At 36.4% G+C, this 288358-nt stretch overlaps 5 protein-coding genes and 1 pseudogene across 12 annotated transcripts in view; 3 read left to right on the top strand and 3 right to left on the bottom strand.

Moving 5' to 3' along the window:
- MIA2 (MIA SH3 domain ER export factor 2) overlaps nt 1–102641 on the bottom strand; it is a 103502-nt gene extending 861 nt beyond the window's left edge. Inside the window, exons 1-29 of one of the 7 annotated variants that reach the window (XM_061180796.1) lie at nt 102343–102634; nt 100491–100624; nt 98236–98322; nt 93704–94937; nt 87730–87948; nt 87524–87624; nt 63141–63272; nt 59120–59141; nt 58943–59031; nt 49754–49825; nt 48151–48177; nt 47482–47592; nt 46746–46817; nt 46093–46197; nt 42162–42284; nt 40179–40299; nt 38931–38977; nt 37988–38078; nt 35245–35383; nt 30938–31039; nt 29915–29975; nt 29333–29368; nt 25951–26018; nt 24630–24712; nt 22853–22981; nt 19758–19916; nt 6492–6614; nt 1695–1753; nt 800–1034 (exon numbers count right to left, since the gene is read on the bottom strand). In XM_061180796.1, the coding sequence (XP_061036779.1) occupies nt 800–1034; nt 1695–1753; nt 6492–6614; nt 19758–19916; nt 22853–22981; nt 24630–24712; nt 25951–26018; nt 29333–29368; nt 29915–29975; nt 30938–31039; nt 35245–35383; nt 37988–38078; nt 38931–38977; nt 40179–40299; nt 42162–42284; nt 46093–46197; nt 46746–46817; nt 47482–47592; nt 48151–48177; nt 49754–49825; nt 58943–59031; nt 59120–59141; nt 63141–63272; nt 87524–87624; nt 87730–87948; nt 93704–94937; nt 98236–98322; nt 100491–100624; nt 102343–102457 (4096 nt within the window). In that variant the 5' untranslated portion in view covers nt 102458–102634. Of the gene's footprint in view, nt 1–799; nt 1035–1694; nt 1754–6491; nt 6615–19757; nt 19917–22852; nt 22982–24629; nt 24713–25950; nt 26019–29332; nt 29369–29914; nt 29976–30937; nt 31040–35244; nt 35384–37987; nt 38079–38930; nt 38978–40178; nt 40300–42161; nt 42285–46092; nt 46198–46745; nt 46818–47481; nt 47593–48150; nt 48178–49753; nt 49826–58942; nt 59032–59119; nt 59142–63140; nt 63273–63955; nt 64016–81064; nt 81467–81872; nt 81950–83507; nt 83594–87523; nt 87625–87729; nt 87949–93703; nt 94938–98235; nt 98323–100490; nt 100625–102342 lie in introns of those variants that run through there. The other 6 variants (XM_061180797.1, XM_061180803.1, XM_061180802.1 and 3 more) reach the window with 6 other exon arrangements.
- A 17645-nt stretch (nt 102642–120286) lies between these two features.
- Nucleotides 120287–120775, top strand: LOC133085435 (transcription factor BTF3-like; annotated as a pseudogene).
- A 20463-nt stretch (nt 120776–141238) lies between these two features.
- Nucleotides 141239–148201, bottom strand: PNN (pinin, desmosome associated protein). The gene is made up of 9 exons (XM_061180795.1): nt 148041–148201; nt 147306–147377; nt 146846–146914; nt 146412–146484; nt 146202–146296; nt 145962–146037; nt 144664–144819; nt 144448–144586; nt 141239–143716 (listed from the first exon to the last, which is right to left on the bottom strand). Exons 1-9 carry the CDS (start codon nt 148151–148153, stop codon nt 142311–142313), a joined length of 2199 nt encoding a protein of 732 aa, XP_061036778.1. The 5' UTR covers nt 148154–148201; the 3' UTR covers nt 141239–142310.
- Nucleotides 148202–151329: 3128 nt separating this feature from the next.
- TRAPPC6B (trafficking protein particle complex subunit 6B) lies at nt 151330–162402 on the top strand. The gene is made up of 6 exons (XM_061180794.1): nt 151330–151701; nt 156707–156774; nt 157515–157632; nt 158587–158670; nt 160396–160489; nt 161218–162402. The coding sequence occupies exons 1-6, from the start codon at nt 151621–151623 to the stop codon at nt 161247–161249; spliced, it is 477 nt and encodes a 158-aa protein (XP_061036777.1). The 5' UTR covers nt 151330–151620; the 3' UTR covers nt 161250–162402.
- Nucleotides 162403–168104: 5702 nt separating this feature from the next.
- Nucleotides 168105–188644, bottom strand: GEMIN2 (gem nuclear organelle associated protein 2). 2 transcript variants are annotated; one of them, XM_061182479.1, is made up of 10 exons: nt 188484–188628; nt 187985–188069; nt 186496–186585; nt 186167–186226; nt 183644–183757; nt 181579–181623; nt 180360–180428; nt 177186–177296; nt 175390–175448; nt 168105–169264 (listed from the first exon to the last, which is right to left on the bottom strand). In XM_061182479.1, exons 1-10 carry the CDS (start codon nt 188609–188611, stop codon nt 169225–169227), a joined length of 801 nt encoding a protein of 266 aa, XP_061038462.1. In that variant the 5' UTR covers nt 188612–188628; the 3' UTR covers nt 168105–169224. The 2 variants fall into 2 exon arrangements, with proteins under 2 accessions (XP_061038462.1, XP_061038461.1); XM_061182478.1 differs by having other exon boundaries at nt 168106–169264; nt 188475–188644.
- Nucleotides 188645–199132: 10488 nt separating this feature from the next.
- On the top strand, nt 199133–260491 carry SEC23A (SEC23 homolog A, COPII coat complex component). The gene is made up of 20 exons (XM_061182477.1): nt 199133–199299; nt 204468–204709; nt 206452–206509; nt 206720–206806; nt 207723–207959; nt 211630–211709; nt 212486–212630; nt 218393–218551; nt 219654–219769; nt 223465–223588; nt 228166–228246; nt 229266–229355; nt 231028–231134; nt 234938–235091; nt 241386–241463; nt 243710–243871; nt 246618–246704; nt 248634–248789; nt 250857–250922; nt 259504–260491. The coding sequence occupies exons 2-20, from the start codon at nt 204489–204491 to the stop codon at nt 259591–259593; spliced, it is 2298 nt and encodes a 765-aa protein (XP_061038460.1). The 5' UTR covers nt 199133–199299; nt 204468–204488; the 3' UTR covers nt 259594–260491.
- Nucleotides 260492–288358: the final 27867 nt, after the last annotated feature.

Genomic DNA, 288358 nt, shown 5'->3' with positions numbered 1-288358 from the left:
TCATGTAATATAATTTTCACCAGACTTAAAACTCAGATCAGTAATTACCACCAAGTCTAATTTGATATTATCCTAAAATATTTCCAGTTATATCAAAAACTGTCTTTAAATTTCCCAATTAAAATTCATTTTAATTCACCTTAAACTTTAAAAATAGAGGCGGAATGAGGGAAGGAATGACTATATTAGGCAAATGATAGGCTTTTTCCTAGTGTTTGGTAACCCTGTATTTATTCTGCTGAAACCTATAGTTCTAAACGGCAATGCATAGACATAAAAGCAATAATTATTCCGTTTTTCGTATGTGAGGCTACGAGGAATTTCAATAAATTCAACAATTAGTCCAAACATGATAAACACATTTTAGGTTTTAAACAAATAAGACTGCATGGGAGCTACTTATGAAAAAAAGATTTTAAAAAATACTTTAGCCAGTCATTTTAATGCAAAAATATAAATTGAAATTACTTTTACTAATTGACAGAGTACCCAATTTCTATCAAATAAGATACAAACAATTTTAGTCTTAACATAAGACTGCTGCAAAGAGCCAATGATTTTCTTGATACTGAATCATAGAAATAATTCCACATTATTAAGATGAATCAAGTTGAAGCCTCATTACTGATGAGGCCTCATTACTGATGGCTGGCTATCTTCCCAATCTGGAAAACTAATGGCACACTCACAGAAGCTGAGAAAAATTTTCCTCCACTGTATTACTACATGAATATAAAGTAAAATTAATATTTCTGATCTACTCTATAAGACATATATTAAGCTTAAAAAGAAAGCATACCTGCAAATGGAGGAGGTGCTGGGCCAGGGAAATCCCTTGGTGGAAAATAATCGCGGGAAACTCCGTACATGCTTCCTGGAGGAGGTGGAGGAAAAGGAGGACCCCTTCTAATGAAAGGACCCCTTGTACCCATTGGAAACAATGGGCCTCTGATTGGAGGGTGAGGTGGAGGAACCAAGCCAGGGCCAGGTGCTTCATTTTCAATGGGATGAGATGAATCAGGCACGTTTAAATTCTACAGCAAATTGACAAATGGCAGTCATTAAACAACAGCAAAATCTGCAATAGTTTTCCTGAAAAGCTTAGGCTTAGAAGAAAGCATCTAGGCACCTAGGCAGAAAGCAGTCTATGATATCCTAAAAGGCTCCAGAGAAAGATTCGGTTTTCTACATCAGATGAATTTTAGCTATCATGAATATTTTATTAACTCAACAGAAAACAGCTTTAACCAACAAAGTAATAATCTGGCTAAAGATAAAACATAAGAATAGTCGAAGAGTACCAAAATATACATTTCTTTTATCAAGCATATACTGAGAAAAAGAAAAGATGCTTATGTTAATATTTCCAAGGTGACCAAAAACCAAGACTGTAAGCACGGTAAACAAAAAACATACTTTAAAACATTCAAATAAAAAATCCAAGGGGGAAAATTCAAGTTCTTGTTTAACTATATAAACTAAATCAAACCTCAAGTCTGTACCTTGTACTTTATCACCATAGGGTACAATCCAGAAAGGAAATAGCTATAGTGTTAAGTACGAAGTATATTTGTGGAAAAGGAAAAAGCAGCTTTTAATCAAAAACTAGATGGCTAGCTAAATTTCTATTCTAGTAAACCAAGAGATTAGAAAGATCCTGAATACATGGATAAAATTCCACTTTCAATACTTACACCAAGATCGTCTTTGCTATCATTTCTACTGGATTCCATTTCTGAAGACGCTGGCCCATCTAGACATAAAAGTTAAACCGTGAAAAATACATGATTTATCGCTCCATTCTTAGATCAAGAGATCACAAAGGACACTGACAACCAGCTTGACACCAGCATCCTGTATTAGGGCCACAAGAACAGCTTGAGGTCCCTGGAAATTTTGGCAGACTCACGAGTTCTGCAAAGGTGTGTGACTGTGGTTTCCCTATCTTGTGCCTAGGCAATCCTGAAAGCAGCATCATTAAGGAAGCTTCCAGGAGGTAGCATCCCTCTCCCTCCCTCCTTCCTTCATATTTCTCCTGCCTTCCTTCTTTCCTTTCTTCCTTCATTTTTCTCCTGCCTTACTTCTTTCCTTTCCTTTCTTCCTCCCTTCTTCCCTCTCATCTTTCCTTCCTTACTCCTCCATCATGTAACACAGACTAACAATTGGATTAGCCACTGTTTCTAAATAAATGTTTCTGGACTTTATCATCAAGAACTGCTCAGGCTCTAAGAACATAAATTCAAACAAGCCTCTCTCCGACCACGACTACCTATCCTCTCCCAGCCTTCTCATTTAGCTACTCCCGCTACACCTGTCCTTGGATTTCACTGAAGCCTCCAGTCCTCTGATCTAACTCTCAGTTTCCTCCTTTCTGCATTTCCTTCCCTAATTAACAGACTTCAAACTCCATCACTAACAGCCCGTCCCTAGTGTCCTTATCCTATTGGCCATTTTTCACATGTGCTTGACAACATTCAGCCCTGGATTAATTCAACTCTCTGCTTCCACTCTGCCTATACCTGAGCCACTTAGCACTTCTGGGGGTAAACTACACCACAGAGCCGTGTAGACTGTCTCCACTCCAGGCTGAGAGACCTCCAGCCACATTTCCAGCTGCCTATTGCCTAGCCTTCCTTCTGCATCTTCTAAGCCAGTTTTCCCTTCAATCCAAAACCTCCATTCTCCTCAAACCTACTACACCAGTCACTTAGAAACTCCCTTAACTTTTTGTAGCCAAACATATAAATGTATCAGCCACTATATTCCTATGATCTTACTTCCTATTATCATGGGAAAGGATTCTTCTAGACAATCTAAGACCCTGATTCTGTACTCAGAGTCCCCCTCCTCCAGCTTCCACAGGGATCTTCCTCTCTCTGTTGCCTCCCTCCACCCTTTCTGCTAGACCCATCCTATCAACAGGTCTCTCCCAACTACTCTTTTAAAATAAGACAGAAAAAGAGAATCACCCCCTTACAGCTAGCTCTCCCCTTCACAGTGAAAAACTGTTCTATATACATTATTCAGAATTCCTCCCATTTTGTCCTCACTGTAGTGCAATCTATGTGCAACATCCACTGCTCCAATGAAGTTACTTCCCCCAAGATAGAAAAGTCTCTTTTTTTGCTAAATTAAAATAGAACTTTTAGTCCTCATTTAATTTTATTTCTCACTATTGTTGACTACTCCCTCCCTCTTTAAATCCTCTCAGCCTTCAACTACTGGGATGGTACCTTCTCTATCTCTCCTTTCTAGCTGCTCCTCCTCAGTCTCCTCGGTGGGCTCCACTACTCCTCAGTGGCGGTCTCCTCAGAGTTCCACCCTCAGCCCTACTCTCTTCTCATTCTTGCCTTGAGAAATCTCATCCACTCCTACAGCTTTAATTTGATGTATATCACTACAGACTTCCAGACGTTTAATTCAGATCTAGATATTTCCCCCAGGACTTCAGAGCTTGAAATGCCTACTTGAATAGTCATGCAGGTGTATCACAGGTGCAGCTAAGTCTGTAAGTTCAAAATGTAACTTATAATCTTTCCTGTCAAATGTTCTGCTGCTCCTTGTTCCTTGTCTCAGAACAATGAATGGTCCGAGTGCCATAGCCAAGAACCTGAGCATCAGCCAAGACTCCTCCTCCTCCCTCACTGCCACATGCCTTCAATCTTAAGTCCTCCCAGTTCTATTTTTTCTGTGTCTGTTCACATCTATCTGCTCTGCTAAGTCACCACCATCAACCCTGCAGACTTGTCACAGTCCCCTAAAAAGTTACCCTCCTTCCAATCTTTAACCGCGCCCTCCAATCGATTCCCCATAATATAACCAGAGCAATTTCTCTAAAATGCAGATCTGATCTGATTATTTCTGTTTAAAACCCTTTAATGTGTTCCTATTATCCTGCAAATACGGCCAATATTTCTGAACAGGTTTGCAGGTCCTTGAAAACTTTATGCACTGCTTACCTCTTCACTACTTGTTTCAATATTCCCTGAAGTGCACCTTCCACTCCATGTTGCAGCCATAATTTAAGAGGCAATCTTAATTCTAAGTCTTTAAAGATGCTATTCTCTCCTCCCAAAACATTATCAACATCATTTTGGCCCAGCTAATTTCTCCTTTAATTCTCAGCTTATATGTCACTTCCTCCAAAAAGATTTTCTTGACAAACCCACATTCAAAATACCACCACCTAGGGCTTCCCTGGCGGCGCAGTGGTTGAGAATCCGCCTGCCAATGCAGGGGACACAGGTTCGATCCCTGGTCTGGGAAGATCCCACATGCCGCGGAGCAACTAAGCCCGTGCGCCACAACTACTGAGCTTGTGCTCTAGAGCCCGTGAGCCACAACTACTGAGCCCGCATGCCACAACTACTGAAGCCCACACGCCTAGAGCCCGTGCTCTGCAACGAGAAGCCACCGCAATGAGAAGCCCGCGCACTGCAACGAAAAGTAGCCCCCGCTCGCCGCAACTAGAGAAAAGACTGCGCGCAGCAGTGAAGACCCAACACAGCCAAAAAATAAATTAAATAAACAAATTTATAAAAAAAACAACCAAAAAAACACACAAAAATACCACCACCTCTCATCTGGGTTAGTGGCTAGTGGCCCGTATGCTCCCATAACATTTTGCACTCATTACTTTTGTCACTATATAGTGCAACTGCCTACAGACCTTTACTAGACCTCAAGGTATAAGGAATGCTGACCTATTCACCACAGAAATACAGCTGATACCACACAGTGCCTATCATACAGCAAGCATTCTATAGATATTTAGTGCATCAATGGCAGGGTTGATGCACTAAACTGATCCACTACCCTCTCATTTCAGTATAGGGATCAAGACAATGGCTCTGGAGTCAGACAGACATGGGATCAAATCCTGGCTCTAATACCTCCTACCTGAGACCGTGAGCACCTTTTAGAGCTTTGGTTTCTTCATCTGTAAAATCAGGATAATAGCATCTACTTTATAGGTTCATTGTGAAGATTAAACGAGATAATTCATTTCATTCAATAAACATTTACTGAGCACTAGTGCTAAGTTAATGTATCAACCTATCTCTCACCACTCTCCTTCATGTAAATACCATAAACTGATAAACCAATAATAATATATTACATATATAGAAATTTTTCTATTTACAAAATACTTCCACACACATTAACTCATTTAACCCTCATAAGATCTTGTATCAGGGGATTAATAGCTCAGTTTTACAGCCATTCTCCATCAATAACTCATGCTCTTTTGTTTTTGCTTATACTGTTCATTATTACTAGCACAGACCCTTACCTCTTAACTAATTTTTCAAATTCCCTCAAAAGCAGCTCAAATGCCACCTCCTTCGTGGAGTTTTCCTTTATCCTTCAACTAAATGGGAGCTCTCCCTTTCTGTGAACATAACATATTCTCTCATGGGACTTACTATTCTGACCAGTATTAGTTAAGCATATATATTTGTCCTTCTCTCCTATTTAATTATTAGCTTCTTACAGCTAAAAACTATACTTTACTGTAATTATATTATCTACCATGTCATGCAGGGTACCTTCCAAACAGAAAGCACTTTAAAATTATTTGCTAAATTGGATACTGTTCTATCACAAAAAAAAAAATGGACATGTGAAAAATTTTAAATAGCATTAGTTTAGAAACAGATGTTCAATCATACATGTACTTTCATTCCATTAAGCTTAAATTAATGGGGGAAAATAATTTCAAAAGCCAAACAGTTAGAAATAATTAACTTAATTATAATAACAGAAAAACAGGCCACAGGTCTGCTTTTTTGCTTTATTATTCAGAGAAGAATGAGTTTCTAAAATAATACATGTTTCAACTGGATAACCCCCCTCCCCTAAAATATATACCTTTTCCTGAAGAAACCTTTAACTCATAAATTTTAATTTTCTACTTACTTTTAATCTTTTTATTTCCTTAATGTTAAATACTTCTAATAGATACACTGGATATATATATTTCCCAACTTCAATGGGTTGCTGTGAAGTGGTTTAAGAAAAAGAGCCCATGACAAACAGTTGATTGCTCAGTAAAATTTAAATCTACCTAAGCATGAAAGGTTTAAACAAGGTAATTGATTAACCCATCAACAGAGTATGCACTCAAATTATTTTTCTGGTAGACTATAACATATCCATTCACACCAGCCTAATTTCCCTAATTACTAAACAGGATATATGTCAGTGGACTGGAAAAACTAGAAATTAATCACAGAACACAGTAAAATTTACCATCTTGGGTTCATATAGTAAACTCATTACAGTGGTGCCCAAACCAACCACCAACATATGTGCAGACGCCATGGATGTGTACAAAATAACAAGAAACATAAAACCAGGAAGTTCTCAGGAAAGAGACTGTGGCCTTAAGAGCTAAGCAGAGATCACAATTATATTAGTCCTTTATGCAGCTTCCAGTTCTTTAGTATGCCACCATTATTAAAAAACACATACACACAAGTATTTCTTACCCGTTTTATCCAAAGATGGCATATTAAAACTTCTGAGTTCTGCTGGTCCAGAAAGTCTACCAGAATTAGAATAAAATCTGTCTTGCCTTTGTGGAGGAAGAACTGGATCAGGGTACGGTTGGCCTAGAAAACACGTTTTTAAAATATCTTCATTAAGATAAAAATAAATCGAGTTTCCTTAAGTTTAATATAATGGATGTAGATATTTTTCTTGCTTTCTGAAAGACTGACACAGGGACTTCCCTGGTGGTGTAATGGTTAAGAATCCGCCTGCCAATGCCCGGGACACGGGTTTGAGCCCTGGTCCGGGAAGATCCCACATGCCGCGGAGCAACTAAGCCCGTGAGCCACAACTACTGAGCCCACATGCCACAACTACTGAAGCCTGCACGCCTAGAGCCCGTGCTCCGCAACAAGAGAAGCCACAGCAATGAGAAGGCCGCGCACCGCAACAAAGAGTAGCCCCCACTCGCTGCAACTAGAGAAAGCCAGCGCGCAGCAACAAGGACCCAACGCAGCCATAAATAAATAAATAAATAAATAAAATAAAAGACTGACATATATTCTTGGTAGATAACAGTAGACAATTTTAGGAAAATTACACACTTTACTAAAGGCAATAACTTTGCTTTTGTAGTAAACACAAGTATAATGCTACCCTGGAGTTTAATAGTTTCCATTACTATGTGTAAATTAGAATATATGAATAGAATTTGGTTACATATATTAACTTTCAATTTTAATAACAGTGGAAGGAAGCAGATACATCAATATATCAAAAAAGGCTTTGAGAAGCTAGCTACTAGCAAAGAAAAAAAAAGCAGAATATGCTGTAAACATAGCAAGAAATTTAGCAGAACTGACAATGATAAAAGAAATGGTCACCAAAGCAGAAAGAGTATCATTGAGGTCATCAAGTAATCAAATTTTCAGTAACTTCAACATTTTGGAATTTAGCATCCCTCCAAAACTAAAGGGAAAGATCTCTGACTCAAAAGAGGAATGGAAGGTTCACAATACTCAGATTAAGGATATCTGGAGAGACACAAATTTAGGCACAGACTCTGACTGAGGTGCTTCTACAGCCAGCCTCCTTTGTCATTTATGATGACAAAATGGTAATAATTCATGGGTCTTTGTGGAACTCATCATTCTTGAAAAAATATAGGTAGTCTATCTCATCTCCGATAGGTGATGGTAGACTTCGATAGATTAAGTAGGCATTTGCCAATCTCCAAAAATATGGTGAAGGACAAAGGGGATAAACTGTGTGACTCTCCCCCATCCTAACAGATACAGACAAATGGCCTCAAACTACTTTCCATGACTGTCTCAGGCTGTGGTTCATAATGTGAACTCCATACAATGTTGGATATGTCACTTGTCATCTGACTCAGCCACATGGGACCTTATTGACACACCTTTCTCACACAAAGCCAAGGATACCACCTGGCGACAACTAGAGTCAATGAAGAGAATTATATTTAATGAGCTCTCAAGGGTCAAGGGATGTGACTTAGAAGAGGAAGATCCGGATAGTCTTGAAGGCTCATTTCCTCCCCCTTTCAGAGCTGTCTCAATGGTCTGAATGAATTAGCCCAGTGGAAGAAAAGGCCAATACCAACCACTGAGATCTAAACTGAGTTTTCCCTTTCTACTTTAAACATGGGATTAATTAAACGGCAGAGCTGGGCAAGGGGATAAGGATAAGATGGGGAAACCTGAAAACTTCCCAACTCTTTCTCAATCAGCTCTCAAGATACCATATCATTATTTTGCTTCTAAAATACATCTCCACAATATCAATAACCTCAGAAATACAAAATTTTGCTACAAGTATTCTATTTTATCAATCATATGTCCACATTGCCCTCCTCTGGGATAATTAAATCTACCAGCTCCTATTATGTGCCAGGCATTAGTGATACAAAGTTGGTTTTGATACAGTCTGTGCCCTTATGGTGACAGAAACAAATAAAAACAAATAAAATAATGCCTTAAATAAAAGGGCATACAAATAATATGAGAGATGGCCTATCTAATTCTGATTGGAGGAGTCAGAAATGATATCACAGAGGAGGTAAAGCTTGCCCTGAAAGAAAAATAAGGAAGGATGAACAAGTAAACAATGGTATTCTGGTCAAATTCAAATACACATATACATGTATATGTACATGTACATACACACACACACACACACACACAATGTAATAAGATAAAACTATGTAGAAAGCATATGACCAAAGACTAAAATACAAATAAGGACATGAATGCTTCCCTTCTTCTTTGCCTTCTTACCTTTGTTTCCTACCACCCTTCTAAGAAAAGAGATGATTGAAAAGAAATAATGGGAGAAGGAAAAGAATCAGGGAAAAAATGAATAAAAGAGTGGAAAGGAATGTACAGTGCATTGTGAAGCAATTTCGTAAACTAAAAATTAGAATAAAATTCAAGATGTCTAGTTTAAACAAAAGTGTTATTCATCTCTTTTCATTCCAAAACAAATCTTAAATTGCAATAGTTCCTTGGGTAACTATTTAATAATTTGGGGGTCTATCACATAACAAGAACATCAGCACGGTTGAGAAGAGAATTATAAAGATGGATAAAGGGTTTGAATTTTTTTTTAATTCAATACTGTTTGCTAATCAAGTACAATAAGCACCTTCACATAGAATGTGAAGAAATAGTTTAATCTAATGATTAAGGAATTTAAAAGAAATGGAAAGCAAAATTTCCAGGAAGTAGTTGATAAAAGCATTGATATTGGTAGGTTATGGCTCTGGAATAAAGAGACCGATGGTATAGAGAAAATGTCTAAGAAACAGACCTATGCAAATATGGACATTTAAGATAAAAGTGATATTTCAAATTGATAAACCAATAAACAGTATTAAAACAACTGTCTATCCAATGGGGAAAAAAATAACTCTCCAACTAAACATTAAAACAAAAATAAAATCCAGACTAAAGGCTAAAAATCAAAACAAAATTTTAAATTTTTAGAAGAAAACAGAGAATATTTTTTTTATCTAAAGATAAGTCTTAAAGAAAACAAAAATTCCATAAAAATAAATTAACTTACCTATAACAAAATTTGAAAACTTTTGTTTTTTGATGTATGACAATAACATACATAATAATAAACTAAGAAAATATTTGCAAAATATAAAAGATTAGTATCCAAAGGATACTAAGAATTCCTATTAAGCAAGAGGGAAATGGATCAGGCAATTTACAGGAGGAAATACAAATGATCAATAAACATGAAAAGAGGCTCAAGCTTACTAATAATAAAAGAACTACAAAAAATAAAGAAAGAAAAATGAGAAAACTTTTAACTCATGTGGCTGGAAATATTCAAAAAAGTTTTACATCAGGTATTGAAGAAATAGCTACTCTCAAATTCTTCACACATAACTACTCTTGAGGACAAAGGGCAACATCTATTAAAACCAAAACTACGCATATCTTACTTCCCAGCAATTTCATTAACTGGACTCATCTCTAAAGAACACATGTGTAAAAAAAAAAGTGTTAATTGCAGCAATGTTAGTAATGGTGAAACACTGGAAACACCCTAAATGTTCATCAGAGGAGACTGGATAAGACTGGATAAATATATTGTGTTATATTCATATATTTATTTATACAGCAATTAAAATAATAAACTTTATATTAAAATGGAAAGAATTCAAGAATATATGCTGATAAAAACTTGATAAAATAGAAAAATACTTTTAAAAAAATCATATATAGACTGTAAGTTTACACACATTAAACTCATGAGTGGTTGCCTCTGGGAAAGAAGGAACATAATGACCTTCAGAAAGGAAACAGAATAGACTTCAACTGATATACTGTGCTATTTATTTTTATGTTTTATGTACCCATTCTCTCCCTCCCTCTCTCACACACACACACACACACAGCTACACATATATATATATGAAACAAGTATTAATATGTAAATTCTGGGAGGTGATATACAGTATTTTGCTATATTATCTATGTTTTTGTTTCTTAATCTGTAAAATGGGAATAACACTCTTAAGATTCTTAGAATGATTAATATAAAGCACTTAACATAACATCTGGCACAAAGTAAGTACCCCAAAGTAGCTGTAATGATAAATTAAATTTTTTATGATTATAAACTATATTAAAAAATAGTATTGACTAGTCTCTTTCAAATCTAGGACCATAAGCTTCAAGTAGATATTCAACATTGCCCTGTAAGCATACCACATTTCACTGATATTTAATCAGCTTCACTCTCCTAAATGGCTACTGTGTACCTTTTTCTCCCTCCAAATCTCTGACAATCCCCTCCTCTCCTATCCCAAGTTAATTATCTTGCATATCAAGAAACTTGATGCAGGAACTTCCCTGGTGGCACAGTGGTTAAGAATCCGCCTGCCAATGCAGGGGACACGGGTTCAATCCCTGGACCAGGAAGATACCACATGCCGCAGAGCAACTAAGCCCGTACGCCACAACTACTGTGCTCGCGTGTCACAACTACTGAAGCCTATGCGGCTAGAGCCTGTGCTCCGCAACAAGAGAAGCCACCACAATGAGAAGCCCGCGCACCACAACGAACAGTAGCCCCCGCTGGCCGCAACTAGAGAAAGCCCGCACACAACAATGAAGACCCAATGCAGCCAAAAATTAATTAATTAATTAGTTTATTTATTTATTTTAAAAAAAGTACAAGGAGGGGAAGTGACATAATTCACCTTTAATGCATATCTCTCTACATTAAGTAGCACAAGATCTGCTGAGAATTAAGATTCTCATTCTTCTCTATTACTTCTCTATTCCTAGAAAAGGAGGCTGTGAGGCTAGATAGAGGAACAGAAGGACACTGAAGTCAGAGCACTGAAAGATCAAGAGGGGCACTGAGAGGTCAAGAATACCAAAGAGTGAAAAAATGATAAAAACTGAAACTTTGTTTCATTAAAGTGTCTGTGGTTTTCTTACTTTTTTTTTTAACTTAAAATTCTAACACAATATTTACATGAAATTAGACACAATTACTATCTTTCTTGTTAGATTCAGGAATGTATTACTCTGATTAATACCTGCACTACAAATTATTTGTAGATGTAATTCTCAAGAATCAGTTAAAAGACTAAAAGCCAAGAATCCTGCAGATTCATACCCTGACAGTCAAAAAGCTATCGTTTAAATTCTAGCATTACTTTTCTTATTTGAATTATTTGTTACTAGTATTGTTGAAACATAGTTACTAATTACAGTTTATAAAAAGCATAAGAGGGCTTCCCTGGTGGTGCAGTGGTTGAGAATCTGCCTGCCAATGCAGGGGACACGGGTTCGAGCCCTGGTCTGGGAGGATCCCACATGCCGCGGAGCAACTGGGCCCGTGAGCCACAACTACTGAGCCTGCGCGTCTGGAGCCTGTGCTCCGCAACAAGAGAGGCCGCGATAGTGAGAGGCCCGCGCACCGCGATGAAGAGTGGCCCCCACTTGCCGCAACTAGAGAAAGCCCGCGCACAGAAATGAAGACCCAACACAGCCAAAAAAAAAAAAGTAGTCAGGGAAGCATGCAGTCCCACAAGCTGTTGGCTTCTTAAAAAAAAAAAAAAAAAAGCATAAGAATATTTTAATATGCATGCCTCTTAAAATGTATTAGTAACTACTAAATATGGGAGTTAAGAGATCATATTTTAAGACTTTCTAAAAACTTGCTTAAATTATACTCTTCAAGATTGCTTACTATGCACAGCTTTGTAAATAAGAGCAAGTACAAAGAAAAGGCAATTACTTAAGTAGAACTAAACAGAAAAATCATATATTCCTTTCTTCCAAAAGGTAATATTAAAATCTAAGAAATTATGTTACCCAAATATATTTTTTAAAAGATAGTTATATAATAAGTGAAAACACATTATAAAAGTATAATCCCTCTGGGTAGACTGCATTCATGACCTCAATTCTTTACCCTTCCTTGTATCCTTGTTCTTAAGAGGTAGAATATATATCCTGCCCAATGGTTCCAAATTCTGTCACGTGACTTGCTTTGCCAATCAAATGTTAGCTATTGTGATTCAAAGAGAGGCTTTAAAAAGCACTTTCATGTGTTTGCTTTTCTACTCCTGAACTTCAACAGGATGAGAACCTCACAGAATAAAGTTCCACTTCTTACAGAATGAAACACTGAGCAAGGCAAGTCACACTGATTAAATTTTTGTTGCAGTTCAATATTTATTAAGAATTTATAATGGGCTTGTTATTTCCAGAACATTTTCCTGTTAAAATTCTAATTCTGATTACTTATGATATGTGAATATTAACAACTTATTTATATTATTCATCAAGAACTTTTTTTCTGCTATAATTGTAAAGATTTCTATCTAAATTCGTAAGATGAATAAAAATAATCGGAAAACTGACCCTTAATCTGAATGCTGGTTTATAGGTGTGCTCAAATTGTGAAATAATCATCAGGTTATATGCTTAAAAACACCTGCACTTTACTATATGTGTATTGTATCCAGATAAGAAGGGGTTTTTTTAACTTTTGATTTTAAAATAAAGATTCCCAGAGAGCTGCAAAAATAATACAGAAAGTTCCTGCATACCCTTTACCCAGTTTCCCCAAATGTATACATCTTTCACAACTATAGTGCAATATAATAACCAGGAAACTAACATTGGTCCTATGAGTAACGTGTATAGTTCTTGCCATTTTATCCCATGTGTAGATTTGTGAAACCACCACCACACTCAAGATACAGAACTATTCCATTACCAAAAAGATCTCTCCATGCTACCCTTTAGTCACATCTACTCTCCTCCCCCTTCCATCCGTAACTCATGGCATCCACTAATCTGTTTTCTAGTTCTATGATTTTGTCATTTCAAGGATGTTATATACATGAAATCATATGATATGTGACCTTCTGAGATTTTTTTTTTAGTCAACATAATGCCCTTGAGATCTATTCAAATTATTGCATGTATCAATAGTTCATTTCTAGTTTGATTCCACCATGGTCAGAGAACACACTGTATGATTTCAATTCTTTTAAATTTGTTAAGGTTTGTTTCATGGCACAGGATATGATCAATCTTGGGAAATGTTCCCTTGGGGCTTGAAAAGCATGTCTATTCTGATGATGATTTATGTGACTCATAGTATTTTTGAGGATTTTTTTGGTGGTTGCTCTAGGTATTAACATAACTTATCACTGCTTACTGGTGTCAACATTTACCAATTTGATTAAATTGTAGCTTGACCTAGAACAGGAAGTCTCCCAATAAGAAGTTTTTAAGAACTGAAAAAGGTGTGTTCATCAATTAGGTTTAGAAAAGAATGCTGTAAATAGTCTTTGGTTTTACTAACATTGTATATTACAATACGTTATTTGGTCTACCAACTAGATTGAACATTATCTAACAAATCTCAACATTAACCATTAATACCTAACTAAATTTTCTATTACTCAGATAAACAGATTACACAGATCACTCAGTTCATCTCTCTCACTGTATATAAGGACTGAGGTCCAAAGAGATAAAACAAGTTTCAAAACACATAAAAAGATTAAAAAGAGTGAAGATTAGAAACCAAATTTCTTAATTTCCAGTCCAAATACTTTTTCACCTGAACCATTCTTGCTCTACAACATGCACTCTAAGTTATAAACACATAAAAGAATGTTAAATGAACATATACATTACACTACAGAATTTTGGAAGAAAAGATGATTAAAACCTATATTGGTGGGCTTCCCTGGTGGCGCAGTGGTTGAGAATCTGCCTGCCAATGCAGGGGACACGGGTTTGAGCCCTGGTCTGGGAAAATCCCACATGCCGCGGAGCAACTAGGCCCGTGAGCCACAACTACTGAGCCTGCGCATCTTGAGCCTGTGCTCCGCAACAAGAGAGGCCGCGATAGTGAGAGGCCCGTGCACCGCGATGAAGAGTGGCCCCCGCTTCCCGCAACTAGAGAAAGCCCTCACACAGAAACGAAGACCCAACACAGCCAAAAATAAAATAAATAAAATAAATAAATAAAAAGTGATAATAAAAATAAAGGAATTCCTTTAAAAAAAAAAACCTATATTGGTCTATTAAAAGATTGATTTGCAGCTAAAAATAGTGAAAATAAAATGTTGATTACTTGAAGAAACTAGATCTATACTGTTAACAAAACCTTTAAGTAATAAAAATATCTGAAATATAATATACAGGAAAAAGACAAGTTAGAGTATATCTTTTTTGACTACATAAGGGAAGAACATTCCCCCCACCCCAAAGTATTTAACAGTGCAAAAACAAATGATTCCTTGGAATTATAGAATCATTTAAAATTATTTCTGCTTACTCATCTTAAGTAAAGAAAACATTTTTTAATTTCGGCCAGGTACTAACATGTTAAGGGAACATATGAATTTTACAAAGTACGCTTAATAGGACTAAATTACAGAAAATCTGAAACTACGGAATCCACATCCTTCAGAAATTTAGTTATTCTCGTTGTCATTATTTTTTAACACAAGTGTTTTAAACTAAAATATTTTAAAATTTAAGAAAAATCTTAAAGACACAATTATTACTGGAAAGCAGGACTCTTCATGAGTCCTGATAATTCAACATAATATAAAATGTAGGTAGGGGGAGATTACTTTAGATTATTGCCATCTCTTGTTTTATGCAAGTCCACATTTTAGAGCTGAGAAAACAGTGACAGGTAAAATGAAAAACTCAAGATTATACAAAAAATTAACATCAGTGTTACGATAAAAACCTAGGTCTCCTCCTTCCTTATTCAGTGTTTTAATTTACCAATTAGCTAAGTGTAATACAAAATAAAAGAATCAACCCAGAAACCTGTTCAGTGACTGTTTAGATGAAATAGGGATGTACTTAGGGCAAACACAGAATATTTTTATAATTTTACTCTAGGTGAAAACAGGGCTAATAGCTAAATACATTTATCAGCATTGCTCCAATTCAAGTAGAATCTTAGGAGCCATTTAACCCCACTCATTCGTAAAGTACAGGACAGTCTCTAAAATTCCTTTGCTCTTTCTGCAGAGTTATCCTATTTCATTAAGATTAGCACTGGCACAGGTGCCCCTGTGTTAAACCAAATGGATCAGTTAGATTATTTGGAAACGCTCTCTGTCGAATGGATATATATCTCTTCTATGAAGACGTTAATTCAGAAGCTCACGATTTTGAATTTTCAGTTAGACTTTGAAAATAATGGATACCAGGTTCCATTTCTAGCATGGCAGAGTAAGCTCATAACAGACTGACCCTCCTGCATATAATAAGTCCAGACAATTTACAAAAAATAACTACCTGAAGTGTAGTTACTATAGAAAACAGTATCAAAGTTCCTCAAAAAATTAAAAATAGAACTACCACATGATCCAGGAATTCCACTTCTGGGTATTTATCCCCCAAAAAACCAAAAACACTAACTTGAAAAGATATCTGCATCCCCATATTCACTGCAGCATTATTTACAATAGCCAAGACATGGAAACAACCTAAGAATTCATCGATGGATGAATGGATAAAGAAAATGTATATACACATACAAACAATGGAATACTATTCAGCCATAAAAAAGAAGGAAATCCTGCCATATGTGAAAACATGAATGGACCTCAAGGGCATTACGCTACATGAAATACAAATCCTGCATGATCACACTTATATGTGGAATCTGAAAAAACAAAAACCAAACTCATAGAAAAAGAGATTAGATTTGTGGTTACTGGAGTTGGGGGGAGAGAGAAGGGGAACTGGATGAAGGGGATCAAAAGGTACAAACCACCCGTTATAAAATAAATAAGTACTAGGGATATAATGTACAACATGATGACTGTAGTTAACACTGCTGTATGATACATAGGAAAGTTGTTAAGACAATAAATACTAAGAGTTCCCATCACAAGGGAAAAAAACTTTTTTTTCCTTTTTTTTGGCTGCATCACGGGGCTTGTGGTATCTTAGTTCCCCAACCAGGGATCAAACCCAGGCCCCAGGAGTGAAACCACTGAGTCCTAACCACTGGACCGCCGGGGAATTCCCAAACTTTTTTTCTTTTATTTTGTATCTATATGAGATGATGGATGTTACTAAACTTATTATGGTAGGTAATCATTTCACGATGTGTGTAAGGCAACTCATTGTGCGGTACACCTTAAACTTACACAGTGCTGTGTGTCAATTATATATCTCAATAAAACTGGAAAAAATCGAAAAATTTTAAGATAATGAAATAAATACCTGAAGACTCTGGAGCATGAACAAAAGTAGGCAGATTTGGGAAAGGAGTGGGAACTTGAAAGAAGGGACCCATATGGGGTGAGTTTTCCTTTATAGTTTAGCCTGAAATCAGACCACAGTCAAACTATAGCACAGAGCAGTCAAAACTCATAGAACTTTCTGGCTTGAAAAACCAAAGGACGGGGCTTCCCTGGTGGCGCAGTGGTTGAGAGTCTGCCTGCCAATGCAGGGGACACGGGTTCGAGCCCTGGTCTGGGAAGATCCCACATGTCGCGGAGCAACTAGGCCCGTGCACCACAACTACTGAGCCTGCGCGTCTGGAGCCTGTGCTCCGCAACAAGAGAGGCCTCAACAGTGAGAGGCCCGCGCACCGCGATGAAGAGTGGGCCCCACTCGCCGCAACTAGAGAAAGCCCTCGCACAGAAACGAAGACCCAACACAGCCAAAAATAAAAGTAATTAATTAATTAATTAAATAAATTTTAAAAAAAACAAAACTCTACAGCGTGAGTTTTAAAAAAAAAAAAAAAAAAAACCAAAGGACAGAGCTCATGAGAGCCAGAGAAGTGGAACCTAAAATTGTGAGTTTTCTGCCCAAGTCTATTGCTGACCCCTGAACCACACACATGTGAGGCAAACTTAAGCAGTTTTCAGCAAAGGCTAAAAACTGAACTGATATTTGAGCTGCTACCCACCACAGGAGAGAATAAGTCTACAGTTTCACCAACTTAATTGTCTTGTAATACAAAACAAACAACATTTTTCAGAGAAATACAGTAGAATCCAGAACCTCCACAATGTCTATAATATAATCCAAAATTAATATACAAAGAAACAGAAAAATGTGACCCATTCTTAAGGGAAAATACAATCAATAGAGGCCATCCTCAAGATGACCTTGATGTTAGAACGACCATACAAGGACTTTAAAGCAGATATTGGGGTTTAAAAAATACTTATAATCATTTTTAAAAAGTAAGAAATTTCAGCAAAGAAATCAAAACTTTAAAAGATAAAAAGGAAATTCTAGAACTGAAAAACACAATATCTAAAATAAAATTGTACTGGATGGGCTTAATAGCAGAATGGAAGTGACAGAGGGAAGAGTCACTAAACGTGAAGACAGATCAAAAGAAATTATTCAACCAAAAAAAGAAAGGAAAAAAAATTGGAAACAAAATGAAAAGAGACTCAGAGACCTGTGGGACAATATCGAAATGTCTGAAAAATTACAGGTTTCAGGCAGTTTTTAAAGGACATGTAAAATATGTTCCAATTTTATGAATAACAGTCACTACTATTTGAGTTCTAGTCTCAGCTCCTCACCTGGCTGTTTTAACCTAAGATTGTCAGCTAATCTCTTCAGGGACTCAATGCCTTTCTCCATTTAGTAAGGGCACTGAATAGATTAGTGGTTCTTAAATTTAGCTAATCTTCAGAACCTCCTAGGGAGTTTTTTAGAAATAGAGAGCTTACCTCCAGAGTTCATGTTCAGAAGGTGTAATATAAATCAACATTGTAAATTATACTTCAATAAAATTTACCAAAAAAAAAGGCGTAATGAGGTGAAACCCAGGTATTTGCTTTTTTTTTTTGAAGTTCCCTAGATTATTTCTGATGATAAGTCAAGTTTGAGAATCACTACACTGGATAATACTTGGGGAGGTAGGCAGAGCATGTGACGGGGACTCTTGGTGCTGACAGCTTGTAAATTCTCAAAAGGAATGTCCTCTACAAAGATATACAGAAATATGATATCCACCAAAACCTTGAAATCAAGTCCCTTAAGAAAGGGGCTGCAGTTTATTAATCTTTATTTTTATCACAGCTAAACTTTAGAATGAAAGTTACTCAAGAAAAAGTCCTTGAAAAAAGGATGTTCTATGCCACCTGCTAACAGATTCTTAAGTTTTTAAGTCACAGCATATATATTTCTAAATATAAAAACAATAAGAAAAAATATTCAGCTTTCTGAGAATTATTTGGGTATTCATTCATTCAACAAATATTTACTGGGCAAGTACTACAGGTCCAGCATTGTTCTAGGTGCTGGAGATACAGCAGTGAACTAAAGTGACACAAATCTCTGTCTTTATGAAGTTGATATTCGAGTGATATCAAACCGAAGAAAGTGATATCAAACCAAAGGAGGTACCACTTCATAGAACATACACACTATCAAAGCAAAGCCTAATTCTTGGAATTAAAGGTTTTTTTATCACAATATTCTTACCTCCAACTCCTCAGGAAGCAATCTGAACTAGTATATTTTTTAAATTGTAACTAATTTATACAAAGCAGGCATAGCTCATTTTACATAACAGTGTCTGTCCCTGAAACACTATGCATAAATAAAAGTTTAGCAAGCTGAATAATTTTAAATACATTCCTTGAGAAAGTAGGGGAGATTTTAGTTCTATCAGGAGAACAGCAGTTATTGCCTTACTTCAGGATGTTCTACTGTGAGTCTTCTGGTAAATATATTTATTTTGGCAATTAATCTAAGATATACTGTTCAAGGTAAAAAGACAATTACAAGAAGGTGAATAGTATAAGTGCACAGAAGTGATGAAGGAATGGGTATACCTAGGTTTATGAATGCATACTAAAAAGGAACTCCCTAAAAGATATAAAACTAAATTCTGGGAAGGGCATGCTTAAGATGATGAGGGGGATTTTTTTCACTTTCCTAATTATACATTTCTCCATTGTTTGGATTTTCTAACATAAATATAAACATGTATCACTTCTATGAGCAACAAAAACAATAAAGACATTCCATGGGGTGGCAGGGGGGCAGAGAGGACAGCCTTCTGTAATGTGAACAATTATCCCTAATTATTCTGTTTGGAAATGTGTGTATTGTTGTTTTCTAATATACACCATGGCTTTTCTTAAGACAGGGCACACATGTTCTCCTCTTTTCTTCCATTCCTGTATGTTGCACATACTGGTTGCCTTTCAAATAAACATACTAACTATACTCTTTCCATACCTGATGGAGGAATCATCATCCTACGATCTTGTTCCCAGGGAGGTGAAAGGGACCCAGTGTCAGAAGGTGCTCTATGAGGATCAATTAACCTATCAGAGCTTGATTCTCCTCTTTCATTGGTAATCTGATGGTCCAGAGGATTCCCTGGGCCTCTTGAGCCTAATTAAAGAAGAAAAATACAACTATGTTTTATCTAAAAAAGTATTATAAGATCCATCATCAAATAAAATCCAGAGCTTTTTAAAAAGGAAAAACAATCAGATTCCAACAAAGTTTCCCTAAGACACATTAGACTGTAACTCTATCTACCAAAGCCATTTCTAAGACAAAAAGGAAAAAATAATTTTGTCATGTACATAAACAAACACTTGCCTATAAAATTCATTTTTAAATGTTATCACCATCATTATTTACACATAAAATCAGTGGTTAAATTGAAAATTATAACCACTAAGTCTGAAAAGTAAGAGTAGAAAGTAAATTGCAAAGTAAGAGACTTCTATACCAGATGTAATAATTATAAAATCAGGTTTTTGTTGCTTAAACTAATATGCCAATAGTCAAAAAGAGCATGATGCCTTTAAAACAGTCATCTTTGAGGCTAATATACCTATTTCAATATTTCTGAAACAACTCAAAGCATTTTTTAGAATAACTCTTTTAGAAATGTACTCAGATTAACTTAAGAGCCACTCAAAAAATTGGATCTTAATGTTGTAACATGACTCTCTACTTCTGCCCCAAAATGATTTTAACCAGTCTGATTACAAACTTTATGTCTGCCAAATAAATTTGGCTTTAAATGGCTTCTAGCAATTTCTAAATATCAAATTCACCTTCAAAGACAGCTCACAAATCTGAAGGCGAGTCTAAAACAAGAGCTTCAAAAGCAACAGCACTGTCGAAATAAACACTTTGAACAAGGTAACACTCATTTGGATAAGAAAAACTGACATGCTAACATTTATAAAGAAGGGAAATCATTTTAAAATTCCTTTTCTATGACCACAGAAAGAATGGTACCTCAATTAATAACCCATATTCAATTAAAATGAAAAAGACAAATATAAAAAAATTTTTAACATTAAATAACAAAATAAATTAATACTTCATTTGTCATTGAGGGGGGAATGAGTTCAAAAAACAGCTTTTTAAAAAAAATTGTTTTAATAGAAATCTTTCTAAAATGCTTCCCACATTTCAGTACCTCCTTTAAAAGAAGAGACTAAAACTAATATGACCTTTTCATGGTAACTTGTACAAGTAAGTATAACCATTGTTTTTTTAATATGTAGTAATCTTTAAAATTGTCCTATCTACTCTCTTTTGTAGAGTCAGGAGGCCAACTGACTTTTATATCAGAAGGTCAACTTTTCTTTATTCCTTCTAGCATGTTCATCCTTCTAATCAGTTCATTAGAAGAAAAAGGCTGGGAAAGCAGAAAATTAAATCAATGAGAAATGTGTGAGAGTCCATTAGGCTGAGTTTGTCTAGAGTGAAGGACAGATCTTTAAAGGAGACATTCAAAGGCTTTCTCCTGATTGTTTACTTCCAGAGAACAAAGTACAGGCCAAGTGACTACCAGGTGAAAAACTGCAAACATGAAAACGCTAAAGGTTAAGATTTTTCATTCAGTCCAAAAGTTATATACAACTTACTCTAAAAAGAAATTATTTTCCTATACTCAACTTTATTCAAACATATATCTCATCCAAACTTTCAAAAAAAAAATGATAACAAGAGGAAGGAAAAGAAATGTCATTCTTCTTTGGTGGGTCACAGAAACTTTTAATTCAAAACAACTCTTTTTAAGACCTGCTGATAACTTACCTAAAACTTCTGTAGCTTTTCTAATGAATAGTAAAACACACTTGCAAATGCTAACCACACTGTATCTTGAAAGTAATTTAAAAAGAAAGGAAAGTAATTTAAATAGGAGAGGAGAAATCAAAGGTAATTTTTACTGTTATTCCAAATATTCAATTGACTACAAGCAATCCTTGACTTATGTCATTCAACTTCCAGTGATTCACATTTGCAGTTTTGCCAATTATATACCCTTATCTCTAGGGCACTGTTTTTCAGGCTGCTGGCTACAACCCATTGTGGTACATGAAATTAACTTAATCTTAACTAGCATGCTTTTTTAATGAAATGGAATAGAAATGAATAGAAGATATCAGAAAGCATCAAAAATAGTAAGGGCAGTGCTATTCCATGTGACTGGTTTCAATTACATTTATGTTGGTGTGTAATATGACATGATATAAACACAGATTTGGGGCTAAAAACCTAAGACTCTTGATTTTGGAATACATAGGTTTGAATTTTGTTACAAGTCAAGGGAAAATTTTAAAGTAACTTGACAAAGTAAACAAAATATAGTTGAGAGATCAAAAGAGTAAAACTCCAGATATACAGGTAACATCAGGGTAAGTGCTGATGAGGTAAATGCAGAAGGATCAATAGCTAATGCTTGGGCTTGAAGTGGCTCTGGAAATTCTCAAAAACACATAAGAGGGTAACAAAGCAGACAATTTGGGGTCAGTTTCTCAAAGTATTAACAAATGATTTAGGTCTCTTTTAGGTTCCCATCAAAACTCTGCCTTCAAGAGAGCACTTCTGAATTCCTTGTTTTTAGAAAAAAAAAAAAAAAGGCTCTTTCACTTGTTGATTTTCTACCATGAAAAAGATCATGATAATAAGGTAAAAAAGATTTTTAAAATTCTATATTCCAATAATGTTTCATTAAAATACAATTTTATGCTAGGTTATATTGTGATTATATTTTATGTATTCTTTATAAAGTGATATATAGTATAATACTGTTTTTAAGAAGTTAAAATATGATTTTAAAAGATATATATCAAGTCCTTGAACAAAATGTAATCCATTATAACAGTGTTTCTAAGGGAAAAATATATTCAAATTAGATGTCATAAAGCCCCTTTCCAAACAAAAGTAACCCAGAATAAGTGCAAGGAATGCCTGTATTTTGCAAAGGTTTATTTTAAAGATCATTTTAAAGATAAGTTGAGATGAAAATATAAAGTAAGGAAGAAATCTAGAGTAATAAAGATGTTTAAACAATATACCTCTTCCTCCTCCCCCTGGAAGCAAAGGTGAGAGTCTGAGTGGACCCTCCAACAAAGTTGGAGGGGAGAGAAAAGCTCTCATTTCAGGTGAAGGTCGACCCAATGGTGAGGGACCATATGGGGAACGCTCTGGAATAATTAAAACAGCATATTTAAATTCATAGTTTCAATTACCTACACTACAGATTAGAATCCCATTTCAACAATTACCTTCGGGTCATTCTATTGCCAATTTAAGTTTAATCCCTGTCTTAAATACTAACCATGCCTTGGGTTTGGCTGATATGGGATAGAATTAAATATTGAACCCTCTGTTTTTAAAGTCTATCTACCAAATGGACACTTCAGGCAATCAAAACATCATCTTCTTGGTAACTAATACACTTGAATAACCATACAATATTAAGCAAAGGACATCATATTTTAGAGTAATAAGAGGACTTGAGGGGCATGAAGTTTGTTTGGTTTTGTTTTGTTTTTAATGGCAGTATGTTTCCAGATATTTAAGCTGGTGAAGGTTGTAACATGGAAGGGCTCTGTTTAAATCAGGGCCAGATAGGCTGTGTTGGGCCATGAATTACTTGAGAAAAGCTCACATTTTGAAAAGTAGGAATAAAAACCCACAAAATACTCTGAAACATCAGAAATTACTTTTGATTCATCACTAGTGAAAATTCAGTTTACGTAAAATAATTCATTAAATAAATCACTTTATCTATAAACCATATAACCAAGAGCCTTATCATTTTACAAACTTCACCATTCCCAAATAATGGTTATACTTCCAAAGATCAAAAATCAACATCAAAAAACAAACAAACTTAAATGCCACCAAAATAACACTTTTCAAAACATGTTAAATTTTATTATGTAGCTTATATAATATTCAAATATAGTTACAACAAAAGATCAAAGCATTATTTACCCTGAGACTTTTTTGCATTAGATTCAGATAAAAATTCCTTCTGTATAATTCCCCCCACTCCAGATTTTGTTCCTATTTGAAATCCATAACAATATTCTATTTTTTAATATAGAAATACTTTCATTTTAATGAAACTGGAGTCTCAAAAGTGATTTTTATAACTTTTCAACAGTTATTAAAAGGGGAATCTACCTATATAAAAATAAGTTTGTTTTCACTGCCCTAGAAGCTTAATTCCAATTCAACCAAAATTATTTGGAAAAATTTAAACTATTTGGAATAGTATGAGATCATAAAGACGCTAACTCATTAATGAATGGACAGAAATATTAAATACATCTTCCAAAGAACTGTTTCTTTTAGGGATAATTAAAGCAATCAAAACTCAGATTATTAAGGTTTTCCCAACTTTTTAATGAATACTTTAAAATAATTTAAAACCGGCTGTTTTAATTCTTATTTTTATAATTCAAGCAAATTCCAAAGAAAAGTTAATATATAAACAGTCACAATGCTATTCCATTTAAGCAATCCTTATTCATTCTCCAAAAAAATAATTAATGAGTACCTTACTATGTACCAAGCACTTTGCTTCTCAAGGAGCTCAAGGTACTAAACATACATTATCTTACCAAATGCCACTGAGCAAAGGAGGCAGCCATTATTTACATTATTGCTAGAGAACCAAACTCAGAAAATTGGGAGACCGTGAGAGAACTCAGATTAGAACCCTAGCTCCAAAATCTAAAATATTTATTAGCAGTGTTAATTCACACTAATATAAACTATATATGCAATATATATATAAATATATGTATTTTAAATGAGGGGTTAAAAAAAAAAAACAACTACCTCTGCCAAATGCTGTATTTGGAACATCAAGTGCGTAAGGATCTTTTTCTAAAAGTTCAAATTTAAACTCTGTTTCAGTTAATCTGCAAATAAAGAACAAACATCTCTAAGTTACTCATCCAAGAGAAGCACCCACATTTCAAGAAATTGCCACTATTAAGTACAAGCTACTCTTCACTATCTCAATATCTACATAAGAGAAACAGATCCTTTAAAATTATTCTGACCAAAATACCTTTCCATATCCCCCACTATTTATTTTGGGATAACAGGTTCCTTTTTGCCTAGTAATAGTGATGTTTTGTTGAGGCTTGGAATTGTTCTGTTTTTTTCTTTAAAAACAGAGTACAAAGAGTACTATATCACAGAATCCAAATTTTAGAAAGATCTTGAAGGGTACTCCAAGGTCAACCAGTTCAAGTCTATTATTTTACAACTAAGGAAAGTGAAGCTAGCAGTTTAAATGATTTATGTAAAATGAAAGTACCAGGATTAAAACACAGGGCTCCTAGCTCTGAGTTCCATATGCTTTCCATTATAATGTTATCCATATGATTCCAATCATAACATAAAATTGGAATCTGATTAACTCATCCTACTATTTTACTCCTAAATTTTTTATCTGAAAAATATGACATTTTAAAAGAATCTTATTTCTAGTTCTTGACCATCAGATCTGAAATAAAACATTTAATCATTCAGTTTTCATTTGTGAGTAGAAAAGACAAGCAAGAAGACTAAAACTAATACTGGATAATGTTAATAGTACATTCTGTCAAGAAATTATAACACTATGGGAAGACTTTTACAATCTTCATAGAAAAGCGTTTACTCTTCCCTTCGACTGTACACTGTACCCTTTTATCTTCCTATTCATTTTGTTATTGTAAAGCAATGCCACCCAATGCAATAAAACCAGGGAAAAAGAGAAATAATAAACATTCTATCCACTTATTCATTAAAAGATGCTAATACTCTGAGAAGTACTATATCAGAGAGATTCATCCTTTCTATCTCCATCTCTGGTAATCTCCCTCTACCTACACTGGTTTAAAAAAAAAAATTTTTTTTTTAAGTTACTTTTTACAAAAGAATCTGTGAAAAGTTTCCTTCTGTTAGAGTAACCTCTCCAAGACAAGTGTTTCAAACAAAAATCTAGTAACTCCTAGTAAAACTAATAGATACTTTACCACTAGATACGTTGGGTTCACTGAAAGCTTTCTTGTTTATCCTTATAAAAGTATTAACTAATTACTAAAATGACAACTAAGAATAAAAGTCATAACTAAAGTTTTTAAAGTATTCCCACTAAGATACTTACTTTTGTCTGTTGTGAGCATTTTCTTTCCTTAAATCATTGAGGTTTCTTTCAGCAGTTCGAGCTGCCAACTTAAGGAAAATAATGTATCTTTAAAAACATTTATGAAAACTTAAAATGAAAGATAAGCATATATAAATATCTCAATAATGGCGTACAAATATCACAGTCACTTAAGTAACTAAGTATCCATTTCAGTAAACTCAATGTAAAAAAATTCTAATTCAGAAAATTATTTAAAAAGGGAATGAGTTTCATATAACCAGAAGACATGAGCCTAAGGCTGGAGTTTAATCATGTACTTGCAAGAAATGCTTTTAGCTAGATGTGAAGTCAAGGATTAGCATTATTTGGTGCTGTAAATATGCAAATAAAATGACAAGAGCAATGTAAGAGGACCCAAGCTTAGGAATTGAGACTCAGGATCCTTATGCATGGCCGCATTGGCTATGGAACAAAGTAACCATCTCTGGAAAGAAATCACTGTAATTCTGTGAACCTATAAAGGTCTAAAACAGTTTCACAGCTGGTAAAGGCCATTTTTTTAAATGGCTGAATATAATCAAATCATGCTGCGTGTTTATTAAGTACACAGCACTGTACAAATACATTCCTTTAGTCTTTTACATTTGCTTAGAGACACTTTCATTTAATAAAAATCAGAGTATATATGTTATAGAAAAAAAAGCTTACACTTATACCAAGAACATGCAATATACCCAAATAGTTGTGGGCAAAATTAAGCTTGTATAGAATACTGCATGTTTCCCAGTTATTCTGTGGACTCTCCAGATTACAAGCAGCAGGGTGTGGAACATCAGGCCTGCCAGATTAATGCAATCCACTAGAGCAAATGTAACGATCACAAAAAGGTAGGTAAATTAACTCAGTCTATAACTTTTTACAAGTAAAAAGAACTATATTATCAAATGTGTTCATTTAAAATGGTGAACTGCATCTGAGAATTGACTTTAACTGGGCAAATATTCACCAAAAATATAGCTTAACCACATTTTAGCACTCAATATCAAAAAGATTCCATGTGTAAATCTTTTTCTGATATATAATTATATAATCAATTTTGTACTAACAAAAAAGAATACTACACCATAACAATTTTAGTTAACAAAATACCAATTCATTTAACTTTTAATAATGCAGAACTAAAATCATTTCTAAATGTTGTCTATAGTGTAACATATTTACTATTAAGCATATGGCACAAAAAAAATGCATAGTTAAGTCAAAAGTAAGCTCTACTCTGATTATAGTATCGTATATATTAAAGATATACCTACAACAGAGAAATATAAAAATAAACTGATGGCAATGATTCATACTTGAAAAGTTTATACCCAAAGGTTAGCAAAAACTGTAATTACAGTGAATAACTGCACTGTATTCCAAAACATTCATATTCAGATATTAAATATTTACAATATGCAAAAAAGATTCTATTAGGAACAGGTGTTATGGAAAACGAAACAGTCCCTATAAGCTTAAATCTGTGGTAAGGACAAATATAAATGACCATAGTACCTGCCACGGGACACAGAAAAGCAAAGTACTATGACAGTTTGAAGGAAGAAAAGATTAAATCTAACAGGATGGAGCAAAGAAATGCTCAATAGAGAAAGTAACATCTGAAATTATGAAATTATTTATAACAGTAAAATAGTGGAAACAAACTAAAAGTTTATAAAATGGGAAAGGTTTATATAAATTATAAAACATTCATAAAAAATATCTATGATACATTAAGAAAGCAGGTTATAAAACGTTAATATATGATTTTGTTTTTTTAAACATATATATGTGCTTTATGTCTAAATGTATCAAGAAAAGTATGGAATAAATTAAGGTAATACTGCTGATTACTTCTTTGTACTTTTCTACATGGTATGAACTTTTGTTCAATAAGTATATATTATTTTTATAAAATCTGAAAAATATCTTTTCAATTTGAGACATGAAGGGCATATTTTCTGCATGTTTTAATTTAAAGTCAATGTCATTATTTACTGAACAAGAGATTCAATGTATTGAAAAGAAAAAGTACAAGACTTAATGAATCTGAAAGGTCAATGTTTCAATTTCCAATCTTCCCTCTCTAATCATGTGACCTTGGGCTGTTTCCTCACCAGTAAGACCTGAATAATAATACCTATTTTACAGAGTTACAGTGTGGACTGAATGACTAATATATGTAACATGCCTTTAAGTGCAGTGCCTAGAACATAAGAGATATTAATAAACATCAGTTCCTCTCCATCTTTAAAAAATAATTTGCATCCGAGTATTTAGAAAGTGGCGAGGAATGGTGAAGAAGACTAAATTCATTTCCAAGCCCAGCTTATTAATTCAAAAACAAACCTTCACTTGACCACTCAATACAGAAGCATACAAAAATCTCAAAATTGGGAAGGACCTTGACATTCAACACATATAATCTCTCACTCTAAATTGAAATCTCCATTCCAAGAAACATCCATGCCTAAAAAAAAAAAATACCTTCCAAGCTTCAGTATAACAACAGTGATAATTTAACAGTTAATGTCTACTGAGTGCTTACTATATGTCAGGTACCTGGCTAACAGAATTATCTTATTTAACCATCACAATAACTCTATGAAATCGGTACTAATGATATCTCTGTCTTTAGGTAAGGAAACTGGTGGTAGGTGATAGAGGCAGAATATCAACCAAGACAGGTTGACTCCAGACCCCAAATTCACCCACTGTGCAAACTGCTTCCCCTTGAAGACTGCAAGGGACAAGTCTTCCAAAGGCCAGCTATTAACAATAGTTCTTCATTTTAGAGGGATCATCCTGATCATTAGTCAAAATCTACATGCTTATCACTTCCTCATACAGTTCCTCCCGAGCACTGACATGTCATTTCTCATGATGGTCTTTTTCTTAATGTGTAACAAGTAATTCAACAATGAGAATCAGATACCTGAATTGTATAACTTTTAGAATTAGGAGGGGCTCTAGATTATTACTTAGTACAGTCCCATTGTTTTACAGATGAGTAAACAGGTCCAGAGAATTTTAAGTAATTTGTCCACAAGTAATTAGTTGACAATACAGTGCCTGAAACAAGTCCATGAACACTACCTCACCTCCCCCAAAGAGTATAAGCTCCTTGCAAAGAAGCAATGTGCTGAAAGCAGAGAAGGAAAGGTCAGATTTTGTGAATAACTTTATCATAACAAAGTATGTTCATAAGGAACATAATTTCACTACTGGTGAAATTAAAAGAAACTGATTTCTTTAAACACCACCTTTTTTCTCAGTTTTAAAAGTGTACTTTTTACACTGCTCATTTAAATTAGGAAAAAGAACAATTTGATGAAAAAGCCTAAGAAAATTTAATACTTACCCAATTATCATGTGCTTTTTTCTCATGAGAAATAATCTGAAAAAGAAAGTCATTAAAATAGTACTGATAACTATTTTTTTCAGTAAAAAACATTCACACCTACCACTATGATTTAGTACGTAACTCATAAACTCAAAAATAACTCAAGCATCTCTAAAAAGTCAGCAAGTAACATTTTAAAGCAAATTTTCATATACATATGATCTACATATGATCTACTCTATTATACTTTTAAACAAAAACTGAATGTAAAGACAACTAAAATTTTTGTCATTTCTATTTTACACAATTATCAATTACAATAGGAGGTGCCAATTAGGAGACAACTAGCCAGACTAAATATAAGCCCCCAATGCTGATATATGTTTATTTATTTATGCAACCCAAATTCCCAAATCAGCAGCAGTTCACGTGGCAACTTTAAACAATATCTCTTGTTCCAGAATCTCTGCCTCCCTAGAAATGTTCCACAGCCATGTGCAAAACCTCAAGAGAGTAACTATACTCCTGCATCAAAACAGATACCAATTCAAACAAATCACAACTGTTTTAAGTCACACACACACACACACACGCACATACCTGTCCTTGATAAGAATGAATGGTTCTCTCCAATTCTTCTTCTAGATCTTTGGCTCGCTTTCTATAAAGAACAAATAATCATTCTACTATTAACATATACTAAGAAATGATAGAACACACTATCCCTACTGAAAATATTAATTAAAACACCTAGAATGCTTTGTTTCATGTAACTCTAGAACTCCACATGTTAATCACCTTTACGAGGTTCTAAAGTATATTTTTTCCTGATATAATTTCAATATTAATTAAGCTTTAGGAGTACTACTACTTGGGTTTACCTAAATCAAGATCATGAAAAGATTTAGATGGTATACTGGCTCATTTTTATTTTTAAGAAGCATAGTATTGGGAGATTTATTCAGACTTCATATAATCTTAATAGAACTCTAGGAAATTAATGATCTGTAAGAAATAAATTGTTATTTATTACCTTTATAAGACTAAAAAGACAATTCCTTCTTTTGGATAAAATTCAAGCTTACTCTTCCCAATGTAAAATGAAGTATCACAACTATTTGGAATACTGCTGAACCTTGCCACTTATTTTCTCTGGGTTTTTATTATATCTATTATTTTACCTTAGCTCAGTGAGGATTGAGCTAAGGTAAAAACTAGACTTACAGTCTTATAAACACTTCTTCATAACTTTAATTAAGGCTTACTCTCCTTTTGGTGGCATACTTCTCAAATTGATTAACATTATATACATTCTTCCCCATGTGAACCAAAGAGGAAAGACCTTAAAATTAATCACATTCATAAAGTTCTTAACATTAACATAAAATAGGATCGCTCATATTCAAATCCAACTAATGTGAGAGATTTAAAATCGCACACACTGAAAGAAAAACTTTTCCTTTTTATATTTTCTATATAATCGCATAATAGCAAGACATCTAACTGAAAAATAATGAAACAAAAATATGTGGGGTTTTTTTGGTTGCTTTATTATTTTTTCTGGTATTGGGCTTTTGGATACCCTTCCCACCTCAAAAGAAAGGGGTAAAATATATTCAATACCTATAGGTCTCCAGCTCTTCAGCTGCATGGCTGATCTTTTCATCTGCTTTGGAAAGTTTCTCCTCTTTCTCTAACCGGTAGTTTTCCTCTGCTGTTAACTTCCTTAAAACAAAAAGTGTTTTATTTCTTTTACTATATGTCATAAAATAATCAATAATCAATTACTGCTTCCCATAAAGCAATCTGCAAATACCAGTAAAAACATCACATGCAAGAAAAAAAAAATGTACCTGAGTGTGGAATTTAATATTATAAACTCAAATTGTAAAGCACCTTGTCTAATACAGTACTAGTAATATAGAAGTTTCAAGAGTTTTCTATAAGAATTTATCACAGAAATAAGATTATCAAAGGTAAATAATAATAAAAAATATTATGACTCTATATTATTTACCAAGCTTTCTAGTATAAAGAAGTGTTACATTTATTAGACAAGAAGTCACCAACTAATGAACTGTTTCAATAATTTTTAAATTGGTTGTTAGTTGTTAAAATAGTGATTGGGCTTCCAGGCCAGGACACAACGCACATGCACACACACACACACACACAAATGAACCCAAAGTAAATAAAATTTAGTAATAGTAGTCCAACTTACTACTTCTACTTAACAATAATAGCTAATTTAATGAGCCCTTGAGTATGTGCCAGAAACTCTTCTTTCACCTCTATATATATTATCTTATTTAATTATCACAATAGCTCTACAAGAAGGGTACTGTTTACAAAAAGAAAAACGAAGCCCAGAGAAACTAAATAACTAGACCAAGGCACACAGTCAGCAGTTAGTGACTCCATTATACTACATTACCCATGTTGTTTCACACGGTATCATTAATAACACTGGTCCCTCAAGATATACTTGTTGAAGGCCACAGGAAAACACATTTGGAGTCCTACCTGTGGATGCCTCACCTTTTTCATGAGCTTTGGGGAAGAACATGACAAACCACTGAAGAAATTCTACATGTCAACAATAAATGTTTTATATTCCACACACTACATTACCTATTGCTTAGGAAGCACTCCCCAAGTCAATCGTTTCACAGGTGTTATAAGAAAATAAAAGTCATCTCCTTAGGAAAAGCATGAAAGTGTAGTGGGCTTGGAGGTGGAAGAGAGGTGTGTTCTTACTGTATAGACTGCATGATTAAAAATGGCCAGAAATTCTTTGACACCCCTCCAGTTGAGAGGTAAAGTCTATGAACCCTCCTCTTGAATTTGGGTGGGCTCATAAACGATGGAAATTGAGAACTGAAAACATTTCCGACTAATGAATGAAATCGCAATGTGAACAACACACATACAGCTAGGATTTCTGCTCAGCTTCCCATCCTTGCTTTGAGTATCTACAGAGAATACCTTTTTTCTTTGAAAGCTTAAACATTACTCAATAAATTTCTATAATCAAACATATATTTTTTTGTTCAAAAGATACACTCAAAAGTATTCCTTTCACCTCAAATAGTCCCTAACTGTTATGTCCAAAGTTTACTCACAGTATCTTTCATCCTAACCTAAAAAGAAGGACTCATTCCTAGGTTTACTGACAGAAACCATGAGGCTACCCTCATGGTAGCTCTTCCATTTAGTCAAGTTTATTTCTCTTTTATGCCTGGAGCACTCCCAAGTGGCCCAGAAGTCCATGATGAATAGAAAGGTTTTAAATTCTGAATTGAATCCGAAGCATGATTGAAGTACACAGCTTGGTAGTCAAAGAGCCTAACAAATCACCTAGCATCCTGATGTCAGTGAAGTTTTAATATTCTCTACCAGTTTCCGAACACATACAATAGAATCTCATTATTCCCGCTAGTTACGGTCTACAAAGTCACCACAAATCCTAAATTAGCAAATACTGCTCCTAGGGGAAATACAGGGGTAGATTCCTATGAGCTCTGATCACAGCATTTTTATCATTAATACATAACCCTGTTGTATGTGTTTCTGGTTAAAGATACCTTATTTAATATATATTGCTGATTCATAACAAGGAACTCATGGCCCACAGCATTGTAACTCATGCCTGAACAAAGCTTATTTGCACATGTATTTTCTCTAGAAGGCGCACCGCTGCCTTCCTGCACTTAGCAACGCTAGACAGCACTTCAGTACTACACTTGGGGGCCATTTTAAACAGTTAAATCACCAAAAAAATAAAAAATTAAGATGTGGCCCTAAATAAAGAACACTTGTTTACAGAATGAGAGCTGAAACAAGAAGGCAGAGTTCTTGTTCGACCTCAACTGGGAACATGCACACTGGGCAATTCAAATTTTCTGCCATTCTGTGCAAGTCTGCAAATGACCACTAAAGCTTTGCAAGTATTGATTTTTTTTTTAAAGATTTTTTTATATACATTTATTTATTTTTGGCTGTGCTGGGTCTTCACTGCTGCGTGTGGGCTTTCTCTAGTTGCGGCGAGCGGGGGCTACTCTTTTGTTGCGGTGCGCAGGCTTCTCATTGCGGTGGCTTCTCTTGTTGCAGAGCATGGGCTCTAGGCGCGCAGGCTTCAGTAGGTGCAGCACATGGGCTCAGCAGTTGTGGCTCGCGGGCTCTAGAGTGCAGGCTCAGTAGTTGTGACGCACGGGCATAGTTGCTCCGCGGCATGTGGGATCTTCCCGGCCCAGGGCTTGAACCCGTGTCCCCTGCACTGGCAGGAGGATTCTTAACCGCTGTGCCACGAGGGAAGTCCCACAAATATTGATTTTGGGTTACAAATGAATTTTCACAAGTAGGTGAATTTACAAATACAGAATCTACGAACAATGAGGATCAACTGTAAAAACTTCCATTAAGTTATAAAGAGGCTTGAAAGTCTGTTACGTTTTATTTCCTTTAATGACAAAAAAACATGTGATATAGTGTTATTTGGAAATCTGGTGTCTCCAGATATTTTATTTCCTTTAATGATGAAAAACATGTGATATAGTGGTATTTGAAAATCTGGTGTCTCCAGATAGGTATCTCAAGGGTCTTCTGTGCATCTATGCATTCAAGCATCAGCATACACACACATACACACACACACACAATCTTTCACTACAATATATAAAAGCACTAAACATATTTATTCATATATTCAACAAATACTTATTGAATAACTACCATGTGCATAGTTTCAGGCACTGGGAATACAGAAGAGAAGAGAATGAAGTAATTATCTCATGGAGTTTACATTTAATGTGGGGAAGATTTAAAAAAAAAAAAGATAATCAATCATCAGAGGACAATGAAGAAAAATAAAGCAAGATACAAGATAAGGGGATAGGAAGAGGCAGGTATTATTTTAGTTACAGTAGCCAGGGAAAGATTCTTTGAGGTAACATTTGAACCTAGACTCAAATGAAATGAAGGATTGAACCTTGCACAGGGGAATAACCACTCCAGGCAGAAGGAACAAGTGCAAAAGGCCCTGAGCTACAGATGTGCTTGGCATGCTAAAGATCATCAAAAAGGCCAGCATGGCTGGAAGATAGTGAGGGAAAAAGAAAATGAATAAGCTAAAATTAAAGAGGTAGCCACAGGCCAGATCTTAGAGGGTCTTGGAGGCCATGATAAAAGCTGTGGATTAAATTCTGAGTGTGATGTGCAGGCACTTGGAATTTCCAAACAAGAGAGTGACAATACCCATAATTTATGTTTTAGAGGGCTATGCTACTGAAAACACATGCAGGAAGTTAAGAGTGGAAAGATGGAGACCACTCATGAGGCTACTGCAATAAACCAGGTGCTAACAGATGATGGCTGGGATCAGAATAGTAGTGTGGGAGGTGGTGGAAAGTGGTCAGATTCAAGACATAGGAAAGCTGACAGAATCTGACAATTGACTGAATGAAAGAGAGAAGGCAAGGATGGCTTAAGCAGCTGCCCTGAACAATTCAGCAAATGACACTGCCTTTTACTGAGACAAGGAACACTTGGGCTGCAGCAATTTACACAGGGGTGAGGAATCAGTTTTATATATATCCGAGATGGAATTAATGGATAGTTCAATTAGTAAGATGTCCACCCAGATTCCCAGACCTAGCTTGCAATATTGGTAAGTTTAATTAGCAATAATTTGCTGACTATTTATTAGGAGTTAAAGAGGATTTTGTGAAGCAGCCTGGAAAGTCTACTATCATTTATATTTTCTTCCTTGAAGAAAAATGTGTCAAAATCAAATAACTTTCTTAAAAATAAATTGGTGAAAAGCAACCCAGTCATAAATTGAGAACTGTGAATAATCACATAAGCTGCATATGCAACATTTTTAAGATACTTTACTTCCCACTCAGTGGAGTTACCAACATAATTTTTATTACCTGTGAAGTGTCATTTCATTTTCTTGATACAGTTCAGTGATTACTTTAAGTTTCTGCTGAAGTTTTTGAGTGTCACTTTCAAACTGTGTATTTTCTGACTGTAAAGATGCTTGTTCAGTCTGGAGATTTTTAATACACTCTACAGAAAAAGTTTTTAAATCACAATTAAAGGAGCAAATATTCTGAGTTGCACAGTAACATTTCACAAAAATAAAAATTACCAAAAATAATTAATAAACTAAATTCTTTGCAACAGAAAATCTATAAGGTATTTTGTTCACCTAAATACCTTTTAACATTTTAAAGAGCTATATAAATTATTATAAATTTTTTAATTATTTAAAGATTTCCTTTAAAAAAATTTCCTGAAACCTTCAATATTCTAATTCTAGCATATAATTTTCAGTCTAGGAGACAAAAGCCACTAAAATTCTCAAAGTTTTGGTGATGAGGGTTTTGAAGGCAAATATTTTAGTTCAATATTTTCCATGAAACTACTTCCACATGATGAATAATGCATGTTTTTTATCTAGTAAAAACTTTATCCATTAATACTTAACTTCAACCCAGCCTCTTTTTAAGCCAAAATTTTGATATGTGTTATAAATCAAGCCAGAAATTTGGATCTTCTGATAACAAATGCTCCAAAGTCTTGCTAGCTTAAACCATATCAAGACTGGATAGAAAAATACCAACTTTAGCTTTGTTTCAACCTAAAAGAATTATCTATGGAACTAAAATTAACAATTCTAATTAATTATGAGTATTTTATAATTAGTGCAACCACTGTTTTTAAAATCTTATTGCTCTTCCAACATAACGTAATTCATCTCCTCTAAGACTGAGGTGATATCTCCCCAAAAATGTGTATGAATCACCACTATACCATATATCTTAAAACAAGGCAAAACACTCTGACTAAAGAGGGCAGTTTCAAAATCATACTAACAAGCATTAAAATTTTATTAATTACATGTAATAGTATATAATTATTCTAAAACATCTATTAATTAAAGATACACACCAAAATGATAGTTTAAGTAAATACGTTAACATTAAATGATTGTGCAGGAAATTGTCCACATCTGTCTTTCCACAGAAATTTTAAAATCTGTATCAGTTAAAAAGTCTGTTGACCTACGCTTTAAGCCACTGCCACTGTTAAGTCTTAACAATTCTTAACAAGCCATTGTTAAGTCATTTAACTGACATTAATGTTGGATATTATCTCTATTAAAATTGGATCATCCCTATTTTTTTTTAAAAAAATTAAACCAACAGTTAAATCTTCATTATATTTTTGTACTTCTACCTTAACTATTTTGTTTCAAATCCTCTGTATCTTAAAAGAGGACTGTAAATGATTACCCAAAAAGGCAAGATAAGAGGAAAAACAGTTTAGAAGAGAACTTTCCTGTTAAGAATAGAAGATCAATTATAGACATTTATCTTTCACGACCCATTAAAAAAAAGAAAGATTTGGGAGAAGCATACAAACACAAAGTCTCCAAATACTACTTTTAGAAAATAATAATTTGCCAAGAAATTTTATTAAGTGATGGGGTAACTGGTAAGCAAATTCCTTGCTATTCTAGCACTTACTACAGTTCCTCACTGAGAGCCTGTTAATGTACTAAAATATGGCTTCCTTGAAAGCAGGCTCCATATCTTTTCCTCCTGTAAATCTCCCATGGCTTTTAGCACTATGCTTTACATATAGCAAAACTTTATTTTTAAGTTAATATTAATGTTTTTCAAAATCCAAAAATAATCCAACTACCAGTATCGTGTGAATAGGGCAATGATAATTTTTTAAATAATCTGTATCTCTGGTGGTTCAACCTTTTCAAAAAGTGTCTTATTATAAATACAGTTCACTTATTTTAGAAATTTTTGAAAATACAGATAAGTACAAAGAAAATAGAAATCTGTCCCATATTCAAAGAGAATCATGGTTGACATTTGAGAATGTCCTTCCATTATTTTTTTATGCTAACAGTTACGGTGAATTTTTTTTTTTTTTTTACAAAATGGAATGTTACTTATATCAACTTTTAAAAATTTCAAACATAACTAACTGCATTTGCTTACTTTAGGGAAAAAACACTATCAGCAAAATAAATTAAAATCTTTTCAATAAAAAAAAACTTCAGTTCTACAGGTCTAACATCATTCCTGTATGTGCTAATATAGTATGCATGTACATTAAAGGAAAAAACTATTCTGTAAAAAGATCTGTAAAATACAGTAGTACCACTACTAAAAATCAATTTTGCAGTTAACAAAGATTTTTTTTAACATCTTTATTGAAGTATAATTGCTTTACAATGTTGTTAGTTTCTGCCGTATAACAAAGTGAATCAGCTATACGTACACATATATCACCATATCCCCTCCCTCTTGCATCTCCCTCCCACCCTCCCTATTCCACCCCTCTATTAACATTTTTAATTTGCTACTTTTTAACAACTAAAACCATACCACACATATGACACGGAAATTCAAAGGTAAGTACAGTTTTACATGTTTTTTAAAATAATGCCATTAATTTTATATAAATATGGAGAAAATGATATGGCTTTACCAACAATAAAACCTCATGACTAACTTTTCACAGATAACCAACAAAAGTAAAAGTAAAAAAAAATGAAATTGTATCTCCCCATAATTGATTCAATTAATGTACCATTCTCTATAAGATGTATTTATTTAGAAAAACTTTATAAGTATGTAGATTACCTACCTGTAAGCTCTTCTTTTGTTTTACCAACTTCCGATAATTGAGTGTAAATTTGGTTTCTTTCTCCTTCTAGGGTTTTTAAAGAAGCTCTTAACTTCAAAGAATGGGAGAAGGAGAAGGAAGAAAAGCAACATTAATAAATTATACCAAAAAAACAAAAAAATTTCAATACACCATCCCAAACCCTTGAAGCTCTTTTACACTCTGATGAAATTATTGCCTAGACTACACAAACCAACAATGTAGCTTCCATCCTGGAAAGTTAGCAAAGTCATCAATAGTTGTAAATCCCCAAACAGGAACAGAGAAGATCAGTGACAGATGCTTGAATAGTGGCTATTTGCTTTCAGCATGTAAGATTTTTTTTTCGTTTTTTGTTTTTTTGGGGTTTTTTTTCCCCCTGCAGTGGAAGCTTTGGAGTCTTAATGACTGGACCGCCAGGGAAGTCCCAGCACATAAGTTTTGATTAAAGCAACCTTCAAACTACATTACCAAGACTTCACATAGATCAATAAAGATCAGGATACCACTATTAGGATGAAAAAGGTTAGGGATAAACCACAAGAAAATGAATCTAATACCTACTTCTCAAAATAAGATATTAGGCAATAGGGGATCAGAAAATACTGAGACCAGAGGATGAAGAATGCACAAAGAGGGAAGTATGGGAGAATATATAGTAAACATTCTTAATATATTCCTTATCCAAAGAAATGAGTGTACACCTTGAAAAATTTTATGATAAATTCTAAAAATTAACAATATTAATTTTATAATAACAACAGTTACTATAAAAAAGAAAAAAGCAATTGAAGAAAATTCTGATCACTTCTAAAAATTCTATCACTTCATGGTAACTATAAAATGGACTTTTAAAACAGTTACTAGGACATATGGATGTTTATTTCTTTCTCTATATTCTTTATATTTTTGTAGTAATGCAAACCTTAGCAGCATGAATCAGTTTCTTCAAAGCTCCTTTTGGCTGATTATCTGTAGTGAAAAACAAAAACATAATAATGAATTGAGAAAACAGTGCAATGCCACAACAGACATTCAAATGATTTTATTACGTTACTCAACTAGAGCCTTATAATCCCTCTTCTTGCTACAATAAAGAATTTAATATAAGGCAAAACAGCCTCGAACCTGCTCCCAGGAAGCTAAACTAAAAAAGCACTGTAAGTACCATAGTATCATCTAACAAGGTTCTTCACCACTAACTCCAAGAACAGAGTTATAACAGGGATTTGGTATTCACCTAAATCCAGCCCACAGTCTCAATTATTCTTAGAATCCTTCAGCATACAAAATATGAGTGGAATTATACTCCAAATTAAAATAACATTAAAAAAGCATGAGTTTTCTCATTAGAAAAAGAATTATTTCTTACAAGATAAAGCAGAAGTGAAAAAGTATAAACAGAACTATACGTATTTGCTTTGAAATGTACTTTTCTTCCAACACATTAATGCTATCATCAAAGAAAATCTTTTAAAAAATCACACCTTCTCCTTAATATTTGTTAATTATACGGGGGATGGAGGGAGAGAAAAGAGAAAGGGCACAAAAGTCAGAAGAACTATCATTGGGGGAAACTGGATGAAGATACATGAGACTTCTCTGTACTGCTTTTACAACTTTCTGTGAGTCTATAATTATGTCAAAACAAGATGTTCTTTTTTTAAGTCAAAGGAATTGGTTTGAAAATACACTAAGTGGCTATAGTGAACCTAACTTTTGCTGAGTTTCCAGACTGCAACCAGCAATGGCAATAAGAATTTGGGATGACCAAGATTCAAGTACTGTAAACATCTGAACCATCTAAAAAAAAGGTATCCTGAGGCATTCATTTATATAACACTCATTTTTCAAACTACTCACCCATCCATTTGATCAGCTTACAGTACAGGGAAAAACAGGCATGGAAATGATTATGATGCAATGTGAAGAGTGCTGTAATGTACAACATATAAAAAGAACAGAGAGGAAGAAGACTGAAGATCTATCTGAGGGGCTGAAAAAAGATTTACTGAAAAGGTGCTATCCCAGCCGAAACAACCATAAGGGACAGTGAGAGAGAGACAGAATATTACACAAGTATATAAAGAACATGGTGCACATGGGGAACTAAAAGGAAATACAAGAGCCAGTCATCGTTTTCGGTAAAAGAGGATAAGTCATGACTTAATACCTAAGTGCGCACCATTCCCTGAATCACTCTTCATTTCCAATTCCAAGTTATCATCATCTGTTATGTCTTCTCCAAGCACAGCAGCCCAGTCTTTCATCTTTTGTAAGCGCTCAGTCAGAGACTTGACATTTAGCAAAGGGGGAAAAAAAGAGAGAGGGTAATACCTTATGCTAACAGCTTTACAACTTCTGAATGCATAGTTGTAGTCTAAAAATCAATCCACATAGATGACGGTACAGGAGCTCTTATTCTCCACCTGGCATAAAATATGTAAACACTCTCAAAAACTAACATTTATTTACTATTAAACTCTGCAAGTTAAAAATCAAAACTGGTTATTCCTAAATCAAATACAATACTTGATAATGGCCCATTTTTGCTAAAAGTATCACATGACTATAAAGCAACAAAACATTTCTTACGTGACGTTTCTCACTTGCCATAGTAAGAGTGGTCATTAATATGAGAGTCCATTTTGTGTGAAGTCAAACAAATCCTCAAGTGAGGTACATGATATATGAAAAAAAATCACAGATTTCGCAGATTCAATTTATTCAAGTAAACAACTAGCTGAGGAGCTCAACTGACATAAAGAAAAGGAAATTATAAAAGAGAATCTGAATTGGAACATTAGAGGTTTTCCAACAGTACTTTTTTGAATTTTCTTAAATAAAGGAAGATTTTCTTACACCATAGAGAATAAAATAGACTGTCCCATGTATTTCTGTGGACGGACCCACCTAAAAAAACCCATTCTGCTCTACAATTTCCACCCTTCAATCTCCTCCCTCTTGAGTTCCAGGCACAAATATCATGGCCTACAACTTTGAGTAGAGCTTGAGATTAGCATCTCATTCTTGTTCTGTTAGGAAGAGTCCCAAGTTCTTTAGCAGAGTAAGTTTAGGGGAAAAAAAATAAAACAATATGCCAAATTATGAATACAAATCCTAAAGATGGAATCTTAAAAACATCCTTAGTAGCAACATAAATAGCATAAATGTATAGCTTTCAAGATGAAAACATCCACTTCACTGTGCAGATTACAGAATGTTAATTATACAGCTTATTACTTAGTATTTACACTTGAGTATCTGTTTGCAGCTTGAAAGTATAAGATTTAAAAGGGTAGGCAGGTGGACATATATAAACTACCAAATGTAAAATAGATAGCTAGTGGGAAGCAGCCGCATAGCACAGGGAGATCAGCTGGGTGCTCTGTGACCACCTAGAGGGGTGGGATAGGGAGGATGGGAGGAAGATGCAAGAGGAAGGAGATATGGGGATATATGTATATGTATAGCTGATTCACTTATAAAGCAGAAACTAACACACCATTGTAAAGCAACTGTACTCCAATAAAGATGTTAATAAATAAATAAATAAATAAATAAATAAATAAATAAAATAAAAGGGTAGGCAGGAAAAAGTGGTAGGAGGGAGAGACGGGGCGTAGGAAAAAAAAAAATCAACAAATCCGAATAGTAATAACTATTTTATTCCTATTGGAGTCAAATTTCAATTAGATTTACTTAAAGTATTCCTCTCTGTAAAAGTACATATATCTGTTAATCTAGTATTAAAGACATTCAGCCAATACACATAACTTCATTTGTCCAGTTGATAAAATTCTTTCCAACCTCTTATCAACAAAAAAAGATGGCAATCTTAAGATAAAAGGTAAAATCCAATATCCTTTGTCTTTCTTCATTAAATACCTAGGCTAAAATACAGAGGAGAGAAGAAAAAAGGACACAGGGAATATAGATGTATATATACTACAAATCTACAAGTCTTCAAGGAACATTAGGCAGCAAGGATAACAACACGGGTACACATTGGAATGTATGCCCAAAAGTACGCTTCCTCAAATTTGGCCAAATAAATTATCAAAATAAAACCTGCTAAAAACAAAAATTTTCTAATTTCAGAAATTAGTATAAAATTCTAGCTTAACTCAGTCACTAAACCAGCAGGGTCATTTACCTTAATCTGATTTTCTTTATCACATAGAACTTGTTCCACATGTACTTTGGAGTCTTCGAATGTTATTTTCTGTTTATTAAGTTCATTCACTTGTTCTCTCCATTCTTCAGCTTCTTGTAAAAGCTAAAATTCAAACCCCAAATAAAAAGAAAAGCAACTCATATTATCTCATCATACTTATGTGTAGGTACACTTATTTATATATCTAAGGTGTATCATTAATAGAACCTCACAAAAAGGAAAAGTACCTCGTATTATCTTATCATACGTAGGTGTAGATGCACTTATTTATATACCTAGGTGTACCACTAATAAACATACAACACAATGTGTTACTGAGAAGGGAGAGAGAAAGGGAGGGGGGAAGGAGAGAGGAAGGAAAGGAGGAATGGAATGAGGAAAGAAGGGAAGGAGGGAAAGAGGGAAGGAAGGAAGGGCTCCTGTTTTCAAAGAACTTTCCAAACAGGGGTAAAGCAAAATAACAGACACTTAAACATTCTTCAATTGATTTACATAATAAACTTATATCAAATAAAAAAGCTTTCTGAGACAAACATATTTGTTAGATTTGGCCATTCCTTACCATTCCTTATATCCCATATAACATGCCATACCTTACTTGTATTAAAATTTATTTTTTTAATCATGTGCCATTTTGTGGTTAACTAACCTTCAGAAATACCATTAATCTAGAACAGATCAAATTCTGCATAAATAATCTTTTACTGTATTTACTTTTACAGGAGAGGAAAGACTTTCTCAACATGAATAAAAGATAAAGATTGTTATAAAAGATAAACTTAACTACATAGTGCTTAAAAGCTTTGCAAATCAAAAAATAAAAAAAATAAAATTTAAAAACAAACAAGTAACAAGAACGAAATTCTTATATATACCAAAGGGTTAATAACCTTAACATGCAAAGAGCTCTTAGAAGTCATTAAGAAAAACAGGTCCCCCCCCAAAAAAATACAATCAGCAAGCAATTTACAAAAGAATCGGCCCATATATATATATATATATATATATATATATATATATATGAAAAAAAAAAGGCCAATTTTATTTAGTCTTTAAAACTCTATTCTATCAAATAGTAATTACTGGGTTTCTCTGAAAAACTAAGGCTTCATCAGCATATTCCCTAGCACAAGAAAAACCAATCCTTCTCCATGCATGTATAATAGAATAAGACAACACTGACAGATTAAAAATAACTAAGAATTGAAGAATGAAACTTGGATTTGGTGATTGGCTGGTCTCTAGTGATTTACTAAAGAGACTGCATACACAGCATGCAGTCTTATAAGGTTAAAGAAGGAATGTGTTAGAACATGGAATCAGTGAATACAGAATTGTTTATTTCAAGAACTCTGGTGATTAAAAAGGAATTAGATGAAAGCAGCTATAAAGAGTAAGACAATCTAGGTGAAATTTTTTTTTCAAGGTACAAAAGGTCACTTTTAATTATATTGATAACATAGCAAAATTAACACAGGGTGTACCACCACTTTCTCCTGAAATCTACTAAGATGACAGTAAAGAGGTTTAAGGGAAAAAAGCATAAACCCACAAGGAAAAAGAGAAAACGTGATGAGGAAAAAGATAATTCTAGAAGTGGAAAGTGGAAAGAGATGGAAGCACACTAAAAGACCAGACAGAATTGAAATCTAAGGCAGAAGATGGGAGACTCTAAAAGCAGGTTGACTTGATACAACCCAGAATGCCTCGTGATTTGGAGGCACAAGTACTATGGTACATGTGGAATGAAAAGAGGAGGACTGCCCAAAAGTCTGCATGAAAAGCAGTTAGAAAATCCCCTATGTTCTCCCTGCACACATATACACACACTCTAATTCTCAATCCATCCCTCTCCCCCCCACACACCACTGTCTTTCACATGCATGCACACATGCACGTGCACAGGCACACTCACACACATACACACACATCTGGCAAGAACCTGGAAGGTTATTCTCTGGAGAGCTAGAATCTGAAACTCTGGGACACCTGACCCAGGTAAAGGTGTGAGTAACAAGCTGAAAACATAAAAGCATTAAGCGAAAGTTGACTTACTGAAATGAATAGTGAGATATCAACCCTCCTTACCTCACTAAGCTGCTTACCTCACTGTTGGCAAACAGGCTTATACCTCCCAAATGGGAACTATGGAGGAGTCATCCCTGTGGAAAATGGTCTTTGAATACCAACAATCGGGGATCCTCCAATGAAATACCCTAGCCAGATTACCCTATGGAGGGGTCCATGAAAAACACACACAGGGCTTCCAATTAGATTTGGAGAGCTTCACTATTAAATAAGCAGACACCCTAGAACTATCAAATACCTGAAAAAAGAAACTCTTAGATAAAAGACATAGACTAAAACAGAAAATAAAGGAGCTCAAAGGAAACAAGGCAACTCAGGGAAAAACACGTCAAAAAAGAGAAAAAAACCCACATAATATCTTCAGCAAAGTAAGACGCTGCATCCATGAAACCAGAAAAAGGCATAAGCAAAACAAAGAACTCTTACAAGTGAAAAATATCAGAGAATAAGTGAATGAAAGTTCCACAGACACAAAGAAACCAAAAAAGACATTTTCAATAACTTCATATATCATACAAAATACACCCCAAAAAGTATGAAATAATTTAAGTAAATTTCCCAGAACTGAATCAAGAGCAAGTTTCCAGACTGAGAGTATCCAACAAATGTATAGAAAAAGACCCACACTAAGGCACAGCATCATGAAATTTTGGAGAACTGGAAACAATGAAAGATATTAAAATTTTCCACCGGGGAAAAGAGTAGGTCACAAAAAAGGTTCAGTAATCCAAATAGCATTTGACTTCTCAAAAGTAATACCGGAAAATGAAGACAACAGAGCAATTATGTCAAAATATCAAGAAAAAAAATTTCAACCCAGAAGATACCCAACCAAAATGTTAACAGTATGAAAGAAGAAGACATTCTAAGTCATGAAAGTTTTTTAAAAGTTACCTCCTATACCTTTTCTCAGGAAGCTCATCAAGGGAATTTACCACATAAAAGCACAGGTAGGACACAGGAAATAAAAGATCCAACACAGAAGAAAGACAAGGGAAAGGATGGGGGTGAAGTGAAATCTCAGAACAGCAGAAGTATAACAGACCTAGAGAACAAGTTCCTACTGGACCAGGAGGATGGAAGACCCCAGGAAGGACTGCTTCAAGGAAAAAATGAAATTAAGAGATTAACCAAAGCATTTGAACACATAAATATTTACATAATCTCTAAAAGAGATATGTATGATTGAACTACAGATGAATTACAGATAGGTATAAAAGAAACAAGACAATTATTAACTCTAGGGCAAATAAAATGTTGAGTGAAACGGAATATGTAATCAGAGCACACCATGTGTCTCAGCTGTAATATTTAGAAAATCATAAATAATGTAATCATTAAAAAATTTTCCCACTGAAAAATTGTAACTGTATCGGGAGAGCAGTTGGAGAGGAAATATATTTGGGTGGCAGTGTTTACATATGTGGGGAGAAAGAGGGTAAAAGTTAAATCCTCATTAGATCTGCCACAACAACGGCTTCTGTCTTCAGAGCCCAGACACACAGCTGCAATAACTCTCATGGTATTCTCTGCCCTCCTTCAGTCTGGCTTTGAATATTTGTGCTAAATGCTATTTGTTATTATTATTATTAAAATGCTGAGTGCCCGGGCTTACTTTCACTCCTGGGGGAAGAGGGTTCCAGGAATCAGACCTCTGTATCCTATATAAAAGAGACACCATAGGATACACAGGAGATTGTCCTGCTCTTGTGGTCTCCAGAAAGAGCCTACTTTTGCCCCTAGCATGGGTCAGTCATGACTATGCCCAGAACGTTTATAATTACATACTCACAAGCTGGAGTCCCCCCTTTACAGTACAAACCTGTTTCTGGCTTTCCTGAAGTTGAGAATTTTCACTCAATGCCTCTTTTATAGCTACCTTAAGTCTTTCTTCATTCATCTGAAATATTTTGAAGGTTGTTTTGGCCTAAGTAAAATATAACATATTGAGATTACAAGAATTAGTTTAATACAATAGCTCTTTTTTACACACACTCCCTGAAACACGGAATTAAAGTCAAAAACGTGCCAATATTAATAGGAGAGGCAGCATGCTGTAGCAGAAAAAAAGGCTGGCCTAGACTCAAGGTCTAGTCACTCAAGGTCTAGTTGCTCTGCCACTAACTTGCCACATGACCTTGGACAAATGATTTAACCTCTTGTACCTTCTATGTACTATGCGGCAAATTCTGTTAACTTTCTCCTGTCTGTCTCTCTTACCAGAATTTAAAATCCTCAAGAGCCTTTCTATTTTGTCTACTAATATTAAGTGCCAATCACCTTCAACAGTGACCAGTATATAGCAATGGCTCAATAAATACTGTCCAATGAAAAAAATGAACTTTCCTCAGATACCCTGTATTTTTAAAATACATCTGAATTCTATTATTATACCTTATTCTTTAATTATAAAAGTAATAGTAAAATGTAAGTGACTTTCAAAAGCAACAGAGCTATTAAAGTAATTCAACTTACTTCAGATACTTGTGATTTGAGGGACTTTGATTCATCTTCTAGGGACTGTATCCTTTTTGAAATATCCACCATCTAAAAAGGCAGTATAAATCAATAAACAAGTATATACTAAACTCCTCCAGTTTCCAAGATGCCATATATATTAAGTATATTATTAACCTAACACTTTTGCTCCAAAAGTGAGGGTTCAAATTAAGAAACATTCTCAGCCATATGCTTAAAGGGATTTCATACAAAAGTTACATAACAACAGTATTTCAACTCATCTTTAATATTTCGTAACACTCAAGTTATATAGGCTCAAAAGAAGTCCACTAGCATCATATCTTACTAAATAATCTCACACACATCAAGATCATCCTTAAGACAGATTTTAAAATAGAAAGACAAATAAAGGAAAGTTAAAGTTCTTAATACACATTTTGAGTAATTTTTAAAAATCCACTATGTATGTGATTGTTCAACTTAAATTATTTGTGTGAGCTACTTCCATAGTGCAAATAGAAAATTTCTATAAGAATATGAAAGAAATGTAACATAATAATGGTAACCTCTAACAAATGAAAAGAGCTAGTGGATCTGGAAATTTTTATTCTCCGCTTTACAGCCTTCTGTATTCTTTGGATTTCTTTTTTTTTTTTTTTACAGTGCATGTAATACTTTAACCAATATATCATTTTTTTTAAACTCAATAACTTTCTTTTTCCTACAGTCTCCTCAAACACAAAAGTCTTACCAATTCGTCTTGTTCTGAATGTTTAGATTGCTCTTCTTTTAACTCTTTTTCTAGAATGAGTATTTCATCCTCAAGTTCAGATGTGGACCTAGTCAGCTTTTCACAGACTGCCTAAAAGAGGAAGCCAACTTTATAAGACTGACATGGGAATTTTTGGTCAAGATAAATCAGGTGAGTGTAATCAAATACATACACTATAAGTTAAATAAGTCTAGTTTATATATTTGTTCATTTTTATAACACTGAAATAACAGCAATACTAGCAGGTATCAGCAAATTTTTTCTATAAAGAGACAGAAAGTAAATATTTTAGGCTTGAAGGCCACACAGTTTCTGTCCCAGCTATTCAAGTGATATGCATATGTAGTGAGAAAGCAAAGACTATATGTAAATGAATGAGCATGGCTGTGTTTCAATAAAATTTTATTTACAATAACAGATGGAGAGCTCAGGGTGTAGTTTGCCAACTTCTGCTCTAAAGCATTGTAAAAGAAACAATAAGAAAATAACCAAATTTAATATAAATACATAAAATAAAAAATAAATTCAAAAAACAATCAAGATAATATTCTACACTGAATTAAGACATATTTTCTGTGACTTTTTTAATTTAAAATGATTAGTTGTTGGATTATTCCAATTGGATTTTAAATACTGTAATAAACATACCTCTGATATTTGTGATCCTTCAACAAACTTGTTAAAAAAAACCAAAAGAATCAAAGAATTTAATGCAGGCGAAAATAAAAGTAGCACAAGTACATACTATATCATACTGGTTAAAAAACTCATTTACATAAATATATATATGCATATATATATATATTTCCCCAAATTTGACTATCTGATTATATGAATTCTCTGAGGAGAATCAAAATTACTCTATTGTTTTGATTTTATCTATAGATTCAAACATCAATTTTTGTAATTGTATCACATTATAGTTTATATTCAACTATGTTTACCAATCTTGAATATAAACACTATATGTTTTAAAAAATTACTAAAATTAGAGGAAAACTTCCAAAATATTCATTATAAAGTAAAAATTTAGCTAATTTTACGGCCAGATTACATAAATTCAATGCCTGAGAATAAATTGGTGTGTTTTATTTTATCCACAACATCACAAAGCTTGAGTAAATATTTTTGCTCTCCAGTTTTTGCTCTTTTGTCAGCATGCTAAATTCCTTATAAAATTCTCTTTTAATCAATCTAATAAATTACTACCATAACAGCAGTTAAAACAGAGGGTCAACAAATAAAATACAACAATTTCAACAAGTTCTTAAGAACATTAATAGGTAACAGATGAAAAAAGAAAAGGTTAAGAAATTAATGTCATTTGGAATTCAATTTATAATTTCCTTTGGACTCTACTAGGAAATTCTGATTCATGATACATACGCTTTCTGATGATTACAGACATCAGTGATTGAGAACCGCCAAGCTGAACTGACTGAACTCGTACAACAAAGGTACAAAGTCCATTGTTTTCTACTTTGATATTAGTATGCTTTTTACAACATTTCCATCTCTAAAGAAATTGCTATTACTTACCCTAATCTGTCGTAGCTTAGCTAAATGACAAATTATCACAGTTTCCTTCCTTACTATTACCTAAATCATACCTCACTCAGGAGAGCTGACTCTATATCTCTTCCAAACTCCACATTCAGTGGCATCATGTTGGTACCTTGAAATTGGTCAAGGTGGGAGTATTTACACAACAGAACCCAGCAAATGCTACAAATAAAGGCTCCTGCTTTTTAAAGAGCCAGTTGTTAAACATTTACCAGCACACCACTGTGTATAATATAAATCTTTGGTCTAATTCTAGTCAGCTCCTAATACATCGGTATGAGGTAAAGGCAAGTACTGCCTCAACTTACATAATTTTTCATTGCCAACTATTCCTAAATTTATGAAAATAAATCCTATTTTTCCTTCCTAGAGCAAACTGAGTCAAAAAAGAAATGGTTACCTTAATACACTTCCCAGGAATGAAGAATTAAGAGCTTCTATATAGCTCTAGATTACATTGAACTGAATATGCTTCACTCAAAACAAGTTATCAACAAGAGCTCAAGTTTTTAAAATACCTTATGCTACTTACTAATATTCTATTTAACTTCTTAAGTTTTAACATCTTGAGATGCTCTTTCACATTTCCTTTGAAATGTGAGTTCTGAGACGATACATGACTTTCGAAATTTATGTATTTACTAAGAACCTTTCCCCTAACTTTTATAATTATAATATTTGTTTTTACCTCCAAACTTTGTGCTTCTGTTGACTCCTTCTCAAAGCTGGCATCCTTTAAAGATGACTCTAAGCCTTCATACTGAAAGAAAGCAACACTCTAAGTAAAAGGGCCATAAATTTTATTCCAAACTACACCTGCCCTATGACCCACCAATTCCATGAGAAGCAACAGTAAATCCTCACTGCAGAAAGATAACATTGCCCACAGTTTCAAATTTACCACTATAATTTTTGTTATACTATTACTGATACTCAACATGGAATAATCTGGCACTCAAGAAAACAAGATCTGACTGAGAACCAAGAGAAAAAAATGAGCAGGAGAGCAGACTCTTGGAGGATTCAGGTAATACAGTTCTCCTTCAGACATTAAAATAAGTAAGCTTGATATGTAAGAGGAACCAAAATAATTAAACCAGAAAAAAAGAACTACAAAAAGAGCCACACAAACTTTAGAACTGAAAAAGGAAATAAATGAAATTAAGATGGTTTAAAAGATGATTAGACACAGATGAAGACAATTAGTAAAATGGAAGCTAGATTAGAAGAAAACATCTAGACTGAAGTGTGAACAAAGAGATAAGAAACCCAGAATAGAACATAAGAGATACATGGGATATAGTAAAAAGCTAAAACACAAGTATTTAAAATTACAGGAAGAGAAGAAAAAAAAAGCAAAAACAATATTTGAAAAGATTATGATCAAGAGTGCTACAAAACTAATGAAAGACATTAAGCCACAGATTCTAGAACATCATGAAGCCCAGGGATGATAAATAGAAGAAACCACATCTAGACAACTAGTAACACTGCTGAAAATCAAAGATAAAGAGAAAATCATAAAAGTAGCCAGACAGTTTCTTATAAAGTTATACAATACCTGCCCTATGACCTACCAGTTCTAATACTAGATATTTACGAAAGAGAAATGAAAACATATACCCACACACACACACACACAAAGACAGAATGATCATACCAACTTTATTCATAATAGCCAAAAGCTAGAAATAACCATATTAAGTGGTATATGGATAAAAAAAATTGTGATGTTGATGTAATGCAAATTTACTTGCAAGTTAAAAAAAAAAAACTACTAATATATGCAACAACATAGTGAATCTCAAAAATACAATGCTAACTGAAAAAAGGCAGACACAAAAGAGTATGATTTCATTTATACAAACTCTGAAACAGACAAAAACTAATTTATGGTGATAGAAATAAAAACAGTGGTTGCTGGCAGGGGTAGGGGACTGAGTGAAAATGAGCACAAGGGAAATATAAGGGTGATAGAAATGTTTTATGTATTGAGGGGGGTGGTAGCTTCATGGGTGAATATACCTGTCAAAATTCACAGAACTGCATATTTAAGAATGTCCATTTTATTATATGAAAATTATACCTCAATTTTTAAAATTGAAAGAGAAAAAATACAAAACAAGATCACCAAATTGCAATAAAACTTATAGCTGACTTTGACCCACAAACAACATGCTAAGGAAAAAAATCAGTAAAAGGAGATGTCCAAAGTGCTTAAAGAAAATAACTGCCAACTCAGACTTCTATAAAGAGCATTATACAAAATGGAGAAATAAAGACATTATCAGACAAACAAAAACTAAGAGAATTTATCAACAGTATATTCCAGAAAAGAAAAGACCAGGAAGTTTCTCTATCCTTCAGGAGGAAGGAAAATCATCCCAGATAGAAGGTGGAAAGAAAAGAAAGAATAAAGAACAATGGAAAGAATAAATGTGTGGATAAATCCAAATGAATCTTGACTGTTTCAAAGAATAATAAAATGATTTGGAGGTTTATATAAATATAAAGTCAAACTATAGTGCAACAGGGCTTCCCTGGTGGCGCAGTAGTTAAGAATCTGCTTGCCAATGCAGGGGACATGGGTTCGAGCCCTGATCCGGGAAGATCCCACATGCCACGGAGCCACTAAGCCCGTGCGCCACAATTACTGAGCCTGCGCTCTACAGCCCGCAAGCCACAACTACTGAAGCCCGTGCACCTAAAGCCCATGCTCCACAACAAGAGAAGCCACCACAATGAGAAGCCCACGCACCGCAACAAAGAGTAGCCCCCACTTGCCAAAACCAGAGAAAGCCCGCGTGCAGCAACAAAGACCCAACGCAGCCAAAAATAAAAATAAATAAAGTAAATTAATAATAATAAAAAAATACATATATATATAGTGCAACAGCACTTAGATAAAAGGGGGCAAGTGGAATTAAAGCATTCTAAGATCTTTGCATTATCCAGTAAGTAGCAACAGCACAAATTTATATTAGAATTTAATAAATTAAGGATACATGTTGTAATCTCTAAGGTAACCATTAAAAAAATAAAATCTATAACTAACAAATGCATTGATGTAGAAAATATTGAATTAATAAATGACTATTTCAAATCCAGAAGAAAACAAGAGAAGAGAAAAAGCCACATGGGACAGGTGGGTCAAATAGAAAATAAACAGTTAAGATGGTAGATTTGACCCCTAATAAATTAGAAATTACATTAAATGCAAATGAACTAAATAATTTAATTAATTTAAAAGATTTTTTTTAGACTGATTAAAAAAAGCAAAACCCATCTGTATGCTGTTTCCAAAAGAGACAGCTTAAACAAAAGTATATAATAAGGTTGAAAGTAAAATAATGGGAAAAGGTCTACCACACAAATGTTCACCAAGTGAAAATTGGGATTGTTACACTGTATATCAGACAAAGTCAATTACTACAAATACAAAACAAAAAGACAACCTTCAGAATGGGAGAAAATATCTGCAAACGAAGCAACCAACAAGGGATTAATCTCCAAAATACACAAACAGCTCATGTAGTTCAATTATCAAAAAAAAACAAATAACCCAATCAAAAAATGGGCAGAAGATCTAAATAGACATTTCTCCAAAAAAACATACAGATGGCCAAAAAGCACATGAAAAGATTCTCAACATCACTAATTATCAGAGAAATGCAAATCAAAACTGCAATGAGGTATCACCTCACACCGGTCAGAATGGCCACCATCAAAAAATCTACAAACAATAAATGCTGGAGAGGGTGTGGAGAAAAGGGAACCCTCTACACTGTTGGTGGGAATATAAATTGGTATAGCCACTATGGAGAACAGTCTGGAGGTTCTTTAAAAAACTAAAAATAGAACTACGATATGACCCAGCAATCTTACTCCTAGGCATGTACCCGGAGAAAACCATAATTCGAAAAGATACATGCACCCTAATGTTCACTGCACCACTATTTACAGTACAATAGCCAGGACATGGAAGTAACCTAAATGTCCATCAACAGAGGAATGGATAAAGAAGATGTGGTACATATATACAATGGAATATTACTCAGCCATTAAAAAGAATGAAATAATGCCATTTGCAGCAACATGGATGGACCTAGAGATTGTCATACTGAGTGAAGTAAGTCAGACACAGAAAGACAAATATCATATGATATTGCTTATATGTGGAATCTTAAAAAGGGGGTACAAATGAACTTATTTACAAAACAGAAGTAGAGTCACAGATGTAGAAAGCAAACTTATGGTTACCAGGGGATAAGGAGAAGGAGGGATAAATTGGAGACTGGGGTTGACATATACACACTACTATATATAAAATAGATAACTAGTAAGAACCTGCTGTATAGCCCAGGGAACTCTACTCAATACTCTGTAATGGCCTATATGGGAAAAGAATCTAAAAAAGAGTGGATATATGTATATGTATAACTGATTCACTTTAGTGTACACCTGAAACTAATACTACATTGCAATAAATCAAATATACTCCAATAAAAATTTTTAAAAAAAAGAATTACTACAAATAAAATAGGGGTATTCATAATGATAAAACGGTCAATCTAACTAAGAAAATAAATAATTTTAAATCTATATGCATCTAACACAGCCTCAATATACATAAAAATAACAAAACTAAAAAAGAGAAAAACGAATCTACAATCTTAATGGGAAATTTTAATATATTTCTTTCAAAAACCAATAGACGATATGAATAAAAAATTAACAAGTGACAATTTTTTTATTTATATACCAATAAACTAGTAAATAAAATGGTATGGTGTTGACACAAGGATAATAATATGTATGTATTTATATTGTATATGAAACATTTACCAAAATCAATCTTATGCAAAGCCAGAAATTAAGTATCAACAAATAAAGGAGCGAAATCATACAAAGGATATTCTCTGAATTAAACATAATTAGGTAGAATTAGGCTAAAACTTAATAACAAATAAACTATTGGGAAATCCCCATATGTTAGGAAATTAATAAATAACCTAACAAATAACCAATGTTTCAAAGAAAATATCACAATAAAATTTTTAAAGTATTTTACACTGAATGATCAGGAAACCACGACATATCAAAACTAACAAGATGCTTTAATAAAAGCCAAACTTGCCAAGTAAATTATAACTTTAATGCAGAAATTATAAAAGAAGGCTAAAAACTCAATGATTTTAGTATCCATCCCAAGAAGTGATAAAAAAAGAAAAGCAAGTAAACCGAAGAAAAGTTTAAAATGAAGTAATAAAGATAGTAATGAATTAGAAAGCAAATAAAGTAAAAAGAATCAACTGAGCCAAAAGGTTGTTCTTTGGAAACACTAAAAAAGTTGATAAACCACTGTCAAGGATAAGGTGACAGAGAAAGAAGGACAATCAATCTAATGTCAGAAATAAAAGAGCAGACCTCTCTAAAGGTCCCATAAATGTTTAGAATATAACAAGAGAATAAACACTATACCAGCAATGAGCAAATAAAAGATAATTTTTTTTTTAATTCCATTTGCAATAACATCAAAAAGAATAAAATACTTAGAAATAAATTTAGCAAAAGAAGTGTAAACCTAATACTCTGCAAACTACAAAATATTACAGAAATAAATAAGACCTAAATAAATGGAAAGGCATTCCGCATTCATGGATCAGAAGACTTAATATTGTTAAGATGGCAATAACCCCAAATTGATCTACTGATTCAACATAAGCCCTATCAAAATCCCAGCTAATTTATTTGCAGAAATTGCAAGCTGATCTTAAAAGTCATAGAAAATGCAAAAGGCTCAGAATGATCTTAAAAAGTTGGAGGACTTAAACTTCCCAATTTCAAACCTTACTGCAAAGCTACACGAATCAAGACAGTGTGAAACTGGCATTAAGGATAGACATATAAATCAATGAAATACAACTGAGAGCCCAGAAATGCACCCTCACAATTATGGTCAATTGATTTTCAACAAGGATGCCACAACAATTCAATGGGGAAAGATTAGTCATTTCAACAAACAGTGCTAAGACAACTGGATATCCACATGCCAAAAGTAAAGTTGGACCCCTACCTAATACAATATACAAAAATTAATTCAAAATAGATCAAAGATCTAAACGTAAGAGCTAATTGCATAAAACTTTTAGAAGGAAACACAGATGTAAATCTTTGTGATCTTGTTTTAAGCAATAGTTTCTTAGAAATGACACCAAAAGCATAACCAACAAAAGAAAAAATAGATAAACTGAGCATCACCAAAATTAAAGAGTTCTATGCTTCAAAGATACCACCAAGAAAGTGAGGAGAACATGCCACAGAATAAGAGAAAATATTTGCAAATTACATATCTGATAAGGGGCTCACATCTATAATATATAAAGTTAGAACTCAATAACAAAGACAAATAACCCAATTTAAAAATAGGCAAAGGGGGCTTCCCTGGTGGCGCAGTGGTTAAGAATCCACCTGCCAATGCAGCGGACACGGGTTCGAGCTCTGAGCTGGGAAGATCCCACACGCCGCGGAGCAACTAAGCCCATGTGCCACAAATACTGAGCCTCCACTCTAGAGCCCGCAAGCCACAACTACGGAGGCCGCATGCCACAACTACTGAAGCCCGTGCGCCTAGAGCCTGCACTCTGCAACAAAGAGAAGCCACCGCAATGAGAAGCCTGCACACCGCAACGAAGAGTAGCCCCCGTGCACCGCAACTACAGAAAGCCTGTGTGCAACAACAAAGACCCAACGCAGCCAAACACAAATTAATTAATTAATTAATTTTTAAAAATTAAAAATAAAAATAGGCAAAGGAACTGAGTAGACATTTCTCCAAAGAAAATATATAAATGCCAATAAGCAAATGAAAAGATGTTCAACATCACTAGCTATCAGGGAAACGCAAATTAAAACCTCACTGACACAACACTGTAGACCAACTATACTTCAATAAAATAAAAAAAAAAAAAAAAACACCTCATTGAGACAACACTTCACATCAACTAGGATGGCTATAATCAAAAAGACATAATAACAAGTGTTGGGAGGGAATTCCCGGGGGGTCCAGTGGTTAGGACTCCATGCTTCCACTGCAGGGGGCACGGGTTCGATCCCTGGTTGAGGAACTAAGGTCCCGCATGCTGCATGGCATGGCCAAAAAAAACAAGTGTTGGGAAAGATGTGGAGAAAATGCAACATTCACAAACTGCTGGTGGAAATATAAACTAGCACAGCCACTGTGAAACACAATCTGGCAGTTCTTCAAAAAGTTAAATATAGATCCAGCAATTCTACTCCTAGGTATATACCTCAAAGAATTTAAAACATATATCCACACAAAAACTTGTACAAGAATGTCCACAACAGCATCATTTATAACAGCCAGAAAGTACAATAACCCAAATGTCCACCACTTGAAAAATGGATATATCAATTGTGGTAGGGAATATTATTTGGCAAAAAAAGATATTAAGTATTGATACATAGTACAACATGGGTGAATCTTGAAAACATTATGCTAGGTTTAAAAAGCTAGTCACAAGGAAGCACATGTTGTATCATTCCATTTATGTAAAATGGAATCTAGAGTAGGCAAGTTTATAGAAACAGAAAGTAGATAAGCTGTCTAGGGCTTACGAGTAGGGGAGATTGGGTGAAGGGTGACAGCTAAGAGGTACAGGGTTTCTTTGGGGTGTAAAAAATATGTTTGAAAATATTTTGTGGTGGACATACAACTCTGTGAATATACTAAAAGCCATTCATTTGTACACTTTAAATAAACAGTATAGTATGTGAATCATACCCCAAAAAACCTGTTAAAAAAACTATACTATTTATAATAGTTTCAAAAATCATCAGATACCGGGGAATAAATCTAAGAAAAGATGTACAAGACCTCAACACAAAAATGTATGAACAACACTGAGAGAATTTTAAAAAGACATAAATAGAGGGATATACCACAGCCCACGGATAAACACTCAACACTGTAAAAAGGTAAATTCTCTCCAAATTAATCTATATATTCAATGCAATCCCAAATTCCTAAGAGGCTATGTGTATGTGTGCATGTGTAAACTGATGAAGTGATTTAAAATTTACACGAAAAGACAAAGTGCCAAGATGGCCAAGACAATCTTGAAAAACAAACCTGGAGGTTTATACCGTCAGATATCAAGATGTGCGAGGTAGACTTTAAAAAGCATGATATTCCAATAAAGATGTTAAAAAAAAATTTTTTAATTAAAAAAAAATAAAAAGCATGGTATTGGTGCAAGGATATATTTTTTTAAAAAAACAGACCAACAGAATAGAAAATATTATAGAAACAGACTCAGATATATACAGTCACATGACTTAAGACTACGACACTACAGAACAAAAGGAAAAGATGGTCTTTTAATAAATGGTACTGGTAAATTCAATACCCACATGAAAAATATTGAATACTAACCACCAATCACACCATCACAGATTCAATTCTAGATGGATTAAAGACTGATTAATTTAGGGCTGAACTGTTTCCCCTCAGAATGTATATGTTGAAGCCCCAATACCTCAAAATGTGACTGTATTTGGAGACAAGCCCTTTAAAGGTCATTAAGTTAGGACTTCCCCGGAGGCGCAGTGGTTAAGAATCCGTCTGCCAATTCAGGGGACACGGGTTCAAGCCCTGGTCCGGGAAGATTCCCACATGCCACAGAGCAACTAAGGCCGTGTGCCACAACTACTGAGCCTGCGCTCTAGAGCCCACAAGCCACAACTACTGAGCCCACATGCTGCAACTACTGAAGCCCACGCACCTAGAGCCCGTGCTCCGCAACAAAAGAAGCCACCGCAATGAGAAGCCGGCGCACCGCAACGAAGAGCAGCCCCTGCTTGCCGCAACTAGAGAAAACCCGCGGGTAGCAACAAAGACCCAACACAGCCAAAAATAAATAAAGATTTTTTTAAAAAAAGGTTGTTAAGTTAAAATGAGCCCCTTGGATTAAGATAGGCCCTAATCCATCTTACTGGTGCCGTTACAAGAAGAGGAAATTTGGACACACTGAGAGACATAAGAAACATGCACCTGAACAGAGAAAAGACAATGTGAGGACAGGGCAAGAAGATAACCAGTTATGTCAAAATGATAAGCCTCAGAAGAAACCAAACCTGCCAACACCTTGATCCTGGACCTCTAGCCTCCAAAACTGTGAAAAAAATTAATTTCTATGTAAGTCATCCAGTCTGTGGTATTGTGTTACGGCAGTCCTAGCAAACTAATACAAAGACTAAATGAGTAAAAAAATTAAGTTTCTAAAAGATAACACAGAAGAATATCTTCATACTCTTGAGTACACAAAAAAAAATTTAAGTAGGAAACAAATAACAGTCATCATAAAGAAAAGACTGAAAAATTAGACTATGTTACAATTAAGAACTTATGCTTACCAAGACACCATTTGAAATAAAAAGGCAAACCACAGAGTGGAAGAAGATATTTGCAATACATATATCTGACAAAGGACTTGTATCCAAAATATAGGAAAAAATCCTACATATCAAAAGGAAAAAGAGAGATAAGCATACTTCTTAAAATGTGAGAAAAAAAAAAACTAAGCAACATGACATAAAGGATATCTAAATGGCCAATAATCATGAAAAGGTGATTAACCTCATTAGTCAGGGAAATGAAAACTGAAACCACAATGAGATATCACTATGCACCTACCACAGTGGTTAAAATTTAGACTGGTAATATAAAAGCCACTGAAGTCTCACACTTTGCAAACAAAGCATGAGTGATCTTCAACTTACACAGAAGTAGCTGCATTGAAAAGTATCAAGTCTTCTGATTATAACATGAATGTCAACATTTTCAAAAACATCTTACCTCCTTTTGAACAACACTAAATTTTTCAAGTAGTTTACATTTTTCTTCGATCAGTGTAGAAAGTTCTGCAGCAAGCTTTTTCTCTCTTCCTAAAAACAGAGTTAATACTATCATGTTTTTAAGTTGATTTAATTGTAAACAACAATGATGAGATCTAAAATAGAAAAAAGAGCTTACCCACATAAAGCCGGCTTCTAACCTGAAACAAATTTTTAACAAAAATTACATTAAAACACACACACATTCAAGCACATATAATTTATTTAACTTCTACTGCCAACTTAAAAACAAAATGTTTGTTATTGCCTTAGTATAAATGTAAGTTCGCCAAAAAGTGTTCTATTTCCAATGAGAAAAATACATATGAAAGTCCTCCTACTGAAGAGTCACACTGTGTATTAGCATATTTAAGGCTCTGAAATAAGTCTACCTTAAAGATATCTGTTTCATTTCATTTAGCCCACTGCTCCTCAAACATATTTGACCCTAGAACAAACTACTTAAGGAAGCCCCTATATCATCTCCCCTAGTACTAATATCCAAAATAACACAGTTTGAAAAATGTTACCGTGCGGCCATGGATCTGCTGACTAAAAAGTAAAAAAATTTTTCTTCTTTAACCTCTCTCTCAAACAATGAAGGAAAAATTCCATTTATAAGGGGATCACGTTTAGGACTAAGGTAATCTAAGTAGAGAAAACAGTGGGGACTTAAATGATCTACAGAAGATATATAGGAATAAAATTAAATAAAACAAGATTTAAAAGTCAAGGTACAGGGCTTCCCTGGTGGTGCAGTGGTTAGGAATCTGTCTGCCAATGCAGAGGACACGGGTTCAAGCCCTGGTCTGGGAGGATCCCACATGCCGCGGAGCAACTAAGCCCGTGTGCCATGGCTGCTGAGCCTGCGCTCTGGAGCCCATGAGCCACAACTACTGAGCCCGCGAGCCACAACTGCTGAGGCCTGCGTGCCTAGAGCCTGTGCTCCGCGGCAGGAAAGGCCACCGCAATGAGAAGCCCGCGTACCAAAGCGAAGAGTCGCCCCTGCTCACCGCAACTAGAGAAAGCCCGCGTGCAGCTACGAAGACCCAAGGCAGCCAAAAATAAAATAAAAATAAAATAAATAAATTTTTTAAAGAAGTCAAGGTACAATGTAGTAGGTATAGATGAGGAACAATTAGTGAACTGAAACATCAGATTCAGACACTATCTCAAAAGGTAACGGCAAACCATTAAAAAAAAAAAAGGAAAAAAGAGTTAAGAGAGAAGTGAGAAGTAGAAGAGCCAACATCTTAAAAAAATAATAGTCCCAAAGAGGAAAAAAAAAAAATGTAAAATGCAGAAAGAACTTCCCAGAATTAAAAAAGATAAAAGATTTCATATTTAAATATTCAAGAGAATTTAAAGAAATAAAAAAAAATCAAACCTGAACATATTACATTGAAATAAGGATATGAAATTAAAAGCCTCCACAGAGAACAGATCACTTACAAATGAATAAGAATCACATTGACACCAGACCTTTCAACAAGTAACATTAGATGTAAAAAGACAAGGAAGTAAAAGGATAGAACTTTGGATGCAGAATGCTTATATCAAACAAATTACCATTTCAGCGTGAAGACTTAATTCACACATCCCCAAACATACAAAAGGTTTGCCACACAAAGACCAACACTGAAAACAATCTAGAAAGAAGCATTCAAATATGGGAAGAATTAAATTCAGGAGTCCCTGAAAGAGGTATGTCAATTATGGGTGATCAAATATCTTGGTAATATTTGTTGTTGTCTTGAGGACTGGAGAAGGGGTGGAGGAGAAAGTAAAAAACAAAGAAATGGAAAAGGAAATATTTTTAGAACTAAAATTCTAGATTATACCAATATGAAAGGGGATTGGAAAGTGAAAGAGACCAAGGGATGTGAGAGAGTATGCTAAATAAGGTTTTTGTTTTCTCAGAAGGAAGATTTACTTACAAATGTAGAAAAGAAACATTAAAAGTGGAACAAATTAATAAAGTATGCTAAAAGAAACTGGTCCAAATACATCAGTAATCAATAATCATAATATATGTAGATATACTAAACTCAGTGAAAAAACAGAGATTTTCAGATTATATAAAAGAAATTCATACAGAACTGAATTACTTTGCTGTACACCTGAAACTAATACATTGTAAATCAACTATACTCCAACAAAATAAAAAAAGAAATTCATACAGGACATACATTAAGTAAAAGACCACAGAAAGACTGGAAAATATAAGGATGGAAAAAGACACATGAAATATTACCAAAAAGAAAATTGGTCTGGCTATACTAACATCAGAAAAGAGACTTTAAGACAAAAGCATCGCAAGAGTTATAGAGGGTCACTAGATATTGATAAAAGATTCAATCCACCAAGAAGAGATATAGCAATTCTAAACATGTATCCACCTAACAAAATATCCTCAAAATATGTAAAGCAAGAATTGACAAAACTACAGAAAGTAACTGATAAATCCATCATGACAGTGGAATTCAGCCAACTTCTCTTCACTCTTGAAAGATGAAGAAACAACAACAAAAAAAGAGCAAGAATATGCAATACATGAACACCACAAATTAGTCAATTAGCAAGCTTGACCTAATAATGGATGGATACAGAATGATACACATGTATCTGCTTTCAATAATAATCAGGAGAATAAAGAGCACAGAAAAAGTCTACACGTATGTGGAACTCTCATATGTAGCATGGCAGATGAATGGGAAGAAGGGAGACTATTCAATAAACAAAGCTGGGGAAAAGGTTATATTGCGGGGGAAGGGGAGTGGGGAGTTACACCAACTCCTTACTCCACACTAAACAAAAAATCAACTCAAGATGGATCAAGCAATTCTGTGCTAAAAGAAAACTGTTTTAATTAAGAATTTCTACTCATCAGAAAACACCTTAAGAAAAATGAAAAGATGTTTCATACTGGGACATATGCAATATAGATAATCAACAAGGATATCATCAAGAATATATAAAGAACCCCTACAAATAAAAAAGAAAACAACAAACTACTGAAAAGAAAAATGGGTATAAGACATAAATATTTCCCTGAAGAAAAAATACATATGGCCAATAAATTTACTGAGTTTTCAATCTCACTAGTGATCAAGGAATACAAATCAGAACCATGGTTAAGATACCATTCAAGTGGCAAAAATAAAGAATTTCAACAATAACAAGTGTTGGAGATGACACAGATCAAATGGATCTCTAGGACCTCTTATATACTACTGTTGGGAGTATAAATTGGTACAGACAATTTGGAAAAGAATTTGGTATTACGTTTTAAAAGCAGAACTTCCAATATACTATATAACCCAGTAATCTCACACTTAGTATATTCCCAAGAGAAACTTACAAATATACAACAGGAGACAAGTGTAAGAAACTACCCAGCAGCATTATTTGTAATAGAAAAAAACCTGGAAACAACTCAAAGGCCCAAGACCATAAAATATATAAATTAATTGTAGTATATTCTTAAAACAATCAAAATGGGTCAAAAATATGGATGAATCTTAGCAATATAGGATGGAGTAAAAAAGTTCCAAAACATGACATATGGCATGAGACCAAGCAAAATTACTACACTTCTGAAGGATTTGTGTACATATGACCAAAAAAAAATTTTTTTTAAGGCATGGGAATAATTAACACAGGATCCAGAACAGGATTACCTCTAGTACAGGGAGGCAGGGGGATGAAATGAGGGAGGATCACCTAAATATAGGTGACAGTCAATGTCTTTGATTCCAGGTTGGGTGGTATATTCACAGATGTTTAGTATACTGTTAAAAATAAACACAGACCCCAAATAATAAGCAAGTAAGAAATAAAGGTAGGCTTTGCTGTACACCTCAAACTTACACAACATTGTAAATCAACTATACTCCAATAAAAATTAAAAAAAAAAAAAAGAAATAGAGGTAGGGTTTTAGTATTAGTGTGGAATACTCCTACAGAGAATTATTTTAATTTTTACACTTTAAAAAATTCCTCTAAATCCATATTCAGTTTCCAATAACCACACGTTAACATGAGTAGCCCATATAACAATAACCTGTTTCCTTAAAACAAAAGATATGTTTCTCATATTACTTGTTCAACATGAAGACAGAATGAACATTCTCTTAGTATATAGGGCACTGGTTACTTACCGATTGAAAACTTCTCCACAAAAACAAGAGAATAGCAAAAAATCCAACAATAGTTGCACATATCACTAATTCCCATGGAAAACCATAGAAGTTAGAACCTGGTCTCATATCTTCAGGCAATGCTGCCACAACCTTCAAGACAAAGAAAATCAACCTCTTAAAAATACACTTTTGATAAAAAGTGTTGATTACAAACTGCTATACACTGAATTTTTCTGTGTCCCCCTGCAACCCCAAAATTCTTATGTTGAAACCTAATCCCCAATGTGATGGTATCTGGAAGTAGGGCCTTTTGGAGGTGATTAGGTCATAAGAGTGGAGCCCTCAGAAATGGGATTAGTGACATTAGAAAAGAGGCTCCAAGCTCCCTTGACACTTCTACCATGTGAGGTTATAATGAGAAGACTATAAACCAGAAGTGTGCCCTCACCACACACCAGATCCGTGGCATCTTTATCTTGGTGTTCCCAGCCTCCAGAACTGTGAGAAAAATGTTTGTTGTTTAAGCCACCCAGTCTATGGTATTTTGTTATAGCAGCTCCAACAGATTAAGACACAAACATAAGTACAAGTTTACATGTAAATACTACTAACAACCTTTTCATGAAATGGGTACCAGACTATCACCAAACAGCAGGTATCAGAGGGTATTTTTCTGGCAATTTTCAACCACTATCACCAAGGGATGAAGGAAAGTAGTATGGTGAAATGTAATGATTTTCCAGCCAGAGTTCTACAGAGATGCCTCAGAGCTTCTGAAAATGAGAGTAAGAGGAAAGAAGGCCAAAGAAAGAAGCTGAATCAGGTGCTCTTACCCTGATTCAACCAGTTTAGGCTTTTTCCATAGAGTATACTGGGTTCCATATAAGATTTCCCTATGGGGGAAAAAAAATGGATCTGCTGCTTTATTAAAGTTTGAAAACCGCTGATGAAACCTTGGGTTTAGAATTTGAATCCTTCTACCCTACCTCTGTGGCTCCCTTCTCTTATCTGTAATGGGAATAATGCTGTATGAATATGGAGGGCAGGTACTCAATAAAGGTAGCTGTTTCTATTAGCCCTCCTCCAAAGACCATGATCCTATAACCACAGCCTTTCCACATTATTTCTCTCCCTAACAAGTCTTCAGCACAAAACAGCTTAAGGCTTTTGCAGTTGCTTCTGTATTTCATCTTTCTCTGGGTCAGTTCATTATTCACTGTCATCCAATGAGGTTATTTTTTCTTTGTTGCCAGGCCCCACATATTATTCAATCACATAAAAAGGTGAAAAGCGGGGGGGGGGGGGGGGAATACCCTTTTTTAAGAACAACCTCAAGTCTGATCAGGTTTGATTCTTTGCAGGGTTCAACCCAAAACCTCTATGGCAAATCTTCCCTTTTTAGGCCCCTTCTATCTAGAAAAACACCTTTTAATATCTATTCTCTTCTCCAAAATCTTTTTTGTAACTCTGACCCATATACGCTATCCACAGTTCATTAACCTGTATTAAACCTGATTATACCTTTTCTAAAAAAAAAAAATACCCCTTTACCCTGATCTCTGCCTCTGCCTCTCCCTACATTACCCTTGTTACCAGCTCACAGAATTGTGACATCGCTAGAAACAACCAGTGATTTAAAAAAAAAAAAAAAATCTATTTCTGCCTCTGAGAAAAAGAGGCATTTGACACACTATACTGGGAAGAAAAGATGCTTTCTTTACAGTTTACATATTCTCCAACCATCTTACTTTCAGCTAACTATGTCAAAACATAAAATGCACATCACTTCAAAAATCTAATAATCGGAATGATTTCTTTACAACACTACAACACTTTAAGAGACAATTCTAAAAGCATCTCTCATATTAAACATGTAATTATCTTTAGTATAGTGATATTTCTTAAATCCAGTAACATTTTATCAGTCCTTCTATTCTAAAAGGAGATGGTAAATTCTAGGTTAAAGCCTTGAGCTGGTGGAATCTGGTGGGATCTGGTGGACTGAGGAACAGCAAAGAATCTGAGTCTCAAGAATGGATCTCAAATCCATTGCTCAGGTCTTAATTATGCTGGTTTTCTCATGGAGATTTTTCACCCTTAAATTTTAACTAAAATATAGAACCCTATCTCACAAAAGTATAGAAAGAATAACCAAATTTATCAAACATCAATAAATATAATGCAATACACAATTACACATGATTTGATAAACTGGTCCTAAATTTTAGAAGTAATAGGTAATCCTCCATACAATATGGTAGTGATTAATCACGGAACACTTAAAACCTATTCCTCTCCCAAACGTGAGTATTAAAGGAATTCTACACCAAGTAACTTAAAAGAAGCAATTAATCAAGTTGACAAAGTACAGTAAGGTTAAATTAAAATTATTTTTCATTTTACCTCAAATAAATATTATATTAATAAAAACAACATAATAAGATGTCAATATACAGGCCCTGAAAATACTTGACTGTAATGCAAAGTTTTATGAACCTACACTCTCCAAGACATAAAACTGAAAAAATAATTTCCACTTTACATAAAGAGATTTTTTCTGTAATTAGTGATAAACCACCAAAGAGTTTAAAAGGGGCACTGACTCACTCATTATTCATAATCAAGTTTGCTGAAAACTATTTTTAGTATATCTCTTTCTTAAATCTTTTTACTTTACAAAAAACGTAAACTTGTAATCATTAATAATAATTCTCCCTTTAAAAGGGTATCAAAAGAGCTTTAGAATCAAATGGTCTAAAAAGAGCTAAGGCAGAATAAGAGTTCAACCCAAACAAGATGAAACAGGATCTGTAAAATTAATAATTACCTCACAGGAGCAGTTAATATTCGTTCACTCATTCATCCATCTACCCAGCAACTAATTCCACATTTATTAACAAGTTACATTCCAGACACTTTTAAAAACATACTCTTTTCATTTTATCCATTTCCATTGTTTTAACGGAAACTAAACACTAAAACCACTATGCTAATAACTCACAAATCTGTAACGCCAACTCTGAGTTTTATAATACTAGTTTGTTGGACAAATCTACATGGATGTCCTGGAGGGGTCACTGTACAGAAAGACTGTCTGATACAGTCTATGTTCTACTGAAACGGGAAAGCTTCCGGCAAATAGTTATGGTATCATCCTTAATGTGGTGAGGGAAGTGATCATTCCCAAAGCCAATCATCCAGATAAGGGGAGAGGACCTCTAAAAGGAAACCAGTATCTGATCTTAAGCTGGTAAAACAACTATTTCTACTTCAGTCATTTTCTCTTGGGACCTAGACATTGAGGAAGGTAGGGGTAAGGATGGGTGCTAAAATGGTACCTAGCACATAAAAATATGCCAGGTCCTGGGACTTCCCTGGTGGTCCAGTGGTTAAGAATCTGCCTTCCAATGCAGGGAACGCAGGTTCAATCCCTAGTCGAGGAACTAAGATCCCACATGCCACGGGGCAACTAAGCCCACACACTCTAGAGCCCACGCACCACAACTAGAGAGCCCGTGTGCTGCAACAAAGAGCCCATGTGCTGCAATGAAAGATCCGACGCAGCCAAATAAATAAATAAATATTAAAATATATATATATGCCAGGTCCTAAAATGGGACACAGGTTGGAGAGGAAGGTATATTATTAGACTAAACTGGCTGATTCTTATTCTTCTGGTTTCTTTTTTTTTCTCTCAGTATACAACCATTTAGTAAAGGTTCAGTTAAATGTTTCACTCTTGTTTCAGCAGCCTTATGAGATATTAGGCTTAGCCTAACGTTCTAAATAAAAGCAGGGCAGGGTTATAAACACATTTTTGTTTATAACTCCCTTTTTCTCTATCTGATTTAAAACACAATTGCATAATGCAATAATTAGAAATTTATTTTGTTGGATGTAAAATACACAAAGATGTAAATTGTAACAAAAACAGCATATAGAACGCAAGGATGGAACTATATAGAAGCAAAGTTGTTGACATTAGGTGGATTAACCCAAAGTAAATCATTATAAAGCAAACACATACAGTTAAGGCGGCGGAGGGGGGGGGGACTAAAATGGCACAGTAGAAAACATCTATATAACACAAAAGAAATGGAGAAACTAAGAAACAAAAAAGACCTAAGAAATATAGACAATTAATAGCAAAATGGCAGAAGTATCACTAATTATATTAAACGCAAATGGGCTACACTGTCCAATTAAATGGCAGAGATTGGAAGAATGGACCAAAAAAAAAAAAAAAACAAGTTCCAGCTATATGCCATCTACAAGACACATACTTTAGATTAAAACACATAAGTAGATTGAAAGATGGAAGAAGAGCCGAGATTGTTTCAAGATGGCAGAGTAGAAGGACGTGCTCTCACTCCCTCTGGCGAGAGCACCGGAATCACAACTAACTGCTGAACAATCATCAACAAGAAGACACTGGAACTCATCAAAAAAGATACCCCACATCCAAAGACAAAAGAGAAGCCACAATGCGACAGTAGGAGGGCGCAATCACAATAAAACCAAATCCCATAACTGCTGGGTGGGTGACTCACAAAATGCAGAAAAATTATACCACAGAAGTCCACCTACTGGAGTGGAGGTTCTGAGCCCCACGTCAGTCTTCCCAACCTGGGGGTCCGGCAATAGGAGGAGGAATTCCTAGAGAATCAGACTTTGAAGGTTAGCGGGATGTGACTGCAGGACTTCGACAGGACTGGGGGAAACAGAGACTCCACTCGTGGAGGGTACACACAAAGTAATGTGTGCATCGGGACCCAGGGGATAGAGCAGTGACCCCATAGGAGACTGAACCAGACCTATCTGCTAGTGCTGCAGGGTCTCCTGCAGAGGCGGGGGGTGGCTGTGTCTCACCGTGAGAACAAGGACACTGGCAGCAGAAGTTCTGGGAAGTACTCCTTGGCGTGAGCCCTTCCAGAGTACACCATTAACCCCACCAAAGAGCCCAGGTAGGCTCCAGTGATGGGTCACCTCAGGCCAAGCAACCAACAGGGAGGGAACCCAGCCCCACCCATTAGCAGACGAGCAGATTAAAGTTTTACTGAGCGCTGCCCACCAGAGCAACACCCAGCTCTGCCCACCAGCAGTCCCTCACATCAGGAAACTTGCTCAAGCCTCTTAGATAGCCTAATCCACCAGAGGGCAGACAGCAGAAGCAAGAACAACTACAATCCTGCAGCCTGTGAAACAAAACCACATTCACAGAAAGATAGACAAGATGAAAAGGCAGAGGGCTATGTACCAGATGGTGGAACAAGATAAAACCCCATAAAGTCAACTAAATGAAGTAGAGATAGGTAACCTTCCAGAAAAACAATTCAGAATAACAATAGTGAAGATGATACAGGACCTCGGAAAAAGAACGGAGGCAAAGATCAGAAGATGCAGGAAATGTTTAACAAAGACCTAGAAGAATTAAAGAACAAAAAAACAGAGATGAACAATACAATAACTGAAATGAAAACTACACTAGAAGGAATCAATAGCAGAATAACTGAGGCAGAAGAACGGATAAGTGACCTGGAAGACAGAATGGTGGAATTCACTGCTGCAGAACAGAATAAGGAAAAAAGTATGAAAAGGAATGAAAACAGCCTAAGAGACCTCCGGGACAACATTAAATGCGATAACATTCGCATTCTCCTTCTGGGGTCCCAGAAGGAGAAGAGAGAGAGAAAGGACCAGAGAAAATATGTGAAGAGATTATAGTAGAAAACTTCCCTAACATGGGAAAGGAAATAGCCACCCAAGTCCAGGAAGCACAGAGAGTCCCAGGCAGGATAAACCCAAGGAGAAACACACCGAGACACATAGTAATCAAATTGGCAAAAATTAAAGACAAAGAGAAATTATTGAAAGCAGCAAAGGAAAAATGACAAATAACATACAAGGGAACTCCCATAAGGTTAACAGCTGATTTCTCAGCAGAAACTCTACAAGCCAGAAGGGAGTGGCATGACATATTTAAAGTGACGAAAGGGAAGAACCTACAACCAAGATTACTCTACCCAGCAAGGATCTCATTCAGATTCAAAGGAGAAATCAAAAGATTTACAGACAAGCAAAAGCTAAGAGAATTCAGCACCACCAAACCAGCTCTACAACAAATGCTAAAGAAACTTCTCTAAGTGGGAAACACATGAGAAGGAAAGGACCTACAAAAACCCAAAACAATTAAGAAAATGGTAATAGGAACATACATATTGATAATTACCTTAAACGTGAATGGATTAAATGCTCCAACCAAAAGACACAGGCTTGCTGAATGGATACAAAAACAAGACCCATATATTTGCTGTCTACAAGAGACCCATTTCAGACCTAGGGACACATACAGACTGAAAGTGAGGGGATGGAAAAAGATATTTCATGCAAATGGAAATCAAAAGAAAGCTGGGATAGCAATACTCATATCACACAAAATAGACTTTAAAATAAAGAATGTTACAAGAGACAAAGAAGGACATTACATAATGATCAAGGGATCAAACCAAGAAGAAGATATAACAATTATACATATATATGCATCCAACATAGGAGCACCTCAATACACAAGGCAACTGCTAGCAGCTATAAAAGAGGAAATCGACAGTAACACAATAACAGTGGGGAACTTTAACACCTCACTTACACAAATGGACAGATCATCCAAACAGAAAATTAAGAAGGAAACACAAGCTTTAAATGACACAATAGACCAGGTAGATTTAATTGATATTTATAGGACATTCCATCCAAAAACAGCAGATTACACTTTCTTCTCAAGTGCGCATGGAACATTCTCCAGGATAGATCACATCTTGGGTCACAAAATCAAGCCTCAGTAAATTTAAGAAAACTGAAATCATATCAAGCATCTTTTCCAACCACAACGCTATGAGATTAGAAGTCAATTACAGGGAAAAAAACATAAAAAACACAAACACATGGAGGCTAAACAATACGTTACTAAATAACCAAGGGATCTCTGAAGAAATCAAAGAGGAAATCAAAAAATACCTAGAGACAAATGACAATGAAAACACGATACAAAACCTATGCGATGCAGCAAAAGCAGTTCTAAGAGGGAAGTTTATAGCAATACAATCCTACCTTAAGAAACAAGAAACATCTCAAATAAACAACCTAACCTTACACCTAAAGCAATTAGAGAAAGAAGAACAAAAAAACTCCAAAGTTAGCAGAAGGAAAGAAATCATAAAGATCATAGCAGAAATAAATGAAATACAAACAAAGAAAACAATAGCAAAGATCAATAAAACTAAAAGCTGGTTCTTTGAGAAGATAAACAAAATTGATAAGCCATTAGCCAGACTCATCAAGAAAAAGAGGGAGAGGACTCAAATCAATAAAATTAGAAATGAAATAGGAGAAGTTACAACAGACACCGCAGAAATACAAAGTATCCTAAGAGACTACTACAAGCAACTCTATGCCATTAAAATGGACAACCTGGAAGAAATGGACAAATTCTTAGAAAGGTATAACCTTCCAAGACTGAAGCAGGAAGAAACAGAAAATATGAACAGACCAATCACAAGTAATGAAATTGAAACTGTGATTAAAAATCTTCCAACAAACAAAAGTCCAGGACCAGATGGCTTCACAGGTGAATTCTATCAAACATTTAGAGAAGAGCTAACACCCATCCTTCTCAAACTCTTCCAAAAAATTGCAGAGGAAGGAACACTCCCAAACTCATTCTATGAGGCCACCATCACCCTGATACCAAAACCAGACAAAGATACTACAGAAAAAGAAATTAGAGACCAATATCACTGATGAATATAGATGCAAAAATCCTCAACAAAATACTAGTAAACAGAATCCAACAACACATTAAAAGGATCATACACCATGATCAAGTGGGATTTATCCCAGGGATGCAAGGATTCTTCAATATACGCAAATCAATCAATGTGATACACCATTTTAACAAATTGAAGAATAAAAACCACATGATCATCTCAATAGATGCAGAAAAAGCTTTTGACAAAATTCAACATCCATGTATGATAAAATCTCTCCAGAAAGCGGGCATAGAGGGAACTTACCTCAACATAATAAAGGCCATATATGACAAACCCACAGCCAACATCATTCTCAATGGTGAAAAACTGAAAGCACTTCCTCTAAGATCAGGAACAAGACAAGGATGTCCACTCTCACCACTATTATTCAACACAGTTTTGGAAGTCCTAGCCACGGCAATCAGAGAAGAAAAAGAAATAAAAGGAAAACAAATTGTAAAAGAAGAAGTAAAGCCGTCACTGTTTGCCGATGACATGATACTATACATAGAGAATCCTAAAGATGCCACCAGAAAACTACTAGAACTAATCAATGAATTTGGTAAAGTTGCAGGATACAAATTAATGCACAGAAATCTCTTGCATTCCTATACAGTAATGATGAAAAATCTGAAAGAGAAATTAAGGAAACACTAACATTTACCACTGCAACAAAAAGAATAAAATACCTAGGAATAAACCAACCTAGGGAGACAAAAGACCTGTATGAAGAAAACTATAAGACACTGATGAAAGAAATTAAAGATGATACAAACAGATGGAGAGATATACCATGTTCTTGGATTGGAAGAATCAATATTGTGAAAATGACTATACTACCCAAAGCAATCTACATATTCAATGCAATCGCTATCAAATTACCAATGGCATTTTTTACAGAACTAGAACAAAAAAATCTTAGAATTTGTATGGAGACACAAAAGACCCCGAATAACCAAAGCAGTCTTGAGGGAAAAAAAAACGGAGCTGGAAGAATCAGACTCCCTGACTTCAGACTATACTACAAAGCTACAGTAATCAAGACAATATGGTACTGGCACAAAAACAGAAATATAGAGCAATGGAACAGGATAGGAAGCCCAGAGATAAACCCACACACCTATGGTCAACTAACGTATGACAAAGGAGGCAAGGATATACAATGGAGAAAAGACAGTCTCTTCAATAAGTAGACAGCTACATGTAAAAGAATGAAAATAGAACACTCCCTAACACCACACACGAAAATAAACTCAAAATGAATAAGAGACCTAAATGTAAAACCAGACACTATAAAACTCTTAGAGGAAAACATAGGAAGAAAACTCTTTGACATAAATGACAGCAAGATCTTTTTTGATCCACCTCCTAGAGTAATGGAAATAAAAACAAAGATAAACAAATAGGACCTAATGAAACTTAAAAGCTTTTGCAAAGCAAAGGAAACTACAAACAAGACAAAAAGACAACCCTCAGAATGAGAGAAAATATTTGCAAACGAATCAACGGACAAAGGATTAATCTCCAAAATATATAAACAGCTCATGCAGCTCAACGTTAAAAAAACAAACAACCCAATCCAAAAATGGGCAGAAGACCTAAATAGACATTTCTCCAAAGAAGACATACAGATGGCCAAGAAGCACATGAAAAGCTGTTCAACATCACTAATTATTAGAGAAATGCAAATCAAAACTACAATGAGGTATCACCTCACACCAGTTAGAATGGGCATCATCAGAAAATCTACAAACAACTAATGCTGGAGACAGTGTGGAGAAAAGGGAACCCTCTTGCACTGTTGGTGGGAATGTAAATTGATACAGCCACTTTGGAGAACAGTATGGAGGTTCCTTAAAAAACTAAAAATAGAATTACCATATGACCCAGCAATCCCACTACTGGGCATATACCCAGAGAAAACCATAATTCAAAAAGACACATGCACCCCAATGTTCACTGCAGCAGTATTTATAATAACCAGGTCACGGAAGCAACCTAAATGCCCATCGACAGACGAATGGATAAAGAAGATGTGGTATATATATACAATGGAATAATCTCAGCCATAAAAAGGAATAAAATTGGGTCATTTGTAGACACGTGGATGAATCTAGAGACTGTCATACAGAGTGAAGTAAGTCAGAAAGAGAAAAACAAATATCGTATATTAATGCATATATGTGGAACCTAAAAAAATGGTACAGATGAACCGGTTTGCAGAGCAGAAATTGAGACACAGATGTAGAGAACAAACATATGGACACCAAGGGGGGAAAGGTGGAGGGGGGGGTGTGATGAATTGGGAGATTGGGGTTGATATATATACACTAATATGTATAAAATGGATAACTAATAAGAACCTGCTGTATAAAAAAATAAATAAAATTCAAAACTTCAAAGAAAAAAAAAATGGAAGAAGATATCCCACACAAACAATAACCAAAGAAGAGCTAGAGTGGCCATATTATTATCAGACAAAATAGACTTTAAGAGAAAATTTGTTATTAGTAACAAAGGACATTATATAATGATAAAAGGGTCTATCCATCAAGATGTAACAATTATAAACATATATCCACCTTACAATAGAGCTCCAAAATATATGAAATAAAAACTAGTATAAATGAAAGGAAAAATAGACAGTTCAATAGTAATTAGAGTCCTTAAGACTCTACTTTCGATGATGAATAACAAACAGTCAGAAGATTAGCAAGGAAATAGAAAACTTGAACAACACTATATACCAACATGTATCTACAGAGCACTCCACTCAACAACAGCAGAATACACTTTCTTCTCTAATGCACATGAAACATTCTCCAGGCTAGACCATATGCCAGGCCTTAACCAAGTCTCAATGTTTTAAAAGCTTGAAATCATACAAAGTATGATTTCTGATCATAATGGAATAAAATTAGAAATTAATAACAGAAGTAAATTTGAAAAAATTCATAAATAGGTGAAATACTCCTAAATAACCAATGGGTCAAAAAGGAAATCACAAGAGAAATCAGAAAATACTTTGAGATGAAAGAAAACACAACATTCCAAATTTATGGAATGCAGTTAAAACAGTGCTCAGAGAGAAATTTATTGCTATAAAAGCCTATATTTTTTAAAAATAAGATCTTAAATCAATAGCCCAACCTCACCCTAAACCTTAAGGAACTAGAAAAAGAGCAAAATAAACCCAAAACAAGCAGAAGGAAGAAAATAATAAAGACTACAGCAGAATCAAACAAAAAAGTAACACAGAAAAATACAGAAAAAACAAAACCAAAAGGGGAAGTTGGGATGAAGTTAGAGAGTAGCACTGACATATATACACTACCAAATGTAAAATGGATGGCTAGTGGGAAGCTGCTGCATAGCACAGGGAGATGAGCTCAATGCTGTGTGACAACCTAGAGAGGTGGATAGGGAGGATGGGAGGGAGGCTCAAGAGGGAGGGGATATGGGGATATATGTTTACATACAGCTGATTCACTTCGTTGTACAGCAGAAACTAACACAACACTGTAAAGCAATAATACTCCAATAAAGATAAAAACAAACAAACATTGGTTTTGGGGAGAAACAAAATCAAGCAACAAAATTGACAAATCTGTAGCTAGATTAACTAAGAAAAAGAGAAGACTCAAATTACTAAAACCAGTAATTAAAGTATTACTAGCAATCTTACAGAAACGAAAAAGATCTTGAGAACAATAGTATGTCAACAAATTACATAACCTAGGTGAAACTGACAAATTACTAAAAACACATAAACTACTAAAACTAACTCAAGAAGAAATAGAAAATCTGATTAGACCTAAAACAAATAAATAGACTGAGTTAGTACAGTTGGCCCTTCGTATCTATGGGTTCTGCAGCCACAGATTCAACTAACTGTAGATTAAAAAAAAATTTTTTTTTAATTTCCAGAAAGTTCCAAAAAGCAAAACTTAAATTTGCCACACACTGGCAACTACTTACATGGCATTTACATTTTATTCGGTATTATAAGGAATCTAGAGATGATTTAAAATATACAGGAGGAAGGATGTGCATAGGTTATTTACAAATACTATGCCATTTTATGAAAGGGACTTGAGCATCCTCCAATTTTGGTATTCATGGGGGTCCTGGAACCAATCCCCTGTGGATACCAACAAAGAAAAACCCAGGGCCAGTTGGATTCAGTAGTGAATTATACCAAAAGTTTACTGAAGAATTAACACCAATCATTCTCAAACTCTTCCAAAAAACAAAAGAGGAGGAACTCTTCCTAACTCATTCATTCTATGAGGCCAGTATTACCCTGATATGATAGTCAGACAAATACATCACAAGAAAAGAAAACCACACATCAATATTTGTTATAAATATAGATGCAAAATCCTCAACAAAATACTAGCAAAGCAAATCCAGCAGCATGTAAAAACAATTATATATCATGACAGTGGAATTTATTACAAGAATACAAGGTTGGTTCAACATACAAAACTAAACCAATGTTAAACACAATATTAAAAGAATAAAGAAGGAAAAAACCCATGATCACTCAACAGACAAAGAAAAGAGATTTAACAAAATCCAACACCCTTTCAGGATCAAAGCACTCAACAAACTAGGACTGAAGGGAACTTCCTCAACCTTATAAGGGGCATCTATGAAAAAACAGCTCACATACTTAACAGGGCAAGGCTGAAAGCTTTCACCTTAAGACCAGTAACAAGACAGGGATGTTCACTCTCTCCACATTGATTCAACATTGTACTAGAGATTCTAACCAGGCAATTAGGCAAGAAAAATAAATAAAAGGCACCCAGACTGGGGGAAAAAAAAAAGTAAAACTATCTCCATTTGAAGATGACATAATCTTACATATAAAAAAAAAATCCTAAACCATACATACACACACACACAAACACACACACAAACACACACACAAACTATTAGAGCTAACAAACAAGTTCAGGAAAGCTGTAGGATACAAAATCAAAAGAGAAAAATCAATCATATTTCTATACAACAGCAATGAGCCACCTGAAAATGAAATTAAGAAAACATTTCCATTTACAATAGAAAAAAAAAATACTTATGAATAAATTTAACAAAGTTAAGTGGAAATCTTATACTCTGAAAACTACAAAACACTGTTGAAAGAAAGTAAATAAGATCTAAATAAATGGAAACACATCCCATGTTCATAGATTGGAAGACTTAATATTGTCAAGATGACAATACTCTCCAAATTTATGTACAGAGTCAATGCAATCCCTATCAAAATTCCAAATGCCTCTTTCATAAAAACAGACAAGCAGATCCTAAAATTCATATGGAAATGCAAGGGATAGCATTTCCTTTTATAGAGATATATAGTCATAGATACATACAAACATACATACGTATGGTTGTCTATCTATCTACACACATATTAGCCAAAACAATATTGAAAATGAAGAACAATGTTGGAGTATTCATACTTCCCTATTTCAAAACTTACTACAAAGTTACAATAATAAAGACAGCTTGGTAATAGCCTAAGGAAAGACATATAGACCAATGGAGTAGAAATGAGTATCCAGAAATAAACTCTTAAACTTACCGTCAATTATGATGGAAAGTTATACCATGTTCATGGACTGGAAAAATTAATATTGTTAAAATAGCTATACTGCCCAAGGCAATCTACAGATTCAATGCAATCTCTATCAAATTACCAAAGGCATTTTTCACAGAACTAGAACAAATAATTTTAAAATTTGTATGGAAACACAAAAAAACCCGTATAGCCAAAACAATCTTGAGAAAGATGAACAGAGCCAGAAGAATCACGCTCCCTGACCTCAGACTATACTACAAAGCTATAATAATCAAGCCAGTATGGTACTGGCACAAAAACAGACACATAGATCAATGGAACAGAATAGAGAGCTCAGAAATAAATCCACACACTTATGGTCAATTAATCTATGACAAAGGAGGCAAGAATATACAACTGGGAAAAGACAGTCTCTTCAATACGTGGTGCTGGGAAAACTGGACAGCTACATGTAAAAGAATGAAATTAGAATATTTTCTCACACCATACACAAAAATAAACTCAAAGTGGATTAAAGACCTAAATGTAAGATCAGAAACCATTAAAACTCCTGGAAGGGGGCTTCCCTGGTGGCTCAGTGGTTAAGAATCCGCCTGCCAATGCAGGAGACATGGGTTTGAGCCCTGGTCCAGGAAGATCCCACATGCCGTGGAGCAACTATGCCCGTGCGCCACAACTACTGAGCCTGCTCTAGAGCCCGCGAGCCACAACTACTGAGCCCACGTGCCACAACTACTGAAGCCCACGCGCCTAGAGCCCATGCTCCGCAACAAGAGAAGCCACCGCAATGATAAGCCCGTGCACCACAATGAAGAGTAGCCCTCACTCGCTGCAACTAGAGAAAGCCTACATGCAGCAATGAAGACCCAACACAGTCAAAAATAAATAAATAAAATAAATAAATTAAAAAAAAAAAAAACTCCTGGAAGAAAACATAGGCAGAACACTTTTTGACAAAAATTATAGCAATATTTTTTTGGATCTGTCACCTAAGGCAAAGGAAACAAAAGTAAAAATAAACAAACAAGGCCTAATTAAACTTAAAAGCCTTTGCACAGCAAATGAAACCATCTACAAAATGAAAAGACAACCTACTGAATGGGAGAAAATATTTGCAAATGACCTGACCAATAAAGGGTTAATATCCAAAATATATAAACAGTTCATACAATTCTATGTCAAAAACACACACAACCCAATTTAAAAATGAGTGAAAGACCTGAAAAGACATTTTTCCAAAGAAGACAAACAGATGGCCAACAGGCACATAAAAAGACGCTCAACATCGCTAATCATCAGAGAAATGCAAATCAAAACCACAATGAGATATCACCTCATACCTGTCAGAAAGGTTATCATCAAAAAGACCACAAACCACAAATGCTGGCAAGGATGTGGAGAAAAGGGAACCCTCGGACACTGTTGGTGGGAATGTAAACTGGTGCAGGCACTGTGGAAAACATTATGGAGGTTTCTCAAAAAACTAAAAATAGAGCTACCATATGATACAGCAATTCCACTCCTGGGCATACATCCAAAGAATACAAAGATTAATTTGAAAAGATACACACACCACAATGTTCATTGCAGCATTATTTACAATTGCCAATATATGGAAGCAACCTAAGTGTCCATCAACAGATGAATGGATAAAGAAGATGTGATAGATACAGATATAGATACAATGGAATATTACTCAGTCATAAAAAAGAATAAAATTTTGCCATTTGCAACAACATGGGAACCTGGAGGGTATTATGCTTAGTAAAATGACTGAGACAGAGAAAGACAGATACTGTATGTTATCACTGTGTGTGGGATCTAAAAAAATAAAACAAGTGAATACAACAAAACAGAAACTGACTCACAGATATAATGAACAAACTAGTGGTTACCAGTGGGGAGAGGGGAGGGGGGAGGGGCAGGAAAAAGGGAGGGGGTTAAGATGTACAAACTACTATGCATAAAGTAAATAAGCTACAAGGATATATTGTACAGCACAAGGAATATTGCCAATATTTTATAATAACTTTAAATGGAGGATAATCTATAGAAGTTCTGAATCACTATGTTGTACACCTGAAACTAATATAATATTGTAAATGAACTATATCAATTAAAAAAATTATGGTCAATTGATTTTTAACAGCAGTACCAATACAAAATTAATGAGGAAAGAGGAGTCTTTTCAACAAATGGTATTGGGACAAGTGAATATCTACCCGCTAACACATGAATCTGAACCCATACTTTATACCATATATAAAAATTAATTTTAAATGGATCACAGACCTTAATGTAAGAAAAAACTCTTAGAAGGAAGCACAGATGTAAATCTTTGTGGCCTTATTTTAAACATTGGTTTCGTAGATATAACACCAAAAGCATACGCAACCAAAGGAAAAAAAAGATAAACTACATTTCATCAAAATTAAAAACCTTGGTGCTTCAAAGGTCACCATCAAGAAAGTAAAAAGACAATCCACAGAATAGGAGAAAATATTTGCAAATCATATACCTGATAAGGGTCTAATTTCGTTAATGTATAAAGAACTCTTATGACTTCAACAATAAAAAGACAAATAATCCAATTTTTTAAATGGTAAAAGAACTGAATAGATATTTCTCCAAAGAAGACAACACAAATGGCCAATAAGCACATGTGAGGTTGTTCAACATCATTAGTCATTAGGGGACTGCAAATCAAAACCACAATGAGATATACCACTTTACACTCATCATTAGAGTGACTATTTAGAAAAAAAAAGTATCGGAGAGGATGTGGGAAATTCAACCCTCATAAACTGCCGGTGGGGATGTAAAATGGTACAGCATCTGTGGAAAACAATTTGGCAGTTCTTCCAAAAGTTAAACATACAGTAAATATGATCCAGTAATTCCACTCCTAGGTATATACCCAAGAGAACTGAAATTATTCATTAAAAAAATTTGTACGTGAATGCCCATAGCAGCATTAGTCATAGTAGTCAAAAAGTACAAACAACCCAAATATCCATTAAACTATGAATGAATATTCAAAATATAGTATATCTAGACAATGAAATACTTTTCAGCCCTAAAAAGGAATGAAGTACTGTTACATGGTACAACACGAAAGACTCTTGAAAGTGTGCTAAGTAGATGAAGCCAGACACAAAAGGCCACATATCGTATGATCCATTTACATGAAATGTCCAGAATAGACAAATTCATAGAGACAGAAAGTAGATTAGTGGTGGCCAAGGGATGGAGTGAGGTGAGAATTGGGAATGACTACTAATAAGGACAGGGTTTCTTTTTAGGGTGATAAAAATATTCCAAAGTTGTGGTGATAGCTGCACAACATAATGAACATAAAAAAAAAAAATCACTGAATTCGATACTATAAAAGGGTAAATTTTATGTTATATGATTATACCTCAATAAAAAATTATTTTTTAACTTAAAAAAAAAAATTAAAAAGCAGAGCAGTGTTGTGCTATCCTAGGCCCCAGGCCAGTGTTGTGAGCATAGTGCATTTAGCCAAAAAAGTCATCCAGATGAAGATATTGTTCACAGAGTTGTTTTTCGTGAAAAAAGGGAAATATGTGCAATCTGAAATTCCCTCTCATCCCACAAATCCTTATCTTTCTATATATCCTATCTCTTTGAATAAGTTGCCATAACCAGAAACTGGGAGTCATTCTAGATTCCTTTTCTCTCTCTGATCCTTTGCATACAATCATTAAATTCCTACCCACTATAGTTCATAGCTACTAAATATTTCCCATTCAGTACCCTCTTCTCTACCCCTACTTGACGACTCTTGTCACCTCTCCCTTACACCCTGCTTCTAGTTTTGTTGTCCTTACACCTAACCTACATACTACTAACAGGAAGATCTATTTAAACCAAAAGTCTAACCACTGCAATACTTCAAGGGCTCTTCAGCACCTACGTCACTTGGAACAAACTTACGCCTCCAACAAGCATCATTGCACATCACTCCCTGAGGCCACTTTACACTCTAGTAATACTGTTCCCAGTCTGCTGTACACACCATGTTGTTTTCATTCTTGCTCTACTGAAGCTATTCGCTCAGCCTGGAAAGGCTTTCATAAACACTCAAGAAAATGACTTAGGTGTCTTTTCAAGCAACGCGAAGTTTCAGTACTAAAAGGAACTCATTTCAGAGGATCTGTCCTCAAGTTTCTCACTGTCGAGGAAACCACGTGTTATTGACCTCTGTTCAAAATAAATAACACGACCGAAAGGCTAATTCATTTTAGGAATCGGGGAAACACACCCTTGTAAAGTCCTGCTAAGCTAATGCTCTCTTCACATTCCTGATCTCCAGGTCCCCTTACACCACACAAAAAAACCGCCCAGGCATCCTAGGAACCTGGCTACTGTCTCGGACACAGGCCGTAGCCCGGCGACAGGTGAGAACTGGCTTCAGGACCTCCGACCACCGCCGCTCAGACCCCAAAGCCAAAATCAGCTGCTACCTTCCCCGGGCGGCTCCCGCGACCCCTGAGCCAAGTGACCCGGATCGCGCCTGGACTCACCCGGCGAAGCTTTCCCAGGACCAGCCCCAAGTGCGGCTGAGAGACAGTCCCGGGCCCCTCCATGGCGTCAAGGCTGCCCTGGCAGTCGGCGCCGTATCCAGGGCCTGGCCGAGCCACACACCAGCGGGACCGGACACGCAGCGTTCGGTCCGCAACCCAAACCCGCACCCGGCAACCGGAGCAGACCACTGCGGAGCCGGCTGCGGGGAGGTCCCAGAGATGAACGGCGCCTACGGGTCTCAAGTGTCCACGCTGCCCAGCCGGGGAGCTTCGGCCCCTAGGTTACGCTTTCCGTCCTGAAGATCCGAAGGCCCAAGCCCGCCCGCACGAGCCTGCGACCTGCACTCTCCTCGCCGCCCTACCCCTCGGTTTGGTTTCGGCCAGACCGCCGCACGGAGGCGGGGTCGCGGGGACTCCGTTAATTTCCCCTCCTACTTCGCGCGAGGTTCGTAGACGTGTCCCGGTCGTTCTCTCTTAAAGGGGCCGGGGCTCTACCTGGCGGAGCTACCCAGCCTTGGAAATCGAGAGGCTTGGGGCTGAGAGAACGGGATTCGACCTCGGGGCCTGCTCTGTGGTGTGGGCCGCACCGCCCCGAACGTCAGGACTAGGTCTCAGGAGTCCCCACCTCGGGTGCCGGCGGCGAGGCTTCTCCCGGAGGCCCCTCGGCGTAGCCCGGCGGGGTGAGCGCGACGCGCCCCCTCGGCCCGGGTGCCGGCGCCTGGCCCAGCCCCAGCCCCCATCGCTTTCCTCTCGCAGCCCCGCTAGAGCCTGCTGTCCGCACCCCACGGAAGCCCTGACGGCGTCGTACCCTGGGGGAGCCCGCCGGCCCAGGGAAACCGGCCGCCGTCTTCATTCCTGTCAGAAAATGGCTTGCAGGGCCCGCGCCTCCTGCCAACCGTGTCCGGACTTTGGGCAGGAAGGCGTCTCGGGTCAGCTGTGGTCTGGGCAAAGTTTAACCTCTCCCACGCAAGAGGACATCGATCGGGCCTCCTCCGGCCAGCGGAGGGTTCGAGGGCTTTACTCACTTTTACCTGAGTTACCTGGGCACTTGCTGGGCAAACCTCTTTAAACTCCATGAACTCCTAGGTACCCAAATGCTAAATCAAACCCGTATGGACCTTAGCTGGGCGCGTGCTGTTCTCCTCTGAGGAAGGGAAGCTAAAAGTAGCATCTTGCCCTCTAAATTTAGGACCCTATATTTAGGTCTGTTGAATAAAATACTCAGGGCTGGATCTGTTCTTGGGGATGGGTTTTAGTTAACACAGGTGTAAAGGATCACCCATCTCTGAGTCTTCTAATTGAAGTCCTTAATGAAGCAACTCAAAAAGCCACAGATACTTCTTCCTAAACAAATCACCCGAGAGAACTCAATAATTGAACAGAATCTTAGTTCCTTAGGAAACTTCTCTAATGTTAAGCTCTAGCAGCAACAGAACTATTGTGCCAAAAAGAATCCAGAAATGGCCCAAGTTCACGGCAAGTGATTTTCAGGACCAAAATGCAGGCTAGTTTTTTGGAACTCAAAGTGCTCTCTCTCATTTGCCACATCAGCCTAAGGAGTTTCAGGAACTTTCACAAGTAGCAAAGAGTAGCAGCAATTGCTTAATGATTCTCCAGTTTTAAGGTATTACACAACCTTCATAGTGTTGGACAGTGTGTGCTGAAACTAAACTATGTGAATAGTTTACTACAATCAAAACAGAAGGGGCTTCCCTGGTGGCGCAGTGGTTAAGAATCCGCCTTCTAGTGTAGGGGACACGGGTTCGAGCGCTGGTCCGGGAGGATCCCACATGCCGCATAGAGCAACCAAGCCCGTGCGCCACAACTACTGAGCCTGTGCTCTGGATCCCACGAGCCACAACTACTGAGCCTGTGCTCTAGAGCCCATGCTCCGCGACAAGAGAAGCCACTGCAATGAGAAGCCCGCGCACTGCAACGAAGAGTGGCCCCCGCTCGCTGCAACTAGAGAAAGCCCGCGTGCAGGCAGCTACGAAGACCCAATGCAGCCAAAAATAAATAAACTAATTAATAAATTAATTTTAAAAATCTAAACAGAAGCATAACCAAAATTTAGAATTTCAAAGGATCTTAGAACAACAACATACGCCTCAATTAAAACACTGTATTACTGAATGAAAATTCTTCAGTAAGTCTGAACATTTTCAGGGAACTCCAGAATCGTTAGCTTTCAGGATTTATTTACAACGTAAAACATTTTTTTAAAAATCCCTTTGCCCTCCCTGAGACAGTCTGTGTCCTTTTCTAGTTTTTCAATAATTACCATTCCAAATATTAAAAACATAGAGCAGGGACAAAAGGATAAATGAAATTTAAAAGAAAAATCTACAAGTTTCCCCATGGCAAAAACAGTAAAACTTAAACTCAATGCCAGGTTCAAACCTAATTCCTTTTCTGCACACTTAATAGTCATATAGAAACTTACCTCTTCCTCTAGATCTTTCAATTCCATTTTTTAAAAGGTTCATGTTAATATATTCTAATATGTAAATAAAGTTCTACTAAGCTCCTCATATCCTTGAGAAAGATTTCAGATTCTAATACATCCTGCACTCTTGTGTTTCCACACTGTGATCCTGCTTTGACACTTGTGTGGTAAAGGGGTGCTATAGGTGGAGTTGCGACTACCAACCCATAATCTAATTTCATGGACATAACTCCTGATTAATTCTTCCTTAAATGTCATGCATAGTACTACCCTCTTAAAATCTACAATTGAAAAGAGAAATACTAAATTAGGTAACTGATAAAAATAAAATTGAATGTTTTATTCTATATTATATTCATATAGAGTACATGATTTTTACCATGTGAAAGATATAAAAGTTTGTCCTCCTTAAGTAGATATGGGACTTTGCCATCTTATATAAGCTTACTTTAAAGGAAATGGAGAACAAATTCTGTTAGTGTTTGTGACAGCTGCTAGAAAGCATACAAGAACATTGGAAACATGCTAACCAGTACACCTCATCCACAACCTAGAAACTGATTTCCCTTATGAAGGGCCCTGTTGCTAAACTGTAAACACTAGTTACTCCCATTTAATTAAGCAGTCAGTGTCACAGGCTGTACGATCTAGTCCTTCAAAAGAAAGTCAAACATGCTGAGCCACATCTTCATTCTCTGCACTAGTGATGTAAGAGTTGTTCTCAGAACATACTAAATCAGGAGCTACCTGTTGAACAAGAGCTGGGTAATTTCCACTGTTTATTCCGCATATAAATGTATATTTATATATATATTTTTATTCTAGTTAAGAATATATAAAGGTTAGAACCCAAAGAGCCTCCTCAATTATAAAATAAAGTAGATTAAAAAGTGGTGTTGATTCCTATTACTTAAACAATTCAAAAAAAGTATTTTGTATACAAAATCTAACTGAAATTGTCAGCGAATAGAAACAATTACCCGAAGCATTTAGGCAAGAAGAAAAGGAAACACTTTTGCCTAAATTTAACTGGAAAATTGCCAAAATTTCCATTTACTGCAGCTATTATGGATGCTTAATAGACCCACTAAGACTTAGAACTCCTGACCTGGCAGAAACTCTTCAGAGCATTTAGCCCAAACATTATGAACTTAAAGCTGTATAGAGGCCAAACAGTTGAAATAAGTATAGGGAAATGAAAACCGCATGTCTATTCAATGCAAGCGCTATTCAGCTTGAGCTTCTTGTTGCCACAGAAGAACGGAAGACTATGTATTACAGTCTTCTACTTTTTCAAGAGAACGCAGAAATCCAGATTTTTATATGAACTAATCTCTTAAATGTAGTCAACTGGTTCATAATTTTTAAACAATGCTCAAGCCAGCCAATGACCAGTCTGTCATCTAGTCTCTGCTACTGATATTACAGTTTTAAACCTGAGACTTCCCCAGAGAACAAGTGACTCTCCAAGGTCACAAGATAATTAACAAATTTAAGTTCAATATTTTCATGTCTGAAGAATTTCATCCAAAATGGTTCAAGTAAAATGTATTTGATTATATTTAATGAGTCCACAAAAGTAAGCTTACTTAGCATAGCCTGTATTAAGTAAGCACTTTATATGAAAGGTGAATACGGTGTACTAATAAATTATTTTTTAATTTAGTAACTTCACTGGTATAATTTATGGGAGAGGGGGATGACAAGTGAGGGCTATGTCAGTTGGACATACTAATAAGTAGAATTAATTAAATGGGTAGTTGAAAGTTTTATTATAACTATTTTTATAAATTACATCATTATTATTAGTTTTCCTTTTCTCCTATGCTAGAGCAGATTTCTAAGTAATGTTTTTAATCAACATCTTCAACACCAAATCATACAGAGTAAATTAATCACTTCTCTGAACTTATTTACCAAGTAATGTCAACTCTCTGGACACCAGCAAAGAAATAAAGTAAGGAGGAAGCCTCTGAAAGCAAAACAATATGTGTCATTGAGCCTAGTTTTCACAAATACTCTTACAGTCAGTGGCACCTGGTCACCCTAACTAAAAATCTGGTAAACTATCCTCACTTTTCCATTTTCTTCTCCTTGCTACATTCGATCAATCATTAAATCCAATGAATTCTATCTACAAAAATCTACCTAGTTTGTCCTTCCAATCATTTTAACAACCACTATCAGATATTAGGCCAAAGGTTAAAAAATGTGGCTAGTGGGCCAGACCCAACCTACAGAATGTTTTGTCTGAACTGCATGATATTTTTTCTAATCTAAATATTTGCCAGCATTAAAAATTGGGAGATTTCACACAAAAGAACCCAGATTTCCAACTTCTCTTGAAATATCAGAAGATCTGGCAAAAACCAGGCTGAAGGTAAGTAGCAGCTACATCTTTCGGAGAAAGCATACACTCTCCAGCTGGTTACAGCTCTCACCTTCACCTGTGCTGCACTCATTTCATTTGAGTTTATAAACCCTGTTTTAGACCTTCACCATTTATTTCCTGAACTAAAGTGATAACTTCTTGATTGGCCTCCCTGCCTCTGGTCTTTATCCGGTTCAATTCTTATTTGACAATGTTGACAGATAGACTTTAAAAATGAAACTTTTTCAGTTCACTCCCTACTTAAAATTCCTCAGTAGTGCCCCATCATTTAAAAGATAGAGTTCAGGGCTTTCCTGGTGGCGCAGTGGTTGAGAATCTGCCTGCCAATGCAGGGGACACGGGTTCAAGCCCTGGTCTGGGAAGATCCCACATGCCGCGGAGCAACTAGGCCTGTGAGCCACAATTACTGAGCCTGCGCGTCTGGAGCCTGTGCTCCGCAACAAGAGAGGCCGCGATAGCGAGAGGCCCGCGCACCGCGATGAAGAGTGGCCCCCACTTGCCGCAACTAGAGAAAGCCCTCGCACAGAAACGAAGACTCAACGCAACCAAAAAAAAAAAAAAAAGATAGAGTTCAACTTCCTATCATAACATGCAAAGCTATTTTTTATATAATCCCAGTATGCAACTTCAGTCTCACTCTGTATTCAATCAGACTGAATTGCTTATAGATCTCCAAAAATGCCAAGCTCTCTCCCACTTCTGTACTTTTAAAAATGCTCTCTCCTCAACCTAGAATGTTTATCCTTTCTTGCCTGGCTAACTCCTACTCTTTCTTCAATATCAGGTCAAGTAAGATCTCTTCTGGGACATTTTCCCAGGCTCCTCCTCCCCACCCTCTCTACCTACCACTTCCAATCAGTCTACTGGGCAGCTCCTCCTGTATATCAGTAGCATCCTGTGGCTATTACAGCACCATATTATAATTATTGCATTTTTTTTTTACTGGTGTCCTCCAACTAGAGTGAACTCCTTGAAGGCAACCACTGTTAAATTTCATCTTAAAATGTAAATGAGAAGACAAAAGTGCCTCCTCAATTATTTATTTGGTAGCAGTAGATGAGAAAAGGAACAAACATTTGTAAAAGGCCTCATGTGCCAAGTACTACAGCTAGGTCCTTTTGCAATATTTCATTTACAATAAATGAGATAGAATTTAAAAGGATTTACAATAAATGAAAAAGTGGACAGATTTTAGAATTTTAGTTATGCCTTGGTTAAATTTTGAGGTACTAGTTGCTTTTGCAAGATTCTCACATTACACCATTTTGAGGTCACAGCTGTCATTCAAATACTAATAATTTGCTTAAGATTAATTTTCAGTTCATATTATTTCTGAGTTAACTCTTAGTGTAATTTCCCCTGATTTGAAAAAAAAGGGGAAGGAAAAAACCCAAATGCTCAAGATCAACATAGCTTAAGGAAAGTTTTAGAAAAAATCCTTAACAACATCTATGCAACAAAACATTCATGTAAGGAGAAAGCTTACATGTAAGATCTTATGTAAAGAGAAATATTATGTAACACTTACATAGGGAGGATTCACTCAAACATAATTTTCAGCTGTTCCTATACTTAGTAAAATAGGTAAAATTATTGAAAAACATCTAAAACGTCAACTTACCCTTTCTGTAAGAACTACAATTGGTGAAAACGCAGAATTCAGGAAATCATAAACATCAATTTGAAATAAATATTTCAGAATCTGACACTCAGAAGCATCTTCTGTCAATTTATAAATAAAAATATGTTAACACTTGATACGATGTAATTTTGAATCTAATTTTTTCCTTACTTGCTGCATTGGAGAACAAATAGCTTGTTTCTTACCTTTTTGAGCAACATAATCTTGAGAAGACAAAGAGTAATCAGTTGAAAAGATCTGACTGTTTGACAGGGTATTTTCCACAAATGTGTCTATTTCCACTTGAGCAGGCCTTTCAGTGTCTAGCGATGTTTTTGATTTTTCATCATTATTTTCAGAAGATAGAGTTTTGAAATGTACTTCTTCGTGAATTCTCATAGATAACTCTATTTTAGAGACCATATCTGCAAATAAATAAGGAGAAATGTTTTGGATTTTTTTTTTACATGCTTGCTTTGTTGTGGGCTTCCTATTTTTTTTCTAGGCAGGTCATTCTTTGAATCTTGTGGGCATTGTGATACTTCATTATGGAAAGAATTCATTAAAACATAAATTTGTAGCCTCTATTAGTTGCTATTTCTGATGTAATAAATTACCACACACTTAGTGGCTTAAAGGATACAAATACATTCTCTTAGAGTTCTGGAAATCAGAAATCCTACAACCAAGGTTTTGGCAGGGCTGTGTATTCCTTCTGGAGGCTCTAGAGGAGAACCCATTTCATTGCCTTTTGTACCTTCTGAAGGGCATCTGCATCCTTTGACTCATGACCCTGTATATATGAAGATATATATGTACATCTCAAGAACTTTCATTTAAAAAGGCTTACCAGGCTTCCCTGGTGGCGCAATGGTTAAGAATCCGCCTGCCAATGCAGGGGACATGGGTTTGAGCCCTGGTCCAGGAAGATCACACATGCCGTGGAACAACTAAGACCGTGCACCACAACTACTAAGCCTGCGCTCTAAAGCCCGCAAGCCACAACTACTGAGCCCACAGGCCTAGAGCTCGTGCTCCACAACAAGAGAAGCCCGCACACTGCAACGAAGAGTAGACTCTGCTTGCCGCAGCTAGAGAAAGCCTGCGTGCAGCAACAAAGACCCAATGCAGCCAAAAATAAATAAATTTATTTTTAATAAATTTATAAATAAATTTATTAAAAATAATAATAAAAAATAAAAGGGATCACCCTTCCCCAAAATTAAGAAAAAAATTAATTTGAAACATATATGTCATAATTTTACACATTTGTAATGTTGTATCATATGCATCCCATGTCATCATACGCATACATGTGCATACCATGTCAAATAGCCATCAATTTAAGACAATTCAATTTTCAAACATAGTTTAAACTGATCACCTGATTCAATGAACTAATCAAATAGGATTTTTAAAAAAAGTTCTAACTAGTCCTAGCCTGAGCTATAGTATTCAAGTAAATTGTGGGATTTATTCCTCAGTTACTTTTTAAGACAAGGATAGAAAAGTATCAGTGCAGCCCTGAAAAACAATATTAAAGAATAGTCCTAACTGAATTATTCAATGTCTAACTTTGCTCTTTGAGTTATGAATTTAACACATGGCTTTGATGCTGTCACTTACTTAGCATTGTTTAAAAGATGAAAGTCCCAAGTAAGCAAACACATATCTGTAATTTACTAATGCCACCTGTGGATATTAAACTTAAAAATGAACAATCAACTCAGGAGTCTGAATACAATAGGCCTGTTGTAAATACAGGACTCAAATAGTGATCTACAATGATGTTTAATGGCATTAGGGGAAAAAAGGCTTATTCGACAATTAATTACACCAAATTTATATGTGCCTAAATTGGTTTATTTTAAATATTGTTTTACACTGCATTTGAAATAAATATATGTGAAGAAAATGAAAATTTCCTATAATAATTTCATATTTGATTAAACTTTTGAGGTATTATTTTCACATTACTTAAATCTAAGCTTTAAGATTTACATTAGAGGCCAAAACAATCTTGAAAATGAAGAGCTGGAGGAATCAAGTTCCCTGACTTCAGACTATACTACAAAACTACAGTCATCAAAATAGTATGGTACTGGAACAAAGACACATGGATCAGTGGAACAGGATAGAGAGCCTAGAAATAGACCCATGCACTTATGGTCAATTAATCTAGAACAAAGGAGGTAAGAATATACAATGGAGAAAAGACGGTATCTTCAATAAATGATGCTGAGAAAACTGGACAGCTACATGTAAAAGAATGAAATTAGAACATTCTCTACTACTGTATACAAAAATAAACTCAAAATGGATTAAAGACCTAAATGTAAGACTGGATACTATAAAATTCCTAGAGGAAAACATAGGCAGAACACTCTTTGACATAAATCACAACAGTATTTTGGGGGATCTGTTTCCTAGAGATGGAAATGGAAACAAAACCAAAAATAAACAAATGGGACCTAATTAAACTAAAATGCTTTGCACAGCAAAGGAAACCATAAGCAAAACAAAAAGACAACCTACGGAATGGGAGAAAATATTTGTGGATGATGCAACTGACAAGGGATTGATTTCCAAAATATACAAACAGCCCATACAGCTCAATATCAAAAAAGCAAACAACCCAATCAAAAAAATGAGTGGAAGACCTAAATAGGCATTTCTCCAAAGAAGACATATGGATGGCCAAGAAGCACATGAAAAGATGTTCAATGTTGCTAATTATTAGAGAAATTCAAATCAAAAGTACAATGAGGTATCACCTCACACCAGTCAGAATGGTTATCATCAAAAACTCTACAAACAATAAATGCTGGAGAGAGTGTGGAGAAAAGGGAACCCTCTTATACTGTTGGTAGAAATGTAAACTGATGCAGCCGCTATGGAGAACAGTATGGAGGTTTCTGAAAAAACTAAAAATAGAACTATCATATGATCCAACAATCCCATTCCTGGGCATATATCGGGAGAAAACTATAATTTGAAAAGATACAGGCACCCCAATGTTCATAGCAGCAATATTTACAAATAGCCAAGACATAGAAGCAACCTAAATGTCCATCGACAGATGAACAGATAAAGAAGATGGTATGTATATACAATGGACTATTACTCAGCTATAAAAAAGAATGAAATAATGCCATTTGCAGCAACATTGATGGACCTAGAGATTATCATATTAAATGAAGTAAGTAAGAGAAAGACAAATATCATATGATATCACTTATATGTGGAGTCTCAAAAATGATACAAATGAACTTATTTACAAAACAGAAATAGACTCACAGACATAGAAAACAAATTTATGGTTACCAAAGGGGAAAGCGGGGGAGAGATAAATTAGGAGTTTGGGATTAACAGTTATACACTACTGTATATAAAATGGATGAACAACAAGGTCCTAATGTATAGCACAGGGAACTATATTCAATACCTTATAATAACCTAATATAGAAAAGAATCTGAAAAAGAATATACATATGTTCTTATACATATATATATTCAGTTATATATGTATAACTGAATCACTTTGCTGTACACCTGAAACATTGTAAATCAACAATACTTCAATTTAAAAAAGTACATTAGATACAGATATGACTTTCTTACAATTATTAATAAATTAATAAACAGAATTTTAATTCAAATAAAATAATGAATAGTTTTCATATTTAACTGTACTTGGGAAATTCATTATTTAAATAAGCTCAGTTTGGAGTCCTTTTGTAAAATAGTTATTAATATTGTAATATAAATAATTGTTCCCTAATTTATCTGTTTTGTAAATTCTTATGTCAGGATATTAGCTTTTTGTAAATGCGGTTATCTCAAGCCTCAGCTTTTCACAAATACTTATTCAATATCAGTGATTCATTTTCCTTATGCACTCTTTCTAAATAAGTCAAGTTTTCATTGTTATTCCCTAAAAGAGTTGTTGAAATTATCTGAAAATATTGGCTATTTTAGCTATTTCTCCAATATTGAGAAAATAGAGTCTGTGGTTTTATCTGAATCCCTCTTTCAGTATTCTTTTTTTTTTTTTTTGGAATTTATTTATTTATTTGGCTGTGTCGGGTCTTAGTTGTAGCACTCGGGATCTTTGTTGCGTCATGCGGGATCTTCCGTTGCCCCGAGCGGGCTCTTCGTTGGGGCTCTCAGGCTCTAGAGTGCGCGGGCTTAGTTGTCCTGCAGCATGTGAGATCTTAGTTCCCCAACCAGGGATCAAATCCGAGTCCCCCAGCATTGGAAGACGGATTCTTAAACACTGGACCACCAGAGAAGTCCCTAGTATTCTTTTTTTAAAACAAACTTTGCATGACCCCAGCTTGTTTTTCATTTAATTAATAGTGAAATGTTTTGAAGTATTTATATAGTAAGACATCTTTTTTCTGAAACTTAAAGGAATTTCTTAACATTTTTATAAAAGTCCCTCAAAACTAGTTATAATTGCATAAATGCCCTGTTCTCATTTGACTATCTACCAAGTTATTCATATTTAGAAATTCTCCCAGCATCACTATATGAAATGATAAATAAATTCTACTAAAATGATATTCAGAATGCCCTGAAGTTTCTATAAATAAGCTCTAAAATATTTTTATATATCTATATTTTGAATACTGTATTTCTGGGTTTGATATTGTTTTCTTTTAGTCTCTCTTCTTTCCAATTACTCATCTGCTTTTTCACAAATATCCCCTTAGGATCTAACAAACTTAGAACAAAATAATTTCCTGTAGCCTTTGAAAATCTAGGTCTCTAATGTTTTCAGTCATGAAAATCATCACACCACCTTTCTTATTTAGAAAAGGGTTAGAATCTAAAGTCTATATTCTGGTTGAGGATGTTGATCAAGTAAAGAACTCATATTTTCTAGAATATTAAGAGAAATAACATATAGTTCTTCTGGAAATTCAAGATAATCAACCAGCACCAGTGAAATGTGTTTCCTTCTGAGTTTGCAACATTGTTGATCTCTTCTTGTGAAAGTTTTTCTGTCATTCTAGGATTTGATTGCTTCTGTATTATTGGCCAATATTTGCTGAGTTTCTAATCTGTCCATCATAGAATGGAGATGTGGGAAAGTCATGTTATATAATTCTTTACTTAAAATATTATCCACCTGTTTTTAATCATAGGAGTTGCTAGATACCTGGACATCTAGATCTAGAAGTACCCTCTGATACTCTGCTCTCTTCTGTTGCCCTCTGTTGATCTCCCAGAATTGAGATACTTGAGGAAGAAAGCTGAAAACTTTTTACATTGTTTTTGCTTGAGTTTCCTTATTATCTTGTACAGTTAAAGAAAACCCTTGTTATCATAGCTCTTCTTGGGGGGAGGAGCTATAGATCTAGAATAAAATATCATTCAGGAATCAAGACAATTTTAAATTACCTTAGCTTAGGTTTCTAAGAACACCCTTCAGATATAGCTATATTGGGATAGTGTAAATGAGCTAAAAAGTGAGTGCAAATAAGAAAAAATTCTCACCTAACAGAACAGGAAGTCAATGAACATCATCTAAAATAGGTTACTCAAAGAAGAATATAAATATTTTATTTAGAAAATAGAGATAAACACTAAAGGAAATTTTCTTTAAAAAATAAAGGAAATTATTGTCCCTGGGACAGAGGTAGAAGTAGAAATAGACAGAGGGAACAGAAATTGCTTTTGTTAAAAAAACAAAACAAAACAAAACCTTAGCACTATTTATATTTTTAACCTGTTTACGTATAATAGTTTGATTAAAACTTATTGTAAAATACCTTGAGATCTCCTTGAAACATCCATATATAGCCAATCATTCTTTGTCCCTTGGGATTTTATTTTATGATATTAAGATCTAATAAATCCCAGAGTAAACCAGAAATTGATAAAAGGGTGATTGATAAAGTTGTTGTTGATTATTGAGTATTTTGAGAAATATGGATTCCTGGATGTTTCATGTGATTTGCACTTTTAAAAATAGATTATGTTTAACGTATGGACACCAAGCGGGGAAAGTGGTGGGGGGGAGGGGTGGTGGTGTGATGAATTGGGAGATTGGGATTGACGTATATACACTAATATGTATAAAATAGATAACTAATAAGAACCTGCTGTATAAAAAATATAAAAAATAGATTATATTTTAAAAAGAAATCATATTATAGATATTTTTATACTAACCTGGCTGACTGTATCCGTCTTTCAACATCATGTCTTCCGTATTATCTGTGGGGTAATACTCAACTGAAAATTCTTCTCTTTTATCATTTTCACCTCCATTATTTTCATCCAGTGTCTCTTTGGGAAATGGCAATTCTGTCTCCTTTAGAATGTTCTGGAAGTTCCAGGGGTTGTCAAAAGTATACAAGAACTTTTTAAAATATGGTAAAGTATCAGAATCATCTGTTTTCTCTAAGACCATTTGCTTGCCTATTTGATTTTCAGTTTCCATAATTTTTGTTATTTTTATTTCTTGTTCCTTATCAGTGTCAAATTCACTTGTTGGAGGATGTCCATGTTTATCTCCCCCACCTTCTTCTTCATTTTTTCCATCATCTGATATAATTTTATCTTCATTAGCATATGCAAATCCTAGCATAGCAAAACCAAAATCAAACCAACTTGGCTTGAGAATTGAGCTATCATTAGTGATTGTGTCTTCTTTTTCTATTAATATTTCTGTACACGGAACGGTGGGTTCTTCCTCAGAGGATATGGAACTAGGAACATCTTGTAATGGTGGGTTGCTTTCTTTGGACAATAATTCAAGCCCTGTATCCTCACCCCCAAAACCAAAATAACTTGTAAATCCACCACCAAACCAACCAGTGTCTTGAGGATTGAGGATGTGCTCTGACTCAGACACTAGTTCAGACTGTTTCTTTGGCACTGAATCAAATTCTGATTCAAGTTCTTGCTTATGTTCTGTTTGGGGCTCACCATTGTTTAATCCCTCTGGGTCATTCTCATCTTCCACTGTTATTTTTCTACTTCGAAATGAGCTTTCCTCTAGAGGTTCAGTAACTGATTCAAAAGTCTTTTCTCCAGCTTGGTCCTTTCCAAATCCAAACCATCCTTTCACTTCAGGAATGGCTGAGGATGGTGGGACATGATCCCCTTCTGGAATAGGATACTGTTCCACATTTCCAGCTTCTACTGCTTCCCAGTCCTTTGATTCACTAGTACTTCTGATATCTTCAGGAGCCTCTGATGCTGGAAATTGGTCTTCAAACAAAGTACTTTCGGAAGTTGAATAAAAGCCAAGGTCTATCTGAAAATCACTTTCATATACTCTAGATTTGGGCTCCTTGTCTTCTTCATATGGATATGTATTTTCACCATTATCACTGTTTAACTCACTATCTTCATTTTCAAATGTGTAGCTTATTCCAAGAAGACAGAGAAAGTCAGATTCCTGAAAGAAAAAAAGTTACGATTGACATTAATATATAAAAACTCCTTGTTTCTCTGAAATCATTTTAAATGGATGAGTATGATTTTCCCAAGGCCACACAACTAGCTCAACAGCAGAGCAAAAACTCCTAATCTCAAACACTTGTATCATAACTGACTTTTCAGGGTTAATGATATAAACCTAAATGAAAATCCTCTTGCATTAGGATTTATTTATTATCAAATAATTGAAGAACTTCAGAAGCAGAGGCAATCAAGTATTGAGTATATTCTGCAAATAAACTCTAGTGACCAGGCGTACATGGCCACAAAATCTTGCTCCTGGTAAGAGTACACTGAATGGGCATATGCAGCTGTGCAGCGCTTTCAGGGAGGGGAATTTACAGCACATGGTCACAGCTCAGACAAACCAAAGACTCTAAAGCATGAAGGCCTGGTTAGAAGTTGCACTAAAAAAACTTCTTTTTTTTTTTGGCTGCGTTGGGTTGTAGCTGCGGCACGCGGGCTTCTCTCTACTTGTGGCATGCGGGCTCCAGGGCACATGGGCTCTGTAGTTCGCGGCACGCAGGTTGAGCCGCGCGAGCTCAGTGGTTGTAGTGTGCCGGCTCAGTTGCCCCGTGGCATGTGGGATCTTAATCCCCTGGCCAGGGATCGGACTGGTGTCCCCTGCATTGGAAGGCGGATTCTTTACCCCTGGACCACTGGGGAAGTCCTCACTTAGACTCCTTTTGTTGAGATATTGCATGTAGCCGATGCAAGCAGTGATCCCCTTGCTCATCTCACAAAACAACCAAATCGTCAAGAAGAAAAATGGTGAAGCTATTTTTTTTTTATCTGAAGGTATGAAACAGTGATATACACTGCTCTTTGGATATCCCCATTATGAAATGAGAATAAAGCTCAGAATTTTACAAAAATAAACTTCAGAATTGCAATCTTACAGTATTTTTTGGCATTGCAACATAGTAGGTGATTAACAACAGACGCTGGAGCCAAACGCTCTGGGTTCAAATCCTAATCCTGCCGTTTACTAGCTCTGTGACCTTGGGCGAATAGGATGACCTTTCTATGCCTCAGTCTCCTCATCTGTAAAATGCGAATAATGACAGTACCTACCTTATAGGGGTGTTGTGAGGATTAAATGAATCAAGTAATTAAAATAGCAACTGTCTCTAGTAAATACTAGCCTAATCTAGCCCAAGGTTACACTACCCCAGATGAGCCAGTCATGCAAGGATAAAAAGGCCCAACCCCTTGCCTCTATTCAGGACAATCCTGAAAGGCCATTCCAGCTCCAAAGCTCCTTATGGAATCACCTGAAACCTTTGTTGCAACCGGATCACAGTTCAACTTCTCTGTCTTCCCGATCCTGCTTTTCCTTGTATTCCCTCACAGGTGCTATTCCCAAGAGTACTCCCTAGTAAACCTCTTGGATGCAAAGATCCATCTTGGAGTCTATTTCCCAGGGAACTTGACCTAAGAATTTGGGCCTTCTAGGGACTTCCCTGGTGGTTCACTGGGTAAGACTCCGTGCTCCCAACGCAGGGGGCCCGGGTTCGATCCCTGGTCGGGGAACTAGATCCCACATGCATGCTGCAACTAAGACCTGGTGCAGCCTAAATAAATACATGTTTTTTAAAAAATAAAGAATTTGGGCTTTCTATATGCTTACTATGTGCTCTGCACTGTGCCAGGTGCTGAAATTCTACAGTAAACAATAGAAAAACGTAATTATAAATTGTGATAAGTGCTATGTAGGAAGTAAACAGGAAGCTGTGATTAAGAAGCAGTAATTCCTTTAGAATCATCATGGAAGAGCTCTCTGAGGCACTGATGTTTAAGCTGTGACCTAAAGGATAAGAAGGAACTAACCAGGTGAAGAACTTAGGGGAAGCATTCCGAACAGAGGGAACAGCCCGTTTGGGTTTCTGGGCTAGGAAAGAGCTTGGCATGTTCTAAGAACTATCAATAGGCCAGTGTGGCCAGGAGCATAGTGAGTGCGGGGAGAGTGGCACGTGACAGGGTCAGCAGCGGGGGCAGGAGCAGATCATGTAGAGCCAGGGTAAGGAGTCAGGGCTTGATTCCGGGTTCAATGCAAAGCCATAAAAAGGCTTTAAACCAAGCGAATGACATGATCTGATTTCTTTGTTTTTGTATCTATAAGATCCATTGCTGTCTGGAGAATGAATTGGAAGAGGGCAAAAGTAGGGGCAAGGAGACCAGTTAGAAACCTACTGCAGTGTCCTACTCAAGAGATAATGATGCTTTGAATCAGGGCTACGGGGAGAGTAAAAATGAAGAGAAGACAGATATATTTTGGAGACAGAACTGACGGGACCAGTAGTTATACAGTGAATAGACAGTTAATCCCAGAATTTTTGCTGGAAAAGAGCCAGCTAATAGTTTACTTAACTAGGCAGACTGACTTCACACTGACCTCAGGTAAGGTAAATAGGCTTAACCTGGAATGTGAATTAAATGGGCTAATCAAATTCACATATTGAAGAGTCACCTTCTGATTCCCATTCTCATTATCAAGCCCAGCATTATCAAGTTCATTTAAAACTCCAACAGCAAAAGAGGTTTACAGATATGAGACCTAGAGAGTGTGGTGGGAAATAAACTCTGTCCCAGTAGGACAATAACATTAGTAATAATATCTAACACTTACATAGCACTTACTAAGTGCTGTTCTATGTACTTTACATATGCTCATTTCTTGCTCAATAAATTTGTTGAGGTAGCACTATATTATAATCATCATCTTCATTTTACAGATGAGAAAAAAGGCACACAAGACCACATGGCAACTAAGTGGCTGAGTCAGGCTTTGAACCCAGTCTACCTCCAGAATCCATGCTCTTAACCACTACACTCTACTGCCTGTTAATTTTTCAGTAAGCAAAATCCTTGTCATCAATCTCGTCTTACCTAATTTATTCACATACTCAAACTATTCCTAGAGTGAGTTTTCAGACTATTTTATATATCCACTATATAAGATGTATAACTGATGGGCACTTATACCACAGAAAACTGTTTTAGCCAAAAAATTTTTAATTCAATTAATAACCGATAAAGCAACTATACTCTAATATCAATTAATAAAAATAAATAAATAAAATAAAATAAATAATACATTCATTAAAGAAGAAGAAGAAAAAAACTATTGGTAATTGGAAAAGAGAATTCTTGGGTGTTTACAACAACTATTTCTTTTGTTAGAGAAAATAAAATATAAATTTTCTCTAATAAATAAATAAATAAATTCAATTAATAACCGAAATGAGTTTACTCACTTTTGTTGATATTTCAACTTCCTCAGATATGAACACCTCTTCAATCTGGACTGCATCTCTGGGAAAATACCCAAAGTCCTTTCCTTTCTATCAAAATGAAGAATGAAGATTAGCAAGTAAGAGTGATCAAAGCAATAATAGCCATTGAGCCTAATTTTGTTTCATGCCCTTGGCTTTCATCTATTTCAAATTACAAACATTAACGGCTTTCATTTACCATCTAAAAGAAAGTCAGTGAAATCATATTCCTTTTGCTACTCGACAGAACAGCATAAATCTGAGGGAACAAAGGGTCAAGCTATAAAATGCCACTTTTTCAGATTTCAGAGGGAAAACCACACATTTTCTTTCTTTTTTCTGTTCTTAATGACCTTTCTTGCCCAGGTGGACCACAGATTTACACTAGTAAACCTGGAATATCAAAAAGCAAGAGAATGGTGACTGTAGCCAAGCAAGATGGAGCTGTGACATATGCAGCATTTTCAGGATGTCAAAATTGGGTAAGATGTTTAAACTCTGAAGGGCTGAGGTGGATTCATCAAGATGGTAAGGATCTATGAGTCTTCCAGGGTGCATTTGGTTCCATACAACTTTTCTGAGGGTACCTTGGTAGCAGAGATCCTCTCAATCCGGTTTAAGTGCATACAAGATGTCCCCCAAGAGTGAAGGCTTCACATAACCACTCTCAGCCCATTTCCCATCCCTGTCAAAGTTTAAAGAGCATATTTCTTTTGGCCTTTTGATTCAGCACCGTTATACCTCAACTGTGATTCTTCCAGCTCTCCAGTTGCTGCAATTATTTGGAAACTGAAGGAATGAACTCCACAGTGTGGCTTCTTTTTCTTGGCCATGCCAGTGGGGCTTGCGGGGTCTTAGTTCCCTGACCAGGGATTGAACCCAGGCCCTCTGGCAATGAAAGCCCAGAGTCCTAACCACACAGTGTGGCTTCTTAAACAGTTATCTGCCTGGACTAGACACCTAAGGCACAAAACCAAGTGTGCTTGAAACTTCACCCTGGCTCCACACATTACATGCTGCTTTTGTGTGGAACTATCATTTTCACACATAGTAAACAAGAAAGAATGCTTTCTTTTCCTCTTATGATACTTACTGTGTCATTTTCCTTATAGTTGCATTGGATACCTCCCATGCATTCAAGACAGAGAAATGGCATGTTTAAGGCACCATAAGCAGTAAGAAGTCTTGGGAGCTGCAAAGTCCAGGTAAACAATTCTGGCCAACAACAGTCTGAGGTTCAGTCATGTAGCCCCTCATGCTAAAAAGCAGGATAGACCCAAATAGAATCTGCTCCTTCAAATAAAGATCACAGAGGCTACACAGGGAAGAGATCTTATGCATATGCAATATGGAAATGATGTATGTATCAGGTTGGCCATGCTTGCTCAGCTTGGGAGTAAAATCACTTGTCATGGCATCTTTTCATTCTAAAGCATGATATAATCTAAGATACAAACCTATATTCAACTGAAAATATTAATCATTAATTTTTCTATGTTGTATATTCAGAGAGGTGATTCAGGCGTCTAGGCATTTCAGTGTAATAGGACTTTGGGCCAAATAGTAGTCTCTCTCAGTTATTCTTTTCCTCCATGAAAAATTCATATACCTCACTTCCCTAGGCTACTAATCTTTCTGAGGATCTCTTCAATAGCAACTCAGTCCTTTTTTGCTCAGAAAGACATGTCTTTTTTTTTTTTTTTTCTTTTTTTGGCCAAGTAGGATCTTAGTTCCCCAACCAGGGAATGAAACTGCGCCCTCGGCAATGAAAGCACAGAGTCCTAACCGTTGGACCACCAGGGAATTCCCAAGACATGTCTTTTAATCTAATTAACTAAAACTTCCCAGTCTCTCTTAAACTTGGCCATTGGTAGCACCAAGGGATGGCTGGGGTTACCTAGTCATCCCATAATCTCCATTGGCCCCTCTAAAGTCTCTCCAAATAAATATAAGACCTAAGTTCAAAAACGATGCATGCTGTGTAAAAGTAATTTCAAGGCACTCTTAAGCCTTCATCCCAACCAGACTGGCTTCCCCAAAGCTACTTTTTATAGAAATTCTGGAACCGACACTGAACATGACCATTTTTTTGTTTTTTTGTTTAAATATGTTAAGGGTTTTTAATATATATATAAAGTACTTTTAAATTCTTGAAGTTCCTTTAGAGATGAACACCAGGCACCCTTGTGCAAGCTAGTCATTTATTCTGTATTCAATTTGTAAGATTAGATACTTACACTTCCTGCCCACAAATCTTCCCTTTCTCCTGCGAGTTTAACATAAACGGATATCTCTTCTCCCTTAGTGAAGTTCAGGTATCGACAGTCAGGTCCTCTGTAATCTCTTATGGCTAAGACTCTGCTTATTAAAGCTATGTAAACATGAAGAGAAAAACACACAGTAGAGAAGGGAAGGAAAAGATAATTAGTTTTCTTCTGGCACCTACTATACTCCAGGCATCATGATAAGCTCTTTCATACCTTTTATTACTGCTATTATTAAATCCTCAAAACAGACCTATGAGGTAAATAATCTCATCTCAGACTAAAAAATGAGCCTTTAATTAACTATCAAAGAGTTGGTCACACACCTGATAAATGGTGGAGCCAGATTTGAACTGAAGTTCTTTTCACTGCAACATCCGCCTTCTGTATTCTGAGTTTTCTTTCTGTTTTTTCCTAAGCCTTTCTAAAAACCCATCAGTCTCTCTTCATGGACAACTCATATCCTACTTCCGCTATAAGACAACCTTAATTGGTCCAGCCTACTCTGCCGCTTCTCTGAATTTCAATATTATCTATTATCCTCATGTTGTATTACTATTTACTGTTTCATATTGACCTGTCTTGTCATCATTCACTAGAATGAAAATCCCTGGAGGACAAGAAACTTATCTTACATTTCATTTTATCCCTCTTAGATACACACCCCTCATCCCCCAGACCCAGCACATAATAGGCCCTTAATAACTATGAATGACCATAACCACATATGCTAGATTTAGCCCTTCAGCACATAAAGTAATATACATACCTTATTAACGATTATAATTATACTGGCATATGTAAAACCTTTTCATTAAGTCGTGCAATTAAAGTTAAAAAACTTTTATCAATTACTATAAATTTGAATGTTCTCTTTCTTTCCATGTTATGTGCCTAGCCCTAAGGAAACTAAAATGAGGTTGTAAAGAAGGAAAGAAAAATTGTTATAATAATATTATTATAAAACATCATCTAGTAAACATTCTCTATATATTAAATTATGTATCCAAATGATTAAGGAAAATGTTTACACATAAAAAATTTACTTTTAAATCATTTATGTTCATACTAATAATATTTTGCATTTTTAATTACATGTTGCAAATTCAAAGTAATTCTCACATACTGGAGGGATAGAACAATATAAAGCAATTCTAATATACTGGGATGCTATTCATTTTGTACCATAATGCCAATTGCAGAAAATAAGTTCTTAAGCAATAAAATGAAAATTAATTTCTCTTTGTAGAAAAAGGAAGTTTAATATTCAAAGATATAAACAAAATTGTGTACTCCTAACACTGATTTCAGTATTTTTGCATAATAAGGGAACACAGAAATAATTAATGTTTGATAAAGTTTACACAATAAATCATGACGATTTGAAATAAAAACAGTCTTAGAAAACTCATGAGAATCAGAAACTTCTCATTGTGAAATAGAAACTAAAAAATGTAAGGGCTTCATAAAAATAACTATCAAATGGCTTGATATCTTTTTTAATACAAATCAATTACACTTATCTTAAAAAATAGTAAACGTGCTAATTGGTTTGTTTTTGAGATCTGGATTAATATCCTTAAAATTTCTTATATATTTATATATCAGGCTGATCTTTGCCCCTTTGTATATTTACATTAAAAACTATCACAAAATACTTTGCTTCCAGCATTTCTTTTTTATAGTGTACTATACCTTATAATTATAAATATTTCTCAATGATATTAATGTTCATTTTTATCATACATGTCCACAATAACGTTTTATATCACTTCAGAGCCTCATTTTAAGAGGAAAAGAAGGAAAAAAAAGAAAAGCGACTTACTTTCACATTCCAAGTCACCACATTTTTTTAAGTCTGCCAGCAGTTTTGTGCCCTCCAGACACTTTGTCAGAGAAATAACCAGAAGAAGGATTCTGTGAACTCCAAGATCCGCCATGCTAAAACAAGCAGGAATCCCAAACAAGGTTTAAACCAGTTGTTTAGGCGCCAGATATGCCAGCCAAAACAGGAGATACCCCACACTCTTTACTTAATATAAGAGGAAAAGTTTTGGGGTTTTTAAATCCCTTGATAACTACCTTTTTCTATTGGTGTTTAGGCTTAACTTGAGGGACAAACACTCTCTGTTCTCTATCTGCAGTATCAGCAGTGTCAGGTATCCAGATTATACATAAGGGTTTAATAATTAACAGGCATTTTTAGTTGGAGTCATGTTTTATAAAGCCAGAGCAGTCAAACTCTCTTGCTTAAAGGCACCTTGCATTCCACAGAACAATTCTTAAAGAGGCCTCCATAAAAAGGTAGTTCATCTCCTTCTGTTAAAGTCTTCAGGTAGGTCAGTCAATAAGTTCATAGTATTTGCTGCATGCAAATACCAGCGTCAGTGGAGATATAGTTATATGTAGAAGCAATAATAATTAATGTTAAAAGCATGGTTTGGGATTATCATGATGAAAGTTATTTGAAAAAAATATCCCATGTTCGTATTTTAACAACCTTCAGTGTTACTATGAAGTTGAAACTTATATTTAGTTAAGATAGTTAAAATGTATTAAGTACTTACTATGTTGCAGGTACTGTCAAACAATTACGTGATCTGATTTTACTCTCACATCAACTCTCTGAGGTAGGTAATATTATCATCCCCATTTTTGCATTATGAGGAAACCGAGGTACATAGAGATGGGTTAAATCACTTGCCCAATGTCACATTTTGAGTGGAGAAGAAATTAAAACCTAGGCTCTGTGACTCCTCCTACCTACAACCACTATGCTTTACCACCAAGAATCAAGTCATCTGCCACAGAAAGATGTCTACTCCGTCTGCAACAATACCATTCCAGAAACAGAAGGTACAATATCATTTTATGTATTTAAATTCATATGCATATTTCTGTATATAGAGAGAGAAAGAGAGAGATGTCTGAAAGAATCCTCCCCCATATGGTGGGAATATATTGTGTGAGTTCCAGTTGTGTTCACTTTCTTCTTTGTATTTTTCTCTATTGTTTGACTTTCTTTTTAAAAATCAGTGAGCATATATAATTTTAAAATAACAATAAGGTTTTGAAAATCAAATTATTTGAAAGATAGTGTCACTTAAAAGGGATCAAATCCCTATACTGGGAATTTTTGTGTAAAACACTAGATCGCAGTAGATTTTTGGAAACCAAAGTTGTCCTATTTCAATCTCAGGAAAATATTTTTCTAAGCCCTTCTTTGCTGTACCTTTTCCCAGTGTCTGGGCATGCCAGGGTATACATACTTTGCAGAATGCAGCACTTGAATGACACCACGCTCCCCTCTAGTGCCTGAGCAAGCTAATATGAAAGACTGTTGCTTTCAAAGTCCTAAAAAAAAAAAGACGTGTGTTTTCTATTTGTTTGTTTTCCAGAACCAATAATTAGTAGGAAGCCTGCTCTCTGAGATCAAAGATTTTTACATCCTCAGAAAGAATCTGATAGAGCATGGATTTGAGGATCCTTTGGTTTACAATCAGAGCGCTGCACAGCTGTACACGTGCACACTCAAAAAGGTGTAGGTTGAATACTTTGGCAAATCTATAAACTATGTTGTCAAAGATATTAAAGAACAATTAGCTCTTCAGTTTCAAATTTTGGCACAGAATTATTTACATAATCTATAATATCAAATCAAGAATATTTAATAACTGGGACTTCCCTGGTGGCTCAATGGTTAAGACTCTGAGCTCCCAATGCAGGGGGCCCGGGTTCAATCCCTGGTCAGGGAACTAGATCCCACAGGCATGCCGCAACTAAGGAGCCCGCAAGCAAAAACTAAGGAGCCTGCAAGCCAAAACTAAGGAGCCTGCCTGCTGCAACTAAGACCCGGTGCAACCAAATAAATAAATAAATAAATATTTTTTAAAAAGAATATTTAATAATTAATGTACTTCATCATTTTTGTATTCAATATTAAAGATGTTATGGCTAAATTCTGAACTAGTTAATTTAATTGTGTTCTAAGTTGAGAGAGAAAAACCCAGATAAATTTAAATTTGCCTGTTCATTTGAGTCCAGAAAAACAAGAGAACAATCCTTGCCTAAGATACCAGCTTGGAGAGATTTGCTCCTGCTAGAAATGCTCCCACTTTCTTGCTACTTAATGCACTCAAATGATCTCATTTTATGTTCAGATCATTACTTAAATATATTTTAATAGGATATCTGAAAATGTGGTAGCACAATGTCAACTATCTCTAACAGATCCAGATGAAGAGGTGGTACATGAAAGGGATAAGAACATTTAGTTTAAAGAAACCAAAGCATCAGGAATTCCCTGGTGGTCCAGTTGTTAGAACTCTGCACTTCCATTGCAGGGAGCGTGGGTTTGATCCCTGGTCAGGGAACTAAGATCCTGCAGGCTGCTGCGATGTGGCCAAAAAACCCCCAAAGTATCAATTTTCACCATAAAAACAGTCATATTGAGTTAGCCAGACATTATATAATGGCTGATGCATTTTGCAACTCAAGTGTTGTGTCAATATTAAAATATACTGCTACTGCTGAGGAATGGTAAGAGTCAGGAATACTGATTTGGAAAGCCTATAGCTTTCTTCAGAAACCACATAGGAGGTAAGAGTACCTACTGCACAGAGCTAAAGAATTAATCGTCAAAGCCACACATGTTCAGTATCTTAGAGGTAATATCACAAAGCAACCCTTTCCATGAGTATATACAGACAGAAGCATGAATGCTGCACTTCTACTGCTTGGTGATGTTATTTCTGATACTATATAGTGCTATCTTTTCTCTTAGTACCTCAGATTTCCTAAAGTGGGAACATATTTCTTCAATCAGCTGCCTGTTACTTTGGCAGTTTATAAGATAGAGAAACTTGATTACAGTGGTGCCATCTTATCCACGGTTTCTCTTTCCATGGTTTCTGGTACCTGAGGTCTGAAAACATTAAATTGAAAATTCCGGAAATAAATGAGTCACAAGTTTTAAATTGTGCACCGTTCTGAGTAGTGTTGATGAAATCTCATGCTGTCCTGCTCCCTCCTGCTTGGTCATGAACTATCCCTTTGTCCAGCATGCCCCACCCGTCAGTCACGTAGTAGCCGCCTTGGTTACTAGATCGGCTGTCAAGGTATCACAGTGCATGTGTTCAAGTAGCCCTTGGGTTACTTTTTTTTTTTTTTTTTTTGGAGTGTAGTTGATTTACAATGTTGTGTTAGTTTCAGGTGTACAGCAAAGTGAATCAGTTATACATAAACATATATCCACTCTTTTTTAGATTCTTTTCCCATATAGGCCATTACAGAGTATTGAGTAGAGTTCCCTGTGCTATCCAGCAGGTTCTTACTAGTTATCTATTTTATATATAGTAGTGTGTATATGTCAATCTCAGTCTCCAATTTATCCCTCCTTCTCCTTATCCCCTGGTAACCATAAGTTTGTTTTCTACATCTGTGACTCTACTTCTGTTTTGTAAATAAGTTCATTTGTACCCTTTTTTTTAGATTCCACATTTAAGCAATATCATATGATATTTGTCTTTCTGTGTCTGACTTACTTCACTCAGTATGACAATCTCTAGGTCCATCCATGTTGCTGCAAATGACATTATTTCATTCTTTTTAATGGCTGAGTAATATTCCATTGAATATATGTACCACTTCTTCTTTATCCATTCCTCTGTTGATGGACATTTAGGTTACTTCCATGTCCTGGCTATTGTATTGTAAATAGTGCTGCAATGAACATTGGGGTGCATGTATCTTTTCGAATTATGGTTTTCTCTGGGTACATGCCTAGGAGTAGGATTGCTGGGTCATATGGTAGTTTTATTTTTAGTTTTTTAAGGAACCGCCATACTGTTCTCCATAGTGGCTGTATCAATTTACATTCCCACCAACAGTGCAAGAGGGTTCCCTTTTCTCCACACCCTCTCCAGCATTTATTGTTTATAGATTTTTTGAAGGTGGCCATTCTGACTGGTGTGAGGTGATACCTCACTGTAGTTTTGATTTGCATTTCTCTTATAATTAGTGATGTTGAACATCTTTTCATGTGCTTTTTGGCCCCAAAGTGCAAGAGTGGTGATGCTGGCAATTAGGATATGCCAAAGAGAAGCCGTTAGGTGCTTCCTTTAAGTGAAAGGGGGAAAGTTCTCTACTTAATAAGGGAAGAAAAAACATCATATGCTGAAGTTGTTAATATCTAAGGTAAGAACGAATCTTCTATCTGTGAAATTGTGAAAAAGGAAAAGAAATTTGTGCTAGTTTTGCTATCACACCTCAAACTGCAAAAGTTACACCCACAATGTCTGATAAATGCTTAGTTAAGATGAAAAAGGCATTAAATTTGTACAATAATATTGAGAGAGAGACCACATGACTTTTATTACATTGTATTGTTATAATTGCTCTATTTTATTATTAGTTTTTGTTGTTAATCTCCTACTGTGCCTACTTTATAAATTAAACTTTATCGTAAGTATGTATGTATAGGAAAAAACATAGTATATATAAGGTTCAGTACTATCTGTGGTTTCAGGCATCCACTGGGGGTCTTGGAATGTATCCCCCATGGAGAAGCGGGGAGTACTGTAGAAAGTACTTAGGATAAGTTGAACTAATTAAGCTGGGGTGTTTCTTACTAGGGAGGGGGCACTAGAATGGAGCCTTTGGAAACAGTTCCTGTGGTAGACAGGCACACAGTGAGAGACCGGGATCAAACTGGTGTGGAAGATGTGGGGATGGCACCCCACATCCCATCTTCAAGGTAAGACTTTCTGCCCAGCTTCAGGGAGTGCAGTGAGCTGGCAGCCTCCGGCTGGCACCTACTTCCATGTCTGCCTCAGCTACAGAGAGCCACTTTACCCAAGGTCACCCCTTCCTCGGTGATCTAGTGAATCTAGTTAATAAATGACAAGCGAGTACAAAGGCAGGATCATCTCGGCCTAATGTGGGACACTCTGACAGGCATTCCTCACTCTAGAGCTCCCTGTTGGGTTGACTGAAGTTTTGTAAAGCCTGAATTGGAGTTTGACTTCCCCTTTTTCCCAACCCTGCCTTCTCCCCCTTCCTTTCATAGGTGTTGATCCCTTGAACCCAAAACTCCGTCTCAGTATTTACTTCCAGAGGACCCAACCTCAGACGCTAGTGATCCACAGATGCAGAAAGAGGAGACGGCAGAACTTGCACATTTTGGCGCTAGTCACTCCATGGCTCTTCTTACTTTTGTTGCTTTTCTGTTGCTAAAGGCCATGTTTTAATTCTGCCCACTTTTTCTCATTCTATCAGTCAGAGTTTTACCAGGAAACAGACGGGTATTCCATTTTGAGGGAGGCACTCTTCAATGACTGAGGAGTTTCTAGTGGACTATTAACAAAGGTGTGGGCAGGGTTAAGGAAGACCAGCAGGGGATGTAACACCTCCAGGCATGAAGGAACGGTGCCCACAGCCTGGAGAGAACTCTAGGAAAGGACTGCCCAACAGAAACTTGAAGCCTTCAGGGAATTCCCTGGCGGTCCAGTGGTTAGGACTCTGCGCTCCCACTGCAGGGGGCATGGCCCTGGTCAGGAAACTAAGATCCCACAAGCTGTGCGGGTAGCCAAAAAAAAAAAAAAAAAAAAAATTCCTTAATACTAATCCAGAACATAAAAAAATAAAGTTTCCCAATTCTTAAAAATAAAAGAAAAAGAAACTTGAAGACTTCAGTAAAGGAACTCAGTCAAGAGAATATCACTCTTTTTTCTGATCTCCTGATTGTACCTCCCTGGTATTGTACCATACCCAGTCAGATGCCAGAGAATAAGGGAACCCTTCAAAGCAGTTCTAAAGGTCTGTGCTCTAGGGACACAGAGCAAAGTGGCAAAGAGTGGACTGGGGAAGAGCAGAAAGAGAATACCCCACACGTTGTCTTTACTCCTTTACTCTGTTTTTGAATAATATTATGCAATATCCTCTATATCCAAGATGGTATGTGTGTGATATTTGTTGATCAGGGGACTGAACTGATGAGTCTCATCAGTGGGTAGGAAAGGAATTTAATGTTTGTTGAGTACCAACTTTGTATCAGTGAGCTTTATATTTCACATGCAAATCCCATCTTCCAGGATAGGTATTATTTATTGAATGCCCATGTTGTGTCAGACACTATTCTAGGAGCCAGAGGTACAGGGGTGAACTGGGCAAAGTCCTGCACTCATGGACTTTGTATGCTAGTGAAGGGAGACAGAGAAGAACAAACAAGCAAATAAATGAACAAGAGGACTGCAGTGATAAGTTATGGAAAAGTCGTCATCTGCTTAGATAAAGCTATCAGGAAAGGCATCTCTGGACAGCGACATTTGATTTAAGATTGGGGAGTAGGAAAGCAGGACATTCTGTGCAGAGGGAAGAATTAACGAGAAAGTCATACTTCATGGTCTGAAGTTTGATTACCAAAGATTTAAAGACAAAAACGAAAGAGGCGTATTGAATGCATTCTAGTATGTCAGAAACAAGGCTCTAAGGTGGAAACTGACTTGGCATATGTAAACAAGAAACACAGAGGCAGGTGGAGAGTGGTCAGAGATGAAGTAGAAGACAATCAGTAGTCCAATCAGGTAGGGACTTTTGTCTGTGGAAATGAATGTGAGCTTTATTCTAAGTGTAGTGGGAAGCCATAGGAAATTTTAAGGAAGAGAATGATGTTATTTGTGTTTTTTATCATATAACTTCACTTTTTTGCTTTACTAACTCATTATTCAGGTCTCTTAGGTTAAATCACTTAATGAATACATCACTCAACTTTTTATTGAATGAATAAATGAATGCATTCATGATGAATAAATGAATCGATTTCTTTTCAAGGGCAAGATTCTTCATGCCCCATTACTAAACAAAGTTCTATCTTCAGCTGTGTAGCTCAACGGCTTCTCTTTCTCTCATTTCAGAAAGAAAGTCAAGTAATCCTTTTGATTAAATTTTCTCTTTGGTAAAAAAAATTTTTTGAGAAAAAGAATTGGATCTCCTATTTATCTTTGTCATTGGGTTGATATTAGTAGCAGCAGTAAAAGTCTAAATATCCAGCAAGCAAAACTATGAAAAGCCTTTGGATTCCCAGATAGCGTAGAGGATGCTTGACAAGTTGCAATAGATGAGTAGGTTAATGAGCAACGGTATGAAAATATTTAGTATCCTACTAATTTCCAATCATCAATAGCCTGAATGTCTTTTAAGAACCCATATGGGCCAATTTTATGTACTCTTACACCATCTCCTCCAAAATCATCCTCTTTCACTCCCTGCTGCCATCCTCTCCCCATTAGGTACTCTTTCCTTCTTGCCTATTTTAGTGTCCATGTCCCTAAGAACCTCATGAGCTCAAGTTTCTTTAAGAAAAAAAAATAGGGAATTCCCTAGAGGTCCAGTGGTTAGGATTCCATGCTCTCACTGTTGCGGGCCTGGGTTCAATGCCTGGTCAGGGAACTAAGATCCTGCAAGCTGCACAACACGGCCAAAAAAAATAGAAAAAAAATAAACTAACTCACAAAAAATCAGCAACTTCATGTTTATGCTTCCCCCAAATAATTAAATTTTAAAAGAAATTATAGAATAAAATTTCTACATAAGAATGAATAGACAGATTCTTTATGATTATTTATTATTTACTTTATCCACTTCTTTCAAAGATGTATAGAATAATGGGCCTGATGCTATAATTTTCCTTATTTTTTCTCTCCTCCTTCTTCCAGATTCTCTAGGACATAGAAATAAATGCCCCTTCTGCTAGGACTTGGCAAACTACTTAGCCTCTTGAAGCCTCAAAGTTTTTGTTCATGGAATGAGAGACTTGCACTAATGGCTTTCACAAGTCTTTCCAGCTCACATGACTCCTGCCATCAGAACATCAGATTGGACTTAGTCAAACTTCTGTTAATGAGGAGGCCACACTTGATTTCTAAAACTCAATTATCACAGATTAAAAATAAATAAATAAAGGAGACATACGGATGCATCCCACTATGGTAGATACAAGGGGATGTGAAAATACCATTAAATAGCAACATACAATAAAATATGCATTCATTCTCTCATTTAGCAAATAGCTTTTGAGTGCTTGCTATGCACCAGGCACTGTGCTAGGCACGTGGAACACATGGGGGACAAGGAAGACAGTGCCATGCCCCCAGGGAGATTATAATCCATGGGGAAAGACAAAAAAGACAACTGAATTCAAGAATATGAAGGAGATATTCAGGATAGTTGATCAATTCATTGGGAAGTGAAGGAGAAGGAAAAGGAAAGGATGACTCTCAATTTCCTAGTAGGAAAACTGAGAGAGAACGTGGTAGTGCCCCTCACCAAGACAGGAACACAGCAGAGGAGCAGGTTTGGAAGAGAGGAAGAAGACAATCTGTTTGGTTTAGGACGTGCTGAGTGAATAAAAGTAAAGCAATGCAAATTATTTGCAGAAAAAAATAAAAATTCAATGGTCTTGGAAAATTGTATGTAAGCCTGTTTTCAGAAGGCTTACTTTTTATTCTGAAATAAGTTTAAGATCTTCAGAAAAGCTGCAAATATAGAATTCCTGTATACCCTTCACCTAGCTTCCCCTAATGTCAACATCTAATATAACTGTATTACAATGATCAGAAATATGAAATTAACATTAGCACAAAACATTAAACTATAGACTTTATTGGGATTTCCCTTTTTTTGTCCAGGGATCAAATCTAGTATACTACATGGTATTTATTTGTCATGTCTCCTCAATCTTCTATGACAATCTTTTGTGACAGTCTCTTATTCTTTCCTTGCCTTTCATGACCTGGACACTTTCGAATATCCCTATTTTGAGTTTGTCTGATGCTTTCTCATGTTTAGACCGTGGTTGTAGATTTGGGGGGAAGAATATCACAGAGTAGTGTGCCCTTCTCATCACAGTCTATCAGAGGGTACACATAATATCAATCTGTCTAGTTACTGGTATTGTTAACCCTGATTATTTGGATAAGGTGGTATCTACCAGGTGTCTCCAATGTAAAGCTACTGTTTTTCTCTTCCATACTCTATTCATTTGAAGGGAGTTACTAAGTCTAGCCTACTTTCAAGAGAGGGGAATTTAGCTCTACCTCCTGGAGGGAGGAGTATCAAAGAACTCAACAGTAAGTTCAACAGTAAGAACCTCATTATCTGCAATATATTTACTTATATGTTCGACCCTAGTATATATGCAAAGTAGTTCTAAAATTAGTAATCCATACCCTGTGATAAATGAATTTACCAATCAGACTTAGATGTTTGTGTACAAGTCTTTTTGTCTATGGCCTTACAGTATCTAATCAAAACACTTTTTTCAAAGTTATTTAGGTGAGCTCCTTTCTTCCCCATCCCCGTCAGTATGGTTATGTTATACGTTTGCAATACAGTTAGATTTATTTGCCATAGCCTACATTCCATCTTGGGCTTGCCTGCCATTCAAGATGATATTTTAAAATTTGTGTGCAGTAAAATTAATTATTTGTGGCATACCGTTCTATGGGTTTTGACAAATGCATAGTCATGTATCCACTACCACTGTACCATACAGAACAGTTCAAAATCATTTTAAAGTTAACATTTAAGCCAAAAACTTATTTTATCTGAATTATGTGGAGAATTCTTTTTTTTTATTTTTAAATTTTATTTATTTTTGGCCATGCCAAGTGGCTTGTGGGATCTTAGTTCCCTGGCCAGGGATTGAACCCACACCCTCGGCAGTGAAAGTGTGGAGTCCTAACCACTGGACCACCAGGGAATTCCCTATGTGTAGAATTCTTAACTTTACCAATTCCGTTCATGAGGCTTATTAATCTTTTAGCAAACTAGAAAGATACTGAAATATATAAGACCATTGAAAGCAAAATAAATATCTTTTAATCTTTGCAAAACAAAACTCCAATAAAGGTTACCTTTGAGACTTTCTACAAGTTCAAAGTTAAGAATGCTTAAACAGATGTATCCCTTGTGACTTTTTTTCTTTAGTCAGGGATTAAATCGATCACACAAATCTGACATTGAGTATACAAAAAGAAATGCAGAATCAAAATGAATTATAGGACTCATCAAATTTAATTAAAATACATTTGAAAACAAAGTAACTGAATTTTAAAATATTGTTTCTCACAGAAGTAATTTCCATGACCCATTCTAGCTCAAATACACTGCCAAACAACCTCACCTGCTTTTACATAACTGTCCTTCAACTAGGCTTGTCTCCTAATGAAGTGGTGGCATAAAGTTGCAGGAGGTAAGGAAGAGAGAAACAACAGGAAGGTTAAGAAGTGGGGGAAGGGACTTCCCTGGTGGCACAGGGGTTAAGAACCCGCCAGCCAATGCAGGGGACACGGGTTTGAGCCCTGGTCTGGTAAGATCCCACATGCAGCGGAGCAACTAAGCCCGTGTGCCAGAACTACTGAGCCTGCACTCTAGAGCCTGCGAGCCACAACTACTGAGCCCACGTGCCACAACTACTGAAGCCCTCGTGCCTAGAGCCTGTGCTCCGCAACAAGAGAAGCCACCGCAATGAGAAGCCCGCGCACTGCAATGAAGAGTAGCCCCTGCTTGCCGCAACTGGAGAAAGCCCTCGCGCAACAATGAAGACCCAACGCAGCCAAAAATAAAGTAAATAAATAAAAAAAAAGAAGTGGGGGGAAAGCAGAAGCGTCAGTCTCTGCAGCTTCAGGTGAGGGCTGAATGAGGTGAGGTGGGTGTAGCCTGGCTCTGGGCCATGAATACTGGCCTCACTTGCCCTGTGACCTCATGCAGCAGAAGGACTAGAGATGGAATGGATCCAGCAGGCGGTACCCTAATTCAAGCACACGTGTCTATTCTCCTACTAAGTCTGTATCTACAGGATAACACTCAATGACTCACCACACACAAGCCTACTACTTAGTTTAAAAAACAACAGCAGGGACTTACCTGGTGGTCCAGTGGTTAGGACTCTGAGCTCCCACTGCAGGGGGCACAGGTTCGATCCCTGGTCGGGGATCCTGCAAGCTGTGTGACCAAAAAAAAAAAAAAAAGAACGAACAAGAAGAACAACAACAACAAAAATGTACAGTCTAACCTCAAGAATAAGCAGATGGTACCATTTTAATTTATCAAACTCTATTAACAATGTACAGCTGCTGATGAAGACAACAAGAAACCATTTGAGAAGGTTCTTTCCAAGACTTTGCCCACCAACCAGAATTAATCCACTAAATCCACTACAATTCTACTACTAAATATACCCATCCTTTTAGCCTCAGGAGTCACCATGTTGAGCTCACCTTAGCTTCATAGAAAGCAATCACATAACAAATGCCTCAAACATTTTGTATGACTATCACCTTAGAAGTTTATTTTACATTTCCTAAAGACAAAATATTTTCAAACACTCTTTACCATCTATGATTTATATGTGTCTACATTTTTCATTACAGCAGGATTTCACAGAACAACCTTCTTAAGTACATGTTTCCTCCACCAAATAATATCTTACTCTACATCAAATCAATAGGATCCAGGGCAATTTTTACTGATTTATAAAGCTTTTGTGGGGCAAGGTTGCTAGTTGAGATCCCAGAAATATGTGGCATGATGTCATCCAGGCCAGTGAGTCTGAGAAGCCTGATAACTTGTGATTTTTTCCTGGATCATGTGGGATTATGTTTTGTTTGTTTCTTTATCTGCTACAATGTGATGAAAGAGATACTGGGAATTCATCTTCACATGTCACTCTATTTTGGAAGTTTCTGGAATTATTTGAATGTTGTGATTATTATGGTTCATTTAGAATGACAAATTTTCTTTCTAGTTATAAAATTTTAAAGCTTGTTAATTATGTCCTTGTTCACTTCACAACATTGTACATCTTGATACCTCTGAAGGAAACTCCAAAGGGTCTCCACTATTATATCAACTTTACTGTTCTTAATAATTGTTTCATTCTACATGAGTTACCCCTCTGGACTAACCAGTCTTCCACAACTGAAGGAACATCTGATATCAACTCTCAGTCAACTTCATTAACAATGAGAATAATTGAGTAATAGATATTTGTATTTGGAACATATTATGAGATCCTGGGAAATAATTGCCATCACTTTTCTAGGGACATTTTTCTTGAACTTATATTAAAATGAATTTATATTCCTTTACACATGTGTGAATTGATGGCAAAAAGAACTATCTTGAAAGTAATTTTGGGGGCAAGCAAAATTTGGCTGGGATATTAAGTTTCCTGCAAATAACCACAAAAGTAAAAATTCACTTTACAACCATTAGGTACTATGACTAACCTTGACTCTATTTTAACTTCTAATATTTTCAAGATCTCATACCTATGCCATCTTAAGTATCTCTTTTTTTTTTCTATTTTTTCTTTTATTCTTGCCATCAAAAGTATCTCATTCCCAAAGGCAGCAGTGCAGAAATTTTGCACCTTTGCACATTTCAGCATTAGAAGCCCTTGTGACCCTTGAACTTTTAAGCATGTGCATTTTTAGAAACAACATTATGGGAGACCATGACATTGTCACTAATGCAACTATGAGGTGTATGATTCTGTGTCTCAGCTGGACAAGACAAAGTTCAAAGATATCCCTCTGAACTCTTGGGAGAGCAATGAATCACTCTACAAATGTCTGCTGTTTGATTATCATTCTTCATGGCCTTTATCCCTCCTCTTACCCTCACCCCACTTCCTCCTTCAAAAAAGTACAACTTTGGCTTTGTGATTCACTCACTGGTAGCCTTGATACGAATCTAGAATTCAAGCCCAAATGTCATTTCTCACTACAGTTGGGTGATTAAAATTCAAAAAAGGGTTTTTGTTTGTGTGTTTATAAAGGATTTTTTAAAAGAATAGCAGCTAACCAGTGGCTACACCATTTGGAATACGAGGTACCCAAGGCCGCAGTGATGGGAGAAAAGAGCTGGAGAACTACGTTCGATGCTGTTAAAGACCAGGTCTGGAAGTGGTTTATATTATTCCTATTTACATTTTTTTGGCCAGAACTAAGTACATGGCTCCACCTAACGGCAAGTGGGAGGAGGGGGGTAAAATTTCATCTACCTGTCTGCTCAGGAATAATGATTACACAGCATTGCCTCTGACAGAGAGAGGAAGAGAGCTTCTCACACACCAAAGTTCCTCAACAGGGACATGGACTGCTGGGTGATAAGCTTACAGAGTCTGAATTCTGCCAGGCTCATGAAGCTTTCTTTACCATTCTCAAGGGGCAGTTTTTACTATCCTGGCCCCCTCTCACTTGACTATTTTTCTAATGTGTACTAATTTTTCATTTTATTTTCAATTGAAAATATGGGTCAGAGGTTAAAAACCATTCATTCAAACCTACAGAAACAAGGAAAATACTGAGGGAACAAACTGAAATCATAAAGATTTGTGATGGATAAGGTAGTGTTCCCTTAAGCCCTCCAGCCCAGTGCCTACAATAGTTATGTTTACTTTATACTGTAGTCTACTAAGTGTGCAATAGCATATTATGTCTAAAAACAATGTACATACCTTAACTGAAACTACTTTATTGCTAGAAAATGCTAACCATCATCTGAGCCTCCAGCGAGTCATAATCTTTTTGCTGGTAAAGGGTCTTATCTCAGTGTTGATGGCTGCTGACTGATCAGGGTGATGGTTGCTGAAGGTTGTGGGTGCCTGGGGCAATTTCTTAAAAGTAAGAAAACAGTGAAGTTTGCTGCATCAAATGAATGTTCCTTAAGATGTCTCTGTAGTATGCAGTGCTGTTTGATAGCATTTTACCCACAGTCGAACTTCCTTCAAAATTGGAGTCAATCCTCTCAAACTCTGCTACTGCTTAATCAACTAAGTTTATGTAATATTCTAAATCTTTTGTTGTCATTTCAACAATCTTCACAGCATCTTTGCCAGGAATAGACTCCATCTCAAGAAATCAATTTCTTTGCTCATCCGTAAGAACGAAGACCTCATCCATTCAAGTTTTATCATGAGATTGCAGCAATTCAATCACATCTTCAGGCTCCACTTCTAATTCTAGTTCTCTAGCTGTTTCCACTACGTCTGCAGTGACTTCTTCCACTGAAGTCTTGAACCCCTCACAGTCACCCATGAGGGTTGGAATCAACTTCTTCCAAACTCCTGTTAAGGTTGATATTTTGATGTCTTCCCATGAGTCATGCATGTTCTTAATGGCATCTAGAACGGTGAAGGTTTTCAATTTACCTTGCCCAGATTCATCAGAGGAATCACTATCTATGGCAGCTATGGCCTTACTAAATGTATTTCTTAAACAATAAGACTTGATGGGAAATTCCCTGGCAGTCCAGTGGTTAGGGCTCTGCTCTTTCACTGTCGAGGACCCAGGTTCAATCCCTGGTGGGGGAACTAAGATCCCACAAGCTGCGCTGCGCAGCAAAAAAAAAAAAAAGACTTGAAAGTTGAAGTTACCCCTTTTTTGGTGGGGGGGGCCGTGCCATGTGGCATGTGGGATCTTAGTTCCCCGACCAGGGATTGAACCCCCGCCCCCTGCATTGGAAGCGCGGAGTCTTAACCACTGGACCGCCAAGGAAGTCCCTGAAATTATCCCTTGATTCATGGGCTGCAGAATGGATGTTGTGTTAGCAGGGATGAAAACAACATGAATTTCATTGTCCATCTCCATCAGAGCTCTTGGGTGATCAGGTGCATTTTCAAAGAGCAGTAATATATTGAAAGGACTCTTTTTCTGAGCAGTAGGTCTCAACAATGGGCTTAAAATATTCAGTAAGCCATGTGGTAAACAGATGTGCTGTCATCCAGGCTGTGTAGTTCCATTTATAGAGCACAGGCAGAGTGGATTTAGCATAATTCTTAAGGACCCTAGGATTTTCAGAATGGTAAATGAGCAATAGCGTCAAATTAAAGTCACCAGCTGCATTAGCCCCTAACAAGAAAGTCAGCCTGTCCTTTGAAGCTTTGAGGCCAGGTATTGAATTCTCCTCTCTACCTATGAAAGTCCTTGATAGCATCTTCTTCCAAGAGAAGGCTGTTTCATCTACACTGAAAATCTGTTGTTTAATGTAGCCACCTTCATTAATTATCCTAGCTAGATCTTCTAGTGCTTCTACATCAGCACTTGATGCTTAATCCTGAATTTTGATGTTATGGAGACAGCTTCTTTCCTTAAACCACATGAACCAACTTCTGCTAGCTTCAAACTTTTTTTCTTCTTCACCTCTCTCAGCCTTCCTAGAATTGAAGAGAGTTAGGGCCTTGCTCTGGATTAGGCTTTGGCTTAAGGAAATGTTGTAGCAGTTTTGATCTTCTGTCCAGACCACTAAAACTCTCTCCATTACAGCAATCAGGCTGTTTTGCTTTCTTATCATTCTTGTGTTCCCTGGAGTAGCACTTTTAATTTCCTTCAAGGACTTTTCCTTTGCCTTCACAACTTGGCTAACTGTTTGTTGCCGAGAGACCTAGCTTTTGGCCTGTCTTGGCTTTTGACATGCCTTGCTCACAAAGCTTTTGATTTAAAGTGAGAGATGTGAGACTCTTCCTTTCACTTGAAGACTTAGAGACCATTGTAGGGCTATTAACTGGCCTAATTTCAATATTGTTGTGTCTCTGGGAATAGGAAGGTCTGAGAAGAAGGAGAGAGACAGGGGAATGGCCAGCAGGTGGAGCAATCAGAACACACAAATTTATTGATTAAGTTCGCCATCTTAAATGGGCACGGGTTCGTGGTGCCCCAAAACAATTACAATAGTAACATCAAAGATCACAGATCACCATAACAAATATAATAATAATGAAAAAGTTTGAAATATTGTGAGAATTACCAAAACATGACACAGAGACATGGAGTGAGCAAATGCTGTTGGAAAAATTGTGCCAATAGAATTACTTGATGGAGGGTTGCCACAAACCTTCAATTTATAAAAAGCACAGTATCTGCAAAGCGCAATTAAGCAAAGCACAACAAAATGAGGTATGCCTGTATGTGTTATGCTTTATACATTGCAGTATTCAAGGCTCAAATTGTCCCAAGTTTGGCCAGTGTGAACTCCTTCAAGTTGACCCCTGTATCCACACAATCCTGGTGGTATTGACAGCATTCCTGCTTTCTGGCATAGCAAGAGGTATCGAGTTCATCTGGTACACTTCCTGCCCCAGACCTAGGATCAGCTACTTTTTTCAAGGAACCCTTCTTCCTTTTGTTGAGAAATGGCTTTTTAGAGACTATGATCAGTACTGGGGATGCTCACTTCTACCAGACTGTCATTATTTCTATGCCCTCTCAGTAAATAAAGCTAGGAAATATGTGAATTTCAGAAAGAAAACTAAATCATGCATTCATATGGATATTTCCAATTCAAGTGAAAAATTAAATCATCGATTATTATATTTGTATCTCTTTGCTTTCACACTGAAAATCTTGGTTTTAATGACATTAACATGATTACATATTTGCTTATGCATATACATAACATATACATATATAACGTATATTATGCATAAAATAGTTTCAAAGCAACAATACTAGTATTACTACTAACAATAGAACTAATAGTACTAACAAGAGAACTATCAATTGTGGGAATTCCCTGGTGGTCCAGTGGTTAGGACTCCAAGCTTTCACTTGCACAAGCTGTGTGGTCAAAAAAAAAAAAAAAAGAACTACGAATTGAAACTAAATATTTCATTGTGGTTCTTTTTGCTCTTTAGGATATAACTCACCATGGAGCCACATTAAAAGTTTGAGTTTTAATGTCATTTGAAATAATTTTTTTTTTTTTTGTGGTTTGTACTATCAATTTTACATACTCCTAGGTTCATTTGTATCCATTTGTTTCAGATTTGTAGCAGTTTTTTTTTTCCTTTTTGATCCAAGTTTTTTAATTATATGAAATGTTCACATGGTTCCAAAATCAAAACTATAAAACAAGGTGCAGTCAGAGAAGTTTTTTAAACACTTTTTGTCCCTCCTTTTCACAATAAAGGTGTTTTTTAAGGTTATGAAATTGGACTGAATTGTTAAAGAGAACCTGATACCAGAGGGAGATTCAACAGAGTGCATTGTTAGTAACAGTTACAGGGGGGAAATTACATGTTAATGAAATAAGCCTTATTCAAATCAGTAAACATATTATAGATCCAAAATAAATTTTATACAAAAGTAAATTCTCTTGTCTTCCTGGTGAAGTGCCTTTCCTGATCTTTTCAGCTAGGATCCAATCAACTATGGGGTGGGGGAGGGACTGGGGGGGGGACGGTGTGGACAGAGACACAGAAGTCTCTACTTCAACAAGAGGAAAACAAAAGAGCTTCCTGCAAATTGGAAAAAAAATTCCAAAATTTCCTATATACAAACAACAACTAAGTGGAAATACAGAAAAGGGAAAAATTCTTATTAAAAAGGATACTTGCACACAAACCCTGTGGCTAAACCTAATAAAAATGTGCAGGACCTGTATTAAAAAAAACTATAAAATTTTACTAAAATAGATGACAGAATAAATGGAGAGGCATATTAGTTTCTGTTTAGACAGACTCAATATTCCAAAGTTGTTGATTATTCCTAAATTATAAAGTCAGTGCAATCACAATCAAATTACAACTTTGGGGGGAACTTGAAAAGTGATTCTAAAGTTTTCATTAAAAATAAATATATATTTTGGGAAATTTGGAAAAGCATAATTGGGGGCACCCCATGTGTGTCCCTAATCCCAGCTGGTCTGCCTGAGACCCCCTGAGCGCCAGACCTGGTCCCCCCACAGGGCCCCATTTCCACTCCATCAAGATGAAAGAAACTATCATGAACCAGAAGAAACTCACAAAACTGCAGGCACAAGGGCACATTGGTGGGAAAGGAACTGCTCACAGAAAGAAGTTGGTTCATAGAACAGCTACAACAGATGATTTAAAACAAACAAACAAACAAACAAACTTCTCCATAAAGAACTTAAAGAAACTTAGGGGTAAACAAGATCTCTGGTATTGAAAAGTTAATGTGATGCACATTAACAACCCTAAATTTCAAACATCTCTGGCAGCCAACACTTTCACTGTTATTGGCCATGCTGAAACAAAGCAGCTGACAGAAATGTTACCTGGCATCTTAAACCAGCTTGGTGCAGACAGTCTGACTAGTTTAAAACAACTGGCTGAAGCGCTGCCAAAATAATCTGTGGATGGAAAAGCACTGCTTGCTACTAGAGAGGATGGTGATGATAAAATTCCAGATCTTACGGAGAATTTTGCTGAGGCTTTCAAGAATGAGACAAACTGAATTGAGTCAACTTCTGAAGATGAAACTTGAAGTTACCGGGTGCTGCTATTTTATATTAAGACTACTTTTTAAAACTTTGTCCCTGGGTCTGATAAAATATAGATTTCTAATATTTTAAAGCCCAAGCCCCTTGGACACTGCAGCTCTTTTCAGTTTTTGCTTATACACAATTCATTCTTTGCAGCTAATTAAGCTGTAGAAGCCTGGTAATAACGTTTGAAACAAAAGTTAATAAAATTCTTCACTTCGTTTTTTAAAAATGCATAATTGGGGGAGGATTTAGCATAGATAAAAGATAGATATTAAAACCTACTATAAAATGACTTTAAGTAATACAATACAGCACTCAGTTGAATAGACTAGGGTCCATAAATAGATCCAGGAACACATGGTAATTTGCTATATGAGTGCATTTCAATATAGAGAAGACAAAGGTTATCCAATCAATTATACTGGGACAACTAACAGAAACTTGGGAAAAAAAGAAGTTGATCCCTACTTGTTTTTTTTTAACAACTAAATAAATTTCAGATAAATTAAAAGTTAAATGTAATATATACAGTGGAATATTACTCAGCCATAAAAAAAGAATGAAATAATGCCATTTGCAGCAACATGGATGGACCTAGAGATTATCATACGAACTGAAGTAAGCCAGACAGAGAAAGACAAATATCATATGATATCGCTTACATGCGGAATCTAAAAAAAATGATACAGGGAGTTCCCTGGTTGCCTAGTGGTTAGGATTCCAGGCTTTCACTGCTGTGGCCTGGGTTCAATCCCTGGTTGGGGAACTGAGATCCCGCAAGCCACGTGGCATGGCCAAAAAAACCTAAAAAATAAAAAAATTTTAAAATAAAAATAAAAAAAATACAAATGAACTTATTTACAAAACAGAAATAGACCCACAGACATAGAAAACAAACTTATGGTTACCAAAGGTGGGAGGATAAATTAGGAGTTTGGGATTAAAATATACACACTACTATATATAAAACAGATAACCAACAAGGACTTACTGTATAGCACAGGGAACTATACTCAATATCTTGTAGTAACCTATAATAGAAGAGAATGTTAAAAAAGTATATATTTATATATATTGATAACTGAATCACTTTGCTGTACACCTGAAACTAACACAACATTGTAAATCAACTATATTTCAATAAAAATTTTAAAAAATTAGAAACAGAACTACCATATGAAAAAATATTAAATGTTAAAAAAAATCCCCAAATTATAAATGTACTAGAAAATATGTTTCACTCTTTATTAAAGAAATACAAATCAGTACAAGGTTTTTATTAATGAGATTGCCAAAAAAAAAAATATATAGTTGACAAAACTCAGAATTGATAAGGATATAAGGAGAAAAACAATGTCATATATAGTTGGTAGGAGTATAAATTTGTATAATTTTCCAATATGCTTCAAAGGTCTCATTGACCCATCAATTTTATGTATATGAATTTACTTAAGGCCAGTTTCGACACTGCCTGAGAATAAAGGTGAGGCTCACATAATAGGGGAGAAAATTTGTTTAATCATTAAGATGAATTAATTTGGGGTCACTAAATGACAGGCAAGCTGAGAAAGTGCCCTTTTTAAAAGACATTATAAAGTGATGAATCTTAACATGCTCAAAAAATATATTAAAAAAACTTAGTAAAAACTTAAAACTTCTCTTGGTAGTGGGGGAAGGGAAATTAGGAACACATTTTATTAGCTAGATAATAAGTTCACAGGTGTTTGCTATGATTTTGGCTATTTTTTTAAATGTCTGCAACATCATTACATAGTAAAAGGTATTTTAACTGGATGAGAGACAGGGATTAAGTGTATTCTTCTTTTTGGATAAAATTACACACTGTACTGACTTTCTAATTATTTATTTCTTGTTTGCCATACTTGACTTGATGATATCTGAGAAGACATTTATTTTCAAAGTGAAGAAACTTTTAACAAGATATACAAAAATTCTGTGAACTTGGAGTCAACCAGAAAAAAATGCATAGTTATAGCCAAACCTACTACAAGCAAAACTTCAGTAGTAGCTGGCAATGAGGCTGCTGTGCACTTGTCACACAAGCATATGCAGCTTATGTAACATTCTCTAGGAATACTTCTTATCATGAGTGAGAATGCGTATTCATACATCATTTAAATATTTTAAATTGGATTTTTAACTGATACATTATAGATATATGTGTGTGTTTGCACACATGTGCACATATATATGTACATATATAAACAAAATAAAATAATAGTGATTTGAACACTTGTATTTATAAAAGTTGATTCACTGAGGGGGAAAACATGTGTGATTCCATTACATGAATTAATGAACTAGAAGATTTATCTGAAGAAATTATCCATAATTCAGGATGGAGACACAGAGATGCAAAAGGTAGGTTCAAAGATACTGAGGAAAGACTGAGGTCTAACATACATTTAAGCTGAACACAAGGAGAAAAGGGAGAAAAGGACAGAAGGAATATTTGTAGAGATATTAGTTAGGAATGTAGGCCCCATGAAGGTAGAGATTTTGTCTGTTTTTTTCAATACCATATCCCTAAACCTAGAAGACAGCCTGATATATAGTAAGTGATTAGTAAGTGTATGTTAAATTCTATTGAATTCTATTTCCAGTAGTATGGGAAGGTAAACACCTAGGCCAACCATCCCACTGAAAGCCTTCAAAATGCCTGAGTAAAATATCAAATCTTAAAAGTATTTATGAGATCCCAAGGGACTTTTTGTTAAATGAGAGGCAGAAGATGAGATGAAAGAGTTTTTGCAGGGACAAATACCAAACAACTCAAACGTTACATCTGAGAAAGGAACCAAAGTAAAAGAAATGAGGTCCAGAAAAATACCCCTTAGGAGAAATAAGCATTATATACCTGATAGAGTTGATGGTTTGTTGGACCAGTAGAGTTGATGGACTGTTGGACCAGAAGAGGAAGAAGTCACCAGCACAGCACTTTCCATTTTAACTTAAAGATCAGGTGGCTTATACACACCACAAGAAATGTGAACATACGTTTATCAAAAGACATGAACAAGTATGTTGTTAACAGCACTGTTCATACTGACCTCAAACTGTGTGGAAACCACACAAATGCCCATCAACAATAGAATGGAGGCATACATTATGGGATATTCATTCACGCAATGGAATAATACACAGCAATAAAAAAAAGTACAGTTACAAGCAACAAAATTAACAAACATCACAAACCTAATATTGAACAAGTATAAAATAATCCATTTATATAAAATACAAAACAGGCAATAACCATTATCCTGATTTCTAACAATGTGTCATATTCACGGATTGGAAGACTCAGTATTTTATAGGGACCAAATTGACCTATAGATTCAAAGCAATTCAAGTCAAAATCCCAGCAAGTTTTTTGTGGATATTCGAAGACTGACTCTAAGATTTATATGAAAATGTGGGTGGGCAGGAGAGTCAATTAAAACACGGTGGGATGGGCTTCCCTGGTAGTGCAGTGGTTGAGAATCTGCCTGCCAATGCAGGGGACACGGGTTCGAGCCCTGGTCTGGGACGATCCCACACGCCGCGGAGCAACTGGGCCCGTGAGCCACAACTACTGAGCCTGCGCGTCTGGAGCCTGTGCTCCGCAACAAGAGAGGCCACGATAGTGAGAGGCCCGCGCACCGCGATGAAGAGTGGCCCCCGCTTGCCGCAACTAGAGAAAGCCCTCGCACAGAAACGAAGACCCAACACAGCCAAAAATAAATTAATTAATTAAAAAAAAAAAAACCCACCGTGGGAGAATCTGCTCTACCTGATATGAAGTGTTAATATGAAGCTATGGTATTAAGACAGTGGTACTGGCTCAAGGATAGACTCATAGACCAATGCATGAAGAACCTAGGGGCAGGACGGGAATAAAGACGCAGACCTACTGGAGAATGGACTTGAGGACACGGGGAGGGGGAAGGGTAAGCTGGGACAAAGTGAGAGAGTGGCATGGACATATACACACTACCAAACGTAAAATAGACAGCTAGTGGGAAGCAGCCGCATAGCACAGGGAGATCAGCTCAGTGCTTTGTGACCAGCTAGAAGGGTGAGATAGGGAGGGTGGGAGGGTGGGAGGGTGGGAGGGAGGGAGACGCAAGAGGGAAGAGATATGGGGATATATGTATATGTATAGCTGATTCACTTTGTTATAAAGCAGAAACTAACACACCATTGTACACCAATTATACTCCAATAAAGATGTTAAAAAAAAAAAAAGAATCATAGACCAATGGAACAGAATAGAGAGCCTAGAAAGAGAAACATGCATATATGGATATGTGATATAGGAAAAGGTGGTACTGCAGAGCAGCGTGGAAGGCACGGACTTTTCAATAATTGAAGTTGGGCAGTTTGACATTCACAAGGAAAAAAGAAATGAGACTTAACCCCCAACTCACACCATACACAAGAACCAATTCCAGGAAAATGATACAATTATATGTGAAAAGTAAGATAATAAAGTTTTAGAAAGTTAAAATAGGAGACTATCTTCTTGACCTTGAAATAGGGAGATACATTTTAAATAGGACACAAAGTATTAACCACAAAAATTGATAAACTGAACATTATAATCAAGAAATTCTTAATACCATTTAAAAAGCGAAAATCCCGGCTACAAGGTGGGAGATGTTTGCAATGCATACAGTTGTTCCTTGGTATCCCCAGGGTATTGGTTCCAGGACTCCTTCCAAATACCAAAATCCACAGAAATGCAAGTTCTTTATACAAAATAGTGTAGTATTTGTACATAACCTACACACATCCTCTGGTATACTTTAAATCATCTCTAGATTACTTATAATACCTAATACAATGTAAATAGTTGTAAATACAATGTAAATGCTATGTAAGTAGTTGTCAGCATGTGGCAAATTCAAGTTTTGCTTTTTGGATCTTTCTGGAATTTTTTCCCCCAAATATATTCTATCCGTGTTTGGTTGAATCCATGGATGCAGAACCTGTGAATATGGAGCGCCGACTGTATACTCAACAAAGGATTCACTTCCAGAGTATATACAGAACTTGTAAAATCAAGAAGAGAAAGTCCCCAAAGAGGATATCCAAAAGGTTTTAAAAAAATAGTAAAACAGGGGTTTCCCTGGTGGCGCAGTGGTTGAGAGTCTGCCTGCCAATGCAGGGGACACGGGTTCGAGCCCTGGTCTGGGACGATCCCACACGCCGCGGAGCAGCTAGGCCCGTGAGCCACAACTACTGAGCCTGCGCGTCTGGAGCTTGTGCTCCGCCACAAGAGAGGCCGCGACAGTGAGAGGCCCGCGCACCGCGATGAAGAGTGGCCCCAGCTTTGCCGCAACTAGAGAAAGCCCTCGCATAGAAAACGAAGACCCAACACAGCCAAAAATAAATAAATTAATTAATTAATTTTTTTTAAAAAAGTTTAAAAAATAGGAAAACATACTCATCCACATCAGCCATGTAGAAAATGCAAATTAAAACCACAATGAGATACCACTATGCACCAGCCACAATGGCTAAAATTAGAAGACTGACGATACCAAATGTTTGCAGGTATATGGAGCAATGGGAACTTTTATATACTGCTCGTGATACAATGACTTCAAAGAACTCTTAGGTGTTACCTACTAAAGTGTGTGCCCTGTGTGTGTGTGCACATGTATTTGTGTATAACTTACAACCTAGCAATTTCATTCCTAAGTATATATCTGTGCACATGTTTACCAAAAGACAAGAAAGTACTATAGCAGAATTATTTGTAAAACCCCCAAATTGAAAAGAATATCAATATCCACATACTGGTGATAGTTATCTACAGTGACATACAAGAATATGAATGAGTCACAGGAACATAATGTTGGGCAAAAGAAGTCAAACACAAAAAAATACATACATTATGATTTCATTTATGTGAAGATTAAAAAACAGGAGAAAAAATAATAATGTTTAGGATGCATTCATCATTTTTAAAACGATGAAGGAAATCAAGAAAGCAATTATCAGAAAGTCAAAATAGTGGTGTTAAAAGATAAACTGAGGAACATCAAAATTTTGAAGAGTGTATTTGAGCAAACATTGATTCCAATAAGGGCAACGCCAAACTGAAAATGGTTCGGTGAGCTCCTGTCAGGAGTTAGGGGAAAGGTTTTTTTTATAGAGCAGATAGGAAACAAAGCAAGGAAATTATTTGATTGGCTATAGCTTAAGCAATTGCCTTATTTGGGAAAGCCTAGTTGGCTGTTTGTGATTGGTTGTTCTTAGATTTCAATTTCTTCCCTCAATGCATTTATGGGACTCTGCCTGAAGTTTCAGTTTGCTTTCTTAGGCTGACAAGCATTAGGGCCACTCAGTCTAATGACTTCTTTGATTACATGAACAGTGGTTACTTCTGAGGGTGGGAGAGGGAGAGAGAAATCATTGGAAGGGGATATGAGAGGGGCTTCTTGGGTCCTGGCAATGTTGTAGTTCACCTGGGTGATTGCATAGGTGTTAGCACTGTGATAATTCATTATGTTGAACATGGTCTGCTTTGTATACTTTTCTGTGTGCTCTTCACAATGAAAGAGTAATCTATTTATCCATGTATGAGTCAGGTAGCTAGGAATAAGTCTTACGAAAGATGAATAAGACCTTTTTGGGAAAGGCATTAAAGGAAATTTGAATAAATGGAGATATGCCAATTTCATAGTTTGGAATACTCAATATTGTAAAAGTGTTGATGCTTCTCAAATTAATCTGTAGCAGTGCTGTCCAATAGAAACATAATGTGAACCGCAATTGTAATCAAATTTAATTTTGTTAATTAGCCACATTAACAAAAAGAGACAGGTAAAATTAATTTTAATAATGTATTTTACTTAATCCAATATATCCAAAATATTATTTTAAAATGTAATCAATATGAAAATTATTAATGAAATATTTTATTCTTTTTGTCATATAAAGTCTTTGGAATCTGGTGTGTATCTCACGCTTACAGCACATCTCAGTTCAGACTAGTCACTACCTCAAGTGCTCAACAACCACATGGACAGCGTAGATCTACCTAGACAATGCAATCTGAATCAAAGTCCCAACAGATTATCTTGTGGCATTTAACAAGCTGAGCTTAAAATTACATGGCAGTTCAAAAGCCAAAAATAGCCAAGTACCTACTGTAAAAGAAGATGCAGATGTTTCCCTAACAGATATAATTTATTAAAAAGATTAAGTAATTAAATTGGTGTAGTACTGGTTACAGACATAGACAAATAGACTCAGGGAATTGAATAGAGCCCACAAACAGACCCAACTGAAAAGGTCTTTCAATAAATGGTGCTGGGGTAACTGATAATCCATTTGTTTAAAAAAAGAAAAAAAGGAAAGAAACTGGATTCCTTATACCATACTTAAAATTCAAACTTAAGCATTTAAACACTTAAATGTGAAATGCAAATATATAAAGTTCTGAGAATGAAGTATAGGCAAGTATGTACACAAATTCAGGGCAGGAAAGGATTTCTTAAGATGTAAATGATTTATAGCTTTGACTGTGTTAAAATTAAGAACTTCTGGGAGAAAATATTTGTGATGAACATAGCCAACAAAGGACTAGTGTCTGGAATATATATGGAACTCCTACTACTAAAGACAAACAAACAAACATACAACCCAATAGAAAAAGGGGCAAGAAGTAGGCACTTCACAAAAGTTCAAATTGCCAAGCAAAACATATGAAAATATGCTTGAATGCTTTACAAGATACTAATAAAAAAGTAAAAACCAGAGTAACAGGAACATCCATGCATTGATGGTTGAAATGTAAATGGATACAATCACATTGGAAATCAGTTTGGTGCTATCTAGTAAAGGGGAACATATCTAATAACCTAACAATGTCACTCCTAGGTTACTTACCCTAGAGAAACTCTTGCACCTATGCAGCAAGAGATGTACAAGAATATTTATAAACAATATTTTTTGTAACAGCCACAAACTGGAAAGAACTCAAAGGATCATCACCATAAATAAAAAGAATAAATTATTTTTATGTAATGGAACACTATACAGCAATGGAAAGGATTAACTACAACAGATGATTCTTAGGAACATAATTAAATGGAAGAAGCAAGTCACAAACAAGTACAGTATGGTTTCACTTATATAAAATACAAAGTCAGGCAAAATTGTGATACTCTATTTTTTTTTTTAATTATTTATTTATTTATTTATTTTTGGCTGTGTTGGGTCTTTGCTGCTGTGCACGGGGTTTCTCTAGTTGCAGTGAGCAGGGGCTACTCTTCGTTGTGGTGCGCGGGCTTCTCATTGTCATGGTTTCTCTTGTTGCGGAGCACGGGCTCTAGGCGCACAGGCTTCAGTAGTTGTGGCTTGTGGAGTCTAGAGCTCAGGCTCAGTAGTTGTGGTGCATGGGCTTAGTTGCTCTGCAGCATGTGGGATCTTCCTGGACCAGGGCTCAAACCCACGTCCCCTGCATTGGCAGGCGTCTTCTTAACCACTGCGCCACCAGGGAAGCCCTGATATTTTAAAGATACATTTTTAGGGATGCCACGCATAGGTTTTATAAATTTTATTTATTTTTTAAATAAATTTATTTATTTGATTATTTTATTTAATTTATTTATTTTGGCTGTGTTGGGTCTTCGTTGCTGCGCGCGTGCTTTTTCTCTAGTTGCGGCGAGCGGGGGCTACTCTTCGTTGTGGTGTGCGGGCTTCTCATTGCGGTGGCTTCTCTTGTTGCGGAGCATGGGCTCTAGGCGCGTGGGCTTCAGTAGTTGTGCACAGCTCGTGGGCTCTAGAGCACAGGCTCAGTAATTGTGGCGCACGGGCTTAGTTGCTCCGCAGCATGAGGCATCTTCCCGGACCAGGGCTTGAACCCGTGTCCCCTGCACTGGCAGGCAGATTCTTAACCACTGCAGTACCAGGGAAGCCCACAGGTTTTAAAATTATAAAGAAAAGCAATGATTATCACAAGTCAGAATAATGACACTCCTTGGGTGGAATACCCAATAAAGAAAGAACGGACATACAAAATGTTGCTAAATCATGGTCGATGTTCTGCATCTTAATTCATGTGGTGGTGACATGGATGCTCACCGTATTCACACTTCCGTAGTTATAATTCACAGTGTATTAACATAAAATAAAAATATCATATTAAATTTTAAAAACCTGGATAAAGTGAGTGATAAAGAGTATCTCAGAGTGTTGGTTTGTTTAGTGGACAGTTTTTCAAGGTGTAATAATCTAAATCAACAAATGCAAGGAAAAACTGTGAATGTTTTAGTGCATATGAAAAGATTGCGCCTGTAAAAATGAAGTCTGCATTTGGAATGAAGAGTTGACTTTCTTCTAGGGTCATTTAAAACTGTTAGTTCATTTAATATGTGAAGGAAATCACACTGCTGAGAAACTACAAGAAAATGATAAAAATTACAGCATGTGAATTTATATTAAAGGAATATCATCATCAGTCATCTTTCTTCTTTCAGAAAGTTCTTTCAGAATTTCCCAGATTAGAGTAAAAGAAACCAGCAGGTCAAAAATTCTTTCAATGTTTAACACTTGTCTTCTCACCAGAAGGATACACTTAACAGTTGCATGAAAACCACACACTGTAATATTGCGTTGGCCAGTAATATTACAAAAAGTTCATCTGGGTTTTTCCGTAACATCTTATGGAAAAACCCGAATGAACTTTTTGGCCAAGCCAATATATTTTTAGCTTTTTTTTCTTTTAAAACTCTGTCTCTTCATTTATAACATTTGTTGGTAAGATAGGAAGAAATTACCAGGGAGTAAATTGCTGTTGGGTGAACCTATCACACACATTTTGTCCCAAAATTGATAACTTTTAATTTTAATTGATAAATGTTAAAAAGGAAACTTTTTGCTCTGGGCTCATCCTATGTTCCATTTGGGGGCATTTTTTTTTTCTATTCTACAGATAGGAGGTATTTTGGAGAATAAATTTAAGCAGCACTGGCTATAGAATGTAGGTTGTTAAGATCTTTCACTTGACACACTATATTCCTACTCTAGTACATTCTTTTACCTCTTCTTGATAAATAAAAACTACAGTAACAGAAAAAGGGGGTAACTAGAAGAAAAAGTTTTTTATTGAAGAACATAAAAATTTACATTTTACAGCCTAATCTAAAACCTAACTTAAAAACTTCTAATAGCTTTACATTTAAATGAGAAAATAATTCCACAGTCAAATCAATTTAGAACACAAAATTAATCTGAGTTGCTACAGAATTTCTCAAGGTCTTTAATATGCTGATATACATTATAAATCTCTAAGGAAGGGATACACAGCTGTAATCTCCTAAACTTATTTAACCAGACCTTTTTAGTTTTTAAAACTGAGGCTACTTTGAAAAATCATGTAGTATAAACTCCATAGGCTGTTTGGACATTCTGGACCACCTACACTATAACCTCAAACATTTCCAAACCAAAACCAACCAAATATGTTCTATTAATTGTCCCTGAAACACAGTGCGTTGCTAACATACGTTTTCCTGACTCCCTCAGAGCCAATGAATATTTGATTTGTTAAAAAAAAAAAAAAAAAAAAAAAAAAAATATATATATATATATATATATATATATAAGATATATACAGATCTTCCTTGGCTTACAACAAGGTTACATCCTGATAAACCCATTGTAAGTTGAAAATATCATAAGCCAAAAATGCATTTAATACAGCTAACCTATGAAACATCATAGCTTAGCCTCACCTACCTTACATGTGCTCAGAACACTTACATTAGCCTACAGTTGGACCAACTCCTCTAACACAAAGTTTATTTTATAATAAAGTATTGAATATCTCATATAATTTATTGAATACTGTACTGAAATTGAAAAACAGAATGGTTGTGTGGGTATAGAATGGTTGTAAGTATATCTGCTGTTTACCCTCATGATCTCAAGTCTGACAGGGAGCTGTGGCTCGGGCCACTGCCCAGCATCACCAGAGTATCCTACCACATATTATTAGCCTGGGAAATTATCAAAATTTAAAGTACAGTTTGGAAGTAAAAATTTGAAGTACAGTTTCTACTGAATACTACATACTGCTTTCCCACCACTGTAAAGTCAAAAAATCATTAAATTGAACCTCGTAAGTCAGGGACCACCTGTACACCTTTTTTTTTTTCTTGTATCACCTATCTCCCAGTTAATTTCTTCCAAAAGGAAAAAAAATCTTAGACTTTTCCAAAAATTGCTCAGCATACAATAATATTTCTCATTGTAAGTACTTTTGTTCATTAAATGAACACTGTTATCACCTCAAAGGAAACTGATTCCATGATGTAACCATTAGAGTCTTAGTTTTGCTAAGTATTCTTGTGGGAAGATTGTGAAAAATCTGTAGAAGCTAAACCACAGTGCATTGTGAACGTTTGAATCTTGACTATTCTCTAGGAAGCAGTGAGGTCTATGTGAACGCACTCCATTTCCAGCACCAGGTGTTGAACAGATGCTCAATAAATGTAGAGTGAAAGACTATCATCAGTCCTTAAGAGAGTAAAAGAAATCAGCTTAAAGTTCTTCTCTTAGTAATGGAAGGCAAGGACTACCACGCAATCTCTAATGCCCCAAATGTCTTCCCTTTACTTAATAAATAAGCTTTCAGGGACTTCCCTGGCTTTCCAGTGGTTGGGACTCCACGCTCCCAATGCAGGGGGCACAGGTTCGATCCCTGGTCGGGGAACTAGGATCCTGTATGCCGCATGGCATGGCCATAAATAAATAAAGAGATAAAGAGATAAATAAAGAAACAGGCTTTCAATAAATGTTTCCTAAATTGAATAACTCAAAAGACAAACTGAGATTGTTAACATTGATATGTTGAGAGACTAACTTGTTTGGGTTGATTTAGAAGTAGTAATGGACTTCCCTAGTGGCACAGTGGTTAAGAATCTGTCTGCCAATGCAGGGGACATGGGTTCGATCCCTGGTCCTGGAAGATCCCCCATGCCTCGGAGCAACTAAGCCCATGCGCCACAACTACTGAGCATGCGCTCTAGAGCCCGCGAGCCACAACTACTGAAGCCCATGCACTCTAGGGCCCACATGCCGCAACTACTGAGTCCACGTGCTGCAACTACTAAGCCCATGTGCTGAAACTACTGAAGCCCAACACAGCCAAAAATAATAATAATAATAAAAGTAGTAATAATCTATAAGCATCGTTGAGATGGTCTTAAGTATAACAAAGGTACAGAAAAGTGCACAAGTCATAAGTATACAGTTCAGTGGATTCCCACAAATATAACCATTACCCAGGTGAAGAAAGAACTTTACCAGCAACTTAGAAGTTTCCTTCAAGCCCCCTTTCAATCTTTAACCTCTCCATTCTCCCTGAAGGCAGCACTATCTTGATTTCTAACTCCATAATTTCTAAAACCATAGATTAGTTTTTGAAATTTCTGTCAATGGGATATTGGGTTGGCCAAAAAGTTCATTCGGTTTTTCTGTAAGATGTTATGGAAAAACTTGAACAAACTTTTTTGGCCAACTCAATATGATATGTATTTTTACCTGGCTTCTTTTGCTCAGTATTGTAGTTGTAGGAGGTATCATGTCGATGATGTAGCTGTGGTTCATTTATTTTAATTGCTGAACAGCATTCCATGGTATGAATATGCCACAACTTGTTTATTCCACTGTTGAGGGAATTTGGGTTTTTACAGATTGAGCCATCTATAAATAACACTGCTAGAGACATTACGTACATCTCTTGGTGAAGAGTGCATACTTTTCTATTGGATTTATACCTAGTGATAAAATTGCTTGGATATAGGATATGCAGAAAAATGTACTTCAGCAGATATTGCCAGTTTTCTAAGGTGGTTTTACAAATTTACTTTCTCACCAGCAATATACGAAATTTCTCTTTGCTCCATAACCTTACCAACAATTGGCATTGTCACTCTTTAATTTTAGCTGTTGTGGTGAGCATCTATTTCTGGACTCTATTTCATTGGTCTGTTTGACTATACTTGCACTAGTATCACAGTCTTAGTTACTTTAGTTTATAAAATAAGTCTTCACTTTGTTCTTCTTCAAGGATTTAGTTCTTTACCTTTTCTATTTCCATATACATTTTAGAGACACTTGTCAATTCTTCTACACCCCACCTCTCCATTCCCACACACACTTGTGGAATCTATACTGGAATTGTACTGAATCTATAGAGTAACTGGATGGAAATTGACATTTTTATAATAGTCTTTTAATGATTGGATCTGGTACATTCTTTCACTTAATTCTTCTAAAATTTCTCTCAATAATCTTTTATAGTTTTCTGTGTAGTTTTCTCTTTTATTTTCCTGTCCAATTTTCCTACCATTTATTTTTTCTTCTTGCCTTATTGCACTAGAGTTGTCTATTCGACAAAATATTGAATAAAGGCAGAGAGAATGATTATCCTGTTTTGTTCCTAATCTCAAGGGGAAAGTGCTCAACATTTTACCATTGTGTATCATTTTTATACATTGTTGGATTTGATCTTTCAATAGTTCAAGGTTTTACATTTATGTTTGTGAGTGAATTGCACTGTAATTTTCCCTTTCTTCTAATATCCTTGTGTCATATTGCTATCAGGGTTATATAGGCCTCATTAAATGAGCTAAGAAGTGTTCCCTCTTCTTCTGCTCTCTGGAATGGTTTGTGTAAAATTGATAGAATTCACTGATGAAATAATTGGGGCCTGGAATTGTTTCCTCTGCTCCTTATTTCCTCCTCCCCTAGGGGGGAAAGTTTTGAATTACCTTCAAAGGAGCAAAAATAAGGCCATCATTTGACTTCTCAACAGAAACAATGACTACCGAAGACAATAAAACAATGTCTTCACAGTACAGAAAGAAAATACCCACCAACCTAGACTTCTACACTAAGCGAATAAATCCTTCAAAAATGAAGATGAAATAAAGGAATTTTAGGATAAATAAAAACAGAGAACTCATCACCAGAAGACCCACATTAAAGGAAATACTAAAGAATGTTTAGGCAGAAGGAAAATGATCCCGGATAAAAACTTGAAGGTGCAGGAAGGTATAAAAAGCAATGGAAAATGTAAATGAATACTGAAAGTATGAATCCATAACAATGTGTTGTGAGGCTTAAAACATACATAGACAAACTATATGAAAAAATTAGCATATAAATGGAGTAAAATTTTCTAAGGGTCTTACATCATGCATGGATGCATGCTGTAAGTTCTAGGAAAACCTCTTAAGAAACAGTAAAAGAATGTACCAAGTTAATAGAGGGGGATAATAAAATATTAATAATTATTCATTCAGTTCAAAAGAAGTCAAGAAAAGAAAGAAAAAGAAGCATAAGAATAGGCAAGAAAAATAGAAGGCAATTAGTAAACTAGTAAGATTTAAATCTAAATATGTCAACAATTAAACTTAGACAGACTACTCCAAATAAAAGACAAAGGCTATCATATTGGTTTTAAAAAAATATCTTGCTTATAAAACACATCTTTAATATAAGGATCATGGAAAGCTTGAAAGTAAAAGTGTGGAAAAGAAATTATGCCAACATTACCCCCAAAAAAGCTGGAGTAGCTATACCAATATCAGGTAAAGTAGATTTTAAGACAAAAATATTGTTAGAAATAGAGACGTGAAAATTCTGAAAGGGTCAATTCACAAAGAAGATGAAGCAATTTTAAATTTATATGCACTACAACAGCCTCAAAAATACATAAAATAAAACTGAAAGGAGAAAGACAAATCCATGAACTTAGTGGGAAATTATAACATGCCTCTTGTAACTGATAGTCAATAAAGAAGCAATAAGGATATAAAAGATTTAAGCAATACAACCAATAAAAAGGACCTAATTGACATAAATTGCAAATACCTACAGAATCAATACTTTGTTCAAGGCCATATATAATAGTTACCAAACTAATCATATGCAAGGCCTAACATAATAGCAATTCTCAACAAAATTCTCAACAATTGAAATTATACAGAATATGCTCTTTAATGACAGTGGAATTAAACTACAAATCAGGGGACTTCCTCAGTGGTCCAGTGGTTAAGACTCTGCACTTCCACTGCAGGGGGCATGGGTTTGATCCCTGGTCAGGGAACTAAAGATCCCACAAGCCATGCAGTACGGCCATAAATAAATAAATAAACTACAAATCAATAATAAAAAGGTAACTAGAAAATTCCCATACATTTGGAATTTGTATTTAGTTTTTCAAAAGTTTTCCCATGCTCAAGTGGTTTTATTTATCCCACTTGAGGTTCAAGACTATGGCCTTATTGTGTTTCTTCAGTTGCGCAAGATCCTCAGCCATTATCACTGACCATCTCTGATCTATTGTTAAATTTGGCCACTGAATTCTTAATTTCAAAAAGTGTTTCTCAGTTCTAGAATTTCCATTTGGCTCTTTTTTAAAACTAGTTTTCCATTCTCTGTTTAAATTCTATTCCTTGTATATATTAAACAGTTATTTTTAAAAAGTCCAGGATTGATAACACCATTATCAGGATTCCCTTTGGCTCTGTCATCTTTGTATCTGTTGTCTTTTGACAAGGTCTTATCTCCTTTTATTCTTAGTTATGTTTGATCATATATGAAAAATTGCATATAAACTTGAAACACTGGTGATGTCATCTTCATACAAAATTTAACTTTGCTCCTGCAAATCCCAGATAACAATCCAATAGGTTCATTCAGTCCCTTTGAAGACTGGTCTATTTCTGGTTCATCTTATTCCTAGAGTATAGCACTTTGGGGTTCCAACCCAAAGCCTGGGGTGTGGGAGGCTTAAAAGGGCTCCCCTTTTTAATGGCCGTTGAACTCAAAATTTTGTCTGCCTGGCACCTTGATTCTGTACAAAGATCTGTTTTCAGCATCTTGGCAGCCTCTTCCATAACAGGATCTAGGGGAAAAATAACCCCAAACACCAGGCACCTCTTTGGGTTTCCTCCTTTCTCTGATTTTGGCCCTATAATTCTATAGTACCTTAATGGTTCTCTGAAGGCTTCAGATTTTCCAATCTATACTTCTATACACACACACACACACACATCACAGCTTTTCTAGTTCTCAGTGGGAGGATTGGTCCAATTTAACTACCTTAACTGGAAGTGGTACATATCTCCAACTCTCTTCAATCATCTTACCCCCATCACTCTCCTGAAACTGCTTTTTTAAAAAAAAATTATGTTATTCAAGTATAGTTGATTTAGGGACTTCCCTGGTGGCGCAGTGGTTAAGAATCCGCTTGCCAATGAAGGGGACACGGGTTCAATCCCTGGTCCAGGAAGATCCCACATGCCGCGAAGCAACTAAACCCATGGGCCACAACTAATGAGCCTGTGTGCCACAACTACTGAAGCCTGCGCGCCTAGAGCCCATGCTCCACAACAAGAGAAGCCACTGCAATGAGTAGCCCGCGCACCACAATGAAGAGTAGCCCCTGCTCGCTACAACTAGAGAAAGCCCACGCACAGCAATGAAGACCCAATGCAGCCAAAAATAAATAACAAAAATTTTAAAAAATTGTAAGTACAGTTGATTTACAACATTGTGTTAATTTTTGCTGTTCAGCAAAGTGATTCAGTTATACGTATATATACATTTGCATATTCTTTTCCATTATAGTTTATCACAAGACATTGAATATAGTTCCCTGTGCTATACAGTAGGAACTTGTTTATGAAACCGTTCTTCTGAAGGTCACTAATGACCTATGTTGCTAAATTCAGTGGTTCTTACTCTTCATTTTCATTAACCCATCAGCATCACTTCACATTATACTGCTTCTTCCTTGAAACACTTCCTTCCCTTCCCTTCAAAAACACCACTCTCGGGCTTCCCTGGTGGCGCAGTGGTTGAGAGTCTGCCTGCCAATGCAGGGGACACGGGTTCGAGCCCTGGTCTGGGAAGATCCTGCATGCCACGTAGCAACTGGGCCCGTGAGCCACAATTACTGAGCCTGCACGTCTGGAGCCTGTGCTCCGCAACGAGAGAGGCCGCGATAGTGAGAGGCCCGCGCACCGCGATGAAGAGAGGCCCCCACTTGCCGCAACTAGAGAAAGCCCTCGCACAGAAACGAAGACCCAACACAGCCATAAATAATTAAATAAATAAAGAGCATTCTCCTTAAGAAAAAAAAAAAAACACTCTCTTCTATTTCCTTATTTCTCTGGCTTCTGCTCTTTTGCTGGTTCCTCTTTAGCTCCTCATCCTCTTAAAAGCAGAAGTGCCCAGGGCTGTCATTAACTCTTCTCTATACTTACTCATTCGTGATCTTACCATTGATACACTTAGAACTCTCAAATTTACATTTCCAGTAAAGTGCCTCCTGAAACCAAATGATATGTCTAGCTTCTTTAACTTCACATCTTCACTTGGATGTCTAATAGGAATCTCAAACTAAGCTCCTGACCCACTCACCTTCACTATCCTCAAACCTGTTTGTTCATCCTGGTCTTTCCCATTTCAGCTAATGGCGATTCACTTCTAGCTGCTCAGGTAAAATCTTTAGTCATCCCTGACTTCTCACACAACATAGTCCACCAGAAAATTCCTTGGGGACTATCTTAAAAATATATCCAGAATCTGATAACCACTTCTACTGCTACCACCCCGGCCTAAGTTACTACATTTTGCCTAATTATTGCAATAGCTCCTTAACTATTTGTTCCTGCCCTTGGTCCCATTTAGTCTTTCCTCAGCACAGCCCAGAGTAGTATTGTTAGATTCTATCATTTAACTCCCCTGTTCAAAACCCTCTAATGGGGACTTCTCTGGTGGCACAGTGGATAGGAGTTTGTCTGCCAATGCAGGGGACACGGGTTTGATCCCTGGTCCAGGAGGATCCCGCATGCCGCGGAGCAACTAAGCCTGTGCACAACTACTGAGCCTGCGCTCTAGAGCCCGTGAGCAACAACTACTGAAGCCCATGCAGCTAGAGCCTGTGCTCCACAATAAGAGAAGCCACTGCAATTAGAAGCCCGTGCACCGCAAAGAAGACTAGCCCCCGCTCGCCACAACTAGAGAAAGCCCACACGCAGCAGTGAATATCCAATGCAGCCAAATATAAATAAAATTAAAATAACAAAAAACAAAAAAACCCTCTAATGACTTGCCATAAATAAAAGCTAAAGGACTTAAAATTGCCTGTAAGGCCCTGTACTAGCTGGGCCTATTATCTCTCTTAACTACCGTACTTTTCTCTCTGCTTACTCTGCTCCAGCCACATCTCCTTGGCTCCAGCCAATGGCTCAGTTCATTGTTTCAAAGCATTATCTGGATGTGATGGAAGAGGCAGCGTAAGTTGGAAAGACAATCAGAGATCAAATCACACAAACCACATTAATGGCCCATCACAATTTATTCATGATATTGCCTATAATGCACAAGGCCCTATCCTAGGTATTCGAATTACAGCAATGGGATTAAAAAAAAAATCACTCTCATGGAGCTTGAATTCTAGTGGGAAGTACACAATAAATCAAAGTACAATATAACTACATAATGCTGTGTTATGAAAGCAAATAAAGCAAGGAAAGGGGACAGTGAGGGGAAGTGTTATAAATTTAAATAGGGTACTGAAACGGCAATGGGAAGCAGAGTTGTAGGCATCTGAGTATCATGCCACGTGAGAAAAGAATAGTCTAAGAAATTTTCAGATACTTGAGGTTTATTTTTGCCAAGCTGCAATCTTCCCCACTGACTTCTTAGAGAAAGAAAGTCCAACCATGTAAATAGGCTACAGGTTTTCTGGGCTAAGCGCTTTAATGGCAGTATCTCAAGGGAAACTAGTTAAGACTTTTATTCAATGATTTCAAAAGATTTTTTAAAAATTCATGTTAAGAAATTAAACCCCAAAACATTTTAGTGACTTGTTATTCTGAGGGCATTGGCCCACATTACTATGCCATGTAATCATTTCTTTGTTAATTCATTAGTTTACAAACTCATTCAATTGCTGCTTTAGTGGGTTTTGCTTGGCCCAAATTACTAGAGTATTCATGTGTATAGTTAACAGAGGTCTAGACAGTGCATAGACAAGCCCTAGCCTGGATACAGCTCATTGAAGATCATACTATTTTCTAATTTCTGTGGCCACACCAACCTTGGAATCTCAGAGCAAATGAAGTGTTTCCTAAGCAGCCCCTTAAATGTCTCTAATTAACAGAGCTCCAAACTAATTTCAGCCCTTAGTCACTAGCTGTATCCCTATTCAGCTTCTAAATTTTCCATAAAAATAATTTCTAATAGGACCCCTGTATGTCTTTTTCGCCTAAGAAAGTTTCATTACTTTTAAATTCTAACATTCCTTGTATCTTCGCAAGGAACGAATTACATGATTCTCTGAACATAAATTCCTTAAAGTATCATTTCCGTTGGCTGGTGGGAAGCAGCAGCATAGCACAGGGAGATCGGCTCGGTGCTTTGTGATGACCTAGAGGGGTGGGACAGAGAGGATGGGAGGGAGGCTCAAGAGGGAGGGGATATGGGGACAAGTTTATGCATATGGCTGATTCGCTTTGTTGTGCAACAGAAACTAACACAGTATTGTGAAGCAATTATACTCCAATGAAGATGAAAAAAAAGAAGGATCATTTCCAAGGATAAAGCAAAACTCAATTTTAAAAATGAAACCTTCAATTTATAAAGGCATACCACTAAAGTCAGTAAAATTAAAGTTATTAGAATTTTTTCTATATACTTCATCAGCAGAGCTTAACTAAAATAACTGAAAATTGTTCTGCATATTCCAAAGATCTTTTCCTTTTTTTCTCCTCATGCATTATAAACCCAAAATAATCTTTTGTATAAGCATCATGACAACTGTTCAAATTTTCTGGATAAAAATGAACAAAACTTAATTTGTACAAGATCTTAACACATACAATTATTTTAGATTCATCAAATAAGGACTTTTTTAAAAAAGAACCAGGTTTTACGGTCATCCCTTTTAAGTGTTTAACAACCTTTTCCCCATAATTGCACACAGGAAAATAAAATTTGCTACTGCGTGCTGGAAAGTATTAGAATTCCTGGGTGAAGTGACCCTTGGTATAAACAGCTGGTCCAGGGATGCAGGTAGCTAGCTCTGCAGTCTGAGAAGTTCTACTCCTTTACTATTTAATAATTGCTCCAAGAAAGGATTTTTTAAAAAAAGATTTCTTTTAACATGTTCACTTACATTTATACAATGCTGAAAATGTATGTTGACATTTTTACTCTTACCGTTTACTTGTCAAGGGAAGGCGTAATGAATATTCAAAGTCAAGCCTAAAGCTGTAGTCACAACGTTAAATTATGAACTCAAAAAAGGCCGTTTGCAATTTAAGTACTCTCTTGTACAAAGCATCAAAAAGTTAATACAAGTACTAGTCTTAAGCAGTCACAAGTCTAAGCCACATTTATTTGCACATGTATAGTAATGGGCAACAGATACTCCAAATTCATACAAATTTATAAAACAACAAAGTTAATAATCATTTGGTACCACTTGCGTGTTATCTTGCTTACAGATTCAAGTATAGATGAACTTCCTTCATTTTGTAAACTTTCATACAATACTTACTTAAACAAAAATTCTTGAAAACACATTGGCATGTTTCAGTTACGGCCAACACAAAAGTTAAGACAAGACCACAAACTCAAAATCCAAGCTTAGAATATACTTTTCTACCTCTCTCCCCTAGAAAGTGACTTTTTTTCTTTAACAGATGTATATGCTATATCACACAAGTAACCAAGGAGACAAAAAATGATGCTCCCATAATCGTAAAGAAAACTCCAACCAAATCATACTGTTTTAAGTTATCTACCAAATATATGGTTTAAATATGAGAAACGGGGAAATGCTTAGATTAAAAAAACAAGGGAGATTAGAAAAAAATGGTAAGTGATTTTAAGGAGAACAAACTATGTTCCCAACAAAGCTGCAAAGATCTGACTTTGCCAACTCAAAATAATTGTCTAAGGCAAATAAATGTGAGGAAACCTTCAAAAACATTCTAATCACGTTCAATATCTAGTGATAAAAGCTGAAAATGATATCAAGAGAATACTTATTATACAAGCGTCAACGAGGACATCCCAAAACTAATGAAAGAAATGCACATTTATTTCTACAAAAGCAATGTATGATACAGAAGGGAACAGACTTAAAGATTTACCTATTAAAATATACAGATTCTTACTGAAGAGTATAGGATATTTAAAAAAGATGACAAGGGATGTTAATTTTTTTTTATTATTATTGTTTTTACATATTTTGGAACCTCACATAATTTTGATAAATAACTCTTACAAAATTATGCAAAAGTACAAGAATGTCTGGTAAACAAACAGTCTGTATTTTCCAAAAAAATTTTTACAACATGCAATTCTTAAGGCAGCATTCTCCTTACAAGGAAAGGTAATCCTTTTACTCATCAAGAAATCTTCTGCTGCAAAGAATAGGCTAAGAAAGCCTGGCTTCTTCCATTAACGCCTTTTGTCTTTCCTGTCTGATTTTCGGTCTCTTTCACTTCTTGAAGATCTTTTGCCTGATCGACTACTCTCTGATATAGACCTCTTTCTGTCAGACCGGGAATTCTTATCCTTTGATCCTTTTGTATCTCTACTACTACCTCCTTTTGAAGATTTGTGACTTCTTTCTAGTCCTGAAGCATCCCTTCGTTTCCGATCCACGCTCCTTCTGTGCTTTCTATCTCTGTTATGTCCCCGGCCCCTACTCCGACTTCTACTCTCACTACTACTAGTACTGCTGCTGCTACTGTCTCTACTGCTGCTGCCACTTGTGCTGGAGCTGCTACTGGAACTACTTCGACTACTGCTACTGCCACTGCTGGAACTGCTTCCACTGCTGCTACTGGTTGAACTGCTACTAGAACTACTACTGCTACTGCTTCGACTTCTACTCTTGCTTGTTTTATTTCTAGCTCGACCTCTACTTCTGCTCCTCGTTTTGGTTTTGCTCTTGCTCTCTGAATGTACTGTCAAGACTGGTTCTACTATCACCTCAGTGAGTTTTACAGATTCTACAGGAAACTCCTTCCTCTCAGGTGGTAAATGCCCTTGCTCCTGAATAACCTGAGGTGGTGGCTGTGAAACAGCTAATGGCAAAGTCTCAGGCTGAGAGAGAGGCTGGGGCTGGAGTACTGGTTGGGACTGGGAGTGGGACTGAGAGTGGGAGTGAGAGTGGGAGTGAGAGTGGGAGTGGGAGTGGGAGTGGGGCTGGGGCTGAGGCAGGGACTGAGGTTGAGCCACAGGCTCAGGCTGGGGCTCAGATTCTTTTTCTTTTTCCTCAGGCTCATTTTCCATTTCTAGAGCACTAGCATTCTCTTTTGCAGGAGAAAGAGATTTACATTCTTTATCTGGCTCAACTTCAAATTCCAACTCTGGCTCCAATTCTTTGCTAGTTTCATTTTCTGAAGGTTCTATGCTTTCAACTTGATTGATTTCCATTACCTCCTGCTCAGCAATTACATTTTTGACACTCTCGACCATCTCCAGCACATCCATAACTTCTTCAGGCTGACTATCCTGCTGCTTCTCACTTTCCCTTACCTCAGTTTCTTCCTCCATCTTAACTTCCATTTCCTGCTTTTGTTCCTCCTCCTCCTGTTCTTTCTCTGCATCACTATGAACTATACCTATTTCCTTTTCCTCTTCCTCTCCTGCTTCCTCTATTTCTACATCATTGTGCTGATTACCTGTCTCCTCCAACTCTTCCTCTCGCTGAGCAACCTTACCCTCTTCTTGTTCCGACTTCTGTTCTTCATTACGCACCACCTGATGCTCTTTTTCCTTCATTGATTGTCTTCTAGGCCTAGCCTCCATTTTATTTATTTGTTCTGCAAATTCGATGCGTCTACCTTCAAATAAAGCTAAAGGATAAAAATTTACACGTGTAAAATTTACTTATTTAGAAAATTCAAAATCACAATTTGACACCTGGTCACAAATTGTCAATGAGTTTATCAAATGTCTTTTTTGTAAAGAGATGACAAAAGACTGATTATAGCATGTAAGTAATTACAAATTGATATAAGATGACAAAAGCAAAGATCCACTGGAAACCTATACACTAAGAAATTAGCAAAACCACACATTATCTAACTGATGGAAAAACAGGATAATCTTTTGCTATTTTACTTCATACTAAATGAAAAAAAATAAAGCTTCTCTTAAACAATCTGTTTTATGGTATCATATCATGCATTAATTTTTTGATCCCAAGGAGAGACAAATCATCTAATCACCATCTTAGTAGTGTCTACCCTTCCATGTGTGCTTCCTCTATTTACTACATCAATGTTGACTTTTTCTTGATTCATCAGCATTTGTATCTGGATACTAAGAGTATCAAGCAAAAGAGAAAGCTCACTCAAATGCTTAAGAAATAAACATGCATTAAGCACCACCTAATATCCAAGTTTCCAGTTAATATCTATCATGAAACAAATGCTCCTATACTCCAAACACATTAGCATCTTAGAATATCTTTCTAAAAAATTAACTATTGAATCACAGATGTCACAGGAAACAAACATGTATGTATTTGTGTGTTACCTTACTCATTAAGGAAATTTCAAGGGACCTCTTCATTTACACTTACCATTCATTTTTCTCTGTGACTCTTCTATTAGTTTTTGGGTAGCTGGACACATTCTTCCAGGAATATAGAACAAATGGGGCTTTGTTTTAGTTCTTATATATTTAATTATCTTGGCATTATGCTCATTCCATTCTTCTTGCTAAAGAAAAGGTAAAAAGGTCAGCGCTTTTGTCAACATGAAGGATTACCAATCTTAGAATTTCAAAATATACTCACCAGCTGCGCAAGCTCAACCTTCTGTTCCAAAAGCCGCAGTTCTGTCTGTTTAGCACGCCTCTCTTCAAACAGTTCTCTCCTCTCATTTTCAACCTGCTTTCTTTCTTCTTCTGCCTGCACTTCAAGTTTCTGTTCAATTTCCTGGCGTCTCTTTTGCTAAAGATAAACAATAATCTTTAAAAGCTTATTATACATTCTGATTATGTGAAATATCACAATTTTACTGTTGTCTGCAAACATGTTTCACATCTGCAATTCAGGACACCAGCTAATTCAAACTTGGCATTTGAGGTGGACTGCAATTTCCCCTCCAGGAAATGGGGACTGAAGCCTTTTCATGTAAAAATCTAAAGTTTAAAGCCATTAGCTATAATATCAGTAACTGTTTTATTCCAACATAATTTATGAAAGAACCTTACCTAAAAGTTAACCTGAAAGAGAAGAGTACTGTCTTTACAGGTTATCTTCAGTTATTCTTTCCAAAGCAAAGAATTTGAGACAAGTGATGTCCTAGTGAACGAAGTAACTAACAAACTAGTCAACTCTCTTTTTAAAAATCTACGGAAAAAAAAAAATCTACAGACATTCTTCAAATGTTGATGCTTTAAGCTTTTATATTTTCTAATAAAGTTAACATATGAAAGCTGAAATAAAATAACTGAATTGTTATCTTTCACTATAGTTCTCCCGAGAAGCAATAAGTTTGTGTTCAACTCCAAGGACACAATTTTGTAGCTTTAGTAAAATAAAAACTTCCAGAAAATTGACACAGTTAAATAAACTCTGGAGGGCAGAGAATATAACTTATGCTGTTGCTTCTGGAGTGCCTCTGAGTGTGTAAGTCTTAGAAATTACAATTATTTAATAAATTACGATGATTAGTAAGTTCAACTTCCTGTTGGAAAGAAAGCACTCTAAGGCCTAAAGAAATGAAGAGACGTGTCCAAGACCACAAAATGAGATTGTTATAGAGCTGAAACCAGAATCCAGGTTCTCCTTAATCAGACTAGGCTCTTTGAACCACAAAGCAAAGTTCACTAAGTTACTTTAACAGCACCTCAAAAAGAACCAGTCAACAGTATAACAACTTGAGAAAGTTTTAAAAGTTTTTCCTTGGCTTCATTTTAGGCTAGCAATTAAATCTTTTTCTTCTCTTTTTTTTCTCCTTAGGAAATATCGGTAACGCGCTTTATGAAGCTTGCAGTTAAATCTTGAGAACTTTTCAGTGTTTAAGAAATACGTAATCAACTACTTTGATAGCTTAAATAAAGGAAGCAAAGGAAAAATTGCATAAATACCCTTTCGGTAGCAACAGTGGATTCTTGTTTAAATTTCTGAAGGGTGCCCATCAACAAGCCAAATATTCGTCGGTTCCTAAAGAACAGAAAAAGAAAATCCAATTTCAAAAGGTTCCACTTCATTTAAGCCTGCCATTCCTAAAAGAAGCATAGCATAGACACTTGAACAATTACTTAAATTTTCTTAAAATTGCATTATTTGACAAAAGTTGTTTTCCTCCAGAAGGATACTTAAGATACCTTTGCTTTCCCTTTTCATCCATATTTTGATCCTGGATAAGGTCTCTCCGTGTGCGCTCTTTGGAGGTAGCTACAACTGAAGACTGCAAAGCTGGCTGCAGGAGAAAAGAAATTTCAGTAATTTAACTAGCATACAGTGGCACTCCTTTAAATGTACTAAGGTGAAAATACTATATTCACCCTCTATGAAGTTCTTTTAATCTCAATTACCTTCTTAACATCATCGTCCTCTGGGTCGCTTTCTTGGCGTGATTCTCTCCGAGTCCGACGCTCCCCGCCCAGCCTGACAAAGGAAAATGAATTTAAAAATGAATTTAAAAGGACCAATTCAAACTCTGATCTCCTATACCTCTCAAGCCAGTTAAGTTCTTGTAATACAAGTCAGAAAAGTAACCCAAATTAACTATTTTCTCAATATTATTCTTCTCATGACCTTTACTTTGGTAAAATTTCTGTTATTGTTAGTGAAGAATTTGAGTTTTGAGGGATACTGGCTGTCTCAGTTCAAATACCAAGGAAACAGACTCAGGGTAAGTGATATACTACTCAATTCTAAGACAACTTAATTCAACAGTATTTATTAAATTTTTATATTTGTATGCTACCTCAGAAAATGGAACATACAAGTATGCCTTCAGACATACCTACTGACTGCCCCTTCAAGGTCTCTCTGTTTGGCTGGGGGTCCTCCTCCACTATCTGAGAATCCACGCCTGCAAAAAAAAGGCCAACATAAAGCACTTGGAATTTGAGAAAAATGGTATTTCCATTTAAGGAAGATAATTTAGTTGCAATTTAAAAAAAAACCTTCCAGTTAAAGTAACCTTAAATGGGCATTTACTTCAAGATGCTTTTGTAGCATTTCTTTTAAAACTATGAGAATAAATTAAGTTTGCACATAACTGGTATAGTTACTATATTCTTCAATGTCTAGTTTTGAATGCAAATGAAATTCCAGGATAGCTCTACAGAAAACTACAGCTGATCACAGCTTCAAACAAACCAAACATTTCTAACATTGGCTCGACCACGAAATTTGTTTAAACCGTTTCGTTAATTTAGTGTAGTAAGTACCAATGAATTAAAATCCTAATGAAATCTTACCTCAGCAATAAACTACCACGTCCTCTACCTCCACCAGGACCAGAAAGGGCCAGCAATCTGGCTTGGATGGGCCTACAAGATATTTACAAATCAGTACAAAAATCGTTTCTAATAGCACCAAATACTGTAACGAGTGCGGTTCATCATCAAGAGAAATTAATCAGAAAAGTTCGAAGATGATGGTTTCAAAACCCACGTGTTTGGAACAGGACACGAAGTACTTTGTTAACTTCCTTATTTTTCCAAGACCAGTATCACAGAAATTATATTTACCTCGATGCCACTACACATTAACAAGCTTGAATCAAGTCCGGATTTCGCTAACCCAAAGGAAGTTGCACGTGGGCAAGAGCCGGGGGGCAAGGCGGCAGGACCGCGTCCCGGGAGGGTCTCCGGGCCAGCCCCGAATCGGGTGGCCCCGGCAGAAGGAAGGCTTTGTGCTGCAGTTCCGGGCCTGCAGGGCCGAGGGCGGGAATCGGCAGTCTGGGCCTTCCCACAGGACAGGAAGCCATCCTGGCGCACCCAGGCTCCGCTCTCCTTCCTCACGCACCTGAGCCCCAGGACTTACGGTGGGAGCCTTGGAAATTCCCACCTCACCGAGAACGGGGTTCCACGGCTGCCCCGGGAACAGGCCTCGATGTTCGAGTCCTCTCAGGGCTGGACGCCCTCCCCGCCCCAACTCACCCCGGCTTCGTGGCTGCCTCTCGGAGCCGGCATTTCCCATCCGCCCCTCACCTCACGTCATTCGGATCCCGCCCGGTGAGCTTGCGAATATTCTCATCCACATTCTTTAGGCTCTCTTTGGCCTTTTCTAGCTGCTCCTGCAAAGTTCTCACTGCGACCGCCATCTTCTCCCTGCAGCAGGCTCCGAGACTGCTCTCCAGGCCACGCCTGCTTGTGTCGCGCCGCGAGACGCGAGAAGACTGACAGATGGGCTCAGCCAATGGAGATAGGAGTTGTATTTCGGCCTCAACCACTCAGCAACCGGAAGGGGGAGAAGCTGCCGACCTTTGTGACTCTGGGCCAATGAAAAGTCCGCCAGACGGTCGCTTCCCTCCCCGATTAGCTGCGGGTGGCTAGGCTCCGCTTCTAGCGCAGAGCCGGGGCGGATTTGAGAGTTCCTGGGTTCTCGGAGAGGTGGGTTCGTGGGCCGGCTCTTCTGGCGGGGAGAGTGGAGTTTTCCCGCCCTTTTAACCTGTATATGATGGCCTCTTATCGTTTTACAACCTGTTCCCCTCAGAGTAGGGTGCAGGCGAGTCTTTTTTCCCTTTTTCCCGGGTAAATGATTTGATTAGGACAGGGTGCGGCCGTTCTGGTGGTGCGCATGCCCAGAGAGGCAATGGGAGGGGCGCAGGCTTCTCTTGACTAGGTTAAGCTCAAATGAGCAGAGGGAAGCGAAAAGTGAAGGAAGAGGAAAAGTCATTCATCATAATAGCTAACAAGTGCTTTGTGCTGTACTCCGTGAAACACTTCACGTGCCTTATCCCCTACAAACCAAAAGCTTGAATAAACTGCCAGTTATTACTGATAAGGAAATACCGTAACTGTCCCCAGGTCACGCTGGCCCAGAATCATCATACGATCGATCAGACTATGTGCAAGGCTTTACTACAAGAAAAAAAGCGACTGTGAGACAGACGAGATGGGCATTAGCCTCTACACCGGCCTAGAGCTGGTTGGTTTAAAATAGGGTCTGGGCGAGCAGCGCTACTGTTAGTTGTGTGTGTGTGTCGTCCACCTTCTGGTTCTGCTCTACCCGCACTGCCAACGTGAGAACCGGTTTTGTTCCAGAAATGTATTTGTAAATTGTAGCTCAGAAAGCATTTTCCCACAGAAACAATATTATCAATAATCTTTGTGTTCTCATCCTCCATCTGTAGCCAGGCATCCTTGCACCAAGCATTAGCAGGCCAACGGTATTTAATCCGAGTTACCATTTTAATTCATCCAACAATCCTTAAAAGCTCTTACTGTGTTAAGCTAGACTCTGTGGAAAAAGCCTAGAACAAGATAACTGTGGTTCCTGCTGCCATGGAGTTTGTAGGCTCCTCAGGGAGCAAAGATCATTCATGTACTTATTCATTCAACAAATATTTATGGAACGCCTACTTTTTGCCAGGCACTATCCTAGGCACTTGGATAGTCAGTGTACAGTAAAGATATCTGCCCACAAGGAGCGTGGCCTCAGGGAGAGTGAGGAGACAGACGATAAGCGTAAGTAAATTACATAGCATGATAGAAATGGGTTAAGTGCTATACAAAAAAGAAGAAGTAAGGCTGGATAAGAAGGATGAGTGTTGATCAATAATTATATGATTCTGGGACTTCCCTGGTGGTCCAGCGGTTAAGACTCCGTGCTTCCACTGCAGGGGGCTCCGGTTCGACCCCTGGTTTGGGAACTAAAATCCTGCATGCAGCGTGGTGTGGGGAAAAAAAAAAAAAAATTACATGATTCTGATGGTGAGCATACTTTGTCTCATTGATCCTTATTACAATCCTGTGTAGTAGGCAGTACATGAAACCTGAGAATGTGGTAATGGTACCACGAAGTGTAACAATGTTTCCATGGGAGATGCTTCTAGAGTTAGCCAAAAACGTAGGATCTATTCTTGCTTACATAGACTCTATTACTAAGATCCTGGGAAATTTAACATAGTCTAATTTATGGGGGATAATCAGTAGGATGCCATGTTCAACATTTAGTAATGCTCAATTAATATTAGTTTCCCCTTTAGTCTCCAAAATATCCAAAGAACACCATGTTACTGTGGTTTGAGAAATTGACCTTCGTTAAGTTGCCAGTCTTTTGCTTAATCTTTGACCTTGATGGTGGTGATGAGGGAGAATGCAATTGGGACATAAAGGACCTGATTTCACATATGGGAAATTTTAGTGCTGGAAAAAAAGATTAAGATTGCAAAATACTCTTCAAAATTAGTGTTTGTTTTCAAAGGGTTAAGTGAAACTTACACGCTTGATTTTATGAGGTGATGGAAAAAACGGATCCAAACATTAGAAGGGGATATGAAAGGGTATGAAGAGTTGAGAGGTTATTGTTAACAATTTGAGAAGACTCGACATATTACTTCGGGGGAGGCAATGAATTAATTGGGGGAAAAAATCTGCTTTGTAAATTACTAAGAAAAGATCTAATCATAGGCTAAGCATCACGTTTAAGACAAAGTTTGCCAAATTTAAGACGTGCATATGATCTAACATATGTATTCGCATGTCTGTAGGGGTTTAGTCCCACATCCACCATAGATTCTTATATGAACTCCGTTCCACAGTGACGTCACATTTCTGAAGTCTTTAATTTGTATTTTCTGATTCAAATTACCTTGTTCTTTGCTTACTCCATCCTCCTTGTCCCTTGTACCCCACTCCCAGTAAACCTCCTGGTGGCCAAAACGGCTCTAAATCTTTTTGTACACCCAGGCTTAATCCAAAATGGATTGGGATAATCTCTCAATATACCTAAAGTTTATAGCCTGAAAAATGACGATTTATTCACGTAAAAAAAAAAATTATTTATTTATTTATTTAGGCTGCACCAGGTCTTAGTTTCTGCATGCGGGATCTTTAGTTCCGGCATCCAGACTTTGCTGCGGCATGCATGCGGTGATCTAGTTCCCCGACTAGGGATGGTACCCCGGACCACTCCATTGGGAGCGCGGAGTCTTACCCACTGGACTACTAGGGTAGTCCCAATATTCGCTTTTTTTTTTTTACAACTTTTCATATTAAGCAACATATGGCAGAAGTGGAAGCTTTTGATGAAGCTAATAGAAATTCTTGTCAGTTCTAACATAGCTAATTAACACAGAGATGGCAGCTGGAGGTCCCGTCTTATTTTACCACCTCCCCCGCCCGCCGCCTTCAATGTTGTAGGGGGAAGAAACCTTCCTCCTCTCTGGGCGCCAGCGGTTTACCCAGCGGAAGGAACTCTGTGACCATAGAGCTGGCGGAATGCCGGGGTAGAGGGGACCGGAAGTTGTTTTTTCGCCCCCCCCCCCCCGCCCAAGGGCTGGAAGGGGTCGCCGGAGGCTGGGTTTGGTTCCCGCTGCTGTCAGACCCTCTCGTTCAGCCCAAGGGCATAGGGGCCTTGGGGTGGGCTTGCCCTGGGCCCCGGCTTACTCCAGTATCAGCCTTCTGGAAGCTGAGTGAATTCCTCGGTCTCCTAGCAACGAGGGACGGGCTGCGGACTGAGCGAGCGGCGGCGGCGGCGCAGCCCAAGCTGCCCAGGCGCTAGCCGGAACCCCAAGCCCGGCCCAAACGGGAGCCTAAACCCGGAGCTTGGAAGAATAAGCAGGAAATGGCGGACGAGGCGTTGTTTTTGCTTCTGCATAACGAGATGGTGTCTGGAGTGTACAAGTCCGCGGAGCAGGGGGAGGTGGTGAGTGCTGCCACACGCCCTTGAGGTCCTTTTGCGGTGACACTCCTTGTTTCCACTCAGTTTTCTTTTAACCCCCGTCCCATCGCCACTCATCGCCTCCCGAAGTGTAGGCAGATTGGTCCACCTTCAGGTATCCTAAGCCTTAGAACCTGTCAGCTGTCTTCAGTCTTTCATCCTTGTCTCTTTCGTATCTTTTACTACTTGATACCTTTTTGTCCAGTCCCGTATCTGTGTGTGGCACGCCACAGATTTTTTGTTTTGTCCCTACCATGATTTGCGGCAGAGTTAACTGCTGATTTTGGCACCCCTACTTAATTCGGCTGTCACTTCCAGCACTTCCCAGTAGTCCAAAGAAAGAGGGCTAATGAGATTTGAGGTAGAAGCAAAGGAAACTTTGCAGGTGTTCCTATAATTAAGAAACACTAATTAATTTAAAAAATATTTAGTGTCCATTATATGTCAGAGCTAGTTGCTAGGGATATAGTAATGAGCGAAACAATGGCCCCATCCTCCTGGAGGTTACTTCTAATGTGTGGTAGTCTTCATTCGCTAATTGATTCATTCAGAAAATATATTAAGCGTGTATTGTGGGCCTGACATTGTTAGATGAATAAGATAAAGTCCCTGCCTAACAGTCGTTGGGGAATAAGGGTTCAATGAATAATTAACGCATTGGGTGGTAATTAGATATGGAATCATGGAGTTGTAGGGTTTTATAAATGAAATATTACAAAGTCATGCTCAAGTCAGAAGCTCTAGTTTCTATAATGCTATTGATAAAGAGGGGTGGAAAGTGAGGGCAGGAAAAGCATCCTAGGCAAAGGTAAAAAAAGTCATAGAGGTATGAAAAAGTGCAGTGCATTTAAATATGCTTGAGCATTTCACTGTGACTAGATTGAATAGGTGGAGAGTAAGAAGTTTTGAAAGCTGAAGCTAGAAAGTGGTCTGTATGATTAAAACACATGGACCTTCTCAGTGGAGGATTTTTAAGGAGGAGAATGACATGCTCCATTTGCATTTCAGAAAGATAAACCATTATTTGGGCTGGAGAGGGAAGGTCCTTGTAGTGAGAAGACCCATTATTGCAGGAGTCCAGGCAGGAGATAATGAAGATCTGGATAAAGAGAAGAGGAGAGAAGGTTTGAGAGATAGGAGGTAGAATCTCTAGGACTTGATTAGGTATAGAAATGAGAGTTGAAAAATTATCCCCAGGTTTTTAGCTTGAGCCAGTGGGTTGGATGGAGAGGGAATAAAGAAGAAAGAGGTGATGATAATTAATTATTTTGAATAGGTTGAATTTATGGCACCTGTAGGATATTGAGGAAGAGGTACTGTCAGTTTGTAAACTATAAGAAGGATACTGGCTGTTTTGGGTACTATAACAAGAATGCCATAGACTGGCTTATAAACAACAGAAATTTATTTCTCACAGTTGTGAAGGCTGAGAAGTCCAAGATCAAGGCACCAGCAGATTCAGTGTCTGGTGAAAGCCTCCTCCTGGTTCATTTATGGATGCATTTTGGCTGTGTGCTCACATGGTGGAAGAGGCTAGCTAGCTCTCTGGGGTCTCTTTTATAAGGGCACTAATGCTATCCTTGAGGGCTCCATCCTCATGACAGAATCACCTCCCAAGGGCCCTACCTCCTAATACTATCTGGGAGTTAGGATTTCAACACGCTAATTTGGGGAGATACTAGTAGGAAGACATCAGGAAGAGTATTGGAAATGAAGCAAATTCTATTCCTTTTTTTTTTTTTTCCCGGCTGCGCCTCGCTGCATGTGGGATTTAAATTCCCTGACCAGGGATTGAACCACTGGACCACCAGGGAACTCCCGAAAATTCTATTCTCATTCAGGTCCATCTGTAATAGAGATTTTTTTCCAAGTTACAAACTTTTGACTTTATCATCATCCACAAGCAATAGTTAATGTTTTGCACCTGTGCTAAGTGCTGAGTAGCAGACATTTGCTGTTTGTGCAAAGTTAGCTTTCCTTATACCCTTTTCCCCAAAGAATAATTAGCAACACACCTTTTTTATCACAAAACCTCTGCTCCCCACTCCACCACGTGTGCAATCAATTCTCTTCATTCTACTCTTTCTACTTTCTTTTCCTGTTCCAACTCTTGCCCAGGAAAACCTTTTTTAAAAATCCCTCTCTTTTTTTCCCCAATGGATTAGCTAAAATAAAACAGCTGTTCTAATCATGACTGATAATTTTGAGACATGTGCTAGTCCTATAAGAGAAAGGAAATCCATAAGTTTTGAATCATTTAAACTAAAAACAACTTTCTTTTCCTATTGCAATTTGTATATGGTGGGGAAAGAATTGTAAGTCCATATAAGCAAAAGGGATTTTTCAAAAGTTATATGGTAGTCCACAGGGGCAAGACGGGAATAAAGACACAGACCTACTAGAGAATGGACTTGAGCTTACGGGGAGGGGGAAGGATAAGCTGGGACAAAGTGAGAGAGTGGCATGGACATATGTACACTACCAAATGTAAAACAGATAGCTAGTGGGAAGCAGCCGCATAACACAGGGAGATCAGCTCCGTGCTTTGTGACCATCTAGAGGGGTGGGATAGGGAGGGTGGGAGGGAGGGAGACGCAAGAGGGAAGAGACATGGGGATATGTGTATAACTGATTCACTTTGTTATAAAGCAGAAACTAACACACCATTGTAAAGGAATTATACTCCAATAAAGATGTTAAAAAAACAAAACAAGCAAAAGTTATGTGGTAGTCTTGATGATTAGAATCCATATTGGAGTCTAGGTGTATGAGGGTTTGTTAGTGTCTCTACTTTGAGTGTGCTTCAAATTTTTCATAGTAAAAAAATGTAGAAAAGACATAATCCTATCATCCAGAAATGGTTTTTATATATCTTTTTAGACATAAAGTCATAGGTGTAAGTGAAAAAAAGGGAAAAAAACCAATGTTCTTACCTTCCCAATCAATGATTTTCAAACTGTGCTTGAAGAGGAATTAAATCTAAAAACTGAATAATTGGACATTTACCAATTTATGGAGAATAGTTTTTTTTTTTTAAGGTTAATGGATAAAATATTCTTAAGTTTTTCTTAAAAATTTGGTACTTTACTAGTGAGCACTCACAGATGCCAAAGTGAATGAACAAGTGCAGTATCAGAAGGTTTTTCCTGGGGCTTAATTCAAAAGCTCATGTGATCATAGCTAAGATTTGAGAATGTCTGCATATAAGCATATTTCCTGCTTATCAATATATTCCTGGGTGATTCTATTGATACGAAGAGCAGGTTGTTCCACGAAGAGCATCATGACTTACAGGTACTCATTCTACCTAAGCATGTTTGGGAATGGGTGTGGAAATCAACAGAATGGTGCTGAGTGGTCCCGTAGAGAAACAACATGATTTGGTTTTTACAAAGTCTATACCAGAAATACAGAAGATAAATCAAAGGAAGAAAAAAACTAGAGATGAGACCAGTTGGAAGGCTCTAACTGAAGACCAGGAGAGAAATGAATGCTAAGAGCTACTTAAGCAGTCAGGAGAGAGAAGACGGATTTTGAAAAGCATGTAGATAATAGGCTCCACAGGACTGCAGTGTGTGTGGAGCGTCGGGAGCAAGGAGGTGAAGAAAATGGAAGTTTTCTGGTTGTGGTAACTAGATAGATGGTGGTGCCATTGATGAAGTTAAAGAATTTTGGAGGCAGAGCAGGCTGAGAATGTTAAGATAATATCATTTGAATACGCCTAATTTGAGCGGCCTGTGGGACCTCTGGATGGCTGTGTCCACTAAAGTCTACTAGAAATACAGGTTTAATAGTCAGCCCCATTAGTAGCATACATGGTTCCTTAGAAGAAAGTTCAGCAAATAATGAGGCCTGTGGTGTTAGCGGGAGACAAAGGCTTCAGAATACATAAAAATTCTTGCCCTTTTGGAGCTCTATTCTAGGCGAGGGTGGGGATGGAGGGTCATGAGCAATACAAAATTAGTAAAATGTACATTAGGTTAAATGGTGAAAGAAGTTCCTTGGAGACAAGCAGGGAAGTGAGACAGAGCATCAGAATCACTTTAGGAGTGGTTCTTAAAACACAGCTCGCTGACGCACACCTACAGTTTCTGATTCACTAAATTGGGGGTGGGATTACAGAATTTGCAGTTTCTACAAGTTCCCATGTGATGCTGATGTTGCTAGTCTTGGGACACAATTTGAGAATTACAAGGATAGAGAGTTTCTGAAGTGGAATGATACTGTACTTTTAAAAGGTTGAAATGAGCCTCATTGAGATGGTGACATGTGAGTGAAGACTTAAAGCGAGTGAGTTGGTCATGTGAATATCTGGAGGAAGAGCTGCCTATGCAAGAGTGCTGAGATTGGAGCCTGCCTGGCATGATTAAGAACAGCAAGGAGATCAGTGGAGCTGGATGGAGTGAGTGAAGAAGAGTAGAAGGTTGAGGCCAGAGAGGCACAGGAGTCTGGATTGTATAGGGCTTTGTAGTTCATCCAGAGAATTTTGAGTCTTCGACATAGGGGTGGTATTTAAAGCCTTAAGAGTGGATGAGATTGTCAAAGGAAGAGTGAAGCAATTGCATGATTCCAGGCATAGGAAGGTGGGGTCATCAACTAAGACATACTGAGAAATGGAAAGCTTGGATGACTCTAAGAGACATTCTGAAGCAAGGGACAATAGAACTTAGTGAAAGCACAAAGGGAATGACTGACAGAAAAAAGTTAAAAGCGATACCATGACCTCAGTTTTATAACTGAGGAGAGAAGAAGAGTTGAAAATGGAAAAAGCCAGGGAAGGTGGGAAGAGTAATTGGGAAGGGGCTTTGGCATTTCTGAAAAGTAATAACAGTTCCCTGTTTATCTTATTGCCTTATGAAAATGACTAGTACTAAGAAAATTCAAGTATGACTTGTAATTCACTTTTTCTTACAATGTTTCAGTGAAAAAAGTATAAATGTTTACATTCTAGCATTCTAAATTTATTCAAAACTATTATTTTTTTAAATAGGAAAATGGACGCTGTATAACTAAGCTGGAAAACATGGGGTTTCGAGTGGGACAAGGATTGATAGAAAGGTGAGCAGTATGGATTTGAAAATTTTCTTCCAGGTAGGTTATGAACAAAGATGATCCATTTCAAGACTGAATAAAACTTGAGATAATTTAATTTTAATTCCCAAATTTTATTTATTCTCTGTTCTTTAATTCACAGATTGAAATTTCTTTTTAGGTCTGATGCTATTTTAACTCAGTTATCCAACTTTCATGTTTTAATATTTGAAGAAAATATGTATCGTCTATGTTTTAGACTTTTTTCCTGAAAACTTTGGTATGCTGAAACCACCATCTAAAATCTTATTGCATTTCCTACTTAAGATCTAATATGTTCTTTAACCTAAATGGAATTTTGTTTAAATGCATACCTTAGAGTCTCTATTTATGCATGTAATAATCTTTCAATTTATAGATCAATTTTTTTTAGTATTCCTTTCTCACTATCTGAAATAGTTGAACTCTGATTATATTTTATATAACAATACCATGATTATGCTCAGCTTTTTTTCTTAATGTGCTAATTGTACCTAAAATTGCTGCGTACTGTTAGACTAATACACCTTTAGACTAATTTTAGCCCCCAAATTATATAACAGACTGTGAATCCATTGAGATGGGATCTACTTTGCTTGGTGCTTATCACTTTATGACTGTCAGTAAATGTTCAGTGCTGTTGTGGCATTTGGAAATTAGTTAATAATCTGCCCCTCCTGCTTTCTTTGGAGGAAAAGTACTGTGTTACCTCTAGTTGATCTTTTTAGGTTTACAAAAGATACTGCAAGGTTCAAGGATGAGTTAGATATCATGAAGTTCATCTGTAAAGATTTTTGGACTACAGTATTCAAGAAACAAATCGACAATCTAAGGACAAATCATCAGGTATTTAGATAAATTAAGGCCTCTTTTTTAAGTCCTTTAACTTAATATAAATGTATTTTAGTGATTTACTTATTATGTAAAACTTAATTTCTTGTCAACTTTGGAATGTTTCTCTTATATGTTATTAATACATCATTACTTTTTTTCTCTAATAGGGTATAGTGAATAAAGACCAAGAGACAATTATCAGTAATTATAGCTGTCCCTTTCCCTCAATTAAATTTTAAGTTTTAAAAAGTAGCAGATAACAGAATGATAAAGGTTTTATTATTTCATTATTATTACTTAGTGGTGATAATATGCAGAACCACAAATACATTTGTCTGAAGGCTAATTTATAGAGCATATTTAACTCTTAAATAACTGTTGCCTGTTTAGTTGCTGTCATATTTCTTATTCTTAAAATATTTTGTTAAAATAAAAATAGGTTACATGGAAAATCATACATAAAATAGATTTATTTTATAAAACTCAGGGAAATATTTGGAGTATATTTGGCATTTTAATAAAGTATAAAAATGAAAATAATGTATCTTGTAGCTACCAATAGAATTCATTTTTTCAGATAACAGTATCAACCTTAGCTTAGAAGTACCTGAAATGCTAATAGGAAGAAGTGACTGTAATTTTTGGCGTTCTAGGTATGAGTTAATAACATATAGCTGCTAATTTCACCCGGACATGTATTTCTGATTCTTTCGCACTAGACTGTCTTCTTTAAGGATAGGAACTGTCTTAGGTATCTTTGTATCTTCAGTATCTTAAAGCATTCAATAAATATTAGTGTTATAAAATGCTGAACTCTTCAGCTTGAACATTACAAAACTTCTTCATATAAAGAAAATTTGACCAATAGAAAGGAGAGCTTTAATAACTTTAAAAATTTCTTAAATTGTTTTGAAGGGAAGAGTACAGATTACATTGACTTTGGATGTTTTTCTATTTTTGGAACAGGGCATCTACGTACTTCAGGACAACAAATTTCGCCTGCTTACTCAAATGTCTGCAGGAAAACAGTATTTAGAACATGCATCAAAGGTATTTAATGGAATAGAAGATTGGGGTTTTTTTATTATGAAAAAAGAACCATAGGGAAAAGTACAATGCCAATCACAACAGACTTTTGAATTCAAAATATGTTTTTAAATTGTTCCTTTTGTTTAAACACTTTTCAATGAAATAGGTGTTCATCATATTGAAACAACTTACATTAACCTGGAGCTAAGTAGGCTTATGATGACCAATTAAAGAAACACTATAGTTTAAATGCCATTAAAAATGTAGATTAATGGTAGATTCTCAAATATAGCATGGATACATCAGAAAAGATACTCAAGCTTAAAAAACCTCGTATTAGCTATGCAGAATTATTCACCTCAGAGTTCATATTTACAATCTCCATCAGTAAATTAAAAAAAATTTTTTTAATATAATTAACATTTGTTCCTAAGAATACATGTTTTGTGTTAAGTATATGTGTGTTTCTGGGTTTCATGTATTTTTTTTCAGTCTCAGGTAGGAATCAATAAATAGACCAGATGTATTAAAGAAAAGCTGACAAGTTTTAATGTAAGGGTTCCTTTGAAGTGGTTAAAATATCTTAGGCAAGCGTAGCTCCAGTGGCACAATCAGTTAGTGTGCGGTACTTATAAAATATCTTGGGCAGTATGTATAAGCCGCTGTTTATCTGTAAAATCTGTCCATACCTAAATTATCTAACACAAAGGCAGTTTGGTGTAGTGGAAAGAGTATCGACTTGGGACCAAATAAATCTAGATTTTAAGCTAACTCCACAACTTACAGGTTTGTGACATTGGGTAAGTTACATAACCCCTCTGGACCTTAGTATCCTTATTAATAAAATTGATTATAATAATACCTATATTATAAAGAATCTCTAGGTTCTCTCCCAGCTTACAATTTCATGACTCCATATCTGATTACTTATCAGTACCCATTTATTTATATTAATTATAAAATAATATTCTATATTTTTCATAGATACATAGTAGTGTTGTTGAATATCATGCAAAATGTAGATAATAAAAAATTTCTTGGATTATTTGATTTTTGGTTCTCATTTTTGTCCTGGCTGTCTCTGCTGTGGCATAGTCCCATTTCCCTTCCTTGTTTCCATATGACAGGGTTTCTCAACATTGGCGCTTTGATATTTTAAACTAGGTAAGTCTTTGTTTTGGCAGGCTATAAGTCTTGAACAAGTCAGGATTCTTGGTTGTAGAAAGCAGAAACCAATTTTGATTGAATGGAATAATAATTAGTTAGCTTACAGAACTGATGGGAAGGCTCAGAAAACAGGCAAGAACCATGGGAGCAGGAGTTCCCTCGTGGTCTAGTGGTTAGGATTTGGGGCTTTCACTGCTGTGGCCCAGGTTCAGTCCCTGGTCGGGAACTGTGATCCCTTAAGCTGAGCAACGTGGCGTGGCCAAAATTAAAAAGAACCATGGGAGGTTAAAGCAGCCAGAAAGCCCAAATCACTCCACAAGGAGAGTCTATTTAGAACCCTTCAGGCAGCACTGAAGGTAGACACAAACCACCTCTGCTGCCTCTGGAACTAATTCTAACCTGTTTCCAGCTTGTTTTTGTCACAATCAGAATTTTCAATGATTTGAAAAATTCTTCCACAACCCTTTTTTAAACAGCAATGACTTATTAATATCAAGGTTTAACTAACTATCATATTTATCAATAGCTTTACTATCTTAGTAAATCCTTAATATATTTTACACTTTTTTTTCTTTTTAGTACTTAGCATTTACATGTGGCTTAATCAGAGGTGGCTTATCAAACTTGGGGATAAAAAGTATTGTAACAGCTGAAGTATCTTCAATGCCTGCCTGTAAGTTGAATTCACATTTCTTACAAATGTTTTTAGCAATTATTTTTCAGGTCTGGTGTTTTTTTGTTTGTTTCTTGTTTTTGTTACTTAGAGAACATTTAAAATGCTAAAACCATTTCATTTTACTTTCATCAAATTTTAACATTTAATGTAGTAATATGTAGCATACTTATATTCATAGTCAATGATTTTTTAATTCATAATAGTGATTTAAGAAAATGTGCTAAGGAAATCCAAATTTATAAGACAACTTAAGGAATGATTCTTAACTCTTAAAGGAAAATTTTCTGCAGTATTCTTTTAAGATAGCAAATTTCCTTAATTTTTTTAAACAGTTTTCTAGAAAATATCTATTATATAAAGCTAAATAAAGCCAACTAGTCTTTTATTGCTAAACTCCTTTCCAAAGATCTTTCCACCAGAGCTACCAACCAAGAATAAAATGGGTTTGAGCATCACTGTATTTCCTTTCTATTCACAATAATTAGCAATGAAATACCTAAAATGTAGGAATCACAGAGAAACAAAGGTAGTCATTCACAAACCAGATAATCATCTCATAAAAACGAAACTGACTTTATCAAATATTGTGAAGAGTGTGAAAAGTTGTTTGATGTAGCAAGTTTCTTGATTGAAACTACTTACTAAATGAAGCAGGAAATTGATGTTCAGGCCTGTTTTCCTTGTACCTTAAATCAAAGAATGATTTTTCATGTTTTCTTTTTTAGGTAAATTTCAAGTGATGATACAGAAGCTCTAGAAACTACTGAAATGCAAGGCTTCAATAGTGTAAAGAGATAAATTATTCCTGTATAAAGTATTTCAAGTAGCAATGATTTAATTACATTGTTGGACATTTGTATTGATATAAGCTATTTGCTAATTTATATAATGAAAGATGCACTCTTAAGCAGGAGTAAGGGTGTATTTTATCAATTTAACACAGACCTTAAAGTAGGTAAAGAGACATTCTACTGTAACACACACTTTACTGAAACTATTCAGAATGAAAACCTAATTTCAAATAAGTAAACACCAATGCAGGACCCTTATTTAAACATTCTTATTTGCTTAGAGTGATATGTATTTAACCAGAGATGAAGAAACAAAACTCAGGGTTTGGTAAATTAGCATAAAGAAAGTATGTACCAATCAGAATCTTTTCGGTAAGAATGAACAAATTTTGGTTTTGTTTTATTAATTTGTTTTAGTTATTTAAAAAAAGCAAATAGTACACTAAAATTTAAACTTAATTATTATTTTATTGCTTATAATTTATTTCTATTAAGAATCTTTATGCTTGCATAAGGATTTCATTATATACATTGTGTGTGTGTTGTGTGTGTATGGTATATATATCATATTTAACTGCCTAAATTGCTTAAAAACTTTATTTCACTGTAATAGAATTCAGTTCTTGAGAGCTCCATTAATGTAATGAAGTGAAATATAGATCTAGATAAAGTGAGATATAGATGTGAATTCAGTGACTCCAGGGCCAAAGAATATTAGGTATTTGAGGAAGGAATTTTTATACTTATTCCTGTTACAGTCTTGACTTTCAATTTCTCTCTCCATGTGTGGAAGTGCTGGTGAAGATTCTAACATCTTTATCTTTTTTCCCCTTATTTAGTCTTCCCCAAGGGCATAGGGGTGGATGATTGGATTAGTCACACCAACATTCATGGGACCATATCTTCTCAGTGGGTTGGGGTCAGTGCTCATCTAGTGTATCTCTCACTTCCTCTCCCATCTGATGACCATGAAAGGACAAGCATGGAGATGAAAGCTATCATACTGAGGATAGCAGGGTACACAGATAGAAAGTACCTGAATTGTGCTTCTGAATTAACCAATCCTGGAATTGCTTCACCTCTGGACTTTTTGTTATGTGAGATAATAAATTCCTTATATTGTTCAATCTACATTTTGGTTGTGTATTTTGTTACTTGTAGCCAAAAAGAAGTCTCTCTTAGTAGAGACGAGGGGAAAGTTAGGTTATACAAAAAACAGTATGGGAATATTGAATTTCCTTTTTTTCTGTAGGGGGAGGGGAAGACATTTAAAGGTTTACATTTAAAACAGTAAAACCACAAAGGGCTAAAGAAAATATGAGGTTAGTTTTATGATCCTGTAGTAGAGAAGGCCTTTTCAAGACACGCAGAAAATCATAAAGGAAAATAGTAGAAAAAAATAACATATCTTCAACAAATGGTACTGGGAAAACTGAATATCCACATGCAAAAGAATAGAACTGGACCCTTACACCATACACAAAAATCAACTTACAAGTGCATTTAAGACTTAAGACATGCAGAAAATCATAAAGGAAAATAGTAGAAAAAAATAACATATCTTCAACAAATGGTACTGGGAAAACTGAATATACACATGCAAAAGAATGGAACTGGACCCTTACACCATACACAAAAATCAACGTAAAAGTGCGTTTAAGACTTAAGACCTGAAACTTTAAAACTCCAAGAAGAAAATAGGAGAAAAGCTTTATAATATTGGTCTTAGCAATGATTTCTTGGATTTGACACCAAAAGCACAGGCAACAAAAGCAAAAATAGACAAGTGGGACTATGTCAAACTAAAAAGCTGCATAGCAAAGGAAACAACAGTGTAAAGGTAGCCTATGGAATGGGGAAAATAGTTGCAAACCATGTATCTGGTAAGGGGTAAATACCTAAAGTACACAAGGAACTAAAACTCTAGCAAAAACCCCAAATAGGGCTTCCCTGGTGGTGCAGTGGTTGAGAGTCTGCCTGCCAATGCAGGGGACGCGGGTTCGAGCCCTGGTCTGGGAGGATCCCACATGCCGCGGAGTGGCTGGGCCCGTGAGCCACAATTGCTGAGCCTGCGCGTGTGGAGCCTGTGCTCCACAGTAGGAGAGGCCGCGATGGTGAGAGGCCCGCGCACCGCGATGAAGAGTGACCCCCACTTGCCTCAACTGGAGAGAGCCCTCGCACAGAAACGAAGACCCAACACAGCCATAAATAAATAAATAATTAATTAAAAACAAAACAAAACAAAACCCCAAATAACCCAATTAAAAAATGAACGAAGCACTGAAATAGACATTTCTCCGAAGAATACATACAAATGGCCAACAGGTATACGAAAAGATGCTCGGTATCATAACTAATGAGGGAAATGCAAATCAAAACCACCATTAGTTATCACCCCACACCCATTAGGATAGCCATTAAAAAACAAACAAAAAAACCCCCCAAAACCAGAAAATAAATGTTGGTAAGGATGTGAAGAAATTGGAACCCTTGTGCATTCTCAGTGGGAATGTAAAATGATACAGCCACTAGGGAAAAAGTATAAAGATTCCACAAAAATTTAAAACTAGAACTACTACATGATCCAGCAATCCCACTTGAGAGTATTCAAAAGAATTGAAATCAGGATCTTGAAGGGTTATTTGCCCTCCCATGTCCACTGCAGCATTATTAACAAGAGCCAAGAAGTGTAAACAACCTAAATGTCCATTGTATAAAGATTTGCACTATTTGGTTGTGTTCACTGATGGCACTTGATTTGTACTGGCATGCAAGGAAATACTGTGCAGCCAGTAAAAAGGATGAAATAGATCTACATGTATTTGCTCACATGGAATGATGTTAATTGGTATTAAGAGAAAACAGTTTGTTACAGGATACTGCACACGCAATATATAAAATATACATTATGGGGACTTCCCTGGTGGTCCAGTGGTTAAGACTCCGTGCTCCCAATGCAGGGGGCACGGGTTCGATCCTGGACTGGGGAACTAAGGTCCCACATGCTGCAGTGAGGCCAAAGTATATATATATATATATATATATATATATATATATATATATATATATATAAATATATATATATCTATAAATATATATATAAATATATAAAATATATATATACATTATGAATATAAATACACGATTGTGAGCATATCAAAAAGACTTGAAAGTTACAAGTAAATTGTGCATTAGATTATTTTAAAGTAATCCCATAATAAAGATATTTTTATTTGGGTATCCTTTTGTACAACCTTTTATCTTAATTATAGTCATCAACAGCCCTAAGTGAACAGTAAACTTGTGTTGAAGAGCAGATGTATGTTTCAAAAGTAAAAACTACACTGTTCGAATGACAAACTATGAGGACAGCATTTATAAACTATTTAGTCAGTGGCCTATGCTAACCATAATGACATAGTTCAATCCCTTGTGTCTACCAGCCAAACCTCATTAAGGGAATTTAAGCCTGGAGATGTCATCAGAACCTGCCTTGGTCCATCTGGGCTGCTATAACAGAATACCACAGATTGGTCAGTTTATGAAACACAGAAATGTATTTCTCACAGTTCTGGAGGCTGGGAAGTCCAAGATCAAGGCGCCTGTAGATCTGGTGTCTGGTGAGGGCCTGCTTCTTGGTTCACAGACAGATGTCTTTTGACTGTGTCCTCACTTCGCAGAACGGAACTAGCTAACTCTCTGAGGTCTCTTCTACAAAGGCAGGAGGGCTCTGCCCTTATGACCGAATAATCACTTCCCAAAGGCTCTGCCTCCTAATACTATCACCTTGAGGGTTAGGATATGAACATATGCATTTTGGGGGGACACAAATATTCAGTCCACAGCAGAACCCAACATACAATGACTAAAGGGAAACAAAATCCTACAGCCAAGGTTACATGGTGAATTGTTTCCGAGTCCTACTAGAATATAGCTGTAGGATGGGAGTTCAACTCAGCCCTGGGTAAGCACCAAACTGATTATAGAAACTGGGATTGGCACAAATTTTGGGGTCATCAGAGTTAAGAAAGAAACTGGATAGAACCTAAAGTTTTTCAAAGCGTTCTTAGAAAAATGAGTACTGTGATCAGATACATTTTATTCATCCTCTTTTGTCAACTTTATTTAATGCACATGAATGGCATGTTACAAGTTCTGAAAAATCAATAATCAGCTTAATTTTGTTTAGTATTTGATTAAAGTACCATTTTTTTCAAGAAACACTAAAGTTCACATAAATCAATATTCTAAGGCATATTATTTAGGAAACATTTTTAAAAATCTGGTGGGAATTTGGTAATATGTATAAGAAAATATAATCTTAAAATGGACACAGGTCAACTTGATCTTTCTCAATAATTTCTAACACGTTTTTATATCCTTGTCCCCAGGTGGCAAAACTGATAACCTGAACCACTTTTCATCTAATTTGGCCTCTAACTGGCTTATTCTGCTAAGAGACACAGATGAAATAATCTTATTTTAAAAAGGAGAAATGAATACAACTTTAATAAAAGTATTACTGCAAGTTAATAAATGCATAATGTCCTCCGGCCCAAAAGAAGTAATGAATCTTTTACGTGAAGACAAATACAGGAGCAATCTAATTTATTTGGTCCATGCTCGCACAGACCTGATTAAACTACCATTTGGTAGCTATTATTTTCAAAATAACTACCTCTAAATTCTGTATTTAAAATGTGTAATTTCTCAATGGACTTAAAGCTTTCTACCTGTGATAACAGTTGGAAAGATTTTCCTCTTCAATCTCTCATTAAAATCAGAAGATACATTTAATTGTGAAAGGCTCGATAAACCCTAAAGCTACTGATATATTGGTAGTCTGCATATTTACGATTACATTAGTGGTTTATAATATTTTTTATTTGTTTCTACATTCCTGAAAAATATCCTTATGCCAAGTTGAGTTACTAGAAAAATAAGTTCTCAGTTAAATATTAGAGATCCTACAGCTTGCTGGAAAATAGAGATGTAACTGCATTCAAATAATTTCTTATACCACTTGTCTTCTGTACATGCAAAATTGCCTTCTTTTTTATGTTTCTAGTCCTCAGGAATGTTAATTCTTCTGTGTGAGTAGTGAACATAACCACATGCTCACCCGCTAGCTATGGAAGAGTTATACAAAAGTTAAAACAATAAATTGACACTTTACCTTTATTAAATCAGTCCCTAGCCCCACCCCCTAAAGATCAAATCAGCAAAGAATATGAGGCTATAACAAGGCTACTTGCGGTATTGGTTGGAAATCTAAACTCTTTATGGTAGAAACAGCTGGCTGCCTACCCAATAGCCCCTCTCCCCTGTTCTAACAGAACCATCTTTGGTAGGAGTGCTCACCTAAAAAATTACATTTTCCAGCTTTCTTTATAAGTAGAAAATGTCATAACTCTGGTAAATGAAATATAAGTTGAGGGTTTCTTGTAACACTTTTCTCCCCTGACATGACAACAAGAAGTGGTGGTACCTTTTTATCCTCCCTGGAATGTAGATTCGAAGTAAGAGATAAAGCAACCAGATCATGACTAAAAAGATGAAAGCTATACACTAACATTGATGAAGGAGAAATCTGGATGCAGCCTAGGATATTTAAGATATTGGACAGCTGCTGTCCCAGCCCTGAATTTCTCAAAACAGAATCAGTTTATGAGAAACAAAAATAAATCCCTAATTTTTAAAACCTCACTTAAGTCAAGTTTCAAATGCAATATTAACTGATAGACTCATGACTTGCAACCCAACTCCTGGGAACTTACGGTCAAAGTAAGGAAAGAGTTATGTACGTACAGGTATTCACGGTAGCATTTTCTATATTGAATTAACACTGAAAACATTAGATATCCAACAATGAGAGAATGTTTAAATTATGGTAAAATACAACTTAGACTACTAGGCTACCATTTAAAAATCAGCTTTTTGAAGACATACTAGTAGAAAAGATTCAAATATAAAATTACATCTGTTTCTTTCATAAGTAGCGGAAAAACTATTGGTTGCCTGATCAACAGTTATTCCCAATCCCCTTTTCCTTTTCCATCTCCCATTAGAAAGACTGGAAAAGCTTACAATTTCATTTCCCCACTTTTCTTGGGGCTAGAGGTAATAATTTTATACACTCATGGCCAACAGGTGAACACAAATCCACTGTGGATATCTGGAGAAGGCTTTGCTTTTATGAGAAAAGGAACAGATGTGGAAGGCTCTGCCTCCTTCCCCCCTTTTCCTGTCTTGAATACAGACACATTGCTCTGCACTGCAGTGGCCATCTTACCATGAGGGAAAAGCTAAAAGACTCTCAGAGACCTTGGTATCGTGGAGTCACTGAACCAACGCCAGCTCCTCTAGACTTCCTGTTATGAGAGAAAAATAAATCCCTATTTGAAAAATCATTGCTACTTGGATCTTCTGTTGCTTAAGGTAGGAAACATTCCTACCTGATATAGAAATAGGTAAACTGGGACTTCCCTGGTGGCGCAGTGGTTAGGAATCCACTTGTCAATGCAGGGGACACGGGTTCAATCTCTGATCCGGGAAGATCCCACATACTGCGGAGCAACTAAGCCCATGCGCCACAACTACTGAGCCTGTGCTCTAGAGCCCGTGGTCCACAACTACTGAAGCACGCGCACCCTATAGCCCGCACGCTACAACTACTGAGCCCACATGCCGCAACTACTGAAGCCTGCGTGCTCTAGGGCCCACATGCCGCAACTACTGAGCCTGCGTGCTGCAACTACTGAAGCCATGCACCTAGAGCCCATGCTCCGCAACAAGAGAAGCCATTGCAATGAGAAGCCCAGGCACCGCAGCGAAGAGTAGCCCCCGCTCGCCGCAACTAGAGAAAGCCTGAGTGCAACAATGAAAACCCAACACAGCCAAAAAAAAAAAACAAAAAAAGAAAGAAATAGATAAATTGTAAGTGATATGAATAAAAGATGTGACAAGAAAATTAAAACGGTCGACCTTTTAGGGTACTACTGAAAATTACTTGTAAAGAAAGTTTTGTTTATACAAGAAAACATTTAGGGGCTTCCCTGGTGGTGCAGTGGTTAAGAATCCGCCTGCCTATGCAGGGGACACGGGTTCAAGCCCTGGTCCGGGAAGATCCCACATGCCGCGGAGCAGCTAAGCCCGTGCGCCACAACTACTTAGCCTGCACTCTAGAGTCCACGAGCCACAACTACTGAAGCCTGTGTGCCTAGAGCCCATGCTCCACAACAAAAGAAGCCACTGCAATGAGAAGCCTGTGCACCGCAATGAAGAGTAGCCCCCGCTCGCCGCAACTAGAGAAAGCCCACGCGCGGCAACAAAGACCCAACGCAGCCAAAAATAAACAAATAAATTTATAAAAAAAAAAAAGAAAGAAAGCATTTAAAAATAAAAGTATAGAGCTTAAAGGGAAAATGTTAGACTAATTTTGTTGCTGACTATGAATACACGTGCCATATAATCTAGATTATCTTAATTCTAATACTAAGGACATTTATCCATTATCTTTTGTTTTGTTAAATAGTCAAACAAAATTTCGTAACCAAAACACATTTTCAATAAAATTTTATATGTGTATATGTAAATAAACAATGAAACAGCACCAACAACCTCTGTACAATTTCGTCATACAGTTTCTGTGCAGGATGCTTCACCAGTAAATCATTCAGTTTGTTTTAAAGGCATGTGATTACAGAAAACTATTTAAACTGTTCAGCAAAAACTGGGTAACATCTTTCAAAGATACCTCAGATACTCATACCAACACAATCTATCTTCTGAATATCAACTTGAGTTGCACAGGTTAAGATGAAGACGCTTCACATAGTGCTGAAGATGTGATGCAATCTGTACTTGAACTGGCATTGCACTTCCTCAGACTCAGGCTGTCTTCATTACAAATATCTTCTATCCCTGAGAGATCAGCTATTATCAGGATGGCTCATCAGCTAAGTCACGTTGGTCAAAATACCTGGTGAAAAAAGAATTTACACAGCAAAGGAAATGATAAGCAAAACAAAAAACCTATGGACTGGGAGAAAATATTTGCAAATGATACAACCAACAAGGGTTTAATTTCCAAAACATACGAACAGCTCATACAAGTCAATAACAAAAAAACAAACAACCCAATCAAAAAATGAGCAGAAAACCTATACAGACATTTCTCCAAAGAAGACATACAGATGGCCAAAAGACACATGAAAAGATGCTCAACACTGTTAATTATTAGAGAAATGCAAATCAAAACTACAATGTGGTATCTATCACCTCACACCGATAAGAACAGCCATCATCAAAAAGTCTACAAATAAATGCTGGAGAGGGTGTGGAGAAAAGGGAACCCTCCTTCATTGTTGGTGGGAATGTAAATTGGTGCAGCCACTATGGAAAACAGTATGGAGGTTTCTTAAAAAACTAAAAATAGAGTTACCATATGTCTAGCAATCCTGCTCCTGGGCACATATCCAGAGAAAACTCTAATTTGAAAAGATACACATACCCCAATGTTCATAGAAGCACTATATACAATAACCAAGACATGGAAGCAACCTAAATGTCCATCAACAGATGAATGGATAAAAAAGATGTTGTGTACACACACACACACACAAATGGAATATTAGCCTTAAAAAAGAATGAAATATTGCCATTCGCAGCAGCATGGATGTACCTAGAGATCATCATACTAGGTGAAGTCAGACAGAGAAAGACAAATACCATATGATATCACTTATATGTGGAATCTAAAAAATGATGCAGGGCTTCCCTGGTGGCGCAGTGGTTAAGAATCCACCTGCCAATGCAGAGGACACGGGTTTGAGCCCTAGTCCGGGAAGATCCCACATGCCGCAGAGCAACTAAGCCCATACGCCACAACTACTGAGCCTGTGCTCTAGAGCCTGCGAGCCACAACTACTGAAGCCTGCGCACCTAGAGCCCATGCTCTGCAACAAGAGAAGCCACCGCAATGAGAAGCCTGCGCACCGCAACGAAGAGTAGCCCCTGCTCGCCACAACTAGAGAAAAGCCCGCACACAGCAACGAAGACCCAACGCAGCCAAAAATAATAAATAAATAAATAGATTTATTATAAAAATAAAAAAATGATACAAATGAACTTATTTACAAAACAGAAACAGACTCACAAACATAGAAAACAAACATAGCTATCAAAGGGGAAAGGCAGGGGAGAATAAACTAGGAGTTTGGGATTAGCAGATACCAACTACTACATACAAAATAGATAAACAAGGTCCTACTGTATAGCACTGTGAACTATATTCAATATCCTGTAATAAACTATAGGGGAAAAAAAATCTGAAAAAGAATATATATATGGATAACTGAATCATGCTGTTGTACACTAGAAACTAACACAACATTGTAAATCAACTATACTCCAATTTAAAAAAATTTAATGTATACTTAAAAATATTAATTGCAGCACTACTTGTAATAGCAAAAGACCACAAACAACCCAAATATCCATCAATAAATGGACTGACTGAATGAACTACGATACATCTACACAGTGGAAGACTATGAGGCTTTTATTAAAAAAAAAAAAAAATGAGGAAAATATCTGCACTGCTACCATGTGATTTCCAGGATCTATTAAGTGAAAAAACAAGGTACAGAATGGAATGCTTAGTATGTTATGTTTTGTAAGCATCTGCAGGAATGCAAATATATTTATATATATTTGCTTATATTTTTTAAAAGAACAGTGAATGGAAGGATAAATCAAAAATTAACAATAAAATGGGTAACTACAAAAGGGAGAAAAGACACTACAGAGGATAAAGGTGGGTTCTAAAATGCTCCAAAATGTACCTTGAATTATCATTTTAACTTTGGAACAATGTAAATATTTTATGAAATTATAAAACAAGATTAAATAAAAACAGAAAATCACCAAATGAACCTTCTCCTATACTAGGTTGGTGGCATAACCACACAGAGGAGAATAATTTCAAGTGATCTTAAACATGATGTTCTGATATCCCTAGTGAGATATACCAGTGACAAAGAGAACTGCAAAGAATTTTTTAAATGTACAAAGTCAGAAAAACAAATATCGTATACTGACGCATATATGTGGAATCTGAAAAAACTGGTATAGATGATCTTATTTACAAAGCAGAAATAGAGACACAGACATAGAGAACAAACGTATGGATACCAAGGGGGAAAGGGGGGTGGGATGAATTGGGAGATTGCGATTGATATATATACACTGTTGATACTATGTATAAAACAGATAACTAATGAGAACCTACTGGATAGCACAGGGAACTCTACTCAGTGCTCTGTGGTGACCTAAATGGAAAGGAAATCCAAAAAAAGAGGGGATATATATATATATACACATATAGCTGATTCACTTTGCTGTACAATAGAAACTAACACAACATTGTAAACCAACTATACTCCAAAAAAAAAAAAGAATTCTTAAACTGATTTCAATAGTTTTATTATCAGTAATATTGTTAGTATTGTTATTCTGAAACTATTATGTGAATATTACAGGATAAAGCCAAAAATTATGTTAATATTATTAGAAACCAGAATTTTGAGCACAGAAGAACAGAAATAAAACATTAAAGAAAAATCAAGTAGTCTTAACTTAGAACTGAAAATTAATCTGAACTCATGATTTTATTTTTCTCTTTCTAAAAACTACATAACTTCCTAGCTCTGTTCAGTGAAAAGGTCTAAATGCAATGACCAAACTAATAAAAACTAGCTTCCCTAATGTCCAAATTGTGGACTCTAGACACCATTTTCTACTTTAAAACAGGAACCAGCACTCCCAGGAGAAAAGACTGATTCCAGATCCGGAGCCAAGTGTCCAAGATACATCTGAGTCATCTTGGCTCAGAAAGAGAAAGGAAGAAAGAACGTAGAAAGGAAGAAAGCCGTAAAATAAAAAAGACCACTAAGGGTATATAACAAAAAGCATAGGAATTGATCTGAGGGGCTCCCAATGTCCAAAGATGGAACAATTTGAGCATCAAAAAGAATAATGGGGGCTTCCCTGGTGGCGCAGTGGTTGAGAATCTGCCTGCCAATGCAGGGGACACGGGTTTGAGCCCTGGTCTGGGAAGATCCCACATGCCGCGGAGCAACTAGGCCCGTGAGTCACAATTGCTGAGCCTGCGCGTCTGGAGCCTGTGCTCCGCAACAAGAGAGGCCACGATAGTGAGAGGCCTGCGCACCGCGATGAAGAGTGGCCCACACTTGCCGCAACTAGAGAAAGCCCTCGCACAGAAACTAAGACCCAACACAGCCATAAATAAATAAATAAAATTAAAAAAAAAAAAAAGCAAGCCTCTGGAGGGCTTCCCTAAAAAAAAAAAAAAAAAGAATAATGACTGCAATATCCCTTTACCTGAATGCGATGGTCAACTTTATCACCACTAAAAGTGGGACAACTAGACATTATATGCTTCCTGATGTGACACAATAGCACACATAGAGTCTTGTCAAACAAACATACACATTACATATAATCAAGCCTCTAGACCTACCTACCAGTTTACAGAAAATATGGAGGATAGATGAACCATTAAATACCATCATGAAGTTAGGTCAAAACCAAAATGTGGGAAATTTTACAAGTCAAAGGACCCGGTTTCTTCAACAAAAAAATGGTAAGAAAAACCCAAGAGGTTGATGGGGATACTTAAGAGACATATTAGACAAATGTAATGAGTGCATCGCACTTGGATCCTGATTTGAACAATTCAAATGTAAAAAGACATTCTTGGGATAATTAGGGAACATGAAACATGGACTGGACATCAGACCATACTATGGAGTTATTATTAAATTTATTAGTTATTCAATAAATTTGTGATACAAATACTACAGTCATGTGTTTTAAAAGCCCTTATCAGTTAGATACACTAAAACAGGAGAAATGACATGTCCGAGATTTGTTTAAAATACAATAACAAAACAGTTGAAACTGGGTTATGGATTTATCTTGGGGGTTTATTCTACAATATTTTTATGGTTTAAACAACTCCATAATAAGAAGCTTAAAAAAATAATTACCGTTGGTAAAACAATTAAGGCAGCTAACAGTTACTGGATCCTTTTTGAATGGGATCCCACTCATCTAACGAGGTATTTCTGTGAATTAGCAGTTCTTGCCTTAAAGATACCCAAACAAACAAAACCAACAATAAAAAACCCTCTTGGGTTTTCTGTCATAACAATGACAGATACTTACATTGAAGCTGTTACTGCAAAGAGTCAAGGCCTATGTTACCTTTTTTCCAAGCTTGCTATAACCTTCTATAAGTTTTCCTAAGTGAAGTCTATAGAACTGTCCTAGAACTTTGTCCTAGAACTTTTCTGTCCTGGAACTTTTTTCCATTTTTACCTAACTTTCGGAGGAAAAAAAAAAAATCATGACCCAATACACTTGGACATTTCTTCTCTCATAATTGCATAATATTATAAAATATCAGTCAAATGATATATTTAAGTTTGTGGTTCCATTAGGTACTAGCTTACTGAACCATCAATTATCGATACTTAATCTTCTGAACTGGTGTCCTCATCTGTAAAGGAAAAAAAACCCTGAGTTGTTTTAAGGATTAGAGATACAGTATATTTGCGCCTAGGGCAACACTGTATCCTCTCATTTAATCCTTACTACCAACAGATTAGGTAGGTATTAATTTTGTTTGTGATCAGCATAGTTAAGGGCTTAGTTCTGGAGTTTGGATCTTAGCTCTGCCATTTACTAGTTCTGTGATGGTAAGAAAGTAATTTAACCTCCCTCTGCCATGGTTTCCTCATCTGTAAACTGATAATAGTACCTACCTTCTAAGGATTAAATGAGTTCCTATTTTGAAGCACTAAGAAAAATGCCTGGCACAAATTGCCAAGTAAGTGTTATTTATCATCATTAGCATAATTACTGTAGATCAAGAAATTACATGCTGAATGTGTGTACACTCTAAAAAAGTATCTTGTCTGGGGGAGGGAAAAATGAACACAGGATTACTTACCCTCCTAATATTAAAAATACTATAAAACTTTGAAAAGTTATTGGCATTGGAATAAAAACACTGACCAATGAACAAAAATATCAAGTCCAGAAAAAGACTTAAAATAAATATGTGTGTGTATATATATACACACACACAAGAATTTAGATTATGAAGACATTTTCAAATAAATTCCAGGTGAAATTTTAATGTAAGAAATAAAATCAAATGTATACTAAATAAAAACATGCCCTGACTGAAAATGAACAAAGGACAGTAGCAATTAAAAAAAACTGCAATAAAATAAAACATATTCTACCCTTACTGATAATCATACAAAAGCAAATAAAAATAATTTGTATCTTTTTATTATCAGAATGGAAATATTTATATCAACTGAAAACGCCCAGTGCTGAATAGGAGACGGGCACTCTCATTGACACTTCAGTGGGAACACAGAGTGGTATGATCTTTCTGGAAGGCAAACTGGCAATAAATATATCGGTTTTAGAAGTACATGCAAGCCCTTGGGACTTCCCTGGTGGCACAGCGGTTAAGAATCCGCCTGCCAATGCAGGGCACACGGGTTCGAGCTCTGGTCTTGGAGGATCCCACATGTGGCAGAGCAACTAAGCCCGTGCGCCACAACTACTGAGCCTGCGATCTAGAGCCCGCAAGTGACAACAACTGAGCCCGTGTACCACAACTACTGAAGCCCGTGCGCCTAGAGCCCATGCTCCACAACGAAGAGTAGCCCCCACTTGCTGCAACTAGAGAAAGCCCTCATGCAGCAATGAAGACCCAACACAGACAAAAATAAATAAATAAGTATAAATTAAAAAAAAAAAGAAGAAGAAATACATGCAAGCCCTTTAACTTATTTCTAGGAATTTACCCTTTGGAAAATATAGAGCTATATGTACAAGGATCTTCAATGCAGCATTATTTATAGAAAAAAACTAGAAATAAAGGGAATTGTGATAACACAATATTGTTTCCTTATACCTCAACTTCCTCATTGTAAAATGGAAACAATACTCTCTACCACCATTAATAATGCTATCATAAAGCAAGAGCCAAGGATTACTTACCTGCTGACCAAGCAGATTAACAAATTCAAAGCAGGAACCCTCTCATCATCTTTGCTGTCCTAAAAAAAAAAAAAAAAAAGAAAAAAGAAAACGTTTAAAATGTAGTCTGTTATCCCTTAATATTTTTGAAACAAGTTTCCTTTCAAGATGGAAAACATGAGCATTTTATTAGAGGACAGTAATAATCACAGGGAAATAGAAAATGTCAAAGAAAAAGGAGAAACTGTAGAGTTAATGATTCCTTGGAAAACATCTAAGATCATCTTTTAAAGAAAGGTCCTGAATAGGTCCTGAAAAGAAATAAGAGTTGAGGGCTCTAAGGAGGATAACTTGGGAGAGATCTTCTTTCTGGTTCCAAGTACAGGAGCAAAAAAACCCTGTGTCCTAACTGGGCAATAAGGGAAAAAAATTATATAAAAATATTTTAAAGAAAATATTCCAGATCAGAGTTCTCAATTACGATGGAAGTATTTCCTGAACTATACATTTAAAGTTCACTTTAAATATCTGTTAAAATGACAGACCTAAGACACATGGAAGGTAGTCTTACAGAGTATGAAATTTATTTGTATACATTTCAAGGAACAGTCACAATAACTCACTGAGTAATGTTATAACAGACATGTCATACATTATTCAAACTTGGGACACACTTCAATGATGTCAGCATATTCAATTACTTTATGTGCCAAGAACTTAACAATATGAATAAAACATACTTCCTGCTGATAGCACAGAAGAGGAAATATCCATATCAGCTTTAATTAAAGGAAAAATGTGTTAAGTGTCATAAAAAAGATACAAAGCATACTGGAAAAATAGAGGATTGAAGAGATTCTTTTTAATTGTGAGAATTAGGGAAAGTATCACAGAAAGTGATAGGATATGAGCCAGACTGTGAAAAGTAAATGGTATATAGACGCAGATTAGAAGAGGGTGAAAAGGCACTTCTGGAGAGGGAATAAAGTCTAGAAACATAGCTTAGGGAATATTTAATAAGTAACAAGTACATTTTGCTCAGAGTACAGGCCATATAAGTTAGTTTGTGCCATATCATGGATATTTAATGAAAATATTTTGGAGTAGTCAATGAAGAACAAGTATACATTTTGCGGAGGAGAAAAGAGGAATAAAAAAAAAATCAGAAGTGGACTTAGTCTGGCATCAAATTAATTTATACTGTAATGCTGCAGGTATGAGTTAGAGGAAGGGTCTGATTGGAGAAATTCAAAACAATTATTATGCCAGAGACTGTTAGTTGACCACTCTGGCTTCTTGACTCCCCTTATTATTTAGCAAATGAACCTCATTTTTAGCTGGACACACTGTCACCCAACTAAAGTAAACATTTCCCATAGTTCCTTATGATGTGACTAAATTCTGGCCAATGAGCTATTTTGGCCAGATGTGCTTGTAGAACCTCTGGGAAGGCTCTTTAGAGGGGATGACCTTCTTCCCTTCTTTCCAGCTTCCTATAGTGAAATATAATGGCTGAAGCTCCAGCAGCCATCCTGGATTATGAGGTGAGCTTGAGGATGGAAGCCACATGTGGCAGAACTCAAAGGCCAGGGTCGCTGCCATCTTAGATCTAATCTGCCTACCTTCAGACTCCCTTTGTCTGAGAAAAGCACTTACATTTTATTTAAGCTACTGTTATTTTGGACTCTTCTATTATGTGACTAAATCTAATCCTGACTAATCAAATATTCCATGTTTTCCTGTTTCATTGAAATCGTTCTTTACCACCACATAAATTGGTGAGCGCTTCTGATTTGAAATATTAAGTTTGAACTTACCACTAAAAGCCTCACTTCAGAGCACCTTCTTGCAAGCTGCCGAATCAGTGAATGAGCCTCCGGTAATAAAGGTTTTTCAAGACAAGCCAATAAAGCATAAAGCCATCTTCCCTAAATAGAATTTAAAAAAGTAATAAGTAAGCAAACTGCACCGTAAGTTTAACTTATAATCACTGAATTGTACCTCAGAAAGGTCATATCAAATTATGTTTCCACCAGCAGTATATATGACTGAGTTTATTCTGAGCAACACATCACTTTAGGGGAACCTGAAGAATATTAGAACAAAGCTTAAATAGCAATTTGTGTAACACTAAGCTCCTCAAGCAACCCCAAATCAATAAGACTTTTTCTTAAACAAAAAGATTCACATCTGGGGGTGGGTGGGATAAATTGGAAGATTGGGATTGACATATATATATACTATTGATACTATGTATAAAATAGATAATGAGAACCTACTGTATAGCACAGGGAACTCTACTCAATGCTCTGTGGTGACGTAAATGGGAAAGAAATCCAAAAAACTAACACAATATTGTAAAGCAACTATACTCCAATAAAAATTAATAAAAAAATAAAATAACATTAAAAAAAAAAGATTCACATCCAGGTTTCTTTTATAAAGAGTGAGAGGGACTCTCTTCTACACGAAAAAGGCTAGTATACATTTAAACTTGACTCAAACTTTCTGGGATAAATTTACAATATAAAGCTGGCATTCAGGTATTCAAATGGCCTCTACACTGAGAAGGTGCTTAAATCTCTACTGATTGTCTAAGATGTATCTATACTGAAAGATTCCTTTTCTCAAAGTCAGTGAGCACACTGTGACAATACTAAAAAATAAAAGCAAAACTAAATAGCTGAAAACCTTCTTTAATAACATCACACTTAGTTGGCAAAATAAGGTGGTATTTCTCAAAAAATATTAGACAAGTAATCCCAAGTAAAGAAATAATTAAAAGGTCCCTTTTTCTTTTTGCTAGTTTATGATAAGCAAACTTCCTGTGACACAAGTTTTTTTTTTAAACATTGGTATTCTCAGTACTAGAGTTCTAATGGTATGGTTACTTAGAGGAATTGAACACTGTTGATTTAAAAGACAGATTACTCAAAATAAAACTCAAAGGATTAATCAGGTTAAAATTTAGTAAATCAGCTATCCCTGGTTCAGAAACACTTTAATGGTTCCTCTGGCAAATATAGTCACAATTTTCAATAATACATTTTCATTAAATTAACAGGAAAAGCCAAAATTATCACCCTCTTGAGTGGGTAATCTTTAAAAGCTAAAAAAAAAGTCCCAAAAGTCTTACAATAGAGTTAAAAAAATAAAGATTAAAGGAAGAGAAGGAAAATACGTCAGATAAATAATACTGCTAAAAGGTCGCTATCAGACAGGAAGAACTGATATAGAATTTAAAGCTCAATATCTAGATTCCAATGAAAAAGTAGCCTAAGAATATGAACTAAGTTATCTATTGAAGATGTAGCTAATATATCAACCCATGGAAAAAGTTTTGTTTTACTGATAATGAAAGAAACATAAATTATATTCACTTTGAAGTACTACTATATATTTACTAAATTTGAAAAACCAAAACAAATTTTAAAGTGATAGCTTGAACCATATGGAATTGTTGAAAATCAAATGTTTCTAACCTACAAAAAGGGAAATTTCATATGGTTCAACTTAAAGTAGGGTTGTAGGGAAGAGAAATTTAAGAATCCATTGCTGATGTCATTATACACGGGTTCAATTCTTCTGGAAAGCAAGCAGGATGTAACAAAAGCTTACAAAACCTTGATCCAATAATTCTATTCTAGAAATATCCTGAGAAATAATAAAAAAGAAAATCAGTATGTTTATAATTTAGTCATGATTGTAAAATATAAGGAAGAATCCAAATGGTCAATAATGAGAATCAAAGTAAACCACAGACATTTGGACAACGGCAATTATGTGAATTACATTATCATATAGAAATATATATGTGAAATGTGAGCTAAAAAATCAGAATACATACATTAGTAACAACTATGTAAAAGACATGTCTGACCACTCAATCGAAAACAGTGATTTAAGCATGGATTTTTTTCCCCTTCAAAATTACATGTTATATGGTAGAGATTTAAAAGAATGAAAATATAAAAATAAAAAATGAAAATCTAGTGATAAAGAATATAATCATTACACTTATGGAAGAGACTTATCTAAGCCACCTGGCTGAATGGCAGGCTGGGAAACTTATACACTGTACTGTAATGTTGCTTTATCTGTCTCTCCCATCAGACTATAAGCTTCTGGAGGGCAAAGATTATATCATCTATTTCGACAGGAAGCTTTGGAGCCTCAGATACACTCTTTTGCAAATATCCTCAATTGTGAAAAATATTTGTTTTTTAAATTAAATCTAACTCCAAAGGATGATAAAATTTCTTATTAGGGGATTAAGTGGGTAATTCATTTATATAATGTCTACCAAATTTACCCAATTTTGAAGGTGAAAACTAAGCTGTGAGTATAAAGCAATAAAATAGAGGGGTAATACAGCACAGCTGTTGAGAGTATAGCCTGACTGCCAGGGCATGAGTCTCAGTTCTGCCAGTTATCATCTGTGTGACCTCAAGCAAGTTACTAAATTCCCATGTGCTCCAGTTTCCTCATCTGTAAAATGGAAATAACAGCTCATAGGTTATCGAAGGATTCAAGGAGTTCTTATATATAAAATCCTTAGATCAATGCCTGGCAAATATATTTGCCATTATTAGTGTTTCTGATATTCTTTTGTGAACTGGATTTCAAAGCCATTTTAGAAAATGCATTTCAAAGTCCTTTAGGTCAGTGCTATTTGAAATGGGGTGTGCAGACTGGTAGCCAGTCTGTTTGTTGCTGATCTGTGACAAGATAAGCAGCTTCTCCCAGGATATAAATCAACTATTTAGTTGACTTTTTTTCCCCAATGCAAGACTATCTCAATGAAGGAAGTAGTATGTTGATTTACATTCTAGTGTAATTTCCTTATTTTACTGCAAACAACCATTGCTTGCGTTACACATATAGTTGTATGTATATGTATAATACATATACATAAATAATGTAGAGCCATATCTTATATATAAGTATATAAATTTTGTCTGCATTATGAAAAGAAGAAGATGCAGTACTACCAATTCTGGAGTAAAGTCTCTTTCTCCAAACCAATTACTCAGATACTCCAAGACACTAGTTACTGTTGCCTAAAAAAAGGGGGGAAAGAGATGAAAGAACAGTATTAGTAATACAACACTAACAAGTTCAACTTGAGTTTCATTAAGTTCAGTTAGAAAGCAACTTCTATGTTTAAAATGGCCTCATTCTTTAGGCTTCCAGAGAAACGTGTGACTCTATTTAGTAATTTGATTAGATGGCACACTCAGTGAGAAGAGGCTTTGTAGACAAATATTCTTATATACTTTCAATTATCAATACCTTGGTTTAAATCCTAGGACTTAGTTTGTAACTACTAATTTAGTTGGGAACTACTTTAAAAAAAATTCCACATACTCTTAAAAAAAACCCTTTGCATAAATACCTTCAGCTTATTTTCATTAAATCAGAGTACAAATCTAAAGACAAAGTTAGCTAGAGAAAGATCAGTTTGAAGCTATATAGATAGAATTATCCAACTGTTGAAAATATTCACGGGCTTATTCAAATATAGATGGACACTTACAGAAATCACTCTCATCAAATTTAGTATAACTACTCCAGTACCTTAATGTAAATGATCAAGTAAGTAAAACTGTCAGCCAGTATATGATTTACAATAGAGTATGACTGTTATCTTCCAAGGGTACCCAATGCTATGTGAATGCAAAACAATCAAAGTTTTTATTTGCTCTTTAAATGGATAACAGAGTTCCTAGTTCTGAAGACTGAAGAACCAAAATCCATATTTCTCCCCTTTTGATCCAAGAAATTCAAATTTCATTCTTAATGAAGTGTGTAGGACATCTGGAACTAGAAATAGCAATCTAACCTTAGTATTTATTTCAAACCTCAGAATCTAAGACTTATAACTGAAATGTGTACATATGACTAGTTTAGCACCATGATCAAGAGCATGAGTTCTGAAATTAGATCAACCTGGGATTGAATTCCAGTGTTGCCATTAAAACTTGCTGAAAAACCACCTGCAAGTAACTTAATCTCCAATTTTGTTTCCCCCTCTATTAAAAAATGGATATTAATAATAATTTCCCATATAGGGTTGTAGTGAGGATTAAATAAGAACTGTTAAAGAGTTTAGGACAGGGTCTTGCATACTGTAAATATTCAGTAAATGTATTCAAATACCTTAACAAACATTGCAAACAAAAGAAGGCATAAATTCTTATTAGACTTTACCTGATTCATTCTGCTAACAATACTAAGCAAGGGAGGAAAACCAATCTGAAAGAAAAATGAGACTGAAATTTACTAAATGGTATTATGGGAGCAGGGGGTGCATTTTTTTCAAACTGGTGAATTTCTCAACACACTGTTTTTTAAAAACAAAAAATAGATAAAAGTAAATTCTTTCATTGTCCATTACAATAAAACATTCCATGAACTATTACGTTGGTAATGCCCAAGAAAATAATGTCTTGAAATTTGAATATGTAAATTTAAAAATAATGATTTTAGTAATTAGGATGTTAAAGCATGAAATTGAAAAAAATGATATTATGATATTAATATGTTGTACACACTTTTAAAATCTTTAGCTAAAGCTAACATTTTCAGGAATTAAGGGCACTTGAATGAGTTCTTTCAAACCTAATCTGCTTCAACTAAAAAGTACTTTGGAGTTAAATGTTGGGAGCCTTGATTATGAAAACAGTACTGACTTGTGAGAAACTTAAAGAGGACATGCATTAAACTCTTGTGTCCTTAAATGGTTCTTTCATGTGGTATATATTTCACTTGTATGTATTTTGTAATAACAAACTAAATAAATATATATTAATTATTTGTCAAATTAAAACATTTTGAAATGTAACATACATTAGGGATATTATACAAAAGAACATATGTTGTATAAGAAATAGTGTTAAATTAGCTCCCTTAGAGATCTGAATCTGTCTACACTCCCACCACATGTGTAAGAGGGCCCGTTTTCCCAGCCCTTGTTTACACAGTGTGTCAAACTTTCTTTACCAATATGTTATCTGAAAAATGCCAGCTCAGTGGAGTTACAAGCAACATTTTTATTATAAGTGAGTTTGGGCATCTTCCATTATAAGAACAATTTGTATTTCCTTCTTCTGAGATGTCTCTTTATATCCATTGCCTTTTTTTTTTAACTGGGGTCTTGGTCTTTTTTAGTGATTTTTGGAGGGTTTACATTCGCAGGATAAACTAATTTTAAATGGGAAAAACACAATGTAGCACCACATAGAAAACAATAAATACCTATTCAACAGAACAGAACAACATAGTATAGGGAGTTACCAGTAATGCAGATGTGTGCAGTGGGTTCCATAAGAACATCTGCAAACTTGAGGGCAGGTGAATCCTGAAGGACAAGAAGCAGCTGGCCACATAATTTATGATTAAAATAAAGCCATGTGAAATTTAAATATACCCTCAGCATTTTACCTCCAGAATATGCAATTTACTAAGCATTTTTAAATACCTAATTGTGTCATATGTTTTCCTTTGTTTCCCTGACTACTCATAACTCATTATTTGACCCACGTCTAATCATTAAAAAAAAAGAATCCTGGGACTTCCCTGGTGGCGCAGTGGTTAAGAATCCGCCTGCCAATGCAGGGGACACGGGTTCGAGCCCTGGTCCGGGAAGATCCCACACGCCGTGGAACTAAGCCCGTGCGCCATAACTACTGAGCCACTGCTCTAGAGCCCACGTGCCACAACTACTGAAGCCTGCGCGCCTAGAGCCTGTGCTCCGCAACAAAAGAAGCCACCACAATGAGAAGCCCACGCACAGCAACGAAGAGTAGCCCCTGCTCGCCGCAACTAGAGAAAGCCCCCGCGCAGCAACAAAGACCCAATGCAGACATAAATAAATAAATAAATAAAATTAAAAAAAAAAAAAGAATCCTAACTCACAAAATTATTAAACAGCTAAAACATACATTGTTTTAGAAACTAGGCTGCCAATTTTTAAGTCAAAAAGCCAATAAACTAAGAGAAAATACTGGCAAATATTTTCTGTAGAGAGCCAGAAAGTAAATATTTTAGGCTTTGTAGGGTACACACTGTCTCAGTCACATATTATTTATTTATTTATTTTTTAACAACCCTTTAAAAACATAAAAACCATTATGTTTTTATGTTTAGCTCATGACTATACAAAAAAAATCTGCAGACTGGATTTGCCCTAGGTTGTAGTTTGCTGAGTCTTTATACTAAATCATGAACCAAAATTATGACCTTTTTTTGTTCGTTTAGCCACATTATCACCTACTTGTACATAATCAATTCCAGGACTTTCACTTGCAGTTGGTCCAACAGCCCCTTCAGCATATAACCTCTCACCCAGACAAAATTTTTTCCAGCCTTCTTCATCTTCAGGTTTTGGCTAAAAGAAAAAAAAAAGAACTTACTTACTCCTATGTATTTTTTTTTTATACTGAGCAGTGAAAAAAGAAGTGAGGATTCCTCCATATTCCCACCACCTCAACACAAAGATACAGTGCCTGTTATGGAGTGAACTGTGTACCCCCAAAATCTGTATGTTGAAGCCCTAACCTCCAGAATGGGATTATTGGGAAACTGGGCCTTTATAGCGGTGATTAAGTTAAAATGAGGTGGTTAGGGTGGGTCTGAAGCCAATCTGGCCAGCGTCCCTGTAAGAAGAGGAAGTCTGGACACAGAGACATTAGGGATGGGCGTGCCCACAGAAGACCATGTGAGGGCACAGCAAGGAGACGGCCACCTGCAAGCCAAAGAGAGAGGCCTTGACAGAGACCCACTGACACCTTGATCTTAGACTTCTACCCCACAAAGCCGTGAGAAAATAAATTACTGTCTGTTAAGCCACCCAGTCTGTGGTGTTTTGTTATGGCAGCCCTAGCAAACCAACACAGTACCCAAGTGGTCACACCATAGATGGGACATGTTTAGTTTGGATCATACTTTAACGGACACTGACAAGCAAGAATGCGTTCAAAGGAGGGTGATAAAGATGGAAATTGGTATGGAAAAAAAAATACACTAAGAATGATTACAAGAATCATGAAGGATGTTCATCCCATGGAAGGAGACATGATTACATACCCTACATACTGAAAGGGCTGTCCAATTAAAGAAAGAGTAGATTTATTCTACATTGTCAGATGAAAAAAAGTAGGACCATTCAGTTCAATATGGCTACCTTAACAGAACAATTAAAAATTCTTTTTCCTAAAAAATTTATTTATTTATTTAAGTATAGTTAATTTACAATATTGTGTTAGTTTCAGGTGTACAGCAAAGTGATTCAGTTAACAGAACAATGGGTTTATTTGGGCACATCACCTTGCAAATTATTTTACATATATGTGCAGTTTTTCCCCCATCCCGAGGATAAACAGCTTTCATTAGATTCTCAGAATGAATATGAGACCCCTAAAACGTAAAAACCCATTGTCATGGAACAATTCATCTTGTCCCATTACTCCACTGGTCAGAGACTGTTTCTGCTTCAGGTAGCATTGAAAACCCTAATTATTAAATATAGTGGGTGCTTAATAAATGACTGGATCAATTGATCAATCAATGTTCATATTTACATAGTTGCTATCAGAGCATGCTTTAAAAATTCATTTTATTATTTACATAATGTTTACATCTGCCATGATGAACATATGTTATTGCTATGTAATAAGTCTACCGTTTTGATGGATGATCTTCATTTATTGAATCAATTATGTTCAGTCATTTCTTTCTTGACAGAATTATATTGTCATAATGTTACTGATGAGCTTCTTTTTGAATTAGTAAGTATGTACCCAAAAGTCCTTAGACTGAGCAAGAAAAAATATATCTACCTCTCTCTCTTCTTACTAGGAGGCCTCACAGCACAGTGAAAGGCTTTAGAGTCAGACAAAGTTCAGTCTGAATCTCAGTTATACCTTTTATGAGTTAAATGATCTTGGGCAAGTGATGTTAGTGTCTACCACACTCTTCCTAGAGCAGAGCTTCCAACTGGTATACAGAAGCATATAGAGAGGTTACACTGAATCTCTTAGCTTTCAGCTGGTAGTTTAGGCTATGGGAGCAGCCTCCTCCATTTATCCCAATGTGTCATTGCATAAAAGATGTTAGGAAGCACTGCCTAGAAGAAGCTTCTAAAATCTGAAATCTATGAACCACCTGAAACTGTGAGCAAAATTGTATGCATAGATACATTTTTTTCCCTCTGAAAATAAATACCTTTCATTTGATTCTCAGGAAAACTATAAGACTCCCTAAAAGGTTAAAAGTACTGTCCTGGAACAATGTATCCACCTCTTCCCCCGACACCCTTTTTTATCCAGTAGTCCACATATAGCATATTTACTAAAAAGCTTAAAATTATATCTAGGATGATAAAGTAAGAAATACTACTTTCCAGTAAGCATGACCAGCTTTACTAAAATGTCACTCACTGATACTGGCACCATTACCTCATGAGGAAAATCCAATATGCCTTTATTCAATCTTTTTGTAAACACTGAAAATGTATTTAATTTCCTAAAAAGCAAATGTCTAGAAGAACCTTTAAAAACTTGTCAAGACCAATCCAAAGTCTCTCAAGATGTAGATTAAAACTGTCATAAAAACAACTTGCATTACTGACTCTATCCTTTTCAGGCTACTAAGATAATGGAACTGTTACTGTTAATGATAGATGGGAGAGAATGAAAATAATATGGATTAAACAAGTGAATCTTTAAGAACTGGAAGTAAATACGGACTATATCAAATAGTTATACACTGTACAATCTAAACAGAGAAACTTACATACCATGGTCACATTACTATCCAACTGCTGTGATTTCCAGTGACTTCTATGTCTGTTCACACTCTAAAGGAAGATAAGGTGGACAAATGATCTTCAGAGAATGGATAACTCAAAAGAAAGCAATTGCTGCACAACATTCTAACAATTCTAAAACTTGGAAAATATGTTCAACTGTATTATGTCTAATGATTATAATAATTTGGTAATTGATTCATGAATATTCTTATCTTTATACACTAGAAACCCAAATTTTTCCAACTACAGTCTAAGAATAGAAATAAGTCTGAGGGAGGGAGGGGTTTAATTTGATTAAATGATTAAAGTACACCTACCTGCCGAACAGTTGAAAACTGTGCCACTTGCTGCTGTTGCCACTGAAGAGTGGGGGAATATCCTTCAGGAGCAGGTTGGCATCCTGAAAGCTAGAGATCAGTTCATAAATGTTAGAATCAATGTTAGTGTTATAACTAGAATCTCATACCTCTGCAAAGTAAAAGCAGAATCAAGATGAAAAGTGAATAATAAAGCAAATAAGACGATACAAGAAAGACAATACTTTTTGCAGATGTAAAAAAGGAAGCAACTCACTTTACTATTTACGTCTGAGTTTAAAACATTAGGAAAAGACTCTTACATAGTCACTTTAGTAAGAGCAACCTGGAATGGTTTATAGTTGGAGTTTCTAAGAAATCCACATGACATGAGACTCGAAGATATAATCTAGTCCTACCTTTCTACTGAATATAATAGCAAAACAGTTTGAAACAAAGAGAGATATAAACCAAATAAAGAATTTTGGTATGAGCAGAATGTACTCAAATAATTTCAGATGCTTGACTTTATAAGGGCTACTTCTACTTTCCAAAACAGCACAGAGGTCACAACTGATCACATACTGCCTTGAAGTAAAACTTAATGTGGTCACTTTTTAAAAGCCAGGTATACAAGATATCATCTTCCATCAACTAAAAACTTCTGAAAAGGAATTATATGAAACATTATAGTGTCTGAATTTAAACCTCCTGATTATAAACATCAGATAAAGGAATTACTTAGAACATAAAAGAAAAAGGAATTATCACAATTTAAAAACTGCTGCTCTCCTTCCACCTTTGGTTAAATAGCACCTCCTAAAACAGACCTTCTGTGGCTGCTCTATCTAAAGTAGTTCTCCCAGTTACTTATTGGTCATTATATGTTACTTTTTTCACAACAATGGTCGCAGTATGTAATTAATTTGGTTTTTTTTACTGTCTTCCTCAGGAGAATGTAAACTCTACAAGGGTAGGGACATTTTCTGTCTCATCCTCTGTTGTATTCCCAGTGCCTGGCACAATATAGTTGTTTAGTAAAATATGTGTTGGATAAATAAATGAATAAAAAGGTTCACAGTGGGCAAGTAGGTAGAAAAGTGTGATATTTAGGTTTCTATTTTTAAAAAACAAAACCCAGTCAAATTCAAAACATGCAAACTACACTAAGATTAAACATCAGCCTGATAATAATTATGAACTGGAAAAAGGTACCTTAAAAATAAAGGATAGCATAAGTAACCTATTGAAAGACTCCTTTAGGATTGGATCATGTTCCTGAAGTATTATGAGCAAATCTCCACGAATGCCAGGGTTACTGAAAGCCTCTCTGGAGGCAGTAAATGCCAGCTGTCCTTTTGGGGGGAAAAGTACAACTTAGTACGGAGTAGTCAAATCTTACCTACATCGTAACTGATACTGTCTGATACTGTCTGACACTATAGGAGAGCCTTGGTCTTTTAATTTGTGGGAGGGAAAAAAAAATCCCCTGACGGGTAATAAAACTCACAGAAACATTCACACTTTGCTTCCTTTTCAACTTCTTTGGGTCAATTTGAGCTACCACAACATCTGGACATTGAGCTGCTTCGATCCTACAAATAAGAAATAAGTACAAAAAACGTGATTACTATTGTTCATGTGTAGTAAAACAAGCGATCCACTTCTACGGTTCATTATAAAATCAGAAAATAAGTTCAGAATTGCAATCGAGGTACTAAACAATGTATTTCTGAAATTATGTTGACTGAAAGCAAGATTTCTTATGTGGAAGAAATCTAAGAGCACCTATCTTGTCACAAGTAATCAGGTTTAACAAAATTAAGTTCATAGAAACTCGCTCACGCAAAGATGTAATCAAGGAATCTTGTTCCGACAGTGGATGGGGGACGGGAACAGAGGTGGGGCTTTATCACACTTAAGGGTCGAGCCGGGCACTGGGCGCTGTGCCCAGGGGCGGAAGGACAACCAGCCCACCCGCGAAGGGTCAAATCACTCACTGGACCCGCCTTAGGTATTCTTGGGGAGTCCTCGGAGGTACGTTGGGATCAAAACTGTCTGTCAAGTCGCAGGGCTCCACTGGCAACAGCCGGGGCATCAACTCTTCCACTGCAGATTCCGCAGGTACCCACGCCATAGTTTTCAATCCGGCCTGTCCCACCCAGCGCATGCGCCAGGTCTGGGTCACAGCGCAGGCGCACATGTTGGCACCTTTGGCGCGGAGTTGAGCAAGAGGCTGGGCTTGGGGGGGGGGCGTAACTGCGCATGAGCGAACCTGCTGATTGTCGTAAGGTTAAGGCTCCGGTGGGGAAATGAGGACTGTGGGGCTAGTTCCTTGCAAAAGTAGTTCGGAAGTTTTTCTGGGTATTACACTCTATACTCTTCTAAGACTGAGGGTTATTAACTTTTGTGCATCCCTAGTAGTGAGGGAACTTTAAATGTTTTTTAAATTGATGACCAGGTTACTGTGATTATCATTTATTGAGCTCTAAATTCTTAAACCACTGGTACACGCATCTCATGCATTACCTCATTTAATTTTTACCACCTTTTGACGTAAGTGGTATTATCCAGGTTTTGTAGGGGAGGAAATCGACCGAAAGAGGGGTTAAGTACTACAATCGTTAACTTTCTCCGAAAGAGGAAAACCAATTCCAACTCAGATTTATCTGACGCCAAATTAATGTAAAATTAATTTCCCAGAGGAATTTCTTGTGCTTGGCTGCACCAAAGATCACTTTATATTTATCTGAAGTGAATATTACAACTAGAGTAGCCATCACTTTTTCAGAAATATCTCTTTCCTTAGATAGCGCAAAGAATAAAGTTAATGCCAACACCTAGAGGTTATCATTATTAATCTTAGGGCCAATCTTGAGAGGGGGTACTTTATTTCCATTTTGCAGGTGAGGAAACAAGGCAGAAATAGATTAAGTTAACTTGTGCTGGGTCACAAATTGCAAGAAACAATGACAGTACTATATCTCAGTTTTTCTAAACAAGCTGTGAGGGAATACAATTGACTTGTTTTCTAAGGTTTGTTTGTTTTTAAGGCTTTTTTTTCCCTTCTTTTTCTTAAAGCACTGTCTTTAGCTTGCAAGCAATTGATTTCAAAACCAGAATGTAACTTTCTAAATTGGAGACAAAGTAAGGACAGTCCTTAGGTTAAGAGCTAAAGAATTAGTGCTTATGAATGGTAACTAAACAATTGGGAGACTTGGAAAGAAACTGCCTGGCTGCAGTCAAACTAGAAAATTATTTGGTTAAAAATTTTACTGATTTTGGGAGAATTAAACTTATAAGAAATAAGGAGAAATGCTCCTGTCACCAAACATTTTGGTAATGATCAAGAACAAATTAGAAAACGTAAACTCTGTCATTTCTGGAATTTCCTACAAATATATATATATATATTTGAAACTAGCTTATTAGCAAGAAATATGGAGAAATACTGTCACCAAACGTTTTGGTAATGATTAAGAACAAATGGAACAAATTAGAAAAAGTAAACAGTGTGTCATTTCTGGATTTTCCTACAAATACTTTTTTTTTTTTGAAACTAGCTTATTAGCAATTTATCCCCATTTTTCTGGAGAAAAGAACTTAGTAGACCAACCACAAGGGACCAATTCTTAATACTGGACTCCATGTATAAGTGCGTGGCAGAACTACATAGTGATGAAGGGAACAAGGGGAGAAATAGCAGAATGGAACAAAGGTTGTCCTGGGAAATATTAAGAAAATCTTTTTCAAAAGAAAATGTGAGTTATAAAGTACATCAGTGATTCTGAAATGGTTCTAAAAATTTAAATATACAGGAATAAATTCATTCAAGAGAGAGGAAAGTAAAAATTTATAAGGGTTACTTTCTACTCTTTAAAACTAATCTGACTTAAAAGAATTAAGGAATGAACATTGGAACACATTTTAAATACGGTTATAAATTGGAAATTGCACTAAGTATTTTTGAATGTTTCAGTGAGGCATGGGACAGTTGAGGAGAAACTATATTTGGTTGATGAAGTTATTCTGAAAAAAACTTAATTTTTAGAAAGCTGAACTTCTAAAACTATAATAACCATTTCATTTAACCTCCTTCTAGGAAGAACTATTCCTAAGATACCAAACTGCTTCCGGTGCCCCGTTTTCAAAGATTTCCACTCACTTCTCAGTTTACAGTGGAAAGACTTTTGTGTTTCAGTGTTTCTCACATTGGTGGTTGGCTGTAGGAGTAGTATGAAGGTTGTGAGAATAGAGCTCAATGGCTGTTTATTGACGATGATGGCATCTGCTAAGTCAAAATTACAGAGCTAAATGCAAAATTTTTCCCTGTATTTTATATCCCTTTAAGCAGCTCAGTTATTTTCAAATGTTAGTGTATATAAGAATTATCTGGAAGAAATTATTTAAAATACAGACTCCTGTGTCCTATAACTCTCTTCCTCCAGAGTTTCTGAGTCTGTTTATTGGTTGTAGGACTCTGAAATTGAGATCTTTAAGAAGCATTCCAAGTGAGAAACATAGCCCATCCATTTAATCTTTTCCCTCCCTATTCTTTAAGATTTACTACCCTAGAATTTCTCCTACGTTACCATACTTTGTCAGTTCTTTTCTCCTTGGCTACAATCTAAAATTTCACTTGCCTCTTTATGCCATTAAACTTTAATAAATTCAGTCATCCAATTAATGTTTTTCAGTTTTCTATTTATGTGTCAGGCACTGTGGTAAGCATTGGGCTTTATTAGGTGATCTGGGGACAGTGGAGCTTTGCTGTCAGGAAATGGGGTAATTCTGAGGAGTCCAGCTCCTGGTTAAAAACCTATGTGTGATTTTTTTTTAGGCCTGACTATACGCAATTACAAAGTCTTTACCTGGCAGGCTTCGCAGGGAAACCTGCCCTCGCCACACCAGACTTGATGCTCCCATTCAATGCATTGCAGTCTCTGAAGGGAATTGCAGTCAACAACCCAGCCCTCCCTAGCCAGCCATGCTCTAATGCATTGCTGCATTCCTAGCTCAGGTGTTTCCACTTGGAGGTCTCCTTCATGGGAAACTTCACCTCTCTGGGTCAGTACCCAGTACTTTTCCCATCCCCACTCCCAGTTCCGTAAATCTGCAGGAGTCTTTTGTTTGGGACCCCCTCAACAGTGAGATGACCCTCAACCAGTCATGCCATGCCATGGGGGTAATGGAACAGGGGGAGTCTGTGCTTTCACCAGGTTTAGACTCTTGCTTATACAATCACAGTAAGTGATTAGGGGCTTCACTTTTGCATTCATTTTGGCTCATTGTTGCTTTGATTGGCTTCTCTGACACCTGGGAGCTCAGTTCTCTCTTCAGCTCATCTGAACACTTGACAAATTCTGTGATTAGGTATTTTAATCACTCTTATCTAGAAAGTAGAAGAAAGAAGGGAAGCTAATGGTATAATTGGTAAAGAAGCAGCAGTCAGTCATGTTAGCCAGGTTAGGGAGGTATTCGGTCATTTTGTGGTTTGGACAATCTTCCTGATTTTGTCGGACTTCAGAGACACGATTACAGAGTGGTCTTGTTTTTGTCATGATCCTTCAGGGTTCCTGAGTGTTCTTGTCTGACGTTGGTGTGCTGTAATATGGTTTCGGTTCAACAAAAGAATAATGTGGCCTGGCTGTGAGTGCCCGGGCAGCTCCTAACAACGGCTGGGGCCAACTGATAGAGCCAGACCAATTTCAGGCTCTCAGAAGCTGCTTTTTTCTTTCCTAGGGCTATATGGGGCTAAATGTTTTATATAGATTATCACATTCAATCCTCACAATGTATTGTTATTCTAAGTGGTAAGTATGATTGTTATCTCTATTTTCAGATGAAGAAACTGGCTAAGAAAATGTTACATACCATGCCCAGGTCATACAAGTAGGAAGTAGATGGAGCTGAGATTCTATCTTGGGTGGTCAGACTTATGAACCATTGCTCTAAAAATTACTATGCTCCACAAGATACAGCTCAGCACAAATGAGAGGCTTTATGACCCACTGGTCATAGATTAGAGAGGCAATTAAGTTAGACGCAAGGGGATCCTAGTCTTAGGTCACACCCTCTGGGCATGAGCAGAGTCAGTCTCTTTATCTCTGTCTGAGAATGCTGTTCTTAGGCTTTGGGGTCCAGATCCAAAAAAGCTCACTGATGCCAGAAAATTAAGGTGAAGTCTAGTTTAATTATGGAACACAAAACCCAAAACTTTACTCCTCTTTTAAAGTAAAAATACAAATCTAGCTCCTTCCTTTTAAAGTAGGAGTTCCCTTCTTTGCTACATGGTTTTAATAATTCTCATGTTCTTTACAAATCAAATAAACATTAGATAAAAAGAAAAGGAAAAAACTGTTAGTAGATAACCATGTTTTGTTTCTTTAGCTATAAATGGTTTAAGAGCAGATCATAGAATTTCATTTGTTTAGTTTGATTAAATGAACTCAGTAATAATTCTGGAGTTGGTCAGAGTGGCAGAATGAAATGGTATTGGAGTATAATACTGGTGGGGCACTCTGTGGAATAGAAGCAATTGCTGTTTGAGCAAGAGCTAGAAATTCTTTAAAATTTATTTATTTTATTTATTTTTATTTTTGGCTGTGTTGGGTCTTCGTTGCTGCGCACGGGCTTTCTCTAGTTGTGGCGAGCGGGGGCTACTCTTCATTGCGGTGCGCAGGCTTCTCATTGCGGTGGCTTCTCTTGTTGTGGAGCACAGGCTCTAGGCATGCGGACTTCAGTAGTTGTGGCCCACAGGCTCAGTAGTTGTGGCGCACGGGCTTCGTTGCTCCGCGGCATGTGGGATCTTCCCGGACCAGGGCTCGAACCTGTGTCCCCTGCATTGGCAAGCGGATTCTTAACCTCTGCACCACCAGGGAAGTCCCTATATTATTTATTTTTGGCTGCATTGGGTCTTCGTTGCTGCGCGTGGGCTTTTTTTAGTTGCGGCGAGTGGGGGCTGCTCTTCGTTGGTGCATGGGCTTCTCATTGCGGTGGCTTCTCTTGTTGTGGAGCACAGGCTCTAGGCGCACGGGATTGGTAGTTGTGGCACGGGCTCAGTAGTTGTGGCTCATGGGGTCTAGAGCACAGGCTCAGTAGTTGTGGCGCATGGGATTAGTTGCTCCACGGCATGTGGGATCTTCCCAGAGCAGGGCTTGAACCAGTGTCCCTTTTTTGGCAGGCGGATTCTTAACCACTGCACCACCAGGGAAGTCCCTTCTGCCCATTTTTTGATTGGGTTTTTTTTTGTTTTTTGTTTTTTTTGTTGTTGTTGAATTTATGTGTAATTTATTAGTCTTATTAACTATTATTATACCTGATATGATTGTAGTCATTGTGTGTGCAGACTACAACACCAGACAGATGTCATATATATGGACTTGACACCCTGCCGATGCTGAGTATTACTCTTTGTAGTGAGTAGTCCAAAAATAGTTGGCTAGTGCCTTATAATGTCACTATCTGAACAAATGGAAGAGAATCCATCTTAGAAAAAACTGCAAATGCTTTATTTATTCCCTGGTGGTCTAGTGGTTAGGATTTGGCACTTTCACTGTCATGGCCGGGGGTCAGTCCCTGGGCGGGGACAGAAACAAAAGCAAACAAACAAAAAAACCCAAAACCAGAAACTGGATTAAACCAAAAAGTAGAGGCTAAAGCTCCATCTGGTGTTGACCATATAAAATTCCAAGGAATTTGCATTATCATACTTCACCTGACTGTGTAATACTAGAATCTCCAGTTTAGAAACATCTGTGGATTGAAAAGTAGGAAGGAAAATACTGGCTGTTACACATTAACTTGTGATTGATATGATTAATGACTGAAGACAAAGTCATAGGTTGTTTAGAATACTTGCCCCCAGATAGTCCCTGAAAAAAAGTTCCAAGGTCAAATATCTTTGGGAAATGTATGCAAATGCCACTCTTAAATATTCACAATGAATATTAGCATATTAAAACTCTTGACAAGTCAAGAGACCTATTTTACATAATTTAACTGGTATTTGACCACAGGACCTCTCCCTCTCTCTCTCTTTTTAATATTCTCTGGCATTTTCAAGAATACCAGTTTGAAGAAGTAATTATCTTAGGAGTATTTGCTTTAAAAAAAAAGACTTTTTCTGGGGGGGGACTTATGTCAGATTTTATAGTTTTACCATCCAAATACAGAAAAATGATGATGATAAAAACAATGTTTTATAATTGTTTAGGTTTTCATGCTCAATTCATGAATACTTAGGGAACAATCATTTTGTGCCAGGACCTGCACAAGGTGGTGTAACTGAAAGCAAAATTATAATCAGTTGCATGTTGGCAAATGTTTAACAAGAATCCTTCAGGTTCACAGATTGATCTAAAATGCTTTGGTCCAGGGATGTCTATAATTAAGTTAGAAAGCCAGTAAAGGGACTTCCGTGGTGGTCCAACGGTTAAGACTCTGTGCTTCCAATGCAGGGGTCCGGGTTCGATCCCTGGTCAAGGAACTAGATCCCTCATGCTGCAACTAAAGATCCCACACAAGGCAACTAAGATCCCGTGTGCCTCAACTAAGACCGGGCACAGCCAAATAAATAAATTAATTAATTTAAAAAAAAAGAAAGCAAATAAATATTGTTTTTGGAGGTTCTCCCTTTTTCCAATTCATAGTCTGACTCCTTTCTCAGGAGCTCAAGAAATTTTCCATTCTCTAAAATGGCCATACTACCCAAAGCAATCTACAGATTTAATGCAATACCTATCAAATTACCAATTACATTTTCCACAGAACTAGAACAAATAATTCTAAAATTTATATGGAACTGTAAAAGACCAGCAATCCTGGCAAAAGAACAAAGCTGCAGGCATAACCTTCTCAGACTTCAGACAATACTACAAAGCTATAGTAATCAAAACAGTGTGGTATTAGCACAAAAACAGACATGTGGATCAATGGAACAGAACAGAGAGCCCAGAAATAAACCCACACATCTATGGTTAATCGATCTTTGACAAAGGAGGCAAGACTATACAATGGGGAAAAGACAGTCTCTTAAGCAAGTGGTGTTGGGAAGGCTGGACAGCAGCATGTAAATCAATGAAGTTAGAACACACCCTCACACCATACACAAAAATAAACTCAAAATGGCTTAAAGACTTAAATATAAGACATGACACCATTAAAGTCCTAGAAGAGAACATAGGCAAAACATTCTCTGACATAAATCTTACCAATTTTTTCTTAGGTCAGACTGACCTAATCAAAAGAATACATATACATATACAAATATATGGTATATATATTGTATATATATTATATATATACGTGAATCACTTTGCTTGACAACAGACCAGAAACTAACATAACATTGTAAATCAACTATACTTCAAATAAAAAAAAAAAGGAATTTTCCATTCTCTCTCTATTCTTCCTCAGATCAAAACCTCTTAACTTTCAGTATATTCGAAAAACTAGTCTTTACCATTTACCATCTGGGTCCAATGGATCCTTTCTAATTTTTATATCTTTAAGTCATTTCATGAATAATTTATACACATTAGAGTAAAGGGATATTCAATAAAGCTGTTATAAAAAAAGAGTAAAGGGATAATGAAAAACAACTTTATTGGACATTTAAGTAAGTATCTGAACATAGAAAACCCTAGTTTTTATTCCATATTTTCCTGGTTTTGAAGATATGTCCAAAATGGGCAATGTCCTCTAAATGCAACTACCTACACATTATCCATGATGCTGAGTCTGGAGCATACTCATCTTGTAAATAGTGACTGCAGATTCCAAATACATCACTATTACATACTAGCTTATTGTTGCTTCTGGTTCTTTTTGCAGTTGCATTATCAAAATACAAGACTTGAAGAATTTTTTGAAACCTTTAAAGGCTCATAATTTTGTTGAAGAGAGGACAGCCATCTTCTTTGCTACCTAGTTGCAAAACATTTGTATTTTTAGTTTTATAAATGAGCAACTCAAAGAATTTTTAATTTCTAGATTATCTATTTCCTTCTTATCATCTTTGTATACACAACTGCCACTAGCATTTGTGCACTTAAGAATCATATCAAGTAAATGTATCCATATAAACATCATAAAAGGTGAAAGAATACTATCATATGTGCTCTTAGCAAAATGAGATCATCCAGATGTTTGCTGCAAAATCTTGTGGAATGAAGTTATTCCTTTTGAATGAGTAAGTAGATGAGAATACCACATTTTCTTTTTGTCCTTAGAAATATATTGTTAACTCATTAATTCTTGAGTTTGAAAAATTCATTTAGGAGGTGGTCATCTAAAGATTCCTAGTTTAAGATTATTAGGGTCTAGAGTGCTGTTCTCTATCTCTGCATTAATCTTCTGAATTCTGAATTCTCAACTATATTCAATGAGAGCTAAAGCATAGTACAAAGATCTAGAAAGATGCTGCAGTACTTTGAGCATTGCAAAAAGAAATCTGAAGGATAATGCAATAGTGATGACTTACTTCACTATTTTATCATCTTAGGTAATTCTATCATTTTCCATTTTCTTATTATTTTAGTATATTTTGAAGCATGGTTTGGAACAATTAATGAGTAATGATGAAATAATTCCATGGATGATGAAGTAGGAGAATGTTGCAAGACATAGGAAAAATAAGATCAGTAAGATTCCATGATGTATCCTAGATTTACAAGAGTCCAAAGGACCCATATGACCACTGTAAATAGAGTAAGTTTTATCCTGTTTTTTAAAAAAATAAGTTTTCTCTTTGTTTTTTGGAAGACCTTTAAGAAAGAATAAAAGTCATGAAAAAAATCAATCCTTACAAATAGTACTCCCAAAAGAGGAAATCTCAGAAAACTAAAGTTGGGTCTAATAGATCCTGATGATATGTACAAGGGTTAAACTCTTAAACTCATTCACCTTTAAGCACATAAAGACAGATATGAATGAATTTGTTACCCATCATAACATTTATTTCATTGTAATAGGAAACAAAAGCCTTTTGTTCAGCTGAAAACATAGGCATTATGACTTCTTAGACTTCATTGAGCTGGATGGCAAAGATCCCTTTCTGGGGACCATAAAATGAATCAAAGTACCGAAGGTGCTATACTTTGGTGTATTCCTCACTGAATTCCAGGATCCAGGTGGATCCTCTCATCTATGTCTATTTACCCTACTCATTCCTAGATCTTGTTTCTTTTTGCGAATGTCCTTATTCCACCTTTATATCATTGTCTACAGCTATTTACTTGCTGTACTTTCAGCCAGGAATCCTTGTTAAGGTAGTATCCTGAGCCCACTTTATTTGCAGGCCTATACAGAATTTTGGCTTTTGATTCCCATTTCCTCTTCAGGATTGTATTAAAATTTGATAAGCAAACTCATACTCTTTTACCTTACAAAACAAGCTTAGAGGAAGTAAAATATATGTTTGCTGCATAACTTATTTCTTGTGAATATAAGCTTGGAAGAACAAAAAATTGATCTTTTTCTCTATTCCATAAAATGCTTATAGGGCTAAACTTTGCAGGATTTTAGGTGTTGTCCTATCTGGAAATAATTCTGTGGGCAACCCCTCACTGAAGGGTGGGGTTGCCTGAGACCACCAAGCTCGAATGCCTTTCCAACCAGTTTCTGTCTGTCCCATTTTGCTCACTTCTTTTCTTGGAAAGAGAAGCAGAAAACACATCAAGATTAATCAGCCAAAGATTGTAGTGTGTGTGTATGTTTGTGTGTGTGTGTGTGTGTGTGTGTGTGTGTGTGTGTGTACGGGGAGAGGTGGCAGAGGCAGTGTAGGAGGAACGAGGTAAACTGACTAGGAATACATGAATAGTGTATAAATAGTATATAAATTCTTCCAGACCAGACATTTGGCTGTTTTGGCTACATCGTATCACAGCATCGCTACTGTGCCTGGCACAAAGTAGATAGATGTTCAGTAAATGTTTGTTGCACTAAGTGAAAGAACGAACTTCTCACTTTGCTTTTTCAGGGGCGATGCAGCCTGTGTTTCTTGGAATCAACTCGGGCCCTAGAGGAGAGGATGTCCTAGAGCAGGGGTCCCCAAGTCCCCACCCTCACCTGTCTGCGGCCTGTTAGGAACCCGGCTGCACAGCAGGAGGTGAGCAGCGCGGAGTAATGGACGCTTAATCCGCCGCTCCCCATCGCTCCCATTACCGCCTGAACCATTCCCGCTCCACCCCTGAAAAATAATCTTCCACAAAACCGGTCCCTCGTGCCAGAAAGTTTGGGGACCACTGTCCTAGAGGACACCTCCATTTCTCTCAGCAAGCTGAGGAGTGTGGCGACAGAAGGTCACACATCATGAGACCCCCGGGGAGTGGGATCCGCCATGGCTCCGGGGAGAGGGGACCGGAGCGCCATGGCGCACCCCACCCTCGCGCTCCTGTTCCACCAGGTCCCGCGCCCCTCCCGCGCCCCTCCCCGCCCCTCTCGAGTACCCCTGTTAGGTTTGTCATTGTCACCCCGCCCCTCCAGCTCTGGTACCCGCCTCTTCCCCTCTCTTTTCCCCTCCCCATCCCCTCCCCCCGCTCCCCCCTGGTCCCCCACCCTCTCCTTCAGTTCCCTGGCCCGGTCGCCCCGCCCCCAGAACCGTCCCCTCCCCCTCCCTCCCCTTCACGCCCCGCCCCTCCCCCCCTTTGACGTGGCAGAAGCGGCACCAGCCATGTTAGTCCCGCAGAGTTCTGCGCCGAGGCCGGGGGCGGGGCGGCGCCGGCCTTGATTGCGGTGCCACGGCTGCTCTGGCTCGGCGGAGAGGGCGGATTTTGTAAGGCAGAGGCTGCGACAGGCGCGGATCTCGTACGTGGTGGCACTGTGGTAAGGATCCACTTCAGGGCTGCCTCCTCTCGGCTCCCTTGGGGGTCCGCGGGCGCTCAGTGGGAGGCGGGGTAGGGGCGGCTGTGCGGCGGCGGGTCCGCGGGCCGGGGTCTCAAGGGTGGTGCCTGCTTTGCCGTCTTGGTGCCCCGGGGCGGGCCTGCCTGGAACCCGGAACTTGTCACCCGCTCACCCACCACCCTCTGCTTAGTTCTCTCTGGGCCTGGGAACCTGGCCCCCTCACCCACCTGCCCTGTATCAGGTGCGAAAGATGGGAGTCGGGTGAAAAACAGCAGTTTGGGCATCTCCCCCAGTACCCCACCCTCCGCTCCCGGCCGATCTGCCTTCCCCACCCCACCCCATCACCGCTTCTGGGTACTTTGACTTCTTGGTTCATTCCCTGCCTGAGCTGAAGAGCCCTAGACTTTGAACCGAGGTGACTTCGTCACCTGTAGTTCGGCCTTGGGGGTTAAAGGGGATAAGGAGAAAAGTGCCAGGTATAGCTAACACCTTGGGCCTTGATTACAAATAGACTTCAGTTATCAGATTAGGCCAGTAGTACCTACTTCATTCAGCCCTAAGTGTTTTCCCGTTTTGGTGGGAAGGGGAAAGTCATAGTAAATCTGCATGTAATCACTGGATTGAGTAAGTTGAATTCGTGTTTACACGTGAACTTCCTCAACTTCCACCCCTCAAAGTCGTGGATAACTAGCCAAGTTAAATTGGTTAAAAGAAGTTTTAGATTTAAATATAGATTTAAATATAAATGCGTGTTAAGTCTTCCTTCTCTCCCTTCTCCACTAGTCTAATGGACATCATTTTGGAAGTCCAGTCATTTTTAATTGGCTCAGAATTTTAGATTTAGAAGGGGTCTTGTAGTTTTCTAACCCAAACCCCTGATCTTACAGATGAGAAATTGAGGATCAGAGGGGTTAAGCTATTTTGCCAATATAATAAATCTAGTCATGGGAAGTAGTTGAAGACACTTCATTGAAGATTTTAGGACAGAAAAGTGGGAGAGGCACATATAATTGTTAACAAATATATCTGATTGGAAGGAACTCAAATTTTACTTGCGATTTACAGTGTTTTGCACTTAGTTATCTATAAATGGGCTAAAATCGGAATATTTAAAAACTTTTAATTATTACTGAATAGGTAAAGCCTTTTAAAATACTGTGGGCACATATCTGATGTTCTAGGTTAAAGTGACTTAATGCTTCTTTGCTTTTAGTTATACTATGAGAAAGTATTTAACTAAAGAACTCCCAATGATTATAAGTTGTGCTGAAAAATGAGACATTTCTTTAGAATGGTCTTTTGTGTTTGTACCACTTAAAAAAAAATATAACGACTAGTATATTAAGTGTGCATCCTAATATACTGTTTGAATCGTATTTATTTAGTTTTATGCTTTTAGACAAATGTAATATCAGGGGAGAGAATGCTTATCAAATAATGCCATTTTATAAAAAGCTGGCTTGTAAAAGGACTTTATTTCAGATATGCTATTGTTGAATATGGGACCAAACCTGGCCAAATTTGTACTAGAATGAGTGATTTTAAGATTGAGTAATTTCTCCCTTGCAAAGGTGAGGGAAGTTGGGGGGGGGGGTGTTTTGCATGCCTGTGTAATTGGACCAGTTAAGAAGAAACATGTGGGATTTTTTCAAACCACTGCTGGAAAGTAAGAAGGTATGAAATAAATGTGATTTAGTGAACAAATATGATCTTAGAGGAGAGAGACTGAGAGGAAAAAGTGAGGAAGAGGAGGGGAATTGTACTCAAATATCAGTCAGGTGATATTTAGTATGTCTCAATAAAAAGTAAGGATGGGGCTTCCCTGGTGGCACAGTGGTTGAGAATCTGCCTGCCAATGCAGGGGACACGGGTTCGAGCCCTGGTCTGGGACGATCCCACATGCCGCGGAGCGACTAGGCCCGTGAGCCACAATTGCTGAGCCTGCGCGTCTGTAGCCTGTGCTCCGCAACAAGAGAGGCCGCGATAGTGAAGAGGCCCGCGCACCGCGATGAAGAGTGGCCCCCACTTGCCGCAACTAGAGAAAGCCCTCGCACAGAAATGAAGACCCAACACAGCCATAAACAAATAAATAAAATTAAAAAAAAAAAAAAAAAGTAAGGATGTGGAGTTACAGTCCAGGTTTTGTTACCTGTTGTAGAAACTTAAATCTGGCTGTTGCCTGTGTGTAGATGTCTTCATGCTAAGTTTCATAGAGCCTTTCTCTACTAGGCTCCCAGATTTTGAATTAAGCCCTAGAGTCCTAAGGAGGTGATTCTCAAGACCTCATTATACTCTTTTTTTGTTTTTTTTTTGAAGAATGGATGCACTTATAAATTTATTTATTTTATTTATTTATTTTTGGCTGCGTTGGGTCTTCGTTGCTGCGCGGGCTTTCTCTAGTTGCGGCGAGCAGGGGCTGCTCTTCGTTGCGGTGCACAGGCTTCTTATTGCAGTGGCTTCTCTTGTTGCGGAGCACGGGCTCTAAGCGCATGGGCTTCAGTAGTTGCAGCACGTGGGCTCAGTAGTTGTGGCTCACGGGCACGGCCTGTGGGATCTTCCTGGACCAGGGCTTGAACCCGTGTCCCCTGCATTGGCAGGAGGATTCTTAACCACTGCACCACCAGGGAAGTCCCAAGACCTCTTTATACTCTTAAGCATTATAAAGCGTATAATACTTAAGAGTATTATAGGATCCAGAAAAAAAAGAAAAACTTTAATAGAAGACAGGTAGGTTTTTATATCTACTGCTTTGCAGTCTATTGTAATACGTTGTTTTGGTTGAATTGTGTGAAGGAAGTCTGGCTTCACATAGGTACGTAGTTGGAAAAAGGAGAGATAATATTAATAGCTTTTTCGTATTAAAAAATATGCATATTCTTTGATACTATACCCAAACTCGACAGTTTTAATTAAGAAATCAAGGGTTAATTGCAGTGTGGAGTCTGAAACCTTAAAAATGAACTTTTTGTACTTATTGCGTTATAACCCATTGGTCTATCCTACACTTTGAATGGATCATTTACCCATGCATGATTTTGTAACATCATGAACAGATCATTTGGGAGATCTTGCTTCACTGAATAATGTGTATCTTCCAAATGTTGGCATGTTTCATTACACAATATATAAAAAATCATATTATTATCACTACTGGTCTCATCAGCAAAATCTTTACATATTAGGAAGTTGTGAAGCTTATGGTATTAGATACAAGTTTTCAAGAATTTTAATTTTTTAATTTAAATTTGAGAAAGCTCAGATTTTATCATTGGCAACAAATACTGTGAATGGTTTTGCAGGTGACAGGCTCACTTCATCCATTTTAAAGAAAATATATAACAAATACCTAAGTACTAGTTATATACTATTCTTGGAGAATTGAGAAAGTAGTCACTCAAAACATTTTTTGTGTTTTGTCGTTCAAATGAACAACCCTGATTGGTTGAGTATATTTTAATAGTCTTTTGATGCTTTTTGGTGATGCATTTTAGATGTATCTCAGATTATAGATGCAGTTAAGTAATAAACAGAAAACTTCATTTGCTTTATGTTCTGTAGAAATAATGGGAGGGATTGCATACTCCTGGAATTTATACTCACATCTGTAGCATGGAAGCTGTTGCTAAAAACCATTTCTCTCCCAGAAGAGGTTGTTTCTCCTATTATTGTTGCCTGTGTTAAAACTGAGGTTGGCATCTTCTAACTCCTCTCTGATTATCCCAGACCTTTGTTTTATCATTATCTTTCAAAAGCCACTTTTTCTTGAAAGCTCATATTATCTTTCTCAAAGCTGTCTCCTGTATTTAGCTTTAAAATAATCTTTTCTAAACAAATCTAGATATCTTAGGATTTCTCTCTACCCTTTATCAATCTTTGAAAAATACATGATCGCTTTTGAATAGCATAAAATTCCTTAGTTGTCTCTGAAATTCTGATAGGAAGAAATACAGTGTTTAATTTTTATTTTATTATTTTTTAATTGCTATATAATTGACATATAACCTTTCTTTTAAAGAAGGGAAAGGTCTTAGCTGCTTAAGATACTTAAGATTTGTTAAGCTTCACTTTCTGTAATTTGTATTACTAAAATATATTTGGACATTTTTCTAAAATTAAAATTGTTATTGTATCTAATAATACCTTTTCTTCCCTTACTTATATTTTAGAATCAGTTCCTCATCCCATTGTTGTTCTTAGCTACTTCAGCATCCGTGTTGCCTCTGTTGGCACCCTACCTTCATAATTCTTCAGTTCTTTATGCCGTTCATCTCTCCCACAAGTCTTTTAGCCAGCCACATAGTACTTGAAATTCTATCTTCTCAGACCTTTGAATTTTACAATTTCCTTGCATCACTAACCACTGTTGCATTTTGAGAGCATGAGATAGATAGAACTGCTTCCCAGGTAGGAGAGCTGGCATCCTAGTCAGAAAGCTAAAGAATAACAAGATGGAGATGTCTCTTGATACTGGGCACTAACCAGAGTGGCATCTCCCTCTTCCAGTGGTAAAGTTAAATGATTATATTGAAATTATATATCTCAAATTAGAGTTTAAAATACTCTCTTAAGTTGGAATGTTAAAAGTATTCTGAACTAAGTTTCTGCAAGAGAGGTTAAATGATGCATGATAAAAAATTACCTGTCTAAAATAGAAGTACCTAGTTTTAGAAAAATATTTTTGTTTTGCACCCTTAAGTATTCTCTTCCAGCAAGTTTAGTGGAAACTTATTACTTTCTGGGTAGAAAAGCATGTGAGTTTTAGAATTTAATGTTTTTGACAATCTATTTATTAGAATAATGTAACTCACAAGGCTGATACGGAAAACTTAGGATCTAGATTTTCCCCCATTTTTGCCTTAAATCAATAGGACATCTATTTTATTATTTATTATTTTTTGCCATAGTTTTTTTTGAGAGTGAATAAAAAAGGATAAAATACCTCTCATTGGGCCTAATAGGCATTGGGTTCTGTAGAGCCATTCATTACTTTGTTTTAATTGTGGTCATTGTTGTTTGCTAATTTTTTTTTGAGATAAATATTTTCATTTGGTTATGATTTCTAATGGATTAATATTGCTGGAAGTGGGAAAAACATACTTATTTTGAATTTTCTTAAGAGGATTTAAAAATATCCTTTAATTTTGTTACAGAAGTAAGAATCAAGGTCTACAATGACAACCTATTTGGAATTCATCCAACAAAATGAAGAACGAGATGGAGTCCGATTTAGTTGGAATGTTTGGCCATCAAGTCGACTGGAAGCTACAAGAATGGTCGTTCCAGTAGCAGCCTTATTTACACCACTGAAGGAGAGACCAGATTTGCCACCCATTCAATATGAACCTGTTCTGTGTAGTAGGACCACTTGCCGTGCAGTTTTGAATCCTTTATGGTAATTAAAGTATATGGAAAAAACTAATGTGTCACTATGATTAAAAAAAAATGTAGTTTGTTTCTTGCTTATTTATATAACAATGTCTTTGTTTTTGTTTATAGTTATTTTTTCAAATTAAGGTAGTCAGATCCAAAGAGCTATAAAATTTTAGGATCATTCTAGTTGTAGTGAGTTGATAAGAAACCAAATGCGAAGTTGTCACTGTGTAAACTGTTAGATTCTATCAGTATTCTCTAGATACTGATGCTGGCAATCATCCCATCTTGTGTCATTTGAAAAGTCATAATTGAGTGGTATGGTGTTTGAAAAATGTTATGATTTCTTGTTACATAAGCCAGACTCTCAAGAATTAACTTTTATTCCTCTTTCTGCTCCCTCTCTCTCCACTCAGTCCACTAGCAAATCTGGTCGATTCCATCTCCAGCACAATCAGGATTCTGTCTCTTACTCTCTGCTAGAACATGGTACTTCAAAATATACCATCTTTTTCCTGGATGGTTTCATTATCCTCCTAACTGGTCTTCCTGTTTCCATTCTTGCTTTTCAGCAGTCTCTTCTCCACTCAGAAGCTAGAGTTTTACAAATGGATATCAGATTATTAAAATCGTTCAATAGCTACTTATTACACTTGGAATGAAAAATCCATAGCCCTTATCAAGACCTATAAAGCCCTATATGATCTATCCTCTGTGTATTTCTGCCTTCATCTTGTATCATCCATTTTCTTTATTTTCATCTGCATTATACCTTACCCTCTCTCTTATCCTTGGATATACCTAACTTAATTCTACCACAGACTTTGTGCAATAGCTATATGTGCTGCCTGGATTGCTTTGCCCCCAGATTTTCCTGTGACTGGTTTCTTTTCATTCCGATTACATGTCAGTTGTTTATTTTTTTATTTTTATTTTTTTTGGCTGTGTTTGGGTCTTCATTGCTGCACGCCGGGCTTTCTCTAGTTGCAGCGAGAGGGCTCTTTGTTGTGGTGCACAGGCTTCTCATTACTGTGGCTTCTCTTGTTGTGGCACGCGGGCCCTGGGGCATGCGGGCTTTAGTAGTTGTGGCTCACGGGCTCTAGAGCACAGGCTCAGTAGCTGTGGCGCACGGGCTTAGTTGCTCCGCGGCATGTGGGATCTTCCCGGACCAGGGATCGAACCCGTGACCCCTGCATTGGCAGGCGGGTTCTTAACCACTGCACCACCAGGGAAGTCCCTCAGTTGTTTATTAATGAAGGCTTTCCTTTAAAGTACTCTCCCAAATACATTCTCATGTCCTGCTTTGTTATCTTTAATCTTTATTATCACTATCTAAAAGTATCTTCTGTGATATATATCACAGATATAAACTCTGTGATAGCAGGGACCTTTGATCTTGTTTACTTCTTTATCATCAGCACCTAGAATAATGGCATTCAATAAATATATTTTTATTGAATAAATGCTTTCTAGATCTGAGTTTAGAAGTTACTGAGCCATTTGGAGAAAAAAAATTGGATTATCTTAATTTTATTGATGATATTTGTGATATATTAAAAGTTACAATATATTCATTTTGGTGAACTTGTATGTGTTAAAAGTATGAATTAAATATTGGCAACACCTAAAAATACATGGCTTTTAAAGATTACTTTGATATCAATTTGAATGTATTCATTTTCAGAAAGAAATTAATTTTATTGTAATTAGGATTATTGTACAATTTAACTGAACCATGAGCTATTGTATCTTTTCTTAAAACAGTCAAGTGGATTATCGAGCAAAACTCTGGGCTTGCAACTTTTGTTATCAAAGAAATCAGGTAAGAAAACCCCTGTTGCAGATGTTAATGCTATAATACTGCTCTAAATATGCAGAAAGATGCATATTTAAAAATAAAGATGAAATAACTTTATATATGATGAAACTATCTTTTTTAATAATTAAATGATCAGGAAGTAATTATTTTCAGTTTAAAATTTCATTACTCACAAATAATTAGTTAAAATTTTTTGTTTTTTTCTACCTGCAGTTTCCACCTACTTATGCTGGTATATCTGAACTGAATCAACCTGCTGAACTTTTACCTCAGTTTTCTAGCATTGAATATGTAGTTCTGGTAAGAACATAAGAGTAACTCTTTAAGAAATTTAAAATATCCAGTAATTTATACCAAAATAACTGTTAAATTGAGCTGACTTAAAAGGCATCATTCTTGATTCTTACATTGAATTGATTGAGAATTTCAAAGGTAAGAACTGTCAAGGTCAGTTTGAGTAAGGTAATTTCTGTTGTAGTTATTTGAAAGGTGGCCAAGGTATTGGGTGGTGTGGTGTGGTTTGCTATACCGAATAGATCAATAAACAGTAAAGTATCAATTTTGCTTTGTAGTTGGAAGGTCAATTACAAATACTTGGTCAGTATGATGCTAGAGCCTAATGATATATTCCCAAGTCTAATAATAAAATTACTCTTGCATTGGCCCTTGTTAGGAAAATCATTTTTCTTCTCTTTCTGAACAGCTTTACATAGTTATTTACATATTTAAGTATTAAGGTAATATTTTTTATGAATGTTGTAGAGAAACCAGAATATGGTTCACTGAGCCAGTCAGTAATTTGTCCACTCTGGCTAGTTTCCAGTTCTCTTATAATCCAATTCAGGGTTAGATAATTATTTTATAAAAATCACCTAATTTTGCTTTTAAGCTTTATAGTTACAATTTTCTTATTTTAAAAGAAATAAATGCTTGTTACAAGAAATGAAACCTCATGCAGTTAAGTAAAATTGAAAGTGAAAATCTCCTTCATGTAACTATGAATAATGTTTTTAAACTGAATTTTTCACTTGATGATGTCTTGGATATCTCTCCATGCATATATAACCTGTTTCATTTCTGAAATGGCTTTATTAGGATTCCATTGTGTAAATGTATTGTAAATTATTTAATTAGTCCTCTGCTGATTATCCTGTGTATTGTGCTGAAGCGTTAATACTTCTAAAACATTTTTTTTTATCGCAACATTTTTTAAAAGCGTGGTCCTCAGATGCCTTTGATATTCCTCTATGTGGTTGATACTTGCATGGAAGATGAAGACTTACAAGCCCTGAAAGAATCTATGCAGATGTCATTAAGTCTTTTACCACCTACAGCTTTGGTTGGCCTAATTACTTTTGGGAGAATGGTGCAGGTTCATGAACTTGGATGTGAGGGCATTTCAAAAAGCTATGTCTTCAGAGGAACAAAAGATCTGTCTGCCAAACAACTCCAGGTAAACAACAAGAATGGTAGTTTTAGCCTGTTTGTGCACATCAGTCTATGTATGTCTATAAATGCCTTCTAGATATAAGTTTCTAGAAAATATTATGAATGACTAATATAATTGTATTATAACAAAGCCTTTAAATTTAGTGTTGGCCTCAGCGTTCTTTCATTTGCCTTAAATTTTTTATCGTAGAGATTGAAGACCCTTCACTTTTGAAGTATCTTTAAAATTTAGAGTGAAACTGAAGCTATTTTACTAGAGATTTGAAGGGCTTACAGAAGAGTCATGTTGAAGACTGAGAGAAGGCAACCACAGAATTTTAGCTTTTGTTTCTTTACATCTCACTTAGGAACTAAACACTTTGTGTTTGGCAAGGGGACATATTTTAAGGCTTGAAAGTTAATAGGTGAACCATGAGTATATATATTTTTTCACACACTAGGACATTTTTATCTTTGGGGCAAATTGAAGCTTTGTCTTCCAAGGCAGGGAGTTATGTGTAACATACTAGGATCATCTTGGTGTATTTTTCAAAATCTTTTTCTGTCCAGAGATTTTGATAGATCCTAAGAGAGTGAGTGAATATGTGCTTCAACTGGAAGATAGTTGAGAGGGTAGAGATTGTTCATGTAAGTGTTTTGAAAAACTTTCTAAGTGATTCTTTTTTTAAAATTAATTAATTAATTTATTTTTGGCTGCATTGCGTCTTCGTTGCTGCGCATGGACTTTCTCTAGTTGCGGCGAGTGGGGGCTACTCTTTGCTGCGGTGCATGGGCTTCTCATTGCGGTGGCTTCTCTTGTTGCCGAGCACGGGCTCTAGGCGCACGGGCTTCAGTAGTTGTGGAACGTGGGCTCAGTAGTTGTGGCTCGCGGGCTCTAGAGTGCAGGCTCAGTAGTTGTGGCACACTGGCTTAGTTGTTCAGCGGCATGTGGGAACATCCCAGACCAGGGATCGAACCCATGTTCCCTGCATTGGCAGGTGGATTCTTTTTTTTTTTTTTAATAAATTTATTTATTTATTTATTTATTTTTGGCTTCGTTGGGTCTTCATTGCAGTGCGCAGGCTTCTCATTGCGTTGGCTTCTCTTGTTGTGGAGCACGGGCTCTAGGCCTGCGGGCTCAGCAGTTGTGGCTCGTGGCTTTACAGCGCAGGCTCAGTAGTTGTGGCGCACGGACTTAGTTGCTCCACGGCATGTGGGATCTTCCCGGACCAGTGCTCAAACCTGTGTTCCGTGCATTGGCAGGTGGATTCTTAACCACTGTGCCACCAGGGAAGTCCCTCTAAGTGATTCTTATACAACCCCCAGTTGAGAAATTACCCTGATTGATAAGCCTGGTATAAAGTAGACAGATATGAAATCAGACTTTGGAGGCATCCAGGTAGCCCAAAATGAAAAAAAAAAAAAGATTTTGAGGATGACTAATTTGAAGCTTAGCAGACTGGGATAGTGGTGCTGCAGTTAACCGAGACAGGAAATACTGGAGGAATATGCAGGTTTGGAGGGGGAGGATAAATGAACAGTGAATATGATAGTGAATGAGTAGTGAATAAGATTTGAGGAAGTGGGGAAAATTAGAGTCTGTGTTCTTTCAAGAGGTTTGTTGTTGAAGGTAGGGAAGGAGATAGTGTGAAAGTTTGAGGGAGAGAGAGGACCGAGTTAAAGAGGTTTACTTTAGGAGGGACACTTGAATGTGTTTATACACAAAAAGAAAGAGACTAAAGAGGGTGAGTGAAAGCAAGAGTGAGATGAGGAGAGGGAGGTTTCACAAAACATGACAGGGCTTCCTTCAGGAGCATAAGAAGCAGAGTACCTTGAAGGGGAGGATCACTTGTTTCCATGAGACAAGAGAGAGTGGGCAAGTTTTAACCTCTATGTACCTTAGTTTTTTCATGTGTAAAGGGAGATAATAATAGTATCTATCTTACAGGGCAGTCATGAAAATTAAATGGATTGTGCTTTTAGTAATCTTTATTTATTTATTTTTATATTTATTCTTGGCTGTGTTGGGTCTTCGTTTCTGTGCGAGGGCTTTCTCTAGTTGCGGCGAGCGGGGGCCACTCTTCATCGCGGTGTGGGGGCCTCTTCATTATCGCGGACTCTTTTGTTGCGGAGCACAGGCTCCAGACGCGCAGGCTCAGTAATTGTGGCTCACGGGCCTAGTTGCTCCGCGGCATGTGGGATCTTCCCAGACCAGGGCCCGAACCCGTGTCGCCTGCATTAGCAGGCAGATTCTCAACCACTGCGCCACCAGGGAAGCCCGGATTGTGCTTTTAGATGTTTGCTATTACTGTTATTTTTAAACTGTAAATTTATTTAAAGTAGTTTATTTCTAGTTCTGATTGTAGAATACCTTTTACTTAAATTATTTAATACATAAAACATCTGCCTTTTTGAAACAATGAATGCATGCAAACTAAATTTTTTTCTCCATCAGAATGTTTTTATCTTCCTTCTCTACCCATCTTGTTGAAGAGAGCCTGGTCTTTGTTCCCCAAATAGTTCTGGATTCAAATCTTAAACTCTTCTAGTTGTGTGATCTTGGGCTGATCTCTTTGCTTGTTTTCTCCTCTTCTATGGAAAGGAATAAACAATACCTATTTTACCAGATTATTTTATTTTAATACTAAATGAAATAATGTAAGTGAGAACACTCAGTGTAGTGTAAACTCTTTCAGGGCTTTATAGCAAAATCTGGATTAATATCTTGCTTTGCTACTTACTAGTTTTGTAACCTTAGGCAAGTTACTTAGCCCTTCTGAGTGTCAGTTTTCATTTGCAAAGCAGGAATTTAAAAATCTACTTCATTATATTTTGTGAGGAAATAGTATATACGAAGAGTTTAGCACAGAATCTGGCACATAAGTCCTCAGTAAAAAGTTGCTGTTCCTTCTAGCAGTGTAGGAAATACTGCAGGATTGGTTCAATAATTTTTTTTTTTTTTGTAAATCTTTAGACTTTCTGATTTTCTGTTATATACTTTTATTCTATTACTTTATGACTAAGCATTTCTAGATTCAAGAAAATTTTAGTAGAATAACATTATTTTCATGTGTCTAGAGAGGAATTCTGCACACATCTAAAATTCAGAACAAAACTGGCAGTTTGGTTAGGCATTAAGTTAGAAAATTAAGCATAGACGTACAAGGTGTGTGTACCTTATAAACCCCATTAATACAATTCCTTGTATCTCTCCTTTATATTTATTACAGTTGCAATTTTACACTTATTTAGCTAATGATTTAACTCTTGTCTGTTTCACCAGATATACATTTCCATACGGTCAGGGACTATATATTTTTATCAACATTAGATACCTGGCACATTGAGATATAGTTGCTGAAAGGAATGAATGAAGACAAGTTAAGAAATACAGACATTCAAGTTACATAGTAACTTATTTTTACTTAATTAGAAGTGAAGTATTTCTGAGCTAGTATCCCTCTTTTTTGCTCACATAGCACCTTGTACTTTGCTGTCTTATGATGATCATTTCATTGTATTACTGTTTACCTGACAGTCTCCCCAACTAGAACTTTTGCTTTCTGAGGGAAGAGACTTTGTGTTCTTTATTTTTGTGTTCCTAATGCCTACAGAAGCACCTTGCATGTCATAAATATTTGATACATCTTTGTAGAAGTAATTAAATGGATATCACAAAAATAATCTCTTTACAGGAAATGCTGGGGCTCTCTAAAGTACCAGTTACTCAAGCAACACGTGGTCCTCAGGTACAACAGCCACCTCCTTCCAATAGGTAATAAATACGGCAAAGAGAATTTTACAATTCATGTGGCTATTTTAAGCATCCTATATCCTTAACTTGAATGTAGGCATTCAGTGATACTATATTGTTAAATATTTTTAGGAATATAAATATTGCATTAGTATACTTTTTAAAGAGTTGAGGTAGAATCACGTCGCTGAAAAGGTTGGTTTTTCATTATTACAATGTAAGGAGTTTCTTTAGTTTTGATATACTTTTGATTTTCTAAGTTCAGAAAAACTTACTTTTTGTGGTTGAGGGCAGCCAAGCAAAAATAGTGCCCCCACAAGCTTTTCATTTTGCCTCCTTAGCCTTGTAGTAGCATTTTCCACTAAACTTACTAATCAGAGGTGGTCTTACTAAAACTGAGTTGATGTATCTTCTCATAATTAATTCAGTAACCTTAAAACTTACTAGATTGGTAAATGGAAGATGCAGTCTCAAAGTAATACTTGGTTTGAGTGTTTTATTTATAGTAGCTGTACTCAGTGTGGTTCCTCACCAGTGGGCAGCATCACCTGGGAACTTATTTGAAATGCAAATTTTTGGTCACCACCCCAGACCTACTGAAACAAAACTCTGGAACCAGCAATCTATGTTAAAACAAGCCCTCCCACCAATTTTGTTGTACACAAAAGTTTGAGAACCATTGGTCTACCGTGTATTCAAATTATTTTTCTCTATTTTTAAGAAAGTGGACAATTTGTTTCTTAAACCCTCACCCACAAACATTTATAAATGGCTTTTTATTTAATTTTGTTTTGCAGATTCTTGCAGCCAGTACAGAAAATAGACATGAATCTCACAGATCTTCTGGGAGAACTGCAGCGAGACCCGTGGCCTGTACCACAGGGAAGGAGACCTTTGCGTTCCTCTGGGGTGGCACTTTCCATAGCTGTAGGACTACTTGAGGTAGTGACAATAGCTTTGTTTTGGAATGTAAATGTGTATATGTGTGTATGGAATGATATGTACAAGATAATGTTGGGTGGAAAAATCAGGTCATAGGACAGCACATATGTGATTTTATTTAAAGTTTGATCTGTGGTATATCCTTTTGTGTATAGAGAGGCTTCTGGAAGGATGTTTACCCAATTGTTAACAGTGGTGGGTTAAGGAGAGTTTTACTTTTAAGTAGAATTTGAAAATTTTACACTTGACATATCTTAGCTTTGTAATTAGAAGAGTTTTTTAAAAAATGTTTTTTAAAATTTGAAATGTTATTAAATTTATAGACAAGCTGCAAAGGACTTTTTTTCTGAACTATTTGAGATTAAGTTGCTGAAGTGATGTTACCAACCCCTTGAATACTTTAGTTGTATTTCCTATAAACCAGGATTCTCCTACATAACCATAATACAACTTTCGAAGTCAGGTTTTGAAATATATGATACATACACTGATGTACTGTACAATACATAACACTGATACATTACTACCATCTAATTCTCAAAACTCATTCAAGTTTCACTGGTTATCTCAATAATTTCTTTTACTGAAAGGATTTAATTCAGAGGCATGTATGTAGTGGTTATGTCCGTTTAGTCTCCTTTAGTCTGGTGTAGGTCCTCAGCCTTTCCTTGACTTTCATGACCTTGGCACTTTGGAAGATTCAGGCCAGTATATAGAATGTCTCTCCAATTAGGTTTGTCTTGATGTAGCCTCACAATCAGATTGAGGTCTTGCATCATTGTCAGGAATATCACAGAAGTAATGGTCTGTTCTTATTGTATCCTTTCAGGTGGCACATGATTTTCATTTGCCCATTATTGATGGTTATCACTTTGATCACTCATTAAGGTGTGTCTGCCAGGTTTCTCCACTGTAAAATTACTCTTATTTCCCCTCCTTTTGTGATTAATAAACATTAGATGGTGAGGATCTTTGAAACCATGCAAATATCCTATTCCTCATCAAACTTTCAGTTTATTCATTTATTTATTAATGTCACCGTGGATTCGTGGTTTCCTATTTTTTACAGTGAGTTATCTGTTACTATCATTTTTTATTCTTTTAACTTTCTACTTTGACATAATTCCAAACATATGGAAAAGTTACAAGAATGGTTCAAAGAATTCGTTTAAACCTTTCACCCAGATTCCTCAAGTGTTAACATTTTATTACATTTGCTTTATCCTTCTCTCTCCAGATATTTATATAGATAGTGTGCTCTCTCTATAAATATAGATGTAGCTATATATAGGTATCTATTTATATGTTACACACATATAAATTTTAAAAAGCCATTTGAAAGTCAGTTACAAACGTGATGTCCCTTTACTTCTAAGTTCTTTAGTGCACATTTCTTAATTACATAAGAACATTCCTTTGTATAACCGCAGTTCATTTAACAATCATGAAATTAACATTGATATAACACTATTTTCTAATCTTTAAACTTTATTCAGATTTCACCAGTTATCCTAATAATACTGTGTATTGTATTCAATTGTCATGTCTCTTTGGTGTCCTTTATTCTGGAACAGTTCCACAGTTTTTCTTTGTGTTTCATGACAAATACTTTTTAAGAGTATAGGCTAGTTATTTTGTAGAAGGACTCTCAATTTGGGTTTACCTGATCTTTAATCATGAGTAGATTGAGCTTATGCACTTTTGGCAGGAATATTGCAACACTGATTTGTGTTCTGCTTAGTGCAACATATCAGGAAGTTTTATTACTACTGTTGTTACTTAGCTTTGATCACTTGGATAAGGTGGTTTCTGCCAGGTTTCTTCACTGTAGAGTTAAGTATCTAATGGGAAGATACCTTGTATATTCATCAAACTTTTACCCAATAGTTTTAGCATCCATTCGTGATTCTTGCCTGGTCAATTATTATTGTGATGGGTGCTAAATAGTGACTTTCTAATTCCATAACTTCTTCTACATTTATTAGTTGGCTTTCTACTTGAGGAAGAGCATTCTGTTCTTCCCCATTTATATATTTATATTGGTGTGGATTCTTATTTCATCCAATGGATTATATTCCTTTACTGTCATTATTTATTTTGATACTCAAATTGTCCCAGATTTGGCCAGTGGGAGCCCCTTCAAGCTGGCTCCTGGGTCCTTATTATATGTCCTTATTATATGTCATCATTGTTTGAACATTTGCTTGCTTTCTAGTACAATAAGATGTTCAAGGCTCATCTTACACCTGCCCTGGACCTGATATCAGCCATTTTGAAGCCCTGGTTTCTTTTAGCTTTGGTTCCACCAGGCAGATCTAGATGCTTCATGTGCTCACTGTTACTGGAATGTCATTGCTTGTATGTCCTAGTGGATGGAGCTAAGAAATATATGTATGTGCATACATATATGTATGTATGTGTGTTTCTATAAATGTATATATACACACATACCTATATAATTAAGTATGTATGTGTGCATATATACACATATATCTAAGTACCCCTGCATACATCTATGTCTATCTCTATTAAAACCACAAACACTATATATTAAAAACCAAGAGTTCTTTCAGATATATCTAATTCCAATTCAGTACCACAGGGTTTATTCTATCCTTCCCATATTTGTAACTCCCTTCTCTGACCACAGGAACCCGGTTCGGACTATTCAAAATATGTTTACTTATTTGCTCAGTCCTAGAATACACATAGAATAGTTTTAGAATTTCTAGCTCGGACCTCTGAAAAAGAAGCCTAGGAGTTAGAGCTCAGTATTTTTTAACATTCTGAGGATACACAGGACAAAATATACTGTACTCAAAAGTGAACGGGGTTAGTTATCCACAACCTCCCTCCTCTTAGTGTGGTTATGTTTTTCATTTGCTGTACATTCTGTGCATTTCTTTTTTAAAAATCCCATTCTTGTTTTGCATGTGTATATATGTGTAGGGAAACATTAACATGGTTCCAAATCAGAGTTGTACAAAAAGATATACTCAGAGTAGTCTCAGTCCCTTTGTTGGATGAAACTTGTCTTCTAATAAATTTCTTAAGAAGACTTAAGGGTACAGAATTTCCTAACCTGTTGAATGTTTAAACTGTTTTTCTGTGGCCTTTTTATACTTGAAGGATAGCTTGGTTGGATATAAAAAGCCTTGGTTCTCACTTTCTTTCCTATAGTTTTTGAAAATGATGCTCCATTGTTTTCTTGCTTTGATGTTGTTTTTGAGAAGACTGATGCCAGCCTAATTCTCTTGCCCTTGTAAATTATTTGATCATTTGCTTGGAGTATTACTAGTATGTCTTGTGGGTTAATTTTCTCTAGTGCCTGGTGATCCTTTTCTATATGTGTATTCAAATCTTTTGTTTCTACAAAGTTTTCTTGTATTACAGTTTTAAGTGTTAGTTTTTTCATTGTTTTGTTTATCTTCTTTAAGAACTCCAATTATACATAAATTGGATCTTTGCTTGTTTTGCATTTCAACCACTTTATCTCTGATCTTTTATTCTTATTTATTTCGTTTTCATGTTCTTGATTATTTTCTTGCTTTTCTTTAGTGCCCCTTAATAAGTTTTCATTTGAATCTGGCAGTTGTTCTATGCTGGCTGCTAGCTTCCTTCTTCTTTCTTCCATGTACTTTTCCCCAAACTGCCCTTGCTTGTGTGAAGGCTTGCATTGGAGATAGCTCACTGGGACTTAGTGTTTATTTATTTTTTTTACTTATAAGTAACTTGAAGTTTGAATGCTTTTTGTGTTCTAGTTATGAAGGTGTGTGGTTTGTATACTTTAATTTGTTCTTGTTCTCTACTGATGTTTCAGCTTTACATGACTGCTGTTACCTCAGCAGGATGATACCCAGTATGAAAATAGTATTTTTATTTGTTTATTAATCTAGTTTAAGAATGTTTTAGAAGTAATAAGTATACCTAATAAAAACATTCAAAAAATATGCAAGGATGTATAAAAATGAAAAGTAAAAGGCCGTTTTCCTTGTTCTTGCCTAGATTTGTTAATCATGATTTTAAAAATTATCATCAAAGTATATATCATTGATATTCTTTTCTGAAGCTATAATGTAGCTTGAAAATGCACTGTGTATTTTTGTTCAATAACTGCTTATAGAAATTAGAAATATAAGCATTTCAAATATATATAAATATTGTTAATTGTGGAATGGAGTGGTTATACATATAGAGAAGGAGATGTAATTCTTTGTCATTGCAGTTTTGCTGCTTGCTGGGGAATCTTTCATGTATTAAAGTCTTAGGATACCTTTAAATTTTTTTTTTCTAGATTCCCTGTTTCTTTTGGATTGTACTCAGTTCTTTTGTTTATTATAAATTTTCTGAGTTCTTGCATGTCTAAAAATGTTTTTTAATTTTTCCCTCTCACTTCATTTGTACTTTGGGTGCCTATCTTCAATAGGATCTTTGAGCCATTCCTCACTAGTATTCTAACAGATAGTTTATTGGATAATTTGATGTAGTCTCATTCTTAGTCCTTTTCAGGAAACTTATTTTTCCCACTGAACATTTTTAGAATGTTCTCTTTAATTTTAGAGTTCTGAAATTTCATTAGGCTGCGTTTAGGTTTGATTATTTTTTCATTAATTATGTTTGGTTTTTGGTAGGTCCTTTCATTCTGAAGACTCCTGTCATTCTTCAGCTTACTTTATTTTTTTCTTTTTTATTCTATATTCATTAGATTGATGCTGCACTTCTGCATTTCTTCATATCTTTATTTTTTTCCTCATATTTTCCTTCTTTGCTCCTATTTCTTGGAGGTTTCTTCAAGTTTATTTTCCGTATCTCTAACTTGGTCTTCAGACATGTTTTTTAGCCCATTCATTGAGGTATTTTTACTTTTGCCATGATTTTAATTCTAGAATCTCTTGAGAGTTGTCATATTTGTTTTGATATTCATTGTAACATGTGTTCTGTTCTGTATCTTTCAGCCCCCAATTTCTATGCTGAGAACCTTCTCTGGGAAGATTGCCTACTTTTCTCAGAGAGCTGTTCTTAGGAATTGCTAAAATCTGTTGTCATTAGCTGCTGTTTCTGGAGCTGACTGCACTTCTTTGGCCCATTGCTGCTTTTTGTGTTTTTTTGACTCTAAATGTGGAGTTTTTAAGATATTCCCTTGGGAAGATCTGGCTTACTTTTGGTATATATATATGTATATATATATTTTAAATTATAATATATATATTTAAAATTCTTTTGTCAATCCAGTACAATCTGTTGTTTGGATTCCTCAAAATTTCTAGTCTGCTGATAGTACTCTTTCCTATTTATTTTTTAAACAGTACCATTTATATCATTTCACTGGCGTCTTGGGAAGAAGGGGGAGGTAGATTGAAGTACTCAATCCATCAGTTTGAATTAGAAATATAAGTTGTGCATGCATTTTAAGCATAGAAAACAAAAATAACAACCAAACAGAAAAAGATACCCTCTTTTCTTCTTCTTTCCCTACTCTTCCCTGTCTAGTACTAGTTAAGCAGGAGGAACATCCTTGCTTATAGGGATCAGGTTTATAGATTATTTTAAAATTAGGAAGGCATTGCTATTAGAATAGGATTTCAGAAGAAAGATATTCACACAAACATCTTGTTTTTAAATTTTGTTTTAAACATTTGATTATTCTTGGAAAATGTATGCTTCCCTGTTTTCTAGAAAGAATATATCAAAATTCACTATCATAAATGTATATCCATATGTTTTCCTTTAAACTCTTCTCATGAGTTACTTTTTCCTGATAGTGTACTTTTCCCAACACTGGTGCTCGTATCATGATGTTCATTGGTGGTCCAGCCACTCAGGGGCCTGGAATGGTGGTTGGAGATGAATTGAAGACACCCATAAGATCATGGCATGACATTGAAAAAGACAATGCCAAATATGTTAAAAAGGGAACTAAGGTAATTTTGGTTTTTAAGTCTTTTTGCCTTATTAGAAAAATTCATTTGATGGAAGAGGAAGAATATAATTACATTATGATAAATCTGATATTGTGATGATCCTGCAACTGCTCCTCGGAATTAGAGAAATAGTCTTTTTTTTCCTCGATAATTTGTCATATTTTTTCTGGTTTTAAATATTTAAAAACTTAATAGGGGGCACCAATAGGTATCTCTTTAAAAACTACTCCTGAGAGAAAACCCGTGTGTCTTTTTTAATATTCATGTTAAAGAATGTCTTTCCCATCAGGAAGAATTTCTTGAATTTTCCAATTTTTCATTTCCAAGAGGCTGCCCTTTAGATATGTATATTGTTCATCGCTTGAATAGTCCATCATTTTCTCATAAGTTGTTCTCTGTTCATGTAACTTCAATTTTATCTGGGTTTGTGTCAGTACATTTTCACTACTGTTGATTCTTGATACCCTTGTATTGGTTCTGCTTGTTAATGTCCCATCCCTCCCCCCCTTTTTAAAAAAATTGTCTAGAGTTTACAATTTTAGTTTAGTTGTCCTGTATTATCTCATATTTCTTTTTGGTAGTCATTATTATATTTTTAGGGTGTAATTAATAACAGATAATTTTTGTCACTATTAATGGATGCTTTTATTCCTGTCACCTAATTTCCCTTTTGAATTTGGAGTATTTCTTAGAGCTTCAAAAAAAGTTTTGTATTTGTTTATCTTAATGCTTTTGCTACTGCCTATTTTTCATGTTACTTGAGTATAGATTTATCCAGGAAAAACAGTTCTGTGTTGTTCTTCCATCATGTGTATGTGTGAAGAGCAACATGCCTTTCTTCAAGGTTAGCTTGAAATTTAGGAGTTCATTTAGAATGAATGGCATTTAAAGAAAAGAATGTGGAAGTGTCAGACTTACTAGAAGTTATTGTATCATTTTATGAGATGTTATAGAAAATTAAATTAGAACAAATCACATTTAAATTATTATGGATTATTCTTTTAGTATTTCTTATATCATTTTGATCTATTAATGGCAAAAGATTTATAGGATGATTAAGTTTGTACATTACTTTGATTTGATCTTAAAAAATCTGTTGTAGCATTTTGAAGCATTGGCTAATCGCGCTGCTACGACTGGTCATGTTATTGATATCTATGCATGTGCATTAGATCAGACAGGTCTCCTGGAGATGAAATGCTGTCCTAACCTTACTGGGTATGTATATACATTTTTACAAGTATTGCAGTTATAAACTAATAATGACACTTTACAAATATAAACCAATAATGGAAAAAAAAATAGTCATCATCCTGCCACTCCAGGGCAACAGCTATTAACAGTTTTTGATACTCCTTTCAGTAAAGCTTACTTTAAATTTTTTCTAAAATACAGTTAAAAAGGCACAAGTTCTGTTGGAAAAGTTCATCTTCATACCCTTCAGTCATTGTTTTATATTATTATTTTGGTAGGTTTTTGAGATATAATTCACATACCATAAAATTTACTCATTTAAAGCATATAATTTAATGGTTTTTTTTTTTTTTTAGTATATTCTAACCATCACCATAATTTTATTTTAGGACATTTACATTATCCTGGCAAGAAACTCTGTACCTATTAGCAGTCACTTCCCATTTCTCCTTCCTCCCCCTCCCCCTTTCAGCCTAGACAACCACTAAACTACTTTCTGTCCCTATAGATTTGCCTGTTCTTGATATTAGGGGGAAACCATTTTATCCTTCACTATTAAGTATAATGTTAGCTGTGGATTTTTGTAGATGCCTTTATCAGGTTGAGTATGTTCCTATCCCTAGTTTGTTGGATTTTTCTTTGAGTGAGATGGGAAGTCATTAGAGAGTTTTCAGGAGAGGAGTGATATGATCTGACAATGTTTTAAAAGGATCATTTGACTTTAGTTGTCTTTAGTACGTAGAGGGACACAGGAATAGCAAGTGGTGGCATCACAGCTGGTGAGAAGTGGTTGGATTTGGGGTATATTTAGAAGACAGAGAATTTGCTAGGAGGTTGGATCTGGGGTTTGAGAAAACCAAATGAGTCTAGAAGGATTGAGTTGTCCTTTATTGAAATGGGTAAGACTGGGAGGAAGAACATTTGGGGAGAAGATTAGGAATTCAGTTCTGAACATGTTTGGTTTAAGATGCCAGTAGGCATCCATGAGGAGAGGTTGAGTAGGCAGTTGGATATTAGAACCTACAATGCAGAAGATAGCTCTGAATTTATATCTAGAGATATAAATGCGGGAGTTGTCAGAATATTGCTGTGGTTTTTTTTTTGGCTGCGTTGGGTTGCTGCGCACAGGCTTTCTCTAGTTACGGCAAGCGGGGGCTACTCTTCATTGCGGTGCGCGGGCTTCTCATTGCAGTGGCTTCTCTTGTTGCGGAGCATGGGCCCTAGAGTGCATGGGCTTCAGTAGTTGTGGCACACAGGCTTAGTTGCTCCGCAGCACGTGGGGTCTTCCCAGACCAGGGATTGAACCCATGTCCCCTGCATTGGCAGGCGGATTCTTAAGCACTGCGCCTCCAGGGAAGTCCCCATTGTTGGTTTTTTAAAGCAATAAAAATGGATGAGATTGTAAGATCGTATAATTTAACACTACGAAGGTCATTGATGACCTTCCTAAGAGCACTGAAAGTTGACTTAGAGTGAATAAGAAAAGGAACAGGAGGAGGGGATCGGAAGCAGCTGACATAGACTAGAGCTTCTCAGACTTTCATTGCACACGTACAAGTCAGTTGGATATCTTGTTAAAATATAGATTCTGGATTTAGTATGCATAGGATGGGACTTGAAATTCTGCTTTTCAAACAAGACCCTTGGTGATGCTAATGTTGTTGGACCAAGGGCCACACTGAGTAGTAAAGGTATAGACAGCTCTTTCATAGAGGTTTGCTGTAAAAGGGAGTGGATAAGTAGGGTATGGTATACGTTGCCATTAACTTAGGATGTTTTACTAGGTTTAGTGATAACATAGATCATTCTAGATGACATGTTTGTAAAAGTAGAAAATCTGAAAAAATCTACATGCAAACTATTAGAATTAGTATGTTAAGTTGTCAAGACTTCTAAATCAAGGTCAGTGTACAAAATTCAACTATATTTTTGTATACCAGTAACAAATACAGTAGACCCTGGAACACCATGGGTTTGAACTGCACAGGTCCACTTATATGTGGATTTTTTTCAATAAATACATACTATAGTACTACGTGATCCTTGGTTGGTTGAATCCAGGGATGTGGAACCATGGATACGGAGGGCTGACTATAAAGTTTTACACAGATTTTTGACTGTACATAAGGGTCTGTGCCCTAAACTCCGCGTTGTTCAAGGGTCAACTATAAAGAGCAAACAAAATTTAACAGCATACAATCTATAATAGCATCAGAGATAACATAAATTAGGACTTTAGCAGTATCAAAAGTAAAATTTCCATTGATTAATTATACCACATCTGTTTTTTTTTTTTGCCTAATGTAATTTTTGATTGTTTTATTGTTGTTTTAAAAACTACTTAAAATATTTTAAAAATATGATGAGCAAATACATATAAATGTTTGTACTCATGTTGTATATGGGTATATGTATCTGCCTTTTAATTTAAACAGTAGAAAATTTTACATAGCTTCCCCTACTTTGCATCTTTTACCTATATCTTGGAAATGGGTTTATAGTAGTACAGTTGACCCTTGAACAACTTGAGGATTGGGGGAACTGACCCTTTGCATAGTGCAAAGTCTGAATATAATTTTTAGTTGACCCTCTATATCTGTGGTTCCTCTATATTTGCAGTTCTACATCCTCAGATTCAACCATCAGTGGATAGTGTAGTTCTGTAGTATTTACTACTGAAAAAAATCCGCTCATAAGTGGACCCATGCAGTTCAAAACCTGTGGTTTTCAAGGGTCAACTGTATATTACTCCATTGTGTGGTTGTACCGTATTTTATTCAACTAGTCTAATAGATGGTCATCTGGATTGTTTCCAGTCTTTTATTATTATAAATAGTACTTCAGTGAATAGACTTGTGCCTATATTTTGCTTTTTGGTTTTTGTTTGCCCGATTTTCTTTGGGATAGATTCCTAATAGTGGGGTGGCTGGATTACAGAGAAAATACATACGTAATTTTGTTAGTACTGTCAAGTTCCCTTGCATTGGGTTTGCACCATTTTCCATTCCCATAAGCAATTATGAGCATGCCTGTTTTTCCACAGCCTCATCAACAGAATATGTTGTCAGACTGATTTGCTGATTTATTAGGATGGAAATGGCATCTCAGAATAGCTTTTATTTGACAGTTAGTGTTTTTTAAAACTTAAAAAAATTTATAAAGGTACATGGTTACTGAAAAAAATTTAACAGTACTTAAGTGCATAAAGTGAAAATGTTCCCCAAATATGCCTGTATTCTCATTCACTGGATATAACGCTGTTAAGTTCAGTGTGAAACACAGAGACAATATATACATATACACACACTACACATGGAGATATTTATTTTTAAGAATGAGAATGAATGCTGTGAACTATCAGATGTCTTCACCAGTAGGGAGAACTGGGTAACTGGGATGGGAGAGACACATATATTACTATGTACCCTTTTGTACTTTTTGAATTTTGAAATGTATAGATGTATTACCTATTTAAAAAAGAATTTTTAAAAATTACTGAGGACAGATACAAGTGTTAGGGGCACTCAGGTACCCTCAGAATTGAGATTATTTGTGGCGTGGGGATATTTTCATATAATTGAGTTTTTAAAATTAATGTTAATATCACACATTTTGGGAAATATCTTTAAAATTTTGTTGGTAGTGTTGAAAAATAATTTACTTTTCTGGTTTTACACATGGACCCTTGTGTCACATTGTTTTTTGCTCTTTCCATGCAGAGGATACATGGTAATGGGTGACTCTTTCAACACTTCCTTATTCAAGCAAACTTTTCAAAGAGTTTTTACCAAAGATATGCATGGACAGTTTAAAATGGGCTTTGGTGGTACATTAGAAATAAAGGTAAGAACCAAAACTTGACATGTATGGTATGTTACCAAGAGAGAAATTTGTAGGCTTGATCATAATTTTAAAACATCATCAATCAAATTCAAGATATGCTTTAAAAATAGTGGTTATTTTATATTGAAACATGGAGTTAGAGATTTGTTCACCAGAAAAATGTTCATCGTTAAATGTACAATGAAATTTTACTTGAGCATCCCTAAATAATTGTTAAAACAAGAGGAAATTATATAAATAAAATTTCCTTTAACTCTATTTTTTGTTTATACAGGGTTTAACTTTTTTTAGGCATACCTCATTTTATTGTGCTTCGCAGATACTGCATTTTTTTACAAATTGAAGGTTTGTGGCAACCCTGTGTGGAGCAAGTCTGCTGGCACCATTTTCCAACAGCATTTGCTCACTCCATGTCTCTGTGTCACATTTTGGTAATTCTCACAATATTTCAAACTTTTTCATTATTATTATATTTGTTATGGTGATCTGTGATCCGTGATCTTTGATGTTACTATTGTAATTGTTTTGGGGCACCATGAACCGTGCACATTTAAGACAGTGAACTTAATCAGTAAATGTGTGTGTTCTGATTGCTCCAGCTGCTGGCCATTCCCCTTGTCTCGCTCCCTTTTCTCAGGCCTCTCTATTCCCTGAGACACAGCAATATTGAAATTAGGCCAGTTAATAGCCCTACAATGGTCTCTACGTGTTCAAGTGAAAGGAAGAGTCCCACATCTCTCACTTTAAATCAAAAGCTTTGTGAGGAAGACATGTCAAAAGCCAAGACAGGCCAAAGCTAAGTCTCTTGGTTCCAAACAGTTGGTCAAGTTGTGAATGCAAAGGAGGAGATCTTAAAAGAAATTAAAAGTGCTACTCCAGTGAACACACAAAGGATAAGAAAGCAAAACAGCCTGACTGCTGATATGGAGAAAGTTTTAGTGGTCTGGATAGAGGATCAAACCTGCTACAATGTTCCCTTAAGCGAAAGCCTAATCCAGAGCAAGGCCTCTCCTCCCTTCAATTCTAGGAAGGCTGAGAGAGGTGAGGAAGCTGCAGAAGAAAGTTTGAAGCTAGCAGAGTTGGTTCATGTGGTTTAAGGAGAGAAGCCGCCTCCGTAACATAAAAGTGCAAGGGGAAGCATCGAGTGCTGATGTAGAAGCTGCAGCAAGTTATCCAGAAGATCTAGCTAAGATAATGAATGAAGGTGGTGGCTACATAAAACAACAGATTTTCAATGTAGATGAAACAACCTTCTACTGGAAGAAGATACCATTGAGAACTTTCATAGCTAGAGAGAAGTCAGTGGCGGGCTTCAAAGGACAGGCTGACTCTCTTGTTAGGGGGCTAATGCAGTCAGTGAATTTAAGTTGACCTAATACTCATTTACCATTTCTCGAGATCCTTGGGCCCTTAAGAATCTACTCTGCCTATGCTCTATAAATGGAACAACATAGCCTGGATGACAGCATATCTGTTTACCACATGGTTTACTGAATATTTTAAACCCACTGTTGAGACCTACCACTCAGGAAAAAAAGATTCTTTTCTAAATATTACTGCTCATTGACAATGCACCTGGTCACCTAAGAGCTCTGCTGGAGATGGACAATGAGATTCAAGTTGTTTCCATGCCTGCTAACACAACATCCATTATGCAGTCCATGGATCAAGGAGTAATTTCAACTTTCAAGTCTTATTTTTTAAGAAATACATTTCATAAGGCTATAGCTACCATAGACAGTGATTCCTCTGATGAATCTTGACAAAGTAGATTGAAAACCTTCTGGAAAGAATTCACCATTCAGATGCCATTAAGAACATTTGTGATTTGTGGGAAGAGGTCAAAATATCAATCTTAACAAGAGCTTGAAAGAAGTTGATTCCAACCCTCATGGATGAATGTGAGGGGTTCAAGACTTCAGTGGAAGAAGTAACTGCAGATGTAGTGGAAACAGCTAGAGAACTAGAATTGGAAGTAGAGCCTGAAGATGTGATTGAATTGCTGCAATCTCATGATAAAACTTGAATGGAGAGGAGTTGCTTCTTATGGATGAGCAAAGAAAGTGGTTTCTTGAAATGGAATCTACTGATGAAGATGCTGTACAGATTGTTGAAATGACAACAAAGGATTTAAAATATTACATAAACTTAGTTGATAAAGCAGTGACAGGGTTTGAGAGGACTGACTCCAATTTTGAAAGAAGTTCAACTGTGGGTAAAATGCTATCAAACAGCATTGCATGCTACAGAGAAACTGTGAAAGGAAGAGTCATTTGATGCAGCAAACTTCATTGTTGTCTTATTTTAAGAAATTGCCACATATATCTAGACAAAACTCTAGTTCAAAAAGATACATGCACCCCTGTGTTCATAGCAGCACTATTCATGATAGCCAAGACATGGAAACAACCCAAATGTCCATCGACAGATGAATGGATAAGGAAGCTGTGGTACATATACACGATGGAATACTACTCAGCCATAAGAAAGAAAGAAAGAATGCCCTTTGCAGCAACATGGATGCAACTAGAGATTATCATACTAAGTGAAGTAAGTAAGAAAGAGAAAGACAAATACCATATGATATCACTTATATGTGGAATCTAAAATATGACACAAAGGAACCTATCTACAAAACAGAAACAGACTCACTGACATAGAGAACAGACTTGTGGTTGCCAAGGGGCAGGGGGCTGGGGGAGGAATGGAGTGGGAAGTTAGGGTTAGCAGATGTAAGCTATTATATATGGAATGGGTAAACAACAAGGTCCTACTGTATAGCACAGAGAGCTGTATTCAATATCCTATGATAAACCATAATGGAAAAGAATATATAAAAAAGAATGTGTATATTTGTGTAACTGAATCACTTTGCTGTACAGAAGAAATTAACACAACATTGTAAATCAACTATACTTCAAAAAAAAGAAACAGAAAAAAGAAATTGCCACAGTCACCCCAACCTTCAGCAACCACCATCACCCTGATCAGTCAGCAGCCATCAACATCGAGGCAAGACCCTCCACCAGCAAAAAGATTATGACTCACTGAAGGCTCAGATGATAGTTAGCATTTCTTAGCAATATTTTAAAATTAAGCTATGTATATTGTTTTTTAAGACATAATGCTATTGCACACTTAATAGACTACAGTGTAGTATAAACATAACTTTATGTAACATAAAGTTATATAACATAACTTTGTGGGAAATAAAAAAATTGGTTTGATTCTCTTTATTCTCAATATTTGCTTTATTGTGGTGGTCTGGAACCAAAACCACAATATCTCCAAGGTATGCCTGTATGTTTTTTTTAGTGCTAAATTTGCTTATGTTAGTGCTAGATTCTTTAATTGCAGGAGTTGGTATCTAACTTAAGAGAAACATTTTCTGTTCTATTTGGATAATCAGTAATTGTTTTTGGTAAGTTGTTGATATTATTCAATTCTATCATTCATTTCAAATTTGGGATTCAAGAAACCCAAAGGCTTAGTGTTATTTATAAGTGTCTTATAAGCACATTGATTTTGAATTATTAAATATTTCTTGTTAATCTTCTTATTTCATCGAATGCTTGCTATATGTCCAGCATTAAGCTAGGAAATTGTAGAGATCTCAGGGAATATCTAAGGCACAGGTATTCTTATAGAGAACTTATTCTTGATAGAAAGACAAGATTAACACATGTGATTGAATGAAACAATAGTAGATTATAAAAGAGCTGTAAAGGTTTAGGGAAGAAAAATGAATGTATGCAGGATACAATTTATCCTAGATGGTTTTACAGTGACTTGGAGTGGTTTTTGAAACATGGCAGAGTTTAACTTGGCTGAGGAGAATGATTTTAGTTGGGAGCCCGGTGTGAAGAGAGGCACAGAGGTGAGAATCAGCATGGTATGTTTGGGAAAACTGCCCAGTGAGAGTGGATGGTTTGTATTGGAATGTAAGTGAAATAGTTTTAATTTTGTGGTTTGGTTGTAGTTTGGAGATGCATGTGTAGGCAGAAGAAGCCCTTATAGGTTAATGAAGAACAGTGTTTGGGGTAAAATTTGTCTTGATAGTGGTATTCAGGATTTGTCAGGAAAAAGAATCTCATGTAAGAAAACTTGAGTTGGGCTTCCAAATTTTTAGATAAAAGATAACATTAGCTTAAATTTTGGGGTTAGTGGAGATTGGAAAGAAACCAGTCTTGGTGACAGATTTTCAATGGGAGTTAAAATAGAAGATGGTACACCAAAGTGTACTAGAGTCATTCCTTGGTATCTGTAGGGGACTGGTTCCAGGACACCTCCCCCACACCACCACTGCAGATGCTCAAGTCCTCTATAAAATGGTGTAATATTCTTATGTAACCTACACACATCCTCCCACATACTTTAAATCATCTCTAGGTTACTTATAATACCTAATAAAATGTAAATGCTATGTAAATAGTTGCCTGTGCACAGCAAATTCTAGTTTTGCTTTTTGGAACTTTCTGAAAAACTTTTTTTCAAGTATTTTCAATCCGAGGTTGGTCGAACCTGCAGCTGTGGAACCCACTGATATGGAGGGCTGACAGTATATTCTTATTTTGCAGACCTCAAGGGAAATAAAGATTTCAGGAGCTATTGGACCCTGTGTGTCTCTCAATTCTAAAGGACCCTGTGTGTCTGAAAATGTAAGTCATCTTTATTCTAAAAAGAAAATACAGTTAATTCTCAGGGCAGATCCAAGAGAGACCTGGGGTGGCAGTCTATAGCATTCCTTTCAAAATTATTGTGTGGGCTGTTTTTCAGTAGAATGTGGCTCAGCTTCCATTGGTATACCTCTATTTGTTGTTGTTCTTTCCACATACCCCTTTTCCCATCCACCCCTAAATTAAAACTTTTGTACTGTCACCAGTCTTCTATTTTTTATGCCTAAGTTATTCCTTGCCCAGCGTGCCTGAAAAAACAACAACAACTATGATTTGGAAATTTGGAGACTCCTGAAAGTCAAAATTAATTCTGAAATTTTTTTCATTAGTAGAATTTCCGTCAAAGTAGCCAGCAGATTTAAGCTTTTAAGCTTCAATTCCTTTCTTTTCTTTTATCACATCTAGTGGACATATAAGGCACTTTGAAATGGTAGAATCATGTAGCTGTGGAGAGGATGATGGGACAAATAACAAAGTGTGCAATCATCTTTACAATGACAGTTTAAAAATTAATTTTAAGCAGTTTGCATGGAAAAATTTATATCTAAGAAGTTTTCTTGGGAAGTAGACTGCTTAAATTACACAGTTCTGATCCAGAGAACCTATATTCATATATGCATATGTTATATGTTAAATCACTATCTCTTTACACAGATTAAATAGTTGGATAGATGGATAATGTTAGTTGTAATTACTTCATTAAATGGTGTATATTTTTAAAGTCTACAATATGAAGAACTTGTATCAATACTTTTGTAATTTACTTAGCAAGAATTTGAATTAATTATAATTTTATTTGTGTAAAAATTGCTTAAGTTTATTTCATGGTATATTTATATGATCTTAAAAAATTCTTAAGCCTCTAACATTTATTGAATTTGTTAGAAACCTGAAATAGATTTTTTCTTACTGGTATTTTTTTCCACTTTTTCACCTTCATATATATAGAGTAATAAACTATATTTTCTGGTTTTCAAATATACTATGTTTTATTTTTACAGGAGATAGGAACAGGTGGCACTTGTCAATGGAAGATATGTGGACTCAGTCCCACTACAACCTTAGCCGTATATTTTGAAGTTGTCAATCAGGTATGACTTTTTATATTTGAATATTGAAATGTATATTTGAAAAAATACTTAATTTAGGCCATGAGCTTTCCAGAGCTTGTGACCCAAAGCTTATTCTGTTTTGGAGTTTTTGTTTGTCATTTTCTGTTTCTCAAGGCTACACTCCTTGGTGAGAGGACATACTATAATAGAGATGTCAGGGAAACCTGCAAATGCCCAACCTTGGGCAACCCAACTTTTAGTCTTAGTTTTCTTTTGTTTTTAATAAAAAATTGAAGCATAAATAAAATCTTAAATTCTGTTCTAGTTATGCATTTTTGTAATTAGGTATCTAGTTCCTCCTAGGTGTCTCAAGGTATATAATGATATTTGAGTCCTCCTATGAAAAAGTTTAATATATCAAAACCTATAGAAAAAGATTGGAAGGTAAAGATGCCAATATTTGGAAAGATTTTTTTTCTTCTGCTGCAGGAAAAAGTTATCATATTAAAGAATGATATAATGGATAAATTATTGACTTACATACCAATAGTTATTAGGCATAAAATGAACCACAAAGTATTAGTAGTCAGCCTTCCTAAGACAGGTGCAGGAATTTGTTTTTTACAATTAAAATTTGTGAAAAAGGTAGTGGCTCTTATTGACAAACAGTAACAACAACAACAAAGCAAGAATGTTGTCAAAGGGCATGAAGAAAGTTTCCCTATTGACCACCCCACTATTTCTTTCTGAGGATCATTATCATATATTACTATTGGTCTCTTCTCATTAATGGTTTTCTGTTAGTCATCTGTTCATCATGTGATTATCTTCCTCAAAGCTCTGTTTTCATCTTATGTACCTAGGGGAGGAGAACTTAGCTCAATTTCTTTTTCTTTTTTTTAATTGAATTGTACTTTATTTACAACGTTGTGTTAGTTTCAGGTGTACAGCAAAGTGATTCAGTTATACATGTATATTTTTCTATTCTTTTTTCAGATTCTTTTCCCTTATAGGTTATTATAAAATATTGAGTATAGTTCCCTGTGCTATACAGTAGGTCCTTGTTGGTTATCTGTTTTATATATAGTAGTGTGTATATGTTAATCCCAAAGTCCTAATTTATCCCCTGCCCTTTCCCCTTTGGTAACCATAAGTTTGTTTTCTATGTCTGTGGGTCTATTTCTGTTTTGTGTATAAGTTCATTTGTATCATTGTTTTTTTAGATTCCACATATAAACCATATCATATGATATATGTCTTTCTCTGTCTGGCTTACTTCACTTAGTGTGATTATCTCTAGGTCCATCCATGTTGCTGCAGAAGACATTATTTCATTATTTTTAATGTTAGCTCAATGTCTTTTTATCCAGTTACTATTAGGCAAAATTGCCTCACTTGTGCCTTTTCTTATCTGTTAATTTCTTTACACTTCTCCCTTCATTTTGTTTTTTCATGTTTCTCTGAATTATATATTACTTGAAATTGATTTCCTAGCTTGGCTCACTCCTCTCATCCTTCATAATTTTTCTCCTCTCCCAAATCCGTTTCTTTTTCACGTGGCAAGTCACCACTGTTTTGTATGCACTGGAAATAAGCATCCTTCTGATAGATTTTAGAATGAATTTTGTTAGTGCTAGGATATGCAGTCCATGACTATATGACAACAATGTAATAGATCTTGCTTAGATTCTACTCTTTTATATTTATACAGCATAATGCTCCAATTCCTCAAGGAGGACGTGGTGCAATCCAGTTTGTGACTCAGTATCAGCATTCAAGTGGGCAGAGACGTATCCGAGTGACCACCATTGCTAGGAAGTAAGTTGTATTTGTTAGAGATTTGATTTACATGTCAAAACTATTCTGGGTCGTGCTCCCAAACTGGCTTCCTATTTTGAGTGACGTTTTGGAATGAAGTTAGTCTGGAAAGGATTCTTAGATGAGGTGAGTCTAGAAGTGAACAGGCTTCTGGTCTTTTTCTGTTTGTTTTGGACTTGATTGTCTGGGTAGGAAAAGTGTTGGTCAGTATAAACTTGACCTGATTTAGGCATAGCCTAGAAAATGGACACTGAAGGCATCGTAACTCTCATTTTATTGAAATGTATTTAAACTCTAGCTTCATTTCTGAAAACCATGAGACTATTTTGGTGAGTGACGGACATGGCCTAATGAACAGAATGTTGTGTTGGATGGTCTTATACTTAGCAGAGGGTAGTATGTAGAGAGATTTATTGTCCTGCTGTAACTTTGCTTTGACTTAAAATCCTAGATGAATGTTAAGGGAATACATTATTCCTTTGAAGAAAAAGTGCCCCCTGAGCTTTCCTTTAGATCTGTTCATTTGCAGATCATGAACTTGGAAGTATTGATTCTTGGCAAAAATGTCAATTTATTTATGGCCCCTCAACGCACACCCCCAACCCCATATGCACGTATAACTTAACTTGGAATTCAAAACATTTACTTAAGGAAACAACTGGACATACCAATTTGAGGGATATTTTATAAAGCCACTGGCTTAGACTCTTCAAAAATGTCTTAGAAGGCAAAGAAAGTGTTAGTGACCAGTTCAGATTAAAGGAGACTAAAGAAAATTACATCTAAAGCCAATATGTGATCCTGGGTAAAATCCTGTCAGGAAAATTTTTGCTATAGAGGACCTTGTTGAGACAATTGGGGAAATTTGAATATGGTCTACATATAGGATAATAGTATTTTATCAGTATTTAATTTCATTAATTTAGTAATTAATTGGGGCTATATAAGAGAATTTTTTTGTTCTTAGGATACACACTGAAGAATTTAGGGGAAAGGGTGATGTATCTGTAACTTACTCTCAAAAAGTCTGGCAAAAGAAAAAGTGTGTGTGCATGAAGGAAAAGAGAATGATAAAGCAGAATGTTACAGTGCTAACAATTGATAAATCTAGGTGATGGATATATAGGAGATTATTCTACTTATAGCTTTATGTTTGAAATATTCTTAAAATGAAAAGTTCTAAAAGGAGTTAGGTTAATCATTCAAGAGAAAGGGAACTTTTGTCATGAGAAATTTTTCATGGGTTTATATATTTTCAGTTTTTTACACAGAATTTATGAGGCTATTTGTAGAGAGATACTATGTGTGTTATGGTGCCATCTATATCATTGTGTCTCACCAAAGCACCCACTCTTTCAAATTAACTTATCCTGACCATTTTCAATAATCAAGGCTTATTTTTTTTCTTTATTTATTAGAAATATAACTTCAGGGGCCTAGGCAAGCACATTTGTTAAGTGAATAAGCCATATGAAAATAAAGGACTAAAGTTCCTGAGATACAGTCAAGTTATCCTGTATTTATAGAGAAAATAACTTTGATCTGGAAAGTTTGGTTTGAAACTAGTTGTAAGAATCACAGTGAAGGGGTACTGAAAATACAAAAGACAGATTTTACAATGTGAACAAACCCTTTAAACTTTAAGAGCAAAATTTTAAATTTATGGCTAAAGAACTTTTAAGTAGTAAATTTGTATGTGCTTACTTGCTAATTTATTTTCACTACTGAACCATTATATTGATATTTTCAGAAGAAAAATATCACCTTTATGTTTCAGTTTGAAGCAAGTGAATATCATGGTCATACAAGTTGGGAAAATACCGATTTAAAACAATTTTGTTTTGGGGAATTCCCTGGTGGTCCAGTGGTTAGGCCTCGGCACTTTCACTGCCATGGGCCCGGGTTCAATCCCTGGTTGGGGAACTAAGATCCCACAAGCCGTGCGGCATGGCCAAAACAAACAAACAAAACCCAGCTTTGTTTTTAGCTCTATGATATTTTTTAATTAAAAAATAAAAAAATAGGGACTTCCCTGGTGGTCCAGTGGTAAAGAATCTGCCTTCCAATGCAGGGGACGCAGGTTCGATCCCTGGTTAGGGAACTAAGGTCCCACATGCCGCTGGGCAACTAAGCCCGCGTGCCACGACTACTGAGCTCGTGCGCCTCAACTAGAGAGTCTGTGTGCTGCAAACTACAGAGCCCACGCGCTCTGAAGCCTGCACGCCACAACTAGAGAGAGAAAACCCGCACGCCACAACTACAGAGAAGCCCATGCACCGCAATGAACAGCCTGTGCGCAGCAACGAAAGATGCCGCATGCCTCAACGAAGATCCCGCGTGCCGCACCTAAGACCCGATGCAGCCAAAAAAATTTTAAAAAAATAAAAAAATAACTAAACTAAGCTATTAGTATAATCACTAAGTGTTCAAATTGCACTAAAAATAACTTTTGAAATTACCAGCTCTTGGGACTTCCATGGTGGTCCAGTGGTTAAGAATCTGCCTTCCAATGCAGAGGATGCGAGTTCGACCCCTGGTCGGGGAACCAAGATCCCACATGCTGTGGGGCAACTAAGCCCATGCACCGCGACTACTGAGCTCGCACGCCTCAACTAGAGAGCCCGCATGTGCAAACTACAGAGCCTATGTGCTCTGGAGCCCATGTGCCACAACTAGAGAAGCCTGCGTGCCGCAGCGCAGACCCAGAGCAGCCAAATATGTATATATATATATATATATATATATATAGTGCTTTGCATGGTGTATCTTTTTAAAAAATAATTACCAGCTCTTATTCCTTTATTTATTCTCATTCTTTTCTGCCTCTTGGTATTTCGTTAGACTGAGATAATCCGTGGGTATCAGTCATCTGGAAAATATTTTAAAATTTTTTGTCTATTTGAAAAAAATTAAAAATAGAGGAAGAAAGGAGAAGAATTTTGAACGTTGCTGCCAGGATTTTCTTGGAATCACGTCTTACATCTTTGAGTCATGTAAAAGGGGTTCAGCTTTTCACGAAGTCTGTACTATTGCCAGAATTGCTTAAAGTGAGGTACTTTAGAACTAAGATCAGCTGAAGTATTACAAAACTCTGTGAAATGTTAAACAAACAAAAGTTTCTGCTGGGTCTACCCAGGATCAGTTTGGATTAGATTTATAGAACATGTGAATTTAATAAATTACTGCCATTTTGTACGTAATTTCAAGTTTATCCCTTAGACTAAACTTTTTACTTATTAATTTTTGATTGGTTTTAGTGTGTTAATGTGGAGAGAAAAGAATAGATAATAATTTTAATTATGTAACTTTTATCACTAATAATTGAATTAAAGACCAATGAGAAAATATTCTGATACTTTATTCATTTTCCAGTTTAGTAAATGACAATTACTTAGTCTGGGAGAAAACTTTATTTTTCTATTTCCATATTTTTGCTTTTATAAAATTGAAGAAGTGAATTTTTAAAGTCTGATATGCCAACTTGTGTATCTATGTGCATATGCACACACATTTTTACATGTAAAAATCTTAATGTTTAAGGAATATGTTTGGAAATCGACCTTTACAGTTATTTTAGAGAATTTTATTAGGTTTGGATATATTTTTCTGAAAAACAGTGAGTACTATACTGAAACTACTACTAGTGATTTTTTTAAAGCTAATTTTTCTAGGTAATATTGGAATTTTGAAATATTGAAGTAATTTTCTGTATCTTTTAAATTTAAATCTGTGTGACAGCCAACTATGATATCATGAATATAATAATTTAGCAGCACTTCTTGCTTTCTTCTTCATGTCTTTAGCTGGGCAGATGCTCAAACTCAAATCCAAAACATTGCTGCATCTTTTGACCAGGAGGCAGCTGCCATTCTTATGGCTCGGCTAGCAATATATAGAGCAGAAACAGAAGAAGGTCCAGATGTGCTTAGATGGCTAGACAGACAGCTCATTCGACTGGTAAGAAGTAAACATCATACTTTTCTAAATCCGTATGCATTTATTTGTAGTCAATTATTTTCTGATAATCTCTTTCAAGGTACTTGACAGTGTAACTGAAAGTCCGTATGAGAGACTCCTAATAAAGTTGCTGAGAAAGACATAGTAATGAATAGCAGAGTTAATTTATCTCTTCCAGTAAATGAAAATGCCTTTTTTCCTTAAAATAAAAGAGGGACAATTATGTAACCTATTATTGTTTTTATTTTGGGGGGCTGATATGAAATTAATTCCCAATTTAATCCTAAATTACTATATCTGTTTTTACTGCTTTTTTGCATATTTTCCTTCATTGCTGTGGTTTAAATTTTCTATTTTCATTTTAATGGAAATTTTAAGAGAAATTAGGATATAAAAATTATATACATTAACATATAAAAATATAGGCAAGTCTGTTTTATCTGGATCTAGATTACCAAAGTGTCTGTTAGTAAAGTTATTGATAATGATGATTTACTTGAGCTTTTAACATGTCAGGAGCCCATTACTTTCATTATGACCTAGAATGCTTAGTTCTGTTCTTTTTTTTTTTTTTTAAATATTTATTTATTTATTTATTTGGTTGCACCAGGTCTTAGTTGTGGCACGTGGGCTTCTTAGTTGTGGCATGCGAACTCTTAGTTGTGGCATGCATGTGGGATCTCATTCCCTGACCAGGGATTGAACCCAGGCCCCCCGCATTGGGAGCTCAGAGTCTTATGCACTGTGCCACCAGGGAAGTCCCAAGTTCTGTTCTTAATGCTTCATTTTCACTCAGCAAATTCTGGCCTATAATTTCCTTGAAAGTACTTCTTCAGTTCACCCTTAAGTTCAAACAGCCTGTTGAGAACTCTCTCTGCTAAGCTATCAAATTTCTGTTTGTAGCAGGAGGTTTTTGTGCCCTTTGTCTAGATTTTCACACAGTTTTTAAAACATTATCGAGGGAACTAGTCTTTGTTTAATAAAGTTAGCCATTTTTGTAGCATCATCCAGAGCTTTTATTCTTTCATTTCTGAGGGTGTTTTTACACTAGCACCTCTTTGTGAATAAAGCAGTCTTATGACGACATCAGCCTGTCTTTTTTTAACAATAGGCATAAAACCTCTCTTGGAGTCAACCACTGATTGGACACCATCAGTACAAATGTCAACATAGTTCCTTCAAGGTGGACTTTTGTTTCCGTATAAGAAGGTCAAAACATTAAATATATTTTGACCTTTGCTTGTTTAGGGCAGCAGAAAAGTTCTCTTGAATTTCACTATTATTTAGCAACTTGACATGACATTGGTGAAATCCGTTGACTCATCAACCTGAATAGAGAAGCTGTTATTTTTCAGCTAATTACACAAAACTCTTCAGCATCATGTAACATGTCACGAATGCATTCACTTGTTATATTGTTTTAAGATGGAACCTTTTCAATTTCTCAGACTTCATCTTGTCCTAGCATTTTACTTACTGTAATTTTACATGTCATTGTTAGTGCTCATCAACTATATGACTTTTCCTTTTCTAGATAATAAATTTTGCTCTGAAGTATCTTGCTTCCTGAGCCTTTTCACTGATTGTGACTTTATTTTAACAAACACTTTGTTTTGAGAGTCTAAAAGCTGTTTGAAGTAATCAGCACCTTTATTTGTCAAATGGTTATGATTTGTAGTAAAGTACTTTTTCCATTTTGCTGGAGCTATTACTACATTTGTAGGTTATGACATGACACAAAATTGGATAGTACAACTTGGCTTATCAGCCCCACGTAAAACCCATTGATAAGTAGCTTTCAGTGTGAAGATGGACTTTTTCTGTGTTCTGTTGTATGGGTTTAGTGAAATGACTCAGAAGATTGTAATTCTTCGGAATTCTCTGTAGGCTTCTGTCTAGAATCTTTCTCTTCTCACACCTCAGCTTCAAAAATTGCCATATTGTTTGACATGCCTGTAAAACACAAATGCTAATAAAATAGACTGGTCTTGTAAATAACTAAATGAGACAGTTGCAAAAAGTACAAAATGATAAAATCTCACAATATGATTCAATTCTAAGCTACATATCTTGCAGTTTGCACCATTTACAACAGCAGCAAATTGAGGGTAGAGGACAGGCGAGTCATGACATAATGAAAATTATACTCTGATCGTCTGTCACAGCAGTATAGCTTGTCTGTTCCCATGAGTCAGTTGGCAACTGTGTGTAAGAGGGGATTGGTGGAGGTAGTTTCGGAGGGAAAGGCTGACATCATCAGACTATTGCCGTGCTTTCTTTGCAAAACAGCTTTCATCAATTATCCATGACCCCCCCTTGTCTTGTGTCAAAAACTGAGAATGGAGTTATCCAAATGAATATAGTCCTACTGCCACGTGAGACTAAAAGATCTGCAGTGAAACTGCTAACAGGATAACTTGGAAACTGCATCACTGTGGCTGGCATCATATGGTGTGCAAAGTTCAAAAAATAATTTTTAAAAAATCACAGTTTCTTATAGAAACCCTAGTGACTAATATATGGCAAAAGTGGTGGGAATATGGTTTTTACATTCTTTTCTTTAATTGGTTGAATCACATTTGTGTACAATTGAAGTTTCAGGTGATGACAGATGAACCTTAGTTATAGAAGCTATTCTAAGTAGCTAACATAGTGTAGCCTCATTTTTAAATTTTTTAAAATTTTGTTTATTTTTGGCTGTGTTGGGTCTTCGTTGCTGTGCGCGGGCTTTCTCTAGTTGCGGAGAGCGGGGGCTACTCTTCGTTGCGGGGCGCGAGCTTCTCATTGCGGTGGCTTCTCTCATTGCGGAGCATGGGCTCTAGAGTGCGTGGGCTTCAGTAGTTGTGGCTCGTGGGCTCAGTAGTTGTGGCTCGTGGGCTCAGTAGTTGTGGCTCGCGGGCTCTAGAGTGCAGGCTCAGTAGTTGTGGTGCACAGGCTTAGTTGCTCCGCGGCATGTGGGAACTTCCCGGACCAGAGATTGAACCCATGTCCCCTGCGTTGGCAGGCGAATTCCTAACCACTGCGCCACCAGGGAAGTCCCTAGCCTCATTTTTTGTACTGATTCCCTATTGCTGAATTTTCAGCTATAACAATGATAGCAACACAAACAGAGAAAGGATTAATACCTCTTAGGTACTACACTTTTCTAATTTTTTTCCTAATGAAAAACCTGTGAAATTATGCTAACAAACTTCTTTGCCTCAATTTGGTATAGTGAGTATAATTTTTTTCTTGATGACTAAGAGTCATTTTAATTAAAAATAAGCTAGTGGGAACCTGCTGTATAGCGCAGGGAGCTCAGCTCAGTGCTCTGTGGTGACCCAGATGGGTGGGATGGTGGCAGGGTGGGAGGGAGATCTAAGAGGGAGGGGATATATGTATACATATAGCTGATTCACTTTGTTGTATAGCAGAAACTAACACAACATTGTAAAGCCACTATACCCCAATTAAAATAGATAAAATAGAAGAAAAAAACCAGAAATAAACATCTTTTTAAAAACTATTTTGTAGCTAATGAGCATCATATGGCCAGATTGGTGCTGGTACCACATTTGCTTCTGGCAGCTTTAATACAAGCTTTCATTCTCCTTGGTCAGAATCACTTAAGATATCGGTATCAACACATGATATGCTGCTTCCATTCTCAGACTCTTGTTTGGGTCCATCTTGTGTCTGCCTTCATGGATCTGTTCCTTACCTTTTTGGCTCCTGACCTTTTCTACTGAATGACATCTTCGTATAACTTAAAATTACTATTTGATTTTTTTCATCTTTGACCTTTGGTTTACCCACTAACTACTCCCTTCAGCTGTGCTGCTAGCTACGATGGATAAACAGTTCATCTCTCAGGAAATCATTTCTCAGGAAATTTCATTCCCAGGAAATCTCTCTTGTTTAAGACTCTGGGGCTTTCCTTGCAAATTTTATCACAGCTAGGTTTTCTTCTTGCTATACCAGTGGGACCAGGCACTTCAGTTGTGCTGTTTTTAAGGAGGACCACTTTTGTCATTACCATTTTCTTATAGAGGTTATGCTTTGACCCTTTGGGCCCATTTATGTGGATGGCTTTATGCATAACTAATTGCTGAATTGAAGACATGACTAAACTTCTTGCAAGTGTTGTTATTTTCCTCAAGAAAATTGTATTACTGATGCTTTATCTGCCCAATCTTATTACTTCTAAATAACTCGAACAGTGGATCTTTGATATACCTCCTTTATGCTTCAGTCTTTTTTCTCATTTGTATTAGTGTTTTGGTTGGGTTGTAAATAAGGACTACTCCTCATGATTCCAGTAATTAATGCTGGGGCATTTGATAAGTGTTCAAAAAAATTTTGAGAAGTAACCCAAAGATTAGAAATTTATGTATGTGTATATTATACAAAATTTATATTGTTATCTTTGGTAGAGTATAGATTATATTTATCAAAAAATAGGTTAATATGTATTTAACCTCTGGATGCAGAAGGATTTTAACATTAAAGGTAAAATCAGGAGCCATTAAATAAAAATATTAAAAGATTTTATCGCATTAAAATGAGACAAAAGTCTGTGTGGTAAAAATACTACTAGCAGAATTTCATGCCAACATTTGTTGTATGTATGACAGAATGTGAAAACTTTCATGTACAAGAGCTGTTACAAATCAGTAGTATTTGGGCAAAAGATGAGCAGAGGTGATGAGCAAGGAATTAGCAAAAGAAGGAATGCAAGTGACCAATAAACATATGAAAAAGTTACCAATCTTATTTATAATCAAATCAGATAATGTGTGACATACTGGCTTTTCCACAAAATCTTTTCAATGTGTTTGATATTCTAGATCTCAAGTGTATTTTATATTCTAGATCAGCACTGTCCAAGAGAACTTTCTACAGTGGTGGAAATGTTCTGTATTCGGCACTGTCCATTATGGAACTACTACCCACATGTGGCTCTTGAGCACTTGAAATATGGCTAGTGCAACTGAGGAGCTGGATTTTAATACAATTTTAATTAATTTAAATTGCGTCATAGCTAGTGGCTTTCATACTGGACAGTGAAGATTATTATCCAAATCTATAAGTTTCGTCAGTGAAGTGTTATTAGGGGGCTTTGAAGACAGAAACATTCTTATTCCCACATACCAAGATCTATTTTCTGAGCATTAGTGCTACAACTATAGCTTTTCTATCCTTTGGATAACTGTGGTTCTGAAATGACTTTTCCTGGAAGCCAAAAAATATGATCAAACCAATTAGGCCTTTGTATGTGCTCTTTAAGGCACAGATAACTACATAAATTATTTAGTTGAACATTTTAGGCTGTAAAAGTCCTGTACTACTTGCAGCAGTGAACCTTTTGTTATTTTTTGCTTATTATTTTTGCCCTTGATCATATTCGAGTACCGATAAATGTTGCCAGGAAGTAGACCAGTTACATAAGTACTATAAAAACTTTTCAGGTCAGAGACTTTGCTCAAGAACGAGAGGAAGCTAACATTTATTGAGTGCTTAGTGTCAGTCATTGTGCTAAGCACTTTCTCATGTGGATTATCTCAGTTATTTAGATGCCTTTTGTCACATTATCATAGAGGGTTTACTTCTCTGTTGCTAGAGTATGTGTCTCCTTGATTTACTTCCAATTTCTGCCTTTGCATTTCTTCTTTACCGGTTTACCTGTTGATCTTGATTTTCTTCAACAATTCTTTCTTTTTGGTCTTGTTTCTAGTGTACCCAATTTTATACCATCAATTTGCCTTTGGAGCCACTATGGTATTTTGATAGTGCATCTTTCTGTCAGTAGACTATTGTCTTTTTTAGGTAGAGTCTTAGGGGGTGCCTGTTGAGCTCTTTCGGCCATCATCCAAGAGCTCTTTATTTGCTATCAGAGACACTTAGTTTAAAAAAATTCAAACATTTTAAGATGAGTTGTTTTGCATTGGAGCAATGTATTATTTGCTTCCAAAATTCAAGATTATGTCTTTGGTTGTAATCATTCTCTTGGTAAGTCTATAAGTAATATTCCAGTTTTATCCTATATCAAGTATCTGCCTCCTAAAGAGCAATAACTTTAAAAATAGAGTATGCAGCTGATGGGACATATTTGCTCTCTTTAATTTGTGTCCCAAGCAATTTTGTGTGTTATCATACAGAACAGATTTGGAAATTCTTTTTTTAAACAGAATTGTTTATGGTTGTTCATAGTTGCTGAATTAAAAGTGACAAACATTCAAAAAAATAGAGTATGCATAGACAAAGTTTTAGCTCTGTGCCAGGGAATGTATTACTAACATGTTTTATTTTATTTAGTGTCAGAAATTTGGAGAGTATCACAAAGATGATCCAAGTTCCTTCAGATTTTCAGAAACTTTCTCCCTTTATCCACAGGTAAGTAGATAAAAGGTCCATGTTCTTAGTGTTGACAGTAGCATTGGGTTTCACTTTTCCTTTTGTCTTTTATTACTCATTTTATAGGGTCATTCTTTTGGTTAGGTTTTAAGTTTTGAGATAGCTAAGAAATTAGTATTATGCTTCAATAGCTAGTGAAAAGTATGTAGTATTTTTATGATGGCCTTGCAGATAGCATTTATTTGTGTTGAGTAGAAATTTACACTGGAACCCTACTGTGGAGTAGAATTAGGTGTGAAGCAGATTAGCTTTCCATTTGATATAAGGGATCTAACTAATTACAGTAGTATAGTACCAAAAGGAAGTAATTTTACAAATCAGCTAGTCTTATAGCATGGTCTCATTGCCTGAGAACAACTTTATGGGGACATCCCAGATAAATAGAAAAGAAGCTAATTTGATTTATCTTACAGAACCTTTCCCACTTGGGTAGTGGAGTCTATCTGTTGTTTTGATAGATATTTTTAAAAGTCTAGGTTGTTTATATGATGAGTAATACAGATAATATTTATTCAACTGAGTATATATTATGTGCAAGGAATTTAGGAGAATAAAGATGGCTGACATGGATCCCACTTTCAAGGAGCTTTCATTCTGAAGGGTGAGATATGAAATATACCTAAACAACACAGAAAAGAAAGTGAGAAATACTATGAGAGATATATAACATTTAAAGGAAACTTTAAAGAATCCTTCCAAATGGATGATTTGATATATCTTTATAGAAGAGGTAGTGTTTTGTTTTAGCTCAGTCTGGAAGGATGATTAATATTGAGATGTGGAAATTCAAATTTTTGCTCACAAAAAATTTGTTTAAAGCTTCAACTTTATTAAGTTGAAGTATAAGAGCTATACTTATTTTTTGAAAATCTTTTAGTGATCTGTAACCTAGAAACTCCATGTTTATAGGGGGAGACTTTCCTAAATCTCTGGTTGAGGTTTTGGGGAGCTAGGAAAAGGCAGGGTCTATTTGTCTTAAGGGAGGCAACCCTTTGTGTTTTGGGAATTCTCAGGCCTCATCTTCATAGAGACACTAATAGGAAAGGGAATTGAGGGCATTAGTCTAAGTATTTGACTAAATTCTCCACACTTTCCTTACTTTCTCTTCCCTCCCTCTCCAAGCCTTCTCTTTGGGCTTTTGGATCTTCCCAGAGATCTGGGCATCCCATCTTTTCCTGTCATTGAAAGTAGAGAGCCAGAGGACCCAGAAGTGCTTTTTTCTTTGGGTTTTCAAAGCCTTATGATCTTCTAAAAGGTGACATAAACTAAATCTAAGGGAGGTCTTCATTTATAAAATACTTACCCCCAGATTTACCAATTACACATTTTTGTAAGTAAACAAGAATGATTGAAGTGGTAAGGGATGAGAGAGCCTCTCAGTGAATTATAGATCACTGAAAAAAGGAACAGGAATAAGAATTTCAATGAGTGGCATGTGTTGGGAGAGAGCTGTGGAATGAGTCCCAGGCAGGGCAGCATGTAGGCACTTGAGACCTGAGGGCTGAAGGAAGTTGAGATAAGTAACTAAAAGACAAATGGGAGTATTTTGGAGCTGATCCTATTGATTATATCAAAGACCCCTGGTGTCAAAGGACAGTGTAGCTGTCCTTCATTCAGGCCTAATTCACCCCCTTTTTGATCTCTTTCACATGAGGAGTAGGTAGAAGGGGAGAAAATGAAAGGAGAAAGAAATTATGAAACAAAGCCTAGAGAATGTTTCTTAAGGATAAAGGAGACCTTAAATATTAAGAAATAAGTGAGTATATATAAGTCCTTTTTTTTAAACCAGTGCAGTTTTGGGGATCTATCTGTTAATCTGTTTTTATGTTCTCTTAGAGTCTTTTGGTGGTGGTAATGAATAGAAATAAAAAAGCTCAGAGATGTGGACAGAGAGATGAAGAATAAAAACAAAGGTTGCTGCTAATGTGTCACCTAGCATCAGTCTCTAATAACTTAGATCTGATCAAGGGGTTTTTGTCCCTATTCTTGTCTTCCTTTTGAGTCACCTCTTTTGCTTTAATTTTTAAGTTGTTGTTGAATTATATTTTTAAGTAACTGATAAATATCATGAGTAAGATTCTTTCTGAGAAATACAATTTAGAATGTTCTTATTGTAAGGTGTTGTTTTATTGTGTTAATGGTTGTAATCAAATGCTTTTGTAGTACTAAACTTCTGTTGTAATATTAAAATCAGTAAAAGCTATCTCACATGTTTTATCTTGTAGTTTATGTTTCATTTAAGAAGATCTCCTTTCTTGCAAGTTTTTAACAATAGTCCTGACGAGAGTTCATATTATCGTCACCATTTTATGCGTCAAGATTTGACCCAGTCTCTAATCATGATTCAGCCTATTCTGTATGCATATTCTTTTAGTGGACCACCAGAGGTAAGAGGGGCAGAAAAAGAAATTGGTTTTGTTACTGTGATATGTGCTATTAAAAAAATAAAACAACTAGGTTTTTCTTGAAATATAGTTATTAAATACAAGAATTTAATTCAAGTGTAGTTATCTTAAGTTATTCATATATTCACTTAAAAATATTTATGAGTACTTACTATATGCTATATACAATGCTAGGCTGTATTAGGAAATCATTAAAAAATAAAACACACAATGAGGTAGAAGAGACTTTTTAAAGATCATTTTGTGTAGTCGTTTAGTTGATTAAATCCTATAGGGCTCATGATTATTCTTATGTCTTTAACAATGTCTAGAGGTAGTGATGATTCTAGAAACTGTATTCCAGAGTTTAGTGTCTGACAATTAGGGCATTCTGTCTAAACAGAACTTCTTGTTTTAATGCAGTCTCATTCTCCTATAGTCTTTTTGGAACATAAGATACAGTTGATTATAAAGATATACTTAAAAAAGTGATAAAGTCATCCATTTTGCCTTCTTAGCAAACTGTCACACTTATTTTAACCTATTATTAAACAAAGAGTTTTTCCGTTCTAAGGTTAAAATTATCTGTTTCACTACTTAAAAGTATGTAGTGACTATATTTGAAAATAATACTTTAGGAAGGGTTATTATAAAGAGAATATTTATAATATCTACTGATTAATGATCTCTAATGATCCCTTTATTCACTGTTTTGTAAAAAATAGTGGGTAAAATGTTGTATTTTTTAAAAAATTTATTTATTTATTTTTTATTTATTTGTTTTTGGCTGCGTTGGGTCTTTGTTGCGGCGCCCAGGCTTTCTCCAGTTGCGGCGAGCGGGGGCTACTCTTCGTTGTGGTGTGCGGGCTTCTCATTGCGGTGGCTTCTCTTGTTGCGGAGCACGGGCTCTAGGTGCCTGGGTTTCAGTAGTTGTGGCACGCAGACTTAGTAGTTGTGGCTCACGGGCTCTAGAGCACAGGCTCAGTAGTTGTGGTGCACGGGCTTAGTTGTTCCGCGGCATGTGGGATCTTCCTGGACCAGGGCTCGAGCCTGTGTCCCCTGCATTGGCAGGTGGATTCTTAACCACTGCGCCACCAGGGACGTCCCCTAAAATGTTGTATTTTGTTACTATAATTTTTTAAGTAATTTGTCATAGTTTCTACTTTTCTAGAAAATGCATTTTTAATATGTTGGTCTATATTTGGTCTTGTAGTCCTTTGAATCAGGAAAAAAGTTTTAGAAGTAACTTTTTTTCTTATTATCATAGTAATATATGTAAGTTGTAGACATCCAGAAAATGTAGAAAACTGTTTAGAAGAAAATTGGAATCCCACTGCCTACTCCTATCAAATTTCAAACTCTCTGTTTAATCCATGAATCCCATTAGCTTCATTTCTTAAGACTTTGCTTTTGAAGTTATCCTCTTTCTCTTCTGCATCATCACTTTCTCTCATCAGGATCATTCTCATTAACATAGAAACCTTAATAGCGCTCATGTTAAACAAAAAGCCCCTGGACTTCACATTTTCTCTAATTGCCACCACATTTCTCTGGTCCCAGTCACAGCTAAATGCAGAAAGTTACTTGTCTATATGTTCCCACGTCACATTCTCTTCTCAACCTATATTAGTCAAACTCTTGTCCCTAATTTTTTTATTTTTTATTTTTTTTATTTGGCCGCACCGTGCATCTTGCGGGATCTCAGTTTCCTGACCAGGGATTGAACCGAGGCCACAGCAGTGAAAGTTCAGAATGCTAACCACTAGGCCACCAGGAAACTCCTCTTGTCCCAAAATTATACTGAAACAACTCTTATCAAGGTCACCAAAGCCTTCATCTTGCTGGAACTCTCAACAGTATTTACCTTGCGGATTCTCCTTGAAAACCTTTTGCTCTAGGCTTCTCTGACATCTACAACACCTACTGGTTTTCCTCCTTCTCACTGCCTGTTCCTTCTCAGTCTCTTCCTGCTGGTTTCTCCCTTTCCGACCTCTAAGTGTTGGCGTGCTCCGGGCTCAATCTCTGACTTCTTCTCTAGTTTCCCTTTCTCTAAGTGGTGCAGTCTCACCATATAGCTTTAATTACCATCTTTATGCATGTGATACCCAAGTTCAGGCCACTTCCTTCTATTTCTTTTTTTTTTTTTAATTTTTATTTATTTATTTATTTACTTATGGCTGTGTTGGGTCTCGGTTTCTGTGCGAGGGCTTTCTCTAGTTGCGGTGAGTGGGGGCCACTCTTCATCGCGGTGCGCGGGCCTCTCACTATCGCGGCCTCTCTTGTTGCGGAGCACAGGCTCCAGACGCGCAGGCTCAGTAGTTATGGCTCACGGGCCCAGTTGCTCCACGGCATGTGGGATCTTCCCAGACCAGGGCTCGAACCTGTGTCCCCTGCATTGGCAGGCAGATTCTCAACCACTGCGCCACCAGGGAAGCCCCCCTTCTATTTCATATTCAATACTATTTTTCCATCTCCAAATTTGTTCTGTCCCAAGCCTTTCCCCTCTCACTCAGTGGTGCCACCATCAGTTAGGACTCTTTCCTCTTGACTGGACTCTATTTTTCAATTGTTACTTCAGTTTAGAGATTCCTCAGAAAGTTAAATTGAAATATACTTTGAGAATTCATAATACCAAGAGGTTTTATGTAATAAGGTAATAAATTAAAAAATTAAAATATCCTAGAAAGATCAATTTTGTGTTTTTAATTATTTTTTCCTGCCTCCTCTTTCATTGTTTTCTTCATGTCAGCCGGTTCTTCTTGATAGCAGCAGCATTCTTGCAGATCGTATTCTCCTCATGGACACATTTTTCCAGATTTTGATTTATCATGGTGAGGTAAGAGTCCATAGCATTTAAAGCTAAGCACGTAGTTTCAGTAAAGTCTTTTTATTCATAGAAGCTTTCCCCCCTTTACTATATGACTAGTGTTTCCTCTATGATAAGCTTTATTTCCACTTTTATAAGATATGTGTAAAATGTGATTCTCCTTCTACAAGTTTTTAGACTTAATTTGCAATTGACCCATCTGTGGTTATTTTGTCTGTTTGTCCACACATAATTGGAGAAATAGATTTTGTACAAAGCATAGTTGTGAAAGTAAGAGTGTTAGCATATCATACTTTTGGGTTTTACCTGAAGACATTGAGAGGAGAAAAGTCAGCCTTTGTCAGTAGGCAGGCTTTCCTTTTCATTATTTCATGTAACCATTTAAAAAGTATTCCACATGAAGTATTTAAAAAAATATTTCACTTGATCTTAAAAACTCATTTAAAGCACAAATTAATTAAAATTTATAACTTCACTTAATTGGAATGGTAAATGATTGAAAAGAGCAGAATATTTGAGTAGCAGTTAAACTTTAATCTAGGTATTTAGCATAACTGTGTTCATTCCTGCATTTATTCATTCAGCCAGTATTTAAGTGCTTCCTCTGTATAAGAAAGCACTGAAATCTAGATTCTTTGAGAGATACAGATCTCTTTTTTTCACAAACCTACACTCAAGCTTATAGTCTAGTATTCTAGTAACTTCAGCAGATATATTTTTCCAGTGTTTTAATTGTAAATGATTTTAGATTTGCACTGTAATGGTGAAGACCTTATTCAAAATATTACTTTAAGTGATATTATCCAGGACTTTTAAAGACCTATTGATTATTATTATTATTATTATTATTTTTTTTTTTTTTATAAATTTATTTATTTATTTTTGGCTGTGTTGGGTCTTCGTTTCTGTGAGAGGGCTTTCTCTAATTGCGGCAAGCAGGGTCTACTCTTCATTGCGGTGCGCTGGCCTCTCACTGTCTCGGCCTCTCTTGCTGCGGGGCACAGGCTCCAGACGCGCAGGCTCAGTAGTTGTGGCTCACAGGCCTAGTTGCTCCACGGCATGTGGGATCTTCCCAGACCAGGGCTCGAACCCGTGTCCCCTGCATTGGCAGGCAGATTCTCAACCACTGCGCCACCAGGGAAGCCCTGATTATTATTTTTAATTGATACCACTTACTAGTGCTGTTTACCTTTTAAGAATAATGCCTATGATATGACAGAGCTAGGTGTTTTGCTTATATCTTTTGTCTTTTCGTACTTTTGTTTCTTCAAATAGCTCATTAATGTGCTTAAATGAGAAATCAGAAATGCAGATGACTGTTCCTCTGTTAAATACGGAGATATAAAGCAATATAGAGTATACATTGATTGATTCAGTTAACTTAGAAATCAAGCCAGGTTTAAATTTGTGGATGATTTAATTACATGGTTTTTGGAGTCATTTTCCTTAATAAAAGAACTGATTCAGATGCTCTTTTACAGGTATATTATTTTTATAATATTATTGCTATTATTATTAAAGTTTCTATGCTTATATATCTTGGGAGAATGTAACTCCATTGGTACAGACTTCATAATAGTAGGTCATTAACTTTGAAGTCTCTGGGAAATCTTCTGTAGTGAAAATCCCCCTTATTTATCATAAACTTAGGTAGATAGCTTTTAGCTAACATTAATATGATAAGTATAGTGTTTTACAATTTTTCTGGCTGAATTATTATTTCTTTTTTACTTTTAAAGGAGAAGAAATATCCTAATTTTGCATCTGTTTACTCAAGAATACTGAAATTAGTACTTGTAACTTAAAAAAAATAAATAGGATAATGTTCTATAATTTTCTTATTTTCTGAAGATTGCTTCATTTGAAAAAAAATCTTCTCTTAAAGTTTTTGGTTAGGCAAGAAAAAAAGTCATAATTTTTTAACTGTTGTAAAATTAGACCATAGCTCAGTGGCGTAAGTCGGGATACCAGGACATGCCAGAATATGAAAATTTCCGCCACCTTCTGCAAGCCCCAGTGGATGATGCACAGGAGATCCTTCACTCCAGATTTCCAATGCCGAGATACATTGACACTGAACATGGGGGCAGTCAGGTAAGTACTGTTAATTTGTTTGTGTGTTTGTTTGTTGCTGGTTTTACGAGTTGATCCTACTTGCCTTCTGACGTTAATTTGAATAGACTGCTTCACCAGGCACATGAAAAAGGAAGGAGATGGGCAGATGGTTTCCAGGGGAAGGTATGCTTGCTTTTTGCTTTAGCTTTGAGAGCAGAGCAGTAAGATTATTGACTAGCTGTCTAAAGCTGGTGGTTTATCCCATCTTCTTCCTCCAGCCCAACTCTAGTAAAGAGCCAGAATGGCATTATGGTGGTATGCAAGCTTTAGTTGAGCAAGAAGATATGAACAACTTGGGAAATAATTTAGTGTACTTTTCTTAAATCTGTTTACTTACTGGTAAAGTCTATGAATATGAAGTTTGTGGTAACATAATGTTTTTCTGTTTTCCTCATTCTATCATTTCAATTTTCTAGGAAATATAATAGGAAAGCATTATGGCATTGTAAAAAGGTGTGTAATTTTTAGAATTATGAGGATTAAATAAGATACATGTACATATACACATAGCCGTTTTGGGCCTTACAGAAGACTCAGTTAGGACCCCTTAACATACACTCTTAAAACACTTTTACTGCTCCCTTGTAATTCTTATTAGAGTTATATAAATTAATTATAGATTATTATAAGTTTGTTTCACTTGTTCCTTAAAAGCACAGATGTTGCTTTGTTTATTAATGTATCCCTAGTGCCTAGCACAGTATTACATAGTAGGTAATAAATATCAGTAACTATTATTCAGAAATGATAGCAATTATTATTAGGGTTTTACTAGAATAGAAGCTACCCTGTACTGAGAATTTGCAAAGCTGATAGTTAGCACTTTACATACCTTCTCTCATTTGATTCTCATAGCAGTCCTATTGTTATCTCCATTTTACAGATAATAAAACTGAGACTTAGGATACTTGTGGCCAAGGAAACATAGTAAATGGAGGAACTGGGATTTGAATCCAGATGTTCTGACTCTTGAGCCAGTGCTCTTGTGTTTCTACTTTTAGAGTAGAAAAAGATTTTATATGGTACTAAATTTCAAAAGATAGGACTGTCCTTGTTCTTCCAACATGTAATAATAATTTATGACTGGTTCTCTCATTTATGTTTCACCACATGTAGTGCTATCTTCCTCTTTTATTCTGGTTATTATTTAATGATGATAAGGCATAGTGGATAGATGGGTAAAATGTTGGGTAAGTGCTCTCATGGAATAGCCTACAGTTTAAAAAAGTTTGAGAGTCATTGTTTAAAGTAAAAGAACATGTATAGGTTTTCATGGTTTTTATTTTTTTTATTTTTTAATTTTATTTATTTATTTATTTATTTGGCTGCCGTTGGGTCTTCGTTGCTGCGCGCGGGCTTTCTCTAGTTGCGGTGAGCGGGGGCTACTCTTTGTTGCGGTGCTCAGGCTTCTCATTGCGGTGGCTTCTCTTGTTGTGGAGCACAGGCTCTAGACGTGTGGGCTTCAGTAGTTGCAGCACGCAGGCTCAGTAGTTGTGGCTCACGGCCTCTAGAGCGCAGGCTTAGTAGTTGTGGCGCACGGGCTTAGTTGCTCCGCGGCATGTGGGATCTTCCCAGACCAGGGCTCGAACCCCCGTCCCCTGCATTGGCAGGCGGATTCTTAACCACTGCGCCACCAGGGAAGCCCGATTTCATGGTTTTTATTTTTATCATTTTTGGGGACTTCCAACCTCTGATGACGTTTCAGACCAGGTATTTGGTAAATGTCACAGTAACCTTGTCATAATTGTTGCAGACATAATCTTTATATGCTGAGTTTTGGACTCAACAATTTGTATTTGTTACTATGAATGTTATTATGTATGTATGATTTGGCAAGAAGAGGTTACATTTATTATTTATGTGTAACATATAGTGGCCTATATATTTCAAAATTTCATTCATTTTTTTAAAGTTGCATTTTAATAAAGTTAATTTGACCCAAACATATTAAATACAATTGAGTTTAGATAGTATAATACATTTGTTTAGCCTATATTGACCAAATCTATTTTTGATGGATAATGTTATTTCTTCTTCGCTTTTAAGGCGCGTTTCCTGCTTTCGAAAGTCAACCCTTCACAGACTCATAATAATATGTATGCCTGGGGACAGGTAAGTGTAAATAGCAGATGTTGGAAATTATTTCTTTGTGTTATTATAGTTTGTTATTTTAGTGAAAGCTACATTTTTCCCTACGTATTTGGTAATTTCTGTTGGAAAAGTAATAAAAAAATAAGAGTTGAAAATAGAATTAGCATTTGGTGGCACCACAGAAAATAAAAAAGTGATGATATCAAATAGATAGAACCCCTTCATATTTCAAGCTTAACACTTTACCCTTGAGACAAAAAGCAATAAAGTGTATAATATGAGATAGGAGGTGGTGATTCAAGCTTAATGCTAGGCTATGAACCATAAAGGGCCACAGTAAGCTGGGAGTGGTCAGGGATTGTGGTTGAGCAGGAGAGGCTGGAAGCCTGGAAATCATTATTAATATATTTTAATTTGGTGGAAGTCCTACCTCTTGATACAATATATCAACATTTATCAAGTGTTCCAATCTTCATGACTCTATATTGGTACCTTAAGATCCACAGTGATCATCCCTGCCTTTGAAGAGCTTGTAGTCTAGTATTAGAAATAAAATACATACCTAAGTAGTTAAAGTACAAGGCAGAGTGGGCTATGTGCTTTTAGGAAGATTTAAAGTATTACAGGGGGATAGATGAGGAGGAGTGGAAGAGGTCACATGGTGGCAGCAGGAGAGGGTGTCAGAATAGAGCTCAGAAAAAGAGACATTTCCTTTTAGAGTGGTTATTAATCCAGTAAGTAGAAATTGTATGAGGAAGGGAATTCTAGGTAGAAGACAGTATGGAGTAAGGTAAAGGGTACATGTAGGGATGCATAGTAGAACAATAAATTGGCAATATATTGTGCAGCCAAATTGTGGAGGCTCTTGAAGGCCAGGCTGAGGACTGAGGAGTTGAGTCTTTATTTGGTAAGTAATGGAATGTTATTGAAGGTTTTTGGACAGAGGGGCAAATTTGAGTCTTAGATAATACAGTCGAATCTTAAGATTAATTGGGAGCAGTGTGTAGGTTGAAACTGTATCTATCGAAGTAATCCAAGTGAGAGGGAAAGAAGACGAGATGGTGAAAAAGAGTAGATTTCAGCGATATTTCAAAAGTAGACTCAGTGAGATTTGATTAGAAGTTGCAGGAAAGTAAAACTTACTCCAGGGCAAGACAGCTGTATGCAAAATGTGAATTCTGACTGAATTCTGGATTAGAGAGAGCGAACAGCTTATAAAGAACATAATTGGGATGATTTGTGATATTTGGATGTGGACTATATGTCAGATACTAGTATAATATTATTAAATTTCTTGAGTGTGATAATGGTGTTGTGGTTATGTAGGAGAGTGTCCTCGATCTTGAGAGATATATCCTGAAGTGTTTGGGGGTAAAATATCATGATGTCTTCAACTTGCAGAAATTATTTAACAAGAAAAAGAAAAGGAAAAATATATAGAAACATAAAGAAAATGTGGCAAATATTAATCCATGATTTTATGTTTAGAGTATGTGGGTGTTTGTTCATTGTACTTTTCTCTAGGTTTGAATTTCTGAAAAATAAATAGTTGAGGGAGAACAAGATAATATGGGGTTTTGAGCCTGGGTAACTGAGGAGAATATGTGCCAGTAAGTGGGAGGGTGCAAAGAAAATGTTTGATTTTATTTATTTTTTATTTTTTATTTTATTTTATTTTTTTGCCACATTGTTTGTGGGATCTTAGTTCCCTGACCAGGGATTGAATCCTGTCCCTCGGCAGTGAGAGCGCAGAGTCCTAACCACTGGACCACCAGGGAATTCCTGAAAATGTTTGGGTTTAGACTTTGAGTTTGAGATACCATCTAGATGCCCAAATTGAGCAGATTGTTGAAATTTTGGGTTTGGTGATCAGGGCAAGGATTCATAGACAAGCGATACTTAAAGTCATCACAGTGGATTCTTGTCCAAGGAGAGAATAGAGAGGCAAAGCAAGGATGAGATAAAACCTTGAGGAAGTACAAGTGGTAGGAATATTTTATAAATAATCAGAGAAGTGGAAGGAAAATGAGAAGAATACCATATCCTAAATGATGAGGGAGGACGTTATAGAAGGAAGAAGAAGGGAGTAGCAAATATTGAGGTGCTGCAGACACTTGATTTGATGACTAGGAGGTTATTTTTGGCCCTTGGTAAGCAGTTTTAATACAGTGGTTGAGTAGCAGATAGATTGTAAGGAATTAGTAGGTGGTAAAGAAGTGGAGGTCATAAGTGTAAATGATTCTTTGTGTGTGTATGTGTGTGTGTGTGTGTGTGTGTGTAAATTATTCTTTTGCAAATTTAGCCTGAGTGAAGAGTAGGATGATTGTTATTAGAGTAAGGGCACAGAATTTATTTGTGGACCAAGTGTAAGGAGCTAATGTAGGGGAGACACAAAAGAACAGTGTATAGATGTTTAAGATCCTCAAAAGGAGACAGTGTGATCACACGCACTGTATGGTGGTTAAGCATTGGTAAGGAGGCAGGACATTTCTTTCTGCAAAAGCAAAGGGTGAGAAGAAGGGTGAAGACAGAGAAAGATTTTGAGGTGGAGAGAAAACTCACATTGGATAAGCCTGTTTCTTTTCAGTAAAAGATTATTTTCTAAGAGAGAGAAATGCTGGGGTTAAGGACTAGAAAATAGAAAAGATTAAAAACAGCTATAGGGAATATAAGAAAGCAACAGAAGATGAATAAAAGACTTTTACAGCATGGTGAGGGTCCATTTTATTTACTAACAGTTTCTTGAGCATGCTTCTGTAATGTTCTCTAGCCGTGCTTTGTAATTCAGACATTGCATTGGGTCTAATTTAGGACTGAAGATAAGAAAGATGGACACAGCAAAGGGAGTAGAATAATTGAGAGCGATGTTAGATAACTGACTATGGGGTCCAGGCTGGTTAGAAGAGAAACGAAGCAGTAATTGGGATTAAGGCCCTTTTCCTTTGAATATAGAGGTGCCTCAAAAGTTTGCCTTGAATTCTGTATATTCACTGTTTCTCTGGGTGATTGTATCCACTCCTATGGCTTCAGCTTTCATCTGAGGCTAACTTGTAAATCTCCATCTTTGGTTTGGCTTCACAGTGACCTATAGACTGGAATTTCTATAACTGCCTGCTGCACAGCACTTGAGTTTCCTGTAGACATTTCATAAGCAGCATGCCCCAACTTGAACTCTTTCACACTATCTTGTACTGACTGACTTTCCTATTTTTATAGAGGGCCCCACTGTTCTCTCAATTCCCAAGGCTTGGAACTTTAGTCATTTACATCTTCTCCCTTCTGCCCCTAATTATTGACTTATTTTCCCTGTCCATTCCCTCCTTTCCTTGTCACTAATCGAAGTCAAGCCCTTGTTACTATTCACATAGACTGTTGGAATTACCTGCTCTTGGTGCTTCAGCCTTTTCCTCCATTTTGGCACTGGCCAGAGTGGTCTCCCTAAAGCAGTTCTAAGTCAAAGCACTGCCTAGAAATCTTTAATAACCCCCTACTAAGTTACATATAAGTTCTGTATTGCTATTGAGGGTCCTTTATGGTATGCTCCAAATAGCTTTGTCCACTTTTAGCTACTCCTTAGTCTTTTTAGCCAAACTGGACTTCTTACTCCACTCTGAATACAGTAAGCATGTGACTTGTCCCTATCACCACTTGTAACACATCATAGCCATCCCTCAAGGCTCAGTGCAAAGTTTACTGACTCCATGAAACCTTTTCTGTGATTGCATGACTGGATATTGTGTAATATCCCTGGCGCTTCATCCCCGCCCCCATTTTTCATCTATTTCTGATGGTACTTATTTCTCCTGTTAGATTATAAATTATTTAAGGGTGATAACTGTGTCATTTTCATCTTTGACTTTCCACAGTACCTTAAACATAGCATATATTGACTATAGTAGATCTGGACAGGAGAACAGAGATTAGAGTATGGGAGGTCTGTGGAGATGCTTTAGGAGTTAAGACGCTTTCGTGATATAGACAAATAAATTGAATTCACCGTCTAAAAGTCCTGAAAGGTGAGGAGTTTTTTATAGCAAAGAAAGGAACTTACTCTTGGAAGGCGTTCAAAGGGTACACATAGCACATGTGAGAAAAATTTGTGCCCATATAATACATATACGTATAGACTCTCAATATCACCTCTCACCCTCTTCCAGTTGCTGGGGGAACAAAAAGCCAAATATTACTGTGATGTGAAAGTTTGGAGTACAGGATGTACCATGAATCAGCCTTTCCATTATACTTAACTCTAGTTAACTGAGTATTGGTTTTGGTTCTGGATCCCACAACTTAAGAGGAACTTATTTAAGAAAAGAAAATTGCAAGAATATAGAAAAGTAGCACCAATAAAGAGTTAATGGAAATGGTGAATAATCAATATGAAGGGGAGGTTAAAGGATTGAAGGATACTTGAAAATAGTACTCATCAGGGGTCACATATCACATGCCCCTAGGGACCAGGTGAACAAATGAGTGAAGCTGGCTGCATATAAGAAAACTTGACTCTCAGTGTCAAAAAGCAATGCCTGGGGGCAGCGGGCTGTGGCAGACTAGGGTTTGTGGGGAGGGTACACAAATCCTTTTCTAAGGGGGGGTAGCTGTTCCTCCCCTCCAGATGATTGTTGCCATACACATAATTCAATTAACAAAATGTTGTGAGCTCACATTATGAAGACCAAATAAAACCTACCTCTTTGTGGCTGAATTTCTGCATTAAAAAAGCACGGTTTAGTTCATGGAAATAATGGCTTGTTCCTTGTTTTGGGAGGTTTAAATTACAACATGGAGATGTAGGTGGAAGACATATAAAGTAAAGAACTTGTTGAGCTGTTAAACATGGAGAGGCATCATTCTGGGCTGGTAATTGAAAACTCTGCAGGTTACTAAACTTCCTATGCCTTTTCTTCCTTGTCTGTTATAGAGTTTGATGACACATACTTGATATGCCCAGTAATACTCAGTAAATATTAGTTATTAGTTTTCCTTGTTATCACTGGAAAAAAAGTCTCTCTAAAGATATTTAAGATAGGAAAGAAAACCTATTTTAAACTGAAGTTTAATTATTACTGCCTGGAAGTAGGGGCATTAGAGACATAAACAAGAGCCCTAACACTTAAGCCAGACCCTGAAAGACGGAGATTATTTCATTGGGTGAATATGATGGAGAAGGAAATCCCAGGCAAAGGAACAAACATGCATATTGTTTATCTGATTCACTCATTTGTTTATCCATCCACCCATTCTTCTATTCAGTACTCAATTTTGAAAGCCATCACCTTTGGAGAAACTTAAGTGTACTTACTTGTTATTAAATGAATTATTTTTATTGATTTGATAAAAAGTCATTTAAATATTTACAGTCATTAAGTTAAATTATGTCCTTATACTATATGGTGGTTTTAATTACATTGTTATCAGGTCTGTCTCTCCTTAGATTTTTTATAAAGTGTTTTCCTCAAAGAGGCAGTTGAAGACAGTTTGGGTTTCTTCTCATTATTGCATTTTAGAAAATATAATCATCTTTTCTAGGAATGCACTTTAAAAATTTTTGTAATTTTTTGGCCGCTCCACACCACACATCATGTGGGGTCTTAGTTCCCCAGGCAGGGATCGAACCTGCTCCCCCTGCATTGGAAGTGCGAAGTCTTAACCACTGGACCGCCAGGGAAGGCCCCCAGAAATGCATTTGATTTAGCAAAATTTAGGAATTAGTTACAGTTACACCTTTGGGGGAAGCTGACATTTGATCCTATCTTTTATGAATAGATTCTTACAAAAACAAAACAAAAAAATTTCTATAGGATTTTACTTAGACCATTTCTTTTTTTCAGATTGGTTCCAAACTATTTGAAAAATCTTTCATTTGTATTAAACTTGTTCATGTGTCTAAAAACAATGAAATTTTGGTCTGACATTTAAATCAGTGTTTCTCAGTCTTTATATTTTGTTAAATTTGAAAACATCCCTTTCCTGTAATGCTGTTTGAAATGTCAAAATTAAATAAATATGTTAATTAGAAGTAAGAAAGAAACCAAAAGCCCTAAGGTCTTTTTTGACCTATGATTTTTGTAAGAGAAATTATGTTAATATTTTTATAGATAATAATAGCTAATAAGCTGAATCTGTACTGTGTTTTAGTCATTATGCTAAGATTTTCATACACTTCTATTTGTTAAAACACTCCTGTGAGGTGAGTACTATTAATCCTATTTTTCAGAAGAGGAAATTGAGGCTTATATAGGTTAAGTAACTTACCTCAAATCACACAGCTAAACTGTGACAGGGTCTGGATTTGAACCTAGGTCATTCTAACCCCAGAATCTGAATTTTTAACCATTAAGCTAAATTGATGATTGAAATTTAGGGAGTTAACATGGTAGCCAAGCATTTTACTAAAAATTATGGAATTTAATACCTTAGTTTTCTTTTTGTCAGAAATCAAGTACCCAGTGTAAGTATTATCCACGGATGGCCTGAAGAGGGCACCACTGCAACACTGCTTCTGTGACAGGGTGCTGGAGGTCTCTGTTGCTATAGTGCTTCATATACTAAATGATATAAAGCTTGGAACTTTTTGCTTAATCCTGGATATATTTTAAAGAGAAAAAGAGTGTAGTTGTAAAACTGAGATCAATAAATTGCAAATTTTTGATAAGATTGAGTTGAGCATTAGTATTAATCACTTCAAATAAGATCACAGTATATGAATTAGAAAATCCATATATATTTTGTCTTGACCAGGAGAAATAGATCTGGGATTGGGTGAATTGAGGTGGAAAATGTGTAAAATGGAAAAAATTAAGGTATAATAATAATAATGTTGTATGCCTACTGTGTGTGTCAGGTATTGTTCTATTTGCTTTGCAAAGTTTAACTCATTTAATCATTATAACAACCATGTGAAATAGGTTCTGTTATTATCTGTATTTTACAAATGAGGAAACTAAGATTCAGAGAGGTTAAGTGGCAGAGCCAGGATGTGAGCTCGGCAGTCTGACTCCAAACTCTGAGCTCTTAATTCCAGTGCTGTTGTCTCCCTTCATTATCAAGTTTTTCAAGTTCATATAAATTCACATATGAAAACACATAATAAAATTGATTTTCCATTATTCAGGAGAGGTTATGGCATATCTGTGGCTATGCCAGCCTAGAACCACAAGAGCTATAAAGTCAGAGCTCATATTTGTCATAAACTTGCTGATATCCTCTGAAAATTACTTAATTTTCTTGTTTTAGACATTTTATATATACTGATAAATAAGAAACTGGATATCAGGTGAAAACTTTAAAAATCCAGATACAAAATATTGTAGAAAAACTTTCTTGCTACAATAAAATTTCATTATTAGTGGATTGGATTACTAAGGTCATTCCATCAACACAGTTTTTATTAAAATAGAAGTTAGGAATTTTCCCTAACTCTTGTTAATTACTTAGAACCCACAGAAATCAATTAAAATTACTTGAATGAAAATATATAAGTATAGTTTATTTTAAAGATGATATAAATTCTCTTCCTTCCATCTGGCGGTTCTGCTAAAATGTGTAAGTGGAATTTTATTTTAGTAAACAGGCAGCAATAAGGGAGACTTATTTCTTAGTAGTGATAAAAACACCAATACATTCAAGACAAATGAACACTTTACTACTTTAAAGATTAAGTTGGGTATGGAGCTATTGTAAGGCCAATTGGTAAACTGCGGTACAAATCTGAGTCTGACCACATGGGGTTAGTGCAGACTCCAAAAGTTAAAGGACATGGTCCACAAGACTGCCCCTACTTCAGATGCCAGCCGAAAGTCGAATCCCAGGTTACCCACACTTCTGACCAACTGGCTACAAATCCGTGTGTGTGTGGGGTGGTGAGAAAGGGAGGGTGGTGGGGTGGGCGGTGGGTGGGTAGAGTGGGTAGGGGGGGTGGGTTCCCATAACCCCCCTCCCCAGGTTTGGTAATTCCCTAGAACAACTCACAGAACTCAGGAAAGCACTATATTTATGATTACAGTTTTAGTATAAAAGTTACAAGTTAGGTCCAGCTAAATGAAGAGACAGCAAGGTCTGGGAGGGTCCCAGATACAGAGCTTCTGTGCCCTTTTCCCATGAAATCAGTGTGCATCACCCTTGCAGCACATTGATGTATTCCTCAAACAGGAAGCTCCGCTGGGCTTTGGTATCCAGTGGTTTTATTGTTTTTGCTTTTGTTTCTCTGAGGCGTGATTGATTGAATCTCTAGCCCCGAATCTCTTCCTCCTTGGAGGTCAGGCTCTCTTAAAGCCCAGGCATCTAATTACGTGGTTGATCTTTCTGGTGACTGGTCCCTATCCTGAGTCATCTCATCTCATAGCATAAACTCAGGTGTGATCTGAGGGGCTCATGAATAACAGATGCTACTATCAGGAAATTCTAAGGATGTAGTTTCCCTCTCAGGAATCTGGGACAGGAATCTGGGACAAAGGCCAGCAGATTCTTTATTATACAACAGGAGCATAGACATTATTCTGCTTAAAATGATTTCCTTGTCTATTTTTTTACACATTTGCTTATACACTTTAAGGTATCATCCTATGTTTTAATCATAGAAAATATCTTTCTTTTCCTCTAGGAGTCTGGAGCACCTATTCTCACAGATGATGTTAGTTTACAAGTGTTTATGGATCACTTAAAGAAACTTGCTGTGTCAAGTGCTGCTTGATGTGCTAAACATATTAAGAACACTTAAGAAGATGAAATAATATTTCAATTTCTTTTTTTCCCCTTTTTTCAGTTAATCTGTGGAAACCAACAGAGAGATCTCTCTAGACTCTTTTTGTATTAGTACGGTTTGAGACAACAAATGGAAAAATGTTCATGTTTGTAGATTAAGCTAGAATATAAGAGCAATAAGAACAAATTTGTTTTGCTTGCCACAGTATTATAACTGGTTTTAGAAATTTGAGGTCTTTATAACTTATGTTAAAAAGTAAAAATAGAGTCTGCCTTGTACTACAGAGATATAACTCATTTGTATGTTGCAGACAAATTGAAAGTGGCACTGAATGTTCTTGACCTTTTGAAAACTTGTTTCTTAATTTTAACCAAAAAGTAACACAAAATCATCAACAGTAATGATAAATGTGAGAATTTTTGCCTATTCATTGAATGTTTTTCTGTGATCTTCAGCACTTACGTATACACTATTTCTGTATTTACTCTGTTAAGGCAGGTTTATTTTTATGATGATTTGTTTAGGAATTATTTGACTTTATATATGGTAATTTTCATGAAGATAATTTAATGTTTTTGGTCATTTGAAAAAATAGTTTAGAGATGAAAGTTTTTTTGGGTAACAGTTCCACAGTTGACAACATATGTGAAATTCCCACAAAGTACTCAACTGTGTGATTAAAAGTGATAATTTTTTTTATAAAGGGAGATAGAAAATAAACAGTTTGGCACAGTACATTTGAGAAAGGCTTTGCAGTAAAAGGACTTTTGTAACTTCTAAACCAAATTTGGTATTCACTGCATGGTTTTGTTGTTTCCCTTTGTTTTTCTGAGGTAAATTTTACATTATATCCTTCAGTATTTTAAACTATTTTGGGAGTTTACACACTACTTTTGGTTTTTGCTTCCATTTTGTGAACTTTATTAAGTTGTAGTTCTTATTGAAACAGTATTATCTAATATTCTGTTGAATTTTATCATGTGGTGACGCTCAGTTCTATTTTGATTTATTCATTAGTATCATTCACTTTTACCTTTTAAAGTTTACTTGTAGCAAATGTTTACATTGCTAAAGCCAGATATGTTTGACAATGAAATTTACATCAAGAACTGCAAATAAAAGGTGGTGCTATGATATGGGCCCAGAAGGACAGTGTCATGATTGTACTTGCATGAACACTATCATTTGATGGTAAAATAGACAGAAACTTAAAAAAAATTTGTTTATATGTTATATTCAATTAGAGTAAATAAGTTGCTCTGTTCCATTTTATTTGAATTGAACTGTGCTAGGTTTAAATACCAATAAAATATACTTTTTCTGTTTTCCTGCTTATTTTGAAACCTAGTAAGCCTGAAAAGCCTAATGTAAAATTAAAGCATTTATAAAACCTGATATTAGTGGATTAAAAAGTTACTCATTTTAAAAAATAACAGCTTTATTGAGGTTTAATTCACATATTACACAATTCACCCATTTGAAGTGTAAAGCTCAATGGTTTTTAGAATATTCATGGAGTTGTGTAGCCATAACCACAATCAATTTTAGAGCATTTTCATCTCCCAAATAGTTATTTGTTTTTGCTATAAGGAACTGAGGAAAATCCCTGTGATGATGATACATGTTTAGTTTGCCTGGCCCCTTAACTTATATCCTTTAAGAATGCATTGTTTTTTCTTCTCTTGAGTAATGAGCTGCTACTTACTCCTAAACTGTCCTCTACTTCTAAATCAGTTACAGCTGAAGGTACTAAAGTATCTCTGTATTTAAGGGATAAGGATGAACGAATATATCATCATACCCTTTTAGCTTACCATTTGAAAGAAGTCACCCTGGATAATTTTTGTGTATAATTTAGCTATTACTAAATTTCTAGCTATTTAAATACACTTGAAGGAAGAAATGTTTAACCCTTTTAATGAACTTAGAGTGGATAGCAAATATTTGCTAAATCACTAGCAGCACTGAGAAGCTTTGGTGTGTCCAGAACTATTAGGGAATTCATTCTTGAACCTACTTACCCCTAGTGGCTTTATCTCTAAAAATGACTTTAGATCTCACCTATGCACACTTACATTTTGTTGTAACAGAATAAATTTATTATTTTATTGGCTGATTCTAAAAATGATCTGATACTTTCTCTATCCAGTTCTCCACTTGATAAACTTCCCTCTCGTATTCCCTAGCCCAGACTGCATCTAAGGAATGTGCTTGTTTTCCAGTCCAGACCAGAAACTAAGGAATCATTTTCAACTCTTACTCTGCTCAACATCTTTAGTAACCAAATTATACCAATTCTATCTCTCTAATAGCTCCCTAATCTGTTTACTGTTCTCCATCTTACTGCTATTCTACCTTCATCATATCTCACCTGGTTTGTTGAAATAGCCTTCTAACCAGTCTGCTTTCCCCAGTCTCTTTTTCTCCATCTTTCTCTTCAATTCACTGAAACGTGGATATGATTATGTCATTCCCTCTGCCCTCATAATGAAATCCAAACACTTTGACCTGGTAACATTGTATACTACACATCAAATCCATAGCTCTCTCTTAGAAATAGTACAAAGGATGCAATTGGAAAGGTAGTGCTGGAGAATGGTCTCTAGTTCTACCTAAGCATTAGTCTTAGGTGTGATGTTTGGGGTCAATATAGTGACAAGAGCAAATGCATTCTTTATTGGCTGTTACAAACTAAATGCTGTGGCTTATTGCACTTGGCTTTTAAAAAAATGAACATATTATTTCAGTTATTTTTCAAACAATACTGACAAATTAGGATTATTTGTTTTCTAATGTCTAGCTTTACATTTTAATTTATATTTTCCCTGTTTCCGATGTACAGGCATACATCTTGTACTCTTATGTGCTCAATTTGTATTCATCTTGAGCATTTTATCAAGTAATTCTAGAGATATTTCTGTTTCTTGTTTGCTTTTTAGTAGTTTACTTTATGAAATTAATACATTCTCCTTATGTTCATTCTACCTTCTTTGTTTAATATATTGAAATAAAAGCTGGTCTAAGTTTAACATATTATCTGGTGACTATAATAATAGGTATGCAATACCAAGTATGTGATAGTGAAGTTACACTACTAAATCAGATATTTTTTCTCTCCCATCCCTATCTATGGCTTATACTGAAATAAAGCCCAATTATTTGGGTTGAAGATGTGATCCTGGAATATTAAGGATTTTTTTTAACTTAAGTAAACATAGAAAAAAATATATAGTAATGCATCTAAAGCATTTGGAAGATGGATAGAAATATTAACTTTAGGCTTTGTTAGATCAACATAAAATTAGCTATGTATTTTTAAAAGTTAAGGGTAACAAAGATAAGACCAGGATACATATTTTTTAAACCAGAATGTGTAACTTCCAAACAGGGGAAAAGAAGCAATAAAAGTAATTTGATCGATCAAGAGAAGGCAAGAAAGATTAAGAAGGCAGCATGACAGGGAGATCAGCTCGGTGCTTTGTGACCACCTAGAGGGTTGGGATAGGGAGGGTGGGAGGGAGGGAGACCCAAGAGGGAAGAGATATGGGGATATATGTATATGTATAGCTGATTCACTTTGTTACAAAGCAGAGACTAACACACCATTGTAAAGCAATTATACTCTAATAAAGATGTTAAAAAAAAAAAGGCAGCATGGCAAATGGGAAAGCATGGTAAATAAGAAACACAAAAAGGAAGAAATAATGGATTAATATTTTTAGTGAATTTTGTGAAAATGGAAAAATATCTACTTATTGGTCTTTCACTGTAATAAACAACATTACATGTACTATTTTTGAACCTTCTGCAAATGTGCCTTCAGACTTTATAAAAATTGGTCTTTGGGCTTCCCTGGTGGTGCAGTGGTTGAGAATCTGCCTGCTAATGCAGGGGACATGGGTTCGAGCCCTGGTCTGGGAAGATCCCACATGCCGCGGAGCAACTAGGCCTGTGAGCCACAACTACTGAGCCTGCGCGTCTGGAGCCTGTGCTCCGCAACAAGAGAAGCCACGATAGTGAAAGGCCCGCGCACCGCGATGAAGAGTGGCCCCCGCTTGCCACAACTAGAGAAAGCCCTCGCACAGAAACGAAGACTCAACACAGCCAAAAATAAATAAATAAATAAATTAATTAAAAAAAAAAAAAAAGAAAAACTCATAGCTAACATGTTAAAAAAAAAAAATTGGTCCTTTCATGTACCCATGCTCTACAGAGTATAGCCAGGTTTGTCATTCTTTGTTCATAATTGATTGAAGAACACTTTTTATTAATTTCAAAAGTTTTTTTTTTTTCATTTAAAGCAACAGATACACGAATAGGAAAACAAAGATAAGTTTGATAGAGATTCATAAAAATTCCATTTCACAATAAATTCCTAAATTCTTAAAACTGTTTTTATAGGATTTATTTTAGTGGCTTTCAAAAAGCTTCTTGGTCTAAAAAATTCCACTAAAATGCATAAACCAGAAAATTCAAGATAAATTCCTATTACATTTGGTAAAACCCTCCAAAATTTTTCTTTTGCAAAAAGGAGAGCAAATGGCTCAGTGCTGGTGAACATTGACATTATTTGATCCATTGATTTAGAACAAATGTCCATTTATGGTGAAAATGATCAAGGCATTTGAACATTGCTCTTTTAGTTTCTTCTGACCATTTAAGACCAACATCTTTTTGTTGCTTTCCTGGCATTCTTTGAATTTGATTCTTCAGTGTAAATGCCTATCTTACATTTTGTCACTGCATAGCTAATAGTCTTCTCTACAATTGCTGTGTGCTGCTCGAGGAACAATTTAAAAACTTTTAATGTTTTACTGTACATTGTTCAATTCTGTTTAGGCTGCAACCATTTTGATTTCTGATCAACCTCATCTAAAACTTCACACCAAGAAAAATTTCTAAATTGTGCCACTAATGTACTGATTTATTTTCTTGGTTAGTCCTTTAGTTTTAAAGCAATAGTTTAAAAAGACAATTTTAATTGTAAAGATACTAAAATTCAGTAAAAGTTTCCATATACACACTAAAATTTGCGCTTACAAAAAAAATTACACCTCAGAGTTCACAGTGTTTCACAGTGTTTCAAAATTTAATCACAAACGAAAACTCCAAGTGGTCATATAGATTGAGAGAATTGTTTTTTCATCTTTGTAATTACTGTGTTGGTATTATTTGAACCTACTGTTTAAACACCAGGATATTTAGAACCATGGGTATTGAAGACACAAAATCTTCCCAAGGGAGCTGTAATGATTTAAAAAATGTTACTAACTTAACCTTCCAAATGCAAGGGTGTCTGTGTATGTTGGGACTGGATTGTATGGGAGTTCTCTGAATCAAATTCCATGTAGAACACAATGTTTATGAAAGGATAAGTAGTAACAATGTACTAATCAGAAGGTTACACACATATTATTAAAACTCAGCAGTAGCTATAGCAATTGTATAGATTGTAGACCAATAAAAATTGTTTCACGTTGGAGTATTTTATCACTGACATTATTTGGAATTGCTGGCATATGGTGATAAAACTCAAACCTAGTGTTCTGTCCTTGTTACACTACTGTCCTCGGAAACTAAACAATCAGGTTTGATTTACTCATAATTATATAAGAAATTTCAATGAAAATTACAACATATTTAGAATTGAACAATAAAAGTGCTCTCTATCAAAACCTGTGGTATGGGAAAAAGGATTATATATCGAGGGATATATATTGTTTTAAATGCAACTGGAGAAGAAGGATTGAAAATAAATGAACTTTGTATTCAATTCAAGAAAATGAAAAGCAACAACAAATCTAAGGAAAGAAGGGCAAAGGAAATAATAATGATAAAATAAGAATTTTAATGAGATAGAAAACAAACAAAATAAATGGAGGAGATGTTTCATAAAACCAAAAAGATAATAGCTTTGAAAGTCTTAAACCCATTTCTAAAGCTAAGAAGGAAATTGAGTATCAGCTTATCTTCTGAATAATCTTTTACTGGAAATCTTAAATGAATAATTATTAAATTTTTTTTTTTTTGTCCAGGCCAATTAAGAAGCATCATTGTTTAGTTGTTTAATTATTTAGTTGTTTAATTAAAATTTATCCTTTAATGAATTTCAGGGAAAACTTGATGTTAAAATCATACACTTACTACTTATGAATGTAGAAGTAGTTATGAAGTTGAGAAATTGTGGAATTTTGTAGTTAAAAGAGTCCATTGAGGTCATTAAGTCCTATCTCCTTACCCAGTTCCCTCACAGTATCCCTGACGGTTGATCATCTGACCTCTGTAGGACACTTGCAGTGACAAGACAAGAGAGCTGTAAATTGCTGAGTGCTACAAAAGTGACTTACACTTTTAGAGAAAAGATAGTGAATTGGGAGGGATTAATATGTGACATACCAAAATAAGCCTTGACCAGAATTTGATGGTGAACATTTAAATCTGTTTTACACAACACATTCTGAGGACTATAGCCATTGACCCACAAAGCCATCTGGCACTCCGATACTGTCATTAAAAGAGAGCGGGGCAGCCCATAATGCAGGAAGTGTGTGCCAGTTTAGAAATATGCTTTCCAAGCAGGACATCATGCACCCACTTTCCAACAGAGCACTATGTGTTTCCCAACTTCAGTGACCGGAGTACATATTTAGGTGAGAAAAGGGCATTAAGAGGCTGGTGGTGCGAATCTGTTTCCTAGGGGAAATGTGGCCTGATCTGCTGGGGAAAATTCTATTTTCTGATCTGTGTCAAGATCTTGCTTAGCTGCCTTAACAGGGTTGAAGCAGCCACAGAATGATCCTACATATACATTTAACCTGTTCTAAGGACTGCACCGTTTGTTTTGGCAAAACAGGGAAATCCATAAAATCAACAATTTTTGTAGGGGTTAGAATTTTTTCTAAGAATAACAAATCTGCAGATTACTTATGAATCACAGTAAAAATGTCATTAGAAGTGATAAGTGTACTGATTAAAGAACCTCCAATGAGGAAGGGTCACATTTCAAATGAGGAAGGGTCACATTTCACTAGATTTAGTGGTTTAGGGCTGATAGTGCCTGTCTTCAAGGCAATTTAAAAATAAATTAATCCTCAGAGGTTTAAAAATTAATCTTCATAAAATCCTTGTGAGATGCTGATAGGTCAAGTATTTTGCATGTTTGAAAACATTTGTGAAGAAAAATTCGACAGAGATGAGAGAATCATAGCGCAGTGCTTCTCAAACTTGACCAGGTATAGGAATCACCTGGTAATGATAAAATGCAGATTTTGAAGTAGGTTTGAAATTGAGTCTGAGATTTTTGCATTTCTAACAAGCTCCCAGGTGACAGATACCATTGCTGCTTTCTGGACCACAATTTAAATAGCAAGTTCAGCTGGAAGCAACATTTTCACCATGGTTTGGAACTTCCATAAGAAGAAGTCCAGCAGTCAGTTGGAGATGTGCATTCTGGAATCGGGAGACTCAGGTTTGGGAACCGTAAGCATAAAACTGATAAGTGAAGCTACGGGTTAGATGAGGTTGCTCTTATTTAATTTTTGACTAAGTGCTAACAAGGTAGGTAGGGAGCACAGAGTCAGACACAGTCCTCCTCCGTTGAGCACAGGTTATTCCATCATGTATGGTCTCTTGAAATGTTTAATTCTAAAATTCTATTTTTAATGAGAACATTAAGCCAACTGATTTATCAAATGCATCTTTTTCAGCAAGGAAGTATTTCTATTAAAAAGGCTATCGGGGGCTTTCCTGGTGGTGCAGTGGTTGAGAATCGGCCTGCCAATGCAGGGGACACGGGTTTGAGCCCTGGTCTGGGAAGATCCCACACGCCGCGGAGCAACTGGGCCCGTGAGCCACAACTACTGAGCCTGCGTGTCTGGAGCCTGTGCTCCGCAACAAGAGAGGCCGCAATAGTGAGAGGCCCGTGCACCGCGATGAAGAGTGGCCCCCGCTCGCCACAACTAGAGAAAGCCCTCGCACAGAAACGATAACACAACACAGCCAAAAATAAATATATAAATAAATAAATAAATTAAAAAAAAAAAAAAAAAGGCTATCAGCACTTCCCTGGTGGCGCAGTGGTTAAGCATCCACCTGCCAATGCAGGGGACATGGGTTCGAGCCCTGGTCCGGGAAGATCCCACATGCCGTAGAGCAACTAAGCCCGTGCGCCACAACTAGCGAGCCTGTGCTCTAGAGCCCGCGAGCCACAACTACTGAGCCGACGTGCCACAACTCCTGAAGCCCGCACGCCTAGAGCCCATGCTCTGCAACAAGAGAAACCACCGCAATGAGAAGCCCGTGCACTGCAACAAAGAGTAGCCCCGGCTCACCGCAACTAGAGAAAGCCCGCGCGCAGCAATGAAGACCCAACACAGCCAAAAATAAATTAAAAATAAATAAATAAATAAATTTATTTTAAAAAAAGCTATCAATTTACTGAAATATTAATGGGAGTACGATATCATATAATTGAAGAGAATGTTTTCATTGAATCCTGGGTTTTGATAATACCCAGAATGAGCTTCTATATTTTGATAGAGGTGTTGAGAAAATAAGATTCTGAGTAATAAACTGTGGAATGGCTTAGTTAATAATTGCCTTTAAGTATTTTAGGGAAGATGCATCCTATTTTTTAGGACTGTGAAAGCCAAGGCATGTTATGAAATGTTCTTAATTAGGTATGTTTATTAGTTACTTAGATAACCATTATGGGTTAGATAGACATGGATATTTCTGGAGTTAGAAAAATAAATTTGACAGTCTGAGCAGTCTTTAGACCAACAGACTACTGTTCTGTGTTTGTTGTGTCTTCTCATCTTCTTATATATTTATTTACAGTAGGCCTTTTCAATTATGTTCACTTATTGAGTATCATACACATTTTGACATGGCTTGTTATAAATGACTCTAATGATTAGTTTCCATTTGGAGTCTAAAGTCCAGCAGGGTTTCAGGGAGCTAATGTTTTATTATTGCAGGTTCTCTGGCAAGAACATTCACGGTGCCCGTTGTGCTTGCTCAGCCTTATGGACGACAGCTGCATCTGCTTCTCCATCTGCACCTTTCAGTTTTAAGTCGATATCATTAGCTGTCCGACTATCTAATGAAGGAAACTAACTGGATTGAAGAAAACTCCACCTTTCTGCAGACCTTCCACAAAAAAATAGTTATGTGAAATGATGTGAGGATTTCTTATGATTAAATAGATCATGAAACTGTGATGGTCGAAAAGATATGTTTAAACATGACCAGCGCTTACTTTTATTATTAAAAATATGAACACAAAATGTGTTTAATAATGATGTAGCTATGCTATATGTTATATATAGCTCTGTTCCTGTCATAGATAAAACCCACTCATAAATGAAATCTAAAGTTGCCACTACAGGGCAAGAAAACCAAATCTTTAACATAGTATACTAGAGATGTCAATCATCGCGCCTGTTACACTCAGCAAGTCTCTGCTTGCAGCTCCTCTGCTGAGCTAAGCAGCCAGCACCAGTCTCTTCCTTAAACAAAGGCACAGGATCAAGTTTCCTAAAGGCACCTAATCCACAGACTGGCTGCTGAAATGACTTGGCATGAAGAAGTTTTCCCAGTAAGGATACTGGTAATTAATTAGACTACTTATACTTCCCTCTTCTAAGAGTTGAATAGGAAAACCCAGAGAGCAGCAGCCATTCTGTAATGAGAGAAAAAAATGAGAAGAAACAAGGAGTGGAAGAGGCACGTTGATGGTGGAACAAGAGGGTTAAGGTTCATGAGCTCCAGCTGGAGGAGGATTCCTAGATGGCTTTGAATCTTGAAGCATGGCTATTTACGGAATCCTTTCACCCTTACTGCCAAATGTGCCCTTACATCAAATCCCCATTATTGAAGAAGAGTTAAACTTATTGGTGAAACGAAGATCACAGTGACCGTGATGATATTACCTTTTCACCTGGCTATTGCTAAGAATAGGGATTCAGTATTCAGAAAACTAATCAGAGAAAGTGAGATACGTGACACATTTGGACAGAGTTCCAGAAGATACACTGTTTTATTTTACCTGTTCACTTGAAACAGATAAGGTTCACCTGGATTGGGTGTCTTTCTAACACTATCCAGGAGAATTCCTAACTTTCAGCTTTCTGAAGACAACAAAAAGCCTTAATATCAATGAGTAATAGGAGTTATATATAATTCACTTCACATCTTTGTAATTAGTGCATTGAATGAGTAGGGATCATGAGCCGTAATTATGTATTTTTATCTGTCCCTTTAAACTTGTTCAATGTGTGTAGTTTTCCACCTCTCAACTACTTGAGGAAGACCCTAGCAGGCTGGTAATTTTTGGGTCACTTTTACCAAATAGATCCCTCTAAGTCATAGACATAGTCCCACTTAACAATAGCCATGTCCTGTGCTAGGTGGGATACATGCATCATCCCATTTACATTTCTGAATGGTGGTCTATCTTATGGTTCACGTTGTAATCTGCTATCTGTGTTATCTTAGTCCAAGTCACTTGTTTCACATTCATCCACAAGAATAGTATAAATTATACCTACGTGGAGAATCCCATTGTCAGTCTCTGGCTCTTCTCTCAGGGATACTTCTTAATCAGCATGTCTTGGGAATAGTTCTCCATATATGCTTTTCCCAGGACCTGGAGATTTTCTGCTGGGTCCCACCCATTCACCTCTTCCTCCACAGTATTTGCTCTGTGAAATATAGTTCTTACTTTAGGACCTTTATTCTGAGTCACAGGACTTGCTTATAAACAGCTCAAAGTAAACCTGAAGAGACAAATCTTCATCAACGAATTCTAATGAAAGGCTACGTGTGCCTCTCAAATGCTAGACAAGGCCGTCTGTCTGCTTTTCTTGTTAATGAAAATGGTGATCTGATGCAGCAGCTTTGTGCAGAATGTTGTGTGGTTATCTTCTCTGCCTGCTGGGTCCGTTCTGCTGGTGGGGATTCTTTGTGGGCTGTAGCCATGGGAAGGGTGTTTTGGTGATGAGAGTCCCTCCCTGCTAGGAGTCTGGGCTGAAAATGGACACTACTTTGCGTAAATCTACGATGCCTTTGTAACATCGGTGTTTCTTGGCAGTTGTTGATAAAAAATATCTCAGAGATATTATAATTCAATCACTTCATATGCAATAGTATGTAGGTTACATAAGTGCTGATACACTAGAGATAAAAATGATTTATAGGGCAGTGCCTTGTGCTAAAAATATCAGTTGCTGATGATTCTAGAAAGTTAGAAATAGAACTAACCTACCAGTCAGATATCAGCAGGGAGGGAGGCATGAGGTATTTAATCATCTTCCCTCCCTGGAGAGAAAATTATAATTTCATTTCAAATAATCAATGAAAGATTCTCTATGTGTTAGGTGACTCATACATTAGAGTATATTTGTCCTTTATTTCTGACTCTGTGATTTAACAAAATTAATATTACAATATTATTTCTAGCCAAGTCTTCTTTACTATTAGATTTTAGAAGGATTGAAAAACAAAACTTGTCAAGAGACAAAAATTATTCTGTGCTCTTTTTTTCTGTTTATAGATGTGTCATTACATTGCTCTGTATTATTTTCACTTTCGGCTTTTTTGTAAGAATTGCTAACTAGCTCTTGAATTGAGTGAATATTTTAATTCACTCTGTTTTTTTATATTATTAAGCCATCAGTAAACAAAAGAGAGAATGACTAAAGGAAGAAAATAACGATATAATAAAAATAACAAGGAAAGCATTTCAGAGAAACGTTAGAAAATGTTGAAGAAATTTCAATCAAGAGGTGAAAATAGCTTGAAGGCACTAACACTTTTTCACCTCAGGGGGGCAGCAGCTATTACAAAACTGGAAACAAGTCATTTTAGTATTTTTCTCCTCCAATTTAAATTCTGAACTTTTCTATTTCTTTTTGTGATTTTTTTATATCAATGCCCATGCCTTAGTGTTTGATTTTTGAAAGCTAATCCTTACTACTGTCTAAAATAGTTGGACCCCCAAAGTGAAAAAATAGTTTGTTGAAAGTGTACAAAATTGGAAAGTATGACTTTAGCTCCACATCATGCATGGAAAGCTTTCAAAATCTGAGCTCCCAGTAGAAAATTACAAATACATGAAATTTAAAATTTTCTCTGTAAATCAATTCTTTTAAAAGTAGCAATTGTGGACTCTATAGCACAATTAAGAGAGGCTGGGTAGGGATTTTGAGGTCACATTTCATCCTAGAACCTCCAGATGTGACCACATTTTTGACCTATAATTTCTTGTAGAATATTTAATATTTTAGTCATATTTCCATTTGGTTGCAATCTAAATATAGATTTAAAGTATGATGTTCTTTTTTTAAGCAAAAGCACAATAACCCTAACCAGGGGAATTACACAAAGTTATATTTAGTGGTAGATTCTAAAATGTTAAAAATTCTCTCACTCTTCAGTTTCCTTGCTTGAGTGAATTACTTATCATATGAGTGGAGATCTTCTGTGGAGATAAACAGCTTTGGTAAATGTGAGATATAGCAGGTGTTTCAGCTATTTTTAAGCATCAAGGTTTGAGTATTTGCTATTTCCAGTAGGGGTAATCCAACAGAGTTTAGATTCAGAGGTGTTTTCTTTTTTTTTCTTTTCTTTTCTTTTTTTTAGTATAATCAGATGTATTTTAATCTAGTAAATAGAGGAAAACAGATATAGTCCATATCTTTTAAGAAGAAGAATCCACCGGTGTTGATATTAAGAACAAATGCAGAGGCCAGAGGGTGGCAGAGTGAGGTGTTTAGGAGCACGACTGCATGTGTTCAAGTCCCAGCTTTGCCGCTCCCCAGCTGAATCACTTTGGGCACGTTTTCTAACCTCTCTGGACCTGCCTCCTCAGCTGTAAGATGGGGACAATCACAGTACCTACCTTATAGGGTTGTGTGAGGATTAAATGATTAAGTGCCTGTAGTATGCTTAGAACATTGCCTGGAGCTTACTAAATGCCCTGTAAGTGTTGGCTGTCATCATTGTCACGGGAGGCCTTACTTCTTTCTCTCTGATTCTTCCTTGTCTATTAGGCACCCCACGTTATTATCTGCCTTTTACAGATGAAGAAATTAAGACTTAAAGACCTTATAAAAGCTTGTACAGCTGGTAAGTAGTAAAGTCCATGGATTATACTGTACCGATTGTATACAAATGCATCATAAACTGCAAATGAATAACATACTTAGTAGTAATTAATAACATGAATTGAGCACTCACTTTGTGTCAGGCACTGTTATATGTGCTAAGGATAACCTCTGAGATAAGCACTATTATTATTCCCATTTTGCCAATGAGGAAACCAAGGTGCAGAGTGGTTAAGTAACTCACTCAAGATCACATAGCTACTTAGTGGTAGACTTGAGATATAAGTCCAGGTAGTTTGATCCAGACTACATGACCTATTTTTATTCTTTTCCCTGAGGATGATTTAAATTCCTGTGGAGGCTTGTATGGGGTCCTGAGATCAGGGAAGGGTGTTGGAGGTCACAGAACGGCTGTGCCCACTGGTTGAGTGGAGAACTGGACCCGGGCAATTGGATGCTCCTCACCCCCAACCCCATCCTCAGAATGACGTTCTGCCCACCGTTCCTATGCTAGAGGCTCTTTCAAAGACACAGCCTTAAGAGAATAGGTATTGAGGGACTTCCCTGGTGGCACAGTGGTTAAGAATCCACCTGCCAATGCAGGGGACAGGGGTTCGAGCCCTGGTCCGGGAAGATCCCACATGCCATGGAGCAACTAAGCCCATGTGCCACAACTACTGAGCCTGCATTCTAGAGCCTGCAAGCCACAACTACTGAGCCTGCGTGCCACAACTACTGAAGCCCACGTGCCTAGAGCCCATGCTCTGCAACAAAAGAAGCCACTGCAATGAGAAGCCTGTGCACAACAACGAAGAGTAGCCCCCGCTCGCTGCAACTAGAGAAAGCCCGTGCGCAGCAACGAAGACCCAACGCAGCCAAAAATAAAATAAAATAAATAAATTTAAAAAAAGAATAGGTATTGATGAGACCATCTGAACTGAAAATGTGACAGAACCCAATTAAGGCCTCTATATAAACTTTTAAAGTTCTGGCAGGTGAGTGCAGAGATCTACTTATCTAGTGGCCACCCAAGACGAGCCTTGCATGTAAGTTCCCTTGCTTATTAAAATTGTCACCCAGGAATCTGGAGTGGTCTGCCTCTTCCCTCAGTTTTTGCTCTCAGTATGGGGGTCAGATGAACCAACATGGGGTCATTTGGTCCTTAGTGGCTTCTGGCTGGAAGGCTATTCTATTTGGTCTTCAGTCATCAGCCTTTCCCTCACTGCCTGTCGCTCCTGTAACTTGTGGGCTGTTTCTCTTGGTGATGCTTCAGGAGAGCCCAGCCACGAGCCCCTGCTGACAAGCTCCCACATCTGCTCACATGGGTCCTGCTGACATTCCCAAACTCAGCTGGTCCACACTTTGGCCGCTGGCTGTGGGCTTTCATCACTGCCCCATGCTGGGGTGACCTCTTGCTCGGTGTACTGATTTGTGATTTTCAAGTAACTTCTGCATCCTTTGTTAAAGGTTTTGAAAACTTTTGTTGCTCTCTCTAGCTCCCTGCCTGCAGGTATACCTGAGTAGGGGTGAGGCACTGTTCTTATAAGCCTTCTCCACACTGATATCTACTTTATTATAGTTGCCTGTTAGAACAGAACTCCAGGCAGGAACAAAGACTCATACTCCTATTGATTGGGGATTTATACTTACCTGAAATCTCTACGACTTATCTCCTCCACCACACATTTTGAGGTTGAGTTGAGGTACACGGCCTTACACTCATGTCCTAAATATCCCTCTTTTACTACTACTCATTTCCTACTTTCCTCTCCCTCTCTACCCAGACTCCTGATTTCTTTAGTTTTAATGGAGATATAATCTATTTCCAGCACTATCATTACCACCAGCATTGTCACCATCACTGAGAATATATAGCATATTCCCAGGCCTTGGTATTATATTAGGCATGTGTTACAAAGAGACTGTTGGTACCTGCAAGAAAATCTAACTTTACAAGAGCTTAGGGGGGTCATTTCAATTGGGTAATATCTGCTTCTCCCAATTAATACACTGGGAAAATACAGTAGATGAAACTGGTGAGATAAACAAGGGTCATATCTTGAGGGGCCATGTAAGCCAGGTTAAAGAGTTTAGATTTTATCTTGAAGGCACTGAGGATCCCATGGCAGATTTTAAGCAGGACAATGTATGATCAGAGTGGAAAGCCTGAAGGTTGGTAAGGCTGGATGGAATCAATAAAGAGGGCAGCTGGGAAGTACCTGTGGACATCTAGGCAAGAGGGATGATGCTGGGAGGAGGGTAGTGGGAGTGACAGGACCTGGAGATTGGTTGTAGGACAGAGAAGAGACAGGCTGCCTCTGCTTGGAGTTATCTCATTTTAGCTAGAAAATTCATACTTATTCTTTATTTTTTAACAACTTTATTGAGGTATCTGTGACATATACAAATTGTATATATTTAAAGTGTGCAACTTGATGTTTCCATATATGTATATATTGTGAAAATATTACCACAATCAAGCTGAGTAACTTACCCATCACCCCTACATAGTTATGATTTTGTGTGTGTATGCGTAGAGAAGTTTTAAATTAAGATATATCTTCTTAGCAACTTACAGGTATACAATATAGTATTGTTGAAAATGTGAAATATATGTGTATATGTGTACACACACTCACAGAGGAATATTATTCAGCCTTAAAAAAAAAAAAAGAAAATCCTGCCATTTGAAACCACATGGATGAACCTTGAGGGCATTATGCTAAGTGAAATATGCCAGAGAAAGACAAATACTGCCTATGTGTTCTTTTTTTTAAAAAAATATAATTAATTAATTTTCTTTCTTTTATTTTATTTTTTGGCTGTGTTGGGTCTTAGTTGTGGCACGCAGGATCTTTTGCTGCGGTGCATGGGCTTCTCTCTAATTGTGGTGTGCAGGTTTTCTCTCTCTAGTTGTGGCACATAGGCTCCAGGGCACATGGCCTCTGTAGTTTGTGGCACTCGGGCTCTCTTGTTGTGGCACATGAGCTCAGTAGCTGTGGCGTGCGGGCTTAGTTGCCCCGCGGCATGTGGGATCTTAGTTCCCCGGCCAGGGATCGAACCAACGTCCCCTGCATTGGAAGGCGCATTCTTTACCACTGGACCACCAGGGAAATCCCTGCATATTTGTTATTAAAGAGCTTACCAGTGAAGCCTTCTCTGACTTCCCATAGCTTGCTTCCATAGCTACCTGTACACATTTGATATGATAAATTTTTTTACTCTGTCTTTCTCACTAGAATGTGCTGTCCCTAATGAGGGCAGTTATTTTTCCCCAAAGTTCTTGTATCCTCAGGGTTTATTCCATTGCTTGGTACATAAAAGTCTGTTAAATATTTGTTTAATGACTGAATGGATGAATAAACAAATGAATAGACCTATCAGAGTAGTAGGTGTTACTCTGTGGAAAGTTATGGCCAAGCCTTGGCACACAAATCCCCTGACTGGACATCAGTGGGAAACACCTGGATCCTGCAGAGGAGACAAGTGTATTGGCCCAGAACTGGCACCGCAGGAATGTCAAGGCATGCAATCTGAACATTAGGCACAGGCAGGGCAACCTGACTTCTTATGCAGCAAAACTCATGTCTGGATTTTAATGTATCTGGGTATAAAAAATCAGGGATCCCTCCATTCTATACTTCTCTGAGCTGGTGGACTGAAATTCTAGTGTGCCACCATGAAAAGCAAGGGTAGTAACAGGGAGCCACATGCACCTACCTGCATCTCAGACAGATATCCTTTGCAACATTTGCTGTGCAAAGCAGACGAAAGAGAAAGCAACTTTGAACTACTTTATGTCTCCAGTCTTGCCTGCCCTCCAAACCAAAGCAGCTCTCGGTGCATCTACCACACACGTGCAACACCTGTTATTGTTAGATTTTTATGATTTTTGCTAGACTAACTGGTGTGAAGCTGTATTCCATTGTTTATTCCAGATTTTCCAAAGTTTTAATCTTTTATTTTAAAAAAGTTATCATATCCGGATTCCTGATCCTCTACAAGTACTTTCTGTCTTTGCTTCCCGATGAGATTCAACAGAAATTTGTCCATTTTATTGGTTCTTTCAAAGAACCATCTTAGGGGTTATCATTCTAATATTTTTCTGTTTTCCTATTCATTATTTTCTTCTCTTATTAATTCCTTTGTGCTTACCCTTGACTTGCTTTATTATAAGTGCTCAGCTCATTTAAAAAATTTTTTTTATTTTTAAAAATATTTATTTATTTATTTATTTATTTATTTATTTATTCGTTCATTTATTTTGGCTGTGCCAGGTCTCAGCCACAGCATGCAGGATATTCAGTTCCGGCATGCGGGATCTAGTTCCCCGACCAGGGATCGAACCCAGGCCCCCTGCACTGGGAGCGTGGAGTCTTACCCACTGGACCCAGGGAAGTCCCTCAGCTTATTTACTATGATGCTTTCTTACTTAATATTTAAAGTGTTTATGAATATTTTCCTCTGAGTACCTTGTTGGTGATACTATATTCTTTTATATGTAGTGTTCTCATTTTGGTTATTTCTAAATTGATCCTAATGATGGCTTTGATTTTTTTCTTTTACTTAGGAGGTTTTTAGGAGGTGGTGTTTGGTTTGTGGTATACATAATTTGATCTACATATCCAGTAAGTTGATCTTATTATGTATTTCTTGAAACATCACCCTTTTCTTTTTTTTGCCTACTTGATTTGCCAAGATGCAGATGGCGTCAAAGTTCCTTACTACTATTGTGTTGCTGAAAATGTATCCTTGTATTTCTAAGGACATATTTCCTGTGTGTGTTTTCAATACAATCCTAGTCGGCATATAAAGATTTGACTGTTATACGGATACTAAGGACTGTTCACTTACTAATATAAAATGATCCTATTTGCTCTATGTAATGCTTTTGGCCTTATAGCCCTCTTAATTTGTTATTACTATTTTCATCACTGCTTCTTTTTTGTTTGCCTTTGTTTTTCATACATTTTCCTTTCCTTTAACTTTTTTTCTTTTTATGTCACTTGATGTTAGATGGGGTTCTTAAACACAGCAGTTTGGGACTCAGTCTGCAACCCTTTGACTTCAATATGCTTGGTGTTACTTGTCATCTTGTTTCATGTTTTGTTTTCCCATTTTTGTGCGTTTCCATTGTTTTGAAATATGCATCTAATTTTCTTTGCTTTTATCTTCCTTTGGAGATAGTCACACACATATTTAAATTCTGCTAGCGGTACTTAGCTTTCAAAGTTTTTCAAAAGCATTCTTAAACTTACATTTCTCTAACCCCCAAAGAGTAAAACCATATTTTTGATTACCATTCAGAGCAGTTTAACCTACCCTCCACCTTCTCCTTGCTCATTGCCCCTCACCCACCAAGTTCTTCTTAATGAAATCTGGGTTTTATTTTTATTTATTTTTAAAAATATTTATTTATTTACTTGGCTGCACCAGGTCTTAGTTGCAGCACGCGGGATCTTCGCTGCGGCATGTGGGATCTTTAGTTGCGGCATGCGGGCTCTTAGTTGGGGCATGCTGGATCTAGCTCCCTGACCAGGGATCCAACCTGGGCCCCCTGCGTTGGGAGTGCAGAGTCTTTAACCACTGGACCACCAGGGAAGTCCCGAAATCTGGGTTTTAAAATTTAGATTATAAAAATGTAAAAAATACTGCATCTTTCAAGAATGTTTTGCTATTGCTTTAGCTTTTGTTTTTAAACTATTCCTAGATGATTAAATCTATCTTGGTTTCAGTCATTTTTGGAGCTCTGGAACACGCCTATGTTATTACTCCCTCATTTTTACCTCCTTCTAGGCTGCTTCTTTTGGTCAATTGAAATTTGTTTTCAAATGTATATTTTTAAAAAGGTTTTAAAAATATGAGTGGGTATACTTTCTAAAATATGAATTTGTTTTATTGCTTTCACAAGTGTGAGACAACTTGGCTGTATGGTTGAGAAATGTTGCCTGCCATAGTAAACAAAGGATGCTGTGGCCATCAAGCCAGCGGCCACTGGAGCCACGCCCAACTGTGCACCCCGAGGGGATTCAGGATGGAGAAAAGCAGGATACTGGCCCTAGATAGCTAAGGTTCATATCAAAGGAATAATTTCAATGAGCCCAGACTCTTGCATCTTCCCATACAGAGAAAAGCACTAAATTAATTAACTTGAGAGGTCTGGTTTTCTTTAATTAACAGCAATCTTTCGATGTTCCAACTACCTGGGTTTTGTTGCAAAGCTTGTATATACCCTGGCTCCTCTCTTACCTCTTCTAGAGCAGTCCCTCAGAGCGATCTGAGAGCGGGTCTTCCAGGCTTAAGTCCTCAGCAAGTCCACCGAATAAAACATAATTCTCAACTTTCAGGTTGTGCATTTTTTTTTTCAGTCAACAGCTGTGTATAAAATTCTTGGGTCAAAATAAGTTTCCCCTCAGCTGTAGTAGAGTGGGGACAAGGTGCTGCAAAGAGCAGGCCCCAGACACCTCCACAGACTTGCACACTTGAGGGTTGCTCCTCAGCGTGGCCTGGTCCTTGGAGAGGCCTCACAGGTGGCCAGGAGGCTGGTGGCCACCTTTTTTGCCTTTTCCCCCAGCAAACACCTCCCCACTGGGCCTTGTCCTTGAAGCTCCGGCACTGAAGGTGAGGAGTGAGCAGAGAGGGCTTGCGGAGGTCTGGGTCCCTGATGAAGGGTCGTCTGGGATGGGGGGGTGGGGCGACTGGAGAGGGCGCGGCCCTGGTAGAGTCCCTGTGGCCCCGCGTCACGAGGGCCGGGTAAGCAGCCGACTCTTTAATGTCCTCCGTGTGCTTCACAAAGAAGCCGTGGACGACCTGTGTGTTGGTGACAGCCTGCAGCAGCGTCCTCTGCGGAAAGATGACGCCGTACACCCAGGCGGGCTCCGCCACTGGGCGTACCCAGCGCCCCAGGCCGCAGCCCTGACCCCGGAACTCCTATGGGCGGAAGCGGCCATGCGTGCTGCGGTCACGCAGGTTATCCCGCCGCCGGCGCTCTGCGATGTAGTCCAGGCGCAGCTCCGCGCCGGTTTCGCTGCTGCGTCTCCGGGCCTGGCCTCCTGAGCCACCCACACGAAGTCCCCAAGTGCCGCAGGTGCAGCAGGTGGGCCACGTGCGGCCCCTGTGGCTCGCGAGCCCCTCGGGCCTGTGCCCGGCCGGCGTGACGAACACGCGCAGCAGCGCCGGGGTCTCCAGGCCCGGCCCAAGCGGTGAGTATTTTGTACTGAATACCGGATGGTTTTGGTTGTGCATTATTTCATAACCTAGTTATATTACATAGAGATAAATGATCCGCTTTGAGAGGTTTTTCACAAATGAGGGTTTTAAAAAAAATATGGTTTAAAAAAACATAAAGGGGTCATACATTCTGAACAAAATAACTAAAATAGCGTAGTATTTAAGGGTCATTGTCATTGGTTGTTTTGCAATTTATTCTGTAGAAAGAGGGCAGAGAACCTAGGAATTACTAGTGTTTCTCAGCAGAGCATATAATTGCTACTCCCAGTTAGTACTGAGGTAAACTTGGCTTTCTTTTCTAGAGAACATTAAGTAGGTGTTTTTTTACCCCCTCAAGCATGACTTTTATTTAAAGTTTTTATCAATTTTGGACTCTGTAGTAAATATTGAATACATCTGGTTTTGTAATAGATGACTCATAGTTGTTTCAGGAAAATCTGTATTTTTAATTCTATTTAGTCTGAATAAATGAGTTTTGTAATAAGTGCTTATGGTTAGAAATGGATTAAATGAACTCTGGTAAAAACAAAGAAACCAACCCAAAAACCCCTCAAAACAAACAAAGAATAAGTTTCCCCTTAAATCTTTTAAAAGATTTTTTTCCCTGTCCTTTGGCCTTGAATGTTGCAGTACATTTTATTTTAATCCAGGGCAGGAAAAAATAGGGGGCAGTATGGTGTAGTGGTTCAGAGGACTCACTTTAGTACCTCACAGACAGGGGTTTCAGGCTTCTATGTGCCACTTACCTGCTCACCACTTACCAGTCATAAGATTTTGGGAAGGTTAAACCTCAGTTTTCCCACTAGCATGAGGAAGGAACCCAATGATGGTATTTAACCTCATAGAGTTATTGTAAACATTCAGAGGGTTGATATGCATACAGTATTTAGCCCAGTACCTGTTATGTTACTCAATTATTATTTATTTGATTTCCCCTTCTGTCTGTTGAGACTTTTTTCTGGAGATGTCAGTTGTCTGAATTTCAGTCTTTACTTTTCTTTTTCCTTTGTGGTCATCATCTTACCTCTTATTGTTTTCTTACAAGTTTATTCTCATTTTTTCTTTTATCAAACCTCCCTTTTCTCTCAGCCTAGATTTTAATTCTGCTAATGTGTTTCCAAAACTTTTTAAAGTCATGAAATATAATACACATACAGAAAAATGTATATATTCTAAATGTGCACATTGAGGAATTCTAAGAGAATAAACCATGTGTACCAATTAAGGTTAAGAAACAGAACATGGCAGCATCCCAGAGGCTCCCCACATGCCTCATCCCATGGACAAACTCTTTGTTCCTCGCAAAGGTAACAGCCTTCTGACTTCGATGGTAATCACTGCCTCGTTTTTTCTTTTTTAATCATTTGACAACCTAAGTATGCATCCCTAAATATTGCAGTTTAGCTTTTAAACTTTATGTATAAGAAAACAGCCAATATGAATTTTTTGTCTGGCTTCTTCCACAAGTCACTGTATTTATGTCCCTTTTTTGTGTTGTGCTGAGTAGCTGTGTGCTGCTCATTTTCATTTCCGTATAGTATCTCGTTGTGTACATCACCATACTACCCGTCTAGAGATGGACAGTTGGGTTGTCTATGCTTTTTGGCTACTAAAAAATGCTGCTATAAACATTCTTTAAACAATTTAAAAAATACAAATTATATGTATTTAAGATATACAACATGATGATTTGATGTACATATACATAGTGAAATGATTACCACAGTCAAGCTAATTAACATACCTTCTCCTCATATAATTTCATTTTTTGTGATTAGAGCACCTGAAATCTATGCTTAGCAAATTTCCAGTATCCAATACAGTATTATTAATTTGAAATTTGTATCCTGGTGCACCCTGTGATATTTCTTAGTGTAAATATTATATATCCACTAGAGGGTTTGTTGGCTAATAGAGCATACATATAATCAAGTCTACTACATATTGTCAGAACATTCACCAAACAATGCTGTGTGCTATAGTGCTTTTAATTTCTTTAAAAACATTCATTTTACCCTCTCATTTCACCCTGCTCCTTCCTTGTCCAGCTTCTCTTTGTTAGATCCTGTGTCTTTTTTAAAAAAATTAATTAATTAATTAATTTATTTATGGCTGCGTTGGGTCTTCGTTGCTGCGCGTGGGCTTTCTCTAGTCGCAGCGAGCGGGGGCTGCTCTTCATTGCGATGTGCGGGCTTCTCATTGCAGTGGCTTCTCATGTTGTGGAGCGTGGGCTCTAGGCGTGCAGGCTTCAGTAGTTGTGGCTCGCAGGCTCAGTAGTTGTGGTGCACGGGCTTAGTTGCTCCGCGGCATGTGGGATCTTCCCGGACCAGGGCTCCAACCCATGTCCCCTGCATTGGCAGGCAGATTCTTAACCACTGCGCCACCAGGGACATCCCCTGTGTCTTTTTATATTGTTTTTGAAGACTAATCAGAGTTTGGAAATTTTCTTCTGGAATATAAAAAGAGTTATTTTCAGATGTTAACTCTTTTTTCCTGGTCTCTGATATGTTGTTTTCTTTTTCTTTATCCTGTATTTTTTCCCCATAGACTCGTGTTGGTTTTTTCTTCTTTTGTTTCCTTGAACAAGGTGAGATGAGTCCAGACTCCATATTTGTCATCAGACAGGGTGAGTAGACTTTTTCTTACCCCCCTCACCCATATCTTCCACAAACTGTATTGATGTGGTTCAAAGATGTTCTGGTATGATCTGTTTTTCACAGGACATGTGAAGAGCAGGTTGATGCTTTGCACTTTCAACCCAGTTTCCCATTTCTAAGTAGGCATTTGTTCAACTGACATACTGTCTATCTCTGATGCTTGATTCTGTGATATGTGAACCAATATAATGCACAACGGCTACAATCCCTAGTATTCAGTGTTCATAGCGAGGACACAGATGTCACCAGTCCCTCCCTGCATCTCCTGCCACCTCTGTACACATACTTATTGTCCCACTACTTTCTGGTATTTGCAGTCTCTGCCTGGATGTAGAGATTTGGAGGAGTGAGGTAGGGAAGGGGAGTCTTGTGTGGTATTGTGTTTGACACGTAGAGAAGCACCCAAGGAGCACAGAGAGCAGCTGCCTTTGACTCTGGTTGCTCCATTCTTTTGGACTCTGAGTCAGGGGACTGAAAGTGGGGGAATAGAAATATCTTTTATGAATTTTAAACGAAGGTACAAACCCTGGTCTGGGGGTTAGTGGTTGGCAGGAGCCTGAGGGCACCCTCTGGGCAGCTGGTAATAATCTGTTGATCTGGGTGCTGATTACACAGATGAGTTTGGTTTGTGAAAATTCAATGAGCTACACACCTATGATGCATGAACTTTTCTATATCTATATTTTACTTCAATAAAAAGTTTTTTTTTAAAGGTTAAAAATAATTTTTTTGTGTGTATTTTTTTCCCTAAGTGGCTTCTTTTTCATGAGGCAAACCAGAGTATGTGGTGTGATGAACAACAATTAAGTTTTTCTCAGTGTATTTTCAAATGCCTTGGGCTTTGTGTTGATTCCACTAAGATTGTGGCATGAGGTTATTGATCATTTAGTTGTGTGTGTGGTGGGTTTAGTCTTATATTTTCGTGGATTATTTAGTGTGAACATAGGAGCATCTTTATGGGAGGATGTTAACCACATTCCACTTTGACCTGGAAATTATAACACATTACATTTAATTATCAAAGTAGAGAAACATGAGGGCACGGTGTGTGTGTATATATATACATATATATTTTTTAAGATTTCTTTTTTGATGTGGACCATTTTTAAAGTCTTTATTGGAACTTCCCTGGTGGCGCAGTGGTTAAGGATCCACCTGCCAATGCAGGGGACACGGGTTCGAGCCCTGGTCCGGGAAGATCCCACATGCCATGGAGCAACTAAGCCTGTGGGCCACAACTACTGAGCTCGTGCGTCTAGAGCCCGTGCTCTGCAAGAAGTGAAGTGATAAGAAACTGTCTTTCAAGAAGGAGTTCCTGGAATTTTGTAAGCATTTTAGGAGTTGGGATGGATTTTAGGGAAGAAAGGGCAGTGTCAGCCTAGTAGTATCATGCTTAGGAAGCTGAAACTTTAGTGTATAGAATATGGAAGAAGTATAGTGTATAGTGTATGGAAGAAGCTTAAAATCCCATGGAAAATCAGTGGTGAAGCTGGGGCATGGTTATACCCCACTGGCTACAAGTGTCTGTGAGGACAGTATGATGGAGTGGAAACAACACGGGCATTGTAAGCTTAAAGATTTGTGCATTTGACCCTTGAACAACATGGGTTTGAACTGCGTGAGTCCACTTACGTGTGGATTTTTTTTCTGTAGTAAATACTATGGTAATAGATATGCAGAACCAGGCATATGGAAGAACCAGGAATACAGAGGAACCATATATACAGAGGGCTAGCTATAAATTGTACACAGATTTTTCAGCTGCACAGAGGGTTGGTGACCCTAACCCCTGAGTTGTATTTGGGTCAATTGCATTTGAATCCAAGTTTTTACTCTTTATAATTGCTTGACCTTGACCAAATTAATTTACTTGTCAGAGCATCAGTTTTCTCATCAATAAAAAAATGCAGGAAAATAATACTACCTCATTGGGTTGTTGCTGAGAGAATGAAATGTGAATGTGAAAATGACTTGGTATAGTGCCTGGGACATAGAAGGTTATCAGTAAATGTTATATTCTCTTTTTTCATGCATTCTCCTTTTTCTCAATCCACTCTGAGTTTTTAAGAAATTTATTTTATTGAAGTATAATTGATATACAATGTTGTGTTAATTTCTGCTGTAAGCAAAGTGATTCAGTGATATATATATATGTGTATACATATATATGTATGTGTATACACACATATATATACATTCTTTTTCATATTATTTTTCACTATGGTTTATCACAGGATATTGAATAAAGTTCCCTGTACTATACAGTAGAACCTTGTTGTTTATCCATTCTATATATAATAGTTTGCATCTGCAAATCCCAAACTCCCAATCCATCCTCTTTATGCATTTTTAATGTCACATTTGTTGCCATGGCAATTTTGTAGCGAATGCAATAAAAAAATCAAGAATTTCATTCATTCATTAATTTATTCAGTCAACATATTTTTTCCAAGTACCTTTCCCCAGTTATCTTTTATTGTATAATAAGTCCCAAAACTTAGTGGCTTAAAACAATAAAACTTTATTTTCTTATAGTTCTGCAATATGGGCTTAGCTGGAGGGTTCTTCTGCTGATCTTGCTGATGGTCAGTCCGGTGGCTCATTCAACTTGTGGGTCAGGTCGCGGCTGGATTAAACTGGGACACTGGGTTGACGGGGCCTCTCTCCAGCAGAGTTGCCCAATTTCCCATGGGCTCCCATGGGCTCAAAAGCAGAAGTTCCAGGTCTTCTCAAGGCTCAGACTGGGAACTGGCACAGTGTCATTGCCACTGCATTCTGTGATTAAAGCTAGTCACACGGTGTACCCTAATTATGCGGAGGGAAGCACATGAGTGTGTTTATATGGGGAGTTTTGGGTCACTGGGAGCCTCTGATATAATAGACTATAACAGTGACCACTGCTGTGGTAGATATTAACAAAGGGGTGGGGATATAAGGAAGTGAAACTGATGTTGAAAGGTTACATTCTAGTTGGAGACATGGTGAATATACAGGTATTGTTAAATAACACTGAATTAAAGCTATGATGCGTTATACATAGCATCTGGTGTCAGAATCCCTCTTTTCTTTTTGGGATCCTCCCTTCCCCCTTCTCAGTGCATGAATTTTGGGTAGAACTGATCTTGATCCCTGTTCCAGAGGTGAGCATGTAACTCAGAGCTGGGCCTCCTACCAACAGCCATAGGACTTCTGCTATGACTTTGGGAAAGAGGGTCCTTTTCTTCTGGGATTTCCAACTGTTAGGATTATATATGCCACCTTGTAGGGAGAGCTTGCTTTAGAGAGAAAATGCACAGAGGGAAAGCAGAGCGAAAGACATGGAGAAAGAGGCAGAGAGTCCAATGACACTGATTGAACCTCTGGACACAGCTAGCTGGGCCTTAATTCCTTTTATTTTCTGCCATGGGAGCCAATGCAGTTCATTTATTAGATTTCTTGCCAATGAAAGAGAAGACAATGTGGGCTTGAGTGCCAAGGTGAGTTTTATAAACAGAAAGAGGCAGGAAATCAGAGATCAAGATTAGAGGGAGCTGATGCAACCGGGGAAGTCGCTGTTGAATAGGCGGACTTCACTGGGCTGGGAAGGAGAGGGGGGAAATAAGGGCAGAGGAGAAGTGTGTGGAAAGAAAAATTTCTATTATTGAAATGCAAACAATAAAATGTGATAAAGAGTATGTTAAAGCAAACTCACCAAGTCAAGTCTGGCAAAAGTGGAAGTTAAGTCTACTTCTTATCCCAGATCTTCATGCCTTCGAACAGTTCTTCTTCTTAGTAAAGGCAGACTAAATTTCTCTTAGAACAGTATTTGGGAAAAAAAAATGAAATGCAAAGGGAGAAAGACAGTAGTTGTTAACTAATTCTTCCAAACAGTAGTTTGGATGATAACAACAACAACAACAACAAAAATGCTTTGCATTCATTTGGGTTGAACAGGGCACCTCTTCCATTTTTAGTCCAGTGAGTCTCACAGACACAATAACATCAGATAAAATAATGTCAGATCTGGCCTTTAGCATTTGAAAGGGGAATTTGACCTTTAAGTTTTAAAGGAAATGAGAAAGGGATTACATAATTAAAAATCTGTTTCTGTCTCTTAAAAGCAATTCAATTTAGGTCAGGAGCCAACAGTCTCTCTTTCCTTCTAATTGTTTTGTCTTGGCTCCTGGTATCCTGTTCTTGTTTCTCCTGTGAATAGTTCGTTAGTGTTGGACAGATGTCCCCACTGGGTGTACCATGTTAATGGGGGAACAATAGAGGCAGTATTGTCATCCAAAAGAAGTTAATACTGGATCCAAAATAGAATGATAAATGAGAACATGTGCCTCTTACACACCTCTTAGTAGCAAACCCTCAGCTGGGGTTCGTTTTCTATTTGACCTTTTTGGTAAACCTGCTATTAGGGAGCATGGACGAAAATATTCAGTCCCATTCAATTGCTTAGGTGCTGAGGCTGTCCCCTTCTACCCAGGCCATCTTATGTTTAACATTTAAAAAGAGATCAAGTAGAAATATTTTAAAAAATCATGCAGATGTATATTTGAATATAATTAATATTAAATCAAGACTAAACCACTAAACCAATCACTTAGTTATAATTCTGAGGATACATGATAAAAAGATAAGTCATTAAAAAGTACAAAAGACTAATTAAAATTTTAATTTTTAACTAGGTAATAAATTCACAAGTTTCAAACATCAAAAAATATAAAGAGGTTTATCTCTGTCCCCCTCCTACTCAGTGGCTATTCCTCACAGGTAAACACTGTTAAAAGTTTCTTATTTAACCCTTCCAGATAATTTTTATGCACATAGAAGCCAATCTGATATATTTTCTTTATTTTCCTTTCTTTTGTGAACAATTGGCTGCATACTTTAGACATTTCCTGCATCTTCATTTTGCTTTTTCACTTAATAATACATGTTGGAGATGAGAAGACTGATGATTTTAAAAGAGCACTAGATGTGGACTCTGGAGATTTGTGTACAAAGCTTATCACTATATCTGTAGCATAATGTTGCCTCCTTTTAGAGACATAGTAGAAAAAAAGCAAATGCTGGGTAACTACTTGGATGATAATCTTCAGCCACAGCTACTCAGTTTTCTTTATGGCAGCCTTCTTTACTTTTTACACATGTAAGTCATATTTCTTGTAGAAAATAGGAAATAGAAATAAGCAAAAGAAAGAAATCATTCATAATTTTTGCCTCTCAAAAATATCCATTTTCATCTTGGTGTTTATTGAGAATCTTTCCTTCCTCCCTCTGTCTCCTTGTAGTTTTCTCCCTCTTTCTCTGTGTACACATATACACTTATTCACAAATACATGCAAACATACATATTTTAAAAAGATCACATTATACATATAGTTCTGCAACATGATTTTCTTACTTAAATCAATGAAAATAGGTGTATACAATAGCTTTATTATTTTTTTAATTCACTCTTTTTAAAAAAAAATAAATTTATTTTATTTTTGGCTGCGTTAGGTCTATTTTTGGTTGCAGTGTGCGGGCTTCTCATTGCAGTGGCTTCTCTTGTAGAGCATGGGCTCTAGGCACGTGGGCTTCAGTAGTTGTGGCACGCAGGCTCAGTAGTTGTGACTTGCGGGCTCTAGAGCGCAGGCTCAGTAGTTGTGATGCACAGGCTCCGCGGCATGTGGGATCTTCCCGGACCAGGGCTCGAACCCATGTCCCCTGCATTGGCAGGCAGATTCTTAACCACTGCACCACCAGGGAAGCCCTATACAATAGCTTTAAATC

Source organism: Eubalaena glacialis, chromosome 2 (assembly GCF_028564815.1).
Source record: "Eubalaena glacialis isolate mEubGla1 chromosome 2, mEubGla1.1.hap2.+ XY, whole genome shotgun sequence".
In the NCBI taxonomy this organism is placed as follows: domain Eukaryota; kingdom Metazoa; phylum Chordata; class Mammalia; order Artiodactyla; family Balaenidae; genus Eubalaena; species Eubalaena glacialis.
The sequence above is the reverse complement of the archived record's forward strand: the minus strand, read 5'-3'. Positions and strand labels throughout refer to the sequence as shown.

Excerpts from the sequence above, each read along its gene's own strand:
- PNN (XM_061180795.1), bottom strand. The coding sequence starts at position 148,153 with ATGGCGGTCGCAGTGAGAACTTTGCAGGAGCAGCTAGAAAAGGCCAAA. Across the intron at positions 147,378-148,040 it reads CGGGATCCGAATGACGTGAG|GCCCATCCAAGCCAGATTGC; the intron begins GTGAGGGGCGGA and ends AATATCTTGTAG. Across the intron at positions 143,717-144,447 it reads GTCACAGAGAAAAATGAATG|CTTTATTTGAAGGTAGACGC; the intron begins GTAAGTGTAAAT and ends TTTATCCTTTAG.
- TRAPPC6B (XM_061180794.1), top strand. The coding sequence starts at position 151,621 with ATGGCGGACGAGGCGTTGTTTTTGCTTCTGCATAACGAGATGGTGTCT. Across the intron at positions 157,633-158,586 it reads ATCTAAGGACAAATCATCAG|GGCATCTACGTACTTCAGGA; the intron begins GTATTTAGATAA and ends TTTTTGGAACAG. Across the intron at positions 160,490-161,217 it reads AGTATCTTCAATGCCTGCCT|GTAAATTTCAAGTGATGATA; the intron begins GTAAGTTGAATT and ends TTTCTTTTTTAG.
- GEMIN2 (XM_061182478.1), bottom strand. The coding sequence starts at position 188,644 with ATGCGCTGGGTGGGACAGGCCGGATTGAAAACTATGGCGTGGGTACCT. Across the intron at positions 181,624-183,643 it reads CTGGAATTGATTATGTACAA|ATTGGTTTTCCTCCCTTGCT; the intron begins GTAGGTGATAAT and ends TTTTTCTTTCAG. Across the intron at positions 169,265-175,389 it reads TTAATCTGCTTGGTCAGCAG|GTATTTTGACCAACGTGACT; the intron begins GTAAGTAATCCT and ends TTTTTTCACCAG.
- SEC23A (XM_061182477.1), top strand. The coding sequence starts at position 204,489 with ATGACAACCTATTTGGAATTCATCCAACAAAATGAAGAACGAGATGGA. Across the intron at positions 207,960-211,629 it reads TGTCTGCCAAACAACTCCAG|GAAATGCTGGGGCTCTCTAA; the intron begins GTAAACAACAAG and ends ATCTCTTTACAG. Across the intron at positions 241,464-243,709 it reads CTTTCTCCCTTTATCCACAG|TTTATGTTTCATTTAAGAAG; the intron begins GTAAGTAGATAA and ends TTTATCTTGTAG.